At 43.9% G+C, this 288,358-nt stretch overlaps 3 protein-coding genes across 22 annotated transcripts; 1 reads left to right on the top strand and 2 right to left on the bottom strand.

Moving 5' to 3' along the window:
• Positions 1–10,378: 10,378 nt before the first annotated feature.
• RNF152 (ring finger protein 152) lies at positions 10,379–59,728 on the bottom strand. Of its 7 annotated transcripts, XM_053397086.1 has the most exons (5): positions 59,105–59,272; positions 58,899–58,988; positions 57,504–57,628; positions 47,682–47,766; positions 10,379–12,076 (listed from the first exon to the last, which is right to left on the bottom strand). In XM_053397086.1, exon 5 carries the CDS (start codon positions 11,902–11,904, stop codon positions 11,293–11,295), a length of 612 nt encoding a protein of 203 aa, XP_053253061.1. In that variant the 5' UTR covers positions 11,905–12,076; positions 47,682–47,766; positions 57,504–57,628; positions 58,899–58,988; positions 59,105–59,272; the 3' UTR covers positions 10,379–11,292. The 7 variants fall into 7 exon arrangements, with proteins under 7 accessions (XP_053253061.1, XP_053253056.1, XP_053253055.1 ...); XM_053397081.1 differs by lacking the exons at positions 47,682–47,766; positions 59,105–59,272 and adding an exon at positions 59,701–59,728; XM_053397080.1 differs by lacking the exons at positions 47,682–47,766; positions 59,105–59,272 and adding an exon at positions 59,456–59,591.
• A 68,192-nt stretch (positions 59,729–127,920) lies between these two features.
• On the bottom strand, positions 127,921–217,043 carry PIGN (phosphatidylinositol glycan anchor biosynthesis class N). Of its 8 annotated transcripts, none has more exons than XM_053397068.1 (30): positions 216,811–217,041; positions 213,399–213,464; positions 207,659–207,904; positions 206,531–206,652; positions 205,212–205,310; positions 200,883–200,989; positions 198,847–198,971; positions 196,871–197,001; positions 195,044–195,160; positions 192,502–192,542; positions 190,299–190,358; positions 189,053–189,145; positions 187,158–187,213; positions 182,520–182,598; positions 180,764–180,946; positions 176,664–176,803; positions 175,388–175,487; positions 175,061–175,153; positions 174,249–174,340; positions 173,206–173,320; positions 158,006–158,114; positions 156,565–156,667; positions 155,102–155,204; positions 153,303–153,389; positions 151,155–151,210; positions 149,373–149,448; positions 146,293–146,366; positions 141,792–141,834; positions 139,457–139,509; positions 127,921–128,202 (listed from the first exon to the last, which is right to left on the bottom strand). In XM_053397068.1, exons 3-30 carry the CDS (start codon positions 207,883–207,885, stop codon positions 128,079–128,081), a joined length of 2,808 nt encoding a protein of 935 aa, XP_053253043.1. In that variant the 5' UTR covers positions 207,886–207,904; positions 213,399–213,464; positions 216,811–217,041; the 3' UTR covers positions 127,921–128,078. The 8 variants fall into 8 exon arrangements, 7 of the variants coding, with proteins under 7 accessions (XP_053253043.1, XP_053253047.1, XP_053253044.1 ...); XM_053397072.1 differs by having other exon boundaries at positions 213,399–213,459; XM_053397069.1 differs by lacking the exon at positions 216,811–217,041 and adding an exon at positions 215,838–216,109.
• A 69-nt stretch (positions 217,044–217,112) lies between these two features.
• RELCH (RAB11 binding and LisH domain, coiled-coil and HEAT repeat containing) lies at positions 217,113–284,406 on the top strand. 7 transcript variants are annotated; one of them, XM_053397063.1, is made up of 29 exons: positions 217,114–217,721; positions 229,403–229,492; positions 233,701–233,772; positions 233,886–233,941; positions 234,762–234,875; positions 236,088–236,288; positions 236,392–236,483; positions 237,525–237,800; positions 239,684–239,759; positions 240,221–240,316; positions 249,985–250,097; positions 254,391–254,481; positions 255,622–255,693; positions 260,543–260,683; positions 261,285–261,449; positions 262,641–262,788; positions 263,802–263,958; positions 264,533–264,656; positions 264,956–265,004; positions 266,992–267,071; positions 268,010–268,116; positions 269,244–269,343; positions 273,676–273,758; positions 273,961–274,024; positions 275,269–275,407; positions 275,527–275,643; positions 276,606–276,694; positions 279,531–279,601; positions 281,814–284,406. In XM_053397063.1, the coding sequence occupies exons 1-29, from the start codon at positions 217,211–217,213 to the stop codon at positions 281,932–281,934; spliced, it is 3,615 nt and encodes a 1,204-aa protein (XP_053253038.1). In that variant the 5' UTR covers positions 217,114–217,210; the 3' UTR covers positions 281,935–284,406. The 7 variants fall into 7 exon arrangements, with proteins under 7 accessions (XP_053253040.1, XP_053253041.1, XP_053253038.1 ...); XM_053397061.1 differs by lacking the exon at positions 273,676–273,758 and adding an exon at positions 273,083–273,165 and having other exon boundaries at positions 273,928–274,024; XM_053397062.1 differs by lacking the exon at positions 273,676–273,758 and adding an exon at positions 273,083–273,165 and having other exon boundaries at positions 217,115–217,721.
• The last annotated feature ends 3,952 nt before the right edge of the window (positions 284,407–288,358 follow it).

The raw sequence follows: 288,358 nt of genomic DNA, 5'->3' as shown, positions 1-288,358 counted from the left end.
CCCGCTATGTGCTCATCTGCATTATAAAGTAACAGAAGCTGAGGGAAACAGGGCTTGCCAATCATACCTGGCACAAAAAGTGCCCTGCCTTTCAGCTTCTGAGATGGGCTCTTCACACAGGCAACACAATAGCATGGGAATCAATGAGGCAGCAGAGACCTGGAGCAGTAATGGCGTGTACCACTCAATCTTAGGAGCCATCTCCTAGGAGCTGAGGTCCCTTCACCTCCCCAATAAAATATCTGAGCGAACCACCAACCTCCCTCCATTCAAAAATTGATGGGCATTGCCATTCAAATGTTGTGTGTATGCTGTGTCTTGTGTTCGATTATGTACCCCCAATATTTTATTCAAGTTGGCACTCCTACTGTACAGTGGTACCTCAGGTTAAGTACTTAATTAGTTCCGGAGGTCCGTTCTTAACCTGAAACTGTTCTTAACCTGAAACACCACTTTAGCAAATGGTGCCACCTGCTGCTGCTGCGCCGCCGGAGCATGATTTCTGTTCTCATCCTGAAGCAAAGTTCTTAACCTGAAGCACTATTTCTGGGTTAGCAGAGTCTGTAACCTGAAGCGTATGTAACCTGAAGCGTATGTAACCCGAGGTACCACTGTAATCCTAAATGCTCTCCATTGCACCAAAATCCCACCTCCCTAAAATCAAAAAACTAAAACAGCAGGGAGAAGACTGAATGAGGTCCTAAAGTGGTGCATTTCTACTTGCAGTTTCTTTCTTTCCTCTAGAAGCATAAACAGTATAACACACACACACACACACACACACACACACCACCATGCAAATTTCACTCTTAAGGTGGTTCAATACATGCCACTACCTTAGGAGTCTACCACCTCATTCTGATTCATGGATCAATACAACTGGAGCAACCGAATGGGGAAAGAGGGTAGGTCTAAGCCAGGGAAGCAACAGGGATCATTGTTCTGTTGCCTAAATGAGCATCTCATAGGGTCACTCTGCCCAAGCTAAGCATCCTTATCAGCGAAGGGACATCCTGGCTGTATCAATCCCAGACAGCGTTCAGTCAAGGCCTCCTCCCCACATTGGAAGCTGCCTCATTGCAGGCTGCTCTCAGGAGCCAAGCTCATGGAGTTTTGCCTTTGGTCGAGTATTGGGGCCTTAGCCCTACACCTGGAGAAGGAACTATCCTTCAAATAAAGATGCACACGCCAGGTAAGGCCTGGCATCTCCATCACATTCAGCCCCTTTCAAGCTTCGGAAGTTAAGGCTGGTACCTCGGGTTAGGGGGACGCGGGTGGCGCTGTGGGTAAAAGCCTCAGCGCCTAGGGCTTGCCGATCGAAAGGTCGGCGGTTCGAATCCCCACGGCGGGGTGCGCTCCCGTTGCTCGGTCCCAGCGCCTGCCAACCTAGCAGTTCGAAAGCATCCCCAGGTGCAAGTAGATAAATAGGGACCGCTTACTGGCGGGAAGGTAAACGGCGTTTCCGTGTGCTGCGCTGGCTCGCCAGATGCAGCTTTGTCACGCTGGCCACGTGACCCGGAAGTGTCTCCGGACAGCGCTGGCCCCTGGCCTCTTAAGTGAGATGGGCGCACAACCCCAGAGTCTGTCAAGACTGGCCCGTACGGGCAGGGCTACCTTTACCTTTACCTCGGGTTAAGTACTTAATTCGTTCCGGAGGTCCGTTCTTAACCTGAAACTGTTCTTAACCTGAAGCACCACTTTAGCTAGTGGGGCCTCCCGCTACCACTACGCCGCTGGAGCACGATTTCTGTTCTCATCCTGAAGCAAAGTTCTTAACCCGAGGTACTATTTCTGGGTTAGCAGAGTCTGTAACCTGAAGCGTATGTAACCTGAAGTGTATGTAACCCGAGGTACCACTGTATAGTGGTTGCCAGCTATATACATGGTTTGTATACAGAAGACAGAAATTTAGACTTGTCACCCCAAATGAGGAAGGCATGCGATGCTTTTTGGGTAAAAATCAGCATTTAGTTGCGCATGCAGGCTTAAGGTGGCTGTTTACATGTGCACAGGGCAAGGTTACCAGCTAACCTACTGGAAAGAACCAAGATTCTCATTTCCCATTCCTATTTTCTTCTTCTCCTTAAAAATCATTGTGCATGGATACCAGGCAAGCTTCCCTCCCCTTCCTTTCTAAATTCAGTGTTTTCTAACTCTTGAGCAGTTGCAGTAGCATTGTCACCACCATATATAAAATCAAAACATGAAACTCAATAACATATTGATTGAAATAAAAAGGAAACAATGCAACTGCATGAAAATTTAAATTACACACACACACACACACACACACACGGTACAAATGCATTCACAATCTGTCAGGGAACTGCCATCGGAGCCTAGAGTGGAGGTAAGGCTCCCCAACGATGCAGGAGACGGGACCAGCAGGGAGAGAGAGAGAACTTCCTTTGAGGAAGGAAATAGGAGGGACACCAGGAAGCAAGGGGAGACTGCGGAGGGAGGGCTCCGAGACTCTTCCACAGAGAGCAGCGGGGAGAGCCCAGGACCTCCGTTGGGCACGCCCACTCTGCGCAGGAGACTTCCGCGCAGAGAGGCTAGGCGGAGACTTGGGGTCAAAGAATTTTTATGTTGGAAGAAGTTCAGAAAACGCCCACTGACGGATTCTGCCAGCGACTGACACAGCCATGAAGAAAGGGCTGTCCAGCCAGGGAAAGGTTTAGCCAGGCAACGTTGCCTAGAGCTGCAGCACCCTTTACGCACAAGCAACCCCCAATTCCCTTTACACAATCCCTGGGAGCAAAAATATTATTGATATTGGGAGTAGGTAACATGCTTTAAAAAATTGTTTTGCTTCATTTAAAAATAGCAGGATGTATAGCAAGATGTATATATCCTCCTGTATTGTTGTGCTCACCAGGGAATGTTTGTAGCTCAAGGTGTGTGTGGGGGGGGGGAATATCCTTTCTGAAGACAAGGAGGCCTCTCCCAAAGCTACAATTCTCCAAGTGGTTCAACACTCAATCCCTTTTCACAGGAAACTCTGGGACCTGTTGCTCTGAGGGGAATAAGAGGGTCCCCTAACACAGGCATAGGCAAACTCCAGCCCTCCAGATGTTTGGAACTACAATTCCCATCATCCCTAGCTAACAAGTCCAGCGGTCAGTGATAATGTGGATTGTAGTCCCAAACATCTGGAGGGCCGGAGTTTGCCTGTGCCTGCCCTAACAAATCTCAGCATCCGTAACAAACCACAGCTCCCAGAATTCTTTGAGACATGACAGTTTAAAGCAGTAGCGTAGTGCTCTATGGTGTGAATGTGGCCGCACACACACTTTTTACACACTCTTGATGGCTGTATTGCACCTTCTGTATTTTGCAGGAGCATGCCTGCTTTCCTTAGAAAATCCAAGACCGTTTCTTTAGGTAAGAGAGGAGGTGAAGCAAGGAAAACTGTCCAGCAGCCTGTTAGTAACCATTCAGAGTGAGCCCACCAGCACGTAAAATGATCTGCGCATGTGCGCTTCTGGGAGACAAGATGCCTCTCCCCCCCTCGGGTATTTAACTCCCTGGGGAGGGAGATGAACTCTGAAGAATGACAGTGTTAGCAAATCACACTAACAAATTTTAACAAGGCGTCCCCAAGGAGCACAAGTCAGTCGGGGTGGCAGGAAGCCAGAGACTGCTCAAGGGACAGTCTCCGTTTTCTTTCTGGTTCTCCCTGGTATCTTGGTGGGAACAGGAGCTCATGAGACAAGCAGTGGGTAGGTAGGGCAACAGCGGAAGGGCACTGGGGAGTAAATGCAATGGCTGTGCATCTGAGACGAACATAGTGCTCTCTGTGAGCTGAGCCCTCAGGCATACTCCAACTCTTGAATTTCCTAAGCTGCAGCTCTTAAGATTTTGTCCAGCTGTCAGAATGCCCCCCCCCCCCGCAGGAGTTTGCAACATTCTATTATCATTCCAGCACATTTCACGTACCGCTATATGACTGATAGGATGCAAGCATGAGGTTTCTTCAGAGCAAACCTCCTCCTTGCCCTCCAAGTTAGCAGACAGAGGCAGTATAGGTGGTAGCAAAGCAGTCGTACTTGTGGGGAAACAGTCCCAGACCCCACTTCTCCATGAAGTTCCGTCTCCTGCCCCACACCAAGATACCCCACTACACACCCCTGGCATCACCCAGGGACCACCATTTTTGAAACATTCATGCTCCTTAGTTAGCCATTTTCTTAAATTGACCAAATCAGGCCTAAAGCAGTTACAATCCCACTATATTTATTTCTGGGAGGGAAGTATCACACTGTCTGAGAGTGAAAAGGAGCACGTTTTGGGTGTGCGTGTGTGTGTGTGTGTGCGTACGCACGCACGCCTGTTCTTATAAAGCCATAGTTGTGTGGACCAAAGAAAAGAGGGGAGGAGGAAACTTTCAAGTTTTATATCTCGGATTTTCATATGCCTTTGCGGAGACAGAGGTGTCAAATATCTGGGAGAAGAAGAAGAGTTTGGATTTGATATCCCGCTTTATCACTACCTGAAGGAGTCTCAAAGCGGCTAACATTCTCCTTTCCTTTCCTCCCCCACAACAAAGGTGAGTGGGGCTGAGAGACTTCAGAGAAGTGTGACTAGCCCAAGGTCACCCAGCAGCTGCATGTGGAGGAGCGGAGACACGAACCCAATTCACCAGATTACGAGTCCACCGCTCTTAACCACTACACCAATGGGACTGGTCATAAGCTTCAAGGGAAATAAACATTTGTAAAGAGCCACCATTCTTCTGATGCATTTGAAGCTGCCTTCGCACTAATACATTGTAAGTACGCGACTACCCCCAAAGAATCCTGGGAGTTGTAGTTTGTTAAGGGTGCTGGGAACAATAGCTCTGTGAACATAAACTAGTTGCTAGCATTATTTGCGGGAAGCAATGTGCTTTAAATGTATGGTGTGTACACAGCCTTATATTACCTTATACTTCATTTCTGGCAGATAAAACCCTGGAATTTATTTCAATATGAAGCCTCAGCCTTAGAATGCATAGTAGCTCAGAGCACCTTAATTCTCAGAACCTGCAAATACAGTACCATACTTCGATCTAAGGGTTTTTTAAAAAACAAAAAACACCACTCATTTGTTCAAAGCAGGGAGGGGGGCTTAAACCTGCACCATAGCAAGCATTGGAGAAGCTTCTCTAACCATCTGTTGCCTTAAGAGTTTTATGGCAGGCGTCTATACTTCTCTTTAGAACCTCCAGATTATGTGCATACATCCCTATTGTGTTTGGAAAAGACTTCATTCACCACAAAGTAAAAATTGTAGATTATTCAGCTGATCTCTCAAAGAAATGCCTTGACAAACAAAATCTGAAAAGGTCAAAAAAGAGAAGCTGCAGGAGATACCGCCTGACACCTGTCTCCGACTCTTCAGGTTCAGTTGGATGCCAGACTTCTAACTGAGGATTTGGAAGGAGGCAGCAAGTTTTGCATTTATTCCTTTATTCTTGCTCCCCACCCTCACTGGAAGAGGACCACAGAGCAGCCAAGGTGAGATTCCTAGGTGAAATCCCTTCCTTAAGCCAAGCCCCAAACCAGTTTAGTTACAACAAGCCAATTTCACATTACATACAGTAAGAAATCCAAACTGGTCACTGGGTCCACTCAACAAGGGAACCCGCGGCCAATTCCCAGCCCCCTGACCAACTGCATTCACACTTTTGATTGATTGATATATTAAATATATATCTAAGCGGTATACAAAAAAACTGATTTAACTATGACTTGTGAGTTCAAGACAGGATCAAATCACAGTTTCAGATCTTGGTTTAAACAGGTCACAGTTCCCCAAAATTGGATCCAGTGAGGAACTGAAATTAGTTAGCCGTTTTTTAAATTAAAAAAAAACCACAGCATTATATGTCAACCTCTGGGTGTGTGCGCAGCAGATATGGGAGCATGCAACTCCAAGGCTTGCCCAAGCTCATTCTTGAAGCAGGAAACAACATGTCAAAGAGGCTAGAAACAGAGGTATGCGAAAGCATTGCTCAAACCAATCTTTCCACCTCAGAAAATGACAAACCAGCTTCTTCCTCCCTCCACCCAACTGCAAAGCAAAGCTTCAGCAGGAGTAAAGTTATCCCTGGACAGTTAAGTCCAGTTAAATGAGACTATGAGGTTGCGACACTCATCTCACTTTCAGGCAGAGGGAGCCAGTGTTTGTCCACAGATAGCTTTCTTGGGTCATGTGGCCAGCATGACTAAACCGCTTCTGGCGCAACGGGACACCATGACAAGTGCCAGAGTGCATGGAAACACCATTTACCTTCCTGCCGAAGTGGTACCTATTTATCTACTCGTGCTGGTGTGCTGTCCAACTGCTAGGTTGGTAGGAGCTGGGACAGAGCAACAGGAGCTTGACCTTCTAATCGGCAAGCCCAAGAGGCTCAGTGGTTTAGACCACAGCGCCACCTGCATGCCTCGCTTCACAAATCCTCTCCGGGATCCATCCCTCAAAACTCGGGTGTGGGGAAGCTGCAGAGGTGGGTCCCTCTGTGCAGTGGACTGTATTCCACCTACACAGGTCAGAGGTTCTACCACCACAAGAGGTTATCTCTACTCCATTCAAGCGAACAAGAGACATTATCACAGTTCAAGGAGACATTCCAGCCAGAAAAAGCACCCAGAATGCCAGGCAGTGCTGCTCAGGGGGTGTAGCCCGGGAATAAGGTGTATGGCTGGCAACAGTCCTGAAGCCCAGCTAGAGAGGCCTAGACAGGCTGCATTCAGACATCAGACCCAAGGTTCCATATACCCATGCTTTAAAATATTATGCAAGCTAAGAGACGGTGCTTTTCAGGTTTTTTGTTGTTTCTCTTAAGGATATGGAAATGACTTTTTCAACATGAAAGGAACTTAACATTTCATGTGCGCTGCATTAGGAATTAGAAGAACATCTTATTGCAATCCCTCTGGCAAGAAGCCTACACGCGAAACCTGCTTAACACCACACGCTCTTGAAAATGACGTCGGCCTGTGGAGAAAAGCGATGAGGTGTGGCATTCATAAGTGGAGCTATCCTGGCAAACGTGATTATAGGTAATGGAAAGTCCGCTGCAGGTTTCGGTTGCAAACTGAATTAGACTGCCGTTTGAAGGGAGCAAAAGTGAATTGTAGTGGGTTACAAAACTGAGGCTCAACAATGGATGTATAGAGCTGTGATTCCCATATAATAAATTACGAACCAATGTAAGTTTAAATACATTGCAAGCAAACCCCAGAGACTTCTTAATGATCTGAAATAAGGAGCAGTTGCCCACCAATATAGCGCAGGGTTTCCCATTTAGTTAAGTACTGAGGAGGCCCTGCTTTTCAAAAGCCAAGCAATGGACCCCTTACTTTTGGGGGGGAATCTATATGGTAGTTTTTGTTATGTGGATGGTGCCACAGACCCCCGGGTGCATTATGCAGACCACCAATAGTGAACCACAGACATAGCGCACATATTAATGCAACTGTTCCCATTAAAGAACCCAATAGTCAGGACTCTTTACCTAGTGAAACTGTTCTCGGGGTATTTCTGTGTTTGCTAATGCTATACAGAGTAAGCAAGGAAACAATATGCCATTTAATCACTTTCTGGGCCTACCTGGCAGCAAGTCAGTATGTCAAGTCCCCAGTCAATCCATGTACCCAAAGTGAAGCACAGTCCCCACAGAGATCCTGGGGCTTGCAAGCCGAGGTCCCTCAACATGGGTAGTTGAGCAGACACAGCCCCTCAGCTCTGCTTCAATTTTGCTGCCTGCTGATTGCAGCACCTGGGCTTGATGAGGCAGGTGACCCTCACCTGTTCCAAACCTACTCCAGCTAAGGAATCACAGCCCTCCAGAGTTAGCGAGCCCCACCTGCTAGGGAGCTGGGCTGTGGGCCTTTGTCTGCCTTAGCTTCCCACTGCTCCTTATGCCTCAGAGCCTGCCCTGTTCTTGGAGACAGGGGCCTCTCTGGCTCTAGTGATGGGTCCTGCTGCTCTGGTTTCTGTGAACCAACCCCTATCTCCTTGCAATCCCCCATCACTCTGTGAGTACTTCCCCACCTCCTGCTTGCAACCAGTCCCAGCTGCACCCCTCACCACCTAGTCCTGCCAGTTTATGCCATACAGGCACTATGTTGATGAATTGCAGATCGTTCTTACCACTGAGATAAGAGCTGTGGAACTTTAATTATCCTAGGACCCCTTTGGGTATACGAGAACCCTCAGCTCTCAAACTTTTTGGTAGTCAGCCTCCCTTAAGATCCCAGCTACACAAAATAGCTAAATTACATACTGCAGCCTGAGCCTGGACTGTTTAATGTCAAGCCGTCCTTGTGAAATCAGCTTCATATAGCTAGACTGGTTTGGGGCTTGGCCGCGCTGGCTGGGGGCTTATGAGAGCTATATTGCTTACATGGTTAGTGGGGTGAATAGAAAGGGAGAATAGCCAAGGAAGTGTTGGGAGAGCAAAAGGTCTCCACCCCCATTGTTCTGCCCAGACACTGAGGTCCAGTCCCGAGGGCCTTCTGGCAGTTCCCTCGCTGTGAGAAGCCAAGTTACAGGGAACCAGGCAGAGGGCCTTCTCAGTAGTGGTGCCCGCCCTGTGAAATGCCCTCCCATCAGATGTCAAGGAAATAAACAACTATTGGACTTTTAGAAGACATCTGAAGGCAGCCCTGTTTAGGGATGCTTTTAATGTTTAATAGACTATTGTATTTTAATATTCTTTTGGAAGTCACCCAGAGTGGCTGGGGAAACCCAGCCAGATGGGCGAGGTATAAATAATAAATTACCTGCAAGAAGTTTACTGAATGATATGTGTGATCCCCCAAAAGACCTGATCCCTCACTTGCAGTCCTAAGTGGCTTGAGCCCAATGAGAACGGTCCCATGCGATTCTTCCAATTGCCTAGGCTGATTTGAAGTTGGGGAAAAACAATCTGTTTGAGCCTCCTCTAGAGTAACACAAGTAAGAGTACTCCATGGGAAAAGCTTATACAGTCATACCTTGGAAGTCGGACGGAATCCATTCTGAAGTCCATTCGACTTCCAAAACGTTCAGAAACCAAAGCGCGGCTTCTGATTGGCTGCAGGAAGCTCCTGCAGCCAATCAGAAGCCCCGTTGGACATTTGGGTTCCAAAGAATGTTTGCAAACTGGAAGAGTCACTTCAGGGTTTGCGGCGTTTGGGAGTCAAAACGTCCGAGTACCAAGTCATTCAGAATCCAAGGTACGACTGTACATTGAATGACACAAAGGATGGTGAAAGCAGGACCCATGAAGTATATTTAAAAAATGGATCACAAAGGAACAAACGTCTGTGGTAGGGGGCAAAAAGGGGGGTCATTTCAATGGCTTCTATTAACATATTACACGTGGCCCAGTCTGCAACTGCTAGCACTGTACTTATTTTGGGGGGAAACAGAGAATGTGTCAAGAGTCCACTTCCTTGTATACAAAAATTGGGATTTTAGGAAGGAAAAGCTCTTTCATGTGCATCAGCTCATGCCTGTATAGGCCTGTGTGTCACTTTCAGAACCGTGGGTTCCCAGGAGTTAATTTATGGTTCCCACTTCACAGAATCCAGACTCACCTCTGTTTTGCCTCAAGAGAAGCAGCCACACAAACAGCAATACAATCTTTTTCTTGGGCAGGCTTCCTAATCCCCAGCAAGCAGACATGCCCTGATAAAAATCAGCTAAAGTACCCTGGGACTCCTTTTCTGTATACACAGGGATTACGCCTTCAGGATAGCAAGATCAACAAACCCCGGAGTACTCCTGGCTGCCTGAACAGTCTAACACAGAAGCAAGTTTCATGCCTTTTCTCAACATGATTGAGCTGCTCAAATGCCACCGAGTTTCCAAAACCATATCCCCTCATCCCCCTCTTACAGAAACACTACACTTTTGCCAATGGCTGGCAAAGTTATTGGTGAATCGCAGAAAGGAGTTCCTGGGTCAACACTCATCTTGGGAGTCCACATCGACCGAGTTTTAAAAGAGGGGACAACTTCTCTCGCCACAATTGCCTTTAGGAGATAGTCACTTTTTCTGACCTTTTTCTTGACCTGGGTCCCCAGCCACTTCACCCATCTTCCCCTATTCTCCCCCTACTTCCTTTCTGCAATTGTAACATTTCCGCCCTGTGAACACCTTTGAGGGCAAGGAGGGCCACACTGCTACTGCATTTGTGCATTCTGTATCATGGCCATATAGCCTTCATTTGTATCTCGCACTTGCAATGATGAATAAAACCTAGATTATGGCTCCTTTGGAGATGTACCTCCAGCTTGTATTCAAAGGGTAGGAAACCTTCAAAAACCATTCAGTATGCCACTCACGTACAAAGATCAGCCTTTATCTCAGATTAGGCCATCTCCACTAGTTTCCACAGCAGAGGTTCTTGACAAATATATTTACTGTGTGCGCATGAAACCATATGCCCAAGATTTACATTTTTAAAGTAGCGTTTTGCAGAAGGCAGCATACAGACAAACAGTTTGGCTGGACAGCTGTATATCCTTCCTGGTTCCCTTTATTGCTTCTTTCTTTTTGTGTCCCATTTCAATTTAAACGAGGGGGGGGGGGAGGAAATCACTTAAAACTACAGAAGAAAAACAGAATGCGCATAAACACACAGATATAGATTACATCCAAAATACTTCCAACGCTTTAGAAAAATGTTCTCTTTCTATAACTATGGTACAGATTTTTTAAAACCGTTGCAATTAATGTGCAATTTAAAAGATACAAAAAGAAGCCTTGTTGACTAAATGACTTTTTTTTTTTACTTTTCACAAGTTTCTCCGTTGCCGCTTAAAGAGAGAAGAGTTACTGTTTTCGCTACGTCTGGAAAAGCACTGGGTAGCTTGCCTTTCCGAATGCCAATGTTTAATTCTACTTGAACGTACAGCATTTTGATTTGTAAGTTGACTACTCTGTTAAAGAGAGAAAGGGAGAGATTATGTCCTATATCAGTATAGTAGAACCAGCTAAATAGACATCTTTAATCTCGTAACATGATGAAATCATTATAAATTACAGCTCATTTGTTAAGTGATTATGGTGATGCATGCAGTCTTCCTTGGTACTGTTAGCAGCGGATAAGCATTGGACGTTTCCCATACTCTACCAACAACAGGTGCCACTGTCCTTTATTTTTTCTTTTAAAGTAGACTCTGGACCAGCAACCAGCCTGGTGTCAATGACTCAGTACGGTGGAACGAGGCGCTTCATCTCACGGCATCCTGCCACCACCATAACCACCCTCCCAAACCCCCAAAATTGGCCCGCATGGGTATTTGCCGCTTCCTTTCAGCCGCAGGAGATCACAGTGAAACGCTTGGAAATGCACGACATGTTGTGTAGGACAATCCCAAGGAGGAAAACCAGGACGCAGGCCACCAGGATGACGGTGCAAACCCCCGACCAGGTGGAGCTTTTCGCAATGCCCCTCCTGTCTTGATCTTCGTCGCCTCCCTCCTGAGGGATGCCGGACTGCAAGGGCTGCTGCTCGGCTGGGATTGTCACCACAGTGAGAGACTTCTGCTGGCTGCCTGGCAGCAGGCGGCAGCCAATGTCTCCTGGCAAGAGGGACCTCTCCTTGGAGATGGGCAAGGGCAGCATGTAGCAGCCATTGCTGGGAAGTTTGATGAAGACGGGAGTGTGCTCTGAAGTGTGGGGTATCGCAATCACGGCAATGACCTCTGGGTCGTCGGGCAGCTGGGAGACGGAAAAGCCCGGCGGCAGTTTAGTGATGCCTCGGCACCAGGGGCACCGCAAGTCTTTCTGGCTGGTCCTCATCTGCTGAAGGCAAACAGAGCAGCAGGTATGCTTGCAGTCCAGCAACTTGGGCCTCCGCCGGGGGCTGTAGTAATTGAAACAAATCTGACATTCCAGCAGAATGTCCTGGGACAGAGTCTCCATCGTGGTCCGGTTGGAGAAAGCAGTGAGATATCACGTTGTTCGGCAGTCCGGTCTCAAATCTAATGCCTGGAGCAGTTCCTGGCCTCCCACGGTGACTAGCTTGTATTCTACCACCAGGCAAAAGGAAGCAAGGAATCCGTAGCGAAGCATCTGACTGGGAGTCCGTCAATATCTGAGAGGGAAATTTAAAATGAATAGAGTTAATCATAAAGGTCTACTAGAATACTGAAGGAGGTGAGAAAATCTAAAGACATCCTTTTATTGATGCAGAGGAAGAGTAAACGATAAGTGAACTTTGCAAAACCGTAGCATCTTAAGCATGATGCTTATGGCTAATAAATTCCCCTAAGCACAAACATTACCAAACCATGGGTTTTAGCCTCATATACCAGGGACATTGAATGAAAAAAACCACACACCCCAAGTCTTTTTAGCTGATTATAATGATTTTTGAAGAAAGCATTTCAGACTAATAATCTGAATTGCACATTTTTACTTGGTCAATAAGGCTATTTTCATGCAGGAATCAAAAGGACAGTTCGCTCGTTTTCCATGCTTCGTGAACAGACTTCATGTGAAAGCTTCATAAAAGCTTTGAACAAATGGTGAATAACCCAAGACCAATTTGAAGGTAATGTGGGAGCACACAAACCTAGAGATTTTTCCTCCCAACTTGACTGAAATTTACAGCATTGCATATATCATTGCAATCATCCTCTGGTTCAAATTCAGTGGGAAAGCCCCTGCAAACCTTTAAATGTTGGAGTTCACTTTTAGGAACAGGTTAGGCAGTTGTGAGTGACCAGGAACACATATAAAGTATGTATATATATTGCAGTGTTTAATCTATACAGTAAGCACATGGTTTATGAAGTACCTGTCTTCATGACAGTAATGCTTGGACAATGACACTTAAGAGCTCTGTTGACACTTAAGGCTAGCGCTCCAGAGCCACTTCCCTACTGATGGCTTCTTCCGTGGCTCGAAGGAAGAATGTTACTGCAAAACTTTGTGAATAGGATCAAACACACAATTTCTGTCTCCCTGACCATTGCATTCCTTTCTGGGCAGAATAGCAACCAGGTGGAAGAGTGCCGCAACTGTCTCCAATCCGTAGAGCTCTCATATTCTAACACCTACTGGAGCAGCAGGGAAAGGATAATCAGGAATCGGTTCTGCACCATTCACAGTAAGCTTGAATGAGGCCTGATAAAGCAACTTTCCCAGGAACATTCTAAGGTTTAGGACTAGGTAGCTCTACCATCCCCAAACATTACATTGCATCCACTGCAGAAAAAAGTATTGGCTGAAACAACACAGCAGTATATGTGCAAAATCCAAGGCAAAAGAAATAGAGGACGGTGCCCGAAAACACAGTCACAAAATGGATAAGACGAACACCAAGGATCTGCTCCCAATTATTTTTATAACAGAGAAGGTCAACGTCTGAACTCCGCAAATCATTTTTTTTAACCATGCTGGCTTTCCTATCACCCTGTGTTTTAAAACCTCCGGCACAATTGAACTTTGAAGTGTCATCGGGATCGACCTCATTTTCTCTCTGTCCAGTCCTGGAGTTTCGCTCGTAGGGTTATCATCTCTCTTGCTTGGCTTTAATCTGCCGCATGGCTAATTACATTAAAAGTTATTAAGAAGGGAAATGTGTGTTGAGAAAGTAGTGAAGTATTAAGACAGACAGTGGCATAAATTGTGAGCAGTGTAACTAACAAAATGGTAATACAGGATGGATCTAAACATTATGTATAGGTAGAGTGGATGGTACGAAAGTAAATGCAACAAAGTGAAGCTGGAGGCAGTAAAAGGGTAACTCCTCACTATTCAGTGAGCCTGGAATAATCATGCTCTTAATGTGTTAATAAAATCATAGGGGCGCAGGTGGCGCTGTGGTCTAAACCACTGAGCCTCTTGGGCTTGTCGATCAGAAGGTCGGAGGTTCGAATCCCTGTTGCTCGGTCCCAGCTTCTGCCAACCTAGCAGTTCGAAAGCACACCAGTGTAAGTAGATAAATAGGTGGGGGGGAAGGTAAACGGCATTTCCATGCACTCGAGTTTCCGTCACAGTGTTCCATTGCGCCAGAAGCAATTTAGTCATGCTGGCCACATGACCCAGAAAGCTGTCTGTGGACAAACGCCAGCTCTCTTGGCCGGAAAGGGAGATGAGTGCCGCAAGCTCATAGTTGCCTTTGACTGGACTTGACAGTCCAGGAGTCCTTTACGCTTACCTTACCTAACAAAATCTACATGAAACATGCATCTTAAGCACTCATAAGCCACAGCACATAAAAGAATCCAGAAACATTAACAAGCCAGCAGCAATATAATGGCTATGCACCATTTTTCAAATTCCAATAATTGATTATTATTTCGGTGGCAGTGGCAAGAAGTAGGACAACTAAATAGGACAACACTGCAGAGAGACTTAAATGTCCCCCCCCCCATTGCTGATTTGCAGAAATGAGCTATGGGGGATGTTTGCGTGTGCCTGCAAGATTGTGGCATGGCCACACACACAGCTGGTAGGTGGGTCCTGGAGGAGTAACCGAGGATGAAAGTTAGCCATCCCCAGATTTAAGTCTGTAACATTTGCAAACTTTGTAAAAGCTATGCGCACACGATTGTAACAAAAACAATCGACCCACTATACCTAAAGGAGCATCTCCACCCCCATTGTTCTGCCCGGACGCTGAGGTCCAGCGCCAAGGGCCTTCTGGCGGTTCCCTCATTGCGAAAAGCAAAGCTAGAGGGAACCAGGCAGAGGTCCTTCTTGGTGGTGGCACCTAACCCTAACCCTCCCATCAGGTGTCAAAGAGATAAACAACTACCTGACATTTAGAAGACATCTGAAAGCAGCCCTGTTCAGGGAAGTTTTTAATGTGTGACATTTTAATGTATTTTTAATCTTTGTTGGAAGGCACCCAGAGAGGGTTTGGGAAACACAGCCAGACGGGTGGAGTACAAATAATAAATTATTGTTGTTGTTGTTGTTAATATTATTATTATTATTATTATTATTATTATTATTATTATTATTAAACTTTCAACCAAGACAGTGCTTCCTTACACAGCACCCCTCATTGCTGCTTTCCTGAGTACAACAATCCGTGGAACACTTTGAATCATTATCGCTACCACATACAAACCATTAACTCTCATCTCTCGGTTTCCTCAAAATAACTGAGCCCCACAACACATCTTCTAACGCTGTTATGTAATGAACTAGAAAGCAATTTTGCAGATAGGTAATAATAGACACCACCCCTCAATGGGCTTGGAATGCCTTCATGCCCTGCCTGATGGCACTCCCCAGGGGAGCATTTTCATACAGAAGGTTTGGGGGCATTTATTTCTTTTATATACATATAAATTTATTTATTTGGTTTTCAAATTAAAGTTTTGCAATCACACATCCAACATACATCATAAAAACAAGATCCCAAAGAATCTCCTCCCCTTTGTGGGTCCTATTGTTAGTCATTTCCTCATGCATCTTTTATAATAATCCAAATCTTTTACATCTCCATTATATCCCAAATTCACCATTAAACTACAAGTGTTATTCCATGGAGGCACTTATTTCACCACTGCACAAAGCAAGATGGTGAACTAGACGGACATTTGTTCTGATCCAGTAAGTCTCTCTTGACATAATACCGAAGTTAACATATGACTTTTTATTATTATTCTGCCCTTCCTCCAAGGAGCTCCAACCATTATATATGGTCTCCATCGCCTACACACACATACATAATAGAACACCAACAATTCCATGAGTTGGGTTAGACTGAAAAATAGTGGCCAGTGGTTGATCTGAACCTGCCTCCCCAGTCCAATGCTTTAGACCTATTCAGGCAAGAAACCAGGGCAAACCAACATATGTCAGCTATGTTCACACAGTATGGTATTCGGAAAAACCCAGGATCTATATCAGGCATAGGCAAACTCGACCCTCCAGATGTTTGGGACTACAACTCCCATCATCCCTAGCTAACAGGACCAGTGGTCAGGGATGATAGGAACTGTAGTCTCAGAACATCTGGAGGGCAGAGTTTGCCTATGCCTGATCTAGATGGTAGCAATAGAGCCTGCTCTTGCAATCTGCCTAGGCCAGGGGTCGGCAAAGTTGTTGTGGCTTGGGGCGGTTCACAGTCCCGGAGACGTCGCAGTGGGCCGGAGTGTGTGCGCACATGCACACATGCGCAAACACTATTTCCAGCATTCCTTCCGGCGCGGAGGAGGCGTGCTCAGCTTCCCATTGGCTGCAGGAGCTTCCAATGGGAAGCTGGCCAGCGTCATGGAAGGCGGTCCCCTCTCTGCTCTGTACCAGTTTAGCGCAGTGCACGGGAGCTGACAGAGTGAGCAGCGGGGGTCCATGGGCTGGTTAAAAGACTCCCATGGGCCGCTTGTGGCTCATGGGCCTTAGGCTGCCAGCCCCTGGCCTAGGCTCTGTGTACAGCAGGTTCAGAAGAGTACAGTGGTACCTCAGGTTACATATGCTTCAGGTTACATAGGCTTCAGGTTACACACTCCGCTAACCCAGAAATAGTGCTTCAGGTTAAGAACTTTGCTTCAGGATGAGAACAGAAATGGTGCTCCGGCGGCGCGGTGGCAGCAGGAGGCCCCATTAGCTAAAGTGGTGCTTCAGGTTAAGAACAGTTTCAGGTTAAGAACGGACCTCCAGAATGAATTAAGTACTTAACCTGAGTTACCACTGTACACAGAAGTTGAGAGTGGAGCTGGAATGTCAAATCCTAACCTCCTTCACGAGTTCATTCACCCTGGGCTCTAATGTGAAAAGTGGACTTCCCAATACTCTCCCTTACTGGCATTTGGTGACACACTTACCATAGGCTTTTGGTTCAATGGAAGATAAGCTGCTGCTCCATATATTTCTTAATTAACACATAAAAAGCCCAAAGGAACAAGCAAAAAACCTGAGTGACAAGGCAAAGAGCTTCTCCAAAGATGAGGTGACGATTATACCTCTCTCTCCAACCACAAAGTTTCCGCAATACTTTAGAAAGCCAGCCAGGTCTCATATGAGGGCACAGCTGACTTCAGCAGCAGTCAAAAACATTGTTTTATCATTAGTACTCTGGATTATCTGATGACAGCCAAGAAAATGTTGCTGACAGAGAAGACCCAGAGCTAAAGAAGACTGCCAGGGGTATCCTTAGGACTCTTTAAAGGACAGTGAGAGGGGAGGGGGAGGGCTGGGAGGCAGCAACACTCAAGTGAGACCAAAAAGACAGAGACAACCAGAATCATGATTAATATCCTTGGCTAGTGCAGATCTGATAGCAGCTGAAAGCTCTGCAGGGCTGAGCTATATCTACTAATGTTAATAAAAGCTAACCGAGTATGAAAAACCATGGGCAGAAGACACCAAGCGATAGAAAGAGATGCATTAGCAGCAGAAGGGAGTGGAGAGGGGGAAATCGCTTGCCTGACACAGATTTTCCCTCCCTGCTCTTTGATGCTCATGCGCATTGCTAACATGGCTCCAATAAATGAGAGCTGAGAAAAACAGAGACACCGATATTTAAAGATGACAAAAAACAGAACAAAGAGAAAACAGTTAAGACTACCCTTTCTGCAGCAGAACACAGCACAGCACAGCAAATGGATGAATATGCTAGAACTTAGTTCAAAGGGCTTCCCCCCCTCTTGAACCTAAGAGTAAAGTAAAGGATCCCTGGCCAGTTAAGTCCAGTCAAATTTGACTATGGGGTGTGACACTCATCTCTGCTTTCAGGCCGAGGGAGCCGGCGTTTGTCCACAGACAGCTTTCCGGGTCATGTGGCCAGCATGACTGAACCGCTTCTGGGGCGGTGGGACACTGTGATGGAAGCCAAAGCGCACGGAAACGTCGTTTACCTTCCCACTGCAGTGGTACCTATTTATCTACTCGTGCTGGTATGCTTTCATACTGCTAGGTTGGCAGCAGCTGAGACAAAGCAACAGGAGCTCACCCTGTCATGGGGATTCAAACAGCTGACCTTACACTGCCCGGACACTGAGGTCCAGCGTTGAGGGTCTTCTGGCGGTTCCCTCGCTGCGAGAAGCCAAGTTACAGGGAACCAGGCAGAGGGCCTTCTCGGTAGTGGCACCCCCCCTGTGGAACGCCCTCCCACCAGATGTCAAAGAGAAAAATAACTACCAAACTTTTAGAAGACATCTGAAGGCAGCCCTGTTTAGGGAAGCTTTTAAGGTTTAAGAGGTTATTGTATTTTAGTGTTTTGTTGGAAGCTGCCCAGAGTGGCTGGGGAAACCCAGCCAGATGGGCGGGGTATAAATAATAAATTATTATTAAATTATTATTACAATCAGAAAGCCCAAGAGGCTCCATTGTTTAGACCACAGCACCATTTGTGTCCCTAAGAAACACGCTATAGAATCTGCTTTCCATACACAAGACTTAGAGCAGAATTTGCTTCAGCCTGTTTTATAAGGTGAATACATGTTGGATAGACTACTCTGTCCCAGTACAAACACTTTTCCTCTGCTCTCTGTGTGTGATGGGATTAGACACTGAACAGTAAATAACACTTTAAAGTTCATCACTGAAAAGCCCTATGGCCGGCTGCCATTTTCACCTCTCCAGAAGCTTCAGGCAGAGCAAGATGCTTATTGAGGAGAGAACAACATTACAACGGGGGTCTGGTATCTGCACAAGCATCCTCCATAGCATATCTTGATTCAAACTTAGCTTTGGCATGGAGGCCAGCTGGCAAAGAAGCCACTTATTTGGTCACCTGTGTCAAGCAAAGATCACCTCGAGTCAGCTAGGCAGGGAAGCTTTTGTGCAATACAGTGGTACCTCAGGTTACATACGCTTCAGGTTACAGACTCCGCTAACCCAGAAATAGTGCTTCAGGTTAAGAACTTTGCTTCAGGATGAGAACAGAAATCGTGCTCTGGCGGCACAGCAGCAGCAGTGGGAGGCCCCATTAGCTAAAGTGGTGCTTCAGGTTAAGAACAGTTTCAGGTTAAGAACAGACCTCCAGAACGAATTAAGTACTTAACCCGAGGTACCACTGTAGTAAGGGAAAACCTGGTTCACAAACGATTAACCACGGTCTGCCAGTTCTGAGCATGGCTTAGAGATTATTATTTTTTCAAAAAAATGGTCCCAGGTACACCATGATTATCCCTGACTGTGGTCTAATATGCACAAACAACTGGATTTACAACTTCACAGGGTTTCTGGGCAAGTGGATATCAGAAGTTCCCACAAACAAAACTCTTTATGCATAGAAAAAAAGAGAGGGGAGGTTTCTTGGCATCCACAGACGTGACCTCCCCACACCTGGCAAGTGGAATAGTTTTACCATCTGAAGGGGCTCTTTGTTTAAAACCAGGCCCTCTGGAGGACGTCCCGCTTGCGGGCTTCCTAGAATTGCATGGCTGGCCGCCACGAATATGGCAAGCTGCGTTCAAAACAGTTCTGTGGAGTGCTGATATTTGGAAGAGAGCCTGCCTACTTGCCAGGGGCATTGAGGAGAGAACTAGGGTGGCAAGTGCTGTTGCTGAAATGGCTAGCTGTACTTACTGTAGAGGCTCCAGGCCTCAGCTGTGTTATCCTAAAGTAAGCAAGTTTTCATAACAAACTGGGCCTGTTCTTAGCGAAAGCCAGAGAGCACCTCTGAGTCCCTGTTATAGCGGTAGGATCCAGGATGCTAGACTAAACGGGTCCTTGGTCTGACCAATCAGTGCCCTTCTAATTTTTCTATCAGAACACCAAGTCAAGACAGTTCTGTTGGGATACTGCCAGGGAGGCAAAGTCCATCATAGCCCCCAAGCCAGCTGCCGGACGATCTCCCGTAGACACACAGTATCAGCAATTAGCGACACGAAGCCTCAGAAACAGTATTCCACATTCTTAGGCTGGTGCACACTCTGTCAGCAGAATTCACACAGCGAGAGATGCACAGCAGGAGAGCATATTTACAGTTTATTTAGCGTTGGTCGGAACAAAGAAAAACATGACTGCCTGCATCGGTATGCTCAGGCAACAAGGAAGGAAACGAAAGCAAAGACACAACAGAAACATCCTGTGCAACAGGAAATACGCAGACTCTGTGACTCACAGCCTGCTCCCTTTTAAGGTGGAACGGAAATATCCTAACAAGTTCAGGCCTTTCTGAGGGCCAGCCTGCAACTGAAGAGATCTTTTCTCTTGGGACATGAAGCCATCCAGTGGGCTTTGGCCATTAATGAGATTATATCCAATTGAACTGGATAGATTTCCCTTTAATAACACCAGCACAACACACATACACAATGCCGACTCTGACCCTTGCAGAGTAATATATTCACAGTAAAAGTAAAATCACGCCCGGCTCAGAATCACTGGATAGCCCTGGAGAAATCACCTTAAAAGAAAACTCGGCGACTCCATTTCTATCAGCAGAATGGTCAGTCATGCACATTGATCCTAATAATCTGTGATCTGACCCTCCTCAGCTGAATTTTTCTCCCCATCAATTCCAATACTTTTAGTTCCGGAACCAATATACCAATACCAGCCTAGATAGTGAAGTGCTTAAACTAAGAATTAAACTCTCTCTCTCTCTTTTGGGGGGGGGGAGAAAAAGCTTGAAAGCTTATATTATCCCTGAGCTTTGAAGGCTACCCACCACGCTATGTCTTTTCCGTCCGTAACATTGGTTGCTAACATAATCACGACGAGTTCTGAAGTTGCAAACCGTGAACAAGCCTATGCATTTGAATATATCATCATTCTACAAGGTTAATATCAGGCTTTCAGCTAGGCAACCTATTAGGATGCTTCACCTTTACCAAGGAAGTTTCATTACGCAAACTCCCCAAACGCATTAAGCATCCTTAGGAACCATTACAGACTATGTATGATTTATGACAGCGTCTGTTGCCCTAAGGCAGCAGTAGCGAGGGGAGGGGGAGAAACATCGAGGAGGGAAGGTGCCATGCGTTCTCAACGGAGAAATTAATTGCCAGAATCACCCGCACTAAAATATAAACAGGATGCCTCTGTTTGGAACTTTTCAAATTAACAGCAGGAGGAAAATGCTGTAAATTAAAATGTTGCCAACACTTCCACAAATGAGTTTGGAGCAGGAGCTTGGGTTTCATTTATTTTGAAACCGACAAAAGCTTTGCTGCTGCTTTCAGCTCCAAGAGGTTAACTGTTTGCTTTCTTCAGGTACCCTTTGCAAAGAAAATTACTGCCCTTGTTTAGATTTTCCTGTGGCTCCAACTGCCAACAGTATCTCAGCGGAATACAAACACAAAATAATTTATTCCCCTGTGTAGAAGGAATGACTACCAACACACAAAACAACAACACAAGAAAGGAGGTATATTTTAGACATTTTCGGGGGGGGGTGTTGTTTGGAACCAACTCCCATCAGTCTTGACCAGCAGTGCCAATGGTTAGAGGGGATCAGGGTTGCATCTGAGCAATAGGGATATAGTTTCCTCAGCCCTACTGAATGCTCTGGCAGCGCTGAACTGAATCATGTGCTTGCCAAACACTGCTTGCATCATCTGAATCCCCCACCATCTGAAGAGAGATGGGTGGTAACTAGAGTCATAACCACATCTATGGAATGCCCTCCCATGACAGAGGGTCATCTAATATGAACTTTTATGTTAATACTGGCACCAGGTAGAAACAGTTTTATTTGCCCAAGCTTCTAAGAGACAGAGGGGCCCTCTCGGTAGTGCCGCCAGCCCTGTGGAACACCCTCCCATCAGATGTCAAGGAAATAAACAACTATCTGACTTTTAGAAGACATCTGAAGGCAGCCCCGTTTAGGGAAGTTTTTAATGTATGATGTTTTATCATTACCACATCAATTCTGTGGGGAGCCACCCAGAGTGGCTGGGGAAACCCAACCAGATGGGCAGGGTACGAATGAATGGTTGTTGTTGTTGCTGTTGTTGTTGTTATATTAACAATGGTGCAAAGGTTAGTTTTTTCCTCATCTGCTTTGCTAATATTTTGAGCTGAATTTTTATACCGTTGCCCTTCTCTTTTTAGTTTAAATGTGATTTTATACCTTTTAGAACATTACTTTAAAAAAAAATTAATAAAGGGAGGGTACATTCTGTTCTCTGTATAGTTCTTTCCTTCACTTGGTCAATAGCTTTACGAACAGAACAGAGAAAAGCCCACTGTGTTCCTTCTAATCTGACATCCACTTTTGGTATTCTCTCCATAAATCCCAGCCCTAAAAGAGATGGTTGAAGAAGAAAACTCATTTAAAATAAGCCACTTTACAAGCACATTTCTCACCAGTACAAATCACTGGATAACTGAGCTGGAATTTTCTTGAAGTGGCCAACCTGTTATAGGAGAGAACAGCACAATTCTTGAGGCCAAAGTGATTTAGAAAACAAATCCAAATCTCCAAATGGAACACAATAATGGAGAAAATACTAAGGCACTACCATATGTAAAAAAAATAGTGCCATTATATAGGCTCACCTAAGGAAACAATGCCTTTTAAGATGAGTTTTAATTGTTTGCCACTCTGCTCAGTTTTCCTGTCTGTGAGCAAGGTTTGGTGAACTTGCTCTATCATATGCAAACATGATTTCCTGAGGAAGCGATTTGGTGTGTCCAGGAGTTGAAGAGAACTTAGCAGCGAGTCTCAAGCTTTTATGTTGAAGGAAACTGCTTGATTAAGCTGGCGACAATCAACATTTTTTATCCATACAAGCAGGAGCGAGGAGAAGTCTGGTTTTCTCCTTCAACTCATCATGCAGTTCACTAAATATTCACCTAAGAGTAGCATGCTGACAGCGAAATAACCTCCCTGCTTTTCCCCTATTCCTATTATTATTATTATTATTATTATTATTATTATTAAACAAACTTTTGAGTCACCCACTTTTTAGCTATGTTTGCTGTACATCAGAATTGGCAGGAGTGACTTTATTGTGCATGCTGGGTAAACCTCACACTTATTTGAGCCATACAGAATCAATATCACTCTGCTTTTTAAACTTCATTGATGTTACTTTGCTTGACAATGGTTAATGAACTGCACTGTAAGCATAAGTATTTAGCACACTGCGATGAGGAAAAAGCAATGATGCAAAAACTAAGGGAAAGCTGCAGCATACTATATTTCACAGAGCGGTAAAGCAGTTGAGAACTGAGGCCTAGTTGATTATGACAAAACAGAAATCTTGCTCCCAGCAACCACTGAGAATTGCTAAAGGATGAACATGTGAACCTGGACTTCCCTATAGGGATGCTCATTTAGACAGGGTTGTGACACATTTTGTTACAGAAGACCATTCAAGACCTAGAAACTCCAGTCATTTATACTAAACAGGTCTTTGAAGTGCCGAAGGAATGGCCAGCCCTTTGCAGAATAAAAAGTTCAGGACATAAGTGAGCAACATTAATACTGATAGCTGGTGAAATCCAAGGCAGTGTCAAAAGAACTTGCCAAGAGGTCAAGACTGGCGAGAGATGCATCAAGCCAGGGACCCAAATTGCATCAATACTGGGAACAGAGGATCAAGCAAGCCAGGAAAGGTCAAATCCAGGGAGTCTCCTCCAGGAGCCCGACAAGACTAGCAGATGGAGAAAGCAGAGAGAACATGAGCAGGGTGTTGATAGAGCAGTTAGCTGGAAGAGGAGAGAAAATAAGGACCTTAGAAGAGTGGAAAGCTACATTTGAGAAGTTAAGTGCAAGGAGCAGTTTGTTGGGGAACAGCTTGGTTGTATAATCTTGCAACTGTACTATATCCCAGTGTTACAGGAAAATCCTTGGGCACCAGCAAAGGCACCAGCCAGGAATATAGGAGCAAAGCAGCAGCCAGTAGGCCTGGTCTTTATTCCAACAGGACTTCCACCCAACACATGGGAGAAGCAGGAAGAATCCCAGAACAAAGGATGGCTCCCACTTTTATCAGTTTAAGAATTTCCACCCTTCCTTCCCTACAGGTGGGCAGGGTTTGTGGCACCGAGAGGGGGCTCACCTGGACAGGTGCCTCCCACCTGCTTGGGCTGGCCTTTGACCCGCCCTCAGCCAGGGAGGACAATGGATGGACAGCTGGGGGTGGGGCTAAGACCAAAGAAAAGAGGCTGACCCTTTCGACCAAGCCTCACTTGGTTTTTCTTCCTTCCAGGATCAACCACCCACCCACCCTCCCTCAAATTAAAAATTTTATGCATCCAAATAATTTCATCCTAGGTCAGCGATCATCAAGTTAACGATACTTTTTCCTTACAGACTAATATTTTGCGTTCCAGGTCAGCAGGCGCTGCTGCAGTCGTAAGATGGTTGCTGTATTCAGAACCGGGAAGGAATTTCCCCTGCATTGGCAGGTTTCGCCTTCCCTGTAGCATTTCGTCACAACTTTGGTGGTTTTAGGCCTTGGCAAGGTATCCTTTAGTCTAACATCAAGCTGTGGGGGGTGCATTCATTCTCCCTTCCCAAGCGGCGGCGTTTGCAGGGCCTGTTAAAGGGCAAAAAACCAGGAGTCCCTGGCCCTAGAGCGGTGGCATGTAGGTCAAACTCCCGGGCTGAGGTTAGTGGAAGGACAGTAAGTTTGTGCTTTGCAGTCCCCTCTCACTGGACTTCATCAGCCTGCATATCCTCAGCCAGGTGGGCTGAGAGGGTTACCTGCCAAGGCCTGTGCCAAGATTCTCACTTCTGAAGCTCAATAAAGTTGTGGCCAATTTGAACCCATACTCTGGTCTCTTGTCTCATTCTTTGGCAGGGAAAGGGTAGGCACCACAGACAGGGTTTAGCACGTGTGCCCGCAAAGATACCCACAATATATATCACAAACACATCACATGCTGGGAGGGTCTGGTGACAGAAACCTGAGCATCAGGGCTTGCCCCCCAACCTTCCCTTGACCTCCACCATACACCCCTCAAGTGATACAAATGAAATATTTACATGTCCCTGTTTCCCAGCCAAGTTAATCACATCCTTTTGTCTTGATCTGGGTTTGCTATTGTTTCTGGAATGGCTACCTGTCTGGCACTCAGGATTGCCAGAGATTATCCCTCAGGCAGAGGGGCTGCTGAGTACCTGAGCTCAGGCTTTAGGGATTATGGCTGCCCTCACTCATGTCCCAAGCTCCCCCCTTGGTAGCCATTTCCATCGTGTGTTATGTGGTGCTTTGAGGAGACATTGTGTGTGTGAACAAACGGCAACCCCCTCCCCAATCATTATAAAAATTCCTGTAACACCAGGAACAGTCTATTTTATTTAAGTCTAGGATCAAAATCAGGAAATAAAGATCAGAACCAGAATTGGGCTGGGAACCAGGAGAAGAAGGGGCTTGTCTGGTACAAATGAGCTTCAGGGTTTGTTTCTTTTGCCATTCAAACTGTACACATCACATTCCAATGCGGTTGTTCATTTCTGTAGAAAAACCAATTATTTAATTCTATAGCTCTTCACATGTCAGCAACAGGGAAACCACCATTGTCACGGCTAGCACTCCTCGTTTATTGAGGAGTCGGGTGATGCAAAAGCTTTTGTCATTTGCAGCCCCGTAGATACAGCTCAGATCCCAAGAGCCTCGCCTCTCAGAGCAGAATTCAGAGTGGGAGAGGCATAACTGAGTGAGGGTCAGTTCGTGAAGTCAATTGGCGTTGACTGGAGACAAATAATAATAATAATAGAAGGCTCCCTGAGCTCCCCGGTTTGGCATCTCTTCCTTAAAAAGATAAAGAAAAGCTACAAGTAAGAGGACAGACAAGTCTGGCAGTCCTGTGTACTGTTTTTGCTGCAGATAAACCTACTGCTTAGGTAAAGGTAAAGGGACCCCTGACCATTAGGTCCAGTCGTGGCCGACTCTGGGGTTGCGGCGCTCATCTCGCTTTATTGGCCAAGGGAGCTGGCGTACAGCTTCCGGGTCATGTGGCCAGCATGACTAAGCCGCTTCTGGCGAACCAGAGCAGCGCATGGAAACACCGTTTACCTTCCCGCCGGAGCGGTACCTATTTATCTACTTGCACTTTAACGTGCTTTCAAACTGCTTGGTTGGCAGGAGCAGGGACCGAGCAATGGGAGCTCACCCCATCGCGGGGGATTCAAACCACCAACCTTCTGATCGGCAAGTTCTAGGCTCTGTGGTTTAACTCATAGCGCCACCCGCATCCCTAAACCTACTGCTCACACACACTTTAAAGCCAGAAGCCTCTTTTCTTGAGGAACTTGATATAAAATTGCAACGTAAATTTGCAGTCGTGTGACTGACAACTTATAACAGAGGTTCCGTGTGGGTGTGTTAGAGAGTCCAACAACCCTCTCCTTTCTTTCCTACTTGAGTCCAGTCCGAACCAATAAATGGGTTATTCTACCCTATATTGTACACTTTTATCTTTTTTATGGGGGCAGGGAATGACTCTGTAAATTCCCTTTAGCCAGACTGTAAAAGATTGGCACACCAATCTTTGCTGGTACTCCCGCATATATATATATTTTTGGTATTGAGGCGCAGGGATGCAGGAACTCAACAAGCACCTTTTCTGCAGAAAGGAAAACCTGCTGCTAATAAATCAATAGTGCTGTGTTAAGCAACAGTGTCAATGCATTTTTCATTCTTATTTTTAAACGGTTAAACACAGCCAAAACACTAAAAGCAGTGGCGGGGGGGGAGGGGTAAGCAGCGAAAGCAGAAACTCGGTATGTGTCGTGTGCGGAACACATGCATCAAAGAGACACCCTGGTGACAGAGACAAAAATGAGATGCTTAACTGCTGTGTAATAGGCAAAGAGCTTATGCAGAAAGCAGCCCGGGTTTTACAAGCTACCATGAATCTATGAAAGATTTCAAGGGGAAAACCTTCAAAATGGTCAATGAACATGGTCTTATGGTTTGCAAAAAAGAGCCAGCAAGCATTTTCCACTGTATGTCATAGTCTGGCACTCATTGATTATAGTTTACAACTGGCATTTGTTATAAGAATTCAAAGGTCTCAAATATAGAATAGGTAAAGGGACCCCTGAACATTAGGTCCAGTCGTGGCCGACTCTGGGGTTGCGGCGCTCATCTCGCTTTATTGGCCGAGGGAGCCGGCGTACAGCTTCTGGGTCATGTGGCCAGCATGAATAAGCCGCTTCTGGCGAACCAGAGCAGCGCACGGAAACGCCGTTTACCTTCCTGCTGGAGCGGTACCTATTTATCTACCGTACTTGCACTTTGATGTGCTTTCAAACTGCTAGGTTGGCAGGAGCAGGGACTGAGCAACGGGAGCTCACCCCGTCGCAGGAATTCGAACCGCCGACCTTCTGATCGGCAAGTCCTAGGCTCAGTGGTTTAACCCACAGCGCATAAATGCTTACATATCTAAATATATAAACCACGTGTCTGAAATAGTACAGGAGAGCAATCCTGAAGCCATTTTGACTCTCCCGATGACCTCAAATATTCCTCTGCAGTAAGGGGAGGCAAATGGGGAAAGCCTTCCCATTGTCTTTTCGCTTACTAATCCTGTCTTAAGGGCATATTTGTGTATGAACAGGGTGAACCTGTGGCCAGGATTCAGGAACTAAACTATTAACCATCACAAGAGAATGGCCAGGCTGCCCAGGTAATGCAATCAGAGAACATTCATTATCACGTAGACAGGATTTCTGCTGTAGACTATGATGTATGTATGATGATTTTGGGGTGGTCTTTGGCTAAGGACCCGTGTGGGACACAGGTGGCGCTGTGGGTTAAACCACAGAGCCTAGGACTTGCTGATCGGAAGGTCGGCGGTTTGAATCCCCGTGACGGGGTGAGCTCCCGTTGCTTGGTCCCAGGTCCTGCCCACCTAGCAGTTCAAAAGCATGTCAAAGTGCAAGTAGATAAATAGGTACTGCTCTGGCGGGAAGGTAAACGGCGTTTCTGTGCGCTGCTCTGGTTCGCCAGAAGCGGCTTAGTCATGCTGGCCACATGACCCAGAAGCTGTACGCCAGCTCCCTTGGCCAATAAAGTGAGATGAGCGCAGCAAACCCTCAGTCGGTCACAACCCCTTATGGTCAGGGGTTCCTTTACCTTTACCTTTGGCTAAGGGGGTTGGGCAATGTCAAAAGTCTTTAAAGCTTCCTGCACACTTTTGTTCAGAGTCTCTCCCTCCTTGGAAAGGGGGAGGGACTCTGTTGAAACAGAAAAATAAATATCTGCTTTGCTTTCCACTGGATCCTGCCTCCATCCATTCTTCACTGACTGAACATGGACTTAGTGGGGAGTTGGGCAGCAAAAGGCAAACCCCAATTTTTACATTACATAACACAAGCAAGGTAAATTCTTTAAAACTCTACCTTGAACTGATTTACCTTTCAAGTTATTACATGGATTCTTCTATTATTGGTAGTATTGACAGGGCATTGGAGGGAACAAACAATAACAGACGCTGATCAGGTTTGACCACTATGTAACATAAATGGGGTTACCATTGACCACATTTTAGAGGCAATTCACAGTACGGATCACGCAGTTTCCCAAATGCAACGGGGCTGTCTGCTATAAGTAATTCCCATATGCCTTTAACTTTCAAGAGGCACTGGTTTACTACCTTTGAATAGCTATGGCGATTAAGCGATCTTCAAAATCACTTGGCACTAATATACTCTATTGCAATCTTTTAACACCAAGCACTGTCTAATGGCTCCCTATGTACACATCTAACCTGCACAAGCAGGAGGTATGCAGAAATTTACTAACCACAACACCAGCAGGTTACAAAACAAGGATGCAAAACCTCTCTAAGCAGCATATGCATTTCTCCTGCATAATGATACTCCTTTTCCAGGAACTGTTAAGCATATAATCTAAATATGATCGCAATGTCCTCATGCAAATAGCATTAAAGCATTGTGCATTGCATTCTTGATCTTCGCTGTCAAAAACTGCTTTCTAAAAAGTTAAAAGAAACCGCAATCCCCAAATAACAATCTACTTATCAATACAATTGCCTAAAATCAAAGGAACACAACAAGCAACTAGTCACCATTCTCCAATTCTGAATCCACTAAATTCTGGAAATGCTGACTTAATCACCAATTGAATAGTGACTGTTCTTTATCTCTCTCACACAGATGTCCTCTTCTGTTTCTGTAGGCAAAGATAAAGAATTGATTGCATAGATTGAACTAAAGGAGTAGACAAGAATTTATTTGGCTCTGGCTTAGTTTTTGTGGCACACACAGTTTAAAAACAAACTATAGCTTAATGTGAATGAGCTGTGTGCTTGTGCATGCTGCTCAAAAATTCCTACAGGACATCTCCCTAGCTTCTGCTGCACCACAGACAAAATAAGCTTGTCATCTCATCCGAAACTCAGGCTTACTAGAGGTTTGCTTGGAGAGAAGCAAGCCCCAAACCCAGCTTAGCTTTAAACTACAGTTTAATGTGGCGTGCAAACCAGAACATACCTGTCTTCTTTTTGGTACAGTGTAGCAAACTATGGGTTCAGACAAACCCAAACTAAGGCGAACGTGAGCTCTGAACAAGGTCTCTGGGTGTTTTGCTGCTCCTCAACCATATCAATCACCTCAGAGCAATCCAGCTTTCAGAGGTATTAAGTTGCCTTCTACAATCTAGACTGGCTGTCTTCTCTGATGCTCAGAATGTGGTGTTTCCTGTAAAAGTGACATTGCTAATAACCTCTTTTTATATGCATAGCCCATACTCATCCTTTTTAGGAATCACACTTTCAGGAAATTATCAAAAAGCTATTTTCTATTCCCAATTCTATTCCCAATGCAGTTTAAATGGAAATTATTTGATGTCAAAGTTCTAACTCATTTATGAGTATCTCACCATATGGCAACTATAAACCATACATTTAAATAGCTCCCCCTCCCCCCTCGGGAAATAAAAACTGCTTCCATACAACAAAACAAATGGGTTTTTGTAAACTCTGTGTGTGCTGGGGTGGGAAGTTATAAGTTTGTCATGTGTGTGTTGTAAACTGCACCTCCCCCCAACCTGTTGATACAATACAAAATTTAATACAAATTTAGGCAGATTGACTTTTTAAAACAATATGGATTAGTAGCTTTTGCATAATTATTTGTAATCCTGCAGTTAAGCATGTTTAAATGCATTGTTTCTGATAGGCATTGTTTTCGATGGGCTTAAAAACACTTAATTTTGCTGGATTTGAGAACTCCTGTATTATCAAAAATTCCTCATTATGGGCTCCTCATTTTTAGAAAGCTACTTTGTTCCCAACCCATGCTTTTTAAAGTAACTTTCTTAGTTGCTGGCATTCCACATGCAAGTTTCTTTCTCTTGCTGCAGAGGTGGGCTGATGGAAAGCTCCTGCTCCATTTGCATGGCAATAAAGTATCTTTAAAGGTGTCGAGAATCATTAGTTCTGCAAAAGAATGAGCAACAGCCTCAGGGTAATATACTGTAGTACGAAATGGGCTACTGGTGCAGCCCCAGAACCAATGCAGTGAGTTTCTGCATGGAAACAGCAGGCAGTCTTAAGTGGGAGGTGGTTTTAGTTGGTTTGTTTAATTGGAGGCATTCAGAACAAAACATGGGTCGTTTCAAAGAGTCTACTAGAACTCACAGGAACTTGTCTTCCTGTCTGCAGAGTTAACAGTCCCCAGAAACACTCACCCCCACCAGCACCCACAAATTTCCTCTACCTCTTGTAACAACGGTCTCTTTTAAAAATGCTGCATTTCTATGATTTATCATAACAAAATTGGGGGGGGCTAGAAACAGTATTGTCAAGTAGCATAGACTTCAGGATCATAAAGTATCTAGGTTCAGCTTCTACTAAGACGAAGTAGAAAAATTGACATGCACCCCCTCAAAAAATAAATAAATCTCTAAGGCAGGTATGTCCAAAGTCCATTTGGGGGCCTAAAAGACCTCAACAACTTCAATCCCCCCCAAAAAAGCTTAACAATTTCAATCCCCCAAACAGCTCAACAATTTTGGGGTACAATCCTAAAAAAAAGGTCAATAACTTCAATCATCAACTTTGGTCGGCCCTCACGGCCCTTCACTTCATCAAATCTGGCCCTCTTTGAAAAATGTTTGGACACCACGGCTAAGGGGCTTAGTGTATGGGTGTGATTGTGCAAGTTTAGCATTTAAAAGGCTTCAGTAAGGAAGGCTGAGGGGTCTGGGCAGGAAGAAAGAGAAAGAGACAATCCATTCAAAAAGCTTTGTGGATGAGGTGCAAGATTCCGCGTGTATACACAAAAGACACAGGACCATATCCAACACTGCAGTTCCAGTAAAGCAGACTTGTAGCAGATATTTTTCCTCCTCCTTCACCTCTAGCCTACCCGCATCATCCTCAAAATCACAGCAGATTTTTTGGTGGGGGGAGAGAGAAAAGGAAGCCTCATTGTGCCAGGAGAACTATGGTTTGTATCTGATGGGCAGCATTAGATACAACCCATAGTGAAGTAGCCTGAGGTATGGGTTGTGCCTCCATATAGTGGCTGCTTATTAGTAGCAAATCAGATGGAAGAACTGCCCATCATTTGCATATTTGACATCAGGAATCTGAAGTAGGATTGTGAAGACATTTAATTGTTTTATTGCATTAATGCATGTTTGGAAGCACCCTTTCATAAGATACCAGTCTTGGCCGCAAGCTTTTATTTCTAGAGGATATTGTAGGAAGACCACTGCAATGAAGAGCTGCAACCTATTTGGCCCAATGTACTGGGACGTGGGTGGCGCTGCGGGTTAAACCACTGAGCCTAGGGCTTGCCGATCAGAAGGTTGGTGGTTCGAATCCCCGCAACGGGGTGAGCTCCCGTTGCTCGGTCCCTGCTCCTGCCAACCTAGCAGTTCAAAAGCACATCAAAGTGCAAGTAGATAAATAGGTACCACTCCGGCGGGAAGGTAAACGGCGTTTCTGTGCACTGCTCTGGTTCGCCAGAAGTGGCTTAGTCATGCTGGCCACATGACCCGGAAGCTGTATGCCGGCTCCCTCGGCCAAGAAAGTGAGATGAGCGCCGCAACCTCAGAGTCGGACCTAATCGTCAGGGGTTCCTTTACCTTTACTGTCGAAGGAGCATCTGAAGTGGAAGCGGTATAGAAACGTTTTTGGGCTAAAAGCATCAGGCTGTGCCAAGATGCGCCACCTCCCTCATGAATGCATTCTCTCCGGATCTCTTATTTATACAGTACAATCAATGAGCACATCTAAGTTACATGTTACAACCTAATTTCTGGCAAATGAGAAGTTGCACAGTAAGTCGCAGAAAAGAGAGTCAGTCAAAATGTTTGTATGGATTTCTAGTCTCCGTTACCAAGAACAAGTGAGACATGCACCATCATCAGAGGATCAGTTACCCTCTCGCATCGTCCTGTCCTAGCCAATTTGCAAAAAGGTGATCTGCAGTCTCTTGGGAGTATTTCAGATACCGTACAAGTTACAGCATCTTTTGACAACTGTGTTTGGCTTTTGCCCCAGTCATATCTTGCCAGCTTGGAGGGAAAGTAACGATATACATTTGATGTATGCTCCACAAACAAATTGCTTACTGAAAGATAAAGGGGTTTTGTGTGTTTTTTGGACACTCAACATCGTGTTAAGAGACCAGGTTATTTGGTAGTTCAGATGACATCTTCCAGAAAGTTTATATGATTTGGAATACCCAAGAATGCTGTCCTAGGACGGTTATGCTAAATCCCAGAGACATTACTAGTGATTTTGGCTATATTCCCATGCTAGTGTTAAAGAGTTACTTAGCCCACAAATGGCAAACCTCAGAGTTCTCGTGGCCTGTTCTAGTCTCCAGGCAGAGATCCAAGGGCCAGGTATATTTGCAGCACTAACTGAACTCCTTGTGAAGTCAGGCTCCGTAATTAAGCTGGGTCAATTTTTCATCATGGTTCATACAAAATCTCAAGGCGAAACGCAACATTGAAGTACAGACTTTGCCACAATTTGAAGTGTTCTTTGCAAGTAAAATTATTAGCAATCAGCGTATCATACCTCGATTAAAGTTTGATAAGATCACCAGCCGCCAAGTGAAATCACTTTAGGTGGCCTCATTTGACCATCTCTTCCTTAGATAATCAGTTATGTTAGGCAGAATGTCGTGAGTTTGGGGAGGGTGCAAGGCTTGCTCTTTGGGAATTCAATGCGGGATTAGCCGAAAAATCTGCTTACCAGCTTCTCTCCAAGGTTTGCTTCTATATTTCATAGAATCGTAGCATTGCAGAGTTGGAAGGGACCACAATGGTCATCTAGACCAACCCCTGCAATGCAGGAATCTTTTGCCTAATGTGGGACTTGAACCCATAACCCAAAGATTAAGAGTTTCATGCTTTACCGAGTGAGCTACCAAACAGATATTGCAAAGGCATGCACGGTCTCCCATGCTTTCCCAGTGCAAGGAAATAAATACTGTGAAGAGCCACTTCCCCAATTATAACTTGCTTTGATTTACAGAAGGTAAAGCTCTCTTTGTGGGATACAATATTGGTCAACACTAGAAAGGTCAACTATTTGGCGGTGCCATTAGCCATCTATTTAAGAAGTTCTATGTTTCCTCTCTCTTGACAGAGCTTTCACAAAATCATATTCAGCCTACCCATCGCCTACCGTAACAAGTAGATAGAGAGATGTGAACGGTCCTCTGTATTTTTCACCTCCAGTCATTTTTCATTCGTTCAAATGTATAGATGGCCAATCAAGGATCTTCTATTATAGGCTCACAACATTCAATTAGGTACAAGGACCATATATTGGATAGTTACAATGAAAACAATGAATACCACCACATACCAGGGTTTCCCAAACTTGAAGCTGTTTTTTGGACTACAATGCCCATCATCCATGAACACTGGTCCTGCTAGCTAAGGATGATGGGAGTTGTAGTCCCCAAAAAAAGAAAAGGAAAAAAAGCTGGAGACCCAAGTTTGGGAGACCCTGACACAGACAGAGACAAGATATCCATGAAGAGAGGCAAGTGGATTTAATCCTAACCATTCTCCTTATATTCCAAGGCTGTTTACCTTTCTCAAAACAGAGTTTTACAATGCAAGTGCTGCTAAAGTGCTGTTCCTTGTAACCACCCCTTTTTACTACAAAAGGAGCAAGTTTCCTGAGCAAGGCCTCCCACATAGCCTCAGGAACTGAGGTGGCTCAAACAGAAAACCTTTCAACACCAGAAGAGTCTGATGATTCTTTTCTCTTTTTTAACCCATTGTGCTGTAAAGCTCTTCTTGAAACTTAAAAGTCCCACCTGCACTATCCATGAGGGGAATAGAGGTCTCAGCGCCGCCTTTAACAAACTACATTTTCCAGGATTCTTGGGGAAGGGGTAAACCATGACTGTTTAAAGTGGTGTGATGATGCTTTAAATCAGGCATAGGCAACCTTCGGCCCTCCAGATGTTTTGGACTACAATTCCCATCATCCCTAACCACTGGTCCTGTTAGCTAAGGATCATGGGAGTTGTAGTCCCAAAACATTTGGAGGGCCGAGTTTGCCTATGCCTACTTTAAATGTATAAAAGCAGATGGGGCATTAAGTCTCTGGAGCTTTCACTACTGTCTTTTAGCATAAGGAGCAGGGCTTTTTTTCAGCTGGAACTCTCTGGAACTCGGTTCAGGCACCTCTCAGGTGGGTGCCATTGCCATTACAGGAGAACATGGTGAGTTCCAGCACCTCTTTTTCTAGAAAAACAGCACTGAACATGAGTAAATAGAATGTTATTGAAGACATGAAGCATAAAGATACATGATGCATAGATCCGTTTACTAATACGGAACTCATTTTATTTTTTTAAAGATAAATTGCATACAGTGGTACCTCGGGTTACATATGCTTCAGGTTACATACGCTTCAGGTTACAGACTCCGCTAACCCAGAAGAACTTTGCTTCAGGATGAGAACAGAAATTGTGCAGCAGTGGCATGGCAGCAGCGGGAGGGCTCATTAGCTAAAGTGGTGTTTCAGGTTAAGAACAGTTTCAGGTTAAGAATGGACCTCTGGAACGAATTATGTACGTAACTGCAAAACCTTTTGTAACTAGACACAGTCTTTTAACGAGTATCATGAATGCAAAACTTCCATTAATGAGCTAATCAGTGATTAAAATAGCCGCACTTGGATTACAGTAAACTCTCTTCGTTTTGGCAGCGGAAACATACAGTCAGAGAGAAGAGGTCCAGTGCCCTCATGGCCATATCTGTGGCTGAAAAACTGTAGTCTCAGTGGGGTCTCAAAAGCCATGCTGTGTCCAAACAAACCCAAGTAGCCGCAGCCGCAGATTTCAAGACCAAGAAAGCATCGATGCACAATGCTCAGAAGCATATCATTTGCCTTCGCGTCCTACTAGTTAAAAATAAATTGGCAACGCACCCTGTCACTGGACTGATTTAAATCAAGGCACTTTGGATCAACGAGAAAAGAAGGCCAATTTAGAATCAAGTTTCCCATTGAGACTTCTTCATGTACTTGCTAAACAATGGTGCATGTCTAACCACTAAACAATGACAGTATATAACAAGAGCATTATTCCCAACAGGGTTTCCCAAACGCTGTTTCTGGACTACAACTCCCATCATCCCTAACTAGAAGGCCCTGATTTACATTATTGTTTCATTTTTACAACCAGGCTGGCTGTGCAGCTCCTTCTTGCCTGGGGGGGGGAGGGAGATGAATTTAAAATATAGTCGTAACTTGGATCTCAAACGGCTTAGTTGCCAAACTTTCCGGCTCACGAATGATCGAAAACCGGAAGTGAGTGTTCTGGTTTTCGAACTTTTTTTGGGAAGCCAAACGTCCAATGTGGCTTCCGCAGCTTCAGGAAGCTCCTGCAGCCAATAGGAAGCTGTGCTTTGGTTTCTGAACATTTTGGAAGTCAAATGGACTTCCAGAACAGATTCCGTTCAACTTCCAAGGTACAACTGTATGCCCAAAGGGGATCTCTTTTTACAACCTGCACCCAGGATAGTTTATTTATTTACAAATTGTAAATCCCACACCTCCGATAAAGATTTATGTTCCCAGGGTAGCTAACAGAGGTGAACTTTGCACACTTTTGCTGACAGTTTTCTCTCCTTTCCAGTGTTGCTCCTTTCTGCCTTGGCCCAGCACCACCCTTGCAAAAATAAAGCCGCAAACAAAACTGAACTGCTCATGACTGATAGGCAGAAGTAAAGTCTGATAGTTACTGTGCAGACAGGAGCACTTTATTTTCATTAGATGTAAATGAAATTCCTGCTTCGGCAGGTAGAGTGCAAGTATCCCTACCTGAGAAATGACCAAATTCTCCATTTACATCGAAATGTATCTTTTAACTCAATGCATCTTGTAGGCATTGGCTTGATTTAGAAATTAGCTGCAGGGCTGGTAAGATTATACCCAGATTATTTAATATTAATTTAGTTAAGCCAATACAGAATCATAGATCGTAGAACTGTAGAGTTGAAAGGGAACATGAGGGTCATCTAGACCAATGAAGGAATCTTCTTGACCAACGTGGGGCTCAAACCCAAGACCCTGAGATTAAGGGTCTCCTGCTCTACCAGCTGAGCTACCCCAGGGACATATTTAGTTTCAGGCAGCTGGTGCCAAGCCAGCACTCACCTGTACTCCACTCAGCTGCCTCCCACATCCCCCAAAAAGAGGTCTGACTTCTCACTTAGAGAGAAAGCCTGACTAGCACCATCAGTAACGCATACGCATCCTGTGGCAGAGAAAAGGGAGAGCAATTTCACTGCAAACCACATCAAGGTTATCATCAACCAAGGTGTCACAAGGCAGTGGGAATTCTGCCACTCACTTTGGGTGCTCTCGGTCGCTCGCTTCGCTAGAGGTTTCGGCACCAACCGCGATGATGCCGTGCTCTGCCATTTGTTAGGAGTGAGCAAGAGGCTCTAAAGTGAGGGATGACTTATACCCCGTTCCTGAACATTTGCCTATATCGCAGTAAGGAAGCATCCTAAATAATAAATAATAATAATAATAATTTATTATTTATACCCCGCCCATCTGGTTGAGTTTCCCCAGCCACTCTGGGCGGCTCCCAATCAAGTGTTAAAAACAATACAGCATTAAATATTAAAAACTTCCCTAAACAGGGCTGCCTTCAGATGTCTTTTAAAGATAGTTTAGCTGCTTATTTCCTTCACATCTGAAGGAAGGATGTTCCACAGGGTGGGCGCCACTACCGAGAAGGCCCTCTGTCTGGTTCCCTGTAACCTCACTTCTCGCAATGAGGGAACTGCCAGAAGGCCATTGGCGCTGGATCTCAGTGTCCAGGCTGAACGATGGAGGTGAAGATGCTCCTTCAGGTATACAGGACCAAGGACGTTTAGGGATTTGCTTTAAAGGTCAGCACCAACACTTTGAATTGTGCTCGGAAACGTACGGGGAGTCAATGCAGATCTCTCAGGACCGGTGTTATGTGGTCCCGGCGGCCACTCCCAGTCACCAGTCTAGCTGCCGCATTCTGGATTAATTGCAGTTTCCGGGTCACCTTCAAAGGTAGCCCCACGTAGAGCGCATTGCAGTAGTCCAAGCAAGAGATAACCAGAGCATGCACCACTCTGGCAAGACAGTCCGTGGGCAGGTAGGGTCTTAGCCTGCATACCAGGTGGAGCTGGTAGACAACCGCCCTGGACACAGAATTAACCTGCGCCTCCATGGACAGCTTTGAGTCCAAAATGACTCCCAGGCTGCACACCTGGTCCTTCAGGGGCACAGTTACCCCATTCAGGACCAGGGAGTCCCCCATACCCACCCGCCCCCTGTCCCCCCAAAACAGTACTTCTGTCTTGTCAGGATTCAACCTCAATCTGTTAGCTGCCATCCATCCTCCAACCGCCTCTAGGCACTCACAAGCTTGCAACCAAGAACACTGAGGGTCAGCAACCTCCAAATCACAAGCTCTCTTACCATCATAAGAAGCTTTCCAGATCTTTTGTACCAATCGCTCGTGATTGGTACTGTATGGGCACTTGTAGCTCAAATTCTCCCTCACGGTAACACACACACAAACAAACAAACAAAATTAACCATTTCCTTTTAAATAGTATACTTTTAGCTACCAGTGACTGAAGGAGCTGTTTCAAGGCATGACCATTCAGGTATCATGGACTGGCTGCATGCTGAGGAATGGTGGAAGGCACCAGCTGGGAGACCCTCAAGGGAAGAAGGTTCAGAGCCAAGGGATTGGTGGTGGATGTCAGAGGGAAAAGAGGGAGAAGACTGGAAGGAGGAGATGTCGGAAGCTGAAGTGGTAAAAGAGAGCAGTCCAGAATTGGAGGTAGAAGTGGATCAAGAGACAGAGTTGAGTCAGGCTGATGAAGAAGTCAGGGTATTTCCCCGTCGTGCTGAGACCAGCTCCCCTCCTCCCTGGTCTTCCAGAACCAGAAGAGGTATGAAGAGGGTGGAGCAAATGCAGTCGAGGCAAAGAAGTCTCAGATTGCTTGGGGAGGAGGAGACTTGGGGAACTGTGGGAAGGCAGGGACCCACAGTCCCCACAACTGCCTCACTGGGGCAAGATCAACAGGAAGACTTGTTGTGCCCATTAGGCCTGGCCTCCTAAGCTGTCTGGTTTCTCTGAATAAAGAGTTAACTTCACTGAAGTTGTGTGAGTTAATGGTGACCTAATCCTGGCACCCGCTCCTGACAGCAGGTAGTATACAAGCTGTATAATCTTTCCCTACTGTTATAGGAAGCAACTGCATAAACACTGGCAAAAAAATGAGCCTGTCAAATGTGCTATCATCAGAGTTAGCCTAACCTAAGTCAAAATAATCCACTCTTGCTTGGCACACTGCCTTCTCCATCTGTCAAACTAGGAAACCGTGGGTTGCATTCAATTAACTTTTACTCGGGTTAGGACCTATCAAAATTCACAACGTTAGGTCCATTCATTTCAACGGGCTGACTCTGAGTAAAAGTTGAATACAACCCTGTATTCAAAAAACACTTTCCGTGACAACTGTGATGGTGTGGCACAAGCACCCTGCCCCGTCAACAGAGGAAACCAGTTGTTGGGTTGCTGCCAGAGAACTCATGAATCAAAGTTGCTCAGGAACAGACACACCAGGCTGAGTCTTCTTCCATCAATAATGATTCAGTTTCACTAGGGCTGAAAAGGACCAAAATAGTCTCTGGACAGGAACACTGGATGCAATAGGGTCTTTAAATTCTAACAACAGGGCAGATAAAGACCAGAAAATTGACGGTAGGAGGTTGCAGCACTAATAGGTTTGGGCATCTGTCACAGTTTCAGTTTAGAGAAAGTTTATTTTTTAAATGGCCCATGCAATGCATTTTCTAGCCGCGTGGAAAATTAAGTATTTGTCTACATTACTAGAAGTAAGAAACTAAAGCCAAATAGTTGCAGGGAGTGTTGGCAACTGGAAAGTAAGATTGGATCTAAGGGAACATGTTCCCAAGGACTTTGATTTGGCAGGGTGCTCAGAGCCTTCACCTTGTATAATGTGGCAGAGGAGGCAAAAAAAAAAGTTTTGGTTTGTTCGCAACTTCAGAATACCCTGGGGAGAAAGGAAAATGAGGAAAGTAATTTTGGGCATGCTCCTTCACCTCTTGTTGCATGGGAATAAGTATGCATAATAAGGCACATTAGAACATGCTAAGTCAGGGGTGCGAGAGAGAAATTGCCTCCCTGCATAATGAGACATCACCTTGCCAACAAAGGTCCGTATAGTAAAAGCTATTGTTTTCCCAGTAGTGATGTATGGAAGTGAGAGCTGGACCATAAAGAAGGCTGATCGCCGAAGAATTGATGCTTTTGAATTATGGTGCTGGAGGAGACTTTTAAGAGTCCCATGGACTGCAAGAAGATCAAACCGATCCATTCTGAAGGAAATCAGCCCTGAGTGCTCACTGGAAGGACAGATCGTGAAGCTGAGGCTCCAATACTTTGGCCACCTCATGAAAAGACTCCCTGGGAAAGACCCTGATGTTGGGAAAGATTGAGGGCACAAGGAGAAGGGGACGACAGAGGGCGAGATGGTTGGACAGTGTTCTCGAAGCTACAGCATGAGTTTGACCAAACTGCGGGAGGCAGTGGAAGACAGGAGTGCCTGGCGTGCTCTGGTCCATGGGGTCACAAAGAGTCGGACACAACTAAACGACTAAACAACAACAAATAATGCTAATGCAGAGCAATGCATCCTCACCTGCGCTTTCCTCTCTATCCGATGCATAGATCCACTGAAAGAATACAGGATACAAATTAAAAAACGGGCTCTATTAGGCTTCCACTTCCCTCTGCAGTTTTATAATCCTCCCATCCATCAAATCTGAAAGAGTATTAATACTGACACTGGCTGATCCCCACCTCATCTGCTGAGCTAGCTTTTTCTGAAGTTCGCTGCCACAGTCTTTCAGGATCCACGATAGTTTCTGAAGAGTCACGGCTCAGATTTTTATTTGAGATTCTCCAAGGCAGATATAGTCTTCCTCTGCAATGGTATTGTGAGAACAGACGCACAAAACGCAGAGAGCAGGTTGTAAACGAATTCTGATGCTCAGCGGCAAGTGTGGATTTGAATTTTTACTGAGGTCAGAGCTTGACCCTCCCGCCATTCGGCCCAAATCACAATTCCTGGAAGTGCGGGCACACCGTCCCGTAATAAGGTCAGAGGGAATATCAGAACTTTTCTATGAAATCATTTGCGCATCAAGAATATTGGAGGAAAGCTGTCTGTGGACAAACGCTGGCTCCCTCGGCCTGAAAGTGAGATGAGCGCTGCAACCCCATAGTCGCAAGGATCCAGGGGTCCTTTACCTGACTCACAAATAAGTCCTACTAAGGTCAATAGATTCACCCACCAGTAAGTTCACACAGGACTGCAGTCTTACATAGTTACTAAAGTGCAATCCAATTAATTCAACGCAACATTCCATTTTAAGTACACACATACCATAGTAAGCACACACTTAACTGAATTCCTCTGAAATCAATTGGGCTTACTTTGAGTAGATATATATGTTGTTGTTGTTGTTTAATGTATTTATATCCCACCTTCTAAGCTGGGATTCAAGGAAGCTTATAATATTTTAAAACATTGTTATAAGATACTAAGGAATAAAAACGAACTGGTAAACAATAGTTAAAATGCATTAGAATACATTTAGAGCCAGCATTAATGTACCAACTGCCCTGGCACCAACTCAGCAGTCAGCCTCATCAGCCTCTAAAGGCCTGTCTGAATAGCCTGCACACAGAAACACAACAAAGACAATATGGGAGCAATGTACTATATAGCACTGCACTGTAGTCTTAGCTGAAATGAACTTAGGCTCTGTGCTGTTGGTTTTGCTGGGGCATAAGCTTGTCAATGTTTTAAAAATGTGATCCTGTAGGTATATTGTGATCCTCACATTTTATACAACAAACCACGGACAGTTCTTGATGGACAGAGTCTTGACTTACTTTACCTGTTACTGTGTAGGGTTTTAGAACAGAAGCTTTAATTAGGTGATCAACTAAAGCTTTCTTTGTTTAATTAAGGAGGGCTGAGTGTTAAAGAGCACGCTTGTGTATTTTATGATGCTGTTTGAGTTCTCGTGAATTACTCTAATGTGGAATGTAAAGGATTATTATTATTATTATTATATTTTTGTCCATGTAACAATTACGGGCGGCTTTTACTTAATACGTTCTAAGTTTCCACACTCCCCTTCTGCATCAAAGAGCCACCTACAGAATAAATACTTCAGCAATATGCAAATCCATTTAATCAGGTAATTTATCGCTAATCAACCGAGGAAATTGAGACAGATGATTTAAATAAGCTTTGGCTTATTACTGTGGTATTGTCCTTAGAAAATTACAGCATGCCTAAAGCTATCCCTTCAGCATACTTCGGACCATGTTATTACGGTGTTTTGTTTTTAACCAAGGTCATTGCAGCAGCAGACAGGAGATTTCCAAAGGGCTCAAACTTTGTGAAACTAGGAGTGCAATCCTATATGTTTCCACTTAGAAGCAAGTCTCCCTGGGTTCAAGAGGACTTAGGTCAGCTGGTATAAGATTTCAGCCTAAACATCTTCTTTCGGGGGGGGGGGCACCAAAGCCCCAGCATTAGATTTTGGCACCAGCCTATGTTTACACACCAGTGTCTTCTGCAGAAAACTTTATAGCAGCAGACTGTGTTTACACCCCACTTCCCTGCAGGGAGTTCTTACAATAGCTATCAGCAACTGGAAGCCTCTGGGATAACACCCAGCCCCGGAGAGTCACCAGGTGACTTTCCACAGTTGCCAGCCTTAGGAAGCACCATAACAACAGCACCAAACAGATGGAAGGCCTGGAGGACTTTTCCCCAAGGAATCCTTGCCCCTTCCCCTTCTAGCCCAGGGATAAGGCTTTAACCAATCTGAACTGTATGTAGGCCAAGCTGCTGTGGACTCCTTGGACTGCAGGAAGACTAGAGCTAATTATTATTATTATTATTATTATTATTATTAATAATAATAATAATAATAATAATAATAATAATATATCCCGCCCTCCCTGGCCAGAGCCGGGCTAAGGGCAGCTAACACCAGTAAAATTACAGTAAAAACATAATGGGGGGGGGACCAATTTAAAATACAGGTTAAAATGCAGCCTCATTTTAAAAGTAGCCCACAGATCAAAACCGTAAGGGGAGGGAAACATAAGGGTCAGATTGAGTCCAAACCAAAGGCAAGGCTCTGTCTTGCAGGCCCCGCGGAAAGATGTCAAGTCCCGCAGGTCCCTAGTCTCTTGTGACAGAGTGTTCCACCAATTTGGGGCCAGTACTGAAAAGGCCCTGGCCCTAGTTGACACCAATCTAACCACCTTGCGACTTGGGACATCCAGAACCTTAAGGTCCCATACCAGGAGGTCCCGTGGTTCTCTCGCTTTTTTCTCCTGGCCACACTTTCCGAATAAAAATTCGCTCATGCTCCACCAACTTTTTTTATTGATAAGAAATGGGCGAGAAAACAAAAAAGAAGCAACTGGCAGTGCTTGATTTATAACACAGAACACAACTAGGATATGATCACAGGGCATCCAGAAGGTATAAAACAATGTCACTACATAACAACATGAAGCATTCCCCAAATATAATACTGCTTGTCCTTGAATCTTCCTGCCACATTTGCCATCCTCTCCTGCCACACCCTTTGAGGACCACTAACCTAGTCAACCATAAAGACCTAGTCAACCATAAAGACCTAGTCAACCATAAACCTGGCTGGACCATAAAGAAGGTTGATCACCAAAGAATTGATGCTTTTGAATTATGGTGCTGGAGGAGACTCTTGAGAGTCCCATGGACTGCAAGAAGATCAAACCTCTCCATTCTTAAGGAAATCAGCCCTGAGTGCTCACTGGAAGGACAGATCGTGAAGCTGAGGCTCCAATACTTTGGCCACCTCATGAGAAGAGAAGACTCCCTACAAAAGACCCTGATGTTGGGAAAGATGGAGGGCACAAGGAGAAGGGGACGACAGAGGACGAGATGGTTGGACAGTGTTCTCGAAGCTACCAGCATGGGTTTGACCAAACTGCGGGAGGCAGTGGAAGACAGGAGTGCCTGGCGTGCTCTGGTCCATGGGGTCACCAAGAGTCGGACACGACTAAACGACTAAACAACAACAACAAAACCTAGTCAAAGAAATTAAGCTTTCACTACATTTACTGAATTGAGAGTTTTGCCTTATGCGATGTCTTGCAACAAATTGTTCCCCTCCACACACACAAATGTCGTGTATTTTGATGATGCTTTTTGTGAGTTCAGGAAGGGCCTCAGCTCAATGGTAAAACATCTGTTTTGCGTGCAAGAGAAGTGAAGTTCAGTAGGCTACTTCCAGCTTCCAAGGTGGGAGAGGCCTAGTGCCTAGGATCTCCTCAGTTGTCCTGCCGCTGTGCTGAGCTAAACCATGGTTTGGCTTGTTTAGTTGCCCAAACCAATGCTCGTGGCAGTTCAGACAGCGCAGTAAGCTGGGCTATGGCCAACTCAGCAAAGCAGCAGAATGACAGGGAAGAGAAAATCAGGTTGCCTTTCTCAGAGCCCACACTTCCATGCTAAACAACGGTTTGGCTTAAGTGTGCTGTGATCCTCATACAGGATCCGGTGTTCCCTCCAGGCACAGAAAAGCAACATGGAAGTACAGTGGTACCTCGGGTTACATACACTTCAGGTTACAGACTCTGCTAACCCAGAAATAGTGCTTCAGGTTAAGAACTTTGCTTCAGGATGAGAACAGAAATCGTGCTCCGGTGGCGCAGCAGCAGCAGGAGGCCCCATTAGCTAAAGTGGTGCTTCAGGTTAAGAACAGTTTCAGGTTAAGAACGGACCTCCGGAACGAATTAAGTACTTAACCTTGAGGAACCACTGTAATAAGTGAAAATCTCAGGTGCTGGCCCACTGTCCTCAGAGGGAAATGAGTTGCTGAGCCAATGTACAGAGCCAAGGGGAGTCATGTATCCAACCATGTACTAGGCCTGAGCTAAGGAACCAGTTGCACTCGGGAGTGGATCTCCACGCCACGTGTTTTCGATGTGGGCACCAGTATAAATACAAGAAACATGTCTGCTGCAGTAATGTATGAAGCAGTCCTGTCTACATGCAAATGCTAAAGATAATACCATGGCTGGCTAGGGTCACGGTGGGTTTATGCCAGCTAGAACCAGTTGCTCTTAAGTTTTTATTATCTGAAGATTTCCTCTCTCACCATTGGATAGCTCAGTCGGTTAGAGCATGGTGTTAATAATGCCAAGGTTGCAGGTTTGATCCCCATATGGGACAACTACATATTCCAGCATTGCAGGGAGTTGGACCAAAATATCCAACTCTACAATTCTATGGTTCCAAGCTCTCTTGTGCATCTGCAATTCTTTCACTTGTTTTTCCCCCCTCTTTCACTCAAGTGATTAACAGGGACAAAAACTTTGGCAGGAAATTCTACCCTTTAAGTTCCTTGGAAGACTGGGATTCTTGGAGAAGAAAACTTTTTTTCAAGTATTGTTTTTGAACAGCAAACAAACATCGGTTATTAACAAAACAATAGGTAGTGCAGCAAATTGGCTGGGATTAAAAGGAAACCAAAGAACTCCCAGTGCTCTGTGATCTACAAAACAATCTCTGTAAATTGTTAAGAGAAGGGAGGGGTGGAAAGAAGAAATTCAGCCTCCCTTAACCCCAAGACCATGTCTATAGCTCAAAGCCTTCCTTAAAATGCATCCCCAAGCATTTCAAGAGAAATCTTTCCTCTGGTTGACAGGTGATTATCTCCCTATAATTATGCCAATCTCCGTATAATTTGTCAGTGAGGAACCAATAAAAATTTAATGACCTTGGAAGAAAAACACCAGCAATAGCAGATTAAATGGTATACTATTAAGGCTCTAAACACATTAAAAAATACACACACACACCACAGTGAATGTCAATAATAATAGTAACAGGGCACAAAGCGTAGACCTGCTTTGAAAGATGGCAAAGAAAAGGATTTTTAAAAAGACCTTCTTGCCCTGACCCTAAAACAAACATATGAAATAGCTTGAGCATTATGAACTGGCTGGCAGTATTCACTCCACTGCTGTGCAGTAAATATAACATGTATTTAAGGCCTGAAAAAGAGGAAGCCAGCGAATGTAAATTAAGTTATGTATAAAAAAAGTTGCAGCAGTGCAACCTTCCAAGCTGCTTCAAGGCAAATGGGTTGTGGACAGGAAAAAAGAAACAAGTCAACTTTCCATCTACGTTCGCACCAAATTAAGGCAGTGTTCCTCAGCTGAAAAGCAGCATCGCTGACGCTTCTACTTAATTTAAAGGGGTGGCCCCTCTCCAGTCCCATTATCTTGGGGGCAGAGAATAGGAGTGGTGGTCTTCTTCGGACTATACACTGGCCTACTAAACAGATTGGGTGAATTGACTTGTTCCACCTTCCACACCACAACAGGAATATTCAACCTCCCTGCACAAACTGGAACGGAACCAGACTTCAGCGTGTTAAGTCAGTCCGGCACAACATTCTTCATCACACTGCAACAACCATCACCTAAGGCTAGAAGTCGATATTGCTAAATAATTACAGTGGTACCTCGGGTTAAGTACTTAATTCGTTCTGGAGGTCCGTTCTTAACCTGAAACTGTTCTTAACCTGAAGCACCACTTTAGCTAATGGGGCCTCCTGCTGCTGCCGCGCCGCCGGAGCACAATTTCTGTTCTCATCCTGAAGCAAAGTTCTTAACCCGAGGTACTATTTCTGGGTTAGCGGAGTCTGTAACCTGAAACGTCTGTAACCTGAAGCATCTGTAACCCGAGGTACCACTGTATTTGACGTCCTGATATCAAGCGGAGCGTGGAAGAGGGGAACAAGCTTGTATTCTCCTGCTCTGGGGGGAAGGATTTGAACCAATGGCTTCAAGTTACAAGAAAGGAGTTTCCGACTAAACATCAGGAACAACTTTCTTGCAGTAAGAGCTGTTCAACAATGGAAGAAATAATAATGGAGAGGTTGTGGACTCTCCTTCCTTGGAGGCTTTTAAGCAAGAGGTTGGGTGGTCCTCTGTCATGGATGCTTTAGCTGTGATTCCTGCATTGCAGGGGGTTGGACTAGATGACCCTTGGGGTCCTTTCCAACTCTACAATTCCATGATTCTATGACACTTGTGTTTGACCTATAATGAAGTACGAGTAAAGCATACACAGTGTATCGGACTTCACAAAACTGTGGCTCGGGCTTCAAGCATCCCAGCAAACACATATTTCTCAAGGCTACTGCTTTTAAGGCTTCCTTCGCCACTCAGTTACTTAAAATGTTGAATTCTTCTCTCTCTACTGCAGCTGGAAGCAGATCAGCTGTTGCAGGTTCTCATTATCAGTAAGCTCAAGACCGCACAAATTTCTAGCCTTGTGCTATAGAAATGCCTACAGGTGTTCTGGCTAGGCCTAGCATTCATTTTCAGTACATATTTGTTAGGTATTAAAAAGCAAATTAACTGGCGGGCCAAGGGTTTTGGGAGAGTTGCCAGGCAGGATCATCTGTGCTAATTTGCCAGCCTCTACCCAATTCACAGCTACAGAAACCTGCTCTCGTTTTAGTTGCTAATGGGAGGGTTGGTGGGGTATGTACCAAACAGTAATGCGCAAGACTCTCTGGAAATAAAAATCAGTTTCTGGAAATAAAAATCAGTTGATGTTCAGAAATTACCCAGCGGATTACTCATTAGAAAAACCAGGTCCTACTTAGAATGCAGGTATTCAGACAAGGGGGTGGAAAGGGAGAACTGTAGCCAATGTTAGACCTACACAGAGTAGACCCATTGAAATTTCATCGGCATGACTGGCTTAGGTCCATTAATTTAAATTGAGGGTATGTCTCTTGTTGTTGCCACCTATAGCTTTTATCATACTGCACCAGACACACAGGGACGCGGTTGGGGTGGCACTGTGGGTTAAACCACAGAGCCTAGGGCTTGCCGATCAGAAGGTCGGCAGTTCAAATCCCCATGACGGGGTGAGCTCCCGTTGCTCAGTCCCTGCTCCTGCCAACCTAGCAGTTCGAAAGCACATCAAAGTGCAAGTAGATAAATAGGTACTGCTCCAGCGGGAAGGTAAACGGCGTTTCCGTGCGCTGCTCTGGTTCGCCAGAAGCGGCTTAGTCATGCTGGCCACATGACCCGGAAGCTGTACGCCGGCTCCCTCGGCCAGTAAAGTGAGATGAGCGCCACAACCCCAGAGTCGGTCGCGACTGGACCTAATGGTCAGGGGTCCCTTTACCTTTACCAGACACACAGGCCTGTCCTTCCAATATTACAATAAGTTGTAGAAGTCAAAACTTCAGCTTACCCTTCATCCTTCTAGCTCTGCAGGAGACTGCGCAGAGAAAAATTACCCCATGACCCAGGGGAGCCAGAGAGTGCTCAAGTCAACACTGCAAAAACAGAAAGCGTTAAGCCAACGGATACATAAGTAAAAATCTCCCTGACTAACAAAATGGTCTTAACAGTTTGTACATGAAAATGGTCTTTGAATAGCTAACAATGTGCAAGACTGCCTTGGCTTAAGTTCTCTCAGGGCAGCTTCTCTGCTGTGGTATTTCCAAAGGAAAACTAAAACTACAACATAGATCACGCAGATGGGGGCAGAGATCTGGTGGGTGTTAATGTTCTCACCATGAGCTCTGCCATTATCCCAACCATTTCAATTTGACAAGAGGCATCAAGTCACCAAAGGTAGACTGAGCAGAATGAATGAGATGGAGGACTTAGGGTGGTATCCAAAGATCTCATTCCGCTAGCGCAAGGCGCATGCGCTCACGAAACAGAACTTTCTCTGTCTCTCTTCTGCAGCTACCCACACGCCTTTCCAAAGGCTCCTGGGAGGCTGGGGGCGACATTGCTGCTGCCGTGAGTGCTGGAAGGAAGACCTGCTCCACCTGACCTAAGGGTGGGGCTCAGACTCACCTTGAACAGCTAAAAGGGGCTTCTGGGAGGCCACTGGGACATTGCTGGGTTGGGACAATTAGCTAAATGTTTTAAATGTTTTAAACGATTCCAATTTTGGTTCCTCTGGTTTGCTTTTGTCGGGTCGGTGTTGGTTAAACGTTTAGTTGGAACTGGCGGTTATTTTGAGTACTGTTATTGTTATTTGTATTTTTGTTGTTTTTATTACTGGTTTTGATTTATTGGTCTGTTTGTTGCTTATACAGTGGTACCTCGGGTTAAGTACTTAATTCGTTCCGGAGGTCTGTTCTTAACCTGAAACTGTTCTTAACCTGAAGCACCACTTTAGCTAATGGGGCCTCCTGCAGCTGCGCGCCGCCGGAGCACGATTTCTGTTCTCAACCTGAAGCAAAGTTCTTAACCTGAAGCACTATTTCTGGGTTAGCGGAGTCTGTAACCTGAAGCGTATGTAACCTGAGGTACCACTGTATAGGATATTTTGATGTTTTGTTGTGTTTTTGTACATGTTGTAAGCTGGCCAAAGTGGCTGGGGAGACCCAGCCAGATGAGCGGGATATAAATTAAAAAATATTATTAATATTAATATTCCAAAGGTGAGAAACCACAGAATAGGATTTGGGGGATGTGCAAGAGGTGGGTAGAACAGTAAGTGGAATTGCCACTGTGCCAGCAGAACTGCACTGTCACTGTTTTTGGGATGATCAATGTATAAAACTAGATACTGCCCACATGACATTTCACAGACTGGAATAGGATGCTTGGAGAAAACAGGAGTTCTATCCCTGTTCCCTTATCCTTTCCTTAATTTTCCCTGCTTCAGTCCTTCCACATTTCCCTCTCTTTCTAGACACTGTACCATCAGCTCACTCTATGCTGGAATCTAGACATGTATAAAAAAAAGTTGTGATAATGCTTTTTTAAAAAAACACACACACATTTCAAAAAAATATATGGAATTTGCCATAGCTCACCATCGCCATCTAGTGTTGCATTCATATTATGCCCTTTACAACACACTTAAAACGTTCTGTTTGCAGCTGTATAGCTGAGTCCTGTGTGTCCTCTGAATTGGGAGCCAGCAGGAGAGCTGAGCAGCTCCATCCAATACGTGGAAATGCAGTCCCCACCTCCATTCCACACATCCCATGCTCACTTCTCTTGTGTGCATAAACCAAGCATGACCAGGAAGACGAGCAAAGTAAGGCACAGAGCTATATTTACCCCCCAAACCATTTGTTATCAATATCCAGGGTACCAATCACTAATCAGTGGTATATGACCAAATCTGGTTCATGAGATATTATTTTACATATTTGTTTGTAAACATGTTTATAGATCTATACTGATATCTAGCTAGCTATCTTCTATCTATCTATCTATCTATCTATGTTTTACAACAGTTTTACATAATGCAATAAAAATCATATAACAATTTTAAAATCAGCTAACTTACAAAAACATGCATTCTCACCTACATAAACCAGACAGAATAAAAAATACAGTGGTACCTTGGTTTAAGAACAGCCCTGTTTACGAACTATTCAGTATAAGAACTCCACAAAACCGGAGTTCTGGTGGCGGGAGGCCTCATTAGGGAAAGCGCACCTTGGTTTAAGAACGACTTTGGTTTAAGAACGGACTTCCGGAATGGATTAAGTTCGTAAACCGAGGTACCACTGTAGCTTTAAAAGTTGGAAGCATAAATGTAGAAGCAACAAGCCAACATTCACCAAATGCCAACCAAAATGCCTGGTATCAGTTTTGGAATATATTCTGGCTCTGTTCAGTGGGAAAGAATTTCTTAACTGCAGAGCAGTCAAAGAACCCATCCTTACTGTCCAGATTAAAAAAACCAAAAACTTGCAGTGGTATAATAGTTAGAGTGGAGACACAGGTTCCAAAGCTCACCCAACCAAAAATCTCAATGGGGAACATTGGACTGTACCACATCTGGTTTGGGGAACCTCTAGCGTTGCGAATGTTGCTTTAAAAAATGTTGCTTTAAAAAAACCTCAACAACTTCAATCCTAAAAAAAGGTTAACAACTGTGGTAGTCCCTTCGGTCGGCCCTCACAGCCCTTCACTTCATCAAATCTGGCCCTCTTTGAAAAAAGTTTGGACACCACTGGATTATAGACATCTCCCCTATATATATATATATAAAAGATCTCTACACAGATAAGATAATGTTCTCTCCAATACAATTTGTTTTCTGTGTGTAGGTGTGTGTGTATATACATATACATATACATATACATATACATATACATATACACACACACACACACACACACACACACACATATATATATATATATATATATATATATATATATATATATATATATTCCTCCACATGCAGACAGCATTCAGGCACATGAGTCTTTGCCTACAGCAGTATATGTTTAAGATTAGCCCCAAAATAGTCCCCCCATAAAAATACTCTCTCAACAAAAGAGTTATCTACCCTACTTGCCCACACATGCATCAGTGTCAATCTGACCTTCTGGAAGGGGAGAAAAAAAGGACCGACTCTCTCCCAATTTACAGGAGCTTCCCCTCCTGATTGCCTATGGGCAATTCTTACCCATAATAGTCAACCAGGAAGAGTGGCTGCTTGTAAGCCTGGCACAGTCCAACAGTTTAGCATTAAGAATGCAAAGTCATCTTATCAGAATCTGAAAATGCAGGCATGACCTTATATAATTTTAGAGTTTGTATGCAGCATCCCTCCACTCTGTCACAACATTTAAGTTCCGTTTACAGAAAGGGCCCCTGAGCAACTGGCGACCACAAACACGAAAAACTGGAAGTGCAAACTTCCAAGTGGTCACTGCCACCCAAAACATTTCAATGGTCAACATTAATCTTCTGTGCTCCCGAAATTTTTAACATTGCAGCTGTGCAGCAGGCCTGCTGTTCTGTGCTTCAGCCAGCCATGCCTTCCTAGGGCATAGACATAGAATAAAGAACATGCATCCTGCACCATTAAGAGGAACTTCAGCAGGTATAGCTTGTCATGTTGTACCTCTTCTACACAACTATTAAAGGTGTAGGAGCCAAAGTCCTCCATGTGCCCTACTCCAGCACACTCCAATCCATTCTGCCCCCTGCCCGCTTCCAATATTCTACAGTCGCTGAATACACTCAAGCCCCTGTTTTTGGATCTCCCCCTAGGGTTTTCCCCAAAAGGGTGCTTTGTTTTGTTTTTGTTTTTTTGGTAGTTCTGCAAACTTAGGCTTCCCTAAGCCAGTCTATACATCTCTCTTGTGTATAAGCAGTGTGCCCTTTCCGCTACATAATAAGCAGCGCTCACAGCCTGTACATCGGAAATATGATTTGCACTTAACCTGATGTAAAAAGAAAAGAGCTTGCTGTGAAAATTGTGACTGAGAAATAACTAAGCTATCGCCCCCTGAGCTATCACTTGCAAATGTTCTTTCCTCACTGAGGCAACTTTTGTACCTTGCAATTAATTTTTACTTTCAGGATGAGTCAACGTTTCAACGTTTGAAGAGAACTTCCTTGAAATGGCCTGCTGGTGTTATTCAAGAACAGCATAAGAAGTTATTATGGGTAGGAACAGCTCTGAGGTTTGACAAGAGGACATTCCAGCCATACAAAATATGAACCACAGCTTGTGTTTCATAGATGGATAAAAATCAATCACATTTTGAAGCTTAAAAACTTCAAAAGTATTAACTTTAATAATAATAATAAAGTTTTAAAACTGATTTTTAAAAATCGTATTTTTAAAAAAACAACAAACTAGTTCAAATTAAAAGGTTTTTTATGCAAACTTGTTCAAGAGAGTTATGCAGATGTTAAACCTGAATCAAAGTTTTCTCCACAGCTCGTTTTTACACAAACACAAATCACAATTCAAAACTCAGTTGTGATATTGCAGCCCATTCCGTGAAGGTTTACTCAGTTTAAGTCCAAAATTAATTCAACCACCCCCAATATGCATAGGATTGAAGCCTAAATTAATGATTTAAATTGCCTTGCTTTAAAAAATAAATAAACCGGTCCAGCCTAATCTGCAGAAGAATCCTCTACAGGTAATGGTCTTCAAACAAACACATCGTTTTCACTTAGGGTTTACTTATATCCCACCTTTATAAAAAGGCAAAGGGACCCCTGACCATTAGGTCCAGTCGTGAGGCGCTCATCTAGCAGCAAACAAAAAGTGATTTAAGAAAACAGTATAATCACCATACTTAGCAAAGGCAAAAGTACCCACTCTTGTTTCTCCCACTTTGCAAGCAGTAATTCCTGTTGCCTGCAAAGTCTGGGAGAAATTGTTCCGCACTTCCTCCAAATTTATTCTGCAACTTCTCAATTGTGCCTTTGAAAACCCAGTCCTCCATCTCATCGCAACTTCCTTCCTCTATGCCCTCACTTCCACCTCTCTGCCTCGCTGGCATTTAAAAAAACCCCCACCATACTTTAAGGTACTCTAGTGAGGCAGCGACTCCAAATTAGTCGAAAGGCTTTGGCTACTGTGAAATATTTTCCCAGTTTCAACTTTGCTCGTTCCCCAACACTTTCCGTCTTAAGACTGTATAAAATGTCAGTCAATCTACTTGTACAGGGTACAATTGTTACCCCAGAGGATTAGTGCGGTATGTACCAAGCTCTACACCGTGAGAGATTATTTGAAAGAGGTCAGCTTTGCAGCAGAGTCACAGTAGCTAATACTTGGAAAACATCACTCATCTTTTAAAATCTCTTTCTACATAATTAGTTTAAGAAGTCGGAGCTTTTCAGTCGGAGGTTTACATGCATTTCACTTCATGACGTTTCCTTTGATGGACGGTGCAAAAGGGTTTCAAAGCCTCCTGTTAGACGAGCAGTCTGGGATCAAAACCAGTCACAGAGGTTTTGCAGACTGTAGGATTTGCATGCACGAAAAAGAGAGAGACAAAAATCTCCAAACTCAGCTACTCGCCACAACCTGAGCTACACTTTTACCCGTAAGAGCAAAGACTCTGAACTAACAGGAACTCTGTGAAGTATGGTATGTTTCAGAAACCGAGCAGCCATGTGGGGGTCACCAAATTTGCCAGCACTACTCCCTTGAAATGCTTCCAAGTTGTTGCATGTCTCCATTGTCCACGACCACATCATTTCTTTGCAACATCTAGTGTAAACACTGCTCACTCTGGAAGAATGGCAGATGAAACTGATTGACTGTATGGGATTGGCAGAAATGACGAGCAGAATCCGTGACCAGGGAGAAGAGTCGGCAGAAGAAGACTGGAAAAAATTTAAGGACTATTTACAGAAATATTGTAAAATTAAGGAATGCTGAATGATGTTGGATTGAAATTGAGTGGTTTCTAGCTGTAATGATATAAAGGAACATGGATGGGGAAAAAAGGGGTTTGGATAGAAAATAAGGTGATATGATAAGCTGTAATGCTTTAAGTTAAGGATTTGCTGAACAAATAACCTGAAATGGAATACAAGAAGGGGAGGTATGAGGAGGTCAGAGAAATTTGTTATTGAAAAGTATGTTTTATGAACTATATTTTTTTTTAATTTCTTTGTTTTTTGTTTGTATAAAAACTGGAAACTTTAATAAATATCTTTTAAAAAAAAACACTGCTCACAAATTTGGGGACAGAGTGAAAGGGAGAGAAGGCACAAGTATCTGTATATGTAATTCCAATACTCTGTGCTAGAGAACTCCTAGCACAACACAAGAAATAGAAGTTTCTGGAAGCCCAAAGCCCACAGCATTTCTGAATGGTTCACTGCTGTTGTGTTGCCTGCTTCCCATCAACTTATGTTGGACTGACTGGTTCAACTTCCTTTTTTGTGGCTGAATGGACCATTCAGTCATACTCAATATAGAGAGCAGAACTGCCAGCCCCAGAGGTGGCTGCTGGTATCGCTGCTCAAGCCTTGCCTCTTTTTTCAGTCAAAAAGCACACCCAGATCAGCAAGCTGTGCAGAAGCACACAGACAGGGAGGGAGGCAAAAAGAGTAAACTGACCCAAGGGGGAACTTGCAGAGGAGAACTGGTAGGGTGGAATCACAAGAACTCCTTCCCACCTGCTAGTCCTCTCCTGAAAAAATTCCCTGCCCTGCATTGGCATTACAAGGCAAACCCAAAGTTGGGAAACCTGTGTTTGCCACATAACAAACAGCTCCAACCCCATAACAAACATTTTCAGCCCCATAACAAACAGTTCTGACTGCCTACACACACACACACACACACAACGCATGTGGTCCGGACAACAAAACAGCCCAGCATACATTTCAAGTTTTAGACAGGTGATGAAACAGGACTGAAACAGAAATTATGTATGTGCTCAAGTGACTTCCGTCCTCGCTCAAAACCTGCAAGTTGTGCAAGCAAAGTTTCTTACATCTAGGGGACAGTTAAACCACAGGAGTCTAAAAATGTTGAAATCAAGTTAGTACAAAGTCAGAAAACAGGCTATGGCCTCGTTTACACTTAGGCCTTGGTTGCACATTACAGTAAGCCAAATAACGGGTTACCACGATTCCATGGAGCTCACAGCCACTACATCTGCTATCTGGTGTTTTTCACTCTCACGCCACCATCAAGGTTTGGCTTACGATATAATCCAACCATGGCAGAAGTATAGACCAGGGAGGCTGCCAACTCCTCTCTGAGTACCAGCACATTGCCGGTGTACCACGGTAAGCCACGGTTTAGTATTATGAGGATCTCTAACAGCGTGCCATAGGGTTGCATGCCTTCCCTGCCCTTGGCCACTCCACTGGACCTCCAAAGAGGGAGTTGAGAAGATCTCTCCGTCAGATTAACCACAGCTTGCTGTGACATGCAAACCCAGATAAGAATGGCTCACTGAAACAAGCCAACTTCAAGGCAAAGTTTAAAACGGCTGGCTTGTTTCAGCGAACTGGAAGATCAACCACGACAGACATAGCGTTCAACTGTGGTTCAAGTGAAAGCTCCTCAAGAGGAGGAGGAGGAGTGTGAGCCAAAGGTTCACTGTGGTCAGTGGCAGACTTTGGGCTCTCAAATTTTGGCGGCGCCCGGTGAGACACTACAATTTGGCACATACCACCTCTCAAGTTCCGTTCTACAAAGTTGTTGTGGCGCCCCCTACAGGATGGCTGCCCTAGTGGCACCACCCTAAAACCACCTCTGCTGCAGCTCATCTATGGCTTAGCATCACATGCAAACACAAACTACAATTTATGCACTCACACTAAACCACAGAAGCTCTTACTCTAATATTTCTCTTGCACCTTTCTTCTAGCAAGCTCATGCACAAAGCTCCTAGGTGGCGTCCCACCCAGGCATTGACCAGATCCAGAACTGTGTTAGCTTCAGCTAGGTTGCTGCATTGTGTGCTTTGATGACCTTTAATCCCATTAAAGTTAATGGAAATCACATCATGGACTGCGAAAAGCAACCGTTTTCAGTACGGGGTTTCATCTCTGCATTATGTGAGTTTTTACAATTTGGTGAACTCTCCACAGGCCTCGTGACTATTCAGAGAACCCAGAGACACACCAGAAAATGCTGCCAGTAGCCCGGATGAGCTGGTGAGGATTCACTAGTGATAACCGGAAAAATTTAGGAAAATAAGACTGCTTTCAGACATTCACAAAATCCATTTGAGATTGTTTCCACTGAGATGTGAACATTCACACCAAGTTTGGGACAGCCATTACATTCCCAGAGCACAAGGCTACTGGTTTTCAGAGAGGTCATTGCACGAACTACCTCCATATTTTCCCCTGAACACATTCCTGTCTGGACCATATTATCCACTAAGAACAGGTCCCATGCAAGTCGTAGTTATTTAAATGCTGATTATGTAGGAGCAGCGCATTACAGACTGCACCCAAAGTTTTCTCTCTCTCTGCTTTCCTTGACAGCTGTAGAAATGTCACCTTGGAAAAGCGGCAGCTGTTACGAATTATCCACTTAGCTAAGCTCTCCCCCGAGTTCTTTAATTTTATTGCAAATGAAGGCACAAGGTGGGAAAGGAGCACAAGAGGAGTGGGGGAGGGTGGATTTGGCCCCCCCCTTCTTATTTGCTTGTTTCACATAGATCCAGGTTCTGGTTGCCATCTTATTAATGGTACATTTATTTATTTTAATAAAAATGTTGCAAGACTCCTCAGTTCTCCCCACAAAAAGTTCCTAACAAAGAGCAGTAATTTAAAAAAAAATATACCAATACAAGACTCAGTGAGTGCAGAAGCACAATGACAAGAATGGTACTTAAAGAAAACCAGCGAGAGGAGATCTGGTGATAATCCCTTGGAGGGGACTGTGACCTCAACCTGGGTACAAAGGTTGCAGAAGACCTGTATACATAGTGAAGCCTGCAGATTTAAAAATATGTATGTTATAGAATCGTGCCAAGGGAATAATTCAAAAGGCATGAGCAAGAATCTTCAAACCTGGAACCGTCGGTTTGAGGAAGGACAAAGAGAAATAACAAATCATAAATAATTTGCCAAGACAATAATGAAACGCGTTTGTGAATTCAAAGGCTCGACAGCTTAATTAACAAATAAAAGCTCAGCTTTCTTTGTTGTGTTTCCTTTACCACATATTGGCCAAACACACCCCTTGCATTCGCCCACTCCCCCACCCCAACTTTGCTGCATTCAAATTTTTTACCAATTTCCAAGCCTATTCCAGCAAAAGATTGAATTGTTTCCAAAGAAAGTCACTTCGGTGAAATTGCCTGTTGGAACAAAACACCACAGCGAGAGTCATCCGTTTACCTTTTAAAATCCGGTTTGCTTTCTCTCAGCAACCTTTCCTAATGAGACAAAGTATATCCTCTCTCCACGCCCCCCCTCCCCGATTTTAACAAAACCAGAATTTTGTTTCCATAAATAGATGGACAAGGAAGAGAGATTTCAAGTTGCCTTCATTTCTTTGCCATTGTCAAAGCAAAAGAGCTTCGGGGGGGGGGGGGAGAAAAGCAGCCCATCAGACTGCTGAACGTTTGCCTCCTTTGAGAGGCATTTTAAGAGGAAGAGAGACCAGTCTCTACTCCAGCTTCGTTTTACGGTCTGTGTTAATGAACTGTAGGGCTCAGCATTGCTCAGTTAAAAATCAGCGGTGATGCAACCACAGACACAGAGTTCAACAAGATCTCGGCGCATGGCGTTGCTCCAGAGATAGCAGCATTAACGCAGCAACAGATACGGAACGCATTTTCGGTGGCATTACCTGAATCTCTCATTGCGTCTCGCTCATCCTTTTCTGCATGATGATATCAAGGAGGCGAACTGTTCAGCTGCTTACAGGCGGAGGCGACAGCCAGGAAGCACAGTTGTGACAGAGCTTTGTTCTGCCTGCAGTGAATTACAGGAAGCCAGGGTTAGACAACAGCAGCAGCAGCAGGCAGCAGCAGCAGCAACAAATTAAAAAACCAAACTGTCCCTTTTCTAGCCTGGATTTGCACATTTATTGGGAGACGGGAGAGGGGCAGGGGGGAGGAAGAGTCATGAAACGGGACTGACGGGAGAATATTCCATTGCATGTTTGCCAGATCTCTATTTAACGAGCAAGCAAGTTAAAATCTTCTCCATCGCTCTTTCGTGAAGCAGCCTACCCCTTCGGGCAACCCCCCCTCCTCGCCAGCAAGAGAAACAGACACCCTGTAGCTATTACAGATTAGACTTGATGTGGACAGAATATAGTTGCCTGCCTGGATGAAGCTATATATAAATACAGCCGCTGATCAACTTGCATAATCAGACTCTTCTGTCACCATCACCTCCACTCCCTAGCAACCCAACTCACCACCACCAGCTCTCCCCCCCCCCTTTTAAAATAATAAAATAAAAGGCGAAAAGGGCGCGTGGGTTTTCAGAACGGCACAAGGCACAAAAGCCTTTTACCCCCCTCCCAAAGATAACACGCAAACCCTTTTCTGTCTCTTTCTTTAAAACAAAAACAACCCCCCCCCAAAAAAAAACCCGACCCGCAATGCTTCATATACCCTAAGCTCTTGCTCTTTTGCCTTGCCCTTCCAGCTTCACCCCTGTCAGGCAGAATCTGGCCAAATGGAAAAAGAAAGGGGGTCACACACACACACACAAAACCAAACATCTGTCTCTTCTTGTGCTGGCCCCTCCTCTGAGAGGTGTTGGGGGGGGAGAGAATCCATGCTGGGAGGTACAAAAAGAAAACATAACACAGCCACAACCATCCCCCCCCCAAGATGCAGCTGGTTGGCTTACAAGCTAGCTAGCTTCCTCGCTTGAATTTCTTTTTTTGCTTTTAAAGTAGGGAATGATTTCATATATATGCTTCCTTAACTGTTTCTAGAGAGTGAGCAGGGTGGATGGGGAGTAGGGGCTTGCTGGTTCGCAGATTTGGCCACTGCTCCAGAGAAGGCATCTAAGGACATATTGCATGGCACCAAAACCCTTCTCTTCACACACAAGCAACTTGCCAGCACTCAAACCCCAATGCACGTGCCCAGCGCCCCCCAATCCCCAGACCCCCCCCCAATATGCCTATGAGCGGAGTAACCCTCTATGCATGCCTCCTCAAGGGATAAGCCCTGCTGAGTAGGGCTTACTCCCAGGTAAGGCTGCAACCCCTCGCCCCGCTTACCTGAGAGTGAGCCCCACGGAATTACTTCCGAGTAGACAGGGCTAGCTTTGGGTCATTAGTTGCTCCTGCAAACCCTGACATGCAGAAAACCTGAGGAGGAGAAGAAGGAAGCAGACTTTTTTAATATATATGTATATTTCCCCCCACCCTTTTCTGTTGCTTTTCTTGGAAATTACAAAACAACTCTCCTCCACAAACACACACACCCCTCTTGCATGACAAATCCTCCTTTCAAATCAGACTCGTTGCTGCATTCAACAGTTTGGATGGGAAGGCTAAAAGGTTAACGCTGGGGGAGGGAAGAGGAAAGTCGACGCTCGCTGGCCCTTTTCTGCATAGATGTCCGAGATATGTATAGTGTGCGCTTATCTCTGCCGCCGCCACCCCCGGCCACTCCACCCCCCCTTTTTTTTGGTCCAAATGCAACCCCCCTGCTAGCAAGCCAGCTGGAGCTGAGGCAGGATATGACTTTGGAGGCTGGTTTTCAGATAGAAATATATATATGTAGTGGTTTTAAAAGCAAGCACGCGTTTTGCACAGCTCCGCAGAGCTCCTACCCATTCATGCAGCCTGCAGCCTCTGAAATCTTGCCTGATCCGCCGTCGGCAGCAAATTGAAGACGGAGGAGGCGAGGGAGGGAGGGGGATGCTTGCCGGAGAGAGCCTTGAATGTACAAGAAACTGGAGGCGGGACGGGAAGGATCCGCCCCCTCCCTTCGCGTCCCGCCCCTTTCCTGACATTTCCCCCCCCCCCACCTCTCTCACCTTCCCTCCCCGTTTCCCAAAAAACCCCACTAACGAACCATTTCCCGCCCATCCAACTCAAGCTTCCGCCGGCTTTTGCCAGAGACAGAGGCAGAGGAAGCATCTCAAACGAGTCGCGGCATTGTGGAGTCGGAGGGGACACCGAGGGTCATCTAGTCCAACCCCCCTGCAATGCAGGAATCTCAGCTGGATCATGGAAGGAGAGAGAAAGAGAGATTCCAACAAGTCTTGTGGCAGGCAGTTCCATTGTCAAGCAGCTCGTGTGGCATCTTCTTTATTTTTTAAGAACATGTTTATTGTAGCGTAATAAGCTTCCAGGGGCCAGAGTTCACTTCATCAGACGCACAAAGTGTTGTTCACGGTTGCCCAGGGCAATTTTATGTGGTGTACGTGTGTTTCTGTGCGTGCGAAAATGCCAACAGGCTGCCTGTGGCCATCCTAAAAGCCATGGTGTTATATAGTTTGCTAATTCTGGGTGATCATAAAAGTACCAAGGACTGTGGGACTCTCAGGGTTGTGGGTTTGAGTGCCATGTTGGGCAAAAGATTTCTGCATTGTAGGGGGGTTGGACTAGATGACCCTCAGGGTCCCTTCCAACTCTACAATTCAATGATTCGGTGGGAAATCAGTGGCTGTGCTGTGTAGTTGGTTACAGTGGCTGGATCAGGACCTGGGGAGACCAGCGTTCAAATTCCCACCCAGCCGTGAAGGAGGATGGGGTGAGGAAGGAGAGCCCCATGTACAAGACCACTTTGAGCTCCCTTTAGATAGGAGTGACATTTATTAAGTAGTGGGTGGACACATCAGACGACACAGAGAACAAAATTAATAAGGGAAGTTTTTAATGTTTGATGTTTTATTCTGTTTTTAATCTGTTGGGAGCCACACAGAGCGGCTGGGGAAACCCAACTGGATGGGTGGGGTATAAATAAATTAATAATAATAATAAAAATAGATCTTAAAAGGTAAAGGTAAAGGTACCCCTGCCCGTACGGGCCAGTCTTGACAGACTCTGGGGTTGTGCGCCCATCTCACTCAAGAGGCCGGGGGCCAGCGTTGTCCGGAGACAGTTCCGGGTCACGTGGCCAGTGTGACAAAGCTGCATCTGGCGAGCCAGCGCAGCACACGGAAACGCCGTTTACCTTCCCGCCAGTAAGCGGTTCCTATTTATCTACTTGCACCCGGGGGTGCTTTCGAACTGCTAGGTTGGCAGGCGCTGGGACCGAGCAGCGGGAGCGCACCCCGCCACGGGGATTCGAACCGCTGACCTTTCGATCAGCAAGCCCTAGGCGCTGAGGCTTTTACCCACAGCGCCACCCGCGTCCCTAAAAATAGATCTTAACACATTGTAAATCAGGTTGCTTTTGCAGCTGCATGCAGGTAACAATCTCCTCATCCCAGTTTTTCGTTTGCGGGCAAGGAAAGGAGGAAGTTCCTTAAGTTCCATTCAGTATTGGGACGTAAAAAAGGAGAGAGTGCCTCTGAGCATGTCTGCAACGCATCACCTGCAGCAGTTGCGCACAAAGACAGTGACTGTGGTGGAGCAGGAGACTCTTCATCTCAAGGGTTGTGGGTTCAAGCCCTGCGTTGTGCAAAAGAGTCTTGCATTGGACTAGATGACCCTTGTGATCCCTCTTTCAACCCTATGATTAGGCAAATTATTTTACTGGCTTCTCACTTTTCACCCTCAGTCATTCACCAGCTGCACCATGCAGCCAGACGTTCAACAGGTGACACTCTCCACATCACTACCCTTCCTTGCTGCTGCCTGTTGAATTTCACAGAGCTCGACACCATCTTTAAAGAATCCCCACATCCCGATGGAGACACAGAGATTCTCAACAAGATGGCAGCCATCGATCTGGTTCAAAATGTTATTGCTGAAGTAGGGGCCACTTGACACTGAGAAGTTGCGTCTGACGCTTTTCCTGCCATCAGGTGTAACATATCGTTGTGGCAGAGAAAACAGAGCTGGAACCTTTGTTTAACTCTTCGGAATACTTTTATTCAATACCATTGTTCAGAATCGCAGTCCTCCACAAAATGTAATATTTGTAATCGTTATACAGTGGTACCTCGGGTTAAGAACTTAATTCGTTCCAGAGGTCCGCTCTTAACCTGAAACTGTTCTTAACCTGAAGCACCACTTTAGCTAATGTGGCCTCCTGCTGCCACCGTACCGCCAGTGCACGATTTCTGTTCTCATCCTGAGGTAAAGTTCTTAACACGAGGTACTATTTCTGGGTTAGCGGAGTCTGTAATCTGAAGCATATGTAACCTGAAGCGCCTGTAACCCGAGGTACCACTGTATATGCAATCACCCCTAAGCGCAGAGAAAAAGAAACAAATTATGTGTGTCTCTCTTTGGATGCAGTGGACTTGTAGGGCACAAGGCAAGGAGGCCAGCAGTAGGTGGAGCCAGAGCCAACTAAATCCGGGTCTATTCTGCTCTGCTCCTCTCTGTGTTCCAGAAAGGCACCATTGAGACTAAGGAGGAAGAAGCTGGCATGAGATGGCAGGCAGTTGGGGGCTGGTGATGGGCAAATTGTGGTTGGTGGAGGCATGCCCCATTTGCCCCAGTGGAACAGCTCCACAGAATGGAACTTGCTTCTGAGTAACCAAGCACAGCATTGCACAGAGGGCTCTCATCCAGATAACCTGTGAATTCAGCATTCGTCCTGATTTGCTTGCACAATGCGCTGGTTAAATGGGGTGGCATGCAGCTAAGTTTTTCTCACAGCTGACGTGTGAGTAATGGTCGTAACGCGTTTAGTCATTTCATGGAATGATACAGTTGGAAGGGACCCTGAGGATCATCTAGTCCAATGCAGGAATACGCAACCTGCAGGGATCGAGCCCGCGACCTTGGCATTACCAGCACCAAGCTCTAACCAGCTGAGCTATCTGGAAGCTCATTGGGTCTACTGCAAATAAACCTTCATTGAATGTGTCTGCTTTTTATTGCCCATATGGGGAAGTCATAGTACCATGAGCATTCGTCCTTGTTTGCATGTGGGAGATTTACACGTCTTCCTGTTAATCATTTGTTCAACCCACACTTCTCGGTCCAGTTTCCCAGTCCCTTTCCTAACTGCAAGACGTCTGGGTGTGCTTTTTTTAATAGATCTGTTTTGAGCTTAGGGTGATAGAGCCCTTTAACTGAGCCAACTCTCTCCTACGGTGGTGGACTCTCCTTCTTTTGGAAATTTTAAAGCAGAGGTTGGATGGCGATCTCTCTCTGAGATTCCTGCATTGCAGGGGTTGGACTAGATGACCACCAGAGGATCCCTTCCAACGCGATAATTCTATGATTCTGTGATTCAGTATGTGCTTGAATCACTCCTGCAAAATAGTGGCAGTCTGAGTGCACCGTGAGAGAGAGAGAGGAAGAGACAGAAATGACCGTGCTCAGTAAAGGATTAGTGTGTGGTAGCTGTCATGAAAGAATTATAGCATTGCTTGCTACTACAGGTTGTGTTTATTCTGGATTTGGCCGCACAGTGTGGGAATGAAAGTAGACTATAGAATGGAAAGATAGGAGTTGTGTCAGCAGAAAATATGGAAGAGAAACAAAGGCTGGAGGTACCAAGTCCATATGTTTCGTGGACTTGGCAACAGACCTGTCAGATAAGAGCAGAGGTGCAGAACTCAAAGCAAGTTATATATAATATGCTGAAGCCTGCATATGCACCATAAACTAGCATGCATGCACACACACGAAAGGATCTTGGAAACTGTAGTTTACGTCTCACGGAGCTACCATTCCCAGCACTCTTAACAAAGCACAGCATTCTTTGAGGGAAAAGTGCTCAAAATAAATACAGTATATGTGTCTCTCAGCAAATATTTAAGTAAATGGGCTAATCTGCTAAAATAAAACTATTTCAGAAAAATATAGGGGGTGTCGGGCTGCCAAGAGTTTGTTCGGATGCTGGATGTGTTATGTACTGAAATTCTCACCCTGGGCCAGCAGGGGGATACTGTAGATAGTTTTCACTCAGGTCCACATATGCAAATAAGGGATTGAAAGTGACATTCAGTGATTGGATAGTTACAGAAAATGGTTACAGTTACGTTGTAGTGGAGCTCTATATAAGCAGGCTGGCTGAACCCTTCAGTTCAGTTCTGTTCTGGCCTGTGAATAAACAAGAGCTGTTTGAAGAATCGCTGTGTCGTCTGATATGCTCACCCACAACTTAACAGGATGTTTGCAACAGCTTCAGCAGGGCCTGTTTGCAAGATCGTATATCCTAGTTCGCCCTGAACTCATTTTAATGTGTACACACATCCAAGTCGCAAGATTAGTGGCTCTAGCAATTTATGACCCGTGTGTGAGCTTTCATGTAATAGCCGCAACATAAGAATTGGCCCTGGATTGTAAGAAGAATCAAGCTTGCTCTTTGCCCTGCTTTGTATCCTATAATTTGCCCTCGGATCCATTCAGGTTAGCTGGAACATGTGGAATGTGCCAGCCAGCCATGCCCTCCTACAGGATACTCCATTCTGTTCCACTTTCAAGGAGGTTAATGGGTCACTGGCAACAGAGTGTTGTTGTTTAATTTACTGGAAATTCTATGGAAAGGGTAAATCCAGATAAAAAGTGTGGATTGGCGGGGGGGGGCAGGTGCAGACTGGGATTTTGACATCAGCTAGGAAAAACTTGCATGTGGTTCCACAATAAACACCAAACTGCATGCATCCTCAGTCCTCAACAGGCTGTTTGGGAGATTTTCCCCACCCCCTTAGGGTTTTATTTTCTTTTGTTGTACCTTAGACCCCCCTGCTGATATCTCCTTCCTGTGTGTGGCTGTCACTGTTTTGGCTACATTAATTATCACCTCTGAATACCAGAAATATCTATTCAAGTTAGTACTGAGAAGAGCTACTTCTTGTCTGCAGAGTTTCATTAGCCAGAGGGTTGATTAAAGAATTAATTTTAAGACCACTTGTTTTGTCATAAAAGCTTGGATGTTTGTTTTGTGTTCGTTCTCAAGGAATTGAGCTTCCTTGAGTGACCCAGGGAAAAAGGAGGAATGATTTCTCTAGGGCTTGACCATACCCAGACAGAGGGATTTTTTTAGTTCCTTTTTGCTTTCACATTTCCAACAGAACTGCTGCAAATAAATATTGCATGAGCAATTTGGGCATAATTCTCTTTCTGAAAGACAAGGTAGCAGGTGGAAGATTTTCTAAAAAATATTTTACCCAGAATGACTGGAAATCTAAAAGTCACTCACATGATTGGCAGCGTCCTGAAACAGACTATTGAAAACATTGCTTGGTATTGAGTAACACGAAAGTTCTGTCTATGATGTCTACTCAGAAATAATATCTACTGAATTCAGTGAGGTTTACTCCGTTGGGATTGCAGGCTAATTCCACACTTCCAAAGTCATTGCTTGCAATTGCAGTTACTTAATGATGAATATGTATTTGTGAACTAACCCTGCATTATACTGAAACCAATTGGGCATGCATCCATGCAACACAATGGACGAATTTGACTATTCTAGGACTTTCTTTGGAGAAGTGATCAGAAATAATCACTTGCAGTGCCCCAACTCTAGAACTTTCCAAGATTTGTCAAAGCCTGACTTTGAACATCATTCAGGGAGCGTTCTCTGTTTCGTGATTATTCTTTCCATAGGTATAACATTATTTTAGTGGTGTAAATATTAGACATACATTATATATTTTAAATTTACTACCTTCCCATCTTTATGCAGGAATTGTGTTTTGAAAGGCTGTTAGATATGTAGATGGGCAAATTCTAATTCTCAAAATAAAATAATACCTGTATCTACAATATTAAGCACTTTTTATTATTCAGTGAATTTTTTCGTGTTTGGGTGTGTCTTGTGTAGGGCCTCAGTTCTTTTTCTCACTTGCTTAAAGGTAAAGGTAAAGGACCCCTAACAGTTAAGTCCAGCCGCGAACGACTGTGGGGTTGTGGCGCTCATCTCGCTTTACTGGCTGAGGGAGCTGATGGTTGTCTGTAGACAGTTTTTCCGGGTCATGTGGCCAGCATGACTAAGCCGCTTCTGGCGAAACCAGAGCAGCACACGGAAACACCGTTTACCTTCCTGCCAGAGCGGTACCTATTCATCTACTTGCACTGGCGTGCTTTCGAACTGCTAGGTTGGCAGGAGCTGGGACCGAGCAACAGGAGCTCACCCCGTCGCGGGGATTTGAACTGCCGACCTTCCGATTGGCAAGCCCAAGGCTCAGTGGTTTAGACCACAGCACCACCCACATCCCCCACAGTATTTATTGTCAAGGAGAGTGATCTATCATCAGGTCTGACCATTGGCAGTGTCTCTGAATTACAGACTGGATTTTCATTATGTTTGATTCAAATAGCCATTTGTTTTATTTCATTATTTGTTGCCACCTATGAATATTTGGTCAGCCCTAAATATTTTGTTTTGTTATGAAAAAGGTGGCCAGAATGTAATTTAAGGCTGCAGTCCTATATACACTCTGGGGCTTTCCTCAGAGTCCGCAGAGGAAAGGTTTCTAATTAAAGTGTCCTGACAGTTGACCCAACAATCACCAAGCCTGAGCCTCACTGATTTTCCAAATAAGAGGAAATGACTTTTGGAGCCATAAGCACCAATTTCCCCCCCAATTCTCCAAAATTAAACTCTGGGCAGGTCTAACGATCCAATCCTGCCATACACCGGGAGGTTATTGCTTGCTCAGAACAGCTGGTGTCTGTTCTGCATTCTGATGCAGGATCCCAATGTGAGCAGCAAAACAGAGATTCTGCACTGATGAGAAGGTCCGCTTACATATGCATAAGACTTTGTGCGCATGGAACAAGGCAGACTGGGAGCTGAGGTACGGCAGATGAGTGAGATACAGCGTGCTTTCAGTGTCATAGGTTGAGTCTCGGCATCTCTACCTGCAAGGAGCTGTGTTTATTTTGTCAGACAAGCAGAGATGACTGAGTTAGACGGAACATGGTTTGTAACAATATAAGAAATCTACATATGTTTGGAACCTGGGTGGGCCATTTACCGCTGATCTCTGCGGCATCAGACTGTTCATATATGCATTTGATATCAGAGTTGCTACGCGCCTCTGAATAGAGATGTGAATGGTTGTCTGATTCCTATAACACAGAATCACAGAATTGTAGAATGGGAAGGGACCCCGAGGGTCATCTAGTCCAACCCCCTGCAATGCAGGAATCTCAACTAGATCATACATGACAGAAGGCCATCTACTTAAAAACCTCCAATGAATGAGAGAACACCCTCCAGAGGAAGTCCGCTACACTGTCAAACAGCTCTGACTGTAAGAAAGTTCTTCCTAGTGTTTAGTCGGAATCTCCTTTCTTGTAACTTGAAGTCATTGGTTCGAGTCCTACCCTCCAGAGCAGGAGAAGACAAGCTTGTTCCCCTCTTCCATGAGACAGCCCTTGAGATAACTGAAGATGGCTATGAAATCTTCTCTCAGACTTCTCTTTTCCAAGATAAACATACTCAGCTCCTTCAACAGTTCCTCATATGGCTTTGTTTCTAGACCCTAGCTGCCCTCCTCTGCACACATTCCAGCTTGTGAACATCCTTCTTAAATTGTGGTGCCCAGAACTGGACACAGTATTCCAGGTGAGGTCTGACCAAGGCAGAATAGAGTGGTACTATTACTTCCCTCGACCTGGGTAACAAAAATTACTCTTGTGTAGTGTTTTGTGGTGCAGGGATTGCACATGCTAGACCTTTTCAAAATATGAATTCAAATACCTGAAAATAAAATCTTAATTTTGTCAAAATATTCAATTGATAACTCCCTAAACTGAAATAGAAAAAGATAAATTCTAATCGATTATAGACAAAGAAATTTGTTTTAATAAGAACAACAACAACTATTTTAAAATAACCAGGGTTTTCTTCAACATGTATGCACACACACACACACACATCCTTAGAAGGAGAAAGACATATAAATCCTGACACAGGATTGTAAGTCCAGAAATGCACTCATTTCTGAAAAACTCGGCAGAGTTTGACAAAAAAAACCCTTGGGTCTATGGAGCTGACATCACATAACACGGGTCAGTATATTCCTCATGGACATGAATCCTGTGTGATCATAACAGTTGCTTCCATTTCAGCTGCAACAGAAAAATAAAAACAACACAGTTTCCCAGCAGCACGAGCGTCTGCTAGAGCAGTTTTGCACATGAAATGAAGGGTCATGGTTTTTACTAGTTCACTAAAGTCATATCAGTTGACATTGATCAGATATGATTGCATTCCATGAAATATGCTGAAGAAATCAACATCACCAACCTTTTACAGACCTGGCTGCTATATCAGCACAAACCCAGGATTCATTTGTCCATCTTGCTACTTGTCAGGACCTACCAGCTCTCGGAGCCCAAATTGGCTGGGATCTTTTCCTGAAGAGGAGGGAATGCCCCTCCCCAGGGGCATCGACTTGCCCTCCACATTGAGGGGGCGCAACCACATGACATGCCACATGACGCCGTGTGCCACATGCGCTGAGGCGAGGCAGGACGCGTGGAGGGCGATCTTCGTACTGCCGCCCTGCGCTCCTGGGCTCCCAAACTGCTGGGCGGGTGTTCAGATGAGCAAAGCAAAGATCTCGCTTGTCCCAGCCACCACCTGGTTCCTGGGCTGCCGGAAGCTGGGGCCCAGCAGCAGTGGAGGATGGCAGCCCCCCAATATGGGGGCCGCGGCCCCCTGCCTCACAATATTGGAAGAGCTGAAGCCACCACCATCACCCCCCGTCCCCTATACAGTGGTATACCTTGGGTTACAGACGCTTCAGGTTACAGACGCTTCAGGTTACAGACTCCACTAACCCATAAATAGTTGTTGTTGTTCTTTAGTTGTTTAGTCGTGTCCGACCCTTTGTGACCCCATGGCCAGAGCACACTAGGCACTCCTGTCTTCCACTGCCTCCAGCGGTTTGGTCAAACTCATGCTGGTAGCTTCGAGAACACTGTCCAACCATCTCGTCCTCTGTCTTCCCCTTCTCCTTGTGCCCTCCATCTTTCCCAACGTCAGGGTCTTTTCCAGGGAGTCTTCTCTTCTCATGAGGTGGCCAAAGTAGTGGAGCCTCAGCTTCACGATCTGCCCTTCCAGTGAGCACTCAGGGCTGATTTCCTTAAGAATGGAGAAGTTTGATCTTCTTGCAGTCCATGGGACTCTCAAGAGTCTCCTCCAGCACCATAATTCAAAAGCATCAATTCTTTGGCGATCAGCCTTCTTTATGTTCCAGCTCTCACTTCCATACCAGAAATAGTATCTCGGGTTAAGAACTTTGCTTCAGGATGAGAACAGAAATCATGCCAGCGGCACAGTGGCAGTGGGAGGCCCCATTAGCTAAAGTGGTACCTCAGGTTAAGAACGGACCTCCGGAACAAATTAAGTTCTTAACCCAAGGTACCACTGTACCTGGCTCGTCTGACGCTCCCATGGAGGTTGAGAGGAGAAGGAGAGGGGTACCCCGAGACAGCCACTACAAAGGATAAGTCATCATGTATGGAAGGAATTGAACAGATACTGTCCATTCAGGTATGTGGTAAGAGATACCATATTTATTTGAATGTAATGCTCCCCCTTTTTGGTCCAATTATGTCGTGAAAATGAAGGTGCGCATTAGATTCGATTGCGCCTTACATTCAAGTAAATACTGGTAAGTATCCCTTTTTTTCTTATCAACAGTCCCACAAAGTGGGAGCTGAAGGAAGATGTCCCATTCCAGCTGCAGGATGGATGTCAGTCAGGAGGACCTACTTAGCTGCATGGTCCAGTGGGTGGGAGAAGGAAGCAGATGGTTTAGCTCATGGTTTTTAACCCTGCAAATGATTTATTTTATCCCAGGGTTCCCAAATTCGTAAGGCCACTGCCCATTTGGCTCTCTTACAATACAGTGGTACCTCGGGTTACAAACACTTTGGGTTACAGACTCCGCTAACCCGGAAGTAGTACCTCGTGTTAAGAACTTTACCTCAGGATGAGAACAGAAATCGCGTGGCAGCGGCGGGAGGCCCCATTAGCTAAAGTGGTACCTCAGGTTAAGAACGGTTTCAGGTTAAGAACGGACCTCCGGAACGAATTAAGTTCGTAACCTGAGGTACCACTGTATTGTTGTTCATAGGCCTTTCGTCAAGCCTCAGATCATTTTTTCTTTTTTCCCCTTTTCTTTTTTCTTTTTTTTAAAAAAATCCTTTCTCACGAGTTAATGCCCCCTGGTGATAGGTATCTTATACTAGTCGCCTTCCTTGCAGAATGCTCCAAGCAGCTGTTTCCCCCTCAGGAATATTTCAGCTTGCACAAATTCCACATGGGTGACACAGAAATTATATGCAGGTCGCATCTGCAATGTTCTGCAAACTGACAAGACCATATTTGGGGATTGTGGGCCACGTTCGGCGCAACCGTACGGACTTGCAAAGAGTTAACGGTTCAAAATGCGGGTCCATCCAGAAATGATAAGAAAGTGAAAGAATTCTAAGCATGCTGCTTTTATGAAAACCAACCCTGCCTGAATAAATTCTTACATGCCGTTTTGTTGTTATAAATAGGAGGCAGCCTGTGTGTTTAAGAACCCATTTATGCTTCGTATGGCTTTAAAAGGGCTAGGCACACAGCATAGCTTGACAGGGAGAATAAACATTTTATAATAACGAGGAAGCGAGTCAGGAATTTGCCCGCAGGCTATTCCCTTGACTTGTTTATGTTGCATATTAAGGGCCTAAGTAGTGGCTTATAATAAAGAGCAGGCCCAAACCCATGAGACTGTTGACTCTTGTTTTTTACAACATATATGTGCAGCTTTTAAAAACCCTTGATCAATGGTCAGCACAGTGCTGCTGTTGCTTTTAGCTCTTTTTGCAACAGCATGCATGCTTGATACCTCCATTTCTATTTACCCAAGCAACAATGCCAGCAGGTACCGATTCTTCCGCCTCCTTCTTCTTTCCCGGACGACTAGTAGCAAGAGAACCGAGAGACTCATATGAGGAGAGAGACTTGGATTCAAATCCCTGCTCAGCAAGGGAAGCAAAGTTAAGTAGGGCTTTTCCACCGCATCAGTTGAGAAACCAGAAGCCCTTGGCCCCTGCCAACCGTCACCTAGCAACAGATGTTCCATCAGGTTGCAGAACAGAGCAATGGAAAAGAAGCAGAGGAGATAGACCAGTTGCCTTTCTCTCCCTCCCCCCCTCTCTCTTGTTATCTCCAGGTTTGAGCTAACAGAAGCCATTCCATTGAGTTGAATGTTTCCATCCTAAATCATCATTACAGTGGTACCTCTGAAGCCATTTGAATTCCAAAATGGAAGCCATTTGACTTCCAAAACATTCAGAAACCAAGGCGCAGCTTCCGATTGGCTGCAGGAAGTTCCTGCAGCCAACTGGAAGCCACGTAAGCTGCATCAGACATTTGGGTTCCAAAGAACGTTCGCTAACTTCCGGGTTTGCGGCATTCGGGATCCAAAACATTTGACTTGCAAGGCGTTCAGGATCCGAGGTATGACTGTATAAGAACTAGTGCCTGAGCTTTCATTTCCCACCCCCTCCTCTTGCCCCATCCCCTTTTCCTTGTGTGTTGTGTCTTTTAGACTAAACCCAAGGGCAGGCACTATCTCAAAAGAGATAAGCTCCGTGGTTAACCCCTCAGAAAATGACCCACTCTATAATCATGGTACACTTGGGGCCCCTTTGTGCTTTACTCGTGTGCAGGGCACAAGCATTTATTTATCTATTTGCGCATTGAATTTATAGCCCGCCCTTCCTCCCAAAGGAGTTCAGGGTGCCATACCCACCCACAATCTATTTATTTATTAAAAAGCTTTCTAAAATGGGTAAAACACCCTAAGTGGAGCCATTGCTGAGTGGAAACAAGCACATGCTTAGCATACAAGTTATTTTGTCACTGTCTGTGGTCTACCCAGAGAAAGAGGCCTGAAGCTGAAATGGTGCAGTGCTAGGGCTAAATCAGAGTGACTGGAATTAGAAGGGATCACTAGGATCATCTAGTCCAACCCCCTGCAATGCAGGAATCTTTCGCCCAACGTGGGGCTTGAACTCACAACCCTAAGATTAAGGGCTTGGCTACATTGGTAAAGATAAAATGCTTTATGTTGAATAGTGGGTAGACATGGCAGACGACACAGCGATTTCTCCAAAGCAGCTCTTTATTTTGTAAGCTGGAACAGAAACTGAACAGCAAACAGCTCAGCCGGCCTGCTTTTATAGGCAGCTAGCTGTCAACATTGTAGCAACAACAACCCAGGGTTTCCTGCCTAAAATAACTGACGTGGACCTGAGTGAAAACTATCTACAGTATCCCCCTGCTGGCCCAGGGTGAGAACTTCTGTACATAACACCCCTCCCCACCGAGATAAGGCGTTAGTTACAATCGTAATGGTTTCCTTATATACAGCACTACACGTAATGGTTCAATTAGGCACAAAAGCATATCAGTTACATTTCCCATACTTAGACCAACAGTGATACATGTTCAACAACATAGTCCTTTAAATAAGTTGGGCGCTTGGAAACTCTGCCAGACCGCCGGGGACTGGTAGCCAAGTCCGGGGGGCCACACAATTCTTGCTGAGGCTGTGGTGCGACCCTAGGTGGCGTTGAAACCAAATCCCCTGGATCCGCTGCTGCGGGTGGAGCCTCCGCAAGTGGAGTGGTCTAAGTCTGTGGTAAGTCTGGCAGACCCTCTGAAGCGGCTTGGTTCGGCTCCACGCTGGCAGTTTGCGAGGGAGGTGTAGGTGGAGCCTCGCCATCTGTAAGTGTCTCTTCTGGAGCCACAAGCGCAGTTGGGGGCACCACGGTAGTGTCCAAGTCCCCAACCCTGCGCCTAAGCTGGTCTATGTGCCAGCGCCACAAGCGTCCGTCTTCGAGTGCCACCTGGTACGAGCGAGGTCCGGTGACTCCCACTACTGTGGCTGGCACCCAAGGAATGTCCCCCATATAGTTCCGGGCAAAGACCTGGTTTCCTGGAACAAATGACCGTGGCACACTGGCACAGCCTGGGGGTTCGGCCACGGCAAAGTCTGGGTGCAGCCGGTCGAGCGGTGACCTGAGGCGGCGGCCCATAAGCAGTTCAGCAGGACTCCGCCCTGTGGCCGCATGAGGGGTGATGTGTTGCACGAACAAGTATTCAGCGACCCGCTCGTGCCAGTTTCCCTGGTCCAAGCTCGCCAGTGCCTCTTTTGCCGAGCGCACCATTCTCTCCGCTTGCCTGTTGCTGGATGGATGAAAGGGTGTCGTTAGGGCATGGCGGATGCCCAGTCCCAAAAGATACCGCTCAAAAGTGCCTGACGTGAACTGCGGTCCGTTGTCGGAGACAAGGACATCAGGACACCCATGCGTCACAAACAGGCCTCGCAGCACCCAGATGATGGCCTCGGTAGGGGTGGAGGGCATCAGGGCCACCTCCAGCCATTTGGAATAGGCGTCCACCACTACCATAAAGGTCCAGCCGTGAAAAGGGCCAGCCAGATCGATGTGCACCCTCGACCAGGGTGTCTTTGGCGTCTCCCAGGTGTGTCCCTTAGCTGCCGGTGGTGCAGGCCTCGATTCTTGGCACGCTTGACAGGCGGACACCCAGGCAGTGATGGCATCGTCCATGTTAGGCCACCAGATGTAACACCGAGCCAATGCCTTCATTTTGACAATTCCCGGGTGGCCAACGTGCAGAGCCTCCAGGACGCGTTGACGGAGTCTTTGGGGAATCTCGACGCGGTCTCCCCACAGCAGACAGCCGCGATGAGCCGAGAGTTCATGTGGTCTGGTTGCAAAGGGCTGGAACTCCGATGCAAAAGGCCCTTGTGGCCACCCCCTCCACACCCAGTTGAGCACACGGCTGATGGTGCGATCCTGGGCAGATGCGGAGGCCACAGTGGCAGCCAATACAGGCGCTGCCGGAAGATCCTCAATCAGGAGGAGCGATGAAGCTGGAAGAGGGCAACGGCTGAGGGCGTCAGCATGGCCCATTGATTTCCCCAGGCGATGGACGAGCCGGTAGTGGTAGGCAGCCAGGAAAACAGTCCATCGCAGCATGCGCGGTGAGAGGACCGGTGGAGTTGGACGATCACCGGCGAGGAGGCCCAGGAGCGGCTTGTGGTCAGTGATGAGGTCAAAAGTCCTGCCATAGAGGTATTCATGGAACCTCTTCACTCCAGCCACAAGTGCCAGTGCCTCCTTGTCAAGCTGGCTGTAATTCCGTTCCGTTGGAGATAGTGTCCTGGAAAAGTAGGCGAGCGGTGCATCTCTTCCGTCTGGAAAACGGTGACTAAGGACAGCGCCGATGCCAAAAGGTGAGGCGTCACAGGCAAGGACCAGCGGCCTGGCTTCACTGTACTGTACCAGCACACTGTCCGATGAAAGGAGAGCCTTGACCGCGTTGAAGGCCGCCGTCTCCCGATGACCCCAGGACCAAGGCGTCTTTGTGCTGAGGAGTCGGTGAAGAGGCTCAGCCACCGTGGCTTTGTGGGGCAGGAACATGTTATAAAAGTTCAGCAGCCCCAGGAACGCCTGCAACTCCGTCTTGTTCTTTGGGATGGGGGCCTGCTAGATAGCGCGGATCTTGGATGTGGTCGGGTGAAGGCCGGAGGCATCGATAAGATAGCCCAGGAACTCTACCTGTGGAACGGCGATCTGGCACTTCTCCCTCTTTACCTTGAGCCCGGCCTCTTGGAACCTGGTCAGCACGGCACGGAGGCGCTCGAACAGCTGCTGGTGTGAGTCTGCGGACACCAAGACGTCATCAAAATATGATACCACGCCTGGAAGCCCTTGCAGGAGATGCTCCATAAGGCTTTGGAAGATGCCAGGAGCCACACTCACCCCGAACTGCAACCGGCGGCAACGGAATGCCCCTCGGTGGGTGACGATCATCTGGGCGTCAGCAGTGGCATCGACGGGCAGTTGTTGATAGGCTTGGGCAAGGTCCAGCTTAGCGAAGACCTTACCCTCACCCAGGGAATGCAGCAGGTGTTGGACAACAGGAACCGGATAAGCGTGCTGCTGAAGTGCCTTGTTGATCGTGCACTTGTAGTCAGCGCAGATTCTCACCGACCCATCTGGCTTGACAGGCATGACGATGGGGGTTTCCCACTTGGCGTGGTCAACCGGCTCCAAAACTCCTTGGGCGATCAGCTTGTCCAGTTGTTCCTCCACCTTAGCCTTGAGAGCAAAGGGAACCCGGCGTGGCTTTAGCTTGATGGGGGCGACTTGTGGATCAAGGCTAAAGGAGATGGGTGTACCTGTATATTGCCCCAAAGTGCCATCAAAAACCTCAGCAAAGTCTTTGACCAGACCCTCAGTCTCTGCGTTAGAGATGCAGTTGATGCTGGTGACTTCCAGGCCGAAGGCATCAAACCAGTCTAGCCCTAGGAGGCTTGGCCGCTGACCTTCGACCACCACCAACTGGAGCAGGCCCGAAAAATCCTTGAAGGCGATCCGGAACCGGCCAACACCTACCACGGGAATGTTGTTTCCCTGGTAGTCTCTCAGGTGTACGCGGTGAGAGTCGAGTTGCCTTTTGGACACTCTGGGTACCAGTCTTTTGATGGTGCTCCAAGACACGATGGACAGGGCAGACCCGGTGTCGATTTCCATGTCACATGGAGCTCCTTCAATGAGCACTGTGATGTTCAGCTTGCGTCGCGTAGGCGAGTCGGTTTGGCCAATCGTGGTTCCAGATGGGCAGCGGCAGTTGGTGAGAGCGAAACAGCTTTCCTTGGCAGACTGGAGTGAAGACTTGGACCTGCGAGTCGGTGAAGGGGGGGTGTCAGACGGAGCCGATCGGCAGACCTTAGCGATGTGGCCCCTTCTGGAACACTTCCTACAGATGGCGTCTCTGAATCGACACTTGGCACGGGAATGGTTGCCTCCGCAGCCGGCACATTCCGGTTGGCCCTTGGACTTTTGTTGGAACTTCCTGCACTCCCGCTTTGTCTGGTGCACGTCATCGTCTTCACTGGAGGATGCCTCATCACTGCTGGCCTCTTCATGATGCACTGGAACTGGCTTCCTAGCAAGACACGGGCTGCTGGACTTGCGGATCTCCTGGGCGGAGCGTTCAGCAGCTTCTGAGGCCACAGCCTCCTCAATGGCTTTCTGTAGCGTGAGGTCTGGCTTGGCGAGGAGACGCCGTTGCAGATGGATGCCCATCAGGGCATCGTCTAAGTCTCGGAACTCACAGTGCATTGCAGCCTGTCGGAGGGCAGTGGTGTAGTTGCTGATTGACTCCCCCTCTGCCTGGTTCCGGTGGTAAAACGCATGGCGGGCAGCAATCTTGGACGGCTTTGGTGCGTAGTGGTTGCGGAGCTTCTCTTGGATCGTGTCCCACGCTGTTGCCTGGACTGCTTCAGGCGCAACCAATGCTCGGGCTGTCTCAAACACCTCAGGCCCACAGAGGCTGAGGAATAGGCCCCGCTTCTGTCCTTTGATACTGCTGTCAGCTCGTTGGCTTGGAGGTAGCAGTCGAACTGAGCGAGGTAGGAGTCCCATGATTCAGAGGCTGGCGCAAACGGTGGTAGAGGCACAAGTGAAGCCATGATTCCGATGCCGGCGTGAAGGGCGATGGATCGAACACCGTGCTCTATTGTTCTAGGATAAATCATACTCTTGCATTCTGGATCCTATTGTTCTAGGACCAATCAGACTGCTGCATTTTGGATCCTATTCAACTCAGTATGAACAGGTGCAATGCAACATCTTCAGACGCTGCCCTGCGCCAAATAACGATAACTGCAGTAGAGCAGATCAGCTGTAACCACATGAAGATGGAAATTGCTCCCCAGGGATGCTGCTAGCTCCAAGAGGCAAGCTTCCACGGGTCTCAATGGGAGCTTTTGTCTCAGGACTAATTGGATCTTTGCATGTATGTGTGCGCGAAGGGTGTATCATTGTGACTGCAGGGGAGGAGTGTTAAAAACCCTCATCCTTCACGCCGTCTCATCTCTGATCACGGTTCCCGCCGCAACTTTTATCTAGGAAGTGGGGAGCTACGCACATTTAACATCAACATCTAGTTTGGTCCTTCAACAGCAAAATCACAGAAAACATCTGTGTCAGTACAAAGAGCCAGGGAATTGGGCCCATCTCTTAAAAACACTTATCATTTTGCAGATACTTTCCCTTTGTATACAAAGAATACCACAGTGATAATTTCCGCCCTCCCTTCCCCACAGGTGGGCGGGGTTTGCGGCACCGAGCGAGGGCTCACCTGGGCAGGTGCCTCCCACCTGCTTGGGCCGGTCTTTGACCTGCCCTCGGTCAGGGAGGACAATGGCCAGTCAGCCGGGGGTGGGGCAAAGGCCAGAGAAAAGAGGCTGAGCCCTTTGTCCAGGCCTCTTTTGGTTTTCTTCCTTCCCAGAATGCTGCTTATTATTTGAAAGAGGAGCAGATTGTAAACCTCTCTTGAGTAGGGAATCAGCCTCAAGTCTATCACTCCTCTTGCTCTCAACCGGCTCAGCCTTCTCTTCCTTCACTATTAGATTATTTTTATGCTGCAAAAACAGCTGCCCTTGCAAGTTGCCGCTTGCTAGAGACCCATATTTCTCAGACCTGTTCAGCCATACCATACACCAAAAAGGATTGCTGAGGGTGATAAGTCACCTCCCTGCCGCCTTCTCATTATGGAGACAAATCCACAATTTAGACGCATCCCTGTGCAACCGGCGATAATTCTGTCACAGAGGCTTTGGCTATTCAGAGTTGCTTTTGTCACTGAATCTCAGTTTAAAATAAAGTCACCGGACAAAAATCTGGTTAACTTCTGATGCTTAAGGCATCAGAAAAAACACTTTAACCTAATTATACCTTACAGTTTGGGTCAGCGTTGTTCTTCTGGTAGGGTTTTTAAAATTAAAAAACAAAACATATTGCCAAAAATAAATGTCCATCTGTTCACCCGAACTGCCCCACTAGTTTGCCATTTTGGCAGCCACCAACAATTCACTGTAGTTTCAGATACAGTCTGCTCACAAAATTTTCTTCAGTACAGTATTTGCTTTAGTCGGTGGGGGAAATTGACAAATATATTCTGGTTTTTTTAACCAGAAGCATTTTTATTAAGAATTATAGGTACTGACATTCCGAAAAATCAGAAAATACTTTTTATGTATGGGACAACAGCTGCTCGGATGCTACTAGCCCAGAGATAGAAAGAAGAAAAAGTCCCTACCAGAGAGGAATGGCAAGTTAAGCTGATGGACAATGGTGAAATGGCAAAGCTGACTGGAAAACTCAGGAACCAAGAAGACCAAGGAAACTGTTAAGAATGGGAAAAATTTATAAGTTGTTTAGGAGACCACTGCAAGCAGATGGAAACATTAGCAGGATTTTAATTCCACTTGTAATGTAACAAATACTATGGATAATATGGATTGATATAAAATATAGATTATGGAATAATATGCAGTTATAAAAGCTGAGAATAAGACCCACGGAGGGAAGGAAGTTGTGAGATTCAGAGATGTATTTGGTTTGTTTAAATTTTGTATTTGTAAAATCAAATAAAAAAGTTTTCTGGGTTTTTTTTTAAAGAAAAGACAAATATATTCTGCCCCAGCTTTTTTAGATAAAGGCAGTTCCCCCAGCTTCTACATATACCCCTCTGCCTTTTAGGATAAAGAGAAGTTAGGCCCACTAGAAATAGCAAAAGAATAATCCTCTCACATTTGTCAAAACAGCACTCCTATGACATGGGCTTTCTGTAGGGGCAAGGCTCATTCTTTCAGTTATTGCTTCTTCTTTTTTTAAAAAAGGATAGTGTTATGTATTGAAGTTCTCACCCTGGCCACCAGGAGTATTGTGTATGTAGTTTTCACTCAGGTCCACATCAGTTATTTTAGGTGGGAAACCCTGGGTTGTTGTTGCTACAATGTTGACAGCCGGCTGCCTATAAAAGCACGCCGGCTGAGCTGTTTGCTGTTCAGTTCTGTTCCAGCTTACAAATAAAGAGATGCTTTGAAGAATCGCTGTGTCGTCTGCTATGTCTACCCACTATTCAACAGACAGGAAACAAGCAGGCACCTCCTGCCTTCCACCAGCTACAACTAAATCCAGGGACACCTAATGACAATGCTATACAGTCGTACCTCGCCCTAAGAACAGTCCTGTTAACGAACAATTCGGGCAACGCACTCCACAAAACCGGAAGTAGGTGTTCCAGCTAGCAAACTTTGCCCTGGAAAACGAACGGAAGCTGACCGGTGGAAGGGCACTGGCGGCAAGAATCCTCAGTTTAAGAATGTTTTCAGTGTTAGAACGAATTAAGTTCATAAACAGGTACCACTGTATAACGGCACTATGCATGTGTGTTGAACCAAATGTAAACTGGAGATTCTTCCACCTTGTGGAATATCCCACAAGTGTGAGAATTGGTTGTTTTATTCAGGGATGCCATGGTTTTCCATCAGTGAATGTCGGAGCGCAGGCTATTGTGGATAAAGGTATCCAGAAAAGGAAACCTGTCAGCAAGAACAGAACTTCTTGTATTATTTAATAACTCAGATGTTCTCCCTTGTATCTTTCCCACTGTGTGAAGGAGAGCATTCATGTACTTAGGTATTTATTTAAAACCTGTCTTACTCATTGCAAATGCAATTCCAGACGGGGGTGTATATTAAAACAAAATTAGCTGCATCGTACAAGGAGGAAAAACAAGGCAGATCCTTCCACCAGCAAACTAAAATAGCATCAGTACCAGCACCAGAGTCCACCAAAAGCCTGAGTGAAAAAACTAGGCCTCCAGCTGTTACTTGCTGGTCCTGTCCCCTCCTTTACATTCCCAATGGCCTGGACCCACTGCCTGTTACCCATCATGCTTTAGGTAGCTTCCTTTGCAATTTAGCATCCTGCAAAATCAAAGTTCTAAATCATGCTTCCATGAGTCTGTTCCTCGCTGCGAACATTCAGCCCGGAGTCATGGAGAATGGAATGGGCGAGCAGGTTTGTGCTCTCTCCCCTTAGGTGATGGGAAACACGTGAGGGCAAAGGGCAGCACTGGATGCCAATACCAAATAGGTAGATAGATAATTTATTACGGTCGGAGACCAGCTTATAAAACACACTTGGGGGTACAGTCCCAGAAGGAAAACAAACAATTAAAACAATGTACAACAATAAATTTAAAATTTATAAATGTGATAAGCGTATAGACACTTAAAACTTTAAGATAAACCACCGCAGAGAGATTACCCAGAGTCACCCATGGAACTGAGTTTGGGGATTTTCTTAGCAAACTAGTTTGAGTCGGGGGATGGTCTGCGCCTACAGATCTGTACACAGAATCTGGAGACCATCCGGGTCGTCTTCTGATCTTTGCCTAACAGGAAAAGGTCAAATTTTTGCTTTTCCAGGAGGTCAGTGAGCCTCACCAGTAGGGGATCAATGGTCTTACTATGTGCATCTTCATAAAAGGGACATCTAACGGACAAGTGCTCTGGGCTTCCTATCTCCCCCAATGAACAGGCACAAAGTCTCTGAGCATATGGGACTTTTTAAAAGGCTCCTTCCAGGACCAGCGAAAGCAGAGCCAAGCTTCTGGCGAGTGTAAAGGCCCAATAGGTATTTCACAGAATCATAGAGTTGGAAAGGAACCTGAGGGTCATCTAGTCCAACCCCCTGCAATGCAGGAATCTCAGCTAAAGCATCCATGACAGATGACCATCCAACCTCTGCTTAAAAGCCCCCAAGGAAGGAGAGTCCACAACCTCCTGAGGGAGACTCTTCCACTGCCTCATCTTGCCTCTCAGTCGCCTCCTTCCCAGGCTAAACAAACACAGCTCCTTCAACCATTCCTCATAAGGCTTGGTTTCCAGACCCTTGTTAACTTGTATCATCACCTTAAAGGGCTGGTGAGAATGCCTGAAAGGCAGAAGGCGGAAAGAGACTTTTAATCATCTATTTTACAGCAACAATGCCCACAAGTAAAATGTATTGGATTAGAATTAATAACTTGATAAAAGAGATTTGGGGATATGAGATCCCACTGGATCCACGTGTGTGTGTGTGAGAGAGAGAGAGAGAGAGAGAGAGAAAAATAATATGTGTTGCTCAGTCTGTCAGGAGCACAGATAATTAGCTTCTGATACGATCACAGTAATAAAGATATCATATGCCCCCTATCCTGGCAGATAGAAGGGGAGGAAATGGAGGCAGTGAGAGATTTTACTTTCTTGGGCTCCGTGATCACTGCAGATGGTGACAGCAGCCACGAAATTAAAAGACGCCTGCTTCTTGGGAGAAGGCCAATGACAGGCCTAGACAGCATCTTGAGAAGTAGAGACGTCACCTTGCCAACAAGGGTCCGTATAGTTGGGGCCATGGTTTTCCCAGTAGTGATGTATGGAAGTGAGAGCTGGACCATAAAGAAGGCTGATCGCCGAAGAATTGATTCTTTTGAATTATGGTGCTGGAGGAGACTCTTGAGAGTCCCATGGACTGCAAGAAGATCAAACGCATCCATTCTTAAGGAAATCAGCCCTGAGTGCTCACTGGAAGGACAGATCGTGAAGCTGAGGCTCCAGTACTTTGGCCACCTCATGAGAAGAGAAGACTCCCTGGAGAAGACATTGATGCTGAGAAAGATGGAGGACACAAGGAGAAGGGGGCGACAGAGGACGAGATGGTTGGATAGTGTTTTCGAGGTTACCAGCATGAGTTTGACCAAACTGCGGGAGGTAGTGGAGGACAGAGGTGCCTGGCGTGCTCTGGTCCATGGGGTCACGAAGAGTCGGACACGACTAAACGACTAAACAACAACAATGCCCCACAAAAGGGGGGATCATAGAATACACCCTTCAACGAAGGAATAGACAGACAAACTCTGAGGGTTTGCCTTAATACTTAAATTAACTCAGTGTGTAAGAACGAAGGAAAAGAGACAATGATAATTTTACTATTAATTGAAATCCTTTTGTTGAGTATTGTATGAATCATTCACTATATCCACGAATAAAAAGGTAAAAAAAATTATTACGGCCATTGAGTTAAAATTTAATTTAAATTGCAATGAAGTGAGATGTACATAGATAAATGTTGTTGTTTTTCCTTTTGATAATCATTTTAGTAACGATTTAAAATTATCACGTGCCTTTGTTTTAAAATAGTTTAATTTGATACATTTATGTTAGTAATGATTATATTAGAAATGATCATAGCTATTTCTTATACATTTGTACCTGTATCTAATCTAAGATAAGGAACAACTACTATGACCACCTAAAAGGCTGGCCTTGGCCTCATCACTTCTGTTTTCCTTGTGTTTTAAGCCGGTAGTGTTGTGTACACAGTCCTTCTGTCCCTCTTTGGAGATGCCTGCAACTATAGCAGATAGTCAGTCAGTAGGAGACACTTCTAGATTCTGCTAAATTTGTCCCTGACTGCTGCAGACCGACAGGGCAAGCCAAGTGGCATTATTGGAATATTTGACAATATTTGATTACAGCCGAACAATGGGCAGTCCATTGGCTGGTCAATTGACAATATTCTACCTGACATTTGACCAGCATGCCAAGCTTAGTTCTCAGGTAGTTTTTCATGCAGGTAGCGCCAAGAGCCATTCACATTTAATGCAGTTCTGCCCAGGGGAGGAGGAAGGGGTGAGTTGTGGGTGTGGTGTGCCCTGGGTGTCACCACTGAGGGGGGTGACAAAATGCCAGGCGGCACTCAGCGCGGGCCCTGGGAGTGACGCAGTGGCTTCGGCACCCGCCGCCTTCCCCTCAGCTGTAGGGTGGCTGAGTGGGAGGAGGTAGGCAGACTCCTCGAAGACCTCGCGGAGCGTCCTGCCCCAGCTCGCCCTACGGGCAGCTGCACACACACACTCCAGGTGCAGGGCACGTGTGCCACCGCAGACACCTGATCGGCTTGCTCCACTGCTGGTTCTGCCTTCGGACCATTCTCTTGAAGCTTTTTTGTTTCTGTTTTTGCAGCTTCAGATCATAATGCTATGAGTTTTTCTTCTAATTCTCTGATTACTTTAGAGCAGGCTTCCTCAACCTCGGCCCACCAGATGTTTTGAGACTACAGTTCCCATCATCCCTGACCACTGGTCCTGCTAGCTAGGGATCATGGGAGTTGTAGGCCAAAAACATCTGGAGGGCCGAGGTTAAGGAAGCCTGCGTTAGAGTTTGGAACTTAATAATCGCAGCAGGATGAATATTTCTACCTCCAATGCCCGCTGTCAGGCATGATTTGCTCTGAGGTTTATTTCATTTTCTTTTTTTGGTGTGGGGTTTAAAATACAGTGGTACCTCGGGTTACATACGCTTCAGGTTACAGACTTTGCTAACCCAGAAATAGTACCTCAGGTTAAGAACTTTGCTTCAGGATGAGAACAGAAATCGTGCTCCGGCGGTGCGGGGTCAGTGGGAGGCCCCATTAGCTAAAGTGGTACCTCAGGTTAAGAACAGTTTCAGGTTAAGAACGGACCTCCAGAACAAATTAAGTACTTAACCCGAGGTACCACTGTATTATGTCCCTCCAATATTTTCCCTTCAGAGTTTAAGTGTGTGTGTGTGTGTGTGTGTGTGTGTGTGTGCCTGTGTGTGCTTTGCTCATTTTACCCAGCCAGTGTACATATTTGTCTCTATAACTGGTACACTGCACTGCTGGATGATAGGCTGAAGCCAAGGCAGATGGCTTCTCCTGAAGCAGAAGCCAAACTCACCTGAGGGGGCCACTAGGAGAAGGAAGATGTCTGTGCTTCCCTAGCTTTTTGGTGCCCAAGGATCTGGGTGGTAATTCGTAACTCCCGGCCTAATTTTGTGGGGCTGGGAAGTGAGGGAGCCCAGAAGGAGAGAGGGGAAACATGGGGGGGGGGTGGATGAAGAGCAGGTGAGAAAGCCAAACTAGAAGGAATAGCAAGAGTTCTCCACAAGCCATAAGTCCAGATCTCTTGAGAGAGCAATCTGCTCCCCGCTTCTGGTCTGAGAAAAGGGTTAAAGCTTATTGCTTTTGCACAAACAAATGTTTGACCCACGTCCCCAGCATCCTATAAGCGTTGTCTAAATGTTTACTGGGAAGCTGGACTGAATCAATGGCTTAACTCTAGGAAGGAGGAGCGGAAAAAACCCTGCAGGGCACTGGCACATTAGCCCACTCTCATTCTGTGAAACTGTACTTAATTTCACAGTTTATAGCAGTGCTGCCTCGTTTTATGAAATATGCACAGCAGTTGTACATATGGCTTTATTATTTTCAGCAGTCGAACTGCAATTAGTTATATCATCAGGCTCACATTGCTGAGGCAAATTAGAGATTATAGCGCATACAGAGCTCTACCTACAATTTACCGCGAGAGGTAGCTTATTTACATAATAAGTATAGGTCAATTTATAGCTTGATAATTTGGGCCACAAGATTCAAAACGTCGCCCAAAAAATAATAACCAGGCAACTTTTCTGCCTGCCCCTAAAAGTTCCTTAAGAAGAAAATGAGCTGGTCCTAGATGTTTAAAGGTAAAGGTAAAGGTACCCCTGCCCGTACGGGCCAGTCTTGCCAGACTCTAGGGTTGTGCGCTCATCTCACTCTATAGGCCGGGAGCCAGCGCTGTCCGCAGACACTTCCGGGTCACGTGGCGAGCGTGACAAGCTGCATCTGGTGAGCCAGCGCAGCACACGAAACGCCGTTTACCTTCCCGCTGGTAAGCGGTCCCTATTTATCTACTTGCACCCGGAGGTGCTTTCGAACTGCTAGGTTGGCAGGCGCTGGGACCGAACGATGGGAGCGCACCCCACCGCGGGGATTCGAACCGCCGACCTGACGATCGGCAAGTCCTAGGCGCTGAGGATTTACCCACAGCACCACCCGCGTCCTAGATGTTTAAATTCTAGCAATTGGATAATGAACGTGCATCTGCGGGTACGCTCAATATTTATTTCACGTTATGGCAGAACCGAAGATTTATTAACACCTTTGTCTGTGGGTAGAGATAGCCTCCACTCCAGCTATATAAATCCTTGCCGGCACCTGCATACATCATTCTGCAATCCTCCTCTCTACTTTCGCTTCCTTTGTTGCTCTACCACTGATACTATCGTTCTATCTGAAGCCCTGAGACCATATAGTTTTCAGGGTGCCTGACATCCGCACAGAAGATTCAGGCGCTTGTATTTTCGTGGGTTTCCTGTGTTCCAGCATGGAGGGAGATGAGGAGGCTTCTAGCAAGGAGCCCTGACACAACACAGCCGGCCAAGGAAAGCTGGAAGGCCTTTCTGTCTCTGGTGGAGTGAATGGCACATACAGTTACAGCACAACAAAACAAGTTCCCCTGGGAAATGTAGTTGGTTAAGGGTGCTGGGTACTATAGTTCTGTGAGGGGTAGACTAGAGTTCTCAGGGTACTTCGGAGGGGGAAATGTGTTAAATAAGGGTAAATGCAGAAGGAGTGCAGGGCTGGCAAGCAAGATTTGAGGGAGGGAGTTGTGCAAAACCTGTTGCGCTCCCAGCTTCATCCAGAGAGTGTATTAACTTATGGTTTGTGTGTGTGGTTTGGGAGCTGCACGGTCAGGGAAAAAACAGTGTTGTCCGGGGTTGTAAAGACTGCGGAGAGAATAATTGGGTGCACTCTTCCCACCTTGGATCAAATCTATGTTTCCAGGTGTCATAAGAAAGCTGCAGAGATAGTGCAGGACAGTGTGCACCCCAGAAATGATCTCTTTCAGCTTCTGCCTTCTGGAAGAAGCTACAGGGTTATAAAGACTAGGACTAGCCGTCTGAGAAACAGTTTCTATCCAAATGCAATTTTGGTTTTAAACACAGTGTATGGTAGTCTCTGTGGGAGTCTATTGTATTTAATTATGGGGTATCAGAGTTTTTAGGGGGCTAACCAGACTGGGATAGTTGGGATAGCAGGCTTGCTGGCTTTTGAATGTCTGGTGTAGATTTTCAGTTTTGTTCTGTATGGGACAATGGCAATAAAGAGTATCGTATCGTATCATAATGACATCCTGTTCCTGCGGGAGAGGTCAGTTTGTTGAGCCCGATTCCAAATCTGGCTGGATTTGGTTTGCTCACTGCTCAAAGCTGCCATGGTCTGAATTTATAGAGGATAGTCCTCTGTTTTGAAGGGCTGTCAGAAGACATTGGAAGGTGTCTTCTGTTTGACGACTGCCCCATCCAGGTCCGGCTTAAAGTTAAGAAGCCACAAGGATGGAGAGCAAAGGCTTTGAAGTTGCCCATCCACACTTAGATTGAGCAGATCCAGCACCCGGGGGCCGGGTGCGCATGCACGGCAGCCAGTACGGATTCCGCGCGTGCCCTTGGCCGCTCTACAGCTGGGGGGGAGGCAGTGGGCCATCCCCCCCCCCCCGGTGGCACCTGGGGCGCACCCCCCCTTCGTACGCCCCTGCATGCAGCGGCCACCTTTTGTCTTCCATACTATGGTGAGATGTATTTCTATTCACATTACAGTAACGATTTGCAAATTTGCATCTGTACATGTCGCGTTCTGCATTTTACCGCTTGCATATTGCCGTAGACCTCCGTGATCTTTTATGAGATGATGGTATATACTTTTATATACATATAAAAAAGGAATTACCGTATGGACATTTTATGCACGTTGGTGTCCTCTTTTGTGGTGATGCAAATCCTCTTTTTGAGGGCAGTGAATAATTGGCCACGCTTTCACCACTACACAATTCCGGGAGCCCAATTGAATTCATTCCCTGGACTGTGTGCACTTAGTTGCTCTTTTTCCTTCCGTGTACCTATTGACTCCTTTCTTCCAATCTAATTTGAGTCTCTTATTGAGTTTTAGCTTCAGCTAATACATCACTGCAATCCATGAATAGCAGAAACGTAGGCATATGAAGAAGACGACTGCAGCGGGGGACATCTAAATTCCTTTCTCTGAGATCCAAGTTGTTTACATTTCTGCTAAGATTAGATTTAAAGACAAATACTTTGTAATTTCATCATGTTTCTCGGCTAGGGCATGATATAGGAAGGAAAATGGGTTGGGGTCCCGTCCCCCCCGCTCTCCGCACATCCTGGTGTTACTAAATTTAATCTTCACAAATCTGCAAGTTAAAAGTTCAAGACCTGCTGTGAAATGTGCACATATCATGATAATCAAGAGTACGTTTCTGAGCACAATTCAAAGTGTTGGTGCTGACCTTTAAAGCCCTAAACGGCCTCAGCCCAGTATACCTGAAGGAGCGTCTCCACCCACATCATTCTGCCCAGACCCTAAGATCCAGCTCCGAGGGCTTTCTGGCGGTTCCCTCACTGCAAGAAGTGAGGTTACAGGGAACCAGGCAGAGGGCCTTCTCAGTAGTGGAACGCCCTCCCACCAGATGTCAAGGAAATAAACAACTATCTGACTTTTAGAAGACATCTGAAGGGAGGTTTTTTATGTTTGATGCCTTATCATATTTTTAATATTCTGTTGGGAGCTGCCCAGAGAGGCTGAAGAAACCCAGCCAGATGCGCAGGTATAAATAATGATAATAATAATTATAATAAGTTGTTGTTGTTGTTGTTGGTATAACTTCTGTGGTTTTGGCAGGCCTCTCATACTCTATGAGAAATACCTCGGTTGGGTCCAATGCACTCGCAAAACAACAAAATTTTGAATGCCTTGCTGTTTATGGAGGGGGAACTAGCATGGAGTATAAACTCATTCTTTTTGCACACCGTGAAGCTTCAGGGAATTGTGAATATAAATTCTGACTCGGATACTCCCTGTGGCCCTGGGTATGCCATTAATCTACTCTAGTTCTGTTTTCCCATCCATGAACGAGATAACTTAATGCCTGCCCTACCTTTACAGGTGCAGTGAGGATTCATTCAACAGTGATGAGGGGAGGGTGACACAATGCATAATTTCCCTTTCTCCCCCCTTCATGCCATCACAACCTCATTTAAAAAGTAGCCTTTCATTTGGACCGGTCTTGATGAAGGCTATTTTCTGTCATTATAATTTTATTTTCTACAATTACCGTATTTTTCACTCTATAGGGTGCACCGGCCCATAGGGCGCACCTAGTGTTTTTTGGGGGGGGAATAAAGAAAAAATATTTATTTCCCCCCCCAGGGGGGGGGGCTGGGGCGGGGGAAGCCCGAGCTTCCCCCGACCCCAGCCCCCAGAACAGGCTGCTATCCGCAAGCCTTGGGAGCCCGGTGGGAACTCCCGCCTCGCTCAGAAGGCTTGCGGATAGCTTCCTGAAGCCTGGAGAGTGAGAGGGGTCGGTGTGCACCGACCCCTCTCGCTCTCCAAGCTTCAGCGAAAGCCTGCATTCGCTCCATAGGACGCACACACATTTCCCCTTCATTTTTGGAGGGGGGAAAGTGCGTCCTATAGAGCGAAAAATACAGTATATGATTCTATTATGCGCGTGTATTTGTTGTAGGGTTGTGACATTTTGTCTGTTAACTGGCTAGAATGAGATGAATCCATTTTAAAACATTTTATAGTGCACTGTAAGGGCTCGGCCACGCAGGAGTTGACTGTGTGTTTGCCACTGTTTGCATTCCCAGTTATTTTGTATACTCCACGTGACATTATTCTCAAGCAACACCAATTTCAATTCTTTCCCCCTGAGAACTAGTGTTTACCCAACATGGGAATAATCTGATAAACAAGGGGAAATTGGGCTCCAAACAGCTGCACTCAGAGTCATAGATGATTTGGTGTAGTATTCCCCCCCCCCGTACCCCCCCGCCCGGCTATGCCCATGATTACGTTTTTGTTACATGAATGGTGACACAGATCCCCTGGGGTTCATGGACTATTGGACTATTGTTCATGGACAGTCAGGAACTATTGCTATGAACATGTACTTTTTTGAGTACAGTGATACCTTGGGTTACATACGCTTCAGGCTACATACGCTTCAGGTTACAGACTCCGCTAACCCAGAAATAGTACCTCGGGTTAAGAACTTTACCTCAGGATGAGAACAGAAATCATGCTCCGGCAGCGTGGCAGCAGCAGGAGGCCCCCTTAGCTAAAGTAGTTCTTCAGGTTAAGAACAGTTTCAGGTTAAGAACAGACCTCCGGAACGAATTAAGTACTTAACCCAAGGTACCACTGTAAGTCCCTTTAAATTCTTCTGCTTTTTTAAGGCCTTAACAACAGCAAGCCCTGCTTCTGGGCTTCCCAGTCCAGAAGCAAATGTCTGGTCACTTTACAAAGCAGGACACAGGGCTTGATGGATCTTTGGTCTGATCCAGGAAGGCTCTTTGCATGCTATGATACCCGTTTTCCAAAGGGCTGATGTGGCCTTGATTTGTAACCAGACTGTATAGCTTCAGATATCAGTTAACAACTGCTGCGTTACTCCATAAACTAAGATAAGCTGGAACCTACAACAATTTATGACATATGAAGTGTACTCTTAAAGCAAAGCAGCCAACCTCAGGCATTCTTTGTGCCTAAATAACAAGGGTGGAGGACATGCCTTGTTACATTTACAATGACCTTGGACCTCAGGGAGAAAAATCGCAGGCATCCTTTATTTTTAGAAAAAGCAGGGTGGCGCACCTTCAACAACTGCTGCCAAGACTATAAACATCCAGCATGTGCTTTTTTATCAAAGGCATATTCCGGATGTTGAAAGGATAAGCAGTCTTTTTAAAAATATATATAAAAAATAAAGACAAAATTAAAGGAGCCACTTTAAAAGCTGACATTGTAAGCAGCTACATTTGCAAGACATAAGTCTTTGTTGGCCCTTTGGCGTCCTGGTGAACACACAGTGGTCAACATATAAGTGTGATTTTCCAGCTTTGCCTCGAGCTTCATTTGAAACGGTGTTGGAGACTTTGTGCTTGAATGTTTGCCTTTTTATTGATAGAAGCTTTGGCTTAAAAGCAGAAGTCTACCGGCATAGACTATGGTGCTGGGAAGTGCTTTCTCTCTCATTACATGGCTGATACTCTGCCCGTTAAAAGAAAGAAAGAAACATAATCCTAATTTGTGTATATCCATTTTTGGGGAAGAGGGGAATACACTGCTACACAGTGCTGAATCATATCATATTTCTTCCAAAGCAAGGATCACAAGCACCACAGATGGGAATGCCATCAAATTGTGAATTTGTGTTTCAATGGTTGAGTTTCATCTGCCTCCAAATTAAATCTGGAAAAGGCTTCTCCTGTCTCTGCTAAGCGTCTCCCCTTCAATGGTAAGGGTTCTGTTCTGTTCTTTGGCTTGGGAAAGTAGTGGAGAGTCTCAACAGGTGAAGGGCATGGAACACCCATTTTTCTTTTTCTTGGAAAGACTTGGGAAGCCAAGGGAGATTCCACACCACTACGAAAGACCTTTTAGAGGATGAGAAGTCAGACTCAGCTCTGGAAGGAACAGCTCAAACATTTGGGTGAAGAGTCTGAATTGCTTCACCCATTACCTGAGTGTCACAAGAAGTGTTTGCCACCAGTTATAGGTCAAAGATACACTTCTAAAAATTAAACCTGTCTGTTTCAATTCCTCTACTCTCTAAACCTTCTCCTCTTCAGTTCTCTCTCTCCCCTTGTTATTGGGGAGAGTCACTACCTAGTGGTTGCTCCCTTGGCTCCTTGTGTTCACGGACTTCTTATCGTCTATATCCCCAATCCTTCTGGGGTTCCCAGTGCAGAGGGCAGAAGGCACAATCTGAGGGTGTTAAAGGTCATTTGTTTGTTTGTTTGTTTGTTTGTTTGTTTGTTTGTTTGATACATCACATTTTCCTCTGAGGAGCTGTAAAGGTAAAGGGACCCCTGACCATTAGGTCCAGTCGTGACCGACTCTGGGGTTGCGGCGCTCATCTCGCTTTATTGGCCGAGGGAGCCGGCGTACAGCTTCCGGGTCATGTGGCCAGCATGACTAAGCCGCTTCAGGTGAACCAGAGCAGCACACAGAAACGCCGTTTACCTTCCCGCTGGAGTGGTACCTATTTATCTACTTGCACTTTGAGGTGCTTTCAAACTGCTAGGTTGGCAGGAGCTGGGACCGAGCAACGGGAGCTCACCCCATCGCGGGGATTCGAACTGCCAACCTTCTGATTGGCAAGTCCTAGGCTCTGTGGTTTAACCCACAGCGCCACGCGTGTCCTCTGAGGAGCTGAAGGTGGTGTAAATAATTCTCCTCCTCCCTCATTTTAGCTTCACAACAACAAGGTAGATTAGGCCAAGAGATGGTAACCAGACCATGACTGAGTGGACACTCAAAAAACTTGGTTCTCCCAGGTCATTGTCCAGCATTCTAACCATTGCACCACACTGACACTCATGGGCTGTACTCCTGCTCAAAGTAGACCCACTGAAATCAATGGACATGACAAACTTAGTTCCAGAAATTTTAGTGGGTGTACTCTGAGCAGGACTAGCCTTGGATACAATGGCTCCAAGCAAGAGCGCCCCTCTTGCTATTGACAAGGCCCACATCAGCAGCTAGCGTCAATTAAGGTCCTACCTTAAAAAAAAATTTAAAAAATAATCCTCATAGAGTTCTTTAAATTTCTCAGAGCGCTGGCACTACATACAAGTAAGCCTGCCAGAACCCATTGACAGAGGAGAGGTCCCACCTAGGGACACTTTACCCAGGGCCTCCTCAAACCTAGACCCTACTTGGATCCTGCTTCTGCTTTTGGATGATCCCTGCTCAAGGCCAATTCTCTTGCATCTCATGTCCTGGTTGGAAGAGGGCAGGAGGTGGAATCCAGTGTTGCATGAGCAGATTTCTGCCAGCACAATGCAGCTTCAACTTTCTCTCCTCCACCCTCCATGCCCCTGAAATCATCTCCAGAGGGTCGCTCAACCCTTCAGAGCAGATTTTGGGGGCAGGCAGAGGGCTGCTGTGGGGAAGAAAGGAAAGGGGGGTCCCACTGCATGAGAGGAAGTTCATTCTGCTCACACACAGGCAGGACTGGATACAACCCAGACACAATGTGGACAGATCCACAGGGCCCCCCAGTTTACTGCAGTCATTCAGGATAAATATGTCTATAGCCAGTCTGTTCGTGTTGTCCACTTCTCCTATTTACATACACCTTTTTAGAGTTCCTCAGCATTCAGGAAAGTTAAGGAGGAAAAAAGAAGGGGGGCAGGAGATTGGGGAATAATTGCACTTCAGGAACTGCCACACAATTTCCACATTTGCAAGGAGGAACTGCTTTCATGTGGTAGCACCTGTGTTGTGGAATTCCCTTGCCCGATGTCAGAGACCGTGCTGAGGAGGGCTGCACTGAAGAGGGATGGTGGGAGCCTCCCCCTCCCCGTGCTCCTGATCAGGATCCTGAATCTTCCCAGGAGCAGGAGGACAGTATGGATTTGGAACAGTGGTTCACAGAGGGACATAGTTCAGCAGGCAGAAGCTGGGAAATACGGGATGGAGAAGAAGCATTGGGAGAGATGAAGTTAACAGATTCACTGTCTGTGGAAAGCATTCATCTGCTCCGCCCAAGGTCAAGAAGAGCTGATAAGGTAGCAGCACAGAAAGCACAGTGGTGATGAGATTAGGTTACAAGATGCGGGAGTGACATGGGTGACTTGGGAGAAACCCTTAATTGGGAGCACCGCCCTCCCTAGGAATTGGATTCTTTGTTCTCTCACTGTGATCATTAAAGTTTCTAACTGGTAAGAAGACTCCTTTTCCTTTGTTCTGCTTATCTACTGCCAAAGGGGGGGAAGAAGGTGATTCCCTGAAGCCTGACACCTATTGATAATCAGCAGGTGTCCTCACTATGTTGTTTTAGATACCTGCTCAAAACTCCTGTTTCGCCAAGTGTATCCGGACACATGATTTAGTTACAGGCGACTCCCAATTTACATGGGGCTTACATTCCAAGGCACCACAAATTTATGTGAAATTCTGTGTATTTGAAACCCCATTGGAAAAGCCTGCAAACATTCAATTTCGCCCCTACCCCTCCCACCCCTTGCACCCCTTTTTGTGACATTTCCAGGTCACTTCCATGTTCAGCATGATGCAGATGTTCATGCACATATCAGATGCACCTAAAATGGTCATTGCCTGTGCCTATATTTGCTTTTAAAGTTTTACTGATTTCATCGTTTTATTTTTATTTTTTAAAAAAAATATGATGGTTTTATGTATCTTTCCTTTTAACTGTTTTGTGGAATTTAGCCATAAGTGTGGCTAAACCTGTAATTTTATTTGTACACACCTCCTGGAGACCTTTTTGATTAAGGAGGGTACAAATTTCCTAAATACCGTATTTTTCGCTCTATAGGACGCACTTTTCCCCCTCCAAAAATGAAGAGAAAATGTGTGTGCGCCCTCTGGAGCGAATGCAGGGGGGAGGCAGGCAGGAAAAGCCCCCAAAAGCTGCACACAAGCTCTGCGTGGCTCTTGTGGGCTTTTCCTCAGGAGGGAGAAGGGACTGACACAGCCAGTCAGTCCCTTCTCCCTCCTCGTAGAAAAGCCCACAGGAGCCGCGCGCTCCTTAAGGGATGTGCAGCTCCTATGGGCTTTTGCGGGAGGTGGGGGTATTGCCATAGCCGCCGCGCACAGCCTCTCCCGGCTGGAGAGGTTGCGCTCGGCTATGGCAGAAGCCAAGATGCTTCCGCTGCTCCCCGACCTGCTCTTTGGGGGGGGGGGCTTCCCCGTGACAGCCCCAAAGAGCAGGTCGAAAGGAACCCGAAGCCTCCAGAGCGCAGCGGGAACTCCCGCAGCGCTGCGGAGGCTTCGGGTTGCCTTCACTGAAGCCTGGAGAGCAAGAGGGGTCAGTGCGCACCAACCCCTCTCGCTCTCCAGGCTTCCAAGGTAGCCGCCTGAAGGCGACTGAATGCACCTTGAATGGTACCTTGTTTTAGAGGGGGAGAACAAGGGGGGGAATTTATCCCCCTCTCTGCGCAGCGCCTACTGCCGCTTCGCTGAAGGGGCGCTGGGCAGAGAGGAGGAGAATTTTTTTCCTTTGTTCTCCCCCTCTGAAACAAGGTGCGCCCTATGGTCGGGTGCATCCTATAGAGCGAAAAATACAGTAAATAGGAAGGTCTAAATTAGTTGCAGCATAACGTTCATTCCGCAGTCTGGGGGAACCAGCTCCTCCAGCCTTAGGGCTGGGCTAGGTTTAGAAATTTTTGGTCCAGCAATTTGCAAGGTATGTGCAAATATGCCCTAAGCCAGAGATTCTGGATGGTAGAGTTCACTTCTGTCCCTATTATCTTGGAAGCAGAATAGTAGGAGAGAGGCCCATATATGAAAAACACATGCTTAGAGGTTCAACAGAATGTAAAAAAAAAAGTACTTATTTGTGATCTTGGGTTCTGCACATTTTAATTTAATTTTTTACTTTCATATAAAAGGGAAGGACTTCAGTCATTGTTGCCCAAGGCAGGAAATTTTCCTGACAGCATTGGCACCTTTCTGCATTAAAAGATTTTGAAGAAGATTTCAAAATGAGTTTCCGCAGGACAAAATGAGATAGTGGGAGATCCATGATTTGATCTCACATGTGAGTTTTTTTTTTTATTTAAAAAGTAAATACAGTCATTGATATTTATTTGTGATCAGGGCTGCATTGTATGGATAAATGTGGTTAGTTAAATCCTTTGTCTCCGTCTTCCCAATCAAAATATCCCCTCCTTAGCTGCTTTTTGGCACATGGAACAAAAGCTGAGTACATGGGTGGATTTTATTTAGGCAGACTGCATTAATATGGGGGGTGGGGGTTGCAAAATAGCCAGTTTGTGCACTCAGTTGAGGAGTGCAGTTTTGAGTGTTGAATTTTACATGTGAATGAGCCATCGCAGATTGAACATCAGCGCTCCTGCTGCTTTCATTCCACTGCTATTATGCATTTATCCTATTTAAACTTAGTAGAATCTGCTATCAAATCACAAATCTGAAAATGAACAAATGCTAACAAGTGAAAAACCAGAAGTTACCTTAACTCATTCCTAAATAACTTTAAACTATGGTTGTGTACCATAGCTTGCAAACTTTTAGAAACTGCACCCAGATTTCCATATGGTGATATCAAATCTGAAACCTTCATGTTCCAATGCATTATAATAAAGAAATACTCCAGTTTTCAATAAACTTATTTCATGATTGTCAAGCCTCTCTGATCCGAACAAAGTTTGTCAATTTAACCATATGCACAGAGCCCCAAGTTTTTAATACCCATTCCATTACTGATGGGTGCATCGCCCCTCACTCACAGTGCCTTTCAGTTTGGTCAAACATTCAGCTATGATCCGTCAGGTGCTGAGAAATCAATAATGTGTGAACCAGTCCTGTGTATTATGCGTTAAGGAGCATCCATTATCTTCTGCATAAACCTGGGTTCAAAATTGCATCCCACTGGTTAAGGCTGAGCCAGCAAAAAACTACCCCTATAAATGCATATGAGCACATAAAGAAAAGAAATAATGAAACAACAGAACTTTTTTCATGTATGCTACAACAGCAGCAAGAATACTCATCGCAAAGTATTGGAAGACGCAAGATCTACCCACTCTGGAAGAATGACAGATGAAACTGATTGACTGTATGGGATTGGCAGAAATGACGAGCAGAATCCGTGACCAGGGAGAAGAGTCGGCAGAAGAAGACTGGAAAAAATTTAAGGACTATTTACAGAAATATTGTAAAATTAAGGAATGCTGAATGATGTTGGATTGAAATTAAGTGGTTTCTAGCTGTAATGATATAAAGGAACATGGATGGAAAAAAAGGGTTTGGATAGAAAATAAGGTGATATGATAAGCTGTAATGCTTTAAGTTAAGGATTTGCTGAACAAATAATCTGAAATGGAATACAAGAAGGGGAGGTATGAGGAGGTCAGAGAAATTTGTTATTGAAAAGTATGATTTATGAGCTATATGTTTTTTTTTATTTCTTTGCTTGTTTTTTGTTTGTATAAAAATTGGAAACTTTAATAAATATCTTTTTTTTAAAAAAAGAAAGAAATAATGAAACAATAAAGAATTGGAGAGAAATGAAAATATAATACAGCAAATACTAATGAAAATATAATACAGCAAATACTAAAGACCATGAAGAATTAAAACTGAAGTCTAGTTGGAGCAAATGATGCTCTATCATCCTGAACTCCTTCCAGAACAACTCCTTAAAACAGTATAACTCATTTTGAGTTTCATAGCATTCTAAGTTTTAAAGCAGATCCTACACCCCAGTCCAGTGGGGCCGAGGGCTCATTACCCTTCATCTGACCCGTAAGAAGAGAGAAAGGAAATGTGTCCCTTTTCATCCATCCTGAGCTTTTTATATTGATCAGAGGTGGGGCCAGAACTTCCTGGGTTACTGACAGGGGGGCATAGAAAGGTTGTCTTCATTGAGCCCCCCCTTCTCATTTACCAAAATTTTATCAGGGAGAAACATTCCCAGTATCCCCATAAGTGATCTCTTGCCAAATAATTGTCTTGCAAGCACATTGCATTTCAGCATTGCTTCATAAACAAATACCACTGCTGCCAGTCTTGTTATGACTTCGCCAACTGCAGAGACTGCAAACAAGTTCTTTCTCATTCTCTTTCCTATCAGCAAGATCTCTTCCACCCTTTTTATAACCGTCGAGGCCTTTCACATCTCTATATCAAACAGGTCTCATGCACACAGCTTTGGCTTCTCAGCAAAGGTCACCATGACCCACAGGCAGTTCGTCTGTAGACAAAGGTTACATAGAGTCAACCCTGGTCACTCTGGCCATCCATTTTGGTTCCTCAGATCTGCTTTAAAGGTAAAGGTAAAGGGACCCCTGACCGTTAAATCCAGTCGCGGACGACTCTGGGGTTGCACACTCATCTCGCTCTATAGGCCGAGGGAGCTGGCGTTTGTCCGCAGACAGTTTTTCCAGGTCATGTGGCCAGCATGACTAAGCTGCTTCTGGCGAACCAGAGCAGCGCACGGAAATGCCGTTTACCTTCCTGCCAGAGCGGTACCTATTTATCTACTTGCACTTTGACGTGCTTTCGAACTGCTAGGTTGGCAGGAGCAGGGACCGAGCAACGGGAGCTCACCCTGTCAAGGGGATTCAAACCGCTGACCTTCTGATTGGCAAGTCCTAGGCTCTGTGGTTGAACCCACAGTGCCACTCGCATCCCATCAGATCTGCATTAGGATTTGCTAAATAACCCATGGTTCCTTGGACCTGGAAGGGACAGATTATCTTTCTGAAGAGGTTCGGTGCCTCTGGGTTTTTCTTTAAAATAGATAAATGTTGTTGCCATCCATCTGTCTCGGGAGACAATGGAGGAGTGCACTTTTGGGGGTGAAGTCAAACTGTTGGAGGGTTGCAGCACCTCTTGTGGCTGCAGACCTGTTTTATTGCATCTGGGGCAGATGAAGGAATCCGGTTGTGCTGCTACAGAGGCACCGCAGCATTTATTCTCTCTGCACTCCTCCCGGCAGTCATTCCTCCTGTGGTCACAACAGTGGATACACAACCTGACTGTCTGTCTCCAGGCACTGCGGTTGTCTGCAAGGGATTCCCACAAGGCGGGGCTTGAGGCAGCCAACCTTCATGTCACAATTGCAGACATCTTTGCAACACAGAGTTCGTCTGCCAGTGGGCCCGGTGCCTGAAGCCACAAATGAGATGTGACAAACCAGACGGACTGATATAATTATTTAAGAATTAACTTTTGTAAGCGACCTCTCATTTGTTCTTTGTGCAGCTGCATAATGGATAAAGGTGGGCATATCAAGTGTTGTAAGAGAAAACTGCTCCTTTTCCCTTATGGGGTACCCAAGAGCCTGCGTAGAGTCCTTCAGTGGCTTCCCTATCGGCAGGAGAAAATAACAGAGGCCAACCAGAGAATATTGAGAAGCAAGGCAACTAGTAAGCCTGATCTTTATTAACTGTTGCAACAGCGTGCTCACTCACCACATGCAGGAGGGGAGAGGGACCCAGAACAACAGTGTGCAAGCCCTTATATCAACTTTTGAAATAGCCTACCCTGTAGCTCAAGACAACCCCCCAAAAACATCATACATACATCACAGAAGGAGGTGGGCTACAGCAGAAATCCTGTCTTCCAGGAAACGTTACTGGTCATTGATTGCTCTGCCTGGGCAGCCTGGGCATCTTGTGATGGTGAATACTTTAGTTCCTGAATCCAGGTCACAGGCTCACCCTATTCATACACAAATAGGCTCACCCTATTCATACACAAATAAAAGACAGGATTTGTAAGCAAAAAGGACAATGGGAAGGCTTTCCCCATTTCCTTCCTTGCTGCAGAGGAATACCATATTTTTCGCTCTATAAGACGCACCAGACCACAAGACGCACCTAGTTTTGGGAGGAGGAAATCAAGAAAAATATATTCTGAATTTCAGAAGCCAGAACAGCAAGAGGGATCGCTGTGCAGTGAAAGCAGCAATCCCTCTTGCTGTTCTGGCTTCTGGGATAGCTGCGCAGCCTGCATTTGCTCCATAAGACGCACACACATTTCTCCTTACTTTTTAGGAGGAGAAAAGTGAGTCTTATAAAGCAAAAAATACGGTATTTGAGGTCACTAGAAGAAGAGAAGAAGAGTTTGCATTTGATATTCCGCCTTTCACTCCCCTTCAGGAGTCTCAAAGCGGCTAACATTCTCCTTTCCCTTCCTCCCCCACAACAAACACTCTGTGAGGTGAGTGGGGCTGAGAGACTTCAGAGAAGTGTGACTGGCCCAAGGTCACCCAGCAGCTGCATGTGGAGGAGCAGAGACGCGAACCCGGTTCCCACTCTTAACCACTACACCACACTAGGAGAGTCAAAATGGTTTCAGGGTTGTTCTCCTGTACTATTTCAGACACGTAGTTTATATACTTATGTGTTTACCTTGTACATTTATGAACATTTATATGAGACCTTAAATTCTTATAACACAAGTGTTTAAAACAAATAAAACACACTTCCTCACGCCCTTGTCCCAGGTTGGCTAGGAAATCCTTTGCCATATCATATGTGACCCCTGCTTCAATAATAATAATAATAATAATAATAATAATAATAATTTATTTATACCCCACCCACCTGGCTGGGTTTCCCCAGCCACTCTGGGCGACTCCCAACAGAATATTAAAAACAAGATAAAACATCAAACAGTAAAAACTTCCCTAAAGAAGGTTGCCTTCAGATGTTTTCTAAAAGTCAGATAGTTGTTTATTTCCTTGACATCTGATGGGAACCACTACCAAAAAGGCCCTCTGCCTGGTTCCCTGTAACCTCACTTCTTGCAGTGAGGGAACTACCAGAAGGCCCTCAGAGCTGAACCTCAGTGTCTGGGCTGGAACAATTCTGACTCTCTACAGCTGCAATCTTAACCTCCCTGACTAGAAATTAACTCCCATTGAATTCAGTGGGCTTTGCATCTGAGTAAACAAGCTTAGGATTGCGCTATAAATCACCTGGGGTTCTCTATGTTTGCTTTGAAGCGGACTTGATGAGACCACAGACATTTCCCGAAGCAAAACCACGGCCTTCAAAGCATCATAGCATTTACTTGTGTGTTCAGCTTAGCCATTACTTCTTCCTGGTGATCTTTGACAGCTTCCCCCCCAGACCTTGCGGTCTGCACACATCGTGGAGCCATCTGGGGTTTGAGCAAAACAGCAGGTAGCATGATATTTATCTTCACTTGTGACCTGCAACCGAGCACAAGCCTGCAGAGATGACAGACCGCTGCAATTAAGACCTTCTATCTTTTCCGCCATGTTGAGGCAGCGACTTCAAATGACAATGCCGTCGACTCCCTGGGTGCAGCTGCAGCTTCCAAATTATCCCCATCTTGCTGTTAAGTCTCTTGCCGTTAATAACATTTGTTATGAATGCATCAGCAAGCAGCGGCTCTCACAGAGGGGACTAGAACGTCACCGGAATAAAAGCTGCCTCTCAGAGAACGCATCTCACTCCTCACACAAAGAGCGGCTCCAACAAGACAGTCCCTCCTTACCTCTGGCGAGGGGGAAAAAAGAGCATCTGTTCCATAGTCTGCCTCAGTGATTTTAATTACCCTTAACTATTCCTAATCTACTAGTTTGCTTGCCTTGAAGGGAACTGAGGATGAGGGGGGGAGGGGATGTGTGAGAGGAGGGATCCCCACTTCTTTGCTGCTTGGTATTGTTGTGTGACCTCAGTGGGAGGTTGTAGAGACAATAGGGCTGCCATATGTCTGGGTTTTCCTGGACGCATCTGGGAATCGTGCTGCCAAAATGGTGCCTGGGAGGATTTTTGCTGAATCGGCAGAAAACCCAGACGTATGGCAAATAGGGTGATTTTTTAAAAAATGTTTTAAAAATTTAAAAAAGCCCCAAAACCTAATTGGGGGGGGGAGATGTTCCCCCCTAAAGCTACCCCCCCCCCATTTCCACTTTTCACCGGATTTTCACTTTTGGGAATATGGCAAAAAGGTAAAGATAAAGGACCCCTGGACAGTTAAGTCCAGTCAAAGGTGACTATGGGTTGTGGTGCTCATCTCTGCTTTCAGGCCGAGGGAGCTGGCGTTTCTCCACAGATAGCTTTCCGGGTCATGCGGCCAGCATGACTAAACTGCTTCTGGCACAACAGAACACCATGACAGAAACTAGAGTGCATGGAAATGCTATTTACCTTCCTGCAGCAGCGGTACCTATTTATCTACTTGCACTGGCATGCTTTCGAACTGCTAGGTTGGCAGGAGCTGGGAGAGAGCGACAGGGGGTCACCCTGTCATGGGGATTCAAACTGCCGACCTTCCAATCGGCAAGCCCAAGAGGCTCAGTGGTTCAGACCACAGCACCACCTGCGTCCAAGGGAATATGGCAACCCTTAGAGACAACCTCCATCCAGACCTGGTCTCTGTTGACAGAAAGAGTACACATACCTCTTGTTATGTTTGCTTCATGATACGTTTTTTCAGGTTGTGTCCCACAGCGACCTGGAAGTACCAGAAAGGGTTACTTCCGGGTTTCGCCACTCACACATGCACAGACGCGCAAAATGACACCACGCGCATGCACAGAAGCAGCAAATCGCAACCCGCGCATGTGCAGACGCACAGACACGGGTTGCGTTCCTTCAGGTTGCAAATGGGGCTCCAGAACAGATCCCGTTCGCAACCAGAGGTACCACTGTACTGGGTTTGTGACATTTATAAGTAGAGTGTAAGTGGAGTTAAATACCATGTGTGCTACTACCGGGTGCCAGATCCCACACCACAGATCCCAAGGGCAGTTCCAAACTGTTTCATTTGTTCACACAAACACACATACTTTCTCAAGTGGAATTTGTCACCTTCCCCAGGCTCTAACAGCGGTTCCTACTTCAAACATTCCAGAGATAGATCTCTGCATCAGGAAACAATCTTCTAATTATTAGCTCCCAAGAGGAGACATCAGTTCACCATTAAAGAATGTTAGCATTCTTCTGTCAAACTCCAGCCTTTGATCAGACCTTGTTTTCAAGGCAAAAGCATGGTGATAGACCTGATCACAATAGCCAGACTGCAAACCCACAACAAAATCTTCTGAAGTCACCTATCTCAAAAGCCGGTACAGTTGGGTCGCCTTTTACGGGCAAGTGGCTTGGCACCCATATAAATGGGTGTTACGCAACAGGAAAGTTGTGAAAACAAAGTTTAAGAGAGAGGAAAGTAGTGGAGCACTGGTTTTTAAAAGTTACTTGGTTGCTTAAAAATGTGGAACATTTTGCATATTTATCCTCATGTTGTACTGTTCTTGTTACAAGTTTATAAATTGCAAAATTATTATTTTGCTGAAAAAAATAATGTGAAGCAAAACCTATGTACATGTAGCATAACTGCATTTACACACATTCATTCCTTGTTATCTTTCATCTTTGTCTCTGAAAGCAGGCAGGCTGGGAGGGCTCAGACTTTGTCTGGGCAAAGGTAAGTTAAATGACTCCTGGACGGTTAAGTCCAGTTGAATTTGACTATGTGGTGTGGTGCTCATCTCTGCTTTCAGGCCAAGGGAGCCGCCGTTTGTCCACAGACAGCTTTCTGGGTCATGTGGCCAGCATGACTAAATCGCTTCTGGCACAACAGAACACCGAGACAGAAACCAGAGCACACGGAGACGCCGTTTGCGTTCCCGGCTCAACAGTACCTTTTTATCTACTTGCACTGGTGAGCTTTCAAACTGCTAGGTCGGCAGGTAACAGCTTGATCAAAATGAGCCAGATTTCCCTCGACAGGTTTTTGGGACTAGGAAGAATCCTAATGACCCTTCATGCCTCCTGATCCCTGCTGAACTGAGGGCTACAAAACTATGTTCTAGCAATCAACACAGGTAGAGTTGAAGCACATTGGCCAGAAGTGGATGAGGTCATTAGGCTAAGATAGTTTCCTAAGTCTTCTTATAAACAGGGGCCAATATTATTTCTTCTTCTTCTTCTTCTTCTTCTTCTTCTTCTTCTTCTTCTTCTTCTTCTTCTTCAATATATATGAAAAGGCTGCTTCTCAGTGAAACAAAACATGACATTATTTGTGCAAAGGCTTCCTGAACTGTATTAAGAGATACAAATCACTCTGTCAGGCAATCCTTCATCTTCTGCAAGGTTAAAATTAAATTCCTAGAAATCCGCAAGCATTTCTGAATAAAATGGAAGGAACTCAGGAATATCCCGAGGCAGAATGAGAAAAAGGCTGGCTTCTTTCCTTACCTTTTGGTTTTAACATATTCGGTAAAAAGAATTACGAGTTAGCATGCTCAGGAACTGCACACTCCTGAGGCAAATGGAAAATGCAGTTTCAAGTGTGCTGCCTCTGATTTTACATCTTAGAAAGATTAAACAAAAAACCGGTGGTTATTGTTCTGTGTAATCAATCTCTCAAAGGTAAACAACACTAAAAAGGTATAGGCCTATCTTTCCATTCACTGTAAATATATGAGGAATTGTCTTGTCCCCCCAGGCGGGGAGGGAAGCAGCAGTCCACTGTATTAAGCCGTATACAAAACTGGCTGGTTATTTGAAAGTTATTGTCCTGAGAGAACCATCTGCCTCCTGGTGGGGTCTGAGAAACAGAAATGTCTGGAGCCATCCATGCAATGACTAATCGCACGAGTAACAGTTTGGTCCTGAGCTAGATTGATGGGTAAGAAGGAGCAGGACTTTTTAACGTGCAGATTGGCACTATCCTTGTGGAACCCCCTTCCCAAAGTCCACATGGTCAGCTTGGTTTTTATTTTCAAAATATTGAAAAGCCCATCCCATCCACCCTGACAAGCCCTGGGGAAACGATACAGTGGTACCTCAGGTTAAGAACTTAATTTGTTCTGGAGGTCTGTTCTCAACCTGAGATACCACTTTAGCTAATGGGGCCTCCCGCTGCCCCTGAGCAATTTCTGTTCTCATCCTGAGGCAAAGTTCTTAACCTGAGGTACTATTTCTGGGTTAGCAGAGTCTGTAACCTGAAGCATCTGTAACCCAAGGTAGCACTGTATATTGTTTAAAGAGGATATAACTCTATGTACAGTTTGTTGAAGTGGTTTTTGTTTTGTTTTGTGTTTGACACTTGGAAGCTGAAGCATCAAGGGTCTTGTTGATCAATGAGCTAGAACATATTTTCTAGCATTTCCAGGGCAGTTTTTTTTTTCATTTGCTCTGCTGCTGTAATAATAATTTATTATTTATACCCCGCCCATTTGGCTGGGTTTCCCTAGCCACTCTGGGTGGGTGGCTCCCAACAGAATTAATAATAATAATAATAATAATAATAATAATAATAATAATAATAAGCGATAAAACATCAAACATTAAAAACTTCCATAAACAGGGCTGCTTTCAGATGTCTTCTAAAAGTCGGATAGTTTTTTATTTCTTTAACATCTGATGAGAGGGCATTCCACAGGGCAGGCGCCACTACCGAGAAGGCCCTCTGCCTGGTTCCCTGTAACCTCACTTCTCACAGTGAGGGAACTGCCAGACCCTTGGTGCTGGACCTCAGTGTCCGGCCAGAACGATGGGGGTGGAAATGCTCCTTCAGGTATACTGGGCCGAGGCTAGGGATTAGTAGCTTACATTTAATGTTTTCAAAACAACAACAACTGGTGCTTTATATTGCTTTATAGTCGTTTTGCTGTTCCATGAGGGCTCCATGGAGTCAAGTTAGGTAGCATTTAAATTTTAAAATAACTGTGTGTTGCCATTATTGCTAGTAGCCATTTCTGGACTTCAGAGTGAGTGCCTTAAGTCAGGATTTAGTATCTGGGATAACAGGATCCCCAATCAATAATGTTAGCAAGCTCTGCTTCAGTGCAATACATTTTAACTACTGGAGATTTCTGCAGCTCATTAAAGCTTTGTTGTTGTTGTTGTTGTTTAGTCGTTTAGTCGTGTCTGACTCTTCGTGACCCCATGGACCAGGGCACGCCAGGCACTTCTGTCTTCCACTGTCCCCAAAGTTTGGTCAGACTCATGTTGGTAGCTTTGAGAACGCTGTCCAACCATCTCGTTCTCTGTCGCCCCCTTCTCCTTGTGCCCTCCATCTTTCCCAACATCAGGGTCTTTTCCAAGGAATCTTCTCTTCTCATGAGGTGGCTGAAGTATTGGAGTCTCAGCTTCACGATCTGTCCTTCCAGTGAACACTCAGGGCTGATTTCCTTCAGAATGGATGCGTTTGATCTTCTTGCAGTCCATGGGACTCTCAAGAGTCTCCTCCAGCACCATAATTCAAAAGCATCAATTCTTCGGTGATCAGCCTTCTTTATGGTCCAGCTCTCATTAAAGCACATTTCCCCTAATCTTCCCGAGTTCTTTACTTGCATATTTTCCTAGGAGATTAATCTCTGTGACATGACCAGGCCATCATGCTTGATTACGAGGAAAGAACCCAGTGAACTGGGTAGCACATCATCAAAAGACAGGATTGAAGCAATCAGACTCTTGGAAGGGATGCAGGAAATCCTGGGAAAATGGCAACATCAAAGGTTGAAAAATGCTATGAGCACAGAGAAATTTCTCCTGGCAGTTCCCATGATTGCTTTGTATCCCAAGGGACTTCAGCTACTGTTAATACATTGGCCCCGATCCAGAGAAATAGAGGACCCAGGATGCCTTGACTCCGCAGCGTTTCTGTGCATGCAATCACCTCCGTGTGTTATTTTCAAATCTGTTCTTCTTAAATGTGTACGTAAAGTCTGATATAAATAGTTGGTGTGGGGTGATATGGTCCCAAGCTCGACTTAAACAGAGGTACAAAACGGGCCATGGAATATTTTAACCATTGGATTATGTAACGGTTTCCTTTCAGCCTGAAACAACCAGACATATTTTCAAGGGAGGAGAACAAGGCTCAGTTGCAGACAGAGTGCATGTTCCGCATGCCAGTAGATGGACCAGTGAGCTGACTCAATATGAGGCAGGTTTCTGTGTTTCTTCTGAAGGAAGAGAAGAGGCCAGATACTAGGGAGACTAGCAATCAGTAGCCTGGCACCCCAGTAGTTTCTTATTGGCTCTATGGCTACAGACTGAGGTCACATCCAAAGCATGACAAAGGTCCGGAATTTCCAGGGATTCGTCCACCAAAAATAGTGTCTGGGTGGAATTTTCAGTAATCGGTAAAAATGCCCAGCAAAATCCATATCAGAAGTGTTGAATTTTTTTTTGCAAATTTCCTAAAAACATAGATCAAAAACCAAACAAAAAAAATTGCCCCCCAAAAGCTCAACAGCTTTGTGTCTGGATTTAAAGCACCATTGTACCACTTTAACAGTCAAGGGGAACCCTGGGAACTGAAGTTTGGGATTCCAAGCTTTGTGAGGTCTGCAGCCTTTACAAATGGCAGTTCCCAGGATTCCCCAGGATTGCGGATGTGGAATAATAATGATGTTTAAATGTGTGGTGTGCATGTGACTTGATACCCTACAGCAGGATCCCCCAAACTTGGGTTGCCAGATGTTTTGGGACTACAATTCCCATCATCCCTGACCACTGGTCCTGCTAGCTAGGGATGGTGGGAGTTGTAGTCCAACAACAGCTGGAGATTCAACTTTGGGAAACCCTGCCCTACAGTATGGCAAATTCCACTACTGTAGACCAGTCTGGGTGGAAGGAAGTTGGAGAGCAGCTACTGTGGCTAGGCCAACAGCCACTAGTGTCTTTATTTGCCAAAGAGTTTCAGATCTGACTCACTATGGAATAGTAAGGAGCTGCCCATTTAAACCAGCCTTCCCCAACCCAATGCCTTCCAGATGTTTTGGGATAATATCTTTCTACATTCTTTTCACTAATATATGCATTTCTATGCACGCTTTACCCTAGCATGTGCATTTTGAGTGCACATTATTTGGCTGGAGAATTCCACTGCAAGATTCAGAGTAGTGCAGATTTCAAAGGACGACTGTGTTTCAATGCACATATTGTTTTGGAAAGTGAAAATCTTGGTAGGCTTTAAAACCAGAGCTGAATGCAGTTTCTTCTCCATCCCTAATTGTGCCTGCATTAGATACTTTCTAATTCAGCCTCAAAAACCCATCGTGACAGTCTAGGCTGTACAATGAGTCAAGCAAAAGTCTTTTGCGCAGAGTTCCCCTAGCGTGTCACTGTGTTGCTCCCTGTGGCTGTGGTTGACTCAAGTGAATTACACATCAGCCATGAGGCATTTCTGGGTCGTTTGCATCCTTTCCCAACAAGCCTTTTAAGTAGAAACCTTTATCCCACTATGCATCTGTACTTGAAGTACAGAATTTTTAACCGGTTTTGTAATATAGAACTGCATTTAAATGTTTGGATTGTTTTCACGTGCGGAAGTACATTTCAAATTATGTTATACACGGAACAGTGTTTAATTGTTCTTACACTTTTCTTGTTGAAAGGGTGGAATTGTTTTAGTTGTTTACTATTGTTGATGCATACCTTCCAACATTTTCCAGCAAAAAATCAGGCTGTGTGGTTTTCGGTGCTGCGCTGCCATGCGAGTCAGCTGGCTAGAGCAGAAGCGCAGCCATCAAAAGGCACGAGAGTCAGTTGGCTGCCTCCCCTGCCACAGTGCCTACCTGGTGGTAACTTGCTCTTTTCCCTCCTCGCTCACTTCCTCCTCCCACTGGCTCACCATCCTCCCATACAATGCGATAATCTTTATTGTCATTGTCCCATACAGAACAACGAAATTGAAAAAATCTACATCAGACATTCAAAAGCCAACAAGCCTGCTATCCCAGCCTGGTTAGCCCCCTAAAAACTCTGATACCCCATAATTAAATACAATAGACTCCCATAGAGACTACCTTACACTGCGTTTAAAACCAAAATCGCATTTGGATAGAAACTGTTTCTCAGGCGGCTAGTCCTAGTCTTTATAACCCTGTACCTTCTTCCAGAAGGCAGAAGCTGAAAGAGATCGTTTTCGGGGTGCGCACTATCCTGCACTATCTCTGCAGCTTTCTTATGACACCTGGAAGCATAGATTTGATCCAAGGTGGGAAGAGTGCACCCAATTACTCTCTCTGCAGTCTTTACAACCCTGGACAGCATTGTTTTTTCCCTGACCGTGCAGCTCCCAAACCACACACACAGGCCATAAGTTCATGCTCAGCAATGGCGGCACTGGAGGGGGAAAACAAGACATTCACAGATGAAATCAGAAGCCAGGATTGCTTCTGTAATTCTATGCATGTCCCGGCTGAATAGGGACACTTGACAGGTTAGGTGATGCACTCTAGACAGGGATCCTCTGCTTTGAGCAACATTTGGTAGTTGTCTGGAGTAGCTTATACCGAAAGTTGCTGCAATAATGTGGGAAGTGGGGACAGAACCCTCAGTTTGTTTTTTGTTTTTTAATAATTTTTATTGAATGATTTAATGTTACAAAAAACAATACAGCCATACTACCGTACGGGCAGGGGTACCTTTACCTTTTTAGAATCAAATAGCAAAGGCAAGTAAAAACAAAACTGTACTGAAATTGTATATATTTTTGTGGGTGATTGAACTTTAGAAATCACACAGAGATTGATTCTCATGGAAATGATTCTTTTCCATCACAGTAACTTTATTAGTTAGTCTGGGTTGCCTAGTCTGCAGAGGGAAGGGCTTTGGCTCAGTGGTAGAACATCTGCCTTGCATTCAGAAGGTTGCAGTTTCAATCCCTGGCATCCCCAGTTAGGGCTGAGAGGGCCTTGAGCAGGGTTTCCCAAAGCTGAGTCTCCGGCTGTCTTTGGACTACAGTTCCCAACATCCCTGACCACTGGTCCTGCTAGCTAGGGATGATGGGAGTTATAGTCCAAGAACAGCTGGAGACCCAACTTTGGGAAATACTGCCCTAGGGAGTCACTAGATGGATCCAATGGTCTGACTCTGTATTCTTATGGAGGTGGTTAAGCACTCAGTTCACACTGAAGGATTTGTCAGCCTGAGGGTGTTTGTTCCTTTTAAACTTAAATTATTGTACAGCACCTAAGGCTTAATAAACAATTTAAAATAAATAAATGTCTCAAAGTAATAATAGTAATGCCTACTATTATTATTCAACACATTTGTTTCTTTCTTCTCTCTCTTTCCGGCTTTTAAACTGATATTCCCCCCCACCCTGTTTTTGAAATAAAGTAAATAAAGTCACAAGTTGCTGCCTCTCAAATTGATGATGTAAGGAAAGCTCAGATAAAACTGTCATCTACTCTACTTGCGATGAACTATGGAAGTGCTTATTAGCAAGTGAAAATACAGTGAATGTTGATCTGGTATTAGGAATGCCCCAAAAGAGAGGGGTTTTGTTTTGGTTTTTTGCAGAATGAAAAGACAGTTTTTTCTAAACCCTGCGAAATTAAAATGTCAACCAGCACTGTGGCTGAAGGAGTATTAACAACCCCTTTAAGAATGTCTTGGATAATATTATGTAAAGCCCGATGTCTGTTATTACCTCAGCATTTGCCCCACAGGCTGTCCTTATGCTGATCATCCTAACAGCTTTCATACCTCTGGGTCAAGAACTGCCACTCCTGTCAAAAGGCATTTTCTAATGAACTTGCTGTGGGCAGCTGACGGATGTGTCAGAAGTGCCTGGAGAAGGAAGTGGGAGGTGACAGTTTTGCCATTACAGGACAAAAGGGTGGATAATGAATATTGCAAATGTGTAAACGTGGCTGCTGGGGAAAGTGCGTTTTCCTTTCATGTATTTAAGGCGTCTTTAAGACCACTACCCTGTGCATGAATAATGAGGACTGCCTATCTCAGCATCAGAAAACCTCACCAAATAATCTCTTCCCCACTGAACTGGCAATACATCCCATCATATCTGCTGAGGGCTCAGCTACACGATCAGCAGATTTGTGTAATGTCTCACGTCTGTTGCTAGACGGGAGTGCATCGAAGTACAAGTGTTGGGATTCCATTCCTCATTGAAACAAGGAAAACAACAACCCTCTAGTCACAAAGTAAACTAGCAAGATAGAGAGAAGGGTTCTCTTTGGGGCTGTGTGCACATTGTATGTTTAAAGCACATTCAAAACACATTCACAGCCTCAGCCCAGTATACCTGAAGGAGTGTCTCCACCCCCATCATTCAGCCCGGACACTGAGGTCCAGCTCCGAGGGCCTTCTGGCAGTTCCCTCACTGCGAAAAGTGAGGTTACAGGGAACCAGGCAGAGGGCCTTCTCAGTAGTGGCGCCCACCCTGTGGAACGCCCTCCCATCAGATGTCAAAGAGATAAACAACTATCTCAAATTTAGAAGACATCTGAAGGCAGCCCTGTTCAGGGAAGTTTTTAATGTGTGACATTTTAATGTATTTTTAATATTATTGGAAGCCGCCCAGAGTGGCTGGGGAGACCCAGCCAGATGGGCGGGGTACAAATAATAAATTATTATTATTATTATTATTATTATTATTATTATTATTATTATTCATTCCCTTAAAGAAACAGAGCTGAAATTCCCAGAAACCCTTAGCAAACTACAGTGACCAGAATTCTTTGAGGGAAATGATCTGCACATAGCCTGTGTGTTTGTGTGTGTGTGTGTGTATGTATGTATATATATATATATATATATATATATATGTATGCCAAAGCCAGCATGAGGAAATTGTGGTTCTTCTGCTGGGGGGGGGGAGTGTGTGTTGAGAAATTATTGGCATCCATTGTTTGTAGTTCCCAGAATCTATGGAATAAGTTCTTGTTTCAACAAGCTCTTCCAGCTGGATGGAAAAATGTGTCCTAGGGTGTTTATTTGTGCTGTTTCATTGTATGGTTGTAAATTGGCTTGAAATTGATAGGAAAGGTGATTCATAAATTAAACAGTAACAATTTCCAATTCAAAGAGAGCCACATCATAGCTTCTTTAGACTTGAATGTCACCCATGGACCAATTTGAGAGTCCAGCTCGAATGCTTAGAAATCTTGGGTTGGATCCAAAGAACTGTGAGCTTGCCCAAGACGTGACACCATTTTTCCCCCTGCTCCCTCTTCTCCCTCTGACCATTCCTCATTGTCCCACCTGGCTCTGAGCCTTCTTCCTTCGGGGGCTTCCTTGCTGGTACCTCCTGCCACTCCTCTGTCTCCAGCCATTCCGTGACAACATTACATTCCGTGACCTACATATACCCCAAGACATCTAGAGACACGTCCCCATTCTCTCGTGCTGTTTCAACCATTTCTCCCACGCACAATATTTCTTCAGTTGAGTTTAAGAGTGGGAGGACTGAGGTAAATATTTCGCACGGATAGGATTCTCTAAGCACACCTGGAAACTCTTCTAGTGAAATCGATGGGATGTATTAAATGTCAACGATCAGAGGAGAAACGGTTAGATTTCATGTCAAAATATTATCATCTAAATTGGCTATAAATGGCGGCTGGAGAAATTATATGCTAATTTTGCTCTGGAAACTATGAAGATGTGATTCAGTGTGATTCACTGAATTTTAATGCTGCTAATAAATTTGTACACATGCAACTGAAGCTAGTCTCCAGCTGCTTAACCCTCCAGCCCTCTGCTGTAAAGAGAGCTGCTCAAATGGGAGGTCTGCACACAGCGAGTTTTATAACAGTCATGGCATCTATTTATTATTAGCTGAATAATTACTGTTTTGGCATCAATTCTCGCTCTTTCGATTGTCTTACTAATTTTAGGTTAGCTAACAAAAAGGTTATTCGTGTGGCCTTTGACAACCAAATTCCAGTAGAGTGGACTAGAGGGTTGTCGATTCCTGAGGGAATCTTGAGAGTTAAACCTACTCTCAGAGGCAACTGAATTTGGAGAAAATATGTTAAACATGCGTAAGTTGCGAGCCGACTGTACAACCTGAATTTGCCGGTGCGACACATTAAATCCCCCACAAAAATAGCAACAGACACAAAGTGCCCAAGGTTGTTGAGCTTGAAGCAATTCTCAAGTATTTCCATACACAGCAATGGTCTGTTCTACCGCTGATAATTTTCTATTATGCGTTCCTTTGCATACTTATTTAGGAATAAGCTCTGGTGAATATAGCTTGGCTTATTTCCACATAAGCAGACATATGATTGCACCACATATCTTGCCTTCATCTTTCTATATCAGATACATTCCATTACTTTCAATTTCCAGTGACATTTCATATAATACTGACATTTACGGTTCTCATCTTTCACTTCTGTTATTTCCTCAATATATATCTGATCGGACCATATATGCTTTGTCCTCAAAATCTTTATGAGGAGAGTTTTAAATGGGCATACTCAAATCAAATCAAATTTTTAATTTTATTTATAAGATATTGGCACATTGCTTTCATCAGCAAGATCTGAACCTTCCTGCCAATAGTAAAAATCGACTGTTTACTTTGTAAGTTAAAAATACAGCTCATACAAGACACTCATTATTGTGGGCTCATGCTTTTCTTATACAAATACCAAGCCTTCAGTATAGAAACCATGTGTGGGATTCACCTCATGACTGCCGTCAGTAAGGACTTTCCCCTCCTCTCTCCCCCTGAGCCCCTAAAATTGGATTTTGGGGGGAGGGTCCAGGAGAACTCCCAGACATCACACGGAAGAGGAGAGGAAGAAGAAGAAGAAGAAGAAGGGTTTGGATTTGAAGGAGTCTCAAAGCGGCTAACATTCTCCTTTCCCTTCGTTCCCCACAACAAACACTCTGTGAGGTGAGTGAGGCTGAGAGACTTCAAATAAGTGTGACTGGCCCAAGGTCACCCAGCAGCTGCATGTGGAGGAGCGGAGACGCGAACCCGGTTCCCCAGATTACGAGACTACCGCTCTTAACCACTACACCACACTGTCTATGTCTGGCAAGCTACAATTCTTGTGCTGTTTCAATGTTGAATGCCACCTGTTAACTACTATTGCATGCCACCCCAATCTCCGAGCTCCGCAAGATTCCACAGGAATAGTTTGCATTTCCTTTGGGCACAAGGCACAGAGGAGACTGCAGTGTCTTTATGATATATGGTTAATTTACACATAAATACAACCTGAGCCTATGATCGAGAGGTTCAGAGCATCAACACCCCAAAGGGGTCTTGCTTCTCCCATGACCACAGCCTTGGATTCAAACAGACATCAACCATTCCTCTGCTTCTGTTACTTCTAGTCTGCTGCCTTCCTTCTTGGACAAATAACTCCTATCCACTTGCTCTCTCGCTCAAGCCCTTTATGCTTTGTCCTCTTATTGGTCCATCACCCGGGAGGTTAGCCTGACTTTATTAGCTTTTAACACTTGCCAAATCCAGGAATAGGAAGTGTCTAGCACTCATCTTAACACCCCAAGCCTTGATTAAATTCTAACGCTTACTGGATCCAGGAATTTAGAGAGGTCTGGCACCCACAAACACTATAGCACTCTATTTTCCTAATTTATTCTGGGGATTTTCTTACTTCCTTAATCGAAGAGCACCTAAGGGAGTCTTACTATAAACATGCTTTATTAGTACAATAAGACATAATAGAGGTTTTAAACTAGTCCACCAACCTTTAGTATCATGAAAAGTCATATACAAGGTTAGCCTGAATTATTATTATGCTGCCTTGAGCTAATTCTCGCCTTTTGTTTTATGTGGACATTATTATACTTCTCCATCACTCATCTATTTTTCCCCCTTAAATATACAGGTTGGTAATGATTGGGATGCTTTTGAATTATGGTGCTGGAGAAGACTCTTGAGAGTCCCATGGACTGCAAGAAGATCAAACGCATCCATTCTTAAGGAAATCAGCCCTGAGTGCTCACTGGAAGGACAGATCGTGAAGCTGAGGCTCCAGTACTTTGGCCACCTCATGAGAAGAGAAGACTCCCTGGAGAAGACACTGATGCTGGGAAAGATGGAGGGCACAAGGAGAAGGGGGCGACAGAGGACGAGATGGTTGGACAGCGTTCTCGAAGCTACAAACATGAGTCTGTCCAAAGTGCGGGAGGCAGTGAAAGACAGAGGTGCCTGGCGTGCTCTGGTCCATGGGGTCACGAAGAGTCGGACACGACTAAACGACTAAACAACAACAACAACAACGATTGGGAAATTAATATTAATTTCTGTCAGGGCACTCATTTTGATTAATTACCTTCTCAATGTTTTCCATTACCAGATGTCTTTTTTTATTAGGTTAGGCCACAACTCTATACACACATCTACCTGAGAGTAAGTCCCACTGAATTTAATTTGACTTATTTCTGAATACATCTGTACAGGAAGGCTGTGCTATTGATGGTTCACAATAATGCTGATCTTTGAGTTGGATTCTCATTTCTTTGTCATCTCCACTGCATGCTTCCTGGGTTTTTTGTGTGTATTATAATAATCCTGATAAACTATTAGTTAAAATAACTGGCTGACACCCAATGATGTCTACCACCTTGGACAACGGAAATCTCATTGGGCAACAGGACATCCTGTATCTCATCTCCCCTTCCAGCCCCTCTGCACATTCCTAAAATAATTTGGGTTGCAAAGGGGGCGGCATGAGGGATTGGCAGAAGGAGAAGCCCCACTACACAAGCCAATGTCTATATTGGATTACACCCATTCTCAATAGTTATAACAACCATCAATAAACATCAGGATTTAATCAGTCTCTGTTTCCAACTGTATCGTATTTCCTTCTTAGTATTCAATTAATTCCCAGGTATTCAGATTGGTTTTAAGTAAAATTATCTCTTGAAAAGTTCACATCCCTTACAATTATGTTCTGGAAACCTTCCACAGATTAGGCATCAACATCAAGGTGCACATCATCAAAGAGTTGGAATGGACCTATCTATGTTAAATAAGAGAGCAATCACTTTTGCCTGTTAGCCCCACTCTGTGTTCTGTTTCTTGGTCAGAAAAAAAGGAATAACAAGAAGAGGCATATTTCATTATATTCAGGGATTTTTTTCAGCTGGAACTCTCTGGAACTCAGTTCCGTCACCTCTCAGGTGAGAGGTTCTAAGAGAACGAGGGAGGTGTTTGTGGTGAGCTCTCTCTTTATAGAAAAATAGCACTGACTATATTGCTTGTTGTTGTTGTTTAGTCGTTTAGTCGTGTCCTACTCTTCGTGACCCCATGGACCACAGCACGCCAGGCACTCCTGTCTTCCACTGCCTCCCACAGTTTGGTCAAACTCATGTTGGTAGCTTCGAGAACACTGTCCAACCATCTCGTCCTCTGTTGTCCCCTTCTCCTTATGCCTTCCATCTTTCCCAACATCAGGTTCTTTTCCAGGGAGTCTTCTCTTCTCCTGAGGTGGCCAAAGTATTGGAGCCTCAGCTTCACGATCTGTCCTTCCAGTGAGCACTCAGGGCTGATTTCCTTATATATAACATCATAAACATATTATATTAGACATATGTATATGTCGCAGAAACCTCTCTCTAATTTCACCCCAGCCTTGCCAAAAACTCAAGGCACCATACTAATTCGCCTCTCTCCATTGTTCCTGACCTGCCTGTGAATTCCTGTCCTTGTTTGCTCTCACTGTTTGCATGCAGTTCAAATATCTTGCCCTTTACCTTCAAGGCTCTGTACTGCTCTCATCCACTTACATCCCAAGCTGTCATTTCCTCCCACTCTTATAGCCCACATTTCTTCCCCGTTTTAACTCCCCCCATATATCTTTTCACTCACCGCCTGAGTCATCATTTTCGGTCATCTACGTGCTCTTTCTTTCCTCTGGTTAGCCCCTGCAAAATTATCTCTCTCCTTAACAGTGAAGTTAAAAAAATTGAGAATGCCTAATGCTGAGAACGATGCAGCCGAAAGGAAGCATGTTTTAAGTACTACTAATTTTCACACCAGCTTAACTTTCCACACCTGAAATTAATGGCACCTGTAGAAGCAGGATGGAGAAGGGGCAGGTGTGGCCTCCAAGGAGCCAAACACAGAAGCAGGCAATGCATTCCTTGGAGGGCCTGATCTGCTTCACCTGTAGATCCTGCCGCCTGAGAAAGTCACCTCACGTTGCCTCATGTTAAGTTGTCAAGAAGTGTTAGTTTGTAAAAACTAAAGTATTTACCATCTCAAAGGAATAACTGGCTGCCCAGGAAATAAAGGTAAAGGGACCCCTGACCATTAGGTCCAGTCACGAATGACTCTGGGGTTACGGCACTCATCTTGCTTTATTGGCCGAGGGAGCCGACATACAGCTTCCGGGTCATGTGGCCAGCATGACTAAGCCACTTCTGGTGAACCAGAGCAGCGCACGGAAACGCTGTTTACCTTCCCGCCAGAGCGGTACCTATTTAACTACTAGCACTTTGATGTGCTTTCGAACTGCTAGGTTGGCAGGAGCAGGGACAGAGCAACGGGAGCTCACCCCATCACGGGGATTCGAACCGCCGACCTTCTGATCGGTATGCCCTAGGCTCTGTGGTTTAGACCACAGCACCACCCACGTCCCGCCCAGGAAATACATTATCAGATATCCTGGCAGACAGGAGAGAAGCCTCATGCTCAAATATCAATGGGAGACCACCTCTTGTGAAGTATGTATGATGTTTTTGGGATCGACTATGGGGTGGGCAATTTCAAAAGTCTTTCCAAAGGACTTGCATACCTTTGTTCAGGGTCTCTCCGACCTCCTTGCAAGGAGAGGAGGAAACTCTGTTGCAACAGAAAATAAAGATCTGCCTTGCTTTCCACTGGATCCTGCCTCCATCCATTCTTCTCTGACTGATTATAGACTTAGGCGACCCAGAGTCCCATGGGCAGCAAAAACCAAACCCCAATTTTTACATCACTGTTAAGAAAGTCAGGGGAAATGCACTGAAAAACATGGGTAAGTGCTCATGATTAACAGGAAGACACAAGCAAATCAAGGTGAATGCTCATTGTCAGGTAACCTCCCTGCAATCAAATTCAAAATGACCATACATAGTCTTAACGTCCATATAAGCTTTGTGCAAGGAAATCAGAACAGATGCTAACTAAATTGCTTGTCTAGGGGAGTCTTGGGTGAATGCAGATGACCTGTATAAGTTCACAGGATGCTGCAGATGACTAACCTACTCCAGAGTAAACAGTAAGGAGAATTACAGCACACTGGTATAATGAAGCTTCAATGTAGGAGGAAGCAGCTATCTGTATTCACACCAGATAATAGAATTAATCTCTGCTAGATGCTAGGAAACATTCCAGACCATTCCTAAACAGATCAATACTGATAAAGGGGTTCAGTCACATTTTACTGAGGTGAGGATAATCTGCTGGGAACCGAATGAGGCCTGATATGATTTACTGGAAAATAAATCCTTGTTCTTTCATATTTTAAAACATTTTTTCTTCTCTATTGAGATTGATTAAGGCTCTCCTTCTTCCACAAAGCCTTACTCGACATCTGAAAGCATAAAGCCATGCAAGGCAGCCTCGGAGGAGAGTTTTGTTGAATTAATATGATTGGATCCATATAATAATTGGCTAAGAGTCGCTGCTCTGCTGTGCTGATCACATAAAATCCAAGTACTATTGGAAAAGTGAAAGAACAGCACAAGCGCCATCTTGGGTCTATTTCTAACGCTGGGGTGTATTTTACCTCGCTCTAAAGACCTGCTTTGCCAAACAGGTGCTAATTTGATCCACATTGCACTATTGTATTGGTACGTATCAATTTTTACCAAGGCATCCTAGTAAATACTCAGAGAAAGTCATTGGACAGAGGCCTGCAAGACATTTTATTGATAAATCTCAAAAGCCATGAAATCACCATCCAGTTTCAACCCTCTTGCCATCATTTACCTGCAAATGTTCACCTTCACAAAGGCAGGGTGGGAACATCATACTCCTAGGGTAGGTATCTGAGGATAATTCTTTTAAAAGCCAAACAGTTCAGGGGGCATTTCCAGAGGGAAGATGACCAAGGCAATTCTACTGGATGGAAGATTTCATTTCTGCACTCATTTCAAAGTCTTCAAGTTGGAGGTAAATTGATCCATGGCTGCTGGCGCCATTTTTGCAAACTTATCCATCCTCTTGTCAACATCAGGTACTTTTTCTTTGAGTGGAACCCTGAGTTCCTTCCAAATCTTCATAAGCACTACTCTACAGTTGTGGTGGGATGCGGGTGGTGCTGTGGGTTAAACCACAGAGCCTAGGACTTGCCGATCAGAAGGTCGGCGGTTCGAATCCCCGTGACGGGGTGAGCGCCCGTGGCTCGGTCCCTGCTCCTGCCCACCTAGCAGTTCGAAAACACGTCAAAGTACAAGTAGATAAATAGGTACTGCTCCGGCGGAAAGGTAAACGGTGTTTCCGTGCGCTGCTCTGGTTTGTAGAAGCGGCTTAGTCATGCTGACCACATGACCCGGAAGCTGTACGCCGGCTCCCTCGGCCAGTAAAGCGAGATGAGCACCGCAACCCCAGAGTCGGCCACTACTGGGCCTAATGGTCAGGGGTCCCTTTACCTTTACAGTTGTGGTGGAAAATCAGCCTTAACATTTGCTGGAGGGAAATAAGTCCCGGGGCCTTTGGGTACTGTACTCTTCATCTGTGGAACTTGCAGGAAACCTCTCCGTTCTTCTTGTCCTTTGGCTTGTCCTATTTTTGGTCTGGTTACACTCGGGGGCATTCTCCCCCTTTGTCGGTCCTGCAGTACTGCCAGGGGCCATGCTGGGGAGGGCTGCACAGTGGAGGAATGGTAGAAGCCTCCCCCCCCCCCCCCGCTCCTGATCAGGATCCTGAATCTTCCCAGGAGCAGGAGAACAGTATAGATTTGGAACAGTGGTTTGCAGAGGGACATACAGGTGAAACTCGGAAAATTAGAATATCATGGAAAAGTTCATTTATTTCAGTAATTCAGCTTAAAAGGTGAAACTAATATATGAGATAGACTCATGACATGCAAAGCGAGATATGTCACGCGTGGCTCCCCAAATCTCTTTTCTGATGAGAGCAGCTTTTGCATCCCATTTGGAAACCAAGGACCCAGAGTCTGGAGGAAGAATAGGGAGGCACACAATGCCAGATGCCCGAAGTCCAGTGTGAAGTTTCCACAGTATGTATTGATTTGGGGAGCCATCTCATCAGCCGGTGTTGGTCCACTGTGCTTCATTGAGTCCAGGGTCAACACAGCCGTCTACCAGATTTTGGAGCACTTCATGCTTCCTTCCACAGACGAGCTTTATGGGGATGCTGACTTCATTTTCCAGCAGGACTTTAACACCTGCCCACACTGTCAAAAGTACCAAAACCTGGTTCAATGCCCATGGGATTACTGTGCTTGATTGCCCAGTGACTTGAACCTTATAGAGAATCTATGGGACATTGCCAAGAGACAGATGAGAGACATGAGACCGAGCAATGCAGAAGAGCTGAATGTTGCTATTGAAGCATCCTGGTCTTCCATAACACCTCAGCAGTGCCACAGGCTGACCGCATCCATGCCACGTCGCATTGAGGCAGTGATTGATGCAAAAGGGGCCCAAACCAAGCACTGAGTACATATGCATGCTTCTACTTCTCAGAGGTCCAATATTGGTCTGTTTGCAACCCTTGTTTTGCCCATTTCATTTAATATTCTAATTTTCTGAGATTGTTAATTTGGGGTTTTCATCAGCTGTACGCCATGATCATCACAATTATAACAAATAAAGGCTTGACATATCTCGCTTTGCATGTCATGAGTCTATCTCATATATTAGTTTCACCTTTTAAGTTGAATTACTGAAATAAATGAACTTTTCCATGATATTCTAATTTTCTGAGTTTCACCTGTAGTTCAAAAGACAGAAATTGGGAAGAACTGGGTGGTGAGCAGCTAGGAGAAGAAGAACTGGGAGAGAGAGAGTTAACAGACTCCCTTTCACTGGAAAGTGTCCATCCGCTCAGCCCAAGGTCAAGGAGAACAGATAAGGTGGCTGCACAGAAAGCACAATGGTTGCGAGATCAGGTTGCGAGATGCGGAAGTGACGTGGGTGATTGGGGGGGAGTGGGTGGAATCCTTAATTGGGAGCACCTTCATTCCTAGAAATGGATTCTTTGTTCTTTTGCTGTGATCATTAAAAATTTCTAACTGGTAAGAGACTCCTTTCGCTTGTTCTGCTTATCTATTGCCAAAGGGGGGGCGGGTACAGGGAGAAAGCCGAGTCCCTGAAGCCTGGCAAGTACTTTGGCAAGCACTTACAAAAAGGGGAGGATATAGGGTTTTCTTCTGGAGACCTGAGCTAGGGCACAGAATTCCCCTGGCTACACAACCCTTTACAGGGAAGAATGAAACATACTGTACTCATTTGGTTTTCATCTCACCCCCCAAACAAATTTAATTCCCTTTGCTACAAACTAAAACAAGCCACTACATCTCTGGTAGAATATAACCAGTGCTGAGGCAAATACAGTGGTACCTCGGGTTAAGTACTTAATTCGTTCCGGAGGTCCGTTCTTAACCTGAAACTGTTCTTAACCTGAAGCAGCACTTTAGCTAATGGGGCCTCCCTCCCACTCCCGCCGCGCCACCGCTGCGCGATTTCTGTTCTCCTCCTGAAGCAAAGTTCTTAACCCGAGGTTGAAGGGTTCAGGGCTTCTGCTGAGCTTCTGAAAACTTAGTGAAATGTATTTGGGTTTGTGGTCATGGCAGGAAACATCAAACAGAAGGTCAGTTGCTCCCCCAAATCTTTAGCTGAGATATCTTTCTTAAAGCGAGCAATATGTTTATAGTAGTCCAAACCTAAGCTAAACAAAATAGTTTCCATGCCACTGCAGCCGATTTTAGACATCTCCCCTTTGATACATATTTATATATGTAGTTACGATAAATACAAAACTATTACAGTAAAACTCGGCAGATGGTAATTCTTAATATCTTGGAAGCTGTCACTAAATTTCAGGAATCGCAGGCTTCTGACTAATGACAAAACAACATACATAAATAAAACAAAACGTCAATAAACTGACCGTTTCTTGCCCAGTTCCATTTCCTTAGCAAACCACTTCCTTGCAGCACAGTGTGGAAACTTACCAGCAGTGTGGTGTACAGTGTAGTGATAAGAGTATGGGACTAGGACTGCAGAGATCCGGGTTCAAATCCTCACTTTCATGACAAACACACCAGCTGACCCTGGCTAGTCCCCATCTTTCAGCACAACCAACCTCACAAGGTTGTTGTTGGGATAAAATGGAGAGGAGGAGAAGTGTGAATGCCAGCTTGAGCTGCTTGGGACTACAGGTAAATAAGCAAACATGCCTGCCCTGGTGAAAACATATGGAACAACTTTACCACATGGAGTGTCAAACTACCAAGCATTCCCTTCTCCCGTCTGCCTGGAAAGAGCTTGCTTGGAGCTGTGTGGAGGTGTGGCTTTAAAGGAAAACAGCTCTGAGCATGCTCAGAACAGCTCCCAGGGCAAATCAAGTAGAAGCCACCCCAGAATTGGCCCTATGGAATATTTTACAAGGCAATAATGCACACTCCCATTACAAAGAACTTATAACCCACCTAGGGTGGATCTAGACACAGAAAAGACAATAACAATGCTATAAATAAGTCAGAAATTAGATTGTTATAACAAAAAAAGCAGAGACATCACCTTGCCAACAAAGGTCCATATAGTTAAAGCCATGGTTTTCCCAGTAGTGATGTATGGAAGTGAGAGCTGGACCATAAAGAAGGCTGATCGCCGAAGAATTGATGCTTTTGAATTATGGTGCTGGAGGAGACTCTTGAGAGTCCCATGGACTGCAAGAAGATCAAACCTATCCATTCTTAAGGAAATCAGCCCTGAGTGCTCATTGGAAGGACAGATCGTGAAGCTGAGGCTCCAGTACTATGGCCACCTCATGAGAAGAGAAGACTCCCTGGAAAAGACCCTGATGTTGGGAAAGATGGAGGGCAGAAGAAGAAGGGGACGACAGAGGACAAGATGGTTGGACAGTGTTCTCGAAGCTACCAGCATGAGTTTGACCAAACTGCAGGAGGCAGTGGAAGACAGAAGTGCCTGGCGTGCTCTGGTCCATGGGGTCACGAAGAGTCAGACACGACTAAACGACTAAACAACAACAACAAAACAAAAGAAAAAATCTATATGGAAAATCGTGTTTTCAAAATTTCCTGCTCTCTGGTGCCATCTGGTGTTGCATATTTATAGAGCATCCAAATCACTGTTTCCTTACTACAGTGGTGCCCCGCAAGACGAATGCCTCGCAAGACGAAAAACCCGCTAGACGAAAGGGTTTTCCGTTTTGGAGGTGCTTCGCAAAACAAATTTCCTATGGGCTTGCTTCGCAAGACGAACATGTCTTGCGAGTTCCTGCGGGGTTTCCCCCCCCCCTTTTCCCAAGCCGCTAAGCCGCTTAACAGCTGATCTGCTAAGCCGCTAAACACCTGATCGCTAAGCCGCTTATCAGCTGATCCGCTAAGCCGCTTAACAGCTGATCCGCTAAGCCCGCTAAGCCGCTAATAGCGCTAATCCGCTAATGGGCTTGCTTCGCAAGACGAAAAAACTGCAAGACGAAGAGACTCGCGGAACAGATTCTTTTCGTCTTGTGAGGCACCACTGTAATGTAGCTGAGTCCCTACTCTCAACAGACAGGAGCATCATACTAGACATAGGAGGGACCTGGCAGGAGTGAACATGGACCACTGTTACAAAAGTGTATTGGAAACAGCTTTGCTAGAAAAGCTAACTGACAAACTGAAACTAGCACAGGGACAAATAAAAGAGGACGCCTTCACCCCGGTGTAGCTCCCCTTATTACATACACACAGCCCACCAAGACAACAACCCACTGATAGAGTACAAATCAATATGGCTAAGTCGACCCAACAACAGGCCTCTCCCTCCTACACACAAACAAAACTTACTGCAGTCCACTATAGGCAACCAACCAAGCCCTGCCCCCCCGAAATCTCTCTCACCACCAATGAAAACTAAAAAAATTTATAGAAAAAGAACCTACCCATGTGACACCGACACAAAAACCTTGCAAACAGACTACGTAAAAGAATGAAACTGAGCTGTAGAAAGGGCTTTTATCATCTGAAAACAGAAACGATGTACGTACGTTGTACCCAAGAAAATATTTAATAAAAACTTTTTTAAAAATAGGCAAGTTAACCTCAGATATATCCTAAGTGGGGTCAGGTAATGACAATGGGTGGGGACATGGGTGAACAGCGGTCAGGGCAAATAGCTAGTAGACTCAGTAAGAGGAAAATCGATTTTTCTTCCTGAAGACAGAAGAATGGGATCTCCTGTCAGTAACAATCAGACTGGCTGAGCGGTGCCAAGAGCCGATTGGTCAGAGAAAAGGAGATTGGCAGAAAAGTATCTCTCAATTGAAATGGGTTGTGGAAGGATTTTGTGAGACTGGGAAGAGTGTCTTTGAGATTTGAGGAAAGCCTTTTAATAATAATTAAAAAATTGCTGGACATTTCACTTGGTAGGGCTGAGCCTTCTGAGCCTTGGTTGCCCTAATGGACTACCACACTCTGGGGAGCTGTGTGTGTGTGTGTGAGTGAGTGAGTGTGAGAGAGAGAGAGAGAGAGAGAGAGAGAGAATATATCAATATCAGAGCTGAAAATGTGCTGCAGTTTCAATAAGAACTGAGACCCCTCTGTGCCTATAGTTAAAGAAAAAATTGATGGTGGCAGCTGCAAGCTATGCATTTAGCAGAACATATATTGAACAGACACTGTAAATACTAACACCACCAGGAAGCTATGAACAAATACTATTACTAGTATCTTGCATTTCCTGCAGTCCTAAGCATGCATGCTTGAAAGCTGTCCTGCCAGAATCAACAGAAATGGCTAGGACCGGGCTGCAAAACTCCCATTTACATGGCCAAATCATTCAGCTGCAATTTTCAACACCGCAGAATTTCAGACCCATGTAAGCCCACTTACCACAATAGTTGTTGTGGGTACCGCAATGGCACTAACAATGATGAGAGAAATTGATTTCACCAATGGGGTAATTATCCAAATTAATTATCGCAAGATGGTGATGATGCAGAGAGCATCAGCTATAAACATTTTTAGAGTGATGAAACACCTTCACTAAAATTTGATAAATATGACCCTGTTTTCCAGGAGAGGGTCCATGTTTCCCTGCTGCTCTCTGTGGAAGAAACACTGTTTGTGCAACACTCCCCTTATTTTCCCCATGTACCGTACTTTCTGTGTAAGCATAACATCTCAACAACACTTCCTCTAACATAAACACAAAAGACCTGCTTAATAGCTCCAAGTATTCCTCCTACTTTATTTACTTAGAATTCAGCCTGCCAAGTTTGGCTCGGCTATTACAGGGCTGGGCTTGTTTTGGTGCTTTTAAAAACAGGGTCCAGTTCAACAACTTAAAGCAGTGCTGGCCAAACTTGGCCCTCCAGCTGTTTTGGGACTACAATGCCCATCATCCCTAGCTAGGGGTCAGGGATGATGGGAGTTGTAGTCCCCAAACACCAGGAGGGCAAAGTTTGGTCATCCCTGACTTAAAGGATCTGCCCTACCTGAAATTACTTGCCACCAAGTTTCCCTCAAAAACAAGGGCAAAATTAGTCATAACTAACCTAAGTCCTCTTAATTACTATGGAACTTTGCTACCATATAACACCTGAAGGATCTACACTAGCTCCCAGTACATTTCAGGGCACAATTCAAAGTGTTGGTGCTGACTTTGTAGCCCTAAATGGCTTTGGCCCTGTATACCTGAAGGAGTGTCTCCACCCCCATCAGCCCAAACCCTGAGGTCCAGCTCTGAGGAGCTTCTGGCAATTCCCTCATGCCAGGAAGATGATCCTGGCAAGGGGTGTAGCCAGGACGCACCGGGGCAAGCAGGGGATAGGGAAGGAAGTACTCACTGACAGAGGATGGTGAAGAGATAGAGGTCAGCGCACAGGAACGAGAGCAGCAGGACCCATCACCAGATGGCCCCTGTCCCCATAGACAAAGCAGGCTCTGGGGCATAGGGAGCTGCAGGAAAGCTGAGGCAGGCAAGGGCCCACAGACCAGCTCACTAGTTGGCCAGGCAAGGCTCACTAGCTCTGGAAGAAGGTTGTGATTCCTCAGCTGGAACAGGTGAAGGTCACCTGCCTCATCAAGCTCAGGTGCTGCAATCAGCAGGCAAAGTGCAAAAGGTCAGCAGAGCTGAGGTGCTGGGTTTGCTCAACTGCCCAAGTTGACAGATCTTGATTTGGATGCTCCTGGACTGTTTTGGGTTTGACCCCTGAACTGTATCCTGACTGCTGGACTTCAGACTTGGCATACTGACTTGCTGCCAGGTAGGCCAGGGGTTCGGGACACCTGACTGCAAAAAGTGAAGTTACAGGGAACCAGGCAGAGGGCCTTCTTGGCTGTGGCACCCACCCTGTGGAACGCAACGGTCAGAGATGATGGGAATTGCAGCTCCGCAACATCTGGCACTGGTTTGTCTACCATGGACCCTCTGCGTGGAACAGGATCACTGAAGGAAGAACAGCTGAAAAATCAATAATAAGAACAAGACCCAGACCAAACCAATAGCCCCTCTTCCCTTCCCAAATGGCAACAGAAATGTTCTGTTGATCAGGCTACCAAGAGCCTGCAGCTCTTGAATGATGGATTTACAAAGTGATGGATGCTAATGAGATTAGCTTTCTTCAAGATTTGGTTTTGAGAGGTTTTCATGCAAACGGCTCCGGTGCTTTTCTGAGCTTCACAACTACAATTAAGGCGGCCCAACTTGATAGGATGCTTATCCACTCCCTGTGTAAGACGGAGAACGAGGGACCTGGCTTCCCTGTGCTTTCCAACTTTCTCCAATAATTGCCTTGGCCTTGGATTAAAGAATATTGTGTTTGGAGCTTGTTTACGTGCAGAACAAAGAGGCACATAATCCCACAACACAATCAAATAAGACTGCTTAACTGGCAGAATTCTGCCAGCTTCCAGCGCTGGAGAAAATTCAAACAGGCAGCCCAAAGATTTCTGCCTGCTCCCACCCTGAGGAAATCCAGGAATAGCATAGCCAGTCAGACTTTCCATAGGGGACATGTAAAATAGCTCTGGAGAGGGTGTTTGCTAGTAACAGAGTTAATAAAGCGGTCAAGAGGGAGTCAGCTAAGGTCACTGGTCTTGCAGCCCAACTAAGAACAAAGCCAATGGAATTAGAAAATTAATCTTATCAGGGCATATCACAGGAGTGGAGGCGAAACAGGGTGGAAACCAAAACCATCTTTCCCAATGCATGGTTAAAGCCAATAGGAAGAGATGCATCAGTGTCACTTTTCATGTCAAACCTCTTATGTAGCCAGTACTATTTATTTATTTTTGGAAAAGGGGTGCTGGAACTCACCATGTTCTCTTGTAATGGCAATGGCACCCACCTGAGAGGTGCTGGACCTGAGTTTTGGTGTGTTCTGGCTCAAAAAAAGCCCTTACCCTATTTTGGATTATTTTTTCATACACCAGTTTCCTCCATACAACTTTGCCAGAAATCCAAATGGTTAGAACAAACACACACATTTTCAATATATATATATATATTTATTTTAGGGAGGAAATAGGATCTTCTTCAGGGTCCTATCTATTCAGGGCTGGATCTATACTGATCTTAAAGAACATTATATTGAATAACATTTAGAACGTTTAATGGCAGTTTTCCATTGCCGGCAGCTTGCTGCTCTGCAGCACCCTCTGGTGTCACATTTTAATAACGTATTTTTAATGTTATAAATGACGAGTGTCGATCCGCCCAAGGATACTCATAATGCCGGTATTCAAACAGGTCAATTGCTTTATTATAATTTTGAATAGCTTAAGGTATTCTGCAGCTTGGTATCAAGTGTTAACTGGAGAGATGAGTTAGCAGCCACCATTTTAGAAGACTTTGTTCCAATTGCTTCGTTGCTGTTCAGCGGCTTAAATAACATGGCAATGATCGCTCTCCCATGATAAAGTGATTGATGGTAACTGACAAGCAGATGGATGTCTGCATCCAGTTTTGCAGCGCTAACATTTCTACTGGGATGACTGGGTACCACAGCTGTAGTGACATGGCTTTAATGCCACAGAGCCAAGGGGCTAAAGCGGTACAGGATGAATCCCTTGCTGGCATGCTCCAATACTGGCAGTCGGCATGGCATGCATGTTTCATGGATTTTATATGTACTTTCTTTCTCAGAGCTATGGGAGGCTACTATTCCTACAGTCTCAATTCCTACAGATGACTCTGCCATCTGTTGTGATTGGTTAGGCGAACGTCCACTTATAATACAAACAGTATTTCCATAGATCGTATGTCCAAGACAGATTGAAATCATACAATAGAGGCATTCCTTTGATTGCTTGAACTTGGGCCACCTGTTCATTTTAATAGCTGTGTCTTAAATTGGATTGTTTTATTGTGCATTTTGATTCAGGATATTTGAACGTCTGTATAACAGATTTTTATACAGTGGTATCTCCGGTTGTGAATGGGATCCGTTCTAGAGCTCCGGCTGCATCCCAAGGAATTCGCAACCGGAGGTGCTGCTTCTGCGTATGTGCGTGGCGTGAAACCCAGAAAAATACTTCTGGGTTTGCCGCGTTCGCATCCTGAAAGATACGCAACCAGAGGTGTGCGTATCTAGAGGTACCACTGTACTTGGTAAATGGCTATTTTGGCTTTAAGCAGCACAGAAATTAAATAATAAAACCCACAACTCGTTCATCGCAGCAAAAGCAAACAGGTCTAGACACAGAAAGCAAGATAACCTAATACAATACGCTTCAGGTTACAGACTCCGCTAACCCAGAAATAGTGCTTCAGGTTAAGAACTTTGCTTAAGGATGAGAACAGAAATCGTGCTCTGGCGGTGCGGCGGTAGCAGGAGGCCCCATTAGCTAAAGTGGTCTTCAGGTTAAGTATAGTTTCAGGTTAAGAACGGACCTCCAGAACAAATTAAGTACTTAACCTGAGGTACTACTTCTAAGACTCCTACTGCAACACCCACTTGTCTGCAAGCGGGTCCCATTGAACTCAATGAGGGCTGACTTCTGAGTATTAAGGTATAGGATCGTGCCAACCTGCACTAAAATAAGAGCAAGTTGAGCCGAGGCACAAAAATGCTCCTACTGTCCAATGGATGCATTGTGTACGAGCTGATGGCAAAGTGTTTATCTGAGCAGCTACCCATGAAAGCATTAGGTGCAAAATATATACCATTTCTCAGCCTGCTGGCATTGTGAATTCCAGTATGCGATACGGCTTCCTAGGTTTGGTTACCAAGTGAAGTGGGATTCCAAATGCAAAAGCTTTTCATTCTCCGGCGCTTTAACAGCTTGCCAGTTCTACTCAAGAGGGCACATGTTGTCTCAGTGTAATGAACAGAGCTTGAATGGGGGGGAGGGGCTGGGTTTCAATCTCTGCTCAGATCTGCAGCTCCTTAAGTTGGCCTTAGGCAAGTCACTGTCCTTCAGCCTAACTTGGCTCACAGAGCTGTTGCTGAGATTCTGACAAATGAAATCTCTCTTTTGTCTTTGTGGTTCCTCCTCCTTTTATTTAAGCTTCAGTTTGAGCGGACAGAGAGAGTTCTTTTCAAGTGCATCTTATAAGATTAATCATAGAAAAGTAATCTGTAGCATCTTCTTTTAAAACAGGAATTAATTCATCACTCGCACATACAACCCATATGTTTTTAAAGGTAGCAAAATTCAAGTTTTAGTCTCCTCCCATTATACACAAGCCTCTAAATTTGATCTTAACACATCAGAAGTGAGAAACAGGCACCAAAAGAAATTCAAAGCAAGCTGACCAGTCCAAGATTTGGTCCAGAAGCAGACTGTGGACAAAGGGCAATATTCTGTAGGCCCTGGGATTGCTCTCCTGTGCGTTTTGGGCCTAGTTACAGAGCCAGTTTATTTCCTTGTCACCCATTTGAATCTCTCTGGAAAAATCATACATAGCACTTATCTTCCAACACTGAAGTGGGCCATATGTTCAGTTTTTGGCAAAAAAAACCTCGTGGCTGTGTCTCTTTCCCTCTTCTTTAAAAAGGGGGGGATGGAGACAAGGTACCATTCCAAAGAGAAAAGAGTTGGTCGAGGCGCTGTTGACTGTGGCATCGAGTTCTTTCGGTCTTTCTGGCAGCCAGTCTCATAACTCCACCTGTCGCTCAGGGAGGTTGCAGGTTCCAAGGGTGCGGACCTCTCCACCCCATTCGTCACAAGGAATGGTGCTTAGCTTCTTCCCAAAGTGCTAGTCTCTTTGTAGTGAGCAGCTGAGCCACTCCACTCAAAAGCAGCAGGAAGATGGTGAAAGACATTGCAACGACGTAATGGCTAATGCTGCAACAGAGAGAAAATCATGGATGAGACAGCAACAGATTTTAAATCAACAAGAGGAAACAAAGTTTACCGACAACATTAGAGGGACACAATATTGGCCGCTCTCCTAAACAGGATGTTCGGTAATGAGCATCTGTTTATTAGCTGCGCTCATCACTGGCCATAGCAATACAGACTTTGCCTGGATAGCTCAGATGGCTAGAGCATGGTGCTGATAACACCAAGGCTGCAGGTTCGATCCCCGTACGGGACAGCTGCATATTCCTGCATTACAGGGGGTTGGACTAAGATGGTCCTCAGGGTCCTTTCTGTTAAGTTGTGGGTGAACATATCAGACGACACAGCGATTCTTCACACAGCTCTTGTATATTCACAGGCCAGAACAGAACTGAACTGAAGGGTTCAGCCAGCCTGCTTATATAGAGCTCCACTACAATGCAACTGTAACTATTTTCTGTAACTATCCAATCACTGAACGTCACTTTCAATCCCTTATTTGCATATGTGGACCTGAGTGAAAACTATCTACAGTATCCCCCTGCTGGCCCAGGGTGAGAACTTCAGTACATAACACTTTCCAACTCTGATTCAACAGACAAAAATATCAACAGCTTATTTTCTGGGCAGGAAGGAAGTGCACTCCATTAACACGTGAGAGTTTCATGATCTTGGTGGTTTTTAAGCAGAGGTTGGATGGCCCTCCGTCATGTGTGATTTAGCTGAGATGCCTGAATTGCAGGGGGTGGGAATACGTGACCCTCAAGGTCCCTTCCAACTCCACAATTCTATGGGTTCCTGCCTAAAGGTTTAGATCCTATATTTATTAGTGGCAAGTCCCTAAAGTAAGCCAACACCAGTTTTGGACATGAATGCCAATATATGCTTCTAAGCAGTTCTCTGTCCTCCTAAAGCAAAGGCAGATTACCTAGTGGTTAAGATGTGGAATAAACACAGTTCCTTGAAGCAGATAGTCATTAATGGGAGAAGTTGGAATACTGACCAAAATGAAACAAGAACATTAGCTCCAATATTTTTAGTTAGGATGCTTGGTGGCCTCATGAGAGTTGATTCGAATCGCTGGCAAACTAATCAAGCATGAGAAGAACTCTTTAGCTGAACTTTTAGCCGATGAGCCGCATTGTTCTTTAAGAAAAATATGGCGCTCCCTCCCCTCAGCTACAGCTAAAAAGAAACAGCCCATCGAACTGCTAGCTGCTGCCACTACCTGCTGCTGCCATCACTCCAATTCCACAAAGAAGGTGCAAGTTCAGAGGCTGATAATATTCAACCTGGTTTGTTAAAGTGCAGAAGGCATTGCTTGAACAGCCTGGTCAGCACCCTTTAGACTTTGCAGTTCACAGGAATGCTTACAATGAACTGATAACGTGAGCCTGTCTTGGGAGAAAAAGCTAATCTTGCAACCCAGCTGGTTAGGCTGAATTCTTTTCCCCCGCCATGGCTTAAAAGAGAATTGTTGCTGGATTTTTGTTTAAAGCTTTCTACAGAGTTTTATCCTCAGAATTGCATCTTAGCCTTCATCACCTCCCCAAAGCACAAGCTGCCAACCGGGGGAAAAGCACAACTCTTTACATTTACAAATCAAGGGTTGTTGTTTTTTTGGTGTGTGTGTGTGGTTTTGTTTGTTTTTAAAAATGCAGATCCTTTGATGAATATTCTAATTAGTGTTTTTATCCTTTGAGAACTTGGGTGAAATTTTAATTACTTTGAATAATTAAAAGGAGTTCATGACTTCATAGTTTGTTTGCTCATATGGAGCCAGAAGTTCAGACTACACAGCTCTAGAGAATCTACTCAGTCAATGGAAAATATCTGTTGTCTTCAGGAGAATTCAGTTAAATGCCAGGCACACCCTTGAGACTCGCAAGTCCAATAACAAATAGCTATTCTACTCATAATTGACTGTGTTGATTAGTTGGTGTTTAGCATTGAAATGGACCCAGAAAGTAGTAATTGAGGTTTATTACTTTAAATCATAAATTAAACAACTCCACCCTTTCTCGTTCATTCCCTCTTATGTCTAGAACTCTATTCCAGAACTGCAGAAAAGACCTCTCCATCTGATTTAAAGCTATTCCACCTAGCACTGGGCAACACAGCCCATGCTAATCAGCACATATAGACACATCTGGAGAGGCTTTCTGTGAATTAAAAGTGGCTGCATGGGGGCAGAGGGAAAGGGAAAGACTGGTTGTGAAACCTGCTTTCCTTTTTTTGCAAGCGCTGGATGCAAGTCAATTGTACTTAATGGCTAAATTTGCCAAAACGGAACACAAAATTGAAAACTGTAGCAGGAAATGCTACAAAGACAACGGATGTCAGAGATGGACCACAAGCTGAAGCAAACATCTATTAAAATTTGTTAAACCTGCCACGCTAGTTGTGAGAAATTGTGGTGCGCTATAGATTCGAGTGTTCAATTTATCCAACTGTCTTTACAAAGAGAGATGGCGTTAACGGTGAAAGTAAGACGCCTGTAGACTTTCCGCTGATCCAAACTGTAAGAATCTTGGGCCTCCCAAATGAATTGAGAGAATAGGTTTCTTCTCTTAATGGTAATTTTAAATTTGTAAAAATCTATTGCCGGTATCCACCTTTTACCGAGAGCAACAATTCTGAACCTTAAAAGAGGAAGAGAACTATTTGGAATGGCAAATAATTAGAGAATAGGGATTGAATCTGGGCTGCATATGTACAAAGCACTCGTTCTACGGCTGAGTTATAGCTGCTTAACAGAGTCTGGACAATACATTACCCTCATGCTAATTAAAGCTTGCAAATGGACCTGCTAACCAGGACAAAATACCCAGCGTGATTTTGAGGTTGCTCACATTAAGTCAGGACTGCAGGATGAGCATCAATGGGATTTGAGAAGGCTGGTTACTGCATCACAGAACCACCTTTCTTAGAAGTTTAAACACCTTCCGATTCCCATTGCGGGATTCCTCATTCAAAAGGTACAAATGAAACACCATTTTAGACTTTCAGATATTAAGTCTTCAGGGTTGTTAATTCACATGAAACCAGAAGCTTGAATTATGCAGTCAGTTAGGCACTGACTCTCTTTCTGGAGTGAGAATGCAAGATGGCCACCTTCATCCCACCAAAGACAAAATGGACACCTGGCTCACAAAGTTGGGAAAGTAAGAGGCTGTTGGAGATGGCACTGCAACGCTTGTGTACTACGGAGCACACAAACTGGGTCATTTTACATGTCACACTGGTGACATGGAAGGTACTTCCCCATAGGTTTATCCTACAGGCCCAAACTAGCATTTAAAGGCTAGCAACCACATATGTGTGTCCACTTCTGTAGGAAACAGGGCCAGATTTAGGTTTGATGAGGCCCTAAGCTACTGATGGTATTGGGGCCCTTTATATGTCCAGCTGTCCTTTGTCAACAACAAATTGTCGCTGTTTTTTGTGTTGAATATATGCTGTAATGGTAATTTATGGACCTAATAGGTATCTAAAGCTATTTGCACATATGTATTTTATAAAAGTAAGTGTTGAACTGAAATACACTTAAGAAGTATATTAATGGGGGGATGGGGGGCAAGAGAGTGGGGGCCCTAAGCTATCGCTTGTTTATCTTATACGTAAATCTGACACTAACTGGAAAGACCCATACAACTTGTCACCCCCTATGTGGGTTCATCCAAGCACACCCCATAGCACTAGTGTAACATTTTAAGGACACCTTAGTAAGCCATAACCTCCTTAAATTTGGTGGTGGGGAACCCCCAAGATGTGGCTTTCACATTTTTTGTTATCTTCTCATTACAAAAAAGGATGAACATTAAAAAGCTGTTCCTGGACGCCTACAGAAGATGCTCTGGAAATACAGCACTACAGTGGTGCCCCGCAAGACGAACGCCTCGCAAGACGGAAAACCCGCTAGACGGAAGGGTTTTCCGTTTTGGAGGCGCTTCGCAAAACGAATTTCCCTATGGGCTTGCTTCGCAAGACGAAAAAGTCTTGCGAGTTCCTTCGGGTTTTTTCCCCCTTTCCCCCCCTTTTCCTAAGCCACTAAGCCGCTTATCAGCTGATCCGCTGATAAGCCGCTTAACAGCTGATTGCTAAAAGCCGCTAAACCACTAATAGCGCTAATCCGCTAAGCTGTCAATGGGCTTGCTTCGCAAGACGAAAAAACCGCTATACGAAGAGCCACGTGGAACGAATTAATTTCGTCTTGCGAGGCACCACTGTACTGTTAGGTGCCAGATAGAGGCTGGAGCCAGACTCTGTCATGTTTAGATTAGACCTGATCCTACTCAGCTGTCTAGATCCAACCCATCATTCGTGCAACAGGTTTTAATTTTGATAACGAACAAAAAGTATGTGTTAAGTTGTGGGTGAACATATCAGACGACACAGCGATTCTTCAAAGCAGCTCTTTATTTGTAAGCTGGAACAGAACTGAACTGAAGGGTTCAGCCAGCCTGCTTATATAGAGCTCCACTACAATGCAACAGTAACCATTTTCTGTAACTATCCAATCACTGAACGTCACTTTCGATCCCTTATTTGCATATGTGGACCTGAACTATCTACAGTATCCCCCTGCTCGCCCAGGGTGAGAACTTCAGTACATAACAGTATTTACTGTCTGACAAAAGGAACGCAAGGGAAGAGAGAGGAAGAAAAAGAAAACAAGAACAAGATTAAATGCAAAAAAAGTTGTGGACACACATAGAAGAATGGGGAACTTTACAAATCGTGCATGTTGCAAAGAGGAGCGTGACACTTGTAAGTAACGGCTTTGAAATGAAATAAGAGAACAAAAACAGCTGAGCCGCCTGAAAAGCCCCTGCAATGTGGTTTAAGAAAGTATGTTCAAAGGGGAAGTGAGAAATACTCATTGGATTTCAGCCTTCTCAGTGGGCCAGAATGTTGACATACAAGGAGACTGTGAAGTCAATGGGGGGGTTCTTTGATGCTATCTCACACATGCACACCAAGGAAATACAGCAGCCGTGGCGGATGTTTCTACATCTTCTGATTAGTGCAGGGTGCGAGTGAGAATTCTGTGCATGTGTGGCACTGCAGCTGCCCACAGGGCAGACATTCCCTCTCTGCAAGAACTACTATTATATAAAGTGGCTGCAGAGAAGAGGGAAGTAAATCAGCCCTAAGGCAATAATAATTTTTAAGAAGCAAGGAGTGGAAGAGTCGATGTACCCTCTGTTGCAATGGCAACAAGTCGGATTAGGGCCAATAAACCAAAAATGAATCCTGACAACATGAACGTGCTCTAGCTTGATGGCTCCCACATCCAGGAAAAATGAAGGCAGCCTGTTCTGGATGGAGGTGTTATATGCTGAAGTTCTCACCCTGGGCCAGCAGGGGGATACTGTAGATAGTTATGCAAGTGAAGGATCGAAAGTGACGTTCAATGATTGGATAGTTTTAGAAAGTTGCTACAGTAACATTGTACTGGAGCTCTATATAAGCAGGCTGACTGAGCCCTTCAGCTCAGTTCTGTTCTGGCCTCTGAATAAACAAGAGCTGTTTGAAGAATCGCTGTGTCGTCTGATATGTTCACCCACAACTTAACAGGAGGTGCACCCCCTTAAACGATCAGGTCTGTAATCCAGGGGTGCTGGCTCTGGATTTCAGGCAGTCACTTGAAGCCCAAGTAGTTTCAGTGTCGTGAAGTGCCCTTTTCCAGCTCTGGCTGTTATTGGGCAGGAATAGCCTGGTTGTTGTTAGCCATGCACAAGTGATAGGACACTTGGACTTGTTACAGGAAAAACCTGCTCCTTAGCAAAAATGTATAAAACCTGTAATAAATGTTGGAAATGTAAAGAAAAAGAAGGAACGTTTTATCATATGTGGTGGGAGTGTAAGAAAGTGAAGAGCTTCTGGGAGATGATATATAATGAGATGAAAAAAATGTTGAAGTATACATTTGTTAAGAAACCAGAAGTCCTACTTTTAGGCATTACAGGAAAGGAAATAAGAAGGAAGGATTATAAACTTTTTCAATACGCAGTTACAGCAGCAAGAATTCTACTGGCCCAGAAGTGGAAACAAGAGGAAAGACCAACGAAAGAGGAATGGAGGATGAAATTAACAGACTATGCAGAACTGGACAAGTTAACAGGGAAAGTTAGATATCTTTGAGACCAAAAGTTCATCGAGGACTGCGGGAAATTTGTGGAATATCTGAAAAGTACATGTGAAATACAAACAACGCTAGTGGGGTTTAAAGAAGCACTGTAAAAACTTGAGGTATATTGTTAAATGAAAATGGATGATTGGAGGGGGGACTTATGGCAATAGAGAACAGAAGAAATGCGTAAGCAAGAGTTAAATATGGATGATTGTCAGAGAAGTTGAAGGAAGTCCAAAAGTATGGAATTTGTGAAAATTTGGATCAAAATTGTATATTTATGTTAAAAATTAATAAAAAGCATTTTTTTTAAAAAAAGAAAAAACCTGCTCCTTTTTCCTTATGGGGTATCCCAGAGCCCGTATAGAGTCCTTCAGTGGGTTCCCTATCAGTAGGAGAAAATAACAGAGGCCAACCAGAGAATATTGAGAAGCAAAGCAGCTAGTAAGCCTGATCTATATTAACTGTTGCAACAGGGTGCTCACTCACCACATGCAGGAGGGAGGAGGAGCCCAGAACAATGGTGTGCAAGCCCTTATATAGACTTTTGAAATTGCCCGCCCTGTAGCTCAAGACAACCCCCAAAAATATCAAACATACATCACAGAAGGAGGCAGTCTGCCAGGATATCTGTTAATGGTCACTGATTGCTTTACCTGGGCAGCCTGGCCATTCTTTTGTGATGGTAAATACTTAGTAGTAGTAGTAGTAGTAGTAGTAGTAATAATAATAATAATAATAATAATAATAATAATAATAATAATAATAATAATAATTCATTATTTATACCTCACCCACCTTGCTGATTTTCCCCATCGAGTGTTAAAAACAATACAGCATTAAATATTAAAAATGTCCCTAAACAGGGCTGCCTTCAGATGTCTTTTAAAAATAGGATAGCTGCTTATTTCCTTGACATCTGATGGGAGGGCATTCCACAGGGCGGGTGCCACTACTGAGAAGGCCCTCTGTCTGGTTCCTGAATCCAGGTCACAGGCTCACCCCATTCATACACAAATACGCCCTTAAGACAGGTAAGCAAAAGACAATGGAGAGGCTTTCCAGTTTGCTTCCTCCTTTCAGAGAAATATTTGAGGTCAAAATGGTTTGGGAGAGTCAAAATGGCTTCAGGATTGCTCTCCTGTACTATTTCAGGCATGTGGTTTATATACTTATGTATGTGTTTGCCTTGTACATTTAAAAACCTTTATGTAGGGCTAAAGTATTGGAGTATTGGAATACTTTGGCCACCTCATGAGAAGAGAAGACTCCCTGGAAAAGACCCTGATGTTGGGAAAGATGGAGGGCACAAGGAGAAGGGGAAGACAGAGGACGAGATGGCTGGACAGTGTTCACAAAGCTACCAGCTTGAGTTTGACCAAACTGCAGGAGGCAGTGGAAGACAGGAGTGCCTGGCTTTCTGCGCAGGACCATGTTACATTTGTCCCTAAAGATCTGTACTGGCCGCCTGATCACCACCAAGATCAATGCAAGGTGTAGGTTTTGAAGTCTTAACCCCTGAGTTGCTTAGGACCATACTCCTGTTGTTTACAACACCCCACTCCATGAGATCAGAAGAGTTGTGACCTACCAGAGGGTCTTCTTGGCACTAGAACGTCAACTTTAAAGCCTTGGCTGGCACCCATATTATCTGTCTTTTGGTGCTAGCTGCAGATGTTTATATTACGATAGGCACTTTAAGGATGTTTTTTATAGGGCTTGTGCTGGAACAGATGGGGAGATATACTGTATTGTTTTACTTTTTTAATTGAATGCATCTTCTCTGGCTTTTATTGTATCCTGAATCGTCACCTGCACCAAGGTCATTTTGATGAAAGGCAGGATGGATGGATAAGTGTTAGAAGTTTTTGGAGTAAACATTACGGAGGGAGGAGTGACTACTAAAAACACTGCACACTGAATGGGAAAAGTAGGTAACTGGTGAAGGAAATGGGGCAACAAACCACACAATCAATGACTCCAAATAAGAAATGACCAGTAAACAACAAACCTGACTTTGCTTTCTCCAACATCCCACCTTCAAAACTGCCATCAAACAAAACTCTTGTAAGAGCTGTTGCACATATCATTTGATGACGATCTACAGCTAAAAGCATGAATTGGTTCCAGTGGAAAATGCTGCATTTGCAGAGATGCCTGCAGGAGAGCTCAGCTTGTAGAGCATGAGAGTTTGAATCTCAAAGTTGCGGGTTCAAGCCCCACATTGGGCAAAGAGATTCCTGCATTGAACTGGATGACCTTCATGGTCCCTTCCTGCAATTCTACGATTTTTTATGACATGCGATCATTTAAAAGTGAGTGGCAGAACTCCTGCTGCCTTATAACACCTTGGATGATGGTAACCTTGATATGGTTTGCTCTCCCTATTCTCTGCCACAGGATGCCTATGTCTTACTGATGGTACTAGTCAGGCTTTCTCTAAGTGAGAAGTCAGACCTATTTTGGGGGGCGTAGTAGGCAGCTGAGTGGAATACAGGCCAGTGCTGGGTTGGCACCAGCTGACTGAAACTAAATCTGTCCCTGGGATAGCTCAGTTGGTAGAGCAGGAGGAAGAAGAGGAGGAGGAGGAGGAGGAGGAGGAGGAGGAGTTTGGATTTGATATCCCGCTTTATCACTAACCGAAGGAGTCTCAAAGCAGCTAAAATTCTCCTTTCCCTTCCTCCCCCACAACAAACACTCTGTGAGGTGAGTGGGGCTGAGAGACTTCAGAGAAGTGTGACTAGCCCAAGGTCACCCAGCAGCTGCATGTGGAGGAGCAGAGACGTGAACCCAGTTCACCAGATTACGAATCCACCGCTCTTAACCAATATACCACACTGGCTCTCTTAATCTCAGGTTTGTGGGTTTGAGCCCCACGTTTGGCAAAAAGATTCCTGCATTGCACTAGGTGACCCTCATGGTCCCTTCCAACTCTACAATTCTATGATTTCTATGAGATGTGATCATTCTGTCGGCAGTGTTTAATCTGCAACGGCTCACTCATACACCCGACTCATCACTTAATGGTGCAGCCATCAGTGGGTGAACATTGTGAACCAGTACCAATGCATCGGGAAAGGACTGGAGTGAGGGAGTCACAGGTACTGTGTGGCACTCGTTCCTCCCTTATATGCTGCTCTAGATTTAGTTACACACACACACACACACACACACACACAATGTTCAGCAAAAACGCTGCTGAAGGAAAGAAATCATGCTACAAATAGAATGCAATTAAAAGCAATTCCTACTCCATTTGTTATCACATAATGGCAGCCTGCCAATATATCTGAGGCTATCAGCAACCAGTACTGCAATGCCTGCAGGCAGCTTTGCTTGGAAAATTAGTTTTCATGCAGGAGTAGCACTGTAATTTTAAAGGGAAACAAAAAGCCACGTTTGCTGAACAAAAAGGCAGTATCTAGTTATAACAGCTTGGCAAGGTTTGATTTCCTTTTATGTTGTACATCTGACGGGGTTCACAATTACAATAACGTCGAATATACAACTTCTTCCTTGGCTGAAGGTCAGGAAGTATATATATATACTGAATTATATATATGTATATATAATTCAGTGGGATTGAACTTGCTGGAAAGATATGACTATGGGATAGGAAGACACTGGATGGAGGCATTCTTTTTTGCCTTCCATTATGTGCAAAAAAAACACCCCACCCCACCCTCAAACCTTTGCCTATGTCATAAAGGCATCATGTTCATTATCACTGGCTGATGCTGGCAAGTTTGGGGAAACATACAACATGGTGAGAACAGGCAGTATATCAGTTTTACTACATATTACAGAGGAGAAATCGCTATGAGACAGCTCCATATTTATGGGGATATGTACTTCTGTCCTTATATCTGAAGAGGCAGTTGAGAATTTATGGTTTATGGGAGGGTGGGATTTGCATTGGCTTGGCTGTTGTACGCAGCTGTACCACTAAGATTGGTAGCAAGGTATGGTATCACTTAACATCCCCATCTATGAACTGTGAGAAGCAGAAAAAATGGCAGGCTTGTTAAGTAGTGAGAGAAATATATTGCAGATCATAAATGCCGCAATAATACACTGTATAAAATATAATAAGGAAGTAGTGAGATCATTAGCTGTTCTGGAAAATTCACCACGCACATATTCACTGGATCCCCCACCCCCAACCCCTTTTTAACAAACACTGACCTTTTTCCAACTGCCAAATAAAATTATGGCAGGAAAGAATCTTTCTGAAAGAGTATCTGTTGTTTTCTGGGCTTAGACCAGTTTCCTGAAATGGCTTCCCTGAATAAAATAATTATATGGCACCTTAAGAAAAGTGTTTTGAGGAGAATGGTCCAAAGTGTTTTGTAGTTGCAGGATGTGTGCCAAAGTCGCTGCCAACTGATAAATAACTCAAAAGGCGTGGAGCAGGTGATATAGATGGCCTGACTAGAAATAACTTCTATATACTGTCCTCCATGTCCTGGACCCAACTAAATGACCACGGATGCCGGGGCTGTGGGTATCTCCCTCAGGGCAAAACACTTCTGGGAGAAAGTGAACAAGACCACGTTGGTTGAAGAAGGTACTGATGGAAGCAGGAGAGGGAACTGCACAATTTTCGGAAACGAAACTTCCTATTTACCACTTATTTTACCATACTTGATTGTGAACATTCAGCAAACTCCTCTCTGTGAACTTATAAAAACCAAACTGGAAGCTCTTAAGCTGGGGAGGAGTGGTGAGAATACCTCCGATTCTGTTAAAAATGGTATTTACTTTAAGACAATGACTGAAGGGGAATAATGGGAAATAAAAATTCTCAAGATGACCTGGGCTGAGAAGGGACAGCAGGCAAAGTGTTTCACAGCAGTTAAACACTAAACAACTTAACAAGGCAAGAAACGGACACTAATAAATAAAATATATCACCATCAACATTTATAGGCAAGGAAGGGAGATGGTAGATGCAGCACGGAAGCACTTGCCTTGATTGATCTGTAGACAGCATTTAACTATAGGGATTGAACTAAGAAATAAACAGCTTAATCGTTAGGTTTATTTTAGAGGCAGTGTTACAGCTAAAGAGGAAGAAAAGGCAGTGCAGTAGGAGAGGTGGGGAAAGTAAATGCTTTGTACCTTGTTCCAATATCCAGCCAGCTTCCATAATCTTTAACCAGAAAGAAGAAGTGCTAAGGTGAGAGAGAAAAACAAAGAACACCATGTTGTTTGGTAAATAAACGTTGCACAATGAGAATCACAAGACTCAAACACATGTTTCAGGCATTCATTTGGGGGCATTTAATTCTTGAAGTAAAAGGTGACCTGGCTTCATCAGAGAATGTTTAACCGAACAACAAACAGGACAGGATACAAGCAATTAAGGAAGTGGACTTGAAGAGGAGAGGGCTAGGTTCAAATTCCTGCTGTGCTATGAACTCTCTGAGCCAAGGTACAGTGGTACCTCCGGTTACGAACTTAATCTGTTCGGGAGGTCCGTTCGTAACCAGAAACCGTTCTCAACCTGAGGCGCGCTTTCGCTAATGGCGCCTCCTGCTGCGCATGTGCCTCCGGCGCGCGATTTCCTCTCGCATCCTGGGGCAAAGGTCGCAACCAGGAGCAAATACTTCTGGGTTAGCGGAGCTCATAACCCGATGCGTGCGTAACCAGAAGCGTTCATAACCAGAGGTACCACTGTAATTGTTACAGAGTATGTATGGCTATTGCTGAGAGCAGCAACCTTGTGGTCTCTTCCCTGTACCTCCCTAGCAACGTCTAGAAAGAAAGTGGAGAAGCCCACAATGTGATTACACCCAGGTTCTCCAACCCAATTTGTTGGTTGCAGCTTGCAGAGGTGTCGTGCATCATGTTCTAAATGGTTACTGGTTATACCAATAATGTAAAACCCTATGCACACTTAAGGAACTACCCAAAGTCATGCATACAGTGCGATCTGCCACATCTCCTGCAGCAGCACTAGGGGAAGAAGCAAAGACTGCTCTGTTTGCAAGGCTGTAGAGATGGACTCCCATCAACAGCTGCAAATATCTTGCAATAATGTCTGTCCATTTGGAGAACACCGTTCAAGGCAATTTACAACATAAAAATATAGTAGGGCACTAAAAAGACATCATGAGAACAAAACGATAAAACTATTTACATCTCTTACAATTAATTACACTTTACACGCGGCAAATTCCGAGAGGAAAACGTTGTTAACTGTGACGCAAAACCATTTCTCATGAGCCAGGCCTCTGGGCTGCAGAGTCGTTTTCTAACTGCCAAACGGTCATTTCCGCAATTCCTCCCACAAAACAACAACACAATAAATATCCCATTCTGAATTGGCAATATATGAAGGAGTAATTGCCTTGGTTTTAGCAGTGTGTAGTTTGGGCCTTGGAAAACACATGGAATTACCTGAACTGATTCAGGTCAGGCAATTTCCCCATGCAATTCTGGCAATTTATTTATTACGACGGAGAGAGAAAACATCTCTGAATGGGACCCAGACTGGAAATGCAGATTTATTTTTCCCTTTAACACTCCCCCCTCCCCAATCACATTTGTTGACTACTCTATAATTAAAATTATGACTGCCTTGGATGTCTAGCACTTAGACACATTTATCCGATGGCAGCAGCTCCATGTAGTAAGTGACACAACAAAAGCAGAAGGTGGTGTCACTTCAAGTAAGTCCTCAGGGAAGGGTAAGAGATGTGGGAAGCAACATCTCAGAAGAATAGCAGGCCTTTCCCCTTACTGCTTTAGAGACACATCCCTTCGAGCCATGTCATAAAGTGTAAATTGCGTTACAGCCAACAGAAATGGCTTTCAGGGAAGAGTTGCGTGACATTTCCCCCCCTTTCTCTATTTAAAAAAAGAGAGCGATTTCGATTTTAATAAACTGTGGTTCTGAAATTATAGGATGGATACTGAAATATGCTCTTCCCCCATGCTTAACTCGTGTGTGTGTGTGTGTGTGTGTGTGTGCGCGCGCGCATGTTTGTGTCCCTTCCTGTCTGGTAATTCAGGCATCTCTCTTGAAAAATTAAGGCAGACCATGACATATTTTTCTTTTGTTCTGAAGGCAGGGAGGAAAAGGAAGAAAAATTAAACTGGGCACCCAGGTGCATCTAGCATTCCCTTTTCACTCACAGGCTTGAACATTCAGTATGAAGTACATGAAAACCAAGCACCGCTAACTTAAAAATAGCTCTGTGGAAGAACTGAAGTAATAAAGATGATGTCTCTTCTGATGCATTCATTAGATGATGTACAAAGGATTGTGAAAAGGGGGTTCGTGGGGGAGGGAGGGATTTCCATCTGCAATTTATGTGGGGTTTCAATTCAGCTCCCTGCCCTAGTTCCAGAAACTTTGAAGTCTGAAACTAATTCAGATTTCTCTTGATTGAATTAACAGAGCTCTCTGGGTTTTGATCTTATTTGTACAGAATGTCCGACAGTAGCTTACCAAAGCCATGATGTCTGAAATCACAAGAACAATGAGAAAAAGCCTGGAGGGGGGAAAAGAGAGAGAGAGACAGTGTGTCAGAGGAAGACCATAATTCATAGTTCAACAGTGCAACAACAAAGCTTCGTAGAATCCCAATAACATGACAAAAAGTGTTACAGAGGTACAGTTCAGTTCTCCTTTCATCTGTTTTCTTGGAATTATGTGTCTTAGGTTACCAGGGATATACACATCCTGGGCTAACTAAAGAGGAGGGATGAAAATTCTGTATTAAGGCAAGCTTAAAAGGAAGGCCATTTCCCTACAGTTGCTCACAGAGCGAATTATGTGGATGCCTTTGTTATTCTATTTAACAGCAGGATTGATAAATCAACTTTCAGGACAGAGCCTTCTTAAGGTAGCTTCTGGAAATGTAATACAACGCTGAGGGCATAGTGAGTTTAAAAGAAAAAAGAAACCACGATAATTATTGAATTTTTCGTTCTGTATCTGCTGCTCACAAGGAACAGAAGAGCACTGAGAGCTTAGCTGGTGGCCCTGCTAAGCTTCTCTGTATTTCCAACATGTCACAAAGCACTGCTCACACGTTTTTCAAGGTTTATTCCTGACCCCCCCCCACCCAGTAAAATCCTTCATTTCCTCCAAGGAGCTCAAGGCTGTGTGAAACGTTTTCTCCCTCACTACCTGCCACATTTTATGCTTGCAAAAGCCCTTCTGTGAGGTAAGAAATGGGGTTTTCCTAATCCTTGTCCAACATTTGAATCCAGCCTTTGCTAGCCAGGTGTCTTCCAGCTGTGGTGGCTGTGGATGATAGGAATTGTAGTCCGAAAGGTCTGAAAGGAGCCTGGCTGTTGAAAGTGGCTCTAACCACTTGCCACACCTGCTGTGAATGTGATTTCCACAGCTTTAGGGATTAGAAACCTGTATGTTGAAAGCAAAGGCCCTCATACAAAGCTGAGTTCTGTGGCCATTACCAAATCAGTTACTTTGAGCAAAACAAAACCCCATCCTGGCCAACATGATGTATTACACCAAACAAACCCGATACATTTTATTTTATTGCTGCAGCTTTAGGCTTATATCTTTAAAAACGTGGTTGAGCTTAGCTGGAAGTCGATGCTTATAATTCCAGGTAGGTAAGTGGGTGTAATAAGGGCTGTATTAAGTTAGGAAATGAACACAGAAATCCAGCCTAATGTAGTCTAAGGTATTTAGAGGAGCAGGGAGAGTCCTAGCTATACTGCCCAGAGTTCCTTGGAAGATACAAATGTGATGGCAAAAAGTTAATATTAGAAATGCTTTAGAGCAACGCTTTGCATTATTTTGCCTGACTTCAGGCCCTGTGTACCTGAAGTCAGCCCAGATACGGAGGTCCAGCTCTGAGATTCTTCTGGCGGTTCCCTCGCTGCGGGAAGGGAAGCTACAGGGAACCAGGCAGAGGGCCTTCTCGGTAGTGGTACCCACCCTGTGGCAACGCCCTCCCATCAGATGTCAAGGAGATGAGTAACTATATAACCTTTAGAAGACATTATGTTTTTAGATATGCTGTAAGCTGTCCAGAGAGGCTGGGGAAACCCAGCCAGATAGGTGGGGTATAAATAATAAAATTATAGTGATGATGATGATGATTATCTGAAGGCAGCCCTGCATAGGGATGCTTTTTAATGTTTTGTTATGTTTTTATATATGCTGGAAGCTGCCCAGAGTGGTTGGTCAACCCAGTCAGAAGGGTAGGGTACAAATAATAAAATTATTGTTATTATTGACTTTCAGGTTTCTCATGTGCAACTGAAAATGGCTCTAGTGGTTCAGCCTATAAGCAACTGAGTCAGAGCCCTTGCAAATCCTCTCAGAAAGGACTCTTGGCTGCAGCCTCCCTACCAATCAGGGAGACAAGTTCTTGTTCACAACTCTAATATTTCCCAAGAGAACTAAGGCAGTTCTTAATGGCCTCCCTAAACCTTTTCATTTTTATTTGTTCCAGGTTGATAAGGCAGCCGCTCTCTTTTGTGCCCCAATAACCGACAGAGACACCCTCCACCAAGTTCATGAATGGCTGAGTGTTGAGTTCCACTTAGCCTCGAGGCACAAGAAACTAGTTATCCAACTCTTTGGTATACAAGATCATTTGTGTTTGGGAAAGCACATTTCAGGGAATGAAATGGACTATGAACAAGCAAAGTGAAATACAGCTCAAGACTTTTTCATTATCTTTATTTTTCATTAAGTGATTGAAATATTAGGCCACATGAACACCACTCTAAATTGCTAATGACTGGCTCTGCCAGCGACTCGCACTGAAACAACGCTGCAAACAGCTGACCTAGTAGCAGGGAGATGGGCCATTAACTGTAATAATAATTTAATTGTAAAGAATTATAATTAGAAGTGTGCTATCAGTTACAGTGTGAAATTTCATTAAAATGTGCTATTCCATAGCACAGAGCAAGACTATTACCGTGGCTTCTAACAAATGATCCCCCTCTGAGAAAAAAGCAGAATCTGGTCACGTGATCCAAGCGTCAGCTCGGTAAATTAATTATACCTTACAAGATCATTATAAATTTGACAAATCCAGTTCCTGCAGATTAGCTTACAAGCTTAGTTGGCTTTGCAAAGCAGATGCACAGCTGGATATCACCATGTCATTAAAATTACTGGCAAAACTTTTAACAGCGACCCCATAGAGGTATGGGATGCGGGTGGCGCTGTGGGTTAAACCACAGAGCCTAGGGCTTGCCGATCAGAAGGTCGGTGGTTCAAATCCCCGTGACGGGTTGAGCTCCCGTTGCTCGGTTCCAGCTCCTGCCAACCTACCAGTTCGAAAGCATGTCAAAGTGCAAGTAGATAAATAGGTACTGCTCCAGCGGGAAGGTAAACGGCGTTTCCGTGCGCTGCTCTGGTTCGCCAGAAGCGGCTTAGTCATGCTGGCCACATGACCTGGAAGCTGTACACCGGCTCCCTCGGCCAGTAAAGTGAGATGAGCGCCGCAACCCCAGAGTCGGTCACGACTGGACCTAATGGTCAGGGGTCCCTTTACCTTTACTTTACATAGAGGCAAATACATATACCCATAAACTAATAGGGCAGTCTGGAGTGGAGTCCCTAAGGTGGTTGGATGGGGCTGTGTAGCCTTCTTCAGCAACTCCTGCCAAATGTATTGTTCTGCTCTCCTTTGGACCGCATTGATGGGGCCAAGGGGGTGGGTGGGTCTTGTCATCTGGGCAGCCCAATACCTGCATACACACTGCCCAGGTTCTTGTGCCCCAGGGAAGTCACTTCGGTGCTGCAAATGCAGCGGTTTGACTTCACCCCCAGAGGCACACTCCATCATCTCTAGAGACAGACTGATGCCTGTGATGTTAACATATGAGAGTGCTGGAGGTGAATTAGTTAAACAAGTTACCCAATCAGAACCCAGGGGGGTGGAGTCAGAGGGACTATAAAACCAGCTCTGGGAGGGGTGAAAGGAGAGGTCGTTGGGAGGTTGGTTGGAGTGGGAGTGAATTGGGATAGAGTCTGTGGGTAGGTTGAGTTAGTGTAGCGAAATAAGTTGAGTCAGGAACAGTTAGGAGCTAGGAAGACAAGTAAATATCTGAGAGGTTGTTTAGTGAGTGAGAGCAGGTAGTGGAAGTTATAGGTCTGGATAGGCACCCCATGATTGTAATGGACCGATACCGTTTATGAAACCACACACTTGTTAAACTGCAATAAATAAACAAAAGTTTATGTTCCAATTTAAACCTGACTGGACTCAGTATTGTACCAGGTAGGGCCTGAGTGGTGGCAGCAAGAAATCAAGTGGTGGCACAGGGATCAACAGACGGTGAAACATCCAGGGACCCTGTGTGATCGCCACAGTAAAAACCACAACAATAGGACGGCTGGAAGTCAACCATAGAACCTTCATCGTTTATGGGTTCACATGATAAATAGCAGTGACAGCAGCAAGAACCTTCCATAAACATGGAACTATTCTTTACTTTGCATAACTTAAGAGCTATGCTCAGCTGTAGCATATAGAAGACAAAGAGCATAATGTTGTAAAGGAAATACCAATTATGGTAGTGGACAGCAAGTATCAGATCTATAGCTCAGAGCATGTCTTAACGTAATATCTAAAATACAGCATCCATGGAACAGGGCTGGCCCAAGACATTTTCCAGCCTGGGGTACAGAAGCAAATGCCCCCCAAATAAATCTTCTCTTCCCTTGTAGTAATATTACAATAATAATAATAATAAACTGAAAATTCACTCTGTCAAATAGCAGGGCCTGCCCTGTATGTGAAATAGATGCAAACATGAACTCAAGTCACTACCAGCTTTTTAAAAAGTGTTTGTTTTTTATAGTCGGAGATTTGATAAAGCTTGAACCCAGTGAATGAAGAATAATTGTACTCGCTGCAGGGATTTACAAAGAAATAGCTGCAGACAGTTTACTCCATGCACCCCAATGAACCCCCAAGCAATGGCTGCTTCGGTAAAAGTGTTTACTGTACCTTTTTGAGGATAGCTGCGTTGTGACTTGAACAGCTTCAAAGGCACATGACACAAGAACAAAAGGGATTACAATCTGTCGAGGACACGGAATTACATTAAGCTAATTGAAATACCGCAGAAAACAAAAAACAACCAACAGCCACAAATTAACATAGCTAGTATTCAAAGAGACAGTCAAGCACATCTTGAGGTTGGCTTTACAAAATCCATCGTTTTGAATGCAAACATTTTATCTAGTTAACAGACCTGTTGCCTTCAGTCATGGCCCTGTAGGTTGTGCATTGCAATCAGAATATTAATAGTCCTTGTTACAATTCTAATACAGCGGTATATATTTTAGAAATAAACTACTGTGTTATGCCAGGGCTCTTCAAATTATTCTACCTTCACGGAACACTTCCCATACAAATTTGCCTGCTGAGGAACTTCTGGGGCACGTTCTCGACTTCATATTGCTGAGAAAGATTGCCAGTATTTTGTCTGCCTTTACTGCTCTTCTCAGCGAGGAAACTTTGGCAGCTTCCAATGTCGCCATCCTATGCAATAGTCAGAAAACCACTAGGAGTTTCCACTTTCTGAGCCATTTTTTCTAGGACTGGTACAATTCACTCATTTCTTTGTTCCTCAGAATCCAGACAGCGTTTCTCCCAATTTGCTGAATCTCTGTTTTTCTCCAAACGTAAATGCTGGTTTGCAGTGATGTTTGGCATTTCCAGTCCGCAACCTTTGTGAGCCTGGTGCCCTCCAGATGTTTTGGACTGCAGCTCCCATCTGCCGCTGACAGAACTTGCTGGAGGGCACCAGGTTGGCAAAGGCTGGTGTAACACAATCCTCTGAGGTCTGAGCTGGCGCAGTGCTATTATCTCATTGGGCCCGGAGGTGTGACTTGCGACATGCATGATGATAGTGGGTAATCCATTTCCTGTTCCACAATGCTGCCCCTCTGCAACACAGTTTAACATGCTGTATTCCTGAACAGGAATGGATGGATCAGTCAGTTCCCAATGTATCTCATTCTCCGTCCCTTTCGCTTCTTGCGGCTTTCTTTTAAACTGCACTAAAACACGAGAATGGGGCCTTCTCTGCAGTGGCTCCCCGCCTGTGGAATGCTCTCCCTAGGAAACTTCGCCGGGCACCTTCATTATACACGTTTAGGCACCAGGCAAAAACATTCCTTTTTAACCAGACCTTTGGTTGATTTGATTGACACCCTATGCCCTTTTAAAATGTGGTTTGTTTTTCTTCTTGGGTGTGTGATTAGGTTGTTGTTTTTATTTTGATCATATATATATATATTGTGGTTTTATACAGTGGTACCTCGGGTTATGAACTTAATTCATTCCCAAGGTCCGTTCTTAACCCGAAACCGTTCTTAACCTGAGGCACGCTTTCACTAATGGGGCCTCCCGCTGCCACTGCGCCGCCAGCACATGATTTTCGTTCTCATCCTGGGGCAAAGTTTGTAACCCAAGGTACTTGGGTTGTTGTTTTTATTTTGATCATATATATATGTATTGTGGTTTTATACAGTGGTACCTCGGGTTATGAACTTAATTCATTCCCAAGGTCCGTTCTTAACCCGAAACCGTTCTTAACCTGAGGCACGCTTTCACTAATGGGGCCTCCCGCTGCCACTGCGCCGCCGGCACATGATTTCCGTTCTCATCCTGGGGCAAAGTTTGTAACCCAAGGTACTACTTCTGGGTTAGCGGAGTTTGAAACCCAAAGTGTTTGTAACCTACGGTACTAGTGTATTTTGATTTTGTGCTGTGACCTCCAGGTATAGGGCAGTATATAAATTCAATAAATAATAAAAAATTAGCAATAAAATTTGCAACCCGTTAGTTACAGGTTTACACAGTGGTCCCAGGACTGCCTTCAGAATATAAAGTCTTTTCACAAGTATCAAGTACTCCACGGCTGCTAGAAAGCTTGACTGCTGCCACGACCACCATGCATATGTTCAAATGTGATCATAGAAGCCCCTGCAATGGATAACAACCCTCCTCCCAGGGATTTCCATGGCAGGTGGTGGGAGAAAAAGATGGCCACCCCAAGGCAATCATCATCTATTTCAACAAGCAGCAACAGCAACAAACAAGGTTTCATATGGAATTCTGCTTATTTCAGTAGGACCATCCGCCATCCTGGATAGCTCAGCTGGATAGAGCATGGTGTTGATAATACCTCTTACATTAAAAACCTGACAGTACCAAACTATCGAAGGCTTTTCACCAAAGCCAGAATAAACGTCTTTCCTTCTGCAGTGTTGGATGGCAGGTTGAGAGGAGTTCCCTACCAGGACAGACTTTGCTCGCGTGCTAAAGACATTGATTCCATAAAACATATTTTGTTGCACTGTGCAAAATATGAGCAAGCCAGGGCTGAACTGATACTACCCTTGCTGGTACCTTTCCCAGGAAAATCAGAGGCTCACTATGTCAGGTTCCTGTTGGAAGACCAGACAAACGCTAGAACATTAGCAGTGGCAAAGTTCTTATCGGTGGTTGCAAGAACCAATGATCCCTATATTCTGAACAAAATGCTTGTTTAACCTGGAGGTAGGCTGTATGAATTGTGTATTGCTTTGTAACAATTTGTTGGGTCTCTGGACCGTAATAAAGATTGATGATGATAATACCAAGGTTGCAGGTTTGGTCCCCATAAGGGACAGCTGCATATTCCTGCATTGCAGAGGACTGGACTTAGATGATCCTTAGGGTCCCTTCCAACTCTACGATTCTATGAGTCTATGACTTACTTTATTTAGCTTGCCTTACAGCTCATGAATATATATTTTTTAACGTTCCTCGGAAGTCGAACAGCTTCCAAAACGCGTTTTTCATTTCCCCCCATTTACTTTGCAGCCAGCCCATTGATCCTCGGTTTTCAAATGTTTGGGAAGCTGAACGGTCTTCCGGAACAGATTACATTCAAAAACTGAGGTTCCACTGTGTGTGTGTATAGCATTTTGCATTTAAGAAGTCTTACAAGAGCAGATAGGTTATTTGTGCAGGAACAGTTAAGCTAGAATTGAATAAATCTGATCACATCATACCCTAAAGGTGTGATTACTAACCTTCCACAACAGCAAGGCTCCCATCAGGAAAGGGCTGAACACAGTCAAGAAGCAATGGACTGAAGTTGGATCAAAACTAGAGACCAAGAATGAAACCAAAACAAACATTATGTATTTTCTGCAAGTAATATGTTCTACTAAGAAACAGGAGTCTTCCCACCCCCCTACAATCAACATTTGAATCATCATGCAGCGACCTTTCAAGTCACACGGCTTCTAGTTTTATAGGCTGCCTCTAGTTTTTTACATAACAGGCAAACAGTTCTTGGATGCTACTTATTGCTATAAAGTTTTATTTCTGCAGCACCTTTTGTTTTACGAAATGTTTCCCACCCTCCGTTTGCTTTCACAACAGGTCAGTACTTGGACAGACAAAGAGTTCTTTTAAACAGGCTGCCAAGAGTCAAAAAATGTTGGTACTTGCATAGCAACTTTCTGCTGTTGCTTCATGAAGAGTATCTCATGAGATACCCTTGTTCTGGTGACCTTTCTGCTGGATTGCTGCAATGCACCTGCATGTCAGGCTGCCCTTGAAGATGATCCAGAAGCTTTGGCCAGGTTCTGGGGGTGATAAGTGGTTCAACATGCTAGACTCACGAGGCGCTGGATCTTAAGGAGATGCACTAGCTACCAATATGTTGCTGTACCAAATTCAAGGCACTTGTGGAGTCCTTTGCAACTTGGGAACTAGATATCTGAAGTAGAGTTTCCCTCTGTATAATAATAATAAAAATAATAATAATAATAATAATAATAATTTTAAAAAATATATATTATTTATACCCCGCCCATCTGGCTGGGCTTCCCCAGCCACTCTGGGCGGCTTCCAAAAAATTATTAAAATACTGTAATACATCAAACATTAAAAGCTTCCCTAAACAGGGCTGCCTTCAGATGTCTTCTAAAAGTCTGGTAGTTGTTGTTCTCTTTGACATCTGGTGGGAGGGCGCTCCACAGGGAGGGCGCCACTACCGAGAAGGCCCTCTGCCTGGTTCCTTGTAACTTGGCTTCTCACAGTGAGGGAACCGCCAGAAGGCCCTTGGTGCTGGACCTCAGTGTCCAGGTAGAACGATGGGGGTGGAGACGCTCCTTCAGGTATACAGGACTGAGGCTGTTTAGGGCTTTAAAGGTCAGCACCAACACTTTGAATTGTGCTCGGAAACGTACTGGGAGCCAATGTAGGTCTTTCAAGTCTCGGTGGCCGTTCCCAGTCACCAGTCTAGCTGCCGCGTTCTGGATTAGTTGTAGTTTCTGGGTCACCTTCAAAGGTAGCGCCACGTAGAGCGCATTGCAGTAGTCCAAGCGTGAGATAACCAGAGAATGCAACAACTCTGGCGAGACAGTCTGCAGGCAGACAGGGTCTCAGCCTGTGTACCAGATGGAGCTGGTAAACAGCTACCCTGGACACAGATTTGACCTGTGCCTCCATGGACAGCTGTGAGTCCAAAATGACTCCCAGGCTGCGCACCTGGTCCTTCAGGGGCACAGTTACCCCATTCAGGACCAGGGAATCCTCCACACCTGCCCGCCTCCTGTCTCCCCAAAACAGTACTTCTGTCTTGTCAGGATTCAACCTCAATCTGTTAGCCGCCATCCATCCTCCAACTGCCTCCATACACTCTGTATCAGGCTACTCATGTGTTAAGATGTGACAGGATGACGCTACTTGACTGCCAAGAGAAATCCATTATGTAGTGACATAGGGCAGGGCCTTCTCTGTTGTGGCACCTCACTTATGAAATTCCCCTTCCAACTTCTCTAGACGTAGTTCACAATAGTTACCTGTTCACAGAAGCTATGTTTCCAGTACCGAAAAAGGCTGTCACTTGGAAGAAAACCTGGGTAGGGCTAAGGAAAACACAACATGCTCCTTATTGAGCAAATGGTCACACTTCTTTCACATGCTAATGGTATAAACATTCCCAATGACAACTTTGCACCACAGGTATAAGATAATGGTAAAAATATCCAGAACACACCAAGCTGTGCATGGGAGGTGAGAAGAGAGGAACAATGCTTGCAAAGGCCTTTAGAACATTTTTTTGATTAGACATCCAAATAGATGCCTTTGTCTCAATCACAATTAATGGATAGATTAAATATTATTGGCAGCCCATCTTTCAGGAAGACAAAGCCTGTGTATGTAATAGCCAATTTTATATAGCAACATCTGCTCATCCCCCCCCCAATGTTACATTGTGTTAGAGTCACATGGTTTTTAACATGTCAGGTGAACGGTAGCTGGGTAACCAAACTATTCTTAAAGCATAACTGTTCTGATCGATCAGTTTCCATTGTCCAATAGGAAAAGTAAGAAAAGGGGTAGGACTACTCAAATTTTAACAGGGTGAAAGCAGGTCCCATTTGTTTGTTCAACAAGACCTCGTTAGATTCAGCATTCAGGTAACAACCTAAACTCTACCTGTAGCTGATGTTTACTAAAAAAAATTAAGGGAAACAGGAGTCAGAAAGATCTTTACTGCCTTCTCCTAAATCCCAAGCCTCAGTTTTTAGATGCATATATAAAGACGTCAAGTATATGCATCCCTGCAAAGCTTTGAAATTGTCCCCCCACTCTATATATTAATGTAGCTTTCTCACTGTTAGGAAAGCATAACTGCATGGGTAGGCAAACTAAGGCCCAGGGGCCAGATCCGGCCCAATCGCCTTCTAAATCTGGCCTGTGGACGGTCCGGGAATCAGCGTGTTTTTACATTAGAATGTGTGCTTTTATTTAAAATGCATCTCTGGGTTATTTGTGGGGCCTGCCTGGTGTTTTTATGTGAGTAGAATGTGCGCTTTTATTTAAAAGGCATCTCTGGGTTATTTGTGGGGCATAGGAATTTGTTCATTTTTTTTTTCCAAAATACAGTCCAGTCCCCCACAAGGTCTGAGTGGACCCCTGCTGAAAAAATTTGCTGAGCCCTGCATAACTGCAAACAAAGAAATCCAAAGCATGTACTTCTCAGAAGTGTTTAATGGCCCAACGATATAGTGAGCAAAACTCTTATTCTGAGATTCATACCTACAATTTCTGTGTAAGACAAGAGGGAGACGAAAAACACAAAACCACAAAAGTGCCAGAATGCTAAATATATGCAGTATGAATCAACTCATGGAAAATCAGGTTAACCAAAGGGCAATAACAAGTCCTAACTGGGAAGCTTTTCTGGATATCGTTTTAAAATTTTAAGATTTTAATTTTAAAAACTGGGCACAGTATATTGGCTCAATGCAACAACAACAGCATTATTATGTAAACTTTCATTCCTCATAATAATAAATAATAAATTTTATTTATACCCCGCCCTCCCTGGCCAGAGCTGGGCTCAGGGCGGCTAACACCAGTAAAATTACAGTAAAAACATAATTGGGGGGGCAATTTAAAATACAGGTTAAAATGCAATTTAAAATGCAGCCTCATTTTAAAAGTAGCCCATAGATCAAAACCATAAGGGGAGGGAAACATAAGGGTCAGACTGAGTCCAAACCAAAGGCCAGGTAGAACAGCTCTGTCTTGCAGGCCCTGCGGAAAGCTGTCAAGGCCCGCAGGGCCCTAGTCTCTTGTGACAGAGCGTTCCACCAAGTCGGGGCCAGTACTGAAAAGGCCCTGGGCCCTAGTTAAGACCAATCTAACCACCTTGTGACTTGCGACCTCCAAAATGTTGTCATTTGTGGACCTTAAGGTCATCTGCAGGGATGCGATACCAGGAGAGGCGGTCCCGTAGGTATGTGGGTCCTAGGCCACATGTATGCTTCCTGTCCCAATGACAAGCACTTTGCTTATAAAATTATCCACCATTCCAAGCCAGGCCCATCCTAAGAAACCAAGATTTTGCTTTGGGGGGCGGGGGGGGTGGGAGGAATGAAAATGAAAAGCCAACCCATTGCATTGCAACCAGGCCTTCACTCAAGGAAGAAAAAGGATACGAAGAAAAAAGATCGCCGGACGTCATCCAAATGAAGTTGTCGGAACTGTGTTAGATCATTAGTGTATGAAAAGCTGAGAGCAGCAAGCTGTAAAAGAGAGAAGAGAAATCAATGCCACGATGTCAGCTGCTATCCTGTTGCTATTAAAGGTATATTTTCCGGGGAGCAAATGAGAATTTAAAGAGTTATTCCTTTAGAGAAGCCCGTGTCTGTTGCTATGAAAGCATCTTCCCCAACAGTTTTATTATACTTTAATGACTCTCAATAAAGTTATCGCTCAAGCAGGATGATCAAGTGGAAATGCTTCTGCCGCCTTAGGTAAGGAAATAACTCCCCAAACTTTCCATTTGCTCTCTTATTTCTTCCTGCTTTTCCCCAAACGTCCTGGAAGGAGACGTATTTTCATAATTCAGAAAAAAGGTGATTTTTGCAGCCAAAGCATTCTCCTCTAGTGAGCTACAGCGGGAAGCAACGGAGGTGAGGTATTCGCGACTGCCGGTTAATTCCTTCCCTCTGGTGCAGTGTTGATTTACGTGGATTGACAGCATAGCACCTAATAACTTCTTATTTCCACTGCTCCCACATTAGAGCACTCAACTGGATAATAGCACTCAGCCAGGTTACTGCAGAGCAAACTGAGCTAGCTCCAGAGAGAGTAAGCATGGTTTGGTTTCTGTCATTCCCCTAGATGCTAGTTCAGGTGTGGGGAACCTTTGGCCCTCCAGATATTGCTTTGAAAAAAATTCAAAAAACATTTATTCAAAAGTGACAATAAAATACATTTTCAGTCAATATACCTGTACAGTGGTACCTCGGGTTACATACGCTTCAGGTTACAGACTCCGCTAACCCAGAAATAGTACCTCGGGTTAAGAACTTTGCTTCAGGATGAGAACAGAAATCATGCTCCGGCGGTGTGGCGGCAGCAGGAGGCCTCATTAGCTAAAGTGGTGCTTCAGGTTAAGAACAGTTTCAGGTTAAGCATGGACCTCCAGAATTAAGTTCTTAACCCGAGTTACCACTGTATTGCCTCCACAGACACCTCTGTGATGGTGCTGGCATTAAATTAACCTGTTCTGGTCTCCCTTTCCCTCCGCCTTTTATTGAAGAACAGATATTTCTGAACCACAACTCCCATCATGCTTGCTGGGGCTGATGGGAGTTGTAGTCCAGCAACATCAGGAGGACCAAAGGCTCTCCACACCTGCTCTAGTTTCTTGGTGTAGCTGCTAGGGACTTTGCGCCAGTGGGCTACATTGAATTTTATGGGATCTGCCTGTGCTGTGTTCACCCCTGCAGCCAACCTGAATGCTACATGATCACAGCCAAAAACAGGCATAGGCAAACTCAGCCCTCCAGATGTTTTGGGACTACAACTCCCATCATCCCTGACCACTGGTCCTGTTAGCTAGGGATGATGGGAGTTGTAGTCCCAAAACATCTGGCGGGCCGAGTTTGCCTATGCCTGGCCTAAAATGTGGGTTTAAAATCACTGGGCCTTTCCCACTTCCACCCATAAATTTTAAACATATGGTAAGATTTGAGGATTTATGGGTATCAGTTTGCATCTGCCTAGTGGAAATGGCTGCTGGTACTTGGGATTTTGCATCAACACTCCCTGGTCCATGACCCTTTTGGACCACGCTAGTTAAGAATCCTTTTCTTTTATTTGAGAATAATAATGCCTAGCCAAATAATGCCTAGACAACACACACCAGAAGCAACAAAGTCTAATCAAAGTTAGTGCCCAGTAACTAAATGTCTAAGTGGTATTTACCTACGGTGAAAATAAGGGTTACCTTTGTCTTTGGTGAAATGCCGTAACGTTGTACTGCTTCTTGTTCCATATTTATCCACACAAACATCAACAAAGCCAACGCCAGGGGGAAAAGTGCTTCATATCTACGTCAAAATACATGTGAAATTTTAAAAAAGCAACCCAGACATCGAATTTATTTTTCCTCCACCACCCTTCCATAACAAATGCTACTAGGTTGGGTGTTTGCGTGTGGACAGTGGTTTGGCAACTTGTTCAACAACTGTGCTGGTCACAGTCAAGCTGAGCTCTCCATATTCACGTTACCTGCATATTGTTCCGATTAATACAGAAAATGCCAAACAGTTGGAAGAAATTTTGCCCTCACTTGGCAATTCTCTCATTTGAAATTGTTAACTTCAAGTCGGGTTCTAGTAAACTGGCAAGTACTATTTATCAGCCTCAGAAATTAATCATCACCTTAGAAATTGGCTGTTTTGTTTGAGCTACGTTTTGTGGATGTGGCAAAATTATTTTTAGGGAGAAGTGAACCTAGATGGCCACATTTTGTTGTTCTCAGAAAGCCGGGATGCTTGAAAAATTCAAAATGGCTACTGCCCTCAAAGGTGACTGCCTTCTTTTCCACTACAGGGAGCCAATTTCATAGCGGTCAAAAGATGAATGCATTCAGAAAACACACACACACACACACACTATTACAGAGTGAACCGATTGTTCCTCCAGCAGCCCTTTTTGAGAGCTACTGTATTAAAATACTATGACAAAAGAAAGGGCATTGATTGCAGCTTGCTAAAAATATAAACCTCAGTGTGACATTCCATGCAACTCTATTATTACATTTGAAATTCTAGGGGAAACTTCTTCTTTTTTCACATTTGGATTCACCGCCCTTTTCTTTTAGTAATAATATTTCAACCAACCCCCAAGATGCTTTATTTAAAAGCATAGGTTTAAAAGTAATCAGTGGGGGCAGGGATTTCATCTCTTCAAATTTCTGTGTCAAATTCACAAATTTTGGATTGAATTGTTGTTTATCTCCAAATGCTGTTGGAGATCATAAGAAGTGAAAACTGAATGATTCAAACACTTGTTTTTATTTGATCCCCCTGTGCTGATTATTCCTTCCTCTTTTTTACTTTCTGGTTTCTACTGTATTTTGAAATCATTGTGTGTGTGTGTGTGTGTGTGTGTGTGTGTGTGTTAGCTACCATATGTGTTCTCATGAATCAATGCAATCAAAGGAGCTACAGAAAAATGTTTCAGAGTGTCATACAAATCACTGGCTAAATGTTTACTCCACGACGTCGGCAATGAGATTTAAACACACGCAGCATCTGGAACTTTGCGTCTTACTGGTTAAATGCAATGGAAGAATGACAAGAATCTGGCAAAATGAAAATACATGACTTTAAAATTGCTTAGGCAAGAGAAAAGCAAAAAAATATATATGCTGGAATTTCGTTTATAAAGTAGAGAGAAAATTACCCTGTACTAAGCAGAAGGTATGTTGACATCAGGGAAAGAAATATGCTCAGCAACCTCGAGAAGAGAAATGTCGGGCTTAGCAGTGGCACTACCAAGGACGAAGCTGCAATAAACACAATATCATCTGTCAACACCAACATATTTGAATACCCCCCTCAATGACTCTCAAAGCATGGGAGCAATGTATGACTTGTGTAGTTTGCATTCACATTCCTAGAAGCTAGGGTGCAGGAAAATGGTTTCTTTCCCCACTCTTTGAATTGAATGCAGTGGAATATTCACCACATAGCAAAAACAAAACAAAAAGACCATCTGTTACAACGATTCCGAGTTTACCCCATGAAAAGAGGTGGCCAAGTTTGGATATAACTTTTTTCACAGGATTCTGCGCCACTCAACCAATAGCCTTATATCACCAGGCTCATTCGTGCTTATGCGGACAATTGAAGTAAGCATGCCTGAGTTGTTTCTCTTGGAGGAGTATTTTGGTGCTGGAATGACTATGTATATATGAACGGGGCCGAAGCCGGAATGTAGAGAGAAACCGCTTGAAAGGTAAAAGGTAAAGGACCCCTGGACAGTTAAGTCCAGTCAAAGGCAACTGTGGGGTTGTGGAGCTCATCTCGCTTTCAGGCCGAGGGAGCTGGCGTTTGTCCATAGACAGCTTTCCGGGTCATGTGGCCAGCATGACTAAATTGCTTCTGGTGCAACGGAACACCGTGACAGAAACCAGAGCACACGGAAACGCTGTTTACCTTCCCGCCACAGTGGTACCTATTTATCTCCTTGCACTGGTGTGCTTTCAAACTGCTAGGTTGTAGGGAGAAACAGCTTGGAACGACCTAGAACAGAGCCTTCCAAACTTTTCATACTGGGGACACACTTTTTAGACATGCATCATTTCACGACACAGCAATTCAGTTTTACTAGCAAACCGGAGGTTAAACTAAGCCCTTTCCAGCCCCAGGAGGAGCGCAGGGAGCATTCGCACGACATACCTACACACTGCAGTTTCGTGACACACAGTTTGGAAAGCTCTGACCTAGAGGCTGGAAGTAGCCTGCCTTATCGCAAGAGGCACCAAGCAAAATATCAACTGGAAGAAGAGAACAAAAAGCATTCCTCCAGTTCCAGTTTTCGCAGCATCAACGCTATGCATCTGAACTCCACAATAGTTAATGATGCATCTCATTAACGCCAGGCTGAGCTATTAATCTCCAAACACCAGTCCACTTCTAAATCAATATCGCTCATGTGAGCTTGAAGAGGGTGCTGATACTCTCTTTTTCTTTTTTTGCAGGATGATACTTATGGATGTATGGATGCCAGTCAAGGACATGTCCCTTCAGGATAAACTCTTAAATAGCAGGAAATGTGTGTCTATATACATGTCTTTACATGCCGGACTAGGATAATCCCAGTTAAGGAAAGTAGTGCTTACCTAATGTTGTCCAGCTAATAATCTGATTTGTTGTAGGCAGGCCTTGTTTGTTGTGAAGACTACTGCGAGTACTGTTCACAATGTAAGTTGACAGTGCCAGACTGAGAAACTAATAAAGGAAAGGAAAGGGAGCAATTAATCTGGGTGGTTCCACTATTCTGCAAAGACACCAAAACTTAAGCATATAAACCAAAACTGACAAAAAGAAAGGGAACGGAAGCAGATTTGACACTTTTAGCTAGAAAAAGCACCCATGTTTAAAGGGCAAGACACTTGTACAGCTCTCCCACTGTGCACATGTGTTTAAATGGCTGGGGTTCCCAATGCCCCCATGAAGAACAAAATAGTACGTAACCCATCATGCCCTGCCATGCGTATATATTATGGGGAACTCTGATCCTGTAAATGAGCATGTACAACCGACAGCTTCAAAGAGATATTTGTCATTGAAATGCACAGTAGGATTCAAGATGTGATGTGTGAATCTACACTTGCCCTACATGACTTAAGTTCTTGATCTGAGTAGGGCAGATACGACTGGCTATGCCATTTAACCAGCAGGAAAAAAATAGCTTCTACCAGTATGAAGGAGCAGTGGGACACATGTGCGCCATCACAACAGCTTTTCTATAAGCTTGCTGGCTCCTACAAGGACACATTTTCTGCATCTCCTGCTCCCTTAGGGGACGGGATAATTGTCAGGAGCTCATCCTATACTCGAGTAGGACCCTGGCAGAGACACATGCCCGACTGGCATGTTCTCTCCCTCCTGGTTAATCGTTCGGGAGCTTCATAAGCTTTCTTCAGCCCGAACATCACAGCGACCGATGCCAACAGACATTGGCACACTTAGGGATCCGCAGAGTCTTCGCAGCTTGCGTATCAGACCTCAGGAACTCAGCATTTTGGCTAATCTACTTTATTTACATATAAACACACATGGAGCACTGCAACATGGCTCCCTCTCTCTCTAGCATTAGACAGCAAAGAGAAAAAGAACAAAGGACAATAGTCCAGCTTCACGGAACACAGTAACACAAACATCCTGTCTCCGTCACTTCCCACTCTGTGGAGTCAAAGCATATACCGTCATGTGATAGACAAAAATCCCATGACTGCAATCATGGAGCAGGAATTCTAACATCAATAGCCCCATGGTAGAGCAATGGTTTGCAGGCAAAAGGTCCCATCCCCAACAACTGCAGCTAAAAAAAAAGATTAGGTAGCAGGTGATGGCAAAGACCAGAGACCCTCAAGGGTTCCTACCACTCAGTGCAAACTGCACTGAGCTCCATGATCTGGAAAAATTCAGCACCCTAAGCAGCATCATTGGGGAAATGGTGCAGGTCAGACCACAGTGTCGCAGGTAACTGTTGCTTTGCCCACAGTGATGCTGGAGTTGGGAGCCAGGCCTTTTGCTGGCATCAATTCCCCCAACTCCATCTCTATACAAGCTCAGTAGCTCATATGGAGGCAGTCAGGTTATTTGTTCTGAACTGCTTATGCAGTTACTGTGGTTTTACATGATACCGGAAAACCCTCAGCACAATCTCAATTTAGCTTTCTGCAGAATTGGCTTGTAGGATGTCTCCCTCTCCCCAAAGGTTCTTGGTTCTTAACATACAATTCAGAATCTATCCTTTCACTTTGTCAGGCTGGTTTTCTTTGCTTGGAAAAAATATATAAAGTAGTTTCAATGCCATGTAGCAACAGTGCTCTTTTGCAAAAATGTTCAGTAATACTGTTCAGGATTATGGAAAAAGCTTGCCAAGTAGCCTGGGCACAGCAAGAAAAGTTAAGAACTACATAAAAAAATCTAAAAATGCAGAAGCTCTAGGAACCACATACTGCTTAACATATTTCAATTGGTCATGTTTACTTGGAGGCATTAAGTATTGTATAACCCCATTATGTTTTGGATGCCACCGTAAAGTATTCAGCAACTCCCAGAGAAAACTGTTGATTCATACTTGCATAACTGCATTTCACGCTTGATTTCACCTAGGCAGAATAAATAGGGAAACGAAACAAACTTTTGGAGGAAGGCTTTCAACAAAGTTTATTTAAGAGGTAGACCTGTCAATAGGAGTCCATTTCCAAGCTTACAGAGTTACAGATTAGAGAGGTAATTAGAGTAGATCACAAAGCAGCAGATATCTGGCACCGGTTTTTATGCTGGTTCAATAAAACTTTGCCTGGCGTGCCATCATGTGACAATTCACAGAGAGGGCTTTAAGTAATATATTCTGGGCTCTCTCTTTCTTGCCCTACACAACAACAGCTTAGACTTCGGACTTGAAAATTAATTTAATGCAAACCTTTTCCCCACAACAGCCAGTAAAGGCACTAGCCAGAGTCATCCTGCCGTTCCACTTTATGTTTGTCTATCAATCAAGTTTTATTACAGAGGAACTGAAGTTATTTCCAGCTTCGTCCTTACTTTGCGGCTGGATGGCCGTAAAGGGTAGAGCAGCAAGCCTACGCCCCACATTTGCCTGTTCACTGGAGTCTATAGGGAACTGAAACTGGTGATACCGAACTGTTTGGAGTGGATAAGACAAGGCACTCCAAAAGGGCCTCTCCAAATTGGGTGTGTGGGCAGTAAAACGGCAAATTCAATTCTATACAAATAAGCGTGAGATAAAACTGCCTGTATTGTAATGCCCTTACACAAATCAGGGCTTTTAAGTACAGAGAGGAAACAAGTAAGAAGGGACATGATAAAGGTGGATCTAATATATGAAGTGGATAGAGTGAAGTACCGTATTTTTCGCTCCATAAGGTGCACCAGACCATAAGACACACCTAGCTTTTAGAGGGGCAAATCAAGAAAAAAAAGCTTATTTCCCCCCTCAGCCCCAAAGAGCAAAGAAGCCAAGACAGCGAGCGGGATCCATCCCGCTGGCTGTCTTGGCTTCCTCTTTAGCCGCGCGCAACCTCTCCGGCCCCTTTAAGGAGCGTGTGGCTCCTGTGGGCTTTTCTACGAGGAGGGAGAAAGGACTGACTGGAAAAGCCCGCAAGAGCCGCGCGGAGATTGTGTGCAACTCTTGGGGGCTTTTCCTGCCTGCCTCCTCCCTGCATTCGCTCCATAAGACGCGCACACATTTCCTCTTACTTTTTAGGAGGGGAAAAGTGCGTCTTATGGAGCGAAAAATACGGTATTTATTCCTGTCTCATAATACTAGAACTCAGGGAGATCAGATGAAGTTTGTAGTAATGGGATGCTGGAAGATTCAAGACAGGAGAAAAAAGAAAGCACTTTCTGCTCCCTATGGAATTCACTCCGCAACGTAAGAGTCGTCTTTTAGCAGGATTATTGCAATAACCTGCAGTTTCACAACGGTGTATATTTAAAGTTGATGAATAAAAGAATAAGTTAATTTAAAATATGCAGGAAATGTTAAAAAAAAATTAAAATTAAGGAACCGCAGAAAGAGGAAGGAAGTCAAGTTTTGAAATGTTAGGATTGTAAAACTATCTAAATGTATATAACTGAATATCATAAATAATTCTTTTTTTAAAAAAGAAACTCATCTTTTGTATCACTTAATATAACAAATATTTCTAAGCAGTTGTCATTAAAACAACAGAAGTACAATAATGTCATTCAATAATCCTAAAAAATAGGACCAAACAGAACAAAACCTAGCTCTAATGAAGTTGTAACTTTAGTTTCTCTTGTACACTGTTAAATGATTTTATTCATTTTGCTTTTTTAATAATAATAATAATAATTTTATTATTTATACCCCGCCCACCTGACTGGGTTTTTTAACTCCCCCCCCCCATTATTTTTTACCAAAAATTTAAATTTATTTGCGGGGGAGGAGATCCACATAGAGATTTTATTTACAGTTAAGCAGTAGAGAAAATTTGCAAAATACAGTGGTACCTCTACTTACGTTCACCTCCGGTTGCGTATCCTTCAGGATACATACGCAGCAAACCCGGAAGTATTTTTCTGGGTTTTGCTACGCACACATGCGCAAAAGCGCTCTACCGCACCGTGCGCTAGCACAGAAGCGGTCCCTCAAAATGCAGAAACCTCGGGATCCGACCGGAGCTCTGGAACGGATCCCGTCCACAACCGGAGATACCACTGTAAATATAAACTATAGATTACAAATAAAACTGAGCAGTGTACACAACAGAGAATTAAGAGTCAGAGTCCAGGAAAGCTCGGGTAAATGTATAAGTCTTCAAGAGGCATTTAAAGGCCAGTACAATCTCTTCCTCACAAATTACCCAAGGGAGGGAATTCCAGATGGCGGGTCTGTGTTGTCACCAAGCATCAGCCAACAAACCCCTTCCCAAATATTTTGAATCAATTTTCTATTTCGCTCATTTCTATAAAAATTGCACACAACAGCAGCCGCCATGATTGCTTTCTTTTGTTCCATCTTCACAACAACAGAGCTGTTCATTATAAGGGATTCCCAATAAATGCCCTCAAGTACAGCAGAAGGAAATCAGTTAAATCTAGTTTAAGAAAATAGCAGCTAATATTTGGGAACAGGCAAATATTTAAAAGCACCGTGGAGGGGAGGCTGGAAGAATCCAGTAATAAAATGAAGGCTTCACTAGGCCTTTTTCTTACATGGCAGACCTCACCCATAACAGCCGATAAGGAGAGGAAGAAGTCAATACGAAGAGTTTACTAGGCTAGATACATTTAAATATGTAACACAAAAAATGTACCCAGGTAATTCCAACCTGGAAGCCATTTGTACTCAGTTGTTCCCAAACATGTTTATTCAGCAACACCACAAAAAGATGGAAGCTGGGGTGGATCTGTTTGCTCTGCAAACATAAAGAGCAACATTAAATTTATCTTTTCCATTATGAAAATGTACTATACACACTGAGGGTGGTGTGGGAATGCTGTGTGGAAGCCAAAACAGTCCTGTTTTAGGCTGATGAAGGCTGTTCTTACAACAGTATTTGTGTTCTATGTTGGTACCAACAAAAAACAAAAAAAACTCACAGAAGTTTGCCATTTTATTGGGTTCTCTCTCTCTCTCTCTTTCTTAAGGAATATACTTGAGAAGCTCTGCAGAGCCCTTCAAGAGAGATAGGTGTTGTGAGTGAAAAAATGAAACAAAACGTAGAATATGAAGTAGTATGATTTTGTGCAGCCTGATTAATGCAAATAATTAAATAAATGTCTATTTATTTGGCTTCACAGAAACGGCTTGGTAGTCGTGTTTCGAGCTCATTCAAGAACCCAGGAAAATGGCATAGGATTAATGTTTAAGTTAGACGTAATTATCTCTGCAGAATTTGAATTTTTCAGTTTCCAAATACCAAAGCTAACTAAATCGCCTTGGGGTTGTGGGGAGGGAAGTCAACAGCTCACAAATGCTTTTGCTTCTTTCAGCAAGCGTAGGACCAGTTTGCACATGACATACTAGGTATATACCAAGACAGGAGTGTTTCTAGAATATTCCAAAAAGGACTGCCAACTTGGCCCCGCGACAGTGGGTTCCTGGGGCCATGGGTGCCATGCAGTGTGCATAATCCTGGCACGAAAATCTGTGGGTGCCCAGCCCCTACATGGGGAATTTTGTGGGTGCTCAGGCACCCAGGGAGGAGTTGGCACCTATGCCCCAAGATGTTTTGAATGTTCATTTAAACAGTGAATAAACGTTTACAAGTGTATCTGCCACACAAGTACATGTGCCCCTCAAGCAGCTCTTGATTTTGTTTGGCAGCGATAACATAAAAAATTCCTGATAGCTTGCTACTACTGTGCAGTGTGTGAAATGGCCTTGACGTGGAGATAAACAGAGGCAGCTTCCCTTCTCATTCACCACTAAAACCTGCCATCGTACAGCTGTCGTGGCTGTCCAGCTCATCATATTCCTTCATTCCTTGGGAGTATTAACCTCATGCACCATACTGTCAGCTGAGGGAGCTCTTTAAAGGTTCTTAATGCAACAAACAGGATAACGAGAGCCTTCGCACCTGAGAGCTTCCAGACAATTTAGCCAAAGCCAGACCCCAATTTGACTGCGGCTTTACACTACAATGGACTTGGTTTAGCATTTGGCCAAGGCATGCATCAAACAGCAAAAAGATAAGGCTAAACACAGTTTATTATATTAGCTAAACTGAAGATGGATTTGCAAACATTAATCCTGAGGGCAGGACTGCTTTCCTTTAAAAAGTTATATAACTTAATCACAATTCTCTTACAGGAAGTTATTGACTCCTAATTTACGGTCCTTATTTACTGTAGCCAAATAAAATTCCCCCGGAGATGGCTCGGTTGGAAACCCATTTGGATTCTTTGTGGGCGTCATTTGAACTGTTTTCATACCTAGAGGTTTGTTTTGTGGCAAGGCCAGCATGCCAAATCAGTCTGAGCCAACTCAGGTCACGAGGAGAGGGAAAACCGGCGGGGAAAACAAGGATAAAGCGAAGTATTTCAAAGAAAGTAAAAAGGTGACTTTCATTACAAGGTTGTGGCAAATTACATGGTTGCAATCTATTTTGCTTTTTATCTGAATCAGTTTAGCTCCTTAATTCTTCCATCAATACCACATTTGCAGTGACATCTAGTGGCAACGAAGAACATGCTTTGGGGAGAAATTAAACTCTTGCCGAGAACTACTATGTTTTGAAAAATTATATTTAGTACCTATTAGAGCCAGCCTACAGCAGATTTTCTTTTTACATATACACTGGGTAGCAATAATTAATATGCAATCCACTGGAACTGGAACATTTTCAACCCTGTGATGAGCCACACTTCAAAATTTTCTAACAGAATTCATGAGAAATATGTTGACAGTAGCTCCGATTTATGCATAACCTCCAACTGGAAATAATTAAATATTTCTAACAGAGCACCTTTCCTAAGTGCTTAAGTGCTTCACACACATTGTCGCAGTAATCTTACAGCATCAGTGTTAAGGTATAAGCCAGTCTTCTTATTTTCATATTATAGATAGGTGTGATAAAGGGAAGTATAGCTCTGGGGTTTTTTTCCAGAGCAGAAGGGATGACGCTTTCTGCCAGTACATCAAGATAACTGAAGAACTCTCTTTACTCCAGCAAGTGAATCAGGAAATAACAATGCTTTTATATCTGCATGTGACAGATTAGCAGAAGTAAAAAAAAAAAAGGAGAAAATAAGCAAGTAGAGGCTGGGTGCTCCCTTCCTTTTCTTTGATGGGGTTTCTACTTCAAGCTAGCAGTTTAAATATTAATTTTTCTTTGCAAGATGGTTCGCATTTTTAATTAAACACCAAAGTTTGCATCTCGTCTGGCTGAACTTTTGCTAAAGCTCAGTATACAAATTGAGCCTGTGCAGTCAGAAACAAGCACCGTCGAGTTCAATGGCACTTAATTCCAGGTAAGTGAAGGCATGCTGATGCTGAGAATTTTGGTGTTTTGCTATTTATTTATCGGTTTTCTAGAGCATCCTTCTTCGCACAGTGAACTCAGGCCAGTTTCCAACATACTACATTCAGTATAAAGTAATAAAATACAACAGAAAACCAACCATTAAAAAATTACAGCAGCACAGGGGGCAGGGGGAAACCCCCTGAAACGACAGTATCAACTAATTTATCCCATCTACACCTTCAGGGAGAGGGAATTTCACAGTCGAGGCACCACAGCAGAAAAGGCCCTCTCTCATATCACTGCAAAGTGAGCTGAGCCTAATGGAATGACGAGAAAAAGAGTGTCCCAGTGTGTAACACTGGGTTGTACTGAAAGGGTTAATCTCAATACTATCTGCACCTAAGCTAACTTCTGCAGTTGTGGTTAAGCAGCTAACAAAACCGCAATTGCTTTAGCTTTGCAAGCTGGGAGCTACTTCCTCTCTGCAATTACTTGAGTTCTGCAAACCCGGAGCTACTCTCTGCACATGCTCTAACGCAAGAGAGGAACACACAAACAAGGGAAGGAGGGCGGCTTAGCTAGCCAGATAGCTATATACCATATAAGGAAATAAGCTTAACCTTGCTAGCTGATTGGAGAATTTGAAGAGGTGGGAAGAGATGGGCAGACTCTCAGGTATAAAGATGCTTGTTTATTTGTATCTATGGGCCAGTCTTTTGGGAACGATCCCACTGGCCACCTCTGTGCACAGATTTCAATAAAATTTTTTTCTCCAAAGAAGAATCTTTCCTGGTGCTTTTTGCTCTCTCTTTGGCCCTGGGGACGCAGGCAACGATTCCCTGGCAAGGATAAGGCTTCAGCCTTCATTTTGGTGCATTGGCCGGGAATCGCCCCACCCCAGGGGGCCGGGGAGGGCCAGGCCCGACCTCGGTGAACAGCCCCGGACCGGCGTTCGCGGCTCCAAGTGCGCACCCCTGCCTGTTCGTGGGGGGAGCCGGCCACACCGCTCCGGAGTGAGACACCTGGTCGAGGGAGAAAAGAGGACGGCCGAAGGAGGGGTCCACAGCGGAACAGGTAAGCCCTAAGGGAAAGGGCGTGGTAGGAAGCCTGGACAGCTTCACCTGGCTGTGAGCAGTAGAGTGCCGCCAGAAAAGGGATAAAGGGTCTGGCTGTGAGCAGTAGAGTGCCGCCAGAAAAGGAACAAGGGAACTGGCCGTGGCAATAAGGTGCCGCCCCGCCAGACAGGGACGGGAAAAGGGAAAAGGGGAAACAGAGGTGGCAGTAGAGTGCCGCCAGTAAGGTTGGGGAAAGGGGAAACAGAGGGAAAATTATTTTGGTGTGTTTTGTGTGTTGCATGTTGGAATTATTTTGGTGTGTTTTGTGTGTTGCATGTTGGAATTATATTGGGGTGTGTTTTGTATGTTGCATGTCAGATACTCCAGTGGTTGAATTGTCAAGTGTGGGCCGGGGCTTAGCGTCCCCTTGGCCGAGCGATTGCAGGGCTGTGCATTTCTTGGCAACGAGAGTTCGCCAAGTCACAGTCTGTAGTGGTTGGTGTGTGAAAGGATCTTAAGCCCGGTTAGGAGCGGAGTATCTGAAAAAAATGGGGTCTGGGGCAAGCCAACGTAGTCCTCTGAAATGCTTTTTAACCAACTGGAAAGCAGCTACGAAGCATGATGATTGGGTTCAAATTGAGAAGAGAGAGGATGAGGACATTATGTGAGGTTGATTGGCCCACCCAAGGAACTAATTGGCCCCTGGAGGGCAGATTTAATTTGCAACTAATCAACCCACTATATCAAAATATCTTGAACGTCCACCCAGACCAGATCCCTTATATTTCTACCTGGAAAACCAATGTAGAAAAGAATCCACCGTGGCTGAAAGCCTGCCGAGGCGACGCCCCACAAAATACAATTTGTGCAGTCTGACCGGCAGGGAAGTCAGAAAGGCCCCCTGGTGATATCAGAGCCGGAAGGAGAGGAAGGAGAAGAGGGGGAAGTCATTAAACCGCCGCCACCCTATGCCTATGCTCCACCAACTGCCCCTCTAGCGAATCCCCCAGGCCCAGGGCCCCAGGACCAGGGAGGAGCCGGCCCTCAGCCTGAACCCTCCAAGGTTGATGAATTAGAGAGCAAAGAGGAAGAGGATGATGAGGAGTTTATGAAGGGACTAATTGAGTTAGCAAAGAAAGGAAAAATGTGGACACAGTATCAGACAATTGAGATTGCAACAGTATGTACAACCCTATGCGAAAGAAGTGGATGTTAGTTCCCATTTGTTAGCAGCAACCAGGGCGTCCCTCCATAAGTCCCATAAGGCACAGAAAAAGGGTGGGACTGCAATGATGCCTCTACGCAGAGTGTATGACCCACCAGCCCCCCAGGACAGGGTGGGGAAGCACCACCATGCACTTATACAGTCCAACATGTGCCTTTTTCAAGTGCTGATGTGTGCAATTGGAGAAATTAGAACCCTACCTTTGAGGAGAACCCAGATGATATTGCCAACGCCCCATTATAAAGGCTGCCTTTGTAGCTCAGGCAGCGTCCGATATTCGCCAAAAGAAAAAATCCAGAAGCATAAGGGGTTCATCGGCCATGGGCTGGAATAGATGTTGGAAATAGCTCAAACCACTTGCAATCAGAGAGATGAGGAGGCCCAGAGAAAAAAGGAGAAGTATCAAACAAGGAAGTTGATGGCATTACAGGCTACCACACCCACCCCTCAGGAAAGAGGAAGTGCCCGGGGAGGAGGGCGAAGCCGTCTCGGACGGAATCAGTGCGCCATCTGCCGACAGGAAGGGCACTGGAAGAGAGAATGCCCTATTCTATTATTAGGAAGAGATTTGTTGGTAAAGTTGCAAGCCCAAATTATTTTTAAAGCCATCGGGAGAAGCCACAATGTCCATTATGTCACTTGGGGAACTGGTTGTGGAGGCACCCCTGAGGGAGTAGTGGCGCCTCATGATGGTAAAAGAAGAGGAGGGAGCCATCCCCGCCAGTATTCTGGAACAAGTGAACCCCCCAGGAATGGCAAAGAATATTCCACCAATAATCGTGAAGCCCAAGCCATTTGTCAATCCTGTTGCGGTAAATAAGTATCCCATCCCACGAAGGGCGACTGAAGGAGTGTGGGTGCATCTAGAGCGACTGCTCCAACATAGGATCTTGAGGCAATGCCAATCATAGTGGAACACCCTTTTGTTACCAGTGAAGAAAGGAAGCAGGCTATTATCCTGATACCAGAACCGCAGGGAACTCCGTGGCTTTCTGGGGTCTGCAGGATTTTGTAGGATATGGATATTTAATTACAGCATCATTGCCAAGCCTCTACATGAGTCAACCAGAGGAACTGAGAGAGACCCCTTTGTTTGAGGCACAGAACAACAGCAAGCCTTCGTGGATTTGAAGAGGGCACTACAGCAAGCCCCAGCGCTTGGCATCCCAAACCCTGAGAAACCCTTTACTCTATTCGTGGATGAGGACCAAGGGACAGCGAAAGGGGTTTTGTGCCAAAAATTGGGAAGCTGGCAACAGCCAGTGGCATACCTATCTGAGCGCCTGATGCCTACAGAACAAGGCTTACCGCCGTGCATGAGAGCAGTTGTGGCAGTAGCCACCCTACTGAACAAAGCAGACAAATTTACTTTTGGCCAAGACACTGTTTGTGTGACCCCGCATGCAGTCCCAGCTCTGCTTGACATGAAGGGTACCTATTTTCTCTCCCAAGCGAAGATGAGAAAGTGCCAGATGTTACTGCTGCATCCGCGTTTGAAGTTTCAGGTCACCACCGCCCTCAACCCAGCTACCCTGTTGCCAGTAGGAGAAGGTGAGGAGCAGATGCACGATTGCATTGAAGTAATGGATGAAGAATATTTTAGCAGGCCAGACCTCAAAGATGAAGCAAACCCCCATTGGCCTTCATGGTTTGTGGATGGAAGCAGCTTTGTTAAGGCTGGACAGCGGAAGGCAGGCTATGCAGTGGTAGCCTTGGAAGACCAAGTGATCGAAGTGCAGCCACTCCCGCCTGGAACGTCGGCCCGGCTGGCATAAATAACAGCGCTCACCAGAGCCCTGACCCTAGCAAAGGGACAGAAGATAAACATTTATATTGATTCTAAGTATGCCTTTCTGACTTTACATGCCCATGGAGCCTTATGGAAGGAAAGAGGTTTGCTTACCTCCAGAGGAAACCAGGTGGCCCACCCACAAGCCTTATTGAACCTTCTGGATGCTGTATGGGAGCCCAAGGCAGTGGCAGTTATCCATTGTTATGGACACAAAACTGGATAACCCCCCATGCTAGTCAAAATGTGCAGTTTGATAATTATGTGCAGTAATTCTCCCGAGATTTTTTCTCTTTCTTAACAGGTGGACCCAGGCCCACTGCTGTTACCTCACCCCTTGGGTCCACCACACTTAAGTGAAGAAGGCTATTTTAGACTGGACAGTTACACCAAATCCTGATGATCCTCTGAAGCTAACCATCTCCAGAAGAGCGCCAGACGACTGGACAAGTGGATGGGAGGGACGCCCGCGGGCAGCGTCCCCAACGTAGAGACTTTTTTTCCCAGCAAATTTTAAGGCACCGCCAGGACTTTTGATATTGGGGCCAGAACTCTTTGATATAGTCACTCTGTGTGTCAGGCCTCTGCAAGGGTGGATATATATTCCTGTGGGTATATGTTAATATATGTAGAGGGAGAAGCCCCTTTCGGATACAGTGTGTTGGGAAGAAATCATGAGAGTATTAAGCATCCACAAGGACAGGTGGGAAAATTGGTTAAGATAATAGGCTCCTCCTCAGAGAGGTGGGACACAACCTCCCAAGAAGCAAGGCAGCTGATAGAGCACGAGTATCAGTGGGCCCTTCAGCAATAAAATAGATATGTCCCGGATAATAATGTCAGCATTTCAGCCACCATTGATCACATGGAAACAATGATAGCCAGGAACCCGCTAAGAACTACAGGAGGTGATCTATGGGGTTGGTTATATTTCTGGCTGCCTCATGGCAGTTGGCTCAGGCATGTTGTGGTATTATTAGCAGGGCCGCTATTAATCCTTTTGCTTCTTTGCCTCTGTATACCCTGCTTGGTGCAATGCTTACAAGGTGTGATGCAAAAAAAAATAAAAATATCATGGCCCTTATTGTTCTCCCCCAGGATTATAAACCCAAGAGACCAGGACGAACCTAGGAGATAGGTTGTCCAAAAGAAGAGGAGGGAATTGAAAGGGTTAATCTCAATACTATCTGCACCTAAGCTAACTTCTGCAGTTGTGGTTAAGCAGCTAACAAAACCGCAATTGCTTTAGCTTTGCAAGCTGGGAGCTACTTCCTCTCTGCAATTACTTGAGTTCTGCAAACCCGGAGCTACTCTCTGCACATGCTCTAACGCAAGAGAGGAACACACAAACAAGGGAAGGAGGGCGGCTTAGCTAGCCAGATAGCTATATACCATATAAGGAAATAAGCTTAACCTTGCTAGCTGATTGGAGAATTTGAAGAGGTGGGAAGAGATGGGCAGACTCTCAGGTATAAAGATGCTTGTTTATTTGTATCTATGGGCCAGTCTTTTGGGAACGATCCCACTGGCCACCTCTGTGCACAGATTTCAATAAAAATTTTTTCTCCAAAGAAGAATCTTTCCTGGTGCTTTTTGCTCTCTCTTCGGCCCTGGGGACGCAGGCAACGATTCCCTGGCAAGGATAAGGCTTCAGCCTTCAGTACACAATTCATAGATCTACAGTGGATAGGGCCTGATATATTAGTGGGACAATTTCTCCTCTATTCCCCAGCATGCTTGCACAATTTTATGGGTATCTTCTTTTACGTTTTAGAGGTTGCGCATACTTAAGACATAAGAGGGGAGTTCTTTGAGTCTACTAAGAAAAGAAAAAAAGAACTTTAAGAGAAAGTGGATATGTGCATATTCTCAGGGAGGAAGTTTCAATGGCATCTCATGCCTAAGCAAAAACAGTAGGTTTACATTCTGAAATGACCTGGTTTCATAACACACAACAGACACTCAGAAAATATACTCTCTATATAATGATGAAACTTAACCTATTTTGACAAAGTGGTTTGGGGCCATAAGCCAAGGATGTTCTTTCTCTCCCTCCCCCCCCCCCCCGCCAACGCCCCCAGTGCCAGCCCTGCACAGCCATCTTTGTCCTGAATTCTTGGCACGAAGGACAAAGAGGAAATATTTTAAGTTTTTTACAAAACGAGCAGACACGAGAAAAATTGGAGAAAGAAAAGAGGACTGCATTGGTTTTATTTATGATCTGTGCGAGGAACTTTGAAAAGTTTTGTTTGCGCTTCCCTCCAAAAAGCATTTTCAATGCACCTTTGAAATATATCCCGGGTAAGTAATAGTAACGGAAACCAATCTACCCGCCCCCCAAAATCATGGAACTGTTAGGCTTATTCTGAGCCAATTCGAGTAAGAATGGGGGCACAGCAAGGTCTGACTGTTCCACCAACACCACCTGTGAGCTTCAAGATACCTCCCCAATACAAATGCCTAATTCCACCTTCATGAACGCTTGAAGGTCCAACTGCTGCTGCATCTCCTGCTCCAGAAGTTAACATCCCTGGCTCCCTTCTGCAGCGGCACCAGAACTGTTTTGCTTCTCTGTACAATTGCCCAGGAAAGGGCTGAACGTAATAATCTAAAGACGCTTCCTAGAGCTTTTTTATTATTACCGTATTTTTCGCTCTATAGGACGCACCCGACCATAGGACGCACCCGACCATAGAAAAAAAAATTCTCCCCCTCTCTGCTCAACGCCCCTTCAGCGAAGCGGCAGGAGAAACGGAGCCCCTTCCATTTCTCCTCCCGCTTGGCTGAAGGGGCGCTGCGCAGCTCTCCCTCTCTGCTGAAGCCAGGAGTGTCTTGCTCTCCCGGCTTCAGCAAAAGGAACCCAAAGCCTTCAGAGTGCAGCGCGAGTTCCCGCTGCGCTCCAAAGGCTTCAGGCGGCTATCCTTGAAGTCTGGAGAGCGAGAGGGGTCGGTGCGCGCCGACCCATCTCGCTCTCCAGGCTTCAGCGAAAGCAACGCATAGCCTCCGGAGCGCGGAGGGAGCGCTCCCTCCCTTTCAGAGGCTTCGCGTTGCTATCGCTGAAGCCAAAGAGCCTGCATTCGCTCCTTAGGACGCACACACATTTCCCCTTAATTTTTGGAGGAGGAAAAGTGCGTCCTATAGAGCGAAAAATACGGTATTTTTAAAAGCCACTTTTACCCACATGGTCACAATGAGCTGAACAGCTGCTCCACACACTTTTGAAACGTTTTTACAAAACCCCGAAAAGAAGGATGGCAATCAGCCCTCAGACTATCACAAAAGGATGTGCAAGATACTGTCAGACCCATGCATGGGTTGGTTCCTATAGATGTGGACTACTCCACCTATTAATAGCACACAGAGGGAACAAACCACAACCGCTGACCTAGTGTTAAATGCAGACTAGGAGATCATGGTTTGGGTGTAGCAGAGAAATGGACCAAAAATGTGAATTCATGGTTTGTCATGACGCAGGCTCCCTTCACTCAACAGCAAGTTCCCAAAACGAATCGGTTACACAGAGATCCTCCTTTGTAAACGTGGAGCGTTCTAGCATTCACAACAGATCAGAGAAACACATTTGGAGTTCTGCTTGCTCCTTGGAGGTGCTGAGTTGTGGCCAATCATGACAAGTGCCTTAAGAAATATCAAATCAGTGGGGAAACTCGTGGTAAAGAGTAAACTGACCCAGAAGAATACGCAGAACTGATTTTTTTTTAATAGTGACTGCATAAATGAAAGTTACACTTCTCAATAATTCATGTTTACAGAAGTCACTGACCTGAAAGAGGTATATTGTGAGTTCTTTACAAGGCATGTGTTTCTTTTTCTGTTTCCAGAGGCATGTCATCAGGTAAGATGAAGCCAACAACAGAATCAGCAACCCTGCTGTGGTTCTGTAAAATATAAGACATTTGTGAGGTTGTGTGATTTTTTTTGAAGAATATATAGCTTTAGGAATAATTTTCATGAAGTTGAAATCATGTTACTGAAGGGCAACTACACAACACACATAAAACATTAATCTAAGCTTTTGAGAACTAGGAGGAAGACAGAATCAAGAAGTTTTGATGATGTCCTCCTTCCCTTTCACAAGACTCTGTTTCACCACAACTTCACAATTTCCCGTATTGTGCCAAAACTTTAAAAAGCCACTAACTTGGCAATTTACAGAGGAAGAATTACCTTCCAGTAACTAAACAAGGAAGTTGTATAAACATTGGTTCCTTTCTCAGTGAATGACTGCATCTCCTAACTCTACCAGGTCCCAAGTCCACTTGCGGGCCTTTCGGTCCCTCTGTTTGCAGATAAGAGCCTGCAAACCATGTCACCAATACTGTGATTGCAGACCTCTAACTTCTGTTCTTCCCCTCTGCTCCCAGGACCCAGAAGGCAATCCCCAACAATGTGGTTTCAGTGGCTTTCCCTCTTCATGGCAGGGAAGTAGAGAAAGGAGGAAAGGTCTCCATAGAGCTCTTAGCTCTACAACTAGTAGGAGCTATTAGAAATATCTAACTCTATTCTGAAAAAAGACTGAAACAAGGATAGGATTTCCTCCAATGAGGGATACATTTATAGAGAGAACCCACTCTAGGATGCCTTTCTCCAGCAAAGAGGAGAGCAGTGCTCCAAAAATGAAGTTTTCAATAACAAACCTCATTGAAAAAAACAAAAAACCCATGAATTTCCTCCACAATTACCTTATTTAAATTCTGGAATTCAACAATAGTGGTGATACGCTTTCAATAACATATTCCCCGCCCAATGAAAATGAAATCTGTGCATGCCAAAGGAGGCTCGGAATAATTTTATTTGTGCTCTTACACTAGAGAGAAGCTTGGCTTTCTTCCTACAACAGGCATCAAGGGGAAGACTGCCAGAAGCAAACACGAAAGAATCCAGCTTAGCACGATGGTCTACAGCAATGAAAAGAAACACCAAATAAATGAGTCACGTGTGCAAATAAAACTAATTATGGGAACTGAAATACGAAGTGGAAACAGCAGGGTTCAGGTGAGGTCATGTCAAAATTGCCATTTGGAGGTCTCCGAATCCTCAAAAAAAGTATGCCTGCACCAAATGCAACCTTCTGCCTCACACGTCATTTAAGAGTTTTCCTTCGCACTCTTAAATGTTTCTCAGTGGCCCAGGACCTCCAAGATGTTTTTGTCTGGAGACCATAAGGTCCTCCATGAGACATACCAGGAGAGGCAGTCCCGTAGGTACGAGGGTCCTAGGCCGTATAGGGCTTTAAAGGTTAAAACCAGCACCTTAAACCTGAAATTAGAGAAGCCTTTCAACCCCATTCTCAAGAACGTACTTAAAGCTCTGTGACATTAAAACAGAAAGGGACTTAGGATCCACATGGATTTTGTGTAATGACCAGCTGGCTGCTACGAGAATTGTGCAACTTTTAAGAATTGGTGCCTGAATTTGCTTGTTTTTCTCCCTCCTCATTCTCCCCACCACCACTTTTGGATCGTGGCTTTTCGATTGCAAGCCTGAGGGAAAGGACCGTCTCATGTTTTTTGGATCTATAAGCCACCCTGGCATGCTTTTAGGCTGAAGAGTGGGGTAAAAATATCTTAAGTAAACAAATAAGTAAAAGAATCAGAATCTCTCTGCACATTAAATACCTTTGCTTGTTTCCACTGCTGAGTAACCAATGGCCACATGGAAAAGATAATCAGGCCAAAACTGAGGGAGGAGCGATAGAAAAATGAGAAAACCTAGATTTAGAAATGGAGATAGAGGAGAGAAATACAGACATGTTAGCAAGACTGACATTCTCCTCAAACAAATAATATCCCAAATAATATCTTCATAGCCCAGTTTCAATTTCTCAAAACATTTTCTGTATTCATCCTTTTCATTATAGTTTAAATGTATGATTTTTTTTAAAGGTTTCCAATGAAGTAATGGAAGCTAATTAATGAAAATCAATAATTATGTGTATCACTTACTAATATTTCAATTCCCAGGACACAAACGAGTAAGAATCCAGCAAGCTGAGCCGGCTGAAAGTTCACGAAAGATGCGACCAGTCTCTGAATAACTGGGTATCTGTATGAAAAGATTACATTAGGCAATTATTATTTTTTATCAGATCAGAAAGTACATAGATTGTCACCTAACCTCAATGCCTATGAACTGGAAACAGCAGTTTCCAGTGCAGCATGAAACGAGAGAATAACTATTTACCGACATGACTTGATTATCTACTTTGGGCCAGTTCAAATTTTGCGTGGCACAGGTTTCTGCTTCGTATACATCAGGGTACAAGACAGTGAACTTAGAAAGACGAAAGACATCATATGTAGCCTGGATCAGAGGGGTGCCTTCAGTAGCTAGAGAGCAGAATTAAATTCTGCAGACTTTCCTATCTCTCACTCAGAGTCCAGACACAACACTTCCTTCATCCTCTCCCGCTACACATAGTTCAAATGCCCAGTTTGCCCTTTCCCTCAACCATTCCACAAAGGCGGAATACCAAATGAAACGAAATGTTGGCACTTCTGACAATGAACTGCTACTCTGTCCGCAATCAATACATATTGTACTAGCCTACAGAATGTGGTTCACTGCACAGCAGGAGCCACACACAAAAAACAACCATAAATAACAATGCCGATCAAATTTTATTGCATAGAGTCTACAGAACAATTTACCCAATCAAAAATAAAAAAGCACACATCAGGTAATTTGTAGGGGATCGTGTTATTCAACTACCTTTCTGCCATATTAAAAGCACTTGCTCATCAGCAGCGTAATCACGCTTTTATTTTTGTGTGGATGGCGCATGAATATTGCAAGATTTTAACTTTTCCTGCGCAGGTTTTCAAGCTGAGGGTAAGGGAATAGTAACTTGCTAGTGTGCATTAACTTGAAGTGATTGAAAGAGTTAGTGAACGTAGAATTTGGGTGGATACTGTATGACTGAAAGTTGTATCATGCAACTTCTGATGTTTTATCTATTCCCCCCCCCCCCTTTGCTTTATATGCCATATGATTTGATCTTGTTGTTTGACTTCCTTGGTACACCATTTTGAAATATTTCTTAGGAGCAGAATTATACTTTAAATAAATAGATAGATAGATAGATAGATAGATATCAGGCCACTTTAGAAGGTATTACTCATCCGTTCCAAAGCTTTCTTTGCCTTTTTGCTTCCTCTTGATCAACTTCAAATGCAGCCATACAGATTCCCTACCGCCCACCCCTCCTTTTTAAAAACTTACTCTTTCAAAACTGCGTACCATATCGGGACTGGTAACAGACAATATATGTAATAAGTCCAAGGCAAGCTTTGAATGAGCAGGAAAATGGCAATTAACACCCCAACAGCGAGAAACGTATACTGGAAAAGACAACCGGCTCCCTGAAAATAAAACAGGTACTTGTAAAATATTACTTTAACATTGCAAATATTTTATTTTAATGTTTCAGATTAAACTACTGCAAAATGTTTGCCAGCTTTTGCAATGCAAGGCAGACAAAGCAAAATTTCAACAAGCTGTTGACAAGCGGATTAGTTCACAGAAAGCCCAAATCAAAAAGTTCTTAGGATGGAACTAAAAAGGTAAAGGGGCCCCTGACCATTAGGTCCAGTCGTGACCGACTCTGGGGTTGCGGCGCTCATCTCGCTTTATTGGCCGAGGGAACCGGCATACAGCTTTCAGGTCATGTGGCCAGCATGACTAAGCCGCTTCTGGCGAACCAGAGCAGTGCACGGAAACGCCGTTTACCTTCCCGCCAGAGCGGTACCTATTTATCTACATGCGCTTTGATGTGCTTTCGAACTGCTAAGTTGGCAGGAGCAGGGACCGGGCAACGGGAGCTCACCCCGTCGTGGGGATTCAAACCGCCGACCTTCTGATCGGCAAGTCCTAGGCTCTGTGGTTTAACCCACAGCGCCACCCGCGTCCCAGGATGGAACTAGATACTCTCATAAGGGGGGGGGGGTCATGTTGAATTAGCCAACTCCGTAACACATAATGAAATGCCACTGTGTCCTGACATCTCCAAAGCTACACATTTCCCTGTCGTTCTTCTCTCCTGCATCAGCAAGCACCGACGATACAGAACAGAATCAGGGGGAAACAGTTGCCATGCTCAGTTGTAAACTCTTGCTTCAAAGCATAGTGAGGGAAATTATTCTGTGAACACACTGTGTACTCGTGTACACGGCTCAAGCACCCTGCGCTTTGCTCCTGGCCTTACTAGAGCAGACAAACAAACCTCAGCTTCCTGCTCAAGGTTTGTTGAGAAGAAGCAGACCACAGGTTTTGGTTCAGATGTAATTGCTAAGCAGGCTGCAACTTGCGGCTTTGTTTTGCTGCTCAAGGAAGGCAGGAGCCAAGTACGGATCGCTTGAGCTGCATGCATCAGCACACAGCTTGCTCACAGGCTAATCTGCCTAGCTAGGCTTTCCAATCAGTGTTACAATCCAACTGTGCCACTGTGATAACAAAGGGACACTGCCAAGTTTCACTTATATACCCTACGGAGGAGGCAAACTCTATAGAAGGTTGCCATTTTCAGAAGTGTTCTTGTCTTGCAATATCTAGTTCCACCTTCGTGTGTTGTGTACATGGAGCTCTGCTCTCTGAGAGGCCTACCCCGATCATTTCTGTAGAAGAAGCATGCATCTATCTGACATATACACTTCCTCAACAAAATTTATGGGACAGACCAAATACAGTGGTACCTCGGGTTACAGACGCTTCAGGTTACAGACTCTGCTAACCCAGAAATAGTACCTCGGGTTAAGAACTTTGCTTCAGGATGAGAACAGAAATCGCACGGCGGCAGCGCAGCGGGAGGCCCCCATTAGCTAAAGTGGTGCTTCAGGTTAAGAACAGTTTCAGGTTAAGAACGGACCTCCGGAACGAATTAAGTTCTTAACCAGAGGTCCCACTGTATACAGCTTTGCGGGATCATGATCAGAGAGAGGGAGTTGCGGGGGGGGGGGAGAGAGAATGAATTCCTTCTCTTTGAACAAATTAATTTCAAGTAGTTATTCTGGCAGTGCACTTGTAAATCAAAACATTCCACAAATCACAAAACCAGCACCTGTGTAAATAACTTTAGGGAAACTTAAGTTTCTAAAAAACATTTCTTCCATTAAGGATTTATATCACTGAAGTTTCAAATCTGCCTAAATGAGAATACAGTCGTACCTTGGAAGTTGAATGGAATCCGTTCCGGAAGTCCGTTCAACTTCCAAAATGTTCGAAAACCAAATCGCGGCTTCTGCAGGAAGCTCCTGCAGCCAATCAGAAGCCACGGAAGCCCCGTCAGACGTTTGGGTTCCAAAAGAACGTTCACAAACCGGAACAATCACTTCTGGGTTTGCGGCATTCGGGAGCCAAAACGTCCAAGTTCCAGGGCGTTTGTCAACCCAGGTATGACTGTATATACCAATAATATGGGGATTTCTTATGCTGATTTGAAAAACAATGCTAGGCAGATACAAACAGGCACAATATATATGAGGAAAGAGCACAGAAAAATCCAACATCTACCTTTTACTATCTCTAATGTTATCCTAGGCAGGCATAGGCAAACTCGGCCCTCCAGATGTTTTCGGACTACAACTCCCATCATCCCTAGCTAACAGGACCAGTGGTCAGGGATGATGGAAGTTGTAGTCCCAAAACATCTGGAGGGCTGAGTTTGCCTAGGCAATTTCCTATATACGCACATATTATACCCTCTGCTGAACAACGCAGATTAAAAAAGATAGATACTTGTTTGTGAAATTGCACCCATATACATCCAGGAATATAAACCCTACCAGGATTTATCTGTGGGGAAATGAAGGCATACACATGTTCTAAGAAATCAGTGTAGCTTGGGGGTTAGAGTGTCAGACGAAGACTGGGGAGACAACAGTTCGAATCTCCCATTCATTCCATAAAGTGCACAAGGTGATCTTTGGCCAATGACCACATCTTAGCCTAACCTACCTCACAGGGCTGTTGTGAGGATAAAAACAGGGAAGCCACATATTCTACCTTGAGTTCTTTGAAAGAAAGGTCAGATATAATTACAAGTAGTGAGAAGTGGTATGGCACCTTTTTCAAAAAAATCCAATTTGCTCCTGTGAGCTCCAAGGGATACAAACCCCCACTGTTTAAAAAGCATTTCGAACATTTTAAATAATTTACTCTCAGATGCTCAAAAATATTTAGAGATGTAATATGTAATACTCTCAAACACCTCCGGAAATTCAGCGCTCTAAAATTACATCTTTAAATATTCTTCAGATTCGTACAGGGAGAGGATATTTGAGACTAAACACAAGGTATGAAACATTTTGTCTCTAAGTATTCTTTGAATTATTTAGAATAATTAATCAGCCCAGCTTATCTCATCTTACACTGTACTTTGCAAAAGGTCAAGGCTCTGCTCACATGAATTTATTGGGAAATGCTAAGAAAACAGCGATCTTCATTCGTGTTAGCAAACAAAGCAAATCCTTTCACAATGAAAGGTTTTCAGAGGTTTAATTTTTCCACAGAATAACGTCTTTGCTCTCAGTTCATCTTTTCAACTGTGCATATGTGTTTGAGCACTTGTCAGAGAAAACCTTTTTTCCTTCCTATTTAAATAGATGCATGAGATACCAGGAAACGTGTCATAGGATTTTTTTTGTGTCAGATGTATGAGAAAGAGGTAGCCCCCTTCTCCTTAACCTTGGTTTAACATTTATTGCAGATGAATAAATACTGGGGAAAAAATGGTTGATCCAGCACTGTTTTTAAGACCTTTCCCCCCCTTGACACTTGTGTGTTGTTTTTTTGTGTGTTTTTTGCCACTCTCAGCTCCACTCAGGTGAAAGTACAAGATATAAATGTAGTAAATAACAATACCTGTGTAGGCCTGACAAGCCAGACACTGAGCTAACTTGCTACAGAAAATGCCATAAACAGCCTCAGCCCAGTATACCTGAAGGAGTGTCTCCACACCCATCATTCAGCCCAGACACTGAGGGCCTTCTGGCGATTCCCTCACTGCAAGAAGCAGGGAACCAGGCAGAGGGCCTTCTTGGTAGTGGTGCCCGCCCTGTGGAACGCCCTCCCATCAGATGTCAAGGAAATAAACAACTATCTGACTTTTAGAAGACATCTGAAAGCAGCCCTGTTTAGGGAACTTTTTAATATTTGATGTTTTATTGTGTTCTTAATATCCTGTTGGGAGCCGCCCTGAGTGGCTGGAGAGGCCCAGCCAGATGGGCGGGGTATAAGTAATAAATTATTATTATTATTATTATTATTATTATTATTATTATTATTATTATGCAGGCAGACCCCAGAAGTGGCAGAGCTGAACTTACCTCTTTATTTGCAATACTCCTCGTCAGAAGATCAGTATGCATCTTTGTAATAATCAAAATGACATAAAGTGTCCAGCCCACAAAACCCATGGTGACACTGAAGCCCAGGAAAAACCTGTCGTACGTATGATAATATGAGAGTCCTTCCAAAGCAAGGCGAATCAGCTTGCTGCAAAGAGAAACCTATAGAAAGGAAACAACCAATATAACCCTATTGCTCTCAAGACTGACTCACAACTGGGTTCAAACCCAACTTTCATAGACAAACCCAACTACCAGTGATGAAATTTAGAAATGAATTGAAAAATAAAATGTAAAAGGTAAAGGACCCCTGGACAGTTAAGTTCAGTCAAAGGAGACTATGGGGTTGCAGCGCTCATCTCATTTCAGGCCAAGGGAGCTGGCGTTTGTCCACAGACAATTTTCCGGGTCATGTGACCAGCATGACTAAACCACTTCTGGCGCAACAGAGCACCGTGACGGAAACCAGAGTGTACGGAAACGGCGTTTACCTTCACGCTGCAGCAGTACCTATTTATCTACTTGCATTGGTATGCTTTTGAACTGCTAGGTTGGCAGGAGCTGGGACAGAGTAATGGGAGCTCACCCTGTTGCGGGGATTCAAACCGCTGACCTTCTGATCGGCAAGCCCAAGAGGCTTGGTGGTTTAGACCACAGCGCCACCCGTGTCCCTGTTACATCAAATGTAAACACTCTACCACAAGATAGCAATAGGGGAGAAAGGAAGGCCCAGATAAGGTGGGGAGGGGGAGCCTCAGGCCCCATGGGTCAAATTTGACCCTCTAGTCTAGACATCTCTATCTGGCCCTTGGGACTCTCCAAAGGGCACAACGTCTCGCTAGCCACACTCCTTCTCCCCTCACCAGCCCTGCTTTGGACCCCACTTGACTGTTTTTGCCTAGCTGGAATGTGTCCTTGGACTCCGATGACACGTCTTGCTTGTATGGATGAAAAATATAGCGGGACATGCGAAGAAACTGGCCTATTGTATTAAAAAATGGTTTTTGAAAAGGGGCCACTCTTGCATCTGTCGCTGCCTCGCCACCAGCAAGTTGACCTCAGAAGTTTAAAGGTAAAGGGGCCCCTGACCATTAGGTCCAGTCGTGACCGACTCTGGGGTTGCGGTTTCAGTTTAACCTACTGCAAACTGTTTGCCAGCTTTTGCAATGCAAGGCAGACAAAGCAAAATTTCAACCAGCTGTTGACAAGCGGATTAGTTCACAAAAAGCCCAAATCAAAAAGTTCTTAGGATGGAACTAAAAAGGTAAAGGGGCCCCTGACCATTAGGTCCAGTCGTGACCGACTCTGGGGTTGCATCTCGCTTTATTGGCCGAGGGAGCCAGCATACAGCTTCCGGGTCATGTGGCCAGCATGACTAAGCCGCTTCTGGCGAACCAGAGCAGCACACGGAAACGCCGTTTACCTTCCCGCCAGATCGGTATCTATTTATCTACTTACACTTTGACATGCTTTCAAACTGCTAGGTTGGCAGGAGCAGGGACCGAGCAACGGGAGCTCACCCCATTGCAGGGATTCGAACTGCCGACCTTCTGATCAGCAACTCCTAGGCTCCGTGGTTTTAACACACAGCGCCACCCGCATCCCCCTCGAAAGTTTACTCAGAGGGAAATGCGGCCCTCAGTTTGAAAATTGTTTCCCCATCTCTTTAACAGTTCGCTAAAATACCACACAGAAGACTAAGGGAAGATGGAAGGGGCTGTTCCTGTTCACTTACCGCTTCCTCGTATTTCCCATGATGAATAGAAGTCCTTGCTTTTCTAAGAATGTCAATCTGTTCCGATTCAGAGAGAGATCTATGCACAAGAGAGAGGAATTTTATTTTATTTTAGTCTCAGTTCTATTTCTCTTTTGAGGATGGAAGAATAAGAGCGGGCAAACTTCTTGCAATATAGTGTTCTATCTGTTTTGCTCTATAAAAGCTGTGATTGTTACTTTAAAAGAAAAATAATACACACACAATGCCCTCATCTATAGATTGCCATCTTGCTTAAAAGCGTGTCTACAAGGGACCAGTGCAAACTTTTAAAAAAATATTGCTGTATTTTCCCTGGAGAGTTTTTAGGTTATTGCGTCTGGAGAAAACCATGGAACCTGAGGGGATCCGCTAAAGAGAGCAGCAAGTTATGCAATGTAAAGGATATATTAGATATATTAGATATATTAGATATATTAGATGGGGTGTTAGAGAAGAACAGCTTCATTTTCTTTTTATTCAGGTTGGCTGGGGGAGGAAATCTTAATAATTGCCAAGCTTCTGAATCCGCAATACTCATCTGCACAGTGGTACCGCCAGTTGTGGACGGGATCTGTCCCGGAGCTCTGGTCGGATCCTGAGGTTTCCGCAACCAGAGGGACCGCTTTTGCACATGCGCGTGGTGCGGTAAAGCGCTTCTGCGCATGCGCTGGGCGAAACCCAGAAAAATACTTCCCAAAGGATACGTAACTGGAGGTGAACATCAGTAGAGGTACCACTGTATGTGTAGGCAACAAGAATGAAAATCTGGGAGGTTTGAATGGATGCTCACTGCATCTTACAGATCACTGCACCGATGTAATACTGAGCAAGCCCAAGAGACTTCAGATTATAGCCTCAAAAACTGTAGAGGCTTATCGTCAACAATGGGAGGGTGGAGGGGAATCTGTTTCATTACAAGAATATAAACAACATCGTTCCTGTGTAAGAACAATTAATTATGTAACTAAACATCAGCACTAATTGTGCAAAGGCTTGTAAATTGTCCCTTAGGGAATGTTAGTAGCTCTCGCTGGGAATATACATGACAAAATTAATATTTCCACCACATCATTCATGTCTCCCAATAAAGTAAAGAGAAATTGACAGTTCAGACACCAAGTCTGTGATGAAAATGAAGAACCATAACAAGAGTTCAGTCTGGCTATTGAGCTCTTTTGAATGAGGCCATCTCTGCAGATATGGCTTTCTTCCTGTGGGGTGGGATGTCACTAAACCTTATAAAACAAGTAAAAGCAAACAAACCCAACAATTTTAAAGTGGGAAATCTGTGCTTAGCACATACTACCATACACATGAGTCTGTTTCTACCCCCCGTTACTTAAAACACACACATTAAAGAAGTTTTTAAAAAGTAAGTTTCTCAATGGGCATAAATTGGTGAGATGAAATATCTAAGCCGCTCATGACAACAAAGCAGATTATTTTTTAAAAGGCTGAGAATTTGCACACTTATGTATTTTGCATGTAAATAAATTAAAGAGTCAGGGTCAATTAAAGGCCAGAGGGAGGAAAATATGTGATCTACAGCAACTCCTCTGGCCAACATTGCAGCAGAGTCAGAAGAATTCAGCAGGGACTAGAAATAGCAACTTTAGCCTCAAGGTCTGAAAGACGTGATGCAAGACACTTTCGAGTGAACAGGGCTTAATGAGGGAAGCAGGAGAAGATTGCCACAAATAATAATTTAAAGTAAACTCTCCATGTTGCAAAGGCCAAGCATGCATAAAAATAAAAAAGCTGTTCCGGTGAAAAACAGGTACACATGCGTACAGTGGTGTTGTTTTTAGTTTGCTGCTGGTTTTAATCTTTTGAATGTCTTAAATAGCTATCTTAATTGTTCTTACCAATAATACTATTGGCTTTTGTTTTTTTGTAAACCACTTTGGGGGTTGTTGTTGTTTTAAAAATCGAATGGTGTATGCATTTCGTGAAATAAAATAAATGGAAAAAAACCAAGCTGTTTAAGGCTTTAGCCCTTTATGCAAAGATCAAGGATAGAAAGAAAGTTAAGGCTTTTGGCATATTTAGTAAGAACATAGCCTAGAGCAGGGGTCAGCAAACTTTTTCAGCAGGGGGCCAGTCCACTGTCCCTCAGATCTTGTGGGGGGCCGGATTATATTTGGGGGGGATGAATGAATTCCTATGCCCCACAAATAACCCAGAGATGCATTTTAAATAAAAGGACACATTCTACTCATGTAAAAACATGCTGATTCCCAGACCGTCCACGGGCCGGATTTAGAAGACGATTGGGCCAGGTCCGGCCCCCGGGCCTTAGTTTGCCTACCCATGGCCTAGAGGAATGCAGTGGTTAAGAGACAGGGAGTTGAACACGGGACGCTCTCAAATTCAATCCCTATCTTGGACAAGAAGAGCTCACTAGATGATGATGATGGCCTGAGGCAAGCCATTCACTACAAACTTTCAGCCTGGCTCCACTGAAACATGGGGATAAAAATATTGATCTACCTTACAAGGTTATTGTAAGGCTGACTGACCTAATGCATGCATAGCACTCTTGTGATATAAGCACTGCATGCATTAACGCTAAGAAAAATATCTTGGTCGCTGTTTTTATTCTAACAGTGGTCTGCAGGCTAATTGTTCATCTCTTTGGGACCAGAGGGACTTTGGGGGAGAGGATCCAGCAGATAACACATTAAATAAATAAAGATCCTAGACTAGATGATCCTCAGGGTCTCTTCTAACTCTAGGATTCTATGAATGTGAATTCTATGACAGCTTCACTTCCTTGATCAGGAATGTATGTGGGTGGGGCTATTTTGTACATTTTAGTTTGTCCCCCCCCCTCCTTTATTAAAATTCAGAGAGATACTCAAAGTGCTGGCTGTAGGGAATATGTTCACTACAAAGGAAAACTGCTTTATAAATTACCGTATTTTTCGCTCTATAACACGCACCAGACCATAACACGCACATAGTTTTTAGAGGAGGAAAACAAGAAAAAAAATATTCTAAACGAAACAGCGGATGTATGATTTTTGTGGTTCATGCTGTGGCCACAGACATGTGATCTGACGGTGAGTTTGGGGTAGCCCAATGCAAAAATCCTGAGGATCCATGTGGATCCATGCTTTGTAACCATGTTTTTGCACCACTGCGGCCCCAGGCAAGAGTGGGTGCGTGATTTTTTTGGTGCAAGCTGTAGCCATGGACATGCTATGTGATCTGATGGTGAATTTGGGGTGACCCAGTGCAAAAATCCTGAGGATCCATGTAGATCTGTGGTTTGTAACCACGTTTTAAGTGGGGAGGGAAGGAAAAGCACTCAAGGGACAAGGAACACGCGTGGGGTGGGTGGAGAAGGATGCTGTTAATAATGCAGAAGAGGGGTATAAGAGGAGAAGGCTCCTCTCCTCTCCCGCTTTGCTCCTTTAAAGAAGCAGGCTCTCTGTCCCCCTCTCTCCTCCCCACTCAGCGGCTCTTCTCCCGCTTTGCTGTTTCAAAGCAAGTCACGGAGGAGGGAAGGAAGAGGAACCATGGATCCTCTGCTCACGACTGCAGCAGATCCTCCCGCCATCCGTAGGCATTCGTTCCATAACATGCACAGACATTTCCCCTTACTTTCTAGGAGGAAAAAAGTGAGTGTTAGGGTGCAAAAAATACGGTATTTCTTCTCCACAAAAAGTCCTGCGGACCACAGTTCTCAGAGGGAGTTAAAGGAACTGTTATGAGAATTCTGAGCACTCATTCCGAGTTGTAATTCCGGTCATTCTTCTTTAGAATATGCTTCACTATAAATATGGCCATACGTTCTAAGAAGCCCACTCAGCAACTGAGGTCTGGCCAACAGACACTGCTGCCTGTTATGTCTTTGCAGCATATTAGAACAGTAAACAGCAAAGAGTCATTTGCTGCCACAGCTTTCCTTCTTTCTGAACAGCGCATCATTAAATGTTCAGAGAGGTTCACAAAACCCCTCTTCTTCCAACAGGGACCTGGTAGCACTCAGTCATTTCTGTGGTTCTTTTAATTTAGAGTGGTTTTAATTGACGATGTCTGTACTACGCTCTTATGGTCTTATTGGCTGGTGTCGCAAAATACTTGGAAAAAGCAGGATTAAATTGTGTGCTGTAAATAGGAAGCAGATGTCAGCTACACAGTCCCCTCGTAATTTATCTCCCATCTCTAGAGGGGGATAGAGACAGGAGCAGTGAGTATTACACTTGCTCAGTTTTCCCTTTTCTGAGTATCACAGTCCACTTCCTCAAGCCATCCTCCTGAGCCAACAACTCGGGTCTATCTTCTCCTACTCTCCATGGCAATTGATAATAAAATCAGGAGTAAACTGGGGTAAGCCTGCAGCTGGCACTGATATTCATGACCTCCTCTAAATATTTATCCTCACAACACTCCACCATGTCATAATTATTTACATCATATTGGGCCCACCTAGCTCTGCTTTTAAGTGTTTACATTTTCTCAATCCAAGCACTGATCCCACGCAGCCATAACTGCTCAGTAAATATCCCTGTCAGTCCGGTTATTCCTTTATCATCAGTATCTGACAGAAAAGCAAAGAGATTTAAAAAAAATGTCATTAAGGAAACACAGTAAGATTGAGGACACCCTTACTTGAATGGTGAAAACAGGAATGAGAGTGTGCTTTTCTTCTTCTGTGCCATCTTAATCTGAGAAAGAACGACAGGTTTAAACAAAAAGCAGTGTACTGTATACTGTTAAGGAAATGAATTACGAAAAATATGGAGATGCATGCCAACCTTCTGCATCTATCATACACAGGATTTTTATTTTTTTAATTTTTTTAAATGCAGCCTGAGCATGTTTCCTCAGACGCAAGCCTCAGTGTTCGGTGAGGCTTACTCCCAGGTAAGTGTGCAGCCCTAAACACAGCCAGTGGGGGAGAAGGATTCATATATATGGTTTCAGAAGGGAGGAGTTAGGAGAGGCACAGTGAGCATTACCGCAGGGTCCTTTGAGTGGATCACTACAGGTCTCTTTAGAGATCGACTAAGGTTACACCTACACCAGCTTTCTTTCCCATAATGGATAAACCCAAATTTAATTTGCTCTGGTGGTGTCCCAGAAAATCCGTGTTATACCTGGTTCTGACTCCTCAAGTAAGACATCTAGGAGCAATATAGTCCAAAAATGTACCCAAAGAGAGGCATAAGAACCAGGAGCAGCAACTTATGCCTTCCCCTCAGTATAGATGTCCAGGAGCAGGCCATTCTTGGGGGACCCACTCTCATCCAGATAGATACACACAGAGAGAGAGTCGTGCCTTGCGATCGAAACCCAGAAGTGAGTGTTCCGGTTTTCGAACGTTCTTTTGGAAGCCGAACATCTGACGGGGCTTCCGATTGGCTGCAGGAGCTTCCTGCAGCCAATCAGAAGCTGCCCTTTGGTTTCCAAATGCTTTGGAAGTCGAATGGACTTCCAGAACGGATTCCATTTGACTTTCAAGGTACGACTGTATATCATCTATCTATCTATCTATCTATCTATCTATCTATCATCTATCTATCTATCTATCTATATCCTGCGCTTCCTAAACATTCAGAGAGGCTAAAATTCACACCACAAACTAGATACAGATGCTGGTGGACTCGCAACTCCCATCAGCCCTAGACAACATGGCCAACAGCCAAGGGTGATAGAAGTTGAAATCCAACAAGCAAACAAGAAGGGTGCACAACGTTAGCCGGGTTCAGGAGGAGTTTCAAAATCTAGGCACATTTTGTAAGAAGGCCCCCTCCTTCGTTGCAATGAAACATACTTCAGACACGTAAGAGGTCCTCTTTTAATGACCTTAAAGAGCAGATAGGCACCTATGGGAGCTGGTCTCTTGGTCTGAAACAGATGAATGGCTTGAGTTTGGGAACATTTGGTTTTTCTGCTTTCTTTGGCATGTACCAGAAGCCATATGCACAGATTGTAACAGGAATGTTCCAAACCTGGCTGAAGAGGAAATGCAAACCCCAACTCTGCAAATGCTGGTGATTCAAGTCCCAGTTGCTTGAATAGGACCCATGCCAGCAGAACACTTTGAGGATTGCCAGCAATAGTCATTAGCGAGATTGGAATTCAATTCCAGGACCCATCTGACCCCGCTGGTAGAATGCATTGCTTTCAGTGGCAACAATTCACACTGGCTAGCCAGAGTTTGTCCCTTAAACTCCTCATTCTAATACAGTATTATACAGTATTATACACAATACCACAAGTATCGTGAAATATTTACATTTCTCCTTAAGTCAGTGAAAAATATCAAGCTGTTACAGTAAAAAACAGATGCAGGGATTTAAACTAAAATTACTTGATGCTGCTGCTTCTTATTTATAAATTCAACATCTTAGAAAAATTCTTTTATCGTTTTAAATTGCAGTCTTAAGTATTTAAATGCGCGCTCTCGCTCTCTCCACTGTAATAGCTTTTATAAGTTATTTTCCCACTGCATGTATTTAGAAAGACGTGTAACGTTTGCATTTGAGCAATATTTCATTTACCTTAAATTGTTCAAGAATCTGAGCAGCATTTGTAAACATACTCTCTGCTTTAAAATGAGCAGTGTTGTTCAGGTACTCCAGAGGTAGACTCCCCTGAAAAAGGCACCAAAACCCATGTTTTATGGACACATTATGGATAGCTCAGTTGGTTAAGAGTGTGGTGCTGATAACACCAAGATTGCAGGTTTGATCCCCGTAAGGGACAGCTGCATATTCCTGCATTGCAAAAAGTTGGACTAGATGATCCTCTACAATTCGAAGATCCGATGAAGCCAAGACTAGAAAAACATGTAAGCAGTTTCTGCGGGGAAACAGAAATTGCTACTCTACAGTACCAAGTCATTATATACCGAAGGGCAGCAGGATCTCACCTACCAGTCTCTCCCCTGCCCCATGGCCATGACCCACACCACTGGCATCGCGCTGACCCATCACAAAAAGAGAGAGCAACGTGCTTAACTGACATGCACCACGCCCCCAGGACGCATGCCAGCCACGCCCCCGCCTGCTCTCCACCCCCTGGTGCCGGAGCATGAAGAAGAAGAAGAGTTTGGATTTGATATCCCACTTTATCACTACCCGAAGGAGTCTCAAAGCAGCTAACATTCTCCTTTCCCTTCCTCCCCCACAACAAACACTCTGTGAGGTGAGTGAGGCTGAGAGACTTCAAAGAAGTGTGACTGGCCCAAGGTCACCCAGCAGCTGCATGTGGAGGAGCAGAGACACGAACCCTACACCACCAGAACACTACACAACACTGGCTCCGCCACTGGTGATATGGTTAAGTTTATTTATTAAAAATACTTATGTCCCCATTTTTCCTTGCAAGGGTTGTGTTATGTGTGCCGGCGCAGTTGCTTGAGAGCGAACAGGCAAGACCCCCACTGGTCTTTTCAAGGCTTTATTATCTGTGCAAAACATTCACAGTGCAGAACGTCTCAATTCCATGTCTGCTCAGTCACTAGCAGAATCTGGGAGTGGGCAGTCCTTAAACATTCCCCAGCAGAGCAGTCTTTTGACCCCCATCCTACGCCTCCCCTCTCTGCGTGTAAACCGACTGCGCAGAGAGGGAGTGCGCAAAGGGGAACCTGCCTCCTCCCCGCTTTGCTCAGGCTCGGTGTTGCAGCTCTCTCTAGCATCCTCCGACTCCTGCACCCCTTCCCCACTGGAGGCTTCCCTCAATCAAGGATTCTAATTGCATAACCAGGAGAAGAAGAAAAAACCCAACAACTAGCATGCATCTTACCACAGAGTTCAGGGGGAAAGGGACTCCAATAAGAGAAGCCATCAGCGGCGCTATATCAGCCTGTGGAGAAAAATACACTCAGTTTAAGGCTGTGAAGCGAAGTGCTGTAAAATTAGTAAAGGTAAAGGGACCCCTGACCATTAGGTCCAGTCGTGACCGACTCTGGGGTTGTGGAGCTTATCTCGCTTTACTGGCCGAGGGAGCAGGTGTACAGCTTCCGGATCATGTGGTCAACATGACTAAGCCGCTTCTGGCGAAACCAGAGCAGGGCACGGAAACGCCGTTTACCTTCCCGCCAGAGCGGTACCTATTTATCTACTTGCACTTTGACGTGCTTTGGAACTGCTAGGTTGGCAGGAGCAGGGACCGAGCAACGGGAGCTCACCCCGTCGCGGGGATTCGAACTGCCAACCTTCTGATCGGCAAGCCCTAGGCTCTGTGGTTTAACCCACAGTGCCACCTGCATCCCGACTGTAAAATTACAAAGTCGAAAAATCTGTTTTGATGTAAACAAAGTGTGAGGTCCTTTAAAACTTGCTGCAGACTTTAGGTCTTTGAAATAATACTGTCCACGTTTTACTGCTTTTAGGAAAATTGAAATGTAGGTCAGTACAGAAGGGAGACAAACGTCACGTAATGCCTGGAACAAGAGGGGCTCTGTGCTTTTGGCAGGGGGAGGCAGGCACAAGGCGATCAAGGACGCACTAGGACTGAATGCTGCCTAGGACCTTTGCAGACATAATGTTGTCAATCTTCTAACTGTGGCTGTGCAATGGGAAAAGTAGCAAGGGCTCTGCTCTCCAGTCCAGCATTCAGCATCCGACAGTGAGCCTCTGCAAAAACGATAAGCAGGATGTGAAGGCAATAGCTCTCGCCCACAGTCGTTCCTCAGCAGCTGGCATTCAGCAGCATGCTGCTTCTGATCTGAGCCACTGAGGTAGCCATCTTTCTCTTTTCGTTTTTACAATTCATTAGAGCACAATTTTATTAATTGAAAGACTATCAGCTCCTGCCAACCTAGCAGTTAAAAAGCACATCAAAGTGCAAGTAGATAAATAGGTACCGCTCCAGCGGGAAGGTAAACGGCATTTCCATGCACTGCTCTGGTTCGCCAGAAGCGGCTTAGTCATGCTGGCCACATGACCCAGAAGCTGTATGCCAGCTCCCTCGGCCTATAGAGCGAGATGAGTGCCGCAACCCCAGAGTCGGTCACGACTGGACCTAATGGTCAGGGGTCCCTTTACCTTTACCTTTTACCAGCTTTTAGTACAGTTCCATGCAGTAGGTTCAATACAGGTGTACAGCAGCAGCAGACAATCAATGTCATATATAAAGAACAAAAGCTTAGTCTGTTAAAGGGAAAGATTGCAGTGGAGGTTTGTGTGTGTTTTTGCAAGAGTAAGAAGAAAGCAAGAGATAAAATAAGATGACCTAGGCTAGGGTTGCCCAAACTTTTTTCAAAGAGGGCCAGATTTGATGAAGTGAACATGCGTGAGGACCGACCAAAGTTGTTGAGCTTAAACTGCCACAGGGGCCGGATGAGGTCCCCAAAATGGACTTTGAACATGCCCAACCTAGGCAATGAGTCAAGCTTTGTTCAAATCTTGAGTTCTCCAGAGCTTTTGCTTGTTTAAACAAATTCTATGCAACCATACATTGTGACATTATGTTAGGGGGAAGCACTATGGAAAACGAGAATTCTGACTGGAATGATGTACCCATCTTATAATAATAATAATTCATTTGTACCCTGCCCCTCTGACTGGGCTGCCTCAGCCACTCGGGGAAGCTGCCAACATACATATATAGAAAACACAACAAAACATTAAATAAATGTTCCTTGAGTTGCCCCGTTAAAAGGGTTTGCAAACCCAGTTACAAACTCTAAGTGTTAAGGGTGATCCTGATTATAGCGTTAGTGCTGGCCGACAGTAACATTATGCCATAGGTGTGATGGAACTGAGGCGGAGTTTTGCCCACAAAAGGAAAGGAAGTGTTTGACATGCTTTCAATCTCTTCCCTCCAGTTAGCATATTGAAAATGTTGTCATGCCTGCCCAGTTCCATATTGATCAGAACAAATAAAATCAAATTACCTGGCTATTTTTAAAAAAATGTTTTTGCTATCACCATAAATCATTCTCCCACCTGCATGTCTTGTGGTAGCTTAAATTAAAGACAAATGTTAACCAGCTGTAAAGTACCTGGTTGACATCTTGCCGCTTTAAGGTCTCCAGTTTCCATTCTACAAAAGGATAAACAGAGAATTAAAGACCATTTGCGACACAGGCCTAACCGACACGAACAGATCTGAGGGGGAAATAAGCCCTTTGAGGCTTAATGAGTTGTTGGTCTCTTCTGCTCCATAACACACTTTTTTGCTGCTGAAACGAGAGTCATGCTTTGCCTCAGAACAAAAATCTAAGAAATTTACTTAAAGTAAACTATTTCACCTTTTTAAAGCCACAGAAAGACAAATTTTAACTACTTACCGATGTATCAAGTTTTGAAAATGAAGTCAGAGGCATAAAACTTCGAGCCACTTTAAGATCCTACCCTGCTCCTATCCACAAGTTTTAATTTGTATGCCACTTTTCCTTACGTCAAACCATACTCAAAAGATTTTACATAATTAAATCTGTGCCATAAACTAAATATAATGAGCACTCATATTAAGAGTGCTCTGTAGATTGATAGCTGTAGTCTTATATATATACTAACCTTTTACGCTCTTTCTTTTTTTTTTTTTTATAAAATTTTTATTGGTTTTTCAACATACAATATAAAACAATACCAAAGACAAACACAAACAAACAAACATATAAACATGTATAATTTCATAAATTTTTTCATGTACCCAATTTCAGCGACTTCCCCATGCCCCCCTTTTCTGCATCCCTGTTTTGAGCTTTTTTTCCAGCAACCCCTGGTCCAAATTATTTAATTCCTTTCTTTAACCTCTTTCTTTCCTCTTATCCATTCATTTATCGCTGCAAATCCATTCATTTATCGCTGCTTTTATGCTCTTTCACTCTTGTCTAATGTTCCTAACCCTTCTTTTAGACTCCCTTAGCTTCTTTTGGATTCTTATAGACTTTTATATATACTTTCTGTTTTAACTCCTTTTAGTTTAGTTTAAAAACAAACAAACAAACAAACGTTTTTAGATTTTGAAATGATTGGACCCCTCCCTCCTTATGCTGGTCTACGATTGTAATAAAGATTTGTTGTTGTTGTTGTTGTTGTTGTACATAATTAAAAACACAGCAAATGAAACACATAAATGAAACACATAAATACATAAATGAAACACGTCAAAAGGTATACAACTGTAATCTTACGATTTCCATGTAAATCATTATAAGAACTAGAAATAAAGATATAAAAGCTTAATATCAATAACAGCAACACAACAACAAAAACCCGAAAACCCCAACCCAAGAGTCACATAATATCTTGGGCTTAATAATAATAATAATAATAATAATAATAATAAATTATTTCTACCCCGCAGATCTGGCTGGGTTTCCCTAGCCACTCTAAGCAGATACCAATGAAACCTTTGGCTGTGCATGCAGCACACAAGCAGGAAGTCTTCCAATAATTAGTTTCCCATTTTTATTTCAACTGGGAAAGTATGGTTAACAGGCTAGGTAGATGCCATGCTATGAAGCCAATTTAAATGCTTTGGATCAAACCATGGTTTGAACCACAGTTTCCAAGCTGAAATGAAAACAAAGCAAAGCTACAACTAAATTTTCTGGGTTTTGGGGGGGAGAAAAGATTGTGTGGACAATTGGGTCTGTCCATATCTTGACCTCAGGCCACATTTCTTCAGCCTCAGGCCTCCTCCATCAGTAACATGACTTCAAATTACCCACCCTACTTTCTGGATAGTTTTATAAGAATGTATGTGAAGCAGTTTGAGCTCTTAAAATAAAACACCGCAGCCCCTTGGTTATATTGTTTGCCTTTTCATTTTATCATATTTATCATAAATTATTATTGTTGTTTTTATTAATTATCCCTCATCTGCATTGTCCTACTATATAGGATGCTCCAAATGTGTTTCCTCATTAAAAAAAGTCCCTGGTAAGTAAATGTGGAATTAATTTATCTTATGATTTACTAACGGCATTTGGTAGCTTCCAATTGTCCGACAGCTAGGTTTTTGCACAGTGGAAGCCATGTCGGACGTTTGTGTTCCAAGGAACATTCGAAAACTGGAGCACTTACTTCCGGGTTTTCGGCATTCGGGAGCCAAAACATTTGGCAACAGAGCCGTTCGAGTTCTGAGGTAGCACTGTACACAGTAAAGTCCAGGGGGCTTGGATCAGATGCCTGCATTCATATCCCTGGGGAGCCATGAAGCGACTTCCATTTTCTGATAAATATACCAATTTACCTGTAGCAGCTAAGAAGATAAAATGAGGGACAGGTGCCCTCCGGACTACAACTCCCATCATTTCCAACCACGGCCTTTCCTGGCTGGGGCTGACAGGCATTGAGGTCCAACAAACATCTTAATGGTGCCAGGCAGACTACCCCAAGAGAAAAGGTTATTACGCCCCTTGTATTTTAAAAGCATACAGAAAAAATATGACCCGCATACAGTGCTATTTTTTCTAGAAAAATAGGTGCTGGAATTCACTATGAACCCCTCCCTTGTTCCCTTATTGCCACCTGAGAGGTTCCAGAACTGAGTTCCGGCGAGTTGCATCTGAAAAGCCCTGCCCTCACATCTACCTTTTAAAAATGTGTCTTCATACTGTTGCGAGGCGACTTTTTGTGGAGAGTTGATTCCTGCTCCCCAAGCAACGAGTGGTGTTAATGTTTCTGACGGATGACCAGCCCCATGAACCCCTAAAAGAAAACAAAGTTAGAATTACTTCATAATGAATTGCTGCCCCTGCAATGGGCCTTAACATAGAACATTAAACCGTTAAGATTGTTCCTTTTAAAACATTTGAACTTGTCTAGTGTTACCCACTCAGGAACCTCAGAGGACGCCTAATGTGAAATGGATGTGTCAAATGCTGCACTTCTATATGGAAACTTGGTTGATTCATCTGTACCCATGTGGCTTATGGGAAGCTCTTGACTAGACTGCTGCAATGTGTTCCGTTTGGGGCTTCCCTAGAAGCTGCCAAACACAGCAGCCCGGCAACTTGACTAGCACTGTAAAGCAGGGACGTGTGATATCTATTCCTAAAAGATCTGCACTGTTTACCTGCTACCAAAGCTAATTTATGGTGCTAATGTTAGTCTGTAAAACTCTATATGGCTTGAGATCAAGATATTTGAAGGTTTGCTTCTGTCTTATCCACACACACACACACACACACACACAGAAGGGTGGCCCTATGTAAAGCAGTATCTTTTCTATTGTGGGCAACCTGGCTGCAGAATTTCCTTAGCACAAAAATACTGTTGTCTCCTATGCTAGCTGCTTCTAGGTGTCATAGAGTAACCAACATTTATTCAATCAGATTTATGGAAATTACATTTAGAGTCCACCTTTCCTGCAAGGAGGTCAAAGTGACGTACAGTGGTACCTCGGCTTACAGACGCCTCAGGTTACTCATGCTTCAGGTTACAGACTCCGTTAACCCAGAAATAGTACCTCAGGTTAAGAACTTTGCTTCAGGATGAGAACAGAAATCATGCAGCAGCGGTGCAGCGGCAGCGGGAGGCCCCATTAGCTAAAGTGATACCTCAGGTTAAGAACAGTTTCAGGTTAAGAACGGACCTCCAGAAAGAATTAAGTTCTTAACCCGAGGTACCACTGTACAAGTTTCTCTTGCTTCCCATTTAATCTGCACAACAACCCTATGAGGTAGATCAGGCTGAAGGACAGTGACTGGTCAAAGGTCACCCAGTGAGCTTCATGGCTGAGTGGAAATTTTAACCCCGGTCTCCCAGGGCCTTGTCCAGCACTTTAACCACTGCACCACACAGTCTCAGGTTTCTGCTGGATTTTCTGATTTGCTTCGTATTTTTGTTTTATAGGGGTTGGGAGGGGATTGTGTTGACGTGTGCCTTTTTAATAGGTGATTGTATACTGCCCTGGGTTGAGCTGTGGATTACAAATGTAATAAATCATAAGAATTCTAACCAAATGCAAACGATATCCTTACATGAGAAAGATGCAAAGGTATTTCTGTTCCTAACACATTTTGAGTGGTGGGACACTCTCTTTATCAAACGCTTCTTACTGCTTGGGTCACCGAAGCAGACTTTGCTGCTTGACCTCTCTCCTCTGACCTCTCTTTCTATCACATCACAGAATGTGTCCAAGAAAAAAAGGAAATCTTTGGGATTTCCGTATATAAAGCAAAAGAGAAAGAGTTTTCAATAAATTAACTAAAACCAGGGAAGCAATCTGGGGGGGTTTTGGATTAAGAAGCCTACTTGAGTGGATGGGTACAATCTGAAGTTATATTAATACTTCTGAGGAGAATCACCATGAGAAGGATTAATTTGGGGGGGGGGTGTAAAGGCAGCCTTGGTGTTTGTCTGCATTTTAGTAGTGAAGGCGCATGAAGAAAAAGGTCATGTTTTCAAAATCCTCACCCCAGTCTGTCATTCCATGGTCTGAAGTTAAGATGAAAGCTGTGCTGCCATCATTTCCATAAAAATCCTCAACCATCGAAACAATTTCTTTTACACCTTCATCGACTTTCCTAATATTGTTCTTGTATTCTCTGGAGAGGAGAGAAAGAAGCAGAATGTTTTGACATGATTATAATAGAAAATGAATCCAGACATTCATTAAGGCAAGAGGCTTGAGTTACAAGGTGATCAACCAAAGCGGAAAAGAAAAGAAATGCAAGAACAAAGATTACAGTTTTCTATTTAGTTTCCATATCAATAATATCCCCTTGGTAAATTACACTAGAAATCTGGATCCAAGGCACTCTATCCAATTAGTTTTTTTAAAAGTTATCTCCTGTGGTACAGGCAGCCATGATACAACTGGAGATGCATTTGAAAGTTCAGCTGACGGATTCTTTAGCACTCTCTCCTTTTCCCAACACTAATGTAAAATTGCAAAATGACTCTTTGTCTATAAACCCAAGGAGCCCTGGGAATCATAGTTCTAAGAGGGGACTCTGGACTCTAAAGAAGGCATAGACAAACTCGACCCTCCAGATGTTTTGGGACTACAACTCCCATCATCCCTAGCTAACAGGACCAGTGGTCAAGGATGATGGGAACTGTAGTCTCAAAACATCTGGAGGGCTGAGTTTGCCTATGCCTGCTCTAAAGGAATTTATCAAACTACATTTTACAGCTGCAGGGGAGATGTCAAGGTGGGGAAGTGAGATCTTGTATCGTCTGGGATATAGCCTTCTTAACAGCAGTGCCACAATTATGTAGCACCTTCTGCAGAAAAAAAGACACTGTCCAGCTTCAGGCATTTTTGTTATGGCGGATCTCCTGCAACGGTAACATGGCTCATGTCAGGGAACTGCCATCGGCTCAGAGGCGAGAGACAGAAGGGCAGTTGTGTTACAGGGAGCCTCCGAAAATCTTGCGAAGCAGTTCCTCTTCCGGCGAGGAGGAAAGCCCCAGCTCTAGTGGAGAAGAGGTGCAAGGGCCAGAGGATGCTAGGAAGAGCCTTTACACCGAGCCTGAGCAAGTTGGAGAGGCGGGGAGCACGCCCTTGCCATCGCCCTTCTTGCACAGTAGTTTGGGGTGCAGGGAGGGGCAGAAAAGTCTGGAGGTGATGAGACTTTTATGTTGGGGGAGGTCCAAAAACAGACCACTCCCGGATTCTGCTAGTGATTGACGCTCTTCACTGTAAATAGTTTGCACCAAAATAAAGCCTGTAAAAGACAGGTCGGAGTCTTGCCTGGTTACTCACGAGCAACCGCAACAGTACCTGACAGCTTGTTTTAAAAGCAAATGTAAAAAAATATTATGTGCTGGGTTTTCAGCAGTTGTTATTGCTTGATGTTAAAGTTCAGCAGATTGGCGTAAGACTTTTGTTAGGAATGCAATTAAGGGTTAAACTACACCCGCTGGAGTCGCTACGACAGTTACATCAAAATGTGGCTGCAAGCCCTGAGAAATATGGAAGGGGCTGAAAGTTGTAAAACAGCAGTCTCTACCCCACTCCCTTCTGTGCTCTGACGCATGAAAACCAAGCTTCTCCCTTAACCACAGGTCTGGATCCTAACTTTCTGCTTTGGGAACCATTGAAAAGTTTGCTGCCGTTTCGATTAGAAAGGCCACGATGAAATATGTTAACTAAATGCTTGAAACGCTGTATTAGCATAAATGAATACGTTTGCCTACTTTTCCAGAGTCGTCATTTCAGGTTTAAATACATATATCACAGGAGGGATTTACATGGATGATACGGAAATATTAAAGTGACAATTTAAATTTCACAAAGGGTAGGAACCCCCGTTCTAATTATGCATCTCTAAAGTACTGGGCTTAACTCCCTCCCATTGCTATCAATTGCACTTAAAGCTGCTTAACTTTGACAGGATCTTACAGAGGCTGCTATATTTTAAAATACAGATATTAATGCACTGTACCTCGAATGAGGCCGATGAACATGCCCATTTGTGTCTATCCCCAATAAGTGCAGGAAAAAAACAACTTTGCGCTCGTGCAGTTTAGAAAGCAGTGTTTTGTTGTTTCTGGCAGAGCGGAAGAAATCCTAGATAAGAAAAGACAGTTGTAAATTATTCTGAGAGCAAGCAGATATCCAAACTTCTAAAATTTCACATTTTTGTTTAATGCCACCAGCATGTATGCAGGAAATCGAATTCTGCAGCAGTCCTAGTCCCCCGGATCTTTGCTGCTGGAAAGAGTCAGAGCAAGGTGGAGATGTCTGATAGCAAAGACAGAGAGTCAGACAGAGAGACCATGGCTGCAGCCATGGAAAGTGCAGTGGATTGAATGTTAATGCAAACTGTGTCCACATAGCTCAAGGGTAGAGCAAGGTTGGCCAGGGATCCACTGGATCCTGAGCCAATTCATTTTCCAAAAAGGGGCCCAATCCAGGTTCCTAAGCTGCACCACCCTGGCTGGTGTGCATTGGTAAGGCTTTGGATACAGCAGTTAATATCAGGGTGGATAAAAATCAATGATTTTTTTTAATGGATTTTAAAAAAGGAAAATTGGATTTTTTAAAATTCAAATTGGATTTTTAAAAAAATTACCGTATTTTTCGCCCCATAGGACGCTCCGGCCCATAGGACGCACCAAGTTTTTTTTGGGGGGGGGAATAAATAAATAAAAAATTATTCCCCCCCCCCCAGGCGCTTGCGGGGCAGGCAGCGGGGAGAAGCGCTCTTCTCCCCGCCGCCCGCCTGCAGACCACATCGGGAGACTGCAGGATGGCGGCTTTCCGCCTCCCCGCTGTCCCTCGACCTTGTGGGGCTGGCACTGCGGCTCTCCTGAAGCCTGGAGAGCGAGAGGGGTCGGTGCGCACCGACCCCTCTCGCTCTCCAGGCTTCAGCGAAAGCCTGCATTCGCCCCATCAGCTCGTATTCAGAGGTACCACTGTAGTGCAGTTGACTCTGGCTGGCTTCAGGAGATGATGATGATGATGATGACGATAATAATAATAATAATAATAATAAATTTTTATTTATACCCCGCCCTCCCCAGCCAAGACCGGGCTTAGGGCGGCTAACAACCAATAATAAAAACAAGTTGATTAAAATACAATTTAAAAGATTAAGATACAACATCAAAACATTAGGGTGCAATCTCTTCATAGGAGGAGAAAGGAAAAAGAAAGAGGGGGAGGGAATCAAACTGATTCCAGGTGGAACAAATCTGTCTTACAGGCCCTGTGGAAAGAAATCAGGTCCCACAGGGCCCTGGTCTCATGAGACAGAGCGTTCCACCAGGCTGGAGCCAGTGTTGAGAAGGCCCTGGCTCTGGTTGAGGCTAATCTAACTTCCTTTAGAGCCCAGGACCTCTAGGGTGTTGCTATATATGGACCTTAAGGTCCTCCGTGGGGCATACCAGGAGAGGCGATCCCATAGGTACGAGGGTCCTAGGCCGTGAAGGGCTTTAAAGGTCAAAACCAGCACCTTAAATCTGACCCTGTACTCCACCGGGAGCCAGTGCAGCTGGAAAAGCACTGGGTGAATATGCTCCCATGGCAGAGACCCCGTGAGGAGCCTCACTGCTGCATTCTGCACCCGCTGGAGTTTCTGGGACAGCTTCAAGGGCAGCCCCACGTAGAGCGAATTACAGTAGTCAAGCCTGGTGGGAAAGGTAAGGGACCAACTGCTTGATGCGGCGAAGGTGGAAAAATGTCGCCTTGGCTGTTGTTGTAACCTGCGCCTCCATGGAAAGGAGATGCTCAAAGATGCTCGCTGCCATGGCACAGGAAAAATGGCGGGCGCCACGGCAGCGAGCAGCGCTACCAGGCTGGCTCCGGGCTGCTGAGGCTGCTGCTGCCATGTTTCCCGGGGACAGATTTGCAAATCTGGGGACATTCCAGGGACACAATTTGTCTGGGCACAAATTTACAAATCCGGGGACTGTCCCCGGGAACTGGGGACGTTTGGTGACCCTAAACTAGTTAAGCAAAACAAAGATGCTCATTTACCTTAACATGGTTAAAAACCCACGTGTCTAGCAAGCTGGCATCTTCTGTTCCAAAGTCCTCCTTTTCCGCTTCATAGCAATGAGTGTAAACATGATCCCCAGTTGCACCTTCAAGGGGAGGAAAAAGTAAAGGACTGCTCAACTTAAATGTAGGAAGGTTGTTGTTGTTTTTGTAAACATAAAACAGTTAACCATATGAAGCGTGCGGGTGGTATTTTACTCTTAAGGAAGCCAGAAATGCACATGGTATCAGGGTTCAGATGGCAGCCTGCTGAGAAGCAGACAAATACACAATTCTGCTGAGGAGGTATGTATACTTGTAAGGCTTCCATTACTGATAGTTGGCGGTAGAACTCAGCTCTTATATAAGAATCGGTGGAATCCAAAAGGTCAGAATGCAATAGGGTGTTGTTGTTTTTCAGCGGACATACCATCCAAACTTATTGATCCTGAGTTACGGGTCAACAAGGTTTCAGAATTCCAATCGGAATCTGGCGAGTGGTTAGAAGGTTCTGACTGCAGGAAACAAAAGGGCAAGCTCTGTACTGTTTAAGAGTCTGTTGGACAGTCTTTGGGAGAGTGTGGAGAGATTAATCAAGGAACTAAAGAAGAGGCAAGAAACAAGCCTGGATAGAATGTCAGCAGCCAAGAGCAGTCGCAGACAGTGGTATTTGCTGGAGCAGACAGATGATGAAGAGGAAGAAGCAAACACCCCAAGGCTAAAATCTCTGAAGGTAGAAGCTCAGAAGTTCTGCAAGGGGAGAGGGAGACTTCAGCAGTAGTCCTGCAGGACAGTTAAAGCCAGTAGCCGGCAGCTAACCTGAAGAAAGTCTCTATGCAAGAAAAAAAGTCTTAATAATGCCTGTTAGCCTAACTGTATGGAAGAGAACCTGCATAGAGAGAGGACTTCAGGTGCAGACCTTGAAACAATGGAGTAAAAACCATTTGACTTGGATCCAAGATTCCACAATACAAGCACAAGGGTAACTTGAGTAATGGTTTGGGACAGGGGTGGGGCAGAGAACAATTATATTTAATAATAATAATAATAATTTAATTATACCCTGCCCATCTGGCTGGGTTTCCCCAGCCACTTTGGGCGGCTCCCAACAAAATATCAAACATCAAACATTTAAAAAATTCCCTAAACAGGACTGCCTTCAGATGTCTTCTAAAAGTTAAGTAGTTGTTTATTTCCTTGACATCTGGTGGGAGGGCGTTCTACAGGGCGGGCGCCACAACCGAGAAGGCCCTCTGCCTGGTTCCCTATAACCTCACTTTTCGCAGTGAGGGAACCGCCAGAAGGCCCTCGGAGCTGGACCTCAGTGTCTGGGCTGAACAACACCTCCTTTAAAGCGACAGTGATGTCATTAAAGAGATTGTAAATCCTTAAAACGTTCAGCCAGTCCTGATTTGGGTAGTTAAAATTTTAACTACATATTCTGACATTATTATTTTTTTCTTCTCACTTGCATAAAATTCCTCATCACCTCTTGACTACCAGGCAAGTACTTAAATAAAAGAATATTTTAAACGTTACTTTCCTTGGCATTCATAGAATGATAAAGGTAAAGATAAAGGGACCCCTGACCATTAGGTCCAGTCGTGGCCGACTCTGGGGTTGCGGCGCTCATCTCACTTTATTGGCCGGGGGAGCCGGCGTACAGCTTCCGGGTCATGTGGCCAGCATGACTAAGCCGCTTCTGGCGAACCAGAGCAGCACACGAAAACACCGTTTACCTTTCTGCCAGAGCGGTACCTATTTATCTACTTGCACTCTGAAGTGCTTTCGAACTGCTAGGTTGGCAGGAGCAGGGACCAAGAAACAGGAGCTCACCCCGTTGTGAGGATTCTAACTGCTGACCTTCTGATCGGCAAGTCCTAGGCTCTGTGGTTTAACCTGCGTCTTATTTTAAGTGGCGAAGAGTCTGATAACATTCTGGTGTTCTAACACAACTACAGCCACCCTTTAAAAAAAAAACAACGATAGAAACAAGAAGCAATTTGGCACAGATGCTGGAGAAATGGCTAGCCATTGGTTCAGATCTTCATGTGTGGAAGGTGACCCTGTGCGGACTCTCAATGTCTAGCATATCTCAATGCTTGCAAAAACCCCTATCCAGGCAGAAAAGAGCAACCACACACACATGGTCCCTTTCCAAGGAGCTGGACTGTGGGTTGAGCGATATGGTGACCACTTTGGGTGATTGCTTTAGGATGGAATTACTCCCAAGAGACTGTGATCTACTCCCAGAATTAAAAAAACTGGCAGTGATCTACCCATTGTCATTGGAGGGAGGAGGAGTGTGCTTGGGGTGGGTGGATTGCCCAGAGTTGTTGAGCTACACGATAAGGATCCCGTGATCTACCAGGATCAGCCAGGGATCTACCGGTAGATCACGATCTACTGGTTGGACATCCCTGTGATATACCATACCCTGATTTTCCACACCAAGCCAACGGCAACTATGTGCAGTGTAGAACTAAAGAAATGTGACTCTAGAAAATGTGAAAACCATGGCTAGAGCAAAACAATTGAACAGGAAGCCTGCAATCCCTTGTCATATCCTTCCCAATTTCCTGCTGAAACAAAATATATACTCCAAGGAGAATGCGCTGAGCACACAAAATACAAGATACGTAACAGAGGATATGAAGAGAAGGGGGCAGTTTCAATTGCTGAAAATGACAAGATTCAGTAAAACCCGAACTAATGCCATATTTTAAATCCCTTCTATCAGTTCTAAAATGGTATCGGGGAAGACGCACTGAGGTTTATCACATTATTCTGGTTCATGGATTTCAGATGTAGGCAGAGCAGCACATATTTTCTTCTCCCCAGGGTTCTTCTGCATCATTTACACAGCTCAAAGATTCGCCATTTGTCACTCCCATCTCCCACCAGTTACTTACTATTCCTACTCTTAGGTCTCCACGGCACAGAGACTGCCCTTCTGGAAGCCAGAGTGATGACATTCCCATTCAGATGCTTCTTTAATTAGCTGGCATGCACTGTTTTGCAAAATGGAACGTTTCAAGGAAACAGATACACTCTGTTTCTAAGCCCCAAGAGAAACACAAATATTGAGAGCAAGGGCTCATCAAAACGCAGGGAGAATTATTTCCCAGGCTCGATGTTCAACAAGAACCAGCGGGAACAGGGGAAGAGACATAGCTGTTAGAAGTTCAGACTGCAATATGTTATAGCCATAAGATGGTAATTTAGAAAGCTCTTTGCAGACTAACTAGGTCAGATTGTGTCCAGTACATAAGATCACAAAGTGCACCATGGACAAAGAATTAATGGCTATGCTCCTTCTCAAAACACTAAATCCAGTTACTGAAGCCATATTTCTTTTGTTCATGAGGCCAAAGAGCAAGCACCGCAAAAACCATTTGACTTGGATCCAAGATTCCACAATACAAGCAGAAGGCAATGGTGCCCTCCTATGAATAAGCAGAAATTTCCATCCCTTCCATCCCTTCCCCCCGAAAACTGCTCTGGAATATCCACCAACCTTGTGAAGCCAGAATTTCAGAGCTGTAAAGGAGCAGGCTGCAGTACATGGTCAACCCTTCTGCTCAAGTGGCAGTGCCATCTGCTCACACAAGATCTCTTGATCTTTGTATATTTGGGTGCATTTAAAAAAACAACAACACCCTGTCACCCTGGTCTAGATAGCATTACATCTACCTATTTTTAGACAGATACACAAACATATGCAGACTACATATGTAGATTTATTGCAGGCATCCCCAACCTGCCAGATGTTTTGGCCTACAACTCCCATGATCCCCAGCTAACAGGACCAGTGGTCAGGGATGATGGGAATTGTAGTCCAAAACATCTGGAGGGCCGAAGGTTGGTGATGCCTGATTTATTGGAACATCAGCAAGAAACCACAGTAGAAGAAGAAGAAGAGTTTGGATTTGATATCCCGCCTTTCACTCCCTTTAAGGAGTCTCAAAGCGGCTAACATTCTCCTTTCCCTTCCTCCCCCACAACAAACACTCTGTGAGGTGAGTGGGGCTGAGAGACTTCAAAGAAGTGTGACTGGCCCAAGGTCACCCAGCAGCTGCATGTGGAGGAGCGGAGATGCGAACCCGGTTCCCCAGATTACGAGACTACCGCTCTTAACCACTACACCACACTGGCTCTCATTTGGAAAATGTTTGTGACCCTGTGCGGTGTTGCCACCAACCGAAGCATGATTTCCAAATCTGAACACCCCACAAAGAGTTGCAAAGCACTTCCTTTGGATACTGCACTTTGTAGTAAAGCTTTTGATACTTTGTAAATGATGCATCGCTAAGAATAAAACATGCTTACCTTTAGCGAACATGGGCAGAATATCTGGACTTCCCCAGCTCCATGTGTATTTACTTTCGTTGAAAACAGAATCAAACTCCACTGGGTTTTCTTTCCATCCTGTTAGGGAGACAATTGTTACTGTAGTGTTTTCTAAGGGTGATAACGCGAGTTTGGATACACTGTTGAAGGGAAATAAAGGTAGCATGCACATTTTGAATGAAGACCAGCACTTTTAGCGAGCACTCAAACACATCTGTTTCACCAGGTGAGCACATCATGGGAAACCACAATTGGCTTCAGCATTCCAACACATAACACAGTCAGAAAAATACGCAAACATACAGATATTGCATCTTACAGTATACATGCAGCCTGCCCAAAACAGAAGTTGCATGAGTAGATTTTCATGTATGAAGCAGTTCCTAAGAGCGCAGGATATGTCCAAAGCGGTTTATGTCAACATATTCCACAAATAACTGGAGTACCACTGTTACCCACTTAAATACCATTGTAAATCTCACAGAAGGTCCAATGTGCCAAGTATTTTGCATCTTGCTTCCCAGTGAAATACTTTAAACAGCAAACCAAATTTTGTTTGCCTTTTCTCAGACCCTGAAGAGTAAACTCCACTCATTCCCAAATACCTATGCAAAACTGATACTGTTAAAAGTTGCAATCCTATTCACAAGGAGTAAGTCCCCAATGGGATTACTTTCTCAGTAGACAGGCATGAATGTTGTCACTGTTCATTGTTTCCGGTGGCCAATGAACCTTGAACACTAGCCTTCAAAATGATACTAATTACAGTTCAGCCTAGGCAAATAGTGCACGCAAAAGCTTCCACAACTTTCTAGCACCACGTAGAAAACAGTAGAATAACAGATATATGCCAACTGTCTACTACGCCAAAACAATGTTTGAGTGACCAAAACGCTAATCAGAGACCTGGTAACAAAGTACAAGTCTCACTCTCACATTTTAGACTTTCAAATTTACAGAGCTTGGAGGTATAAGCATGGATCCAAAAATAAGATAACTCAGGAAAGTCCATAGAATGAAAGACTGACACACCGAAAATCATTTCCAAAGGGTCAGAGGACATCTTACACACTGGGATATAGTAAGGGGTCTGCTGAAAGAATTGGCCCAAATTGGGAGGACCTCTGACCCCATACCCTACAGCACACATTGGTCAGGAAACGCTACCAATCCTCCACTGATACTTTTTGGTACAAGTTTATTTACCTTAAGATACAATAATTTTATAGTTAGTAGCCAAATATTCTAAAGCTCAGCCTGTTCATCCAAACAAAATATTTTATGGATAATCAGCATACCTCTTGCAACAGCACTGACGTCTTCGTAAAATCCAGCTATGAGAGCTACATGCCCAGGTCTTGACTCAGTTGGAACGTGAGTATGAGATACTCCCCAGCTGCCTTTGGTTAACATGATATTCCTGGAAATAAGACACAGTGGTAACGCATGCCGTTTTGAAAAGCCCAATCCATGCCTGTAAGGCTCAAAAGGGAAAAGAACAAACAGTGGCCCCACTGCTTAGTTTAAGGAAGCATTTCCACACATGCAACAATCACCATTTCTAAACTATAAGATTCTATGGCTCTTCCTAGAGAAAAACTCTAATTAAATGTTACACAGATTTTACAGTTTCACAATACAAAGCACAATGTGCCCAGGTTTGGGGAGGTTATCACATCCTTCACTTATCCTTAAGAAGTTGGGATTAATATAAAATAGGGGTGGGGAGAAATCTTACAAAGAAGTAACTGGTGCTTTTTAAGATATTTAAAATAAGAACGACTACTGATCAAACCGGACAACCAAGTATATGAAGTGTCTTATTGGTCAAGTCACATTTTTAAATGGCAGAAATAACCTTTTCTAGTTGCAAAATTCCTGTCCCATAGCTAACGAGATTTTTTAAAAAAATAATAATCTCAGGAGTTCGAAGGTGTCAGGGAACTGCCATCAGTGCCGGAGAGAGAGAGCAAAAGCCAGAGGGATTCCAGAGAGCGTCCAGGGATCCGGAGAAGCAGCCCATCTTCTGGGGAAGAGAATCAGCGTAGCACCAGTGGAGAAGGGGGGCAGATGGGGGAAGCGGCAAGGTGGCTCCATGACTCCTCGCCGGAGACCAGCAGGGAGAGTAGGGGTCCTCCGCTGCCCACGCCCTCCTGGCGCAGAAGGCTTTCGCGCAGAGAGAGTAGGAGGAGACTAGGCGTCAAAGAGCTTCTTTGCTGGAAGAAGTTCAAGAAACGCCCACTGACGGATTCTGCCAGCGATTGAGTCAGCCACGGGTGAGTGGCTGTCGGGACAGAAAAGCTTCACTTAGGCAACCCAGCCAGGTGTTTGCACCCGGCCGGGGAGATAAGCACCGGCTTACGCACGAGCAACCCCTAGAACCATTACAGAAGGATTAGGGGAGTATCGTAACAAGAGGAACATACCTAAGGTAGGGAGCATTAGAAATGCCACGGTCATCCACTTCATAAAGCGAATCTGCACGCAGACCATCGGCAACGAAAAGTACTAAGCGCTGTGCAGGTGGTGGCAAGGGAGTCTGGTGGGGAGTCATGCCGTGGACCAGAGGAGAGGTGAAGTAAATGTCAAAAATAGAGATCAGGAACACACAATGTACCAGGAGACCAGTCGCTACAAAGATCTGCATATTCATGGTGAGGGGTTGTCCAGCACTGAAAGAGCAAAACAATTACAGGTGAGGCAAGCGATCGTTTGCTGCATTCGAAGTCTGCATCTGATAATGTTCAGTTTCTGTTAATTGATTCTCATGAAAACTTACAGATTCTGGCTTCACACAATTAACTCAAGGCAGTGTCAATTTACTCTTGGCAGAAAGCCAAGGTCAGCTTGACCTAGAAACTACTTACTCTGATTGGTTAACGACCAGCACTCAACTCTGTTATCTAGGAATGCTAGCACAGTTTGGGTTAGGTGTGTTAGGAGTAGGAGTGCTGTGTATGGTTAAGAGAGAGAGAGAGAGAGAGAGAGAGAGAGAGAGAGAGAGAGAGGGAGAGAGAGAAAGGATTTATTTTGCTTTGTTTTGTATGCAGAAACTCTGCTGGTTTTATTTTTCCTTTTAATAAATCCTGTAAATAGTTATTCTGAGTCTAGCTGACTAGTCATTTCCACCTCAACTAGCTTCTTCGCTGTGCAGGAAAACTCTGCTACGTTTGGGCTAAAGCCATTAGAGCTATGCCTGACACTTCAAAGTTCCATGAGATAATACGTTTTGTGCATTCTTCAGTTTCATAGATAGATTTGTTTTTCAACAAATTAATTGATTGTTTAATTGATCTTTTCACCCCACTCTTCTCAAGTCTGGGGTGATGCCAGGCAAGGTGATCTCGCTCGTACTCCCCCGGGGGCCCCCCCAAAATGAGTTTACCGGGGTTGGCAGGATAGACAATGGTGGGGACAAACACTCAGCCCAGAGCTATATAGTGAAGTGCTGGACAAAGGGGCTGCAACCTCTATCTTCATTTGCCCAGAATGTCTCTGGATCCTGATATCGCTGGCTGCAGAGGTATTCTGGGAGAATGAAGATGATGATGGATCCATCTGTTTTCCTGCTGCCTGACATTAGTTACAGAAGGCTCTGAAGTCTGGCATGTGCCCCACTGTGACAGGTGGTGACATCAAGCCTGTCAAAGCTTCATAACTCAGATCTGTTATCTTTAGACTATCTTTGGCTTGTTTCTCAATGGTCTAGTTTTGGGGTGATGCAAAGTCGAGAGAACAATGCAATTCCTCTGTGATGCACTAGCAGAGGAAATGCCATAGCCTGCTGACCTAGCAGCTCGAAAGCACGCCAGTGCAAGTAGATAAATAGGTACTGCTGTGGCAGGAATGTAAACGGTGTTTCCGTAAGCTCTGGTTTCTGTCACGGTGTTCTGTTGCACCAGAAGCGGTTTAGTCATGCTGGCCAAATGACCCGGAAAGCTGCCTGTAGACAAATGCCAGCTCCCTTGGCCTGAAAGCGAGATGAGCGCCGCAACCCCATATTCGCATTTGACTGGACTCAACCGTCCAGGGGTCCTTTACCTTTTTTTACCTCTCTTTATGTTCTAGGGAGAGTCATAGCCACTACATTGTCATGCGAGAAATGTATTCAGTAAGGCTGGTGTGGAACTGAACCCTATCTGCAAGGAAATCAGCTACATCAACCTTGAGTCAGAGCTGGGTGGAGGCACACAAGCTGAATATGCCCAGTTAATCTCTCTCAAGTCACCAGTTCAAGATCCATTGGCTGTATTTTCTGCAAGATATGAATGAGCTCATACACTCCCCCAGCCCCACTTCCTCCTGCATGGCTGGAAGAAAGGATTGGGAAGCTTTCACTTTCTCTTTTGGTTAACGACATCTTGCTATGTCATCCAAATACAGTGGTACCTCGGGTTACATACGCTTCAGGTTACATACGCTTCAGGTTACAGACTCCACTAACCCAGAAATAGTGCTTCAGGTTAAGAACTTTGCTTCAGGATGAGAACAGAAATCACACGGTGGCAGTGTGGCGGCAGTGGGAGGCCCCATTAGTTAAAGTGGTGCTTCAGGTTAAGAACAGTTTCAGGTTAAGAACAGACCTCCAGAACGAATTAAGTATTTAACCTGAGGTACCACTGTACAGAACTGTGGTTCGAAATGAGTATGGTTAATCTGAACAAGCCCAGCTTCAGAAATCGCAATGTTAAGTTAGCGCGTTTGAAACTAACCAAACTTAATGTTGCGACTTCTGCAGGTGGCTTGTTTAAGCTAACCCTAGTTAGCATTAGCCATAGTTTGCTGGGTTTGGACAACATGGCAGGACACAGTTAAACAGAAGCACAGCGAGAAGCTTCTGAATTCCTCCCAGCTGCATAAGGCGGCAGAAAGATAGAATGTGCAAGCATAGGAAAGGAGAAAGCTCATTCACATATGAATGTCAGTGGGATGTTTGAATGCAGCCAGTAGACTTGAATCCCCATTGTACATACCACCATTCCTTGCAAAAAATTTAACTTAAGAGAAAGAAAGAGAGAAGCAACAGAGCAAAGAAAGTTGTATGAAGAAGACACTTCTCTCCAGGCAATTCTATTACTCCCTGACAGGAGTACTTCTTTCTTCTATTCCTTTCATTTAATTAGACCAGGCATGCCCAAAGTCCATTTCAGGGGCCTATTCTGGCCTGCTGGTTAAATCTTAAAAAAAGCTCAACAACTTTAATCCTAAAAAAAAAAAAAAGCTCAAGAACTTCAATCCTAAAAATAGGTCAACAACTTTGGTTGGCCCTTTGGTTGGCCCCCACAGCCCTTCACTTCATCAAATCTGGCCCTCTTTGAAAAAAGTTTGGACACCACTGCTTATAGGCCAATCTATTGCCTAAGAAGATTTGTGCCTGCTATAGAACCTGTAGTCCTTTGCTGAATCAGGTCCTCCAAGATGAATGGAAATGTCAACATAATGAGGCAAAATGCAGACCTATTTCCCCCCAAAGCCACCATATCCAACACTGCCGCTCTTTGAACATTTAAAACTCACAATACTTGGGGATGCTGAGATTGCCTTTTATTTTTAAAAGATAGAGAAAACAACAAAATATAAATATTTATGAAATATGCAACCATTTGTTTCCTATTCCTATTTATGCTTTCAATATACGGAGAAACATATACAAAATGTAATTCAGCTGACTATATTATGCTGGTGTACAAGTATATTTAAAGGCGTCAAGGAATGACGGTAAAAACACTTTAGTCATTTCTTTCAAAAGGAGCGTGCTCCAGTGAGCATTATATGCCTGTTGTATATAATTTAAGAGAATCTAATGAAAATGCGTTTTCAGTAAGCATGTGTCATGGCACGCGTATTACAAAAGGGTATGATTAGAAGCTATTCTTTCAGCTGACAGGATTATTTTTAATCAAAAATGTATTCCGTAGTATTTAATTTAGACTGTCGGAGAGATATGAAAACAATTCATCCATAAATAAATTGAAAACAGGAATAGTTTTATGGAAAACTATTAAGTTGACACAACCATATTGTTCAGCACTAAGGACGCCCCTGTATGTTAACCAAGTTTTGAGCTAGAATAATACTTTCAGATTTACTTTCTCTCATCATCATATACAGATCATTTCAACAACATTAAAATTTTGTACCACTGCTACTTCCCCCACTCCCCGCAATGTTCTAGGCATAATCATGTGGTCTTCCCCCCGCCTTTGATTAGGTAAACGAGCATGAACAAATTTGCATGATCCAAATAATCTGTCGTATAATGCAGTTTATAAGACATAATTTCCATAGGCTTTCACATTTAAATGTGTTTTGGTAACTTGTTCATCTGTTTAAAATTACCATACAGTCAAGATTTTCAATGAGCATTTTGTACATTACAATAACAAATGTCATCTGCTTTAAGATGTAAATGTGGCTCAGCAATGCAGAAGCAAACCTAAGGCAAAAAGCTCCCCCTGAGAATTGAACATTTTATTGTCAAGTTAACTCTCTGCACCAGGAATCCCTACGCAAAATCTTGAAGGGATAAATATGATTATCTGCTGTCCTGGCTTGTAGGTCACAAAGCGTCTTAAGACTCTTTTTAACTTCCTGCTACACTTCTTAGACGGCAGGATGGGATATTCAACTCCGCCTCTGAGGCAGCCCTGATAACAGGGCATAGCAAGGCCTGGAAGTTATTCTCATTAGCACAACTCTGAATTCAGCTAAGACTGAAACAATATTTGGCTGAAAAGGTCCATAAAGCTGCAGATTAAAAAGGAGTATGGAACACTAACCATGAATGGACCTTCTAGGTTAGGACAGGAATGTTGCAGATTGTATGGCTGGGATGCGCCAAAGGCAGAGCCATGAAATTTGACAGATTTCCTATTATTTTCCTCTAGTTTTGCTTTCCATTCCATCCATGGCCGAGCATAAAACACACACGAAAACAAGATGAAACTGGGTGACTGTGTTCCTCTGAGGAGAGAATGTTGTGTGGAGCTTATCTCCCAATGGGACCATCAGCTAAGGGACATAAGATCTACCAGTAATTGGTAGTGTGGAGGGTTGAGGACCAAGTGGCCTTGCAAACATCTGCAATACATGTGTTTGTGGACAGGGTAAAGTGGGCTGTGATGTGCTGGGGAGTGGGAGGGAGCTGTGCCTCCTAGGCGTGGGCAATGCATACCTTAATCCACCAGCTGACAGAGAAAGAGGCTGCCTTTCCTAGAGAAGTGGGAGAAGAAGACACAAGGATGGAGTCAAAGAGGCCAAGAGCCTCTGTTCTGACAGGGTAGTCTTTCAGAGCCCTGTGTATGACTAGGCTGTGCCAGAGTTGTCCCATAAATGCAGAGATCTGGGGCAAAAAAAAGCTGAAGGTCCTGTTACTGGGCCCTATGAAATGGAGAATTTACTTTCGGGACGAAGGAAGTGTTAGCACAAAAACACTATCCTGTCCTTGTGGAAAGTGTGAAGATTTGTAGTTATGGGAGTACAGTGGTACCTCAGGTTACATACGTTTCAGGTTACAGACTCTGCTAACCCAGAAATAGTACCTCGGGTTAAGAATTTTGCTTCAGGATGAGAACAGAAATTGTGCTCCGGCGGCGCAGAAGTGGGAGGCCCCATTAGCTTAAGTGGTGCTTCAGGTTAAGAACAGTTTCAGGTTAAGAACGGACCTCCGGAATGAATTAAGTACTTAACCTGAGGTACCACTGTACTGAACCTTGCTGTCCCCTCTGTTCTGCATGAGAGTGTGAGTTCAAGAATCCTTGGTGTTGCAACACTGAGGACTGCCACTGCTTGCCTCTTAAGGGTGTTAGGCCTAAGTCCTTGGCCAAGGCCCTGTTGTAGGAAACAAAGATCCTTGACTCTGGCCTTCTAATGGTTTCCACATGGTCTTGGAGATTCTGATGGTTGAGGCTTTCCTAGGGTGCTGATCACAGTAGGTGAGGTGCCAAGCTTGGTGAGGTGTGTGGCTAGGTAGAGACAGGTGGCTTAGGGATGAACAACAAGACCTTGGTGAAGCTGGTCTTTTTTTTAAGAGGGAGACACCCAAGTGGAATTGCTGCTAGATGAAGGATCTCAAGTAACCACTTGTACACTTGCCTTCCCATAACTCTACGATGGGAGACTTAACTGCTGAGGACAATAATCGTATAGTTAAGATAATATACTCACCAGACCAATGAAGAGAGTTGCGTTGAAACTCAGCCCACAGTCATTGCTTGTTTTCTGCCATCTGCCCTAGTCCAGATCATACAAGGGGAAAAAATGAGCTTGGGGTGGAGCTCTCCATGTTTTTCCTTATGGGGGAGCTCACCTAATGTGGTGGTGGTGGAGAAGGAAAGGGGGTGTTTGGGCAGGTGAGTGAAAAATAAATCTATTTCCAATTTAAATGACTTCCAGATGCCTTGACCTACCTGATCATACAGTGACATACTGACACAGTGGTACCTCAGGTTACATACACTTCAGGTTACATACACTTCAGGGTACAGACTCCGCTAACCCAGAAATATTACCTCAGGTTAAGAACTTTGCTTCAGGATGAGAACAGAAATCATGCTCCGGCGGCGCGGCGGCAGCAGGAGGCCCCATTAGCTAAAGTGGTGATTCAGGTTAAGAACAGTTTCAGGTTAAGAACGGACCTCCGGAACGAATTAAGTACTTAACCTGAGGTACCACTGTATGCCTGAACTTCTATTTCTACCAACAGTCTCCTTCATAGAATACAAACAGTGCAGAAAACACTGTCGTGTGCACTGAACACCACTAGGGGATGCAGTTGCTAAGAAATTGCTTTCTAAAAAATTAGCATCTAACATTTAGGTAGTCCAAACATTACAATTTCAAGCTTTCTATTAATTGCATAAGACCTTAGACTCTACCCTATAGTGCAGTTGGGGAAGGGCCATAGTTCAGTGCTAGAGCGACTGTCTTGCATGTAGAAGTTCCCAAGTTCAATCCCACAGTGGCATCTGCAGCCCTGGCTGGGAATGTTTCCCGTCTGAAAGCCTGGATAGCTGCTGCCAGTCTGTGCGGACAATGCTAGGCCAGATGGATCAATGGCCTCAGTTAGTATACAGCTGTTTCCTGTGTTAGCTGCGTTGGTTAGAGCATGGTGCTGATGATGCCAAGGTCATGGGCCAAGAGGTCTTCGATTCCTGCATTGCAGGGGGCTGCACCAGAGATCCTCAGGGTCCCTTCCAACTCTACAATTCTGTGATGCTGTGTTCCATGATCTGTGAGTTCTGTTCCCCTTAACAGCCTTATTTATTTGGTTATTTTGCTTTGAAGTATATATAAGACTACTCTGAGGTTTTTATTATTATTATTATTTATTGGATTTATATACTGCCCTATACCCAGAGGTCTTGGGGCGGTTCACAGAGCAAAGGGCAGCTCACAGGACAATCTGAGGTTTTGATCCTTAAAGTGCGCTGGCAGCCACTGCAGCTAAAAAACCCTGTTCTTTGAACGAAGCTTCTGTTAACAGGAGTGCTTAATGTCTTATTGTCTTTTTATATTATGCCCCAAAGAGGCTGGGGCAACCCAGTCAGATGGGCGGCATATAAGTAAAAATAAATAAATATATTATTATTATTATTATTATTATTATTTATTCTGCCAGGACACAAAATGGCAGCCCAGGCTTTGATGTATTCAAAGCTGCGGGGTGGGTGCACCAAGCTCTGGGCCCTCCAGAGTAGTCTTATATATACTTCAGACCCCCCTCATGCAGCAGATCTAAACCAGAGTTGGATTTAGGGGAACGCAATCTTTCCGTGCGCTGCTCTGGTTCGCCAGAAGCAGCTTAGACATGCTGGCCACATGACCTGGAAGCTGTACGCCAGCTCCCTCAGCCAATAAAGCAAGATGAGTGCCGCAACCCCAGAGTTGGCCACAATGGTCAGGGGTCCCTTTACCTTTAATCAGTTCAGTAGCACTTGGCCCAGAACCTCAGGGATGCCGCGACCATGATGCAGAATGGAAAGTGAGAGGTAGGTGGGATACTGAATTTTGGGGCCCCACAGGGCGCCACTGACCCCAAGGTCTGCTACTGTCTAAACACTCTTCCCTCCCCCAACCAGTGACTAGCAATGGTGAGGATGACAAGCACTGGGGAGCAAGCAGAAGAAGTAAAAAAGGGGGAGAAAAATGGAGGGCAAAGAACTGAGTGGAGGTCCCGAGAAAGGAGATAAAGTATTCATGGGCTCCAAGAAGACAGAGGCGAAGGTGGAAGAGGGTGGGCGAGTAGGGAACCAAGCACAAAACACATTCCAGAAAGGCTACAGATGAGAACCAGTTTTTCTCAGAGGGGATAAAGGATCCCAATCCCCCAGCCCCCAACAGCAGGCAGTGATGGGAGAGAGGACCCTGCCCCGATCCTTCGTTTGGCAAGAGGCGTCATCCCCCATCAGCAACATCTGGCAAACAGCCTTTCATGAGATGTCAGGGGGGAGTCTGAGGAATCAGTGGGTTTCCTGGGTGGGGAGATGCGGAAACGAGGAGAACAAGCCCCATTTACATCCGACCCCCAGCCAAAGCGTGGTCGCCTGCGAGTGGGGTGGGGCGCGGGGTCTCGCGCGCAGACACGCGACCTCCTCCACTACTCACACGTTCGGAAGCCGGCGCTTCTGCACCCTTACCAGGCATCCCGGCGCGCGTCAAAGGGCCTCGGGAAAGGCATCGCGAGATCCCCGGTGAAAGGGAGCGAGGAGGAGGAAGAGGGAAAAAGTGTCCTCCCCCGTCAATCATGCATCTTGCATGTCCACGATGCACAGGTGGAGCCCAATGGGACAGGTGTGCACCCTCCTGCTCACCCCCTGTGCCTCCAGAGAGAGAAACGTGAAGAGTATAACGCACGTCGACTCTCACAAACCTCGTGCTCGGTTTTTTGAAATAGCCGTTTTGCACTTTGGGAGAAAGAGTAGTTTGCAACCAAACTATTGTTTGCTCCCATAACTATGGGGTGGGTTTGAAGTTGACCACAACCCAGTTTGGTGCAACTGTCAGATCGGAAACCAAAAGGCTTCATATGCACCTGATCAATTTCTGCACTGGATTTCGGCCAGGAAGGGATAAAACACACCGGCGCTTGTGGTGATGGCTGCAAAAGTAATTCTAATTAAACCGCCACATTCCCTTTCCCCCCGCTGAATATTAAATTCCTTCCGAGATTCAAACCTCAAGCCAAAGCTTGCATTTATTTAAATACAAACACTCTGGAGTTTTTGTTTCTTTACCCCTCTCAGTCTCCGCTTCAGCACAGTCCTGACATTTCAGGGCTGTAAAAAAAAAAAAGCAGCATTCACCTGCCCGACCTACAATGTAGGAATAATAATAATAATGGACTACAATGCATCCCGGCCACCACCGTCACACCGATGCAACACAAGGGGAACAAACATGGTCTCTGCATCCTCGGTTTTTTGTTTTTTGGGGGGGTTTTGCATTGTTTTGAGAAAAAAGGGTATCTACCGCCTGAAATAAGACGCAGGATGCAATCTCATGTCAGGTAGTCCAGCGGGCCTTCTTCATAGGCAAGCGAGTTAAAACAGATATGATATGAATATGTATTTGCTTCTACCTTTTTTCCTCTTCTTTTTCTGAGCAACCCTAAAGCCTTGCTTTTTTTTCCTCTGTGGGCTCGTGGTTGTTTTCAAGCAGCTGCCGATTTCTCCCCACGAGGAAGAAAAGGGGAACAGCGCCCACGCCGACCAAACGAAACCTCTCGTATGCCCAGAAAACAAGATGAGCCGCCCCCTCTGGTACTTTCGAAAGTCTGTACCGCTCCGCGAGGACGCCGGAGACCGGAAGCATCCGGGCGGCAACTCTCGCGAGAGGCGAGACCAGGAAGAAGCTGTGAGCTCTGAGGAGGGAGGAGGAGGAGGAGGCGGGCGGTTGGTGGGCGCCGTCGGCTGCTGTGGTAACGGGGCTCTTTCGGGGGAGGGGGGAGCGCTGCTTGGGGCGCCTCCCCTGCTCCCAAGATGGCGGCGGCGGGGGCTGCTGGGGTGAACCCTTTCCTCAGCGACTCCGAGGAGTCGGACCCCGACGAGGCCCGGCCCGGCGGTGGCGGAGGCAGCAGCAGCAGCGACCCCGGCGGCGGAACGGCCGCTCCGCTCCCGCTGCCTTCGTCGGCCTGCTCTTCGCCGCCGCCGCCCCTTCAGCAACAGCAGCATCAGCATCTGCCCTTGCCGCCTCCCTCCTCCCTGCAGGCCGAGGAGCCGCCTCGGGTCCCCGTGGACGCCCTGGCGGCTCAGCTGCTGCGCGACCAGTTCGTGCTGACGGCGCTGGAGCTGCACGCGGAGCTGCTGGAGAGCGGCCGGGAGCTGCCCCGCCTGAGGGATTACTTCTCCAACCCGGGCAACTTCGAGCGCCAGGGAGGAGGCTGCGCAGGGGGGGCGACGACGACGGCGCCCACCCCGCCGGCCTCGGCGGCCCCGGGGCTACTGGCGGGGGCCGGAGTAGGGAAGGAGCCCGGCGCAGCAGGACAGCTCCGTAAGTTTGTTTGTGGAGGGAAACAAATAAAATAATAAAATAAAATGTAGCTCAGTTCCGCCGACTCGGTCCTTGGTTGACCTTGGCGAGTTGTTTTGGTTTCGATGCACTCCTCCTTTTTTTGCCTCCGATGAGCACCTGTCAGTTGTGGCAGGGAAGGAGGTGAGGCGGGCGGGGTTTTTGAAAGCAAGCGGTGGGTTTGGCACGTGTAAGATAATGCCCGAGTTGGGCTCACTCCGCTGCACCCAACCCCCTAATGCCCTGCTTAAATTAGGTCATTAAGTTAGCACCATCATATAGTTCAGCATCAGTGCTTTTTTTCCTAGGGAAAAGGGGGGTGGGGAACTCACCATGAAGTTTTTTGCAGGGCCCACACACCCAACTCAAGCAGACAATGACCAGGATTAGAATTGGCTACAACTTTATTACAGATATAGGTGGATATTTGGCTCAGGCATTGGGTGTATGTCCATTCCAGCCCCCCCCCAAAAAAAAGACTCCAAAAAAATTATTAAAATTTTTAAAGGTAAGGGAACTCAGTTTCCTCATGTTCCTGCTAAAAAATACTTTTAAAAAACCCTGGCCACACTTAGGGAGCTGTCCTGTAAACAAGGAGCTGGTATGAATGAGCTACTCAGTTCAGCAGTGGGGCTACTGCTAGCGGAGCCCACCTAAGCCTGGTAGAGAGAAAACAAACTTTTAAAGTAGTGCTTCAGATGCACCACCCTTTTTGATGCCTTAACTTAATGCCAGCTTGCCAAGTCACATGACTGAGCTGAGGATCCATCCTCTGTGGTCCTGCCTCTGCCATACTGCTTTGTCAGGGCTTACCCCAGTTTAAGAGCCTCTGAGCTCTGCTCAGCCAGCTAGGTCCCAGCTCTCCTGGGATGAGAGAGATGATATTCCCTGGCTAAGTCCAAGGAGTAAGTAGTTAAGAGAGTATAACTACCTCCCAGCTCAGCCAGAGCTCTGCAGGAGCCTAACCCTCACATCCCAATAGATCTTGCTATAGAGGAAGAACTTGCCTTAGTGGGAAGATGGGTTGTGTGATAGTACTATTAAGACTGGAACCCTATGCATACTTACCTGGGTATAAGTCCCATTTAACTCAATGGAAATTACTTCTGAGGAAATATAGGTTGGGTTGCAGGTCATCAGCCTTCATGTAGGTATATTACTTTGACAGGGTTGCTGGGTCAGAGGCTATTGCTTCTAAACATTAATGATGCTAGATTATTGTAGTCGTTGCCATCTTCTTATAGCATCTGTTTTTAACAGTATAGAATTGGATGTACATGCTGATTATTCACACATCTGCAGAGGTGACAAGAATAGCCATGACTATTCCTGATCTGTGTGGGTTTTGCTTTCTTTTTGAAAGGCTAGATATTGGGTCGGGTCGGGTTCTTCTGAATCACTTTCTACCTTATAAAAGTGAAAACTGACTCCCCTGTCACTTGCAGTTTGGTGCTGAATCACCAAGCCAGGGTTATCAGGAAAACCCAAGGAATCATAACCAGTTAACATTGGGTTAGATCCAGGCTCCTGCTCTTCCAATGGGGCCTCTTCTTCCTCCCCTTCCTCCTACAGCCTTCATGTGCTTCCAGAATTTGCTTTGGAGGGCTGAGGAACGTTCCAGAGCAGACATTGGGAGCATTCAAGGTGCTGGAGCAGGGAAGAAGGCTAAACTAGAAGTCTCATTGTGAAGTGGATTTCCATTGTGCAAGTGGGCAGTCATCATTGGATGTTGCTCTTTATATCACAATAGTAGTTGGCCAAATAGAAAACACTGTGTTCATATTACTTGCTTTGTGTTTAGTTCCTTTAAATAACTGGCATGATGTTGTTTCATTGCACCCATGAAACAGTACCTTAAGTACTAGAAGTGGCTATTGACATAATTTGCCATAAGTGTTAGTGTCTTGTTTAATGATGGAGGCATGGCTGACGCTGAGGCATTGAATTGGGAAATGGATATTTCTGTGGAAATGTATTTTGTTGGAAAGGTACAGTGAGCATTCGGGTATGCACAAGTATCTGCAGAAACTCAAATTTGATTGAAATGTTTCTACCATTACCAGGATATAGATACAGAAGCTGTTGGATGTGCCATTGTATTAGTTTTATCTATAGGGTCAATAGGATTATGTTGTGTTCTGGATAAAATGGAAATAACTTGGGTTAATCATAAGACACATTGGAGTGATAGAACTTCCCAGGTACATCTCAGAACTTCCTGAGTTACAGAACTATCCACATTGGCATTTCAACAAGCATTATCAGATGCTTGGAAGACAAGTGTAGGTACATTGGGAAAATATTAATATATGGAACAATTTTTATTCTTTCCAGCTATGACTCTTAATCTGTATTCTTGGAAGTAAGAAGGAACAACTCCTAGTCAGTTCTGATGAAATGCTGGGGTCAGATGTCTGCAGAAACACTGTTCATGTGACTATTCCATTCTCATGATCAACTAACTCAGGTGGGAGCGTTGCTTCCTTCTGTAAACTGGAAAATTGCAACTTGAAATCTTCTGGGTCACAAAAGTTAAGCTATATTTGTGTGTCTGTTCTCTGCCTCCATGTTATGCTTCTCAGAAGTTAGACTTACTCCCATGAACAGATCTTAACACATGTGTTCACTAGCAAATTATAAGAATCAATTTTTAGAATTGTATAGGTGGAATGGACGCAAACTCTGTCTTAAAATACCTGTTCCTAAAGCAAGTATGGAAACATATGGTCCTTGAAGCTACTTATGTTACATAACTCCTGTTTTCCCCATAGTATTTAGAGGTGTTAACCATGCTTAGTAGCAGTACCAATATATTTTTGCACTAGTATTAGTGTGGTATGACACAAATGACAGAGTCTATTATTTGATACATTATGGGGTTAGGAAACGGCTCAAGGAGCTGCAAATGCAGCTAGCCTCATATCTAATTATACTGAATGCTATTTTGCATTCAGTCTTTAGCACCATGTTGGCATAAATACAGGTGTGATACTGATCTGAAAGTACAGTTATTCTCATCGTTTGATAGCTTTATTAACATAAATTATTGTTTTGGTTGAGACCATATTAATGAAGAATAGATATGGTACCTCTGTCACATTTTCTGAGATGTTGTTTTATTCAGTGTTTGCAGCAGGATCTTTTTGAATTTATGGTGGCATTCTTGGTTTAGCCAAGGAGAAATGTTGTTTGGTATTTTACCCTATAAAAATGTTCAATTATACTATAAGCTCCTTTTGAAATAGGAAGGATGCCAGTAGGGGTGAATTTTTCATTTATTGCTTTGGCACTAACTTCAGAAGGTGGAATCACACCACTCTCTCCCTTCCCTCCACATGTGAGGGTGAGAAGTAACACTTCCCAGTTCTGAAGAAATCTCAGTTTCCTGTTAAATCGGAACATGGGAACTGCAGTTTGTTCTGGACTGAGCCTGGAAGTTTTACATTTTCATTGCACATGCAATCAGGAGGAAGGAAGGAGGAAGAATGCTCTTTTTTGTCACAGCTAAGAATGCCTTGTGGTTTTCCATGTGTAGATTCTGTGCATGGAGAAGGGACAACAGGATTGTGCCCCTGATGTTTTCCATAGCCCTGAGCACACCTCTGGGTTTCTCAGCGTTGACATGGATCTATGTCTAGCACAGGGATTGAATACTTTTTTCAGCCCAAGGGCCACATTGCCTCATGGGCAACTTTCTGGGGGCCTCATGTCAGTCGTGGATGGAATGATGGGTGTAGCTCTTTACTTTTGTACTGTTGGCTACATTCCAGTCCCTCAAAAGCCAGAAGTTTCTACACTCACACCCATGCACATATCTTTCCATCCAGGCAAGCAAGAGGCATTATCACAGTTCAAGGACATATTCCAAGCCAGGTAAAAGCATTCAAGGAGAGCTTGGTGCAGGGCTGGTGAAGGGTGTGACCTGGAGAGAGTCCTGAAGGTCAGATTGAGAGGCCTGCAGGATTGCATTTGGCCCACAGGTTCGTCACCCCTGGCATAGTGAAAGCCTAACAAAGGCCAGAACCCCTATGTGGTATTGACAAGCTGGAACAAGTAGAGAGATGGGCAATCAAGATGATTAAGGATCTGGAAACCAAGCCTTATGAGGAATGGTTGAAGGAGCTGGGTATGTTTAGCCTGGAAAAAGAGGAGACTGAGAGATCTGATAGCCATCTTCTGTTATCTCATGGGCTGTCATATGGAAGATGGTAGGACCCAAACCAATGGCTTCAGGTTACAAGGAAGGAGATTCTGACTAAACATGAGGGATAACTTTCTGACAGTTCAAGAGTGGAACAGGTCCTTCAAGAGGTTGTTGACTCTCTTTCCTTGGAGGTTTTTAAGCAGAGTTTGGATGGCCATTTGTCATGGATGCTTTAGTTGAGATCCCTGCATTGCGGGGGGGGTGGACTAGATGACCCTTGGAATCCCTTCCAACTCTTCAATTCTATGATTATAGATGATTCCAGGTCCCAAGTGTGTTTAAGGAGTGAGGTAGTAGCTGCTTTTGTTTAAGATTTTGTTATATGTAAATCCATGGAAACACATGGCTGTCCAGGCAGTGTAGACATGCAAGACATTGAACAGAGCAGGCAAAGCCAGCAACACACTTCTACTGCCTCTTTCTCTAGGCATTGGTTTTTGACATGGAGGAAACCCGGATTTCAGGATCTCTCAATTCAGCCCTCTCTGCCCCCACAATTGCTTCCTTGGAGAGTATATGGTTGAGCATTGTTCTATCTGGAGATCTGGGAGTTATGCACTATTCATGAGGAATGGAAACGAGGTGGTAATAGTGGAAAACAAGACTATATTCAGAAAAAGTGCTGTTTTTGTTGAGTGGCTACTGTGTTTTTGTAGGTTATTCTAGCTTATAATTATTAAAAGTCCATTCTCATTAAGGCCAGCATTTGTCACATTTCTGTAACTCATACTCTGCAGGCATGAATAGTATATAGTAGTTTACAATGCTGTAAAGTTGGGTTGTAATGGTTAGTAAATATTTGTAAGATTTCAGATGTATTGTGTTTGTGTCATTTAATGAGTAGCATACGTTCCCTTTTCTGTTTCTTTTAGACAATTTTCTTCTAGTATGCTACTGTCCGCTTTGACTCTGTCCCAGGACAGCTAGCAGCAGAATGATGTACTTGTGTAAATGCTTCTACAGCATTTACCGTGTTGGTCTGTAATTCAGGTGTACTTGACCAGAGCTAAAGACTATCTAAGAAGAATGTATGTGGAAGAAACTTCTTGTATTCCATATTTTGATTAGGGCATAACCTTTCAGATATTACTAATCAAAATTGCACTCATTCTAATTCTAACATGAAAAGTAAACTAAGCACTTGCTTCCTTTGAGCTACTGAAATACAAGTGTTTACAAAAGTGAGGAGTTGTCTCTTTATCCCTCCCCATTTCTTGTTCACAGCAATCCAGCCTCATTTATTAAACCCCCAAGGCGGGCAGGCGGACACTTTTCTGCCCCCCTCCCCTTGTTCTAATCCTGACAATTACAGCTGAAGGGCTCCAAAGTTATATTCCAGGCTTAACAGAGTTAAAGGCACTGTAACAATTCTAGGGCTTGAGTTTCTTCAAGGACTTCAGAACATTTATAGTTTGGGAAATGATGGGCTTAACTACTTCATATTCCTCAGACATGCCTCAGATAACAACTCCCAGCATGCAATAAGGAAATATAATTACTCCTCATATGCACAGTAGCTTAAAACAGAACCAGAGAAGTGGAAGTATTGACTCTAGCAAGGGAAATCAAGTCTGTTGTTGAATAATTAACCACTGAAAAAAGTTTGCATTGGAAAGCACATGATAATCTGCTGTTACTGTAGAATTATGTTTTCATCTTGAGAAACAAGGCTTTATTTAAAAACATTCCAGCTTAGTACTTCAAGAAGGACATTAGATTATTACATAGTCATCACACCTAAATAGGATTGAATGTTTTAATTATTACTTTTTGTTCATCATATTATACAGCCAGCTAATCATTTTGCATTTCATTTTCATTTTCATTGCAGCATCAAAAAAGGGTCATAACTCTATGATTGACTAGAACTTTGATTACAATAAACCAAAATTAGTCTAATAAAACTTTCTGGGTCCGTCCCACCACAAAAAAAAAACACGCTTTCCAAACCGATTCAGTGCACCAAGTCCAGTATAAAACATTCCAAGAAGCTTAGGTTTCTTCTGAAAATACTTTAAGTTCACTTAGGCATTGTCTGATGGAGGATCAAATATTTGATTGATAATTTTTAATAAAATTGGGTGCTGAATAATTAGAATGCAGTATCTCTTCACTAAAGTTCAGTAGTTGGTCCACAAACCCATAATGGCATTTTATGCAGAATTACAGAAGGACCGGAGGAGGAAGAGATGTAGAACTTGAGTCTCAGCGCATGCTTACCAATTTAATAACTAGGAAAGTCACTTTTTTTCTTGCAACCCAATCTTAACACTGGCATTATTGATTTTTCTGCCAAGTGATTTGCTCAGCTGAAGCCACAGCTAAAGCAGCGTATTTGTCTGGGGCAAGTAGCAGTTGTCCCAGCAATCGCTTGCAGTGTAGTAATAAGCTGAGTGGCAAATGCTTGGTCCATATGTTTATGATAAATCAATAAAAGAATAAAAGAATAAAAAGGCAAATGCTTGGGCCTGCTTAACTTGTCAACTCCTTGCTCACAATGGTTGTAGGCCAAGGTTGGCAACCACGATAGTGTTGCACTATTTTTATCTAAGCAAAATGCAGCGCTTCACTTTGAATGCTGCCTCCTGATGGTGTGTGTGTGTGTGTGTGTGTGTGTGTGAACATACGGTATATAGGCTGGCAGTACACATCAAATTCAGCCCCTACACACATGCTCTTCATAAATGTGTACACCTACTAGAAGATACACACAGATCGGCAGCAGTCATTTTAGTCTTTTGCACTCCCCTGATGTTTCTCCACAGCTGCTTGTTTCATGGTCACTCCCTCCTGATAAGCGGAAGAGAGCATTCACAGACAGACTTGTTTACAAGTCTATAAATTGCAGCATATTTCAGAAGATATCTGCTATTTATATTCCCTTAGTTGCAAATTATTAAATCAAGGGTGGAGAACTGCTGACCAACAGCCTCTTGTCCTTAGTCATGCTCATGCAGAAATTAGCAGCAGCAGCAGCCAAGAAAGCTCCTGTTCATGCTGATAGTACCTTTTCCCCCTATACTATATTTATGCATATGTAAGAGTGACCGAGAACTCACACATGCATATGTGGACCGAGAACTCCCAGAAGTGCAAGCTGGATTTAGAAGAGGCAGAGGAACCAGAGACCAAATTGCAAACATGCGCTGGATTATGGAGAAAGCTAGAGAGTTCCAGAAAGACATCTACTTCTGCTTCATTGACTATGCAAAAGCCATTGACTGTGTCGACCACGGCAAACTATGGCAAGTTCTTCCGGAATTAAGATTGCCGGAAGAAATATCAACAACCTCAGATATGCAGATGACACAACCTTGATGGCAGAAAGTGAGGAGGAATTAAAGAACCTTTTATTGAGGGTGAAAGAGGAGAGCGCAAAATATGGTCTGAAGCTCAACATCAAAAAAACGAAGATCATGGCCACTGGTCCCATCACCTCCTGGCAAATAGAAGGGGAAGAAATGGAGGCAGTGAGAGATTTTACTTTCTTGGGCACCATGATCACTGCAGATGGTGACAGCAGTCACGAAATTAAAAGACACCTGCTTCTTGGGAGAAAAGCAATGACAAACCTAGACAGCATCTTAAAAAGCAGAGACATCACCTTGCCAACAAAGGTCCATATGGTTAAAGCTATGGTTTTCCCAGTAGTAGTGTATGGAAGTGAGAGCTGGACCATAAAGAAGGCTGATCGCCGAAGATCGTGAAGCTGAGGCTCCAATACTTTGGCCACCTCATGAGAAGAGAAGACTCCCTGGAAAAGACCCTGATGTTGGGAAAGATGGAGGGCACAAGGAGAAGGGGACGACAGAGGATGAGATGGTTGGATGGTGTTCTTGAAGCTACCAGCATGAGTTTGGTCAAACTGCGGGAGGCAGTGGAGGACAGAAGTGCCTGGCGTGCTCTGGTCCATGGGGTCACAAAGAGTCGGACACGACTAAACGACTAAACAACAACAAAGAGTGATTTTGAATAGGCAGTTTGGGAGATTTTTGCCTTCTCCATGCACTGCCAGACCCATGACCTCAAAAATCTCCTGTGTGCCGCAATGAAACATAGAGAACATAAGCCATTTTGAAAGAATGGAACATTTTGCTGCATGACAGATCTTCAGGAAAGACGAGGTGACTGAAAGAAGATGGATAGCCCACTGCTAGCTCTGACTCCATCTACCTCTCGTATGTGGTCCCTGTGAGATTTCCCACTCCCAAAGGAATACAGACCCAGCACAAAAAGGTACCCCACCACAGTCTTAAAATAAAAGCACTTTGCACCTGTGTGCTGACAGAAGACTTGTGTCTACTGCAGTAATCAAACATCTTGCAAACTGAATGCATGTTAACATCTGTTTCAACTATATCAACATCAAATGGAGTCCCTACGTGATAAAGATAGCTTGTAAGTTTTCAAACAAAGTGTTGTGAAAATAAATTCTACTGCCAGTTTTGTTCGCATTCTTGGAAACTCTTGAAAAGTTGCTTATTTTCATTTCATTAAAATTACCAAATCTCCTTAGTGCCTTTTACTTCACATGATTTTCCTCAACTGATCAACATGTTTATTTTTCTCGGATTTTAAGCGGTTACCTCTGGCATGAATAATAGCAGCAAGTCAGTGTAGAGTATAGGTGTGGAGTTTTGTGAAGTAATTTCAAAAAAACTTGTTCTACCTGTTGACCAGGAATATGGAAGTTTGGAGAGTTTCTGTGCTTGGCAGAAACTGTTCAAGAGGCTGACTTAAGAAACAAGCTACAGCCAGGCCAAGGTGCAGAAAGAACAACTTAGTACAGATTATTACAGGAAATAGAGATGGAGCAGAAGAGTAAACTGGCAATTTAGATGGAGAGCAATTTTGTGATTTCAGTGCATCCTGTTGATAGCACCAGAATAATGATATCTTTAAAAAAATCTTTAATTTTTAAAATTTAGTTCTGTATTAAGACCTGTGTGATTACTTAACAATTATAAGACTATACAGCTCTTGCATTTACAATGGGCACATCCCATTAACTTCAGGGGCATTTACTCCTAAGTAAGTGTATATGATTACAGCTATAATACTCCCCCACTCCCTGAAATAGTGCAGTCATACCTTGGAAGTCTAATGGAATCTGTTCCGGAATTCCGTTCGACTTCTAAAACGTTTGGAAACCAAAGCGCAACTTCTGATTGGCTGCAGGAAGCTCCTGTAGCCAATTGGAAGCCCCGGAAGCCCCATCAGACGTTTGGGTTCCAAAGAACGTTCACAGACCGAAACACTCACTTCCGGTTTTGCAGCGTTCAGGAGCCAAAACGTTTGACTTGCAGGGCGTTGGAATCCAAGGTTTGACCCTATTACTATAATGTGTTTTGTCTGTCCCTCAGTTTATGATTCTTTTCCAGTTTCCTGATAAAGTACTCCAGTTCTCCCACTCCCAGAGTAATGCATAAATAGTTCTTAGTAAAATATTACTAAAGAAAGGAAGTTGATATTTTGCATCTACTCTGTGCTCAGTGAAGTAAAAGAAGCGGATCTCCTTGAAGTCAGCCATGTAATCATTTAATTTTAAGTTTCTCATTTAGTTAGAGTCTAGTGTTTCTCAGACTTGGATCCCCAGCTGTTGTTGGACTTAAACTCCCATCATCCCTAGCTAGCAGGACCAGTGGTCAGAGATGATGGGAATTGGGGACCCAAGTTTGAGAAACACTGAGCTAGACAAACCTTAGTGTGAAACATGCTAACTGCATAGTATAAAACAGTGTTTCAGACATTATAGTATAAAACACACTTACCGTATTAGCCAGAATATAAGCCACACTTTTCCCCCCGAATTCTGACCGTGAAGTTATAGTGCAGCTTATATTTGCAACCTTACGATATCGCTGCTGAAACAACTGCCCTAGCTCCGCGTTCCTGCCTTGCCTTCCAATGCTGGAATGGAGAGCAGCCCCCGCCTCCCAGGATGCCACCATGAGGGCCAGTGGGGGTGCAGCAATAAAGCAGGGGGAAGGCCGCCAGCAAAGCAGCGTGGCTACCCCACAGGAAGCAGCCCAGGAGCGCGGGAGAATGGTACCCATAGGATTTTCTTCTACGTTTGCCATTTATGGGTGTGAGTGCCTGCAGAATTTTAAGGTAGTGTCTTATATTCAGGTATTGTCTTTTTTTCCCCCCTTGAATTTTAAAGGTGCGGCTTATTTGCAGGTGTGGCTTATATTTGGGCCAATACGGTGCTGCAAAGAGATTTATTTCCCTGCCCTTTTTAATTTCTTTACAGTTCTGTTAAACTGTTTCTAACTAGTTTTATGCAGGTGTTACTGTAGTAAGACAGCTCAGTTCCTTCTCCTGTTTCATGGCTTGGTTTAGAGTTACAATTCCTGTGCAGAATTGACTTTTCTTCTTTTTCGCATTTAAATAGGTTTCAAACTTATGTTGCAATTCTACACTTAGCGTGTTTTCTTTAACCGCTGAATTTGTGTATGTTTCAAACATGGGTGTAGTATAAGCAGCTTAAAAGGAAACATGCTGCTATTTGAGACATTCCTGTCCCCATATTTTTTCTTGCTGTATTCTTCTTCCTCTTCCTGATCATTGGGGAAACTCCTCTTATTATTGTTAGATTTATATCCAGACCTTTTCAGCTGTCATATATAGGTATTCGGCATAAACTCTTCTTTTCAGTGGAATTGTTACTATGCTTACAACACCTATCCTGTCTCTAAATTGACTTCTTTTCATTCTGTTCCCTGTCTAAATAAAAGATCATGCTCAAAGAGAACACATTTTTGTGAGAGAAAGTTGAGGCAAACAGGCAGTGAAACATTTTGTGGTAATGAGAGGAAAACAGGTATAACTTAAAGCTGGCACTGTGTTATGGGAAGATCATCCAGGGTAGTGTTTAACTAGATTTTACTTAGAGTAGAACTGTTGAAGTGAATAAACATGACTAATTTGACTACATTAATTTTAAGTAGGTCTACTCTGAGTAGAGGGACGTGGGTGGCGCTGTGGGTTAAACCACAGAGCCTAGGACTTACTGATCAGAAGGTCAGCGGTTCGAATCCCCGTGACGGGGTGAGCTCCCGTTGCTCGGTCCCAGCTCCTGCCAACCTAGCAGTTCGGAAGCACCTCAAAGTGCAAGTAGATAAATAGGTACCGCTCCGGCGGGAAGGTAAACGGCATTTCTGTGTGCTGCTCTGGTTCACCAGAAGTGGCTTAGTCATGCTGGCCACATGACCCGGACGCTGTACGCCAGCTCCCTTGGCCAATAAAGCGAGATGAGCGCTGCAGCCCCAGAGTCGGCCACGACTGGACCTAATGGACAGGGGTCCCTTTACCTTTACTTTGAGTAGAACTTTGTTGAATACCACCCAAAGGTTTTTTTAAGTCCTTTGCCATGTTGAGCCTCTCACTTCAGTTGGGGAACCCTTGTACGGGATGGGGAGAACAAACAAAGCTCAAGTGTTTCTTTAAATATTTTTAGATCGAGCTGGAAGCATTAGCACTCTTGACTCACTGGACTTTGCAAGATATTCAGATGATGGCAACAGGGAGACAGATGAACGGCTGGCTGGTGAGCAAAATTTCATATAAAATAAGCTATTGTATGGATGTTGCTCAGTGAATTTTTATTTGGAAATAGTCTTTAGGTGTGTCACATTTATTTTTTAAAGTTACCTTTTAAGTTTAATGCTTTGTAAAGTTTCTAGTAACGTGGAATATTTTTGAATGGTTTATTAAATTTGTAACAGTACCTCTTTGGCTAGTTGATTTATTTACAAAGAAACTGTTCTTTAAAAAATGTTCCATTGATCCATTTTATGCTGTATGTCTTTTTCTGTCACTGTAATAATTGTCACAAAGCAATAGCATTTGAAGTCAAGCTGAAGACAACTACTGCATCTAGTTTTGTAAGGAACAAAATGCTGTTGAGAGATACAAATCCTTTTAAATATGAAACCTTTTGAATGGCTGTTTATGTTTCTGCTAAATGGTTTCCTTATTGGTCCAGAAAAACTAGTATGAACAGGCTGACTAGCAGTGTACTGTGTTGTACAATTCTAAATGAAATAGGTTAGAAGTGGTGATAATATTCAAATATAAAAAATGTTTAAAGTTGATTTCCTTAAAACTGATAGTGAAGACAAAAACCTTATATGATCAACCTTCTAGTGTAATACTTTCGGGGTTGAATATTGCATTTAAAAAGATTGTCAGCATTCCAGAATTATCATATTTTTCCATGTATAAACGATGTTTTTTGCTTTAAAAATTTAGGCAAAAATTGGGGGTCATCTTATACATGGATTGTGAATGCACAGGCATTCGGCCCCAGGCACTGGTATGGGCGGCCTGGGCTCAGGCTCTTAAAATATGGTAACCCTAACTTTGGACAACCTCCGCAAAAAAGTTCAACAACTTTGGGCGACCTCCCACTCCCAAAAGCTCAAAGTTGTTCTGTTTGATGCTTAAATTATTGATTTCTTAATTTTAGGTTCAAAAAAAGGGGGGGGGGTCATCAGTCATCTTATACATGGGGTCATCTTATACATGGCAAAATATGGTATACTTCTTGGGTTGAATGTTGCAGTGTCATGCTGTTTTATCTTGAACTTGCCAAACATTAAGAGCCACAGAAGAATGGGTTTTGTCTTGATAAAAAGATCTTAGTGGTTGTGTAACAACTGGTTGCCTGTCTTCTGCAATAGTTTTGTTACCTCACATGCTTTAGAAAAAGAAAAGTGAGGGGGCTTTAATTTCTTCACAGCTCCACGGAGAAATTGCTGCCCTGGTTTAGCTATCACTCTGAACTATGATTTAGGTTGGCATCCAAATTAGGCTAGTGGATTCTCCACTGGGCCATGGAGAATGAGCTACAGGAAGCCTCCAGCTCCTCCCACCCTTCCATCTCTGGCACAGTTGTCAGAAAGGGTTTGGAAAGGGTGGCTACTGCTTTACTGGCTATGGTTGGTTTGCAACGAAACAATTTAAAAACCTGTGGTGGGTCAGAATTCCTCTCAGGGTACTGGCAAAACATCTGCTTACCTGGATGGGGTTGGGGGCAGGGCATAGTCAGGGTTGCAGTATGCTGCTCCTGGCCAGCCCTAACCCAGCCTGCTAAGCAGCAATGATGCCAATGTTGAGATGGTAAGCGGCAGTGATGCCAGTATGGTTCACCTCACCAAATGTTCCATATCTGCTGTTGGCAGAGATTACGCCTTTCCCCCAAGGTGGTTATGCTTGTTGTGAAAACTTGACATGCTACAAATTCCAGGGAGGTAGCTGTGTTATTTTAGCTACAACAGACTTAACAGTCTCCTGTGGGCACCTTTAAAGGCATGTGACGGGAACCAGAGAAGCACATGGGGAAGTCCAGAGGATAGAGGAGCCCTCTGAAGCAGCATGAATATTAGAGGCAGGAGCAGGGAATGGGTGCAGACTGGAGGCTTGTGCTAGCAGATGCACTTTCTGCTCACACAAGAGACCATCTGGATCCCAGCCTAACATATTTATTGCAGCAAGAGTGTTTTTGGGCTACATCCAACTTGATCAGTTGAATTTTCAGAAGCTAATGGAGAAATAAGCATATTAGTCAAAGCTGGAACAAAACTATTGTTTTTGATTCTGTTAAAGTCAGGGCTGCAGTTATGAAGTCATTATTGTCAATGGGGGGGAAAGTCTAGTCACTGTCATATTTTTACCTGAAAAGAATGAAAATAGCTCATAAAATTGTAATAAAAACAATGACTTTTTTTTTACTAGAATATGTGGGTTGGAACCAGACAAAGTTAGTTGTGCTTTTGCTTGCCCCATCGGAATCTAACTTTAGGGTGCAATCCTATAACACCTTCCTGGGAGTAAGTCTCATTGAACTCAGTGCTTGATTCTGAGTAGACATGTATAGGATTGTCCTGTTAGTCTGGAGCCAACCATCTGTTTTTATTTCAGCCAGTCATGTTTGATATATTGCTGAATATCTATATACATATATATACTATCTGGATTAAAATGTTAAATGTCTGAAGAGAAACCATGCAGCAGAGTAAACTGTTTTAATGGTAAAATTAAGTACACATTGTTAAGTTACACTAGTTGTTTAGTGTATTTCAGAGCTGTTAATTAGATAATAGAAAGACTTTGCCGTCTGACATGGGTTTATGTGATATGGTTTTTCTGGCTTTCTGTGCCCTTGGTGATATGTCTTGCTGTTGAACATTAGTTTCCTTACTGGAATTCCTGAGCTTCTCTACAATTTGTGTTCTTGCTATCTTTTTTTGAACATTTTTATCATCATGTTGCAGGGCATTTCTGATCTGCAATTGTTCTGTAACAAACTATTTTTATATATTTTAAAGGAAGAACCTTTTAATTTAAACTCAATTCATCTACAAGTTGAGTAACTTTTCAAAGAGCCAAGGTTAACCAAATTGTACTAATGCTGGCTGCTTCTACAGAATTAATTTATTAATCAGTAGAAAGTATCAACATTGTTTTCAGACTTTGTTGCACAGAAATATTTGCAGATCAGCATTGCTGATTCCTACAGATTTTTTTCACTTTCTCATCAGATCCTCAGTTGTGCTTTCGTAGTTCTGCAGTAAAGTTCTGTGCATCAAACAAGTTCTTTCCATGTAGTAGATGTGATGTACTCTAACTACCCATTCTGTTTTTAAAGAAGAAAAATGCAAACTGAGTGAATCTTTTTCCCATACACACTTACTACCAACATATTACACAAATTCATCCATAAAATACAGTTATCGCCATACGTTATCCAGGGGTGAAAGGCTCCAAGAAAACAGCACCTGCTTTTTTGGCACAACCTAGGTTATTCCAATATAAAGATTTTTAAGTAATTACCTAATAAATACAGGACTGTAGTCAACTAGGTTTTACCCAGAGTGGGCCCATTGAAGTTAATTGAACTAACTTAAATATGTTCATTAATTTCAGTGGCTCCAAATTAGTTGAATACCACCTATAATTTTCCCCAGATTATTATATGTTGATAGTGTTAAATGTTAATTACAAATGTCCAGAGTGAATTCTAACCCCTTAACTCAATCAATGTAAGTTCCAGTTCTGAGATATTTGATAAATTGGATCTACTTACATATTGTTCAAAGTGCTGTGGCAGAAAGCAATTCATAAATGTTAAATTATCTCATCTTGTCTAAATGATGGAACAAATGTTTTGTTTGGAAAATTATTAAATGTGTCTCTAGCAAAATTTAAAGTGGCGTAAGGAGTAGAACCAGCCCACTGATAAGCTGCTCCAAAAAACATCATGCCACATAGAAAAACATAGAGCTGCCTCCAGTAGCTGTAAAAATGTAGATTATAACCTGTGTAGTTGCTGATAATTCCATTTTGTTGATGAAAGTTGTATTTCAAATTCATCCCAGTCCCTCAAAGCAAGTCACGCTCATCTTCACACTTCTCTTTTTCAACTTTAAAGTATTAGTCGTCATTAATGCCTTGTAAGGAAAATCTTTCAAGCTTTCCAAAGTGGTACAATATTCTGCTTAAAGCCTATAGCATTCCTTGTCAGACAGCTTAAGTTATTCATTAAGGTTAGACTTTAATTATGGAAAATGTTCACCAGTTTGCTTCAGTCTAACTCTGCTGCATGCGTTCATGAGTTCCATAAAGATTGCATGCTTTGTCTTTAATACAAATTGTATTTTATTTTCACACCCATCCTTGCTTTTTTATATTTCATTTTTGTTTCCCTATTCTTGGTTGGATGCCTGTGTATGTTTAATCCAAATCCTTGTCCAGTCCTGGAGTTTGAACTACGGAAAGCAAAGGAGACCATTCAGGCCCTCCGAGCCAACCTGACTCAGGCTGCAGGTGGTGTACATAAACCTTTTCCTTAGTTTTTTTTTTTTCATTTTGACAAAATAGCAGTAGGTGATGCCTCACAAAATGGAGAATAATAAATTTTTATATATTGCTGTTTGCAGAAAATGAAGTTCCTTTGCAGGAACGGAGAAATTACAAATCAAGTCCTGAAATTCAGGTGGGTAGTTTGGATTGGGGGGGAAACACCCTATTATTTGCTGTTGTCGTGTATCAGCAGTTAGCCAATTGCCTTTAAAAAAAACAAAAAAACCCCACAATATTTACCGTATTTTTCGCTCCATAAGATGCACTAGACCATAAGGCGCACCTAGTTTTGGGAGGAGGAAAACAAGAAAAAAAATATTCTGAATCCCAGAAGCCAGAACAGCAAGAGGGATCTGGCTTCTGGGATAGCCTCGGGCTGTTCTGGCTTCTGGGATAGCCGCACCAAGCCTCTTCAAGGCAGTGGGATGAAGGCTCCCCCTGCCCGGAAGAGGCTGCGCGGGGCTAAGGCAGAAGCCAGGAGAGGCACTTCGCTGAAGGGGCGCTGCACAGTTCTCCCTCTCTGCGCAGTGCCTCTTTAGCGAAGCGGGAGGAGGAACAGAAGGACCCCCTTCTGTTCCTCCTCCAGCTTCGCAGGACAGGTGCGTCTCTGAAGGGGTGCTGCATCCCTCTCTGCGCAGTGCCATTCAGTCCATAAGATGCACTCACATTTCCCCTTACTTTTTAGGAGGAAAAAAGTGTGTCTTATGGAGCAAAAAATACGGTATATACTCGATTGCAGTAAAACTTTTAGGAGGTGTGGGGGGTGTTTGTGTGTAGATAGATATAGATATATATACACACACTACACAATTAGTTTGTTGAGTACACCGTGTAAACTACTCTGTGATATCTAGACATGACTGAGCTGCTATCTTAATACATAAGATAATGATAGAATAAATATTCTAATGAGAGTATTTACATCTCTTACATAACTTCCTTCTTTTTCCTAGGAACCAATTAAACCTCTTGAAAAAAGAGCTCTAAACTTCTTAGTCAATGAATTTTTATTAAAGAACAGCTACAAGCTTACTTCAATAACTTTTTCAGATGAAAGTGATGATCAGGTAAGTTTGAATAATAATTCCGTTACAGCTTGTCTTTTCCCCACTTACCTTTCCAAGCACTTGATAATTCTTGAGCCTAGTTTCCAAACAATATTTGTGTAGTGACTCATATTTAGGAGAGACTGGTGCAGGGTTATTGTTTTGGTCATAGCAGGAAATAGTAAACCACAAATGGAGGCCCACAACAAAATACGTCTGTCTATCACCAGCTCCTGACAGTGGTGCTCCCCCTTCAGGTCTGCAGCCAGCTTGGAACATGAACTTTGTAGTGCTGTTCAGGACTCATAGAGGGAGATAAGTCTTCGGGAGGAGCAGGTGTTCGCCCCCTCACTCCTAAAATATTCCATTGCTATGCTGTTAAGTGCTGAAAGGTTCAGGTGTGGATCTGGCTGCCAGCCTGGGACTTCTTTAGAGCACAGAGAGAGGTTTCTAGAGAAGGAGAAGAAAGATGAGAAAGGCCACCTTCCCTGATTAGCCTGGGAAGAAGACATTTTGTGGTTTTTTAACTTGGTGGCACCCATCTCTGTAACCTTAGAACCCGGGGGGTGGGGGAGATTTGCAGGTGAAATTGTCCTTTTTTTCTTTTCTCATTCCTGAAACCTCCCTATAGACTTGGGACAGCCATACCCAGGATAGCTAGCTGATACAAGGCCAGAGTTCAGGTGTTATAACACTTCTTTGGGCTTCTCTGTCAATCTCCAACTTTACTGTCGGGTGGCCTTTTATGAGGCCTGATGGCCACTGCTCCCTCTAATTCTGGAGCCATATCTGGTCAAGTTTTTCAGCTCGCCCTCTGTCTTCCACTCAGCAATTTCCCCCCTCCTTTTTTGGCAAATGTTGACATGGTCTCTTGCTTCTTACTGGGGATTTCCCCCTAAGGTGCCAGGATCCTGTCTGCCATGCTGATTTTTGCTTAGAAAGGGGATTTCCACAGCATGGCTTATTTTGGGGTTCAGTTTAAGAGTCTGGCTGTCTGGTCCATGTTGGACATCTGTTTCCTTCAACCCTCCCCCATCTGTCTTATTTTTCCAGTCTGTTGCATCTCAGAAGTCATATAGCTCCTGTCTTCAGCCTTCTGAAAGGAACACCAAGCTTGCGCATACACACACAGGCATGCGCATGCTTATGTCTAACCAAGGTCAACTCATAACAATACTTGACGGGATGAGAAGGGAAGTTAACAATTAATCTTCTGCTTTTACATTTCTAAAGGATTTTGAATTATGGGATGATGTAGGACTGAACATTCCAAAGCCTCCAGACTTGCTACAACTCTACCGTGACTTTGGGAACCACCAAGTAACTGCAAAAGATGTTGTAGATGTAGCAGTTGGCCCGGAAGAGGATGAATTTGACGCAACCACTCCTATCCTAGAGAACATTCCTATATTTGGAACACCAGAATCTATAGAGGTAGACAAACATCATTCACTTTTGTCAGTTTAAAGCCTGCTACCAAAATGCAGTTTGATAAATTATTTCCTTCCCCACCCCTTTATGTTTTTCCCCCCTTTAGCAATGTGTAATGGTGCAGAAATTGGAAGATCAAATTAATGTGTTAAGCACCGAGAAGTGGTCTCTGCTGGAACAAATACGAAGGCTTGAAAGGTATATCCTCCAGCATTGTAGACTATGTGCTTTTTAGGAAATGGGAAGTTACTTGGCATTTTATAGTCTCGGAAAAGACGGATGGCACAGATAAATAAATGAATCACTTAAATGCTCAGTAGTCACCTCAGTTACAACATAAATGGTAAACAATACAATATTTACTTGACTTTGTAACTTCTTGTGTCTTGTTGATCTTAATGGCACAGTTAAGCGTGCCCAACTTTGTTTCATTTGTGCCCTAAATTGCATTGAATAGGCCAGACATTGAATTATGCTGCTTAAGAAACCACTTTGCTTACCAATGTGGTTTAGTTGCTATTTTCAAGCTAACAGCTTTCAATACCATCAACCATTGTATCCTAGAACACGAAGCCCCAGGGAGCCTTCCCACAGCAGCTGGTCAGAAGGAGGAATGATTACTGTTCCTTACTTATAAGCTCTTATGTCAAATTTATTCCAGTAGAAAACTGCTAAGTTTTATTCCTATGAAGTGTAACTAAGGTTTGTTCTATGCCTTGTAGCTTGTGGTTTATCTGGGAGAGTTAAACCATGAGCCTGGTTTCAGACCATGGCTTAGCTCAGCAGTACAGATAAATAACCAGGGAGGAGGAAAGTGGCCATGGTCTTATATTTAGGAGTCCTTGCATTTGCTCATTTGGGTTAAGCCATGACTTGGCTTAGCATTACATATGAACAAGGGTGCTACATGCTCCTTTCAGTATTATTTTTATCATGGAAAAATGGGGTTTTAATGGCTACAGAAGGGTTGCGGAGTCTGTGGTCCTCCGAAGGTTAGATTCCAATTCCCAGATTGGGAATTATAACACAACATTTGGAGGAGTTCCCTATTCCTAGGCTTAATAAATAATTTTAGAAAACCTTCCAGTTTCAATTCCCAAGCTTCTGAAATAGGCTTTGTATATGACCTGGAACAGATTTGGAAAACCTGTTAATATATATTTTAGGTTACTGGAAGTGGTTTACTTACTAACTTGTTTCTTAATTCCAATCCTTTATGTCCTGCCTCCCTCTTTTCAGTGAGATAGAGTACTTAAGAAATGAAAAAACTCCTGTTCCAGTGATATTTGATTCAGTCCAGTCATCTTTAGCTCAAGTGCCTCTCACAGTCCCAGACAATAACGGGAGATATTTAGATATCCAGAGTTCGCTTAATGACGGTCAACATGGTGACACTGAAGAGAAAAGGCCTCCTAAAGAAGATATGAGAATTTCTTTTCCTTTGAAGGAGAGAGAAAAACTTCCATCTTGTCCTCCATCAAATAAAGCTGCCATACACTTCGATAAACCCAATAGGTTAGTGGCTTATTCTTTTCCCAGAAAAAGAATACCAATATTGTAAGATTCTTTTAATGTTTCACTTGCTGTACAGGGGCAGATTTAACAAGTTTGTGAGGGATCTGAATTTTTAGTGCACACCCCCTAAGCATTTGGGTTTCCCCCCTTCTGACGTGGGAAACTGCCATGCGTGAAGCTAACAGTATTTCTATTGCCTACCTTCCAAGTGCTGACCTGAGCACTCATGCTCCTGCATTGTGTGTCCAACCTGCTTGCATTCCTACCATTTAAGCACTGTTTGACTGTGGTGGTCATTAAAATAAAATAAAAAGGCTCATGGTTCACTTCTCCAGCCATGGAAACTGCTCCTGCAGGATTAAAAGATGGGGCTCTAGTTGCATAAACACTTCATTCCTGCATGTACATATTGCTTCTTTGACCACAGGTCAGAGATTTGAACCCCAGCCACCGCCACCACCCCTATTAAAACAGATGGTTATGCCTGCTGCAAGTATGTTGAGGCCCTAGCTTTGAGATGAAAGGTAGTTTGTTTGACATTTGGATGCAGCCCCAATGAGGCTGTCTCGTGTTCCTTTTGTTCTTCCATCTTGTCCAGGTACCTTCAGACCTTTTCAGACCCAGGTTCCACGTTTAACCCAAACATGCATTTGGGGATCCAGTTCTTAAGTCTTTTACCATATATCTGCATGGTGATGGTGCTCCTATTGTGACCCCCTTGGGATCAGGCAATGACCCGCTAGTGGGTCGTGACCCACCAGTTAGACCAGTGATCTAGTCCATATTACATCATGAGCTTATAGATACTGGTGCTCATCTTTTACCTCAAGAAAATGTGCAGTCACACTATAGGTTTTCATGCCTTACTAGTAATGTTCATTTATAGCATTTTTAAAAGACTTCGTTATATGTGTTTCTCACCCTGAGCCTCAAAATAATAGTTTTGAATATGCTTTAAGTGGGACTTGATAATGAGCTTTCTTTTTGAAATGAATAATTTACTCATAAGCAATTTGAGATACCACCTTGAAATCAGGACTGCTTCCTGAACGCTCTTTTTAAAAACCCAAATTTGAAAATTGCTACATTTGTATCAAAGGACTGAAATATAATTGGCTCAGAATATTACCAAAGTCAGTTTCCCCATTTGGTTTGTAGTAGGCAGATAACCATTTCTATCCAACATTGTAGGATCTGAGGATTTTGATTCTTCCCCCCTCCCTAGTACATTACATGCAAGCATAATTAGGGTGGCATTTTAGTAAAATCCATTTGAATCTTAATCCTAGTTTACATGAATTATGAATGGTTCTTGTTTCCATTTTGGAATGTTCTGTTGCATTGAGAAACATAACTTTCATCTTTTCAACAGACATGTGTAACACCCCCTTCCCCTTGTAAAATGCCTTTGTAAGTTGGGTTGGGTTGCACTGTAAGAAGAAAAGCGCAATATGAAATTTATAAACAAGACAGGTCATTCAAAAGATAGCAGTTGTTAATTACACTTTCCTTCTTGGTAACTTATCCAAGCTCAGTGTACTTCTCTTTGTTGGGATGTAAATGAAATAATCAAGAAATAGATAAAACTGAAATGTTGTTGCTGTTTTTTATTTTAAAAATCTGTTTACATCAATGGGCAAGCTTTTGGTTTCTCATGGAAACTAGTTTTCTCAGTCGAGTAATATAATCTGTATGATAGTGTAGGAGTAGCATTTGAGAAGTTTTTGGCTAATCTGTAAAGCAGTTTAGAATTCTAGCAACATGTACACACACACACACACACACGCTGTGTTTTGTAGCTGTCAGTTGTGAGTCAAAGAGGCATGCTACTAATACAGTTATCCAACTGTCTTCTCTTTCTCCCCATGCCCCAACTACTGCAGGAAGCTGTCACATGCGTTCCATCAAGCATTGCTGTCTTTCTGTCAAATGTCAGCAGAGAGCCGTTTGGGATCAGAGGTATATGTCCTTTTTGGAAAATGTTAAATCTTGATGAGTCGTAACATCCAGGCTGAGGAGACCATATTGCTGAATTTTTAATACTCCAGCAGACTTCTGGCCCGTTGCTTATGTAGCTCCGTAGAGGAGATTTTAGAACCTTTGGACTGGTTATTACCTTTGGCAGCCACACCCAGTAGCCTCAACAAGTGCCATTGTTGAAATGGGGGTGGCTCCAGTTGTATTACTCAGATGGAGTTATACTGCTCCTCATGTGTTAGCCTACACAGATAATCTTTGTGTCTTTTGGTTTCAAGACGTTTAAAATGAGCATGTCAACCCAGTATCCTGTTGTGTGCTGATTTCTGGGACGGAAACCAAGACATGACTGATTTCTTAATTTACCTTAAGAATTGCACAAATGCCATTGCAGAATATTATTTCTTTTTCTTTCTTTTTTTAAATCAAAATTGCACTTCCAGGTGTCCCGAATTGCTGATAGTGAAAAAAGTGTCATGCTGATGCTTGGGCGTTGCTTGCCGCATATCGTTCCTAATGTCCTGCTTGCAAAGAGAGAGGTGAGAAGTCCAGACATTTTTATTTCAATTTTATGCAACATTTCTGTTTATTGAGAAGTTAGTAGTGTTTATTATGTTGAAGTCGATTACTTGCAATCATCTTATTACTTTTGTGCATGCATCTCTGCTCCTAGAGAATGGTTGTGCACCTCTGCCAGGTGAGTTTAGCAAAACAGCATGACATCCTACTCTTTGTCCTTTTGCTTAAGATCCTTGATGGCACTCTGCAGGGCTGTTATTGTGAGTCCATCTGTTTTGCCCTTCAGTTTGCTTACTTGTGTTAGCTAAACCCACTTCTAGTGCTTCTGTGTGTCAAAGCAGAGTTATAATATTGAATTGGGGTGAATTAGCCTCTTAACATCGATGAGAATTATATATGTATCGTTTAAAACAATACATATATAATTAACAGAGGTTCTCAAGGCAGCTTACAATATGTTTAAAATACAGTGAAACAATCAGGACGTTAGAACCTAACTAGATAGGAATTCTTTATCCAAGTTACCATTGACATGGCTTGCAACTGTTGGCTCCCAGCAACAGGCATAAGAGGTCCAGGGGGTGGAAAGAAGGCAAAGATTAAAAGCTGCTCCCCAGTCGCTTGATTCATCTGGCACTGAACCTCTGGACCACAGCAGATTTCAAGGGGAAGGGGAAATACTTCTGCTCTAGAATTCATTGCGAAAAGAGCCAAACGTTAGAAGTCCCTTGTAAGGGAAATAAGTTATATAGCTTTATATATTGTAAAGCAGAATATATGCTGGTAAAAAGCAAATAGAGCTACAACTATTGTTGTGTCTACACAACTTTTACAAGAAGAATGTCCTTAGAATTGAATAGCATTTGGCAGAAGCGACTCACCCAGCAGGACAGAGCTGCAACGTAAACTTCCCGGCAGTGGAGACGCTGCTGCTTACTGGGTGGTAGGAATCAGAGAAGCTGGTACAATCCGAGTGCACCAACAGAGCCAGTCTGGTGTACTGTCAACAAGCAGGCTGCCTCACCCTTTTCCCTCCTGGTAAGCAGCAGCAACGCCACTTCTGGAAAGCTAGGCATTGTGCCTTTCCTCCATTGGGCAAGGCACTTCCAGTGTTTGGGATTCAAGGGTTGATATGCTGTCACTTTTACAGTGTAGATTATAATGCAGGGATAGGAAACCTGGTGCCTTCCAGATGTTGTGGGACTCCAGTTCCCATCATCCCCAGCCAGCATGGCCTATGATCAGGGATGATGGAAGTTAGAGTCCAACACCTGGTGGGGAGCAGGTTCACCGTACCTGCCGTGATGTGAGTCACATCATACTAACAGGATGATTCTTCTTGTAGGTCCTTTTAGTGGTCTGGGATTTGGCCCTTATTGACAGAACTTTCTAATGCATATTATAAAGAATGACATGAGCTGAAGACGAGGCAGTTGTGTGTGTTTTGTTTTTGGTTAGGAACTGCTTTTCCAGCCAGCTTGGCTTTACCTATTAATCTAGAGAAATAGTCATGCGATTGGCATTTTAGCCCTTGGGGGCTGTATGAAAAGGCAACCAAGTCAAGAAATGTGTACTGATCCCTCTGTTACAATGACTTAGCAACCTCCATGTGTCTATAAACTTTTCATTAGATACATTGAAATTCTACAATTGCATGCAGCATTCAAGTCTATAAACTGTATACCTTATGGACTAAACTAATGATTCTGTTTAAGTTGTGATAGAAAAACAACTGTATAAGATGTGTTCCAGGATCAGTTACTAATTTCTGACTCTTGCCGTTTGGCTTGGCGGGGTGCTACTTGAGCTTCTCTTTGCAGCTCCTAGTTACACTTGGAGTTAGTGTAAGATTTCTGCAGCCTACCTCCTGCTTACTTTTCCCTTGCAAAATTTGTGGAAATAATAATAACTACATAAACATTCAAGTTACTATCTGTGTTTTAGATATGAAATGTCTTACGTTAAAACCTTGTGCTTGCATGTAAACTTTTTTTTAAAAAAAGTAAAATATATTTGGCAAAATGCTGAATTTAGAAGAAAAGAAATACTAATGGTTTGTGTTGGAGCCTACTTGTGCACAAACATGAGGCCCATATTTTTATTTCAGTTTCCCTCATTTGGCATAATTTCAACAAATAATACACCTTCTGTTTTTATATTACACTCCAATACTAATTGTTGTGTATATAAACATGCGTACATTATGTGAGTGAACGATTGAATAACTAGGTTCTTGATGTTTACTTTTCCCGGATTAGTTACATGCCCGAGAAAGTCAGAGCAATGTTGAGTTTATTGCAATACAGTACCCATTTCAAAACATACCACGTGGGTGTACTGCTTCAAAGTTCAACAGATTATGAATAATATGACAATATATGTTAGGTTGTTTCTGATTTCATGAGAAGCAGAATGGTATTTTTTAAATTATTAATGGTATAGATCAATATATTTACAGGGATCTGGTCACAGGGAGCAAAAGTAGCATGGAACTAGTTCTGTGAATTCCATAGGACTTTAAGGCAATGGCTTAAGGCAAAGACATGGACTCCCATGTTGTCTGAACCTGGGTTTAGCTCTTTCCAGACGAACCATGAGCTGCAACCAAGATTTGTCCAATACTGTGTGGTTATGGTTTTCCAGGACAGCTAAACCGTGAGCCCAGGTTCAGATGACATACTAAGCTGAAGTGTGACTTAGCTCAGCACAGCAGCAAAACAATCAGAAAGGAGCAAAGCGGCTGTGATCTCCTTTCCCAGAAAGAAACCTCACATTCACACTAAGCCATGGTTCATGACGTGTGACTCAGACCAAAGAATAGTTAAAGCGTTACAGCTTTGTGTAAATAGTTATTTAAGAAGTTGTTCAGACGGGTGCTTTACTAAATTGAATGGTCCATCTAGGTGCAATCTTGGATTTGTCGATACTGTATCAGAAAACCTGTTTTGGTGGTTTGGGTCATTCTCTTCTGGCACGTGAGCAGAAAAGAAAACACCCCTAGATTATTCATGTTTCCCCTTTAGAGCAAAGTGGATTGTGGAATTATTAGTTCTTCTGGCGAGGAATTTTGCAGTGTGTTGTAGTTAGAGAACCTGAGGAGACAGAGGCAAATGAGAAGATTGTAGGCATGGCCGAGGAAGTCTTCATCACATAATAGACAATGTACTTGAGGTAAAGCTTAAAGAAGAAGCACACTTCATTCCTTTGGGAAACATTGTATTCTTTCCCAGTAAAGTCAAGTAAAGGTAAAGGGACCCCTGACCATTAGGTCCAGTCGTGGCCGACTCTGGGGTTGCGGCGCTCATCTCGCTTTATTGGCCAAGGGAGCCGGCATACAGCTTCTGGGTCATGTGGCCAGCATGACTAAGCCGCTTCTGGCGAACCAGAGCAGCGCACAGAAACGCAGTTTACCTTCCTGCCGGAGCAGTACCTATTTATCTACTTGCACTTTAATGTGCTTTCAAACTGCTAGGTTGGCAGAAGCAGGGACCAAGCAACAGGAGCTCACCCCATTGCGGGGATTCGAACCGCCGACTTTCTGATCGGCAAGTCCTAGGCTCTGTGGTTTAACCCACAGGGCCACCCGCGTCCCTTAAAGTCAAGTGTGACACTTAAATTAAAGCCTCTTTTCTTGACCGTTTGAAACCTATAGTTTTCATGTTATCAGAGTTATTTATTTCATTCTTTTTTCCAAGAAACTGGGAAAGAAAAGAAAAGTACTACATAGTACCTGAAACCTGGGTTGTGGGGCGCTGAAACACAATTCCTTGTCGCATTTGTGCCGCGTTGCCCGACAGATCTCCTGGCTCGTGCGGCACCAAAGGAGGCGCATCTAGGGCTGCTCCTGGCAGTGGCAGGGGACAGCGGGAGGCTCGGGGCCACAAATGCTGAGCTGTTCGTTGTGCTGCTCCAACTTCTTAAACAACTTCGGCGGCGGTGTGGCTGCAAAACCACCCGTGACCCTCTCTCTTCCCGAGGCAGCGGCAGGAGTGATCCTGCTGCCACCACCTTCTCCTCCTCCTATTCTCCCTCCCTCTGTCGGGCGAAGCCTCCCTTTCTTCCCCTTCCCTAAAGGGGAAGCTTCACTGAGTTGAGGTTTCGCTTCCCCACCCAGCCATGTAGAGGGATGGGGAGAGGGGAAGCTTCGCCTGACAGAGGGAGGGAGGATAGGAGGAAGAGAAGGCGGTGGCATCAAGATCGCTCCTGCTGCTGCCCTGTGGAGTGAGAGAGTTGTTTGGGTCTGCAGGGTTGTTTGGAGCTACAAGCAGCTCCGCATTTGCTGCACCGATGGGGCTACGGGCAACAGCCCCAAGCGGTGCCTCGGCAGCATCCACAGCGGCGCAGGGTCTGGCAGGGGGATTTCTGCAGCCTCGTCGCCCTTCGCCCTCACCCACCCTCCCCTTACAGACCAGGCAGGCAGGAAGCCAGCTGAGACGCGGCTCTCTTTGAAGTTCAGCTTCAGCGATCTGTTTAACGTGGGGCTGGCAGGGAGCAGTTCCGCTGCTGCCACCCTCAGCTCCAGCAGTGCCAATTTGAATTGAAATCTTAGGCTCAGTGTACTGCGACAAGAGCTCAGAAAATGCTTGCAATAGTAAAACTCCCTATCACAGAATGCGCCCGCTACTATCGGAGTTTCATACATATTTTAAATAGAAATTCTGTTAAAGTACTTATTATGCACATGCACTTCAGACATTCCAGCTTCATGAATAAACCTCCAGCCAGATCTTCAGACCTAAAATCCCAAAGGACTCAATCCGTATCCTTCTTAGTAGATCGACAGTCTTGCATTTCCCAGCCTAAGCAAGCCACTGAGAACTGCTTCCAGGTAAGGCTGCCTAGGAGTGCAACACACTTAGTTCAGCTATATGCTATCTCTTTCTTGCAAGGATTATTATTTACTTAAAGCCTTTTGTTCAGTCTACATGTAGTGTAAAGGTAAAGGGACCCCTGACCATTACGTCCAGTCGTGACCGACTCTGGGGTTGCAGCGCTCATCTCGCTTTATTGGCCGAGGGAGCCAGCGTACAGCTTCCAGGTCATGTGGCCAGCATGACTAAGCCGCTTCTGGCGAACCAGAGCAGCGCACAGAAGCGCTGTTTACCTTCCCGCTGGAGTGGTACCTATTTAGCTACTTGCACTTTTGACATGCTTTTGAACTGCTAGGTTGGCAGGAGCAGGGACCGAGCAACGGGAGCTCACCCCATCACAGGGATTCAAACCGCCTACCTTCTGATCGGCAAGTCCTAGGCTCTGTGGTTTAACCCACAATGCCACCCGCCACCTGCCTCATGTAGTGAAGGTAGTCTGTATTACGCTCTTGCTCCATACCTTCTGCACTCGAGAAATACTCTTGTCCCCCTCCAACTGTCCTCCCTCTTCTCTCCTTTTCATTAACAATACATGGAACATGCAATAGGACATATCTGCTCAAGAAGATTTCTCATTGTCTCTCCACTCCCATTGATAGAAGGAAGTTTAGAAGCACAGATGCAGCGATGCAGAGAACGCTCCAATCCCATAGTATACATGAAAGAATATGACCCACGGACGTGGACATACAGCTAATTCCATCTGATACAATTTCCAGCTTTCTGCAAGGTAAAAGCAATAGCCTTGTATCCGCTCCATATCTACCAATTTGGATTAAATGAAATAACCTTGCAAAGAATAGTAAGCTGATACCTAGGTATAGATTGACCGGTCTCATCCAGTCATCCTCTTTAAAGTTTTGAGTGAGGAGGGACTCAAACTCATTTTCAAAAGCTTCCGATTTTAAAATTTTTAAACTGTTGATTTTTTAAAAAATTACTTTACAGCATATACATGCATATACATAGTTCCACATACTCAAATACGATTTGATTTTGTATAATGAACAGCAGTTCCCATGTCACATGAATAGTTTTTGAAAGCAATGAAAACTTTCAGAAGAAGTTTGTGGAAAGGAGATTTGCTGGTCACGAAGAAAAAAATTCAAAATGGATGTGCCTAAAATAGCTCTTTAGATCTTGTAGTGAAACTTGAGCAAGCATTTGCAGCTTCTGTTGTGCTGAATATTTTAACAATGTGCCAGTGATTAACCATCAAAATAGACTCTTTTGTTGGATTCATCAGTAGAACTGTTTAGCGTTTGTTTTTTACTCAGCATGCTTAAAAAACCCCCACACTTTTCAATGCCCATTCAAAATGATTGGACAGTAACATTAAATATCCTTGTAGGAAGCTCTTGGCTGACACATAAATTACAAATGACTTGCCAGAAACTGAATGCTGGTTTATAATAAGCCCTGGCATGATGCAGGCTAGCATCCAAAAGCTGCCTTGGATAAGGGCGTCTGATGCCACAATTGGGTTTATTGGTTTTTTAACAGGCATCTTCATACATGATGAATCACCAGTTGCTTTTGCGTTCTTAAGTAGAAGATTGGTATATAAGTTTTCTCCCATGCAGTGTTTTTTCCTGCATGTTCGTGTGCGTGTCACTTAGAAAATCAATAATGTGAGGCAAATAATAATAATGTAGTTGCTTTGTTTTTACAATTAATTTAGTTTCAATATTCGTCTTTTTCATCTTTTATCAGGAATACATGGTTGATCAATATTTTCCCACTTGATCAACTTTTTATTTATATTTTGAAATTTGCTACTTCTCCTTGGTGCCCTCCTTGCCACCCATTACCTTACCCCTTGTACAGGAAGTTAAATGTAAAATGATAATAACAGGCAAATCTAAAATACATTAAAGCCAGTGACTTAAGTATTGCTATGTTTCCTTTATCAACATCAGCAGGCATTCAAAATTTCAATTTAAAGAACCATATGGATCAATTAAATTTGAATGTCAGTCAGAACTTGAGCATACGTACAAAACTCATCAACCTTGTCTCTAATACTGATATAGTGTACATCCTGTCACCTTTCTCACATCTAGATAGAACTCGCTTTGCATAGCAGGCCTTTCCTGACGCCGCTCATTCATATTGAAATGTGTTCCAAAATATCCATATTTTATGTTCTTTTGTGCAGTGAAGCCTTCATAAGGTAGGTAAAGGGACCCCTGACCATTAGGTCCAGTCGTGGCCAACTCTGGGGTTGCGGCGCTCATCTCGCTTTACTGGCCAAGGGAGCCGGCATGCAGCTTCCAGGTCATGTGGCCAGCATGACTAAGCTGCTTCTGGTGAACCAGAGCAGTGCACATAAATGCCGTTTACCTTCCCGCCAGACGTGCTTTTGAACTGCAAGTTGACAGGAGCAGGGACCGAGCAACGGGAGCTCACCCCGTCGCTGGGATTCGAACCGCCGACCTTCTGACAAATCCTAGGCTCTGTGGTTTAATCCACAGTGCCACCCGCGTCCCTTAATGAAGCCTTCATAGTTCACCAAAAATCTACTTGCTGGGTTTTTTTTAGTACAAAAGTCGTCATCACAATTCTCTGTTCTTAAACTTATATACTTATATTACCCGTCATAGCTTCTTCCTGGCTCTCCGAATCTACCTTGGGCTAGTCACACTTCTCTGAAGTCTCTCAGCCCCACTCGCCTCACAGAGTGTTTGTTGTGGGGGAGGAAGGGAAAGGAGATTGTTAGCCGCTTTGAGACTTCTTCAGGTAGTGATAAAGCGGGATATCAAATCCAAACTCTTCTTCTTCTTCTTCTTCGATTGTCTTCACTTCACTTGTTTGCAGCTGCTCCATTTTTGGTTTGTCCTTCAGAGCCCAGATATCTTAGGAAGAATGCAATAACACGGGCAATCATTTTGTATCAAGGCTCAGATTGCCTGGAAAAATTCTATAAAAATTACCCGGTCCTTTAGGCTTTACCCAATGTATACATTATTTGTGTTACAGCTATTGAGGTAGGACAGATTCTCTCTTTATCTCCCTTCCCCCCTGCTCAATAATTGGGCTTTCCTTAAGACGTCAGTGACTCCCCATTTTGTTAGTGAAAATCCCATTTATAACTAAGTTTGGAGCAGTCATAATACTGAAGCAAAAGGTAACCTACTGATAAAATTAGCATGTCATAGCTAGCTTAGCGGTAACTATTAAAAAGAGTAAAAAACATAATTAGTTGGTTTGGGATGAATGGTGCCATGGCATAAAAACAGCAACAACCATAGATGAGTGTCAACCCAGAAGTGCTGACAAGGAAAATAAATCATTATAATAAATTGTTGTACATTTTCCAAGTTTAGTGTGAGTCACCTTTTTGTATTTCTGAAGTATTGTTGGTTGTTCTTTCTCTTTTCATATTACCAATAAGACATGAAATTAAAATTGGTTGGCATTAGTTCACAAAATCTTCCATTGTAAAGATTTTTTCCATGCCGTTTGGGAAGTGTGCCTGGAAAGAAAAGTTACAGCTGCTTACATTTTATTTCAAGACTACGCCACAGTTCAGTTTCAGTTAAGTGTAAATGCTAGTGTTAAGCTGCTGTAGTCCTCCAGCTGAAGAATGTTTAGATACATGGCAGGAAAAAGGATCAGGAACTAGGAAAATCGGCCCTAATCTTTGCATTTACTTTGTTGCTTTTGTGGGCAGAATGTGCACAGGTATGAATTGCCTGGAACCTCAGAATTCTGGTTTTAGTAGGTTGTAAAAAAAGTAAAGGTAAAGGACCCCTGATCGCTAAGTCCAGTCACGAACGGCTCTGGGTTTGCGGCGCTCATCTCACTTTACTGGCCGAGGGAGCCGACGTTTGTCTGCAGACAGTTTTTCTGGGTCATGTGGCCAGCATGACTAAGCTGCTTCTGGCAAAACCAGGGCAGCGCATGGAAACGCCGTTTACCTTCCCACCAGAGGAAGGTATTTATCTATTTACCTATTTATCTACTTGATGTGCTTTCAAACTGCTAGGTTGGCAGAAGCTGAGACCGAACAACGGGAGCTCACCCCATCGCAGGGATTCGAACTGCCAACCTTCCGATTGGCAAGCCCAAGGCTCAGTGGTTTACACCACAGCACCACCCACGTCCCTGGTCTTAGTAGGTTGTAGAGCAGACTAAACCTGTTAACCTGGCATAATTGCGTTAGGGAAAATGTGTGGCAGCTATCAGTGGATAGTTCAAAGCATTTGATTCATGTTATCTCACTAACTTTCTTTAAATAGTGTGCATATGTGTGTATAATATGTAAAACATGTGTGTGTTTGTGTTTATAGGGATAGGTAGATAGAAAATGGTGTGGGTGTGGGTGTGTGTACATTCACTCTCTATGGGAACTAGAAGGGACTATCCTCTTTGTTCTGGGGACATCAACTTAATTCATGGAGCAGCCTAGGTTCACACGGTATTCCATGACAGCCCTGGAATAACTGGGTTGAAGTCAATGCGTAACACCAAATATTTTTTTCTGTGTTTGCTTAGCCTCATCTTTGTGTTTTTTTTAAAAAAACAAAAAACTAAACCATTTTCTTTTCTTCAACTTCAGTAAGGGAACATATAGATAATAAACATAAGCATTTGTAGCACAGTCTTATTGATGCTATTAGAACCTATAAACAGAACATGTGTTATTTTACAACTTGTGATTCTATGAGAAATCAACATGCAAGCTAATTGTGCTCATGCTGGTCGTAGATTAACTTGATCTTATTTTACTTTATGGTTTTAAATGTTTTCTAGGCTTTTTTAAAAAAAACTTTGTTTGATAGCTTTTCACCTTTCCCTCCCACTCACACCTTTAGGAACTGATACCCCTCATACTGTGTACAGCTTGCCTCCATCCTGAACCCAAAGAGAGAGATCAGCTCCTACACATATTGTTCAACTTGATCAAAAGGCCAGATGATGAGCAAAGGTGTGTCTTTGATGTGTGGGAAACACTTTTCTTTTTTGAAATTTGAAGGCTATTAACTACTTTTCTTGTTGCAGGCTTCTAGTAAAATAGGAACATAGTATCTCTGGGCAGCCGCCCAGAATGGTTGGGGAAACCCAGCCAGATGGGCGGGGTATAAATAAATTACCGTATTTTTCGCTCTATAAGACGCACCAGACCATAAAACCCACCTAGTTTTTGGAGGAGGAAAATAAGAAAAAAAAAATATTCTGAATCCCAGAAGCCAGAACAGCAAGAGGGATCACTGCGCAGCAAAAGCAGCGATCTCTCTTGCTCTTCCTGGCTTCTGGGATAGCTGCGCAGCCTACATTTGCTCCATAAGACGCACACACATTTCCCCTTACTTTTTAGGAGAGAAAAAGTGAGTCTTATAGAGCAGAAAATACGGTATTATTGTTGTTGTTGTTGTTGTTGTTGTTGTTATTATTCTTATTATTATTATTATTATTACAGTGGTACCTCGGGTTAACCTAATTCATTCTGGAGGTCCGTTCTTAACCTGAAACTGTTCTTAAAGCACCACTTTAGCTAATGGGGCCTCCTGCTGCCACGTGATTTCTGTTCTCATCCTGAAGCAAAGTTCTTAACCTGAGGTACTGTTTCTGGGTTAGCAGAGTCTGTCACCTGAAGCTTCTGTAACCTGAAGCGTATGTAACCCAAGGTACCGCTGTATTATTATTATTAGCAGTCAGTAGTCATTCACTTATACATTGCCTGTTCTCTTACAACAGAGGTGGGGAGCCTTTTTAAACTAGAGGAGCAATAGATGTATGGTAGGCTACCTTCTAGCCTTCAAAAGTCAGGTTTCTGAACATACCTCTTTACGTGCAGTGAAGCATCAAAGTACACATTCTAGCCAGGCATAAACACTTGAGGAAGGTTCAGAGCAAAAGTGTGGCTTAGAGAAATTCCCACGGGTAGAATAGAGATTTTGCCTCTAGGCCAGAGGTTCCCCGCCTCTGTTCTGTTAAAATGTTAACATACCCTAAGTGACAACGTAATACTCCTCGTGAAATCTGTACAGTCCTACAGATAGAAATTGCTTGCGTGCAGGCTGTTAAAAAATAGAACCTTAGGCAGGATGGGAAGCGCAGGCAAGGGTAATATTTTCATTTTCAAAGACTTCAGTGGCCATTGAGGCTCAAAATAGTGCCCCCTCTCCTCAATATTTTTGTCATGCAGGGATTTAGTGTCTTAGACTGAAGAAAGGGTTTGAGGTTGTTCAGCCACGTGAGCCCCCAACTGTAGTCCGAATTGGTACAGACCAGGCCTGGTTAAGAACTAGGCCTGATTCTCCTGCCGTTTAAGGCTGTGACAGGGATGGCAGAAGGAACCCTGCAGGCTGACATCTGATTCTCTCTCTTTCCCCCCTCTCTCCTAGTGGCATACAAGTCTGTTCAGGCCTGGTACGGTTCTGACTGCTTGATAAATCCATTCCTGTGAAGATTTGAAAGGAAAAAATACTTAGAACCTGCACAGATTTTCAATTTGCAAAAGTCGTTTTAAAAGCACTTTAAAATACATTTTAAGAGACATACAAAGCTGCCTCCCATGTTTTTTTCATACAGTTTCCCTGAGAGTGACAGGACGTCAATCTGTACCTGCCTCTCACAGGAGGAGCTGAATACTGTATATGCCACAATGTGCTGTACAAAGAAGAGAGCCAGCCCTCTGACACCTCATAAGTAGGAGTAGAATCTAGGGGAGTCCAGGTTCCAGGGAAGACCCGTGTTCAAATCTGGACTTCAGTCTGGGAAGTGTGGATCAGGTGAACTCAATTCAAAATTCTCATTCACCTCTCCCATGCCTGCTCCTTCCCTAGCTGATTATTGAAAACAAGCTGACAGTACATGTCCATATATACAGATTTGACGGTCTTGTGACCCCAGGGGTGTCTTTTTAGGGCCTCGGGGGGGTGCACTATGAACAACAGGAAAGCCCCATTGCGTGAATGGCCTTTGACTTGCACAGAGTTTGGAAACAACTCTGCAAGTTGAAATTGGAGCCTGGGTTCAGAAATGCATTAAGAACTTCATACTCAAGTCTGGAAACAGCAGGCTGGGTCTCATGAGATTGTAATAATTAACTGAGGAATGGTCAAAGTGAAAACTCTGAGCAGTTTTCTTGGCTTTGCTGTATAGAGCCATCTGTAAACTCTTCAGTCAGAACTTAATCTTTAAAGCAGTATGACACAATAATAAATTAGAGGACTAGTATCCTCCTGTGCCTGACAGGGCAATCCTGTGCACTGGAAGCTGGTGTTAAGCAAGGATAAAATAAGCCTTAGCCATACTCCTTTGTGCTGAGCCTTTAAATAAGAGTTTGAGTTACAACACCCTTTTAACTGGCATAAATTCCGTCCGGTTTTGAGGTTATGTGATCATGCTGAGTGCATTTAGGATGCAGCCTAAGTCCCCATCCCTTGTTTCCCACTCCAGAATAGCCCTTTTTCAGGACATAAACCAGTTTAAGATACACCAGGCTCCTGGCTGAACCAGGATGGGGCAGATACTTCAGCCTATCTCCTGCTAAGACAAGGATGAGGAATTACACTGGCATAGCCCAACTGTACCGGGAACCTCGTGGCTTAGCCAGAGATTCTAAACTCCACTAGTCCTGATGGATTGCTCTATAGGATTGCTCCCTAATAATTAATTCTTTTTTAAAAAAAGTTAAACTGTTATCAAAATATAAATAAGCAATTTAAAAACAATCATGTGTAATAAAATTACCTACCTAGGTAGGCTTGGTGAAACACAGATTTTTAGCAGCTGCTGAAAACAGTTAAGTAAAGACACCTGCCTAATATTAATGGGATGGTAGTTAGGTTCTGTATTTTGTAGATTCTTTTTAAATTTAATTATAGGAAAGTAGCAGGTATAGCTGTATCTGCTAGAAGGAAGCAAAAGATTAGCTATACTCTGCATTGAAAGTTTCTTTGTCTTTGTAGCAACAATTCCAGATATTGAACATGTTCATTAAATCATTTAGGCTTCTCAAGGACTGATTTTTTCCCCCCTAGAGATTTTATAACAGTCAGTTTGTGTACTTTTTAAGGCTTCTGCCTCTCTACAAAAGCAATACAGTGGTACCTCGGGTTACATACACTTCAGGTTACATACGCTTCAGGTTACAGACTCTGCTAGCCCAGAAATAGTGCTTCAGGTTAAGAACTTTGCTTCAGGATGAGAACAGAATTCGTGCTCCGGCAGCACAGCGGCAGCAGGAGGCCCCATTAGCTAAAGTGGTGCTTCAGGTTAAGTACAGTTTCAGGTTAAGAACGGACCTCTGGAACGAATTAAGTACTTAACCCGAGGTACCACTGTATTTAGCTTCTCTTAGTTTGCTTGATCTGTATAATCTACATTCACCTTTGTTGACTAGTTTTATAATTGTGGGCCACTTCTTACAAGACATTTTTCCTCCTCTACATGGTTACTTACCAAGTGTTGTGTGAATATTGCTGCTAGAATTCTAACCAGGAAGCACTTATGTCCAATGACTGCCCGATAGTGATGTTTAAGCACAACCATGTACAAAACGCAGTGCAAGTGTACACTTCTCGCTTCATGGAAATTATTTTCATACTTGGAAAATGTCGTGTTTAATGAACCATCAGTGACGTGATTGTCAGTAACTAATTGCTCGCAGCACACTCCAGATGCCATTTTCTGTGCCGACCATTCATAATAATAATAATAATAATAATTTATTATTTATACCCCGCCCATCTGGCTGGGCCTCCCCAGCCACTCTGGGCGGCTTCCATAAAAACCAAAAATACAGTAAAATATCACACGTTAAAAACTTCCCTGAACAGGGCTGCCTTAAGATGTCTTCTGAATGTCAAGTAGTTGTTTATCTCTTTGACATCTGCTGGAAGGGCGTTCCACAGGGCGGGGGCCACTACCGAGAAGGCCCTCTGCCTGGTTCCCTGTAGCTTTGCTTCTCGCAATGAGGGAACCGCCAGAAGGCCCTCGGCGCTGGACCTCAGCGTCCGGGCAGAATGATGGGGGTGGAGACGCTCCTTCAGGTATACTGGACCGAGGCCGTTTAGGGCTTTAAAGGTCAGCACCAACACTTTGAATTGTGCTCGGAAACGTACTGGGAGCCAATGTAGGTCTTTCAAGACCGGGGTTATATGGTCTCGGCGACCATATATCTCGGCGGTCTGTTATATCTCCTTTTAGGCATATGTGTGGTTGTTGTACAAGCATGTTTCAATGTAATAGGCTGAAGATTTTTATTTTATAGGCAAATGATTCTGACTGGATGTGTAGCATTTGCTCGGCATGTTGGACCAACACGTGTAGAAGCAGAACTTTTACCACAATGTTGGGAGCAGGTAATAGGAGATAATCTTTATTTACTTCATGGGATACCAGGGCCAAAAAAAAATTCTGCAGTTTACCTGCAACGGTGGTCTTGTCAACAGTGGTTTACAATATATTAAGTGGCATATACTTCTAAAAATTGTAATTGTAAAGGCAAGCAGAAGCCAAGAGCAATCTGGGTGGGCAATCCATGAGCATCTCACTGTAGATTATGAAGATCTGAGGTTGAAGGTGCCAGTTCAAGTAAACAGAAGAAGAAACCGTTCTTAAGTCATGTATTGTGCTAACCCATGAAATTCTCCTAAGGGTTAGCAGTGGTCAAGTGACAAAGCTTTATTAATAGGAGTTTATTATTTTTTTTTGCATGCATGCATATAGCACCTTTCTGTCAGTTGTAAAGCCAAGATGGTTTATAGTATTAAAATCCTAAACAAATAAATGGTATAAAATATAGATCAATTGTGTTCCTTCCATGCTGACTACAGGCAACCCTCAGTTTGCATGGGGGTAGCGTTATGGGTCATTGTGCGCATCCGTGAAATTGCACATAATTGAAAAAACCTACCCCCATTCTACCCCTGCTTTGCCATGCCCCCGCTCTGCTCTTTTAGTGGCGTCTTTTATGATGTTTCTGTGTCACTTCCAGGTTTGGCGCAATGCGCATATAAACAGTTGCATACATATCAAACATGTGTAAATGGGGATTTGCCTGTATTGACGTAAGCTGCTAGGCCTGGGCTTCCTTCTGTCTTAGCTCAGGACCTGCAGGGTGCTGAATAGTCTCTGGGAAGGTGGAGTTAGACTGACCCCAACAGTTTGGCCAGACCATTGATGCGCCTGTCAGGAGCTGATAAAATCTGCTGCCTGGCCTAGACTTCTTCCCTTTATGGAGATGTTATGAAAGTGTCTAATGTCCTTGTCTCTCTTCACCAGACCTCAGCAGCAAGGCTATGTTTCCTTTCTGGAAACATAAGAATTCCAGGTTCAAGGCATACTGTGCATCCTGACTATGGTTTGTGAATGGAAGCCTGTGGTGGCATAGTAAATAGCAGCAGCCTCACATTCTTTACATGCTGGCATTTGAAAAAGAGAAATACAGGGCGGAATTATAAGCAAAAAAATATGAAAGGAGTAACTTTTCCTTCCTACAGATCAATCACAAATATCCAGAAAGACGGCTGTTAGTGGCAGAGTCCTGTGGAGCATTAGCACCATATCTTCCTGTAAGTGTTCTGTTTGCAGTTAATATGTATCTAAATTTAAGACTCATTGAAGAGGTTAAAATGATGGCCAGATTCTGAAGAGCCACTTAGTACAATCCCCCCTCCCTTCCTAGATTTTACTGGCCCACCATGTTTTTGTTTTGGAGCAGCAGAACACCATGTCATATCACCAACTGCTTTTGAAGCTCCTATTCAAAAATAGTTTAGCCATGTGGCATCTTAGACTGCTAGTCTGAAACAAGAATTCTAAAGGCCATAAGGAAAGGAATTAATCCAGTCATTTTGGATCCTGGCCAACTACTTCAGTTGTAGCAATTGGTAATGTTCACATAGAACAAAGCAATGTGGCCTTTTGGGAAACAATATGTGCAGAACTAATACCAACCAATGTTCTCCCCCCCCCCCAATGCATTCTAAATGCATATATTGGATTTTTTGCAGGTTTAGGCCTAAAATGGCTTATTCTACCAGATTATTTTGCCATCAAGATTAGCTGCCATCACTCTGTTTATAATAAACTGTAAAAGATAGCATAGATGTATATAGAATCATAGAATCATAGAATCATAGAGTTGGAAGAGACCACAAGGGCCATCGAGTCCAACCCCCTGCCAAGCAGGAAACACCATCAGAGCACTCCTGACATATGGTTGTCAAGCCTCTGCTTAAAGACCTCCAAAGAAGGAGACTCCACCACACTCCTTGGCAGCAAATTCCACTGTCGAACAGCTCTTACTGTCAGGAAGTTCTTCCTAATGTTTAGGTGGAATCTTCTTTCTTGTAGTTTGGATCCATTGCTCCGTGTCCGCTTCTCTGGAGCAGCAGAAAACAACCTTTCTCCCTCCTCTATGTGACATCCTTTTATATATTTGAACATGGCTATCATATCACCCCTTAACCTCCTCTTCTCCAGGCTAAACATGCCCAGCTCCCTTAGCCGTTCCTCATAAGGCATCGTTTCCAGGCCTTTGACCATTTTGGTTGCCCTCCTCTGGACACGTTCCAGTTTGTCAATGTCCTTCTTGAACTGTGGTGCCCAGAACTGGACACAGTACTCCAGGTGAGGTCTGACCAGAGCAGAATACAGTGGCACTATTACTTCCCTTGATCTAGATGCTATACTCCTATTGATGCAGCCCAGAATTGCATTGGCTTTTTTAGCTGCCGCGTCACACTGTTGGCTCATGTCAAGTTTGTGGTCAACCAAGACTCCTAGATCCTTTTCACATGTAGTGCTCTCAAGCCAGGTGTCACCCATCTTGTATTTGTGCCTCTCATTTTTTTTGCCCAAGTGCAATACTTTACATTTCTCCCTGTTAAAATTCATCTTGTTTGTTTTGGCCCAGTTCTCTAATCTGTCAAGGTCGTTTTGAAGTGTGTTCCTGTCCTCTGGGGTGTTAGCCACCCCTCCCAGTTTGGTGTCATCTGCAAATTTGATCAGGATGCCCTTGAGTCCATCATCCAAGTCGTTGATAAAGATGTTGAATAAGACCGGGCCCAAGACAGAACCCTGTGGCACCCCACTAGTCACTCTTCTCCAGGATGAAGAGGAACCATTGATGAGCACCCTTTGGGTTCGGTCAGTCAGCCAGTTACAAATCCACTGAGTGGTAGCATAGTCAAGACCGCATTTTACCAGCTTCTTTACAAGAATATCATGGGGCACCTTGTCAAATGCCTTGCTGAAATCAAGGTAGGCTACATCCACTGCGTTCCCTTCATCTACCAGGCTTGTAATTCTGTCAAAAAACGAGATCAGGTTAGTCTGACATGACTTATTTTTCAGAAATCCATGCTGACTATTGGTGATCACAGCATTCCTTTCCAGGTGCTCACAGACTGTTTGCTTAATGATCTGCTCCAGAATCTTCCCTGGTATTGATGTCAGACTGACTGGGCGGTAATTATTTGGGTCCTCTCTTTTCCCCTTTTTGAAAATAGGGACAACATTTGCCCTCCTCCAGTCTGCCGGGACTTCGCCTGTTCTCCAGGAATTCTCAAAGATGACTGCCAGTGGTTCTGAAATCACATCTGCCAGTTCTTTTAATACTCTTGGATGCAGTTCATCTGGCCCTGGAGACTTGAATACATCTAGACTAGCCAAGTATTCTTGTACTATCTCCTTAGTTATTCTGGGCTGTGTTTCCTCTGCTGAATCATTTGCTCCAAATTCTTCAGGTCGGGCATTGTTTTCTTTATCGGAGAAGACTGAGGCAAAGAAGGCATTGAGGAGTTCAGCCCTTTCTGTGTCCCCTGTTTGCATTTCACCATCTTCTCCTCTGAGTGACCCCACTGTTTCTTTGTTCTTCCTTTTGCTATGAACATACCCATAAAAGCCTTTTTTGTTGCTTTTAACCTCTCTAGCAAGCCTGAGTTCATTCTGTGCTTTAGCTTTTCTGACTTTGTGTCTACACGTGCTGGCTATTTGTTTGAATTCCTCTTTGGTGGTTTCCCCCCTTTTCCATTTTTTGTACACATCCTTTTTTAATCTTAACTCAGTTAAAAGTTCTTTAGATAGCCACCCTGGCTTCTTTAGGCACCTTCCATGTTTCCGTCTCATTGGTATTGCCTGAAGTTGTGCTTTTACTATCTCCCTCTTAACAAACTCCCAGCCATCATGAACTCCCTTTCCTTTTAGTATTACTGTCCATGGGATCTCACCCAGCACTTCCCTAAGTTTTATGAAGTCGGCTTTCTTAAAGTCGAGAAATTGAGTCCTAGTATGCTTGGCTGCTCCTTTCCGCTGTATAGTAAACTTCAGAAGAGCATGATCACTCGCGCCTAATGATCCTTCCACTTCTACCCCACTAACCAGGTCATCAACATTGGTTAGGACCAGATCTAAAATGGCTGTTCCTCTTGTAGCTTCTCCCACTTTCTGGACAATGAAGTTGTCTGCAAGGCCAGTGAGGAATCTGTTTGACCTTATGCTCTTGGCTGAGTTTGACATCCAACAAATATCCGGGTAATTGAAGTCCCCCATTACTACTATCTCCCTTCCTTTTGCATGCTTGGCCATCTGTTCCAGGAAGGCATCATCTATGTCCTCCGTTTGGCTTGGGGATCTATAGTAAACTCCCACAATGAGGTCACTGTTATTCTTCTCTCCCTTAATTTTGACCCAAATGCTCTCACTTTGGCTTTGAGGTTCTAAATCTTGGATCTCTTCACAGGTATACACATCCCTGACATATAACGCCACTCCTCCTCCTTTCTTGTCTGGTCTGTTTCTCTGAAATAGATTGTATCCCTCCATTATTACATTCCAATCGTGGGACTTATCCCACCAGGTTTCAGTGATGCCTATTATGTCATATTTAGTTTGCTGTACCAAGAGCTCAAGCTCATCTTGTTTATTTCCCATACTTTGCGCATTAGTGTACAGACATTGAAGTCCATTAATCATTCCCCCGTGTCTCTTATTTAAGGATTTTTTCCTCCCACCACTAGGTTTGCGTGCTGTTTGCTCCATTCGGTCTATGACATTTGGATGATCATCTTCATCAATTGATAGACTCCTACCTTCAGGAGCACTGTCTCCCTCCCCCACATTAGTCAGTTTAAAGCCCTCCTGATGAGGTTTCTGAGATTTTTTGCAAAAACATTCCTACCAACCGTTGTGAGGTGCAGCCCATCGCTTGCCAGAAGTCCATCTTCAAGAAACTGCATTCCGTGATCTAAGAATCCAAACCGTTCCTGTTTACACCATTTGCGAAGCCAGTTGTTCACTTCCACTATTTTTCCCTCTCTCCCTGGGCCACGTCGTTCAACTGGGAGGACAGATGAGATGACAATTTGTGCATTTAATTGCTTCAATTTCCTGCCCAGAGCCTCGTAATCTCTTTTGATCTTCTGGAGGCTATTGCTTGCAGTGTCATTGGTTCCCACATGAACCAAGAGGAAGGGGTATTTGTCAGTGGGTTTTATGATTCCTTGCAGTCGTTCAGTTACATCTTGGATCTTAGCCCCGGGGAGACAGCACACTTCCCGAGACATCTTGTCAGGCCCACAGATCACTGCTTCTGTTCCCCTCAGTAGGGAATCCCCTATCACCACTACACGCCTCCTCTTAGGTCTGGTCGGGGTTCTTCCGTGAGCTGTCCGTTCCAAGGTCGCCTGCACATTCCCTGAAGACTGCCTTTGCTGCTCGTCTTCATATACCTGATCGACTGTAATGAGGGAGAGATCCTCAAATGGAGTCTGCTCTTCGTCTTCCATGCTAGGGGAAAGGACCTCAAAGCGATTGCGTATTTCTAAACAATCAGAGCGAACCCTGGGCCTCCTACTTCTTTGAGTCACGTTTCTCCATATATCTGGCTCCTGTGTTGGTGAACTAGCCTCCTTCTCAGGGGAGTCCCCTGTCTCCTCCTTGGTGGAGACGGTGTGCTCTGTTGCTTCCAAGAAGAGCTCCAGCTCTCTAATTCTTTGGAGCGTAGCTACACGTTCCTCCAGTTGCTGGACTTTGTCTTTTAAGAGGGCAATCAACATGCAATTGCTGCAGGTAAAGCTGCCTGCAACCTTTGGCAAGATGGCAAACATTGCGCAGGAACCACAGGCGACTGCAGCTGTTCCCTCACCCTCCATCTTGAGAAGGTGTCGTTGGGGGTGACTACAGCGGTCCTCCATCATAAAAAGCGTGAAGACAGGACAAATAAATCCCCCCAAATAAACCTATATCTCCCCCAACAAACGTTTGAGACTAGCTCCCCTAAATCTAAAAGATGGATCAAACTGCAGCTAATCAGCCACAAGAAACTCACACAAGAAAACCCAATAATATGATATTATTGGTCTTATGTTTCCACGTTTATGTAATGTAATTCCAGCAAATACTAATTTCCTCTTTCAGAAAGAGATTCGAAGTTCGTTGGTACTTTCCATGTTACAGCAGATGTTAATGGAAGATAAGACAGATTTGGTGCGAGAAGCTGTGATCAAAAGCCTTGGTATCATCATGGGGTACATTGATGATCCGGACAAATACCAACAGGTATTGTATCTGATAATAATACATGACAGAACAGTTGCTAGATCATGTGATTATGAACAAAGTCTGAAAAATCACCAGGAAGTTTTTGCCGAACTAATCCCCCCCAAAATACCCTGGGCTATTTTTAACATCATCAGCATTTTGAGATGTGATCTAACTTTTGGGCTCTGAAAATATCTTGTTGTGTGTTAGCAAAAAAAAAGAGCAAGCTGGCAGAAGAGAGAGGGAACATTCTGTAAAATCACTGAAGAATTTTCATTATTTTGACTGTGAACTAGGGTTCAGTGATCTGCTGTAATTTTTTAGTTGTAATACCTATGGGTACCTTGGCTGCTTATGCAAGTATTGAATGAATTATCCAGTTTTATAGTTCACCTAACTTTTCTGCATGCCCATTTAACTTTAACAAATTTAGCCCCCTGACACTTATGGTGTTGCAACATCTATTCCAAATAGTTGTGGAACTTTTTGAATTAACTTGAACCACTGTAAGCTCCTTTTCATCAAATTCAAGATAGACACTTGCTTATCTTGAGGGTGCCTGGAATGCTTAAGCAAAGTAAACATAACTCTCCTAAACGGTCTGTTTCTTTACTACCAGGGTTTTGAACTACTACTTTCAGCGTTGGGTGATCCCTCAGAACGAGTAGTTGGTGCAACTCATCAAGTGTTTTTACCTGCCTATGCTGCCTGGACCACAGAACTAGGAAATTTGCAGTCTCATCTTATACCTACATTGCTTAGTAAAATTGAAAAACTACTCAGGGTAAATATTAAAGGTGTCTCATACTCACTGTTTTTTGTGCCTCTTGAATAAGCAAAGATACAGCTCATATAAATATTCTAATCGCCCCCCACTTATTAGAATCGGTAACATTCAACACCATCACAACTGGTTGTTTGGACTATTCTGCAGATCATTTTTTTATAATGTTCATGTCGCCGTGTCCTTTAAAGGGCATTTTATCTACAGTGTTAACTTGCTGCTGCTGCTACTACTATGTATGCCTAGAGTTTGATCATCTGGTTGCTTGCTGATGATTGTCTTTTGCTGTATGTTTTCCTATCTATAAAGAAATGCTGGAATTCTTAAACTTTTGAAAGTGTTTCCCCCTCTGCTGTCTTGGTATTCGTATGAAGAGTCTGAATACGTTACACATTTCTAGGACATTTTTTCAGATTTTCACATTGGAAGTTCATTCTTCTCTCTCTCTAGTAAGCTGACTCATGCCAGTTGCTGTGAGATTAGGAATCTGTAGTAAAACTGGGATGCTGTATGAGAAATAATAGTGGGCACAATCCAAAGTTAAGTATTTTAAAGTCCAATTGAGTCAGGGGTGCTGACTTGAATTAAAAAATGGGATGGGGCAAGTAAGCCCCACCCCACATAATCACATGATGTGGTTCATGCACACCGTTTGATTGGCAATGCCCATCAACTGGCGGGAGGGTTCGGCCCCCTCAAATATTTTATGGGGGGCAAAGCCCCCACAACCCCTAGGAGTTGGCTCCTATGGACTGAGTTAAGTACATACTTGAATCATTCTTACGGGGATCATTGAGATTTGAGGTGGTTAACGTTGTCTTGGATTGTGCCCACAGTGTTTTGCTTCATTTAGTCTTTCATGGTTTGAACTGAAGGCACATTGGTGCAGCAACCTTGCTGAATCTAAGCTTCTCTGGCTCTCTAGAGTCAAACCAGGAGATCATGTGCATTGTTCCACCCTGCAAGAAAGACGATTATAAATGTCACGAACGCATCGGGTTGATAGTTGGGTTTTTGGAGAAGAACCTGATACAAAACCCCTTTGCCTTTATCTGTCCTCCCCTTTCTGGTCTCTCTCTGATAGAATCTCGTTAATGGCTTTTTAATTATTCAGAAGCTCATTTTGAACGGATAAGCACCTTGAGAGCAAAGGAGCAAGATTTTCACCTGGATTCCCTGTTTGCATTTCAGGAAGGCGAGCATGGACTTGATGAACACAAGCTGCACATGTATCTTTCTGCTTTGCAGTCCTTGATTCCTTCGCTTTTTGCACTAGTGCTACAGAACGCACCTTTTACAAGCAAAGCTAAGCTTCAGGGTGAAATTCCACAGATTGAAGGTAACTTCTTGATCATTCTCTGTGAGGGTTTATTTTGAAATAGGGTCAAATTTATTTTCATTTCACATTAACTTTAAATTAATATTCCATAGAAATGCTGTACAGGTGAATGCAGTGCAGCGAGCTTGCTCTCTACGTAGCTTGAAGACTTCTGGTTCAAGAAGTCTTTGAAATGTGAACTCTTTTTTTTCACTGCTATGAAAGAAAACCTATAATTCTGCATGTAGGAAGCATTGTTGACACTTTAGATGAGTAGTATCTATAGGGAGATTGGTTTATTCCTATCAGTTTCTGATGTATTCATTGCCAGCTGCAAAACCCATGTAAAGGCCCAGTACTTCTCCTGGTGTAAAGGGCAGAATCAGACCCCTTGATTTGGCAGGTGGTGGTCATAATGCCTTCTCCTTATATATCCCCTGACTTGAGGGTCATAGCTGTTTTGCATACATTATAGATAATCTCGCGCCCCAAGCAAAACACCTGCACACCCTGAAACAAAATATAGACAATTTTCCCAACAGGCAAAATGATAAGAATAACTCATGGGAACAAAATGAATAGGGTGCCAAGGGGGGAAGGGCTGCCCAAAGGTGCTATGGAACCCATGGGTGTCATGTTCTGGATCCCAGTTCTAGAATTCTAGTTTATTAGAGAATGATCCAACAACTTGTATACTAGCTATAGCCTCTAAAAACTCTTCACAGGGAAATCCATGTAAAGGCCATTACAGTAACCGCATCTTGAAGGTAAGGATACATAACTTCCTAGGTATCAAGAGTTGAGCCACAGAATTAGGATTTAGATTGGTTTAGTTCTCGTAGAATCTCTGGGATTAAATCCCCAAATCATCTTTTACCTTATGATTTAATGGACTATGGGTAGGTCTTTTCCCTACTTACTTTATTAGGTGAAAGTGCCTATAGTTAGGCATATCGATTGCTTCTCAATTTTCATTGTGTTAATTCACAAGGAGTCTTAAACTTTGACCATGGTGGTTTGTCGTTTGCTGCCAGTGACTAGATTCCCAAGGCCTGCATCGCCTCTTCAGGATGTAGCCACCATAATTGGAAGCCGTGAACAATTGGCTGTGCTATTACAACTTTATGAATACCAGTTGGAACATGAGGGTACCACAGGCTGGGATACCTTACTGTGGGTTGTCAATCAACTGTGAGTTCCTTCTGACTTGTTTCACTTGCTAATTCCTCTGAATAATTGTGTGGTGAGGGGGACGCAACGTTTTTAATCAGCTTTAGAGTTTTTATTTAATGCTACTATTTTGCAGTTACTGACAGCATACATTGTTCTAGAAATTTTGCTTTAAATGGTATAGATCAATAATTATACCACCCCCATTGTTCAGCTGACACACTGAAGTCCAGCTCCGAGGGCCTTCTGGCGGTTCCTTCAGTGTGAGAAGTGAGGTTACAGGGAACCAGGCAGAAGGCCTTCTCAGTAGTGGCGCCTGCCCTGCGGAACGCCCTCCCATCAGATGTCAAGGAAATAACTATCTGACTTTTAGAAAACATCTGAAGGCAGCGCTGTTTAGAAGTTTTTTATGTTTGATGTTTTATTGTTGGGAGCCGCCCTGGTCTGAATGTTGAAGGATTCATGTTTGCACTATTAAATGTATTGTGCCAAAGCCCCCCCAAATATTGGACTTGTCAGAAAAAAGGATCAGCTTGCTTACAGTATTACAAACCTATTTTCTGAAAAGTGACTTATTTTTAACCTGGTTTTTCAGGTTGCCGCAACTTATAGAAATAGTTGGCAAAATCAATGTAGCCTCAACAGCCTGTGTACATGAATTCTCAAGGTTTTTCTGGCGCCTTTGCAGAACATTTGGGAAAATCTTCACAAATACAAAGGTAAACATATTCACATCTGGACGTGATGATGCAGAATAGAAACAAATTATGTGTTTCATATATCTAATGGAATGTTAGGATCAAAAAGTTGCTAACATGCCAGATTAAAGGTCTGGAAAGCACTTGACAGGCATCTAGCTTACCTTTACTAAGCAGGTTTTCCCCCCTGTGTATATGCATGTTTTAGATTGTGAGGGAGACCTTGCCCACTAAGAACATCTTAATAAATATTCATCAGAAATATCTCCTTCTCAGTTTCTAAACTAATGCTTTTGTTTTACTTCATAACTATTTTTTAGGTAAAACCACAGTTCCAGGAAATCTTAAGGCTGTCTGAGGAGAATGTTGGTGAGTCACAGTTACTACATTTTCTACTGTAGCCTTTAAAAAACAAAACACACCCTAGATCAGGCATAGGCAAACTCAGACCTCCAGATGTTTTGAGACTACAGTTCCCATCTTCCCTGACCACTGTTGCTGTTAGGGATGATGGGAGTTGTAGTCCCAAAACATCTGGAGGGCTGAGTTTGCCTATCCTTGCCCTAGACTGAATCGAGACTCCAGAGTTCTCTACAAATGAAGTTTGGGAGGCAGTTTACATTGAAAATGGTTTCTTATTTCTGGAAGGCAGACTTATAGGCAATAAATTGCCTGAGCATGCAGTGCTAATGTAACACTTTCTAACTTTTGGTTCTCCCATACAAACTGGAAATGCAAATGTTGTTAATCCTTAGTAAGCTATCGAATCACACTCCTGAACTGACCTAGCTAGTTGCAAACAGTGCTTGGTAAAGACTTTTTTCAGTGTCTTGGGACAGGGGACTTTGTATAAAGCAAAGTATAAGTGAAAGGCATCATATCCTGCTTCCATTTCTCAGCGATTTCACAAGGCATGGGATTTTCTCACAGCTGATTATGTACCACTTTAAAGTCAGAATAGGCAGAGCTAAACCACTTCCTGCTTACTGAGGCTCATCGAGTGTGCCCAAAGTCTTGAAAGATTAACACATAACAGCCTGAAAAAATGCAAATCTTGGCTTGGCCAGACTAAACAGAACTTTCATGGGATGCTCCCTGCACAGCCCTGTATGCCCCCTGAAAAACTGCTCTGTTGGATCATGGAACTCTCTGAAGCAGGGGTCAGCAAACTTTTTCAGCAGGGGGCTTCACTGTCCCTCAGACCTTGTGGGGAGCCGGATTATATTTTTCGAACACCTTGCGAGTCAGAACATTTTGGCTCCTGAATGCCACAAACCTGGAAGTGTGTGTTCCGGTTTGCAAACGTTCTTTGGAACCCAAACGTCCAACACGGCTTCCACAGCTTCTGGTTGGCTGCAGGAGCTTCCTGCAGCCAATTGGAAGCCGCGCCTTGGTTTGCGAACATTTTGGAAGTCTTCCAGAACAGATTCCATTCAACATTTGGAAGACTTCCAGAACAGATTCCATTCAACTTCCAAGGTACCACTGTATCTTCTTTGAGTGGGTGCAACCCATTAAAGCCTTGAAATATCAGCCTTTCAACTAATTATGTAGTTTGGTTCCACTATCCGAAAAGTCACTATGCTTGCCCTATCATGGGTTTAAAACTTGCTTTGTTCACAGTTATAACTGTTTCTGTCATAGATTTTGTCTCCTTATTTTTGTATGGGTTTTGTTTTTTGTTAGCATGCATGTCAGCTGTGGTTTGTTTGTTTTTTTAACTTCTCCATGGGGAAAATGGAAAATTCTCTTAACAATAATTTTAAATAGCAGTTGTACATATTGATTTTGCCAGTGCCAAAATTATGCATATTCAAAGAGTTCATTTTCTGAAATTTGTGTATCATTCTGTCCTTGGGATGGGCAGTTGTTGCCACACTGGTTCCCATTTGTTCCAGTCAATGACAAAGAGGTGCCAAATAGCTAGGAAGATTGGGGGGAGAGGAGGAGAGAATGGATGGTGGAGCAGAAGTTCCTAGATTCAATTCCTGGGATCTGTGGAGAAACTATTTAGAAGCAGGGATAGGAGAAAGCTCTGCATGAGACTGGAAAGCTACTACTTGGTTAAAGTAGACCACACTGGGCCACTTGTAGAAATAGTCTGAACTAGTACTGTATAAGGAAGCTCCCTGTGTAAATTTATTGGACAGACTCTTTTCTGATTTAAGCAATGGTTTCATAGAAAAAGACGTTCTGAGGAACGTCTTTGTGTCCCTCAGCGTCGAATACATTGGGTCAAGAAAAGGATCCCTCATTTTAGTGGGCATATTAAAAGAGTATTAAGCAACTACAAACTTATTTTAAATGACCGACATACTTATGCTTCTTATTCTTTATTTATACGGCATGATTTCAGATGCCACAGCAGGAAATGGAGTGCTAACAAAAGCCACGGTTCCTATTTATGCCACAGGTGTACTTACATGCTATATCCAGGTAAGCAGCTTTTCTCGGTACTGAATAGTACGTGTCTTTGAAACACTCAGGCCTAAGTGAGGATGGTTATATTGCCGTTTTAATAAAGCTGCTTTATAAATCATAAATTCAGTCATAGCAGCATGTGAACATTGACTTGGACCCTAAGGTAAATTAAGGAAATTCCTAGAAGGAAAGTTTCCCACGCCCTTCTTCCACCTGCAGACTTATGTTCCCACCCCTAAAAACATCTCCAGATGATCAGGGAGTCCTGCTGAACAATGTGGGATGAGGTATGGGAGGCCACTGGAGAGGACCAAAAGTGGACCTCTGCCCAGCCAATCAGTTCAACTGTTCCTGATACACTTGGCCATTTTAATGGGGGGGGGGCAACATGAAGGTCAAAACAGGAATATGTGACATATTTGTGTGTTTAGAAATTTCTGCTGGTAGTGAGACTAGTTTGAAAGATCCCCATCCCACCCGACTATGGAATGCACATGGTAACAAGAGTTGCATAAAAATCTCAAGTCAAAATATGTGTGGTACTTGGCACAGGAGTAAACACAGCATTCAGTAGCCTGCAAATATTTGTACATGTTGACAGAGATGAGAGGCATTTTTACCATTTTAGTAATGCCACTGTCTTCAGAGGTTTGTAAGAGTATAGTGACTCAAGTCAGCACAAATATTGCTGTTGACATAATCAGAATTAACACTTTTTCTCTGATTGCTGATCCCTGAATGATGGCTTTAGTTATTCATTGGGTCTTGGGACATGCTAACAGCAGGGCAGCCAGTAGCTGAGGAGTAGACATAGTATCTTCAGAACAAAGAGTGCAGTTGACATCTGGGTCCCAAAACTGAATCTCTCTTAACTGAATCTCTCTTAGCTTTTCAGCCACCTTAAGATACATGTTGCAAAACTAAGATTAAAAACTTCTAAAATTTCCTTTCAGGAAGAAGACCGGAAGCTGTTAGTTGGATTTTTAGAAGATGTAATGACCATGCTTTCATTATCCCATGCGCCTCTTGATAGCCTGAAAGCATCTTTTGTGGAACTGGGGTAAAGTATGTTTTATAACTGGAATCGCCATAAAGCGGGATCCAAAGTTCCTGGAATTTTTCTCTTAAAACATTTGCAGCAGAATGCCTAATGATGACTTTGTAGCATCTGGACAGTGCAGTCATACTGTCGGTGTTTTGTGACATGTCCTTGGCAAAAGTGCTGGACTATTTTACTTGGAGCCATAATAATAATAATAATAATATATTTATTATTTATGCCCCACCCATCTGGCTGGCTTACAGCATATATAAAAACATAGTATCAGGAAAGGAAAAAGAGACCATCCAAGGGCCAGCAAGTTTAAAATCCACATAAAGCAAGCAGTACAAAGTGTCATGTATAGTGATAAGGCAATCCCAAGAAGGGTGGCACCTACTCACTGCTAAAGAAGTCCATTAGAGCTATCAGATAGGTCCAGATTTTTTATTCAATATGTTTCCCATATTCTCTTGCCTCCACTGACTCACACACTTGTGTAAGAGCTTGGATCTCATTCTCATGCACACTCTATATAGTTATCCTATCACCAGCTTCTATCTTGGCCATCACTATCCAGCAATCAGCCTTTCTGGTGGTTTCTTTAAATGTTTGGAACCATTGTGTGTGGCGTCTGCCATAGCACAGAAGTCCATCTTTTCCGTGCTTGTTACAGTTGGTTCATTAGCCATTAACACATTAACGCAGTGACTCACCTTGAAGCCAAAATGTTACATATTGACAAAATAATTGCGAAACAATCAGCATCCCTTTAATTTTTTTAAAAAAACCTCTGAAACATACTTGGAGAACTGCATTTTGAGATGTGCATGCTCCATATATTCTGGAGACTAATTCTGAAGCCTGTGATGAAATTATTTACATACTTTCTTCGGTGTGTAACTCAATGGAAGAAAGGGCCAGTCTCTGCTTACAGCCTCAATTTAGATTGTTGCCTAGAGAGACCAAGAGAAGGGAGGAAAGGTTTGAGTGGGAACAAAGTGCTGGTTTAGGTATAGATTGATCACTAAAATTATCCAACGACTTCACAGAGAAGGTGGGATTTAAGGTGGGATGGCACAGTGAGTGGAGTCGTTTGAGAGCAAATGACTATTTATAGTTCAATAGTGATTGTTTTGTGTCCTCAGTGCAAACCCAGCATACCATGAGTTGCTGCTAACTGTATTGTGGTATGGAGTTGTCCATACTTCAGCACTTGTTCGGTGCACAGCTGCTAGAATGTTTGAGGTAAGTGCTTATTGGACGCATCTTAGATGCTGTTTGAAGGTGCTTTGTATCATGATTTGGCAACTGGTGGTCCAGAGACCCAGACCTTCAAGGATTTCTATCCCCCCCCCCCGCCCCCAGCTGCCTGCTGTAGTCACTTTTTCCTTTCTCAAGGGGAGTTGTGGAAAAGAAAAGCAATAGGCAATCAGTAAGGAGTTTAGCATCACACAGTTTTAGTATGGGACTGCAGGCTGCATTCTAACTGTGTTTGAAGTGGCACGCAACTCTTGCATACTGCCTTTTGATCAGACACCACTGTCTTGCTTAAAATTGGATTGCACCCTTGAGATCTCTCTAAATATTCATAGTATTCTGGGTACACCCCCCCTCCCAATTGCCTCCACCTCCAGCCTGCAGGGAAAGGAAATGATTGAGGAAATGATTGTATTACCCTATCGTCAATGTAAGGTGACCCACAGCCAGAATTTGTTGATGCCTGGGGCTTTGTATTGTCTAATCTGACCAGATGCCAAAAAAAGTGAATGTTTTAATGTTGCATTGTATTGCTTTAAAATACTTCTAAGAGGTTGTGCACTGTGTGATGGAGCAGAATATTAATACTGTGTAATTTGGGTTTGAAAGCGTTGTAAGATTTCTAGCATTCATTTATTTAAGTATTGCTGGCTTGCATCTACTTGCAAGATGTTTTCATGGTAACTGGCACAGTTAGGTTTCTTCTGTTTCTGACTTGAACATTAGATTGGTGCATTGCATGCTTAGAAACTTCCATTGGCTATGAGAGACCATTTCAGTGCTGAATTCAGTGTTCAAACCAGATATTTGTTGTCAATAACCTTGTCAGATAATGAATTGAGCATTGCCTAGTAACAATAGTAAGTTGTTTCCAGTAATAAAATCTGAAATTGCCTAGATTTTGATTTAAAAATAAAACCTATGTAAACATTAAGTAGGGGAAAGAGAACAGTCAATGCAGCATGTTTTTCTGGATCTACTTGCCACCATTGCTGCTCCTGGCACATAGAACATTAACTTCTGCAGCGGAGGGAGAAGCCAGGAACTGCCCTCCATTTACCATGTTTGCTTCAGCCATGCTACAACAATTACTAGCCATGGGGAGACATGCTTTCAATTTTCTTGTCTCAAGAGCCTTCCCATTTTCCTAATGGTTTAATGTATCGACTTTATTGGGCTTAGCTTTGTTAGCTCCTTTGAGAATGCTAATAGAAAGGTGGGCTATCAGTTTAATAACAATATACTTGAATGCTCTTAGGAGCACTCTCTTAGTATCAGGTGTGTGTTTCTGGGGTCTTTTTAGCAACTGTGAAGGTAGTACCACATGTTCAAAGGGGAGTTGAGGCATGTGTTTTGATTGTATAAGGTGCTCTTCACGCCACTCTCTAATCATACAGCAAACTACTTAGTAAGTAGTATTCAAATGCAGATTACACCACACAGATGTTTGTTTCGGTTTTTTAATGGAAAGTGATGTCTTCCTTCAGCGTAGAGTCCATTGCTTTTGCATAAGCTTCCTAACCATAAAACTGCACTCTTTCTAAGGACAACTGAAATAATGTCATCATGGAAGTTGATATACAGAAGATAACTCTTTGAACATTTATTTTTCTAACATAGGTCCACTTTTTAACTCAAGTATATACTTGAAATGCAAATAAAAGGTGGCATCTGAGGTTACTATGAACTAACATGCTGTATTTTATGTGACTCCCCCCTTTTTGCTCTTTTTGTGTACATGTTTGTGTGTTAACTGCCCATATTAAACTGTATGAATAATCTTCAGCATTTGATTCTGGTTTGAACACTGTCCATACACAGCAGGAATATGAACTTGTTATCTATGTAATAATAGTCCATCAGTTGAAACCATGGGTGGGCAAAAAGTAGGCAGTGGTCTCGTGCTTGACCACCTGAGGCCTGCTGGTTGCTTGGATTCTTTCATGGAATGCTAGATGAAATAGACTTGATCTAATCTAGCAAAACGCTAACAATGTCCTTAAGCGAGAGTACATACTCAAGATCACTAGATACAAATTAATTATGCCTTTAACAGTTAGGGATCCGAAAAATGCCCTCTAGTTTTATAAATTGAATACACATCAGTGGTCTGCAGGGATGCTAGTTTCTGTTTGGTGGTGGGGTGTTCATCATGCAGAACTGAAGTCAGCCCACCCCTGGTTTAAACCAAGCAAGAGCAAGTAAACATTTTAGCTTTCTGTCAACATGCCTTTCCTCTGCACTTTAAAATCAAAATATACATATAAAATGAAAATTCTGGATCTCAAATCTTGGTTGTATCTGATTAAGTTACATCTTTTTCGCTATGTGAATCTCAAGCTTCTTTTTTGTTCATATTTGCTCATGTGTCATAAGCCATGATGGGGTTTTAAAGATCCTGGAATTTTAAAACTGAATTGATCTAGGCATCCTTTGTATTCTAATAGAGAATATATATTACACGACCCATAGAAAGTCTAGACAATATCTATCATATTATCATAGGGTTGCAGTAATACTTTAACAAGTCAATGGTCTGTTTATTCATTTCTAAACAGCCATATCAACTCGTATTTGATGTCCTTTCCTAGAGACTGAATTTTGGAAGCCCACTAGTTCTGACTGTGACTAACCATGGAACATTCCATGCTAACCACGAGAAGCTGGCTGGCTTTGTTAGATCTTCCCATTAGATCTTCACTTTAACACTGAATATATTAAATAGATCCATAGCTTCCAGTTTGGAATTCGTAAAAACTCTTGTCGGTGCCTCAGTGAGTGCCACACATTCATGAATTTTTTTTAGGTTGCCAGCAATATTAATTAATAAGACCTCTTACACACCCTTTACTATTAAGGCCCAGGGAAGGTTACAAAAATAAAATATGCCACGATGAAACAAATAAAACAATTCAGTATGGAAAGCAATTATAAACAAAGCAATACAGATATTTAAAAATAATTCCACACATCAAAACAGTTTAACGTGGTTGCAAAACAGATGCAGACTGGGATAGGAAACAATCTAGTGCCAGGAGATGGTGGAGCCATCACTTCATTTTTGCTTTTGAAAATAGTAGCAGGTCCACTTCAAATGGAAAGTTTAGAAGCCACTGTTGGAATTTAATTGTTAAAGACTTCTAGTGGTAGTACACTGTTGTGTTCACTCGCACCTTACTATAAGTATTTCTTCCCTGCCCTTCAGATAGTGGAATGGACAACAGCTACTCTGGAGCCTATGCTTCCAAATGACATGCGCTCCTTTTGTACTTATTGGTCACATGGAGTCAGTTACATAAATCTTCCCTGAATGTGACCCCTCTCTCTCTCTCTCTCTCTCTCTCTCACACACACACACACACACACACACACACTTAGCTTACATACATGGGTAGAAGTCAAAAAAAGACAACCAGATTGGTTGCCTAAGTCCATTTAAGTTGCAATACTAATGGTCCGAATGCCGTCAGGTTTTTGTTCCTTTTTTAACAGCGCCACACTTCGTCTAGTTTCTGCCGCCTTGCTTGGGCCACTTGCGCTTTCATCATGCCTTCTGCACATTTGTATATAAATATTTTAAAGGGCACTTTTAGCTTAGCGGTATTTGCTTCTAATTTTGGTTTGCTTTTTGTGTTTTTCTTCCTCTTGGTTGTGCTGTTCTTCCCATGATACTGTGCTCACTCTTTCCGTGCATCACCTGTGATACCCCTCTGCTCTACCCACTCAGCTGTTGGTGAAGGGGGTACATGAAACTCTGGTAGCTCAGAGAGTTGTTCCTGCTCTCATTACTCTCTCCAGTGACCCTGAAATGTAAGTTTCCCGACTGTCTTGATACAACTAGCGTCCCTCTTCCAACGGGTCAAGAAATAAACCATCAGGGTATATATATGATAACGAAAACGTAGAACGTATTTAAAAACAAACAAATGGTGACTTACTTTGCTCTTTAGGGGAAAAAAATCTCCTTCCAAAATAAAGTTTCATTTGGGCTGGTGAAATTAATGCAATAATTGGAAAACAAATAGTGCGACTTTAAAAGTCGCCACTCTTAGGTGCAGACAACTGTAGGCACCTTTCATGTGCCAAGCGCCACCTTGTTGATGTTTGTTTCTTCAGTGGTGAAGAGGGATGCTATTCTCACTAACACATTGTTGCCAGTAAATGCTGAAGCATGAGCAGAGTCCTTAACAGTGTTAATGCCCTGCGTGGGTGACTAAACTCAGAAAGGCCAGTGAGTCTGCCTGCCCATCCTCAGTCACAGCTAACTTAGTTATCCTTCCAGTTTAAAATCATTTTTATTGCATGTTGACTGGTTTACAGCTGACTCTCCGAGGCATGAGTGAAGCCTTAGTTGACAAGCGGGTTGCTCCGGCCCTTGTTACCTTGTCCAGTGATCCTGAATTGTGAGTTTCTGAGTGTAACCTGTCTGTCTGTCTCGTTCCTTCCTCCCCCCCCCACCCCACTTTGAGCATTTTGCTGGTCTGTATTTTGTCATTGCTAGAAACTAATACATCTTCAAGCACTAACTTTGAAATTTCATTAATTTTAATTGAAATCTGCTTTAATCTTAAGGCTGAAGAACCCTTCTGCTTTGTTTCCTCTTAGCTCTGTAAGAATAGCCACAATTCCTGCTTTTGGTACCATCATGGAAACGGTCACCCAGAGAGAGGTAAGATGCCTGCATAATGTCCTAGGGTAGCTGTTCGCAGATATTGGCCACTAAACTCTGTAAGGGCTATCATAACTTTTTTTCAGATTAACAAAGAGCCCATAGTCTTAGAATGGTAGATAAAGGATGCTCAAAGTCTTTTTAAAGTGAACCACAGGGAAAAGAAACAATACAGAAGTCGGTCCCTGCCTGCAAGCTTGCAGTCTATTAGACAGAACACAGAAGAGGGATAGGGAGGGATAGGACTGTGAGCTAATTTAGGCACCAGTTCTGAGAAGTTGCATGCCTTAATTAATTAGAATGGATAGGCAGCTCTTGCTCATTTTGATCATGGACCCAGTGAACTGCTACAGAGCAGGCCTGCATATGTCCCATAAAACTGTTTCCCATTTCTTTTGATATATTGGAGCTCAATGGAAGCAACCAGGCAGAAAGTAATAATACTGAGGGTATAGGTGTTTATACATAGCATTAATCTATTCAAAGCATTAGTTTTTTAAAAAGATAAATTTCAGGCATCATTCTCCTCCTTCTTCTCTCCCTGCCTGCCCCCTAAATTTGTTCTGGGAATTCCTCCAACCTCAAAACGATTTGGGGTGAGGGGCATACTGGGAGAGGAAATTCTGTTGCACAAGCAGAAATCTTTGCACTAGCAGGAGCACTTGGGTGGATACCATGTGTATATAATATATATAAACACTGTTAAACCTTTCAATCTAATTATTGAAACTGAGTTTTGAGTGGTAAAAAATTTGTAGAGTTTGCATTCTTGTAATTTTAGCTTCTTCCTGATTTTCTAAAGAAAAATATATGAGGAAATGCAACTAAGAATTTTGTACTGACTCATACTTATATTCAGAAGCTGAGTAAGTAGTAGTAAAGTAGATTAGAATTACTAGGCTAAAGTTCAGAACAGTCTACAGTTCAGTTCAATCTAATTAATATACTCGCATTTATAATGGGAATGTGATTTGAGAACAGAAATTAAACAGTGAGCACTCAAGACATCAGTCAGGATGGATATTTAAATGAACACAAATTTGAAGCCGAGGTGGCTGTATGAAAGCATTGATTGTTTATGGCATCAAAATACTAATTGAAAAAGACAATCCTGCAGCAGTGGGGGGAGCTCATATTATATACACAGATGTCCTCAATGGAGTGTTTTTTCTACTTAGTTTTATTTAGTTTTGCTTTTCTTTTACATAAAAGTATTCATAACTTCTGTTTCATTTCTTCTTAAGCTGTTGGAAAGGGTTAAAATGCAGTTGGCCTCTTTTCTGGAAGATCCACAATACCAGGACCAACATTCTTTACACACAGAAATCATAAAAACCTTTGGAAGAGTTGGGCCAAATGCTGAGCCAAGATTTCGCGATGAATGTAAGTTGTCATGATGGAAAACAAACCTTGATTTTCTTGCAGTTCTGCAAATACTGTAGCTCAATCTTGTAAGTTGAAGTATTGATGATAAATTTCTTGCTGAAATTTTATTTTTCCAGTTGTTATTCCACACTTGCATAAACTCGCCTTGGTCAATAACCAACAGTCTGCAGATTCAAAAAGATTGGATATTGCTACTCATCTCTTTGAAGCCTACAGCGCCCTCTCCTGTTGTTGTATCCTTGTTTGGTTTTGAATATCGCAACAAGTCATTTAAAAGACTACTCCATTGTGCTTTGGTAATGAATCCATTTGCACGGAACTCTGAAAATATTGCAGCTAGAAAATCCAGCCCTGTAGAAATTTGCAGTAGCGGTTCATCAGAATCTCTTCATCTTCCTTTCCGCTTCTGCCCTGGGGGGTCACCAGGTTTTCTAGAGAAGGAAAGAGGAAGCACCAGTGACAGAAGCTCTCCATAGTAGAGGAAGGGAAAGAATTAGTGATATGACATGGGCACTTAGCAGGAGAGACAAGGAATGCTTAAGAACTGGGGTGCTAGAACAAATAGGAAGCAGTAGGAAGACTAGGCAGTAATGATATCCCTGTCATATATTTTGTGCCAAGCGATTAATTATTTCTCTACTATGAGAATATTTTTAATGAATACAGTCGTACCTTGGAAGTCGAACGGAATCCGTTCCAGAAGTCCGTTCGACTTCCAAAACCAATTGGAAACCAGCCGGACGTTTGGCTTCTGAAAATCATTCAAAAACCAGAACACTCACTTTCAGGTTTCGATCGTTCAAGATCCAAGGTACGACTGTATTTAAAAATATGCACTGGGAAGACATCAACATAAGGTGTGATATAAAGAAGTCTTTATAAATGTTTGAAAAATTTCTGTACTTGTCACTATTTCTCTCTCCTCGTGTCTTGACTGTTATCTTGCTCTCCTCGTGTCCTCCTGAAACTATTTTGATTTTGGAAATCCTTTGTGTTTGACAGTAACCATTTCCAGTCTTTCTTTGTGTTTACCCCAAGGAGACAATACACTGGCATTGAGAGAGTTAACCCTTTGAAAGGAAAACTCAGAAATTAATGTGCAAAAATCATTATACTCTTTATCTTCTAATTTTGACTGGGGCAGGTGATGGCAAGCCAATAATTTTATGTTGGACCTTAACTGTTTGTCTTCTAGTTATTTCAGAGGATTTAATGGTCAATCACTTTTTACCTGGACTCAGGTGTTTACGAAATGACATGGAATCTCTCTCGCCAGAACATGAGGTGAGTAATTGAAGCTGCCATTCTTGCACAGCTGAGTTTTGAATAGCAAAAGAAATCTGATGATTCATCATTCCATATTAAATAGCCAACAAAAGTAAAAATACTTTCCATCATGTAGTCTACATGCTCTAATACAAGGAGGCCCAACCTAATGATGTAAAACCTGCATATTTTCTCTTATCCCTTCCCCATCAATACAAAATCTGTACCCAAAGACTTTCTTTGTGCAGGGCCAACGTAGTCGGGACCATAGTGAGAGTTGCAAAAGGCCAACAGGAAAGATAATACCTAAAGTTCCTCACGTTTAATTTATAATTGCTGCCATCTATAAATCACTCCTTCTAATAGTGAAATCAGGCAGTGCCAACATGAATGGAGTAAAAGGGAGCCTCTGAACAAACAAGACAAGATACCAGCATTGCTTGGGAGAACACAAAGCTTTGGAGAAATACTGTACACCAAATTTTTAATGAGAAAAGCCCGTGAGGGCAAAAAACTCCAAAAGCAGTGCAGTGAGGACTGAGCATGCTCAGTGGCCACAGAATGTTGAGTACCGGCAGTAGTGACCATTTTGCATGTGTTCAGTTGGTGCTTGACTGTCGGTGTGAAGGTCCTTTTGGACCTGGAAGAGGGCAGAATGGGGATACGGCAGGACAGGGTGTATGTGTACTCCATCGACACGCACGGGGGCTAGGAACGCAACCCCTGCACAAATCGGGGGTTGCCTATATTTACTGGAAGGAAAAAATGCCAGGAAATTGGAGCTGTTAAGAAGCATACTGATTGCCTGTTAAGTACCTGAAATACAGTATGGCAGCTTCAGTTGCACAGGCACCATGTGTCTATTCCAATGAACATACAAATTTGAGTCTTAGTTCCATCCCTCTGCCACTAATAGTCTCCCAGCTCCAAGGTAGTGTTGAATAGGATAGGATACCAAACAATACCATATCAATATTGTCTAAATAACACCCATAGGGAGTTGACCCTCAACAGCTCTTATTTCCTGGCCTTTGGGTGCTTGAGTGAACAAGGAAAGCACTTAACCGTATTTACATATGTAATGTGCCCCTTTTTTTGGCCAAATTACGTCACGAAAATTAGGGTGTGCATTAGATTTGATGGCGCCGGCTAATACTTTTTTGGTTTCAAGATTTTGAAAATTGAGGTGCACATTAGATTCGATGGCATATTAGATTCGCGTAAATACAGCAATACAGCTTGTTAAACCAAAAAGGATTTCTTTGTTAATTGAATATACTTTTATTTGACCAAACAATGCCATTCTATGTGTTGAGAGTTTTTTTGGGGGGGGGCTCATTACGCACACATGCACAGAGCTGTTGCCCATGAAACAGTTTCAAAGTTGGAAATAGTTTCTTGATATAAAAAGGGTTCTATGTCCCTGCACTAGGTCAGCAATCAGACCACAGGAACACATGAAACCATGAGGTGGGACACCCATTAAATACTTCTGACATTTTGTAGCGCAGCCTAGGCATGTTGTAGCCCACAACTGGAGTTGTACTGGTCATGACCTAGCAAATCTGGCACCAAAGGTGCACAGTTGCATTGGTAAAGAGCACAAGGGCATGACGCAGAAGTTAAATCCGTCTGCACAACAAACCAGTGAGGGCACAACGTATATGCCACATCTACAGGAAAGGAAAACATCTCTCACCATCAACAGAACAGTCTCTCTCTGCTTCATAGCAACAGCCAAAAACATGCCACCCACATTATTCTGGAAAACAAAATACCACAGGCAGAGGAGGAGAAATGGGAATGGAACACACTCCCTCAAGCAACCATCATAGCATGCTTGCAACAGATCAGGCACAAAATTTGGAGCGGTTGCAGCATGTAAGCATATGCCATCACTCTTCTCTTTTCAAAAGAAGAAAGATGTGTGATTGCAGAATTACTAGGCCCTCAGTGCTGGTTACAGTGCCACAGTGGCCTGGTTTGGATGATCACTCAAGGCTTCATCAGGGCCCAGCACTCCTTCTTTTCCCTTCCCCTTCCTTACATGCCACTTCATAGCTTAGTTTCTGGCTTCTGTTAAGTCAGATTCCCCTGTTGCTTCTGAACCAAAGAGCTCTGGCTTAATATGAATTAAGCCAGGATTAGATCCTGAGCAGAAGAAAAGTGGGATAAATGATTTCAGTAATATTACGCATACATTTGCGACAAGAGGTTTAGTCTCGGACCATAGCCTGGTTCCGTATCTGAGGCGGAGCTTACACTTTGCAAAGAGGCAATAAAAGGGGGAAATAAGAGTAACCCATTGCTCTCCCTCATAGTACGTTCTGAGAGCCCCGCATGCCAGGAGTTCAGTGAGCTGTACTTGACAGTAGGAAAGCTGCTTGGACTTCCTATTTTGGAAAGTGCAAAGCCGCCGTGAATGCGCTCAATCTGGGCTTTGTAGCGGTTCTGAGATCTTTGTTCTAGCTCTTCACTCCCTGCTTTAGTACAGAAGGGTATTCATTCCTGTTCGTGTTTTTCCTCAGAATGGAATGATACATATATGTGTACATATTAATGCCAGAGTTTCCATGACACAGTATCTCTAAGTGAAATAGTGTATCGCAGTTAAACCTCACTAGCTGTAATCACAAAGTAAAAGGTATATTAAGACACTCTTTCAGTGATTATTGACTTTGATGTGCCTACAAACATTGCAGTCTTCAAATATTAATTGAAAGGTGAGGTAAGTAAAAGTTTTATTGCTTATCTGGTTTCCTCTTCATTCACAGAACATATATAGTCATTACCCAGAAGTATATTTAAAACAGTGTATGTTCAAACTGCAACATTGTTCTGCCTTTTGTCCTAGGTTATTTTAAGCTCCATGATAAAGGAGTGTGAACAGAAAGTGGAAAATAGGAGTGTCCAAGAACCGCAAGGGTAAGGCATTGGTTTATCACAAGTTAGCATCTTCCTTCATTGTGTAAACAACGTTAATCAATTGTAACTAGGTTGAAATACCAGATTTTCGGCCTGGGCAAATTTGCTTTTATTTTAAAATAAAGCACCAACAGCACTTCTGCTACTTTCTGCAAAAGTCCAGCAGGAATGATTAGAAACCACACTTGCTTCCTTCTTCATGTAGGAAATGAGAGGCAGTTCCTTTTCCTTCCTGTTTTGGTTTTTTGCAAAAGCCAGCAGGGAAATGCAGTGGGAAGTTTCTCCAAAAGCCCAACTCATTTTTATTTTCTAAAAAATCCTCCTCTGAAAATGGGCAGGGCAGGAAAGGTAAGGTGGTTTTGCACCCAAATTGGGGCTTTTGCAGAAAGCGTCACTTGAGTCTTGCTTCCTATTGCAGCAGCCGAATGTGACAAGAAGAAACTTCTTTTATTCTTTTCCTACATGTGGAAAAGAAGCTGTAGGTTTTTTCACTGTTACGCTTTTCTTGCTGGAGGCAGCAATAAAACAAAGATGGCACTTCTTTCTGAAGCTCAACTCATGATGGGAACAAAACCAAGAGCAGTATTCAATGAATGCTACCCATGAGCACAAAGATTTCTTCTTGCACAACAGGCCTTCCCCCCCCCTGCATTCATGACTTCTGCCCTACCCAAATGTGCTCCAGAGGCTTGGGGGAACCTCTATAACAAATTTAGGGGGCATGCAAGGAGAGGGTGCAAACGCTCCATTGTGCAAGCAGAAATGCTTGTGCTGACAGAACGTTCACTTAGCACTGTGGTCTAAACCACTGAGCCTCTTGGGCTTCCGATCAGAAAGTCGGCGGTTTGAATCTGTGCAACGGTGGTGAGCTCTCGTTGCTCTGTCCCAGCTCCTGCCAACCTAGCAATTCGAAAGCACACCAGTGCAAGTAGATAAATAGGTACCGCTGCGGCGGGAAGGAAAATGACATTTCCATGTGTTCTGGTTTCCATCACAGTGTTCCGTTGTGCCAGAAGCGATTTAGTCATGCTGGCCACATGACCCGCAAAGTTGTCTGTGGACAAACGCTGGCTCCCTCGGCCTGAAAGCGAGATGAGCGCCGCACCCTATAGTCACCCTTGACTGGACTTAACTGTCCAGGGGTCCTTTACCTTTTATCTTACAAACCCATATCTTTCATCTACAGATATAAGAGAAGGAAGGACAGGTGACACCCATCCTTTCTCATTACCTTGCTGCTTCTGCCTTCTGGAATAATCACAATTGAAGGGAAAGAGACAACCCAATCTTTTCTTTGTGGAGAGCTGGGGTGCAGGGAAGGGGGGGAATGATTCCTCTCCTTTTTCACTGGGCTAGGGTAAGAAGACAGCAAAAGGGAGGGCTACTTGCACCTTTCTCAGAACCCATCACAAGGGCAAACTCAGGGGAAATCCCAAGAATCAGGCCTAGGCTAAGACGACTAGCTTCTTTGATAAGTGGAAATGATTATGATATTGGGCAACAGCTGGCTGTTGTAGCATCCTGCAAAGATCTATACATATAAACGTATTTCCACACAAACAGCTTTATTGTTGGATTGAATGGCCTTTCCCCGACAAACCAAATTAATTAAATTTCTAATTACCTTGCCATTATTACGTTAATGGGGCTGCTCCACTTTAATATTTATTTCCAGCTACCTAAATTTTATGGTTCAATTTAAATTTTAACTACCACTAGCATAACAGGGATATTCAGTATGGAAGGAAAGGTTTTGTTTTTCTCCTTCCCCCCAATTCTTTTAAATAGCACCTGGAATGGAAACAAAAATTCCAAGTATATTTACACTTCAAACCACTTGTTTCTTTTTTTTTAATCTTCTGACTCCATGCGTGTTTTTGCTTCCCTCCTTTTTCTCTTAGCCTGGGTTCGAGGACAGGCAGGTGGACTTAAGATCATGGGCTGCCAGCTCTCTTAACTTCAAGGAGATTTAGTTGGTGGGTGGGGTTTTGCTTGGATGCTTGCTCAGAGTTTTGAAAGCCATTGTTGTAAATGGTTTTACTTTTTAACAACAGCATCTTGAACTTACTTATAGGAGCTACCTTAGACCAGGTCAGGTTCTTGGTCCCTCTAACCGCATACTGTTATGTTTGACAGCAGGATTCTGTAGCTGTGTCATCTCAGGTAGTTTTAACTGATGGGTTAACTCACTTTTCCTTTCACTCCCCCTTAGCTCTATGTCAATTGCATCAAGCCTCGTGAGTGAAGACACAAAGACCAAGTTTCTGAACAAAATGGGCCAGTTGACCACTTCAGGTGCCATGCTGGCCAACGTATTCCAGAGGAAGAAATAAATTAGAAAAGGAAGTCCTTGTAAACACTGAAGAGACCTCATTTAAGACTGGTTCCTTGTACTTGAAGTACTTGCCTTTTTATTTCCCCGTCTTACGTTCTTGTAGTATAATTTTACTCTAACCAACAAAGATATTTGCACTGCTCTTGAATATTGCTACGTATCTGTTAATTTGGGGTTAAATGTGGTTGATTATAAAACTAAATTAAGTCTGTATCAAGTCCCTGTTCTGTGTTCTCGTCTTTCCAGCATATATATATGGTTTATATATATATATATAATGGGGTTGTTTTTTTATTTCCTGATGGGTTCTCGGCTGATATCTGTATTATACATCAAACTGTTATGGTGGTACTTAAAATAATGTAAATCTGAAGTCACGGTCATGAAGTAATAAAAGTGGAGATTACTTATGTATTTAAGTTATAAGAAGATAATGCAGAATTTTTTAATGTTTCTAAAATGAAAGGCAAGAGCCACCAGCACAAGTCTGATTCCTGGATTGTTTTTGTAAGTTATTGTATATTTGAATTAAAGAGTTAGAGATTATAATGTATAACAGAACTGCTTGCACTACAAGTCTCAAAAGAGGACCAGATTATTCTAGAACTGATGGATAAACCAAATTTTTGAGATAAATCTTGTGCATGTATTGGCATTTTTTAATGTGTGTGAAGCAGCTTCGTTATTAGCTGCCCTGCTTTAGACAGCACATCCCAATGAGCAGAGGCAGGGGGTGGGAAATTTTATTCCAGTGCAGTCCTAATCATGTTTACTGATTTCAATGGGGCTTCCTTCCAGCACAGAGTGTGTATAGTATTGCAGCATGAAGTGCGATGCTGCCATGCGAAAACATTTTATCTGCATAGATGCTCCCCACAGCAGTGCTCTGTTTCCCCCCTACGTGTCACCCTATAAATGTACAGTGTCTACGTGCCAGAGCAACACCTGCCTTGGCTACTGATGCCACGTGTGCTATGGACATAAGTTGAGCAGGGCATGGGGTCAGCACCTTCTCCAGTGGGATGCTCGATGTGTCGAGTGGCTACATGGACATGTCCTTTTCCCTTGGCTAGTATGTCGTTTAAGTCAGGCCTGAGGGTCTGCAAGGCGGCAGCATTCAAAGAGCACGTTGTATTTGATCCACGATGTACTACATAGCAGCACTCCAGCGACTAAAAGCAATAACTTGTTTCGCCTTCGACACCAATTAAGTTGTGAGGTTGTTGATGCAATGTAACTTTAAAGGGCCTTTTGAATTATGTAAATTTAATGTAGACAATGTACGGCGTGGTTTCTATCCCAGGAGCCGCCCCTGTGCTAAGGAGTGGTTCGTGGATCGAGCAAAGCCTTCCATCAGCTGGAACGGGAATCAAGCTGACCTTCGGGGATTTCTCTGGTCGTGCCAGAGGACCTCCCACCCCTTCTAGCACAGATTTCGGATAGGGATGGAGATTTGCCAACGATTGCCTTGATTCCTTCCCCACTGACTAAACACTCCATGGGATCAAAGAGCCTTCTGTCAGCACAATGGGATCCAACCCTGTGTATTTCTTGAGAACTGTTTGCAAACGTTACCAATAATTTTTAATGCTGACTTCTACCACAGTTTTCATCATTGAGTATGTAACAGTTGCCGCACCCTTGCAGCATACTTGTGCAGTAAATTGGGCCAGCAGCCAGATTTGTCTGAGGCCTCACAGGGTTTCATGGCAGTGTGGAGATGTGCTCTGAATGCAAAACTGTCGCCACTGCATCTTTCTCTTCTTAAAGCTCCGGCATGCTTCTTTACAGAGCTACAAAGATAGAGGTAATCATTCCGTTTAAATATTGCTGTGTTATGTAAACTCTGTTTTTGCGAAATGGGAAAGGGGTGTTAAACTTGATTGGTGTCGGTGGGCGCAGGCCCAGTTCCTCTGCTATTTCTTTGCAAAGAGACGGCTGTACTGATAGCACTCTATATGTAGGAGTCACTAGCCCAATAATCTCACTCTGGCATTAAGCCTAGCAAATGGGCTCAAGCCTTGCCAAGCCCCGGTCACATCCCCTGCATGTTCTGCAATAAGAAATGTGGAGACTTTTCGGTGGAAGATCTGTGAGACCAGTACCTTCAGCAATCACTGCAATTCCTGTTCAGAGCACTGGCAAAGAGAGTGAAGGGGGCACCAGCTTTAGGCCTCCCAGAGCTCCTATTGTATCCGACTGGGTGGGGGCAGTATGTTTATCTTTTCAGATACCTGTCATATCTGTAACAAAGGACCTGTTTTGCAGATGCCGCAGCTTTCATTTTTTGAATTGTATACGCTGACATTTTTAACAATTCCCTATCTCGGTTACTGCCAGGTTTGCTGATTCTGTTGCAAGTTGTTGTCTTAACAGACTACCTGATTATGAAATGTTGGAGACATTCCTGAGGAATTAGAAGTGGCTGTGTCTCTTGTCCTTTCTTGAGTTAAATAAAATGTTTTGCATACCTCTTTTGTATGTCTGTTTAAGGATTTCCAGGTAACCTGTTTAGTTTTGGTTAAAATAATTACCGTGATTCGTACTTGATCTAACATACAGTATCGTGCTTTATACAGCTTAGCTCGTTGAACTTGATACCACTTCTGTATTTTTGATGAATGCAATCAATTAACTTGTGCAACACACCCTTGAAGCACTTCCTTCATGGGCGCTAATTGTCCAATCCCATTAACTGAAGCCCTCTTAACTGTTCAACTACTGTCCTGCAGTAAAAAACATATACAGATTACTATTATGCTCATGCATGGTAGGATCTTCTGCACTACAAATAATTTTGGTCGGCCAGTAATATTTCTGCTGTCAGATGAATGCTTGTTGTATTAGGCAAAATATTGCAGACATTCTCAGTCCTAAAAGTCTTCCAACAATTGGCAGGATTGTGGCAAACAGGATCTTATACCCCAGAAAAGTGAGCTCTGCGTATATGCATTTTAATATGTGCGTCTAGCGTTGAGCTCATGCCCTATTTTATCACAGTGGTCAGGGAGGTATTGAAAATTGCACATACTATTTACAGGGATGCATAATTAAATCAAAAGTAATGCTTGATTGAAAACAACGGGGGCATTAAAGAGTGCAGCACATGCAGAGTTACAAAGGTGGTGGTAAAACTTGCATCAGAGCATCACCCCGTGCATGCAGCCTCATTCATTTTAAAAGAAAGCACATTCTCCTCTGGGACGGATCCCGGCAGTTCCTGTTTTGTCTTAACTTACTGACAGTGACCTGGAATGAAGCTGTAGTCCTACCAACTAATACCCCAGTAAAAATGGGCAGGGGTTGAGATGCAGACATTCTCTTGGAGTTAGAAAGCAAGGTGTGGGGTCTTCAAGTGGGATAAAATAGGTGGTTTTCTTTCTTTCTCCAGAATCCTGACTGCTCTCTTCCCCAGCCTTCACATTTTGCTTCTTGGCGTTCCATCATTTTTTGAAGGGGACAACTTGATGTCTGTGGAAGATCCCACAGCTGTGCATAACCTCACACATGTTTTCAATGTTTTTTCTCAATAGAGATGTGGCAGGCAGTCATCAAGCAAAGGGTAAGACAAGAAGATGGTCTTGGGCAGGCATAATGCTCAAGAAGTGGGGCCTGATATGCTTTGAACCATTTGTTACGGCGTTTTACTCTCAACAACTAGGCAGAAGAAATAACTTTGGTTGATTTGCTTTTTTGCGCCCCAATTGACTACCCAATTGCACCAGCCAGTATTATTTTACACAAGTATTAATAAGACATAAGCCCCGTCTTCTTTAGCATCTGGTCACCCTAGATCAAAGAGGAGATAGACATGTACAATAAAAAAATGGGCCTCATATTAGTGGCTAATGGTGGGTTCAAGGTCTGGAGCAACTAAATATTACTGTAGTAGCTATCGCCAAGTTACCATTAGGTGGTGCATAATTGGAAGTTTGCAGTGGCACGGCACACATAAAAGAACCTTGTGTTGAGGAAGATCATTTTCAAAGTTCAGTACTTTGTGACAGCAGTTCTCCAGGATTTCAACCATAATATTTCCTGGGGCCTAGGAGAATCAATCTACCAAACTGGAATCTTAACATGCAAAGCATACCATTTCCTGCTGAGCTCCAGAAAATGGCTGCAATTGAAAGGAGTTTGCTTGTATACTGGACCATATCTGGCTTTTATGCAGCTTCCTTTTATGATAAAGGAGTAGCTACATAGACTAAATAGTACTATGAAAATTAAAATACTGGCTCGGAGGAAGAAATAAAACCTGCTAGCACAAGTGAACTTTCTCAGCGTTAAAGCCACTTTTTTAAAAAGGCCAAAAGCCAAGGATATTGAAACTTAGAACAGAGTCTTAACAAGCACTGGTTAATGATTAATAATCTAAACATTTATGTTCAGAAGCAGGTTGCAATCTAGGTGTTCTAAATGGAATGTTAATCTGTCATATGCCACATTGAGTGGTGCCATTTTCTTAGAGCAAATATTCAGTAACTGAGTTGCAAGAACAATTCTTACATCTCTAGAATGCTCTTAACATTCATTTTCCTGCTGAACTTTCCATAGCTGTAGCAGAAATTAAAGATTATCTAGTTGTTTTAAGTTAAGCAGCAATTTTGTGTGTGTTTTTTTTTAAGGATTCAGTACAGGCAACTCCCCTTTTACATGCGTTTAGCCCACCCTGTTCCCATGCAGTGCCAAAAATCTTGCAAATGTCAATTGCACACAAGTGGGGAGTTGCCTGTACTCAGTGCTATTTTTCTAGAAAAAGAGGAGCCGGAACTCACCATGAGCACCTCCCTTGTTCTCTTAGAATGGCGATGGCACCCACCTGAGAGGTGCCGTAACTGAGTTCCGGCTGAAAAACACTGCCTATGTGTTGTTAGCATTGTGGGGGAAACATACTTTTCTAACAGAAGCAACATTGATTTCATACGTTTTCTTACAAGACAGATTTTCAGGATGGTGTGTGGGCTTTCTGGCCAGTGCTTGGCTGCAAGAGATTGAGCATCCCTGCCAAAGTTAGCAGGCACCAATCCCGACACCTTCACAACCCTTCCTGGCTCAGATGGAGCAAAGAGAGAGAGAGCGCTGCTTGTCATTGCCATACTAATGCTGCCGTGCTCCAAATCCCCAGATGGCAGCTCCCAGCAGTTTCATGTAGATATTAAATAGCATAAGCGATAGAATGGACCTTTGTGAGACCCAATAGCCCAAGAGCCATGGAAGAAGAAGAAGAGTTTGTATTTGATATCCTGCTTTATCACTACCCTAAGGAGTCTCAAGGGATGCGGGTGGCGCTGTGGGTTAAACCACAGAGCCTAGGACTTGCCGATCAGAAGGTCGGCGGTTCGAATCCCCATGATGGTGTGAGCTCCTGCTGCTCGGTCCCTGCTCCTGCCAACCTAGCAGTTCGAAAGCATGTCAAAGTGCAAGTAGATAAATAGGTACCACTCCGGCAGGAAGGTAAATGGTGTTTCCATGAGCTGCTCTGGTTTGCCAGAAGCGTCTTAGTCATACTGGCCACATGACCCAGAAGCTGTACGCTGGCTCCCTTGGCCAATAAAGCAAGATGAGCCCCTCAACCCCAGAGTCGGCCACGACTGGACCTAATGGTCAGGGGTCCCTTTACCCCTTTAAGGAGTCTCAAAGCAGCTAACATTCTTCTTTCATTTCCTCCCCCACAACAAACACTCTGTGAGGTGGGGCTGAGAGACTTCAAAGAAGTGTGACTAGCCCAAGGTCACCCAGCAGCTGCATGTGGTGGAGTGGGGAAGCGAACCCGGTTCACCAGATTACAAGACTACCGCTCTTTCAATTTCATTGTTCCGCAAGGGACAATGACAATAAAGATATCGTATCGTATCGTATCGTATCTTAACCACTACACCACACTGGAACCAAGCAACAATGGTGCTACTTTCTGGTAGGAAACCTGCAGATAGGAATAGTACCACGGTACCTCCAACTCCTACCTCCCCAAGTCACTCCAGAAGAACACCATAGTCAATAGTGCCAAAAGCCACTGAGAAGTTGAGATCCTACAGGACTGTGCTCTCCCATGTCTCGCACCCAACAGAGTTTATCAATCAAGAGTGACTAATGATGTTACATTGTCCAAACTGGGCCCGAACCCCAACTGGAATGGATCTGCACGGTTATGCTGAAGACGGAATTACAAATTTATAGTCTGAGTCAGGCATGAGTAAATAACGTCCTTGCTGTTACAGAATTGTCTGCACTACTAAAAAGAGGAAGAGGAGACTTAGCATTGTTCCAGCTATGCAGTAAGCGGTGCCGATAATAGCACTGGAGGAAGAGATCTTGCCTCCTTCAAGATCCGTGCACAGAACAGACTGGTTGACCCCAGAAATACAAGCAAAGCAACCATAAGGCCTTTACCTGAATATCAGCATCCAAGTGCTTGTTGC

This window comes from Podarcis raffonei, chromosome 7, assembly GCF_027172205.1.
Source record: "Podarcis raffonei isolate rPodRaf1 chromosome 7, rPodRaf1.pri, whole genome shotgun sequence".
NCBI lineage: Eukaryota > Metazoa > Chordata > Lepidosauria > Squamata > Lacertidae > Podarcis > Podarcis raffonei.
This window is presented reverse-complemented; position numbering and strand designations above follow the sequence as displayed.

Excerpts from the sequence above, each read along its gene's own strand:
- RNF152 (XM_053397081.1), bottom strand. The coding sequence starts at position 11,904 with ATGGAGACTCTGTCCCAGGACATTCTGCTGGAATGTCAGATTTGTTTC.
- PIGN (XM_053397075.1), bottom strand. The coding sequence starts at position 207,885 with ATGAATATGCAGATCTTTGTAGCGACTGGTCTCCTGGTACATTGTGTG. Across the intron at positions 173,321-174,248 it reads AAGCCAAGCTTCTCTCTAGT|AACCACAGCAGGGTTGCTGA; the intron begins GTAAGAGCACAA and ends TATATTTTACAG. Across the intron at positions 141,835-146,292 it reads ACGCAGCTATCCTCAAAAAG|GCTTTTTCTCATTGTTCTTG; the intron begins GTACAGTAAACA and ends TCCCCCCTCCAG.
- RELCH (XM_053397061.1), top strand. The coding sequence starts at position 217,211 with ATGGCGGCGGCGGGGGCTGCTGGGGTGAACCCTTTCCTCAGCGACTCC. Across the intron at positions 268,117-269,243 it reads GCATCTTTTGTGGAACTGGG|TGCAAACCCAGCATACCATG; the intron begins GTAAAGTATGTT and ends TTGTGTCCTCAG. Across the intron at positions 269,344-273,082 it reads CAGCTGCTAGAATGTTTGAG|CTGTTGGTGAAGGGGGTACA; the intron begins GTAAGTGCTTAT and ends CTACCCACTCAG.